Source organism: Acipenser ruthenus, chromosome 1 (genome assembly GCF_902713425.1).
Source record: "Acipenser ruthenus chromosome 1, fAciRut3.2 maternal haplotype, whole genome shotgun sequence".
Classification (NCBI taxonomy): domain Eukaryota; kingdom Metazoa; phylum Chordata; class Actinopteri; order Acipenseriformes; family Acipenseridae; genus Acipenser; species Acipenser ruthenus.
The window spans coordinates 97,262,915-97,551,272 of record NC_081189.1 but is presented as its reverse complement, the minus strand read 5'-3'; the positions used below and the strand labels follow the sequence as shown (position 1 = coordinate 97,551,272).

General features: G+C 38.8%; 6 protein-coding genes across 16 annotated transcripts; 2 read left to right on the top strand and 4 right to left on the bottom strand.

Moving 5' to 3' along the window:
- Positions 1 to 60,662: 60,662 nt before the first annotated feature.
- On the bottom strand, positions 60,663 to 158,449 carry LOC117421240 (TBC1 domain family member 1-like). 9 transcript variants are annotated; one of them, XM_059032483.1, is made up of 22 exons: positions 158,226 to 158,449; positions 156,459 to 156,946; positions 108,210 to 108,728; positions 106,921 to 107,010; positions 106,267 to 106,371; positions 105,667 to 105,799; positions 105,050 to 105,141; positions 103,808 to 103,924; positions 102,817 to 102,945; positions 102,308 to 102,400; positions 101,404 to 101,666; positions 100,832 to 100,990; positions 98,594 to 98,716; positions 97,547 to 97,686; positions 89,953 to 90,147; positions 81,065 to 81,226; positions 79,849 to 80,007; positions 69,334 to 69,578; positions 67,208 to 67,367; positions 65,253 to 65,422; positions 62,468 to 62,644; positions 60,663 to 61,289 (listed from the first exon to the last, which is right to left on the bottom strand). In XM_059032483.1, the coding sequence occupies exons 2-22, from the start codon at positions 156,918 to 156,920 to the stop codon at positions 61,104 to 61,106; spliced, it is 3,879 nt and encodes a 1,292-aa protein (XP_058888466.1). In that variant the 5' UTR covers positions 156,921 to 156,946; positions 158,226 to 158,449; the 3' UTR covers positions 60,663 to 61,103. The 9 variants fall into 9 exon arrangements, with proteins under 9 accessions (XP_058888466.1, XP_058888473.1, XP_058888520.1 ...); XM_059032490.1 differs by having other exon boundaries at positions 102,817 to 102,936; XM_059032537.1 differs by having other exon boundaries at positions 89,965 to 90,147; positions 102,817 to 102,936; positions 158,226 to 158,447.
- A 1,672-nt stretch (positions 158,450 to 160,121) lies between these two features.
- Positions 160,122 to 187,002, bottom strand: LOC117420983 (phosphopentomutase-like). Its single transcript, XM_034034808.3, has 14 exons — positions 186,666 to 187,002; positions 183,421 to 183,588; positions 183,075 to 183,181; positions 178,244 to 178,328; positions 175,972 to 176,055; positions 175,354 to 175,547; positions 174,614 to 174,803; positions 174,208 to 174,305; positions 171,611 to 171,791; positions 171,385 to 171,478; positions 171,149 to 171,278; positions 166,520 to 166,709; positions 165,234 to 165,367; positions 160,122 to 164,176 (listed from the first exon to the last, which is right to left on the bottom strand). The coding sequence occupies exons 1-14, from the start codon at positions 186,738 to 186,740 to the stop codon at positions 164,074 to 164,076; spliced, it is 1,833 nt and encodes a 610-aa protein (XP_033890699.3). The 5' UTR covers positions 186,741 to 187,002; the 3' UTR covers positions 160,122 to 164,073.
- Positions 187,003 to 189,088: 2,086 nt separating this feature from the next.
- On the bottom strand, positions 189,089 to 189,980 carry LOC131736947 (uncharacterized). The gene is made up of 3 exons (XM_059022908.1): positions 189,829 to 189,980; positions 189,480 to 189,556; positions 189,089 to 189,343 (listed from the first exon to the last, which is right to left on the bottom strand). The coding sequence occupies exons 1-3, from the start codon at positions 189,962 to 189,964 to the stop codon at positions 189,089 to 189,091; spliced, it is 468 nt and encodes a 155-aa protein (XP_058878891.1). The 5' UTR covers positions 189,965 to 189,980.
- An 831-nt stretch (positions 189,981 to 190,811) lies between these two features.
- LOC117972660 (uncharacterized) lies at positions 190,812 to 195,009 on the top strand. Its single transcript, XM_059032556.1, has 5 exons — positions 190,812 to 191,435; positions 191,622 to 191,713; positions 191,889 to 191,959; positions 192,083 to 192,136; positions 192,588 to 195,009. The coding sequence occupies exons 2-5, from the start codon at positions 191,626 to 191,628 to the stop codon at positions 193,668 to 193,670; spliced, it is 1,296 nt and encodes a 431-aa protein (XP_058888539.1). The 5' UTR covers positions 190,812 to 191,435; positions 191,622 to 191,625; the 3' UTR covers positions 193,671 to 195,009.
- Positions 195,010 to 214,278: 19,269 nt separating this feature from the next.
- Positions 214,279 to 254,752, top strand: LOC117421396 (RELT-like protein 1). 2 transcript variants are annotated; one of them, XM_034035767.3, is made up of 8 exons: positions 214,279 to 214,415; positions 224,649 to 224,840; positions 238,249 to 238,323; positions 241,542 to 241,596; positions 246,513 to 246,767; positions 248,698 to 248,851; positions 252,865 to 252,901; positions 253,605 to 254,752. In XM_034035767.3, the coding sequence occupies exons 1-7, from the start codon at positions 214,382 to 214,384 to the stop codon at positions 252,886 to 252,888; spliced, it is 789 nt and encodes a 262-aa protein (XP_033891658.3). In that variant the 5' UTR covers positions 214,279 to 214,381; the 3' UTR covers positions 252,889 to 252,901; positions 253,605 to 254,752. The 2 variants fall into 2 exon arrangements, with proteins under 2 accessions (XP_033891658.3, XP_058888560.1); XM_059032577.1 differs by lacking the exon at positions 214,279 to 214,415 and adding an exon at positions 223,180 to 223,302.
- A 3,812-nt stretch (positions 254,753 to 258,564) lies between these two features.
- LOC117420652 (uncharacterized) lies at positions 258,565 to 276,635 on the bottom strand. Of its 2 annotated transcripts, XM_059032569.1 has the most exons (4): positions 276,336 to 276,635; positions 265,188 to 265,306; positions 260,905 to 260,959; positions 258,565 to 260,128 (listed from the first exon to the last, which is right to left on the bottom strand). In XM_059032569.1, the coding sequence occupies exons 3-4, from the start codon at positions 260,934 to 260,936 to the stop codon at positions 259,246 to 259,248; spliced, it is 915 nt and encodes a 304-aa protein (XP_058888552.1). In that variant the 5' UTR covers positions 260,937 to 260,959; positions 265,188 to 265,306; positions 276,336 to 276,635; the 3' UTR covers positions 258,565 to 259,245. The 2 variants fall into 2 exon arrangements, with proteins under 2 accessions (XP_058888552.1, XP_033890053.1); XM_034034162.3 differs by lacking the exon at positions 265,188 to 265,306.
- Between the last annotated feature and the right edge of the window lie 11,723 nt (positions 276,636 to 288,358).

The following is a 288,358-nucleotide window of genomic DNA, read 5'->3' as shown; positions in this document are numbered from 1 at the left end:
TTGATTTCTCAGTTCCTTGTTTGGTTGAGTGTTGTTTCCATCAGCTGTGCAGGTTTTGTCTATTGAATGATTCAACTTAATTTGTACATTTTACTATTCGATTTAGCTTGGTGTTAGTCAGTATTTAAAACCAACAGTTGAGGGTGAGACATTACCTGTGACAATCCATAATACAAACTAGAGGTCAGAGATGTAGACTTGTGTAACCTTTTTCAGTACTGGAAACATCAAAATAATAATAATAATAATACATCTCAGTTTGAATACAGTTATGTTAAATGCGCTTCATGCTGTGGGATTCTTTGTGACATCTATTCAGGATTGCCACCTGGCCCCATAATCCCGGAACACTTTTGGTTGGGACAGGGTTTTTAAGTTATTATTATTATTATTATTATTATTATTATTATTATTTATTTCTTAGCAGATGCCCTTATCCAGGGCGACTTACAATTGTTACAAGATATCACATTATTTTTACATACAATTACCCATTTATACAGTTGGGTTTTTACTGGAGCAATCTAGGTAAAGTACCTTGCTCAAGGGTACAACAGCAGTGTCCCCCACTGGGGATTGAACCCACAACCCTCCGGTCCAGAGCCCTAACCACTACTCCACAAGTTGCCCTTAAACTGAAAAAAAAAAAATAAACACACAAATTGAGTGCTAAACACTTGCTTAATTTATACTGGTTCTTAATTATCCGAATCATTGTGATAATACAAATCTACAAAATAAAAAAACATCATGAATAAGTGTCTGTAGGTTTATTCAAGATACTTTTTATTTTTATTTTGTAAAATTAGTATTTCAGTTCTCAATATTTAAAAGTTGCTATTTATATCCTGTTAATTAGTAATATATAGTCCTAATTTACACCGACTCTCCCAATTAAATAATAACACTGATCAGGTGTTCAGTGTCTGGTCTCAGGAATAGTGAACAGCTGGTCAGTATTAATGATTTGAGCGGGAGAAGGCGATATACTATTAGATACTTTAAAAAAAAAAAAAAAAAAAATATATATATATATATATATATATATATATATATATATATATATATATATATATTTAAAACTATTAATAAAATAAATATCGATGATGGTCCTTATTTATTTAATTTGTTAAAAGTTATATTGTATTGTCATGCTGCCTCGAGATAATTACTCAACAGAATCAATTTAGCAAAAGTTTAGCGCTCAATTGATGTGTTGATTTCCTTCAGTTTAAAGGCAACTTCAAAACGCTGTTCTGTCTCCCAGTGTTCCGGAATTATGGGGCTAGGTGGCCACCCTACATCTATTGGCCATATTCCGTTGTTGTTGTTGTTGTTGTTGTTGTTGTTGTTGTTGTTGTTGTTGTTGTTGTTGTTGTTGTTGTTGTTGTTGTTGTTGTAGTAGTAGTAGTAATCCTGTATTTGTATTGATTTAGGGCGATGCAAGGGTTCCAATAATGGACGTTCTATTTATTTGCTCAATCAGAACACAGCGTAGTTTCACAAAACAAAAGTATATGAAAGGAGTGGGGTTTTTTTTACTGCTTTTTATCTTTATCTTGCTTTTCCTGTTTATCCCTTTTTGTCACATACGGTTTTTCTAACTTTATTGTTCAAACAGAACTTAAAGGTGCAGTCCTACATATCCAAACTGATAGATAAACGTAAATATTTCAGTCTTACATTAACATGGCAACCAAGCAAAGCATTGTGAGGAATGTTTTTCTCATACTGATTTCATTTTGTACTTTGCACGATACGCATTTTGGAGTGGTATGCTTTTTCTTAATTAATCTACTTCATTACGATTTTCAGTCTGTTTTCTGGTGTACACCGCTCACAATACTTTAGTTATTTGTTTATTTATTTTTAAATAAAGACTACTTTATATCTTTTTAGTAAGAAACTATATCTGCGCAATAACTGTAGATAAAGCATTCTGTACTGGAAACCACACGGTAATTATTATGAATGGATAATTAAGAGTTATCACTGGCATAAAGGATGTTATGTTGTTTTCTTTCTGATTTAGTTCCTGAGAAGAATAGTCGGTGCAGTTATTATTGAGGTGTATTTGACGCTAATGTAATGCAAAGTTGTTTTGACATTGTCTTTATTAGGCCGGCCAAAGACCCATGGTCATATTTGCTACATTTTCTTTAAATTCTCAATTCCGGTAGTAAAAAGAGACCCAGTTCGGGTAATTTTAAACCCGACCTCTTATACAAATGCTTGCTGAATGCAGAATAAATAAAATGGTAAATAAAAAGTTAAATTACCAGAATAATAGTGTTATATTATTTTTCTCATTTTGGACCTTCAAAATGAAGACCCCTCCCATTACATTATTTCCAACCACTCCCTTGAGACATTATTTTTTGAATCCAGCAACATCTCTTGTGTTAGGTACAGTGCAGATGAGTACCAGTACAGGATGTGTCAATTCTAGCCAAAAGTCCCTCAAAACTGACTCTATTGAACTCTCGTTCTACATCCAGGCGCCTCTGCCCAAAGGAGTGTTAGGCACAGCACATTCACATTTTTGTTGGTTAAATTTGCTTCCATTCCCCAGAATTATTATGATTTGGAGGCTTGGTGGTCCAGTGGTTAAACAAAGGGGCTTGTTACCAGAAGGTTTCAGGTTCAATTCTCAGTTCAGCCACTGACTCACTGTGTGACCCTGAGCAAGTCACTTGTGCGCCGTCCTTCAGATGAGATGTAAAACCAAGGTCCTATTGTAAGTGACTCAGCAGCAGCAGTTGTGATGCATAGTTCACCCCCAGGTCTCTGTAAGTTGCTTTGGATGAAAGTGTCTGCTAAATAATAGTAATAATAATAACAACAGGAATCTCTGCCATTTGACCAATATTGTCTTAGAAGAGTCTATATCCCCAGGTATTTATTGTACATGTCAGGTAGACTGACAGAAATGTTAGTTACAGTAAGTAAACCCACTATTGGTTAACTAGTTTTTCTAGGATTTAAATTTTTGGTGACACCACAGGAGTCTGTAATTAGGCACACCCTGAGCATCAGAAAGCCAATTTTTATGTCAATTTAGGCTTTATATGGGGACAAGATCCCCCACGGCACTGAAGAGAACCACAGCAAAGCAGGTTACCCAGAGGGAAGATTTGGGACAAAAGACAACAAAAACCACACCAGTCACCCATTTAATCTTATTGGGTACATAATGTACTTTGTTGAAATGAATCAGAAGCAACTCAAAGTGTGCTTCTGTGCCAGCTCAGTTGAAGGGCTATTATTCTATTATTTGCATATCAAGATTACAAAGTGTCATGTACTATACACTGCAAATATATGTGTGTTTTGTTTTGTGCCTTTTGTTCTAACAGCTCCTGTTTGAAATAGCAAAGAGCCAGACGGTTCACTAAGAGGTTTATAAGGTTTAAAGAAGTTCAGAGTTGCACAGAAGTCTCAGATGGAGAGTAGCCAATATTTTTTCACACGTTATGTTTTACACTATCAATCAGCCACACAAAAACATAGTGAGTGAGACATTCATTTTATTTAGGGCTTGTACTGTACAAAGTTGTTTTTTTTTGTAAACAAATTATTAAATACAAAAGGGACAAATTAGGCCTGTTTTCTTGTATGTAGTTTTGATATACAGTAATAAATGCATATCTTTCAGATTTTTTTAATCAATAAAATAAATCAAAAGAATAAATACTGTTTTTATAGAGAACGTATCTTTTATAGGAATGTAAAGGCTCAAAATATTGAATATAGTCTGGGATTCCGCTGTAAGGGACATTTGTCCGTTGTTTGAGTTTTCTTGTCTGAAGTTTTCCAGCTGGCTTCCTTCAATTGATGTTTGTTCTTTACAGGCCCGCCCCCACACCCGAGTCTCCACCTTCTGAACTCTGCACCTGCATTGAACAATGTTTAACTAGATAATGGACTTGCTCAGTCAGTCTCCCTCCTCACAATAACGTCTGCCCTGTAGAAAGCAAAGTATGTTTTTTGGAATTTTTCTGCTTGGGTTTTTAATTAAATACTAGCTTCCCCGGCTCCTACTAATCTCACATTCTCTCCAAATGCTGTGAAACAATACTGTCTTGGCATACTAGGCCTATTGTGAATGTATGCAAAATGAGATGCAAAGTTCCAATTACATTGTTGATTTAGCAGAAAACGGAAAATAAGCTTAGAATTGTTCCACTGTCACAACTTAAATGCCTTTTTTCTACATTCAAGTTATACACAGCTAAAAAAGTTTCATACTATTTGGCAGGACAACTAGTACTGCACTTGCACCAATATCACTAACATAGCCTTCATTTCAACTGCAAAATACTGGATCCTTGAGAAGGCAAGTTTAACTGTGTTAGATGAAAAAGGCATTGTTTTTGTAATATTATTTTACTTATATGTTGATATGCTTTCCCTGTGTATTTCATTAAATTCAATGTAAAGGCAAGTTAATGATTAGGAAACATTCATTATTTGGCCATGATGCATTGTTGGTGTCTGGTACTCTTCCTGTGTCTTGTAATCTCTTGTAGTAATATAGCCCATTAGTAGGGTGTATTGTGAATATGTTTTATTAGAAGGACCAAGAGGGTACCAAGCTATACTGGAAAACAGTTTCAAAACAAAACAAAAATGTTGAAGAATGATGTAACCCTAGGTTAGGTATAAAAAGGCTTGTTTAAAGATTAATAGAGCAGAGGAATGAAGACTGCACGCTCTGTTGTCTCCAAAATTAAGTTATGCTCATGAAATGCCTTTTCCGATTACATGCTGATCTTGATGTTTAATAAAGTATTAGTATTATATTGTTGTATTGAGTGAATCACTCTGGGTTAGTCCACACAATAAGAAACACCTGTGAGCCAGTGTAGCAACAGATTTCTGTCATTTCAAAGCTTGCTAATTGCTGTGTATCAGTGTCCATCAGTCACTGGTTTAGCTGTGGATTATCACTTATCTGATCTTCATTCGGAAGCTGGAAGGTGAGGGAGTTGAAGGGGATTAGCATGTTATTAACTACCCCAGGCAGTAACTATATGGGCATTGTCACTATGTAATTAGGTAAAAGTTGAAGATGCTGTGTAGCACAGAGTGTACAATTTTATATTTTTAATAAACAGAAGAGCCTTCTGTGCATTGCACTTTAACATAAGGGAAGCAGACCATGGGGGTATAGAGTCGTTCACCTAGTAAAAGCGTGTAGAGTGCAAAGTGACTCATGCCATCGCGAGCTACAGCAGCTGGCAAAACATTTCAAATAGAAAAAAAGAATTCATTGAATAAACTTGAATAAAATGTATTTAAAAATAATAGAATTACACACTGGAGAATACCAGTATTTTATTATTATTTATTTCCTAGCAGACTCCCTTATCGAGGACGACTTACAATTGTTACAAGATATCACATTATACAGATATCACATTATTTTTTACATACAAGTACCCATTTATACAGTTGGGTTTTTACTGGAGCAATCTAGGTAAAGTACCTTGCTCAAGGGTACAGTAGCAGTGTCCCACACCTGGGATTGAACCCACAATCCTCCGGGCAAAGGTCCAGAGCCCTAACCACTACTCCACACTGCTTTTACTATACAGTTTATGGAATCCAAACAAAAAAAGAATACCATATATATATATATATATATATATATATATATATATATATATATATATATATATATATATATATATTCAGCCCCTTAAGTGAGTACTTGGTAGAAGCAGCTTTTGCAGCAATTACTGCTATGAGTCTTTTTGGATAGGTCTACTAGCTTTGTACAGTAGGATGGTGAAAGTTTTGCCCATTCTTCACAGGAAAATTGCTCCAGTTCTGATAAGTTTGTTGGGGATCGTCGATGGACTGCAATCTTCAAGTCTCGCCATAAATTTTCGATTGGATTCAAGTCAGGACTTTGACCGGGCCACTCAAAAACATTAATTCTCTTATTGTTCAACCACTCCAGTGTGGCTTTGGCTTTGTGCTTTGGTTCATTGCCCTGCTGAATTGTTGAATTTCCTCCCCAGTTTCAGAGTCTTGGCTGACTCAAACAGGTTTTCCTCAAGGATTCGCCTATACTTTGCACCATCTATTCTCCCCTCTATCCTGACAAGCTTCCCAGTCCCTGCTGAAGAGAAGCATCCCCATAACATGATGCTGCCACCACCATGCTTGACAGTTGGGATGGTGTTGACTGGGTGATGTGCAGTGTTGGGCTTGCGCAGATGTAACGCTTGTAATTTCAACTGAAAAAGTAAAATTTTTGTCTCGCCTGACCACAAAACCTTTTTTCACATGTCTGCAGTATCATCTACATCCTTTTTCGCAAACTCCATACGTGCTTTAAGATGAGGCTTTTTGAGTAATGGCTTCTTTCTTGCCACCCGTCCGTACAGGCCAGCTTTGTGTAGGGTCTGGCTTATTGTTGATGTGTGAACACTGACACTCACAGAACACAGAACTTTGCAGATCTCTCAAGGTCATTGTTGGCTTCAGTGTGACATCCCAAACCAGTTTGCTGTTTGCCTGTCTGCTCAGTTTGGGAGGGTGACCTGATCTGGGTAGTGTCTGGGTGGTATGGTGCATATTCCACTTTCTAATAATGGACTTCACTGTACTGAGAGGGATAATCAGCACCTTTGAAATTTTCTTGTACACTTCTCCTGCTCTGTGCTTCGCTACCACTTTATCCCTGACTTGTTTCGAAAGCTCCTTGGTCTTCATGGTTGCTTTGTTGGATCACTAGGTGAGTTGCATCTTGAAAGTCTTTATATACCTGAGGGAAATTATCTACAAGTTAAACCACATTGAGTACCCACAGGCTGAAACCATTTCACTAATTTTGTGACCTTTCAAACAAATAATTTGCACCTGAGCTGATTTAGGGCCACCCATCAGCCACTACTAAATTCAGCACTTCCATTGAAAAACACGAGTCACAGCTGGCATAACATATCTATACATAATTGACAACTTTTCCAACACATTTTGCAGATGCTTGCAAATATACACATTTAAAATGACTCATATGAATATAAAATAGTCTGTCAATACCTTGTTGAATTAGCCACCTCTCATCTTATTTGACTGTATTTACGTTCTTAAGTAGGCCATCAATGTTCTTTACTAGTGCTGACTTAAAACACAAAAAGAGCCATATAAATTCAGCACTTCCATTGAAAAACACATGAGTCACAGCTGGGTGTCTGATAGTTAGAGGCACTATTCATGTGTGCTTTATCCAAAATAATCTGCTGTGCCTGTTATTATGATGACCCAAGTTATTTAAATACAATCCAAACACAGGAATTAACTAAATTAAGGTTGCTCGACCAATAAGATCATAACTTCATGATAATTCACTTATTCAAAGATGTACTGTAATTCATTATATGATTAACCCACAGGAAAGTCAAAGAATCCAGGTAATTTACCTTCGGGAGGTCATGTCCCTGTGTTAGAGTAACAGACTGAAGTAATGCAGTGCAACAGCCCTAATCTTTGACCACAAAGACTGTGTGCATTGAATTAAGCTTCAGGACACCTTGTGGTGCAATGCTAGGATAGTGTACTCTGAAATGGACTTCATTACTTCAGAGAATGGAACTCAGTTGACTAAAACAGTATTCAAATCTATTAAATAATTAACAGCCAGCTATTCATGTAGTCAATTACTTCTGTTCATAAATGTGTCTAGGCTCTGGGGTATGCCTACAGTCCCAATCGTGTACTGTATAGCCAAAACATTAGGTCCAAGTACAGACTTTAAGTATGAAATAGTGTGAAGTTCCTGGTGCTGGTTCCTTTGAAAATCCTCAAGTTGTTTTACATTATTTTGGTTTTGTAGTTATTATTTTGTCAAATAGTTTTATGGCAACTTGCTCATATTTGTCAACTGAGCTCACATCAATACTGAGATGTTAAATCTCATGGGGATATTCCTGCTACAAAATGTTCCAATAAACAGAAAACACAATGGAACTAAATGTACACATTAGATGTCATGGAAATAAACAACATGTGCGTTCCTAAATATATTACTAAATTCTTATCCACAGTTGATTGGTTTCCCATTAGATTTGACAGTACATGAAATCCTATCCCACAATATTCTCTGGTTGATGTGCTATATAATTATGATTGTTTTGATCTTTGTCGAATGAGCAGCCAGACCATCTGCAAGAATATGGTGACTTCACGGCTGGAGCATTCAGAGTTACTCCTCTTCTTGACAAAATGATGTCCAGACAAAGCAAAATTAAATTTGCCACTTCATATAGAAAATGTACAGACAAGTACATTATATGAGAAAAAAAAGTTTAGTTCTATTAGTGCTTAAACTTGACGTCTGTTGTATTCATGATTCATTAATCAAAACTGGAGGGGAATTATGAATAAGACCAATGTTAAAATACGTGTTATAAATACATAGGTCAGGGGTCTGCCAGCAAGTGGAGATCCAAAGCATGTTGAAGTTTGTGGTATGGAATGGAGAAGCCAATTCACACAAGTTTATGTAAATTAGCTAACAAGGCATTCTGGAAATTCCCCACAATGTTTAAAGAAATGGGGGGGATCAGTGTAAATATACATTTGTTATTTTATTTAATTTGATCTATATTTGACATAGATGTGTGCATACAGTTGTACATTATTTTTAGTGTTACTAGGTTTTTAAAGAATGCGGTTTGACACTAGAATTGTCCCTACTGCTCCCATAGTTATCTCATATATATATATATATATACAGTGCCGTGAAAAAGTATTTCCCCCTGTCTGATTTTCTGCATTTTTGTATATTTTTGACACTGAATGTTATCAGATCTTCAACCAAAACCTAATATTAGATAAAAGGGACCCTGAATGAACAAATAAAACAAAAACATTTATACATATTTCATTTATTTATTAAAGAAAGTTGTGCAACACCCAATGCCCCCATGTGAAAAAGTAATCGCCCCCTTAGACTCAATAACTGGTTACGCCACCTTTAGCAGAAATAACTGCAACCAAACACTTCCTGTAGTTATTGATTAGTCTCTCACAGCGTTGTGGAGGAATTTTGGCCTACTCCTCCATGCAGAACTGCTTCAACTCAGTGACATTTGTGGGTTTTCGAGCATGAACTGCTCATTTCAGGTCCTGCCACAACATCTCAATGGGGTTTAGGTCTGGACTTTGACTAGGCCATTCCAAAACTTTAAATTTCTTGTTCTTCAACCATTCTGGTAGACTTGCTTGTGTGTTTCGGATCATTGTCTTGCTGCATGACCCAGCTGTGCTTAAGCTTCAGCTCACGGACGGATGGCCTGACATTCCCCAATAGAATTCTCTGATACAGAGCAGAATTCATGGTTCCTTCAATGATGGCAAGGCGTCCAGATCCTGATGCAGCAAAGCATCCCCAAACCATGACACTACCACCACCATGCTTGACCGTTGATATGAGGTTCTTACTGTGGAATGCAGTGTTTGGTTTTCGCCAGACATAATGGGGTCAGCCAAAAAGTTCCACTTTTGACTCATTTGTCCATTGAACATTATTCCAGAACTATTGAGGATCATCCAGGTGCTTTTTGGCAAACTTGAGACGAGCATTCATCTTCTTCTTAGTGAGCAATGGTTTCTGCCTTGCTACTCTGCCATGAATCCCATTTTTTGCATGTTTGATTACCTTGCACACCAAACAAATGAAAGAAGCACCAAACTTTGGTGTCATTTTTTCTCTCAGACTCCCTCTATATACTACTACAACCCACAAAAAAATCTGACCAAATACAATGTGAAAGATATGCAGAAAATCAGACAGGGGCAAATACTTTTTCACGGCACTGTATGTATATATATATATATATATATATATATATATATATATATATATATATATATATATACACAGTACTGTGCAAAAGTTTTAGGCAGGTATGAAAAAATGCTGTAAAGTAAGAATGCTTTCAAAAATAGACATGTTAATAGATTATATTTATCAATTAACAAAATGCAAAGTGTGTGAACAGAAGAAAAATCTAAATCAAATCCATATTTGGTGTGACCACCCTTTGCCTTCAAAACAGCATCAATTCTTCTAGGTACACTTGCACAAAGTCAGGGATTTTGTAGGCATATAGTCAGGTGTATGATTAAACAATTATACCAAACAGGTGCTAATGATCATCAATTCAATATGTAGGTTGAAACACAATCATTAACTGAAACAGAAACAGCTGTGTAGGAGGATTAAAACTGGGTGAGGAACAGCCAAACTCAGCTAACAAGGTGAGGTTGCTGAAGATAGTTTACTGTCAAAAGTCATACACCATGGCAAGACTGAGCACAGCAACAAGACACAAGGTAGTTATACTGCATCAGCAAGGTCTCTCCCAGGCAGAAATTTCAAGGCAGCAGGGGTTTCCAGATGTGCTGTCCAAGCTCTTTTGAAGAAGCACAAAGAAACAGGCAACGTTGAGGACCGTAGACGCAGTGGTCGGCCAAGGAAACTTACTGCAGCAGATGAAAGACACATCATGCTTACTTTCCTTCGCAATCGGAAGATGTCCAGCAGTGCCATCAGCTCAGAATTGGCAGAAAACAATGGGACCCTGGTACACCCATCTACTGTCCGGAGAAGTCTGAAAGTTGTGCAACACCCAATGCCCCCATGTGAAAAAGTAATCGCCCCCTTAGACTCAATAACTGGTTACGCCACCTTTAGCAGAAATAACTGCAACCAAACACTTCCTGTAGTTATTGATTAGTCTCTCACAGCGTTGTGGAGGAATTTTGGCCTACTCCTCCATGCAGAACTGCTTCAACTCAGTGACATTTGTGGGTTTTCGAGCATGAACTGCTCATTTCAGGTCCTGCCACAACATCTCAATGGGGTTTAGGTCTGGACTTTGACTAGGCCATTCCAAAACTTTAAATTTCTTGTTCTTCAACCATTCTGGTAGACTTGCTTGTGTGTTTCGGATCATTGTCTTGCTGCATGACCCAGCTGTGCTTAAGCTTCAGCTCACGGACGGATGGCCTGACATTCCCCAATAGAATTCTCTGATACAGAGCAGAATTCATGGTTCCTTCAATGATGGCAAGGCGTCCAGATCCTGATGCAGCAAAGCATCCCCAAACCATGACACTACCACCACCATGCTTGACCGTTGATATGAGGTTCTTACTGTGGAATGCAGTGTTTGGTTTTCGCCAGACATAATGGGGTCAGCCAAAAAGTTCCACTTTTGACTCATTTGTCCATTGAACATTATTCCAGAACTATTGAGGATCATCCAGGTGCTTTTTGGCAAACTTGAGACGAGCATTCATCTTCTTCTTAGTGAGCAATGGTTTCTGCCTTGCTACTCTGCCATGAATCCCATTTTTTGCATGTTTGATTACCTTGCACACCAAACAAATGAAAGAAGCACCAAACTTTGGTGTCATTTTTTCTCTCAGACTCCCTCTATATACTACTACAACCCACAAAAAAATCTGACCAAATACAATGTGAAAGATATGCAGAAAATCAGACAGGGGCAAATACTTTTTCACGGCACTGTATGTATATATATATATATATATATATATATATATATATATATATATATATATATATATATATATATACACAGTACTGTGCAAAAGTTTTAGGCAGGTATGAAAAAATGCTGTAAAGTAAGAATGCTTTCAAAAATAGACATGTTAATAGATTATATTTATCAATTAACAAAATGCAAAGTGTGTGAACAGAAGAAAAATCTAAATCAAATCCATATTTGGTGTGACCACCCTTTGCCTTCAAAACAGCATCAATTCTTCTAGGTACACTTGCACAAAGTCAGGGATTTTGTAGGCATATAGTCAGGTGTATGATTAAACAATTATACCAAACAGGTGCTAATGATCATCAATTCAATATGTAGGTTGAAACACAATCATTAACTGAAACAGAAACAGCTGTGTAGGAGGATTAAAACTGGGTGAGGAACAGCCAAACTCAGCTAACAAGGTGAGGTTGCTGAAGATAGTTTACTGTCAAAAGTCATACACCATGGCAAGACTGAGCACAGCAACAAGACACAAGGTAGTTATACTGCATCAGCAAGGTCTCTCCCAGGCAGAAATTTCAAGGCAGCAGGGGTTTCCAGATGTGCTGTCCAAGCTCTTTTGAAGAAGCACAAAGAAACAGGCAACGTTGAGGACCGTAGACGCAGTGGTCGGCCAAGGAAACTTACTGCAGCAGATGAAAGACACATCATGCTTACTTTCCTTCGCAATCGGAAGATGTCCAGCAGTGCCATCAGCTCAGAATTGGCAGAAAACAATGGGACCCTGGTACACCCATCTACTGTCCGGAGAAGTCTGATCAGAAGTGGCCTTCATGGAAGACTTGCGGCCAAAAAGCCATACCTTGGAAACAAGGCCAAGCAACTCAACTATGCACGAAAACACAGGAACTGGGGTACAGAAAAATGGCAGCAGGTGCTCTGGACTGATGAGTCAAAATTTGAAATATTTGGCTGTAGCAGAAGGCAGTTTGTTCGCCGAAGGGCTGGAGAGCAGTACACGAATGAGTGTCTGCAGGCAACAGTGAAGCATGGTGGAGGTTCCTTGCAAGTTTGGGGCTGCATTTCTGCAAATGGAGTTGGGGATTTGGTCAGAATTAATGGTCTCTTCAATGCTGAGAAGTACAGGCAGATACTTATCCATCATGCAATACCATCAGGGAGGCATCTGATTAGCCCCAAATGTATTCTGCAGCATGACAATGACCCCAAACATACAGCGAAAGTCATTAAGAACTATCTTCAGTGTAAAGAAGAACAAGGAGTCCTGGAAGTGATGGTATGGCCCCCACAGAGCCCTGATCGCAACATAATCGAGTCTGTCTGGGATTACATGAAGAGACAGAAGCAACTGAGGCTGCCTAAATCCACAGAACAACTGTGGTTAGTTCTCCAAGATGTTTGGGCAAACCTACCTGCCGAGTTCCTTCAAAAACTGTGTGCAAGTGTACCTAGAAGAATTGATGCTGTTTTGAAGGCAAAGGGTGGTCACACCAAATATTGATTTAATGTAGATTTTTCTTCTGTTCACTCACTTTGCATTTTGTTAATTGATAAATATAAACTATTAACATGTCTATTTTTGAAAGCATTCTTACTTTACAGCATTTTTTCACACCTGCCTAAAACTTTTGCACAGTACTGTATATATATATATATATATATATATATATATATATATATATATATATATATATATATATATTGTAAACGACTCACCCTCACTCGGGTTCGTTGCCCCTTTAAGAACTTGACCCAGAGACGAGAAATTGGATTTTATCAGCGCTCACGCGCTATATTTTTAATAAACACAAAATTAAATAAAATACACAAAACAAACACCTAGCTCTTTCTGAGCACTAACTACACACGCAGGAACCTAACTATCACAGGACGGCTAAACCGTTTCCCTGTTCCACACACTTAACCAAACAGGTTTGCACCGTACCTTCTCTCTCGGGACTGCTAGGAAGCAGAGCACTCCTTTCTACCTCCTTCTCTTTAGCAGCCCCGAGCAGACTGCTTGCTCTCCTTTTAAACTCCGCACCTGGGCCTAATTTCCAATAACGCCCAGGTGCGGATGATAATTAATAATAAAACAATTAAACCATTAAACAATTAAATCAACACAAATCAAAACAGAACACAAATCAAAACAGTGCATTTCTCTAGCAGGGAGGTTTTAACCCCCTCCCTGCTGTTTCTCATACCCCGCTATGTTACATATCCCCCCCTTGTCTTTACAAGACACAGGCCACGAGACGGCCACCTCCTCCCCTAAAACATAACCACCCACCCTCAAGTCCACAAATGTCCTTTCTTGCCCTTTTCCACGGGCAGGCTTGAGGGTGGATCGGTCCACGTCCCGGCTCAGCCAGGTAGGGACCTCGCACCGGCGACAAGGGGACCCAACGGCTCAACAGGGGCGGGCGACCGGAGCGTAGACCGTGGCACTGGAGGATGCAGCAGTGGGCAGAGATCTTCCCCTGGGAACCGGCGCAGTGACGTCCGATCACCCAGGGGAAGCGAAGCAGCGAACAGGGGGAGCAAAAGCGACGTCTGGCAGCAGCCCAGCGACGTCTGGGTGCTCGGGAAGAGCGGAGCAGGGGACCAGGGGAAAAGCTGTGGCCAGTGCTGCACACTCCTGGGCTCAAGGTCCAGCGCAGGAAGGTCCGGGAAGACCGGCCGGGTGTCCTGGAGCAAAGGGTGAGGGACTGGACGCAGCGGTGCCGGACTGGACCGTAGGGGCGGTGGTCGGGGCTGTGGTGGAGGTAAACTTTTCACCTCCCCCCTGGGCTCCGGAAGCGGCGGCTCCTCCCCTCTGGGCTCCGGAAGCGGCGGCTCCTCCCCTCTGGGCTCCGGAAGCGGCGGCTCCTCCCCTCTGGGCTCCGGAAGCGGCGGCTCCTCCCCTCTGGGCTCCGGAAGCGGCGGCTCCTCCCCTCTGGGCTCTGGAAGCGGCGGCTCCTCCCCTCTGGGCTCCGGAAGCGGCGGCTCCTCCCCTCTGGGCTCCGGAAGCGGCGGCTCCTCCCCTCTGGGCTCCGGAAGCGGCGGCTCCTCCCCTCTGGGCTCCGGAAGCGGCGGCTCCTCCCCTCTGGGCTCCGGAAGTGGCGGCTCCTCCCCTCTGGGCTCCGGAAGCGGCGGCTCCTCCCCTCTGGGCTCTGGAAGCGGCGGCTCCTCCCCTCTGGGCTCCGGAAGCGGCGGCTCCTCCCCTCTGGGCTCCGGAAGCGGCAGCTCCTCCTCTCTGGGTTCTGGCAGCGGCAGCTCCTCCCCCTCTGGCTCGGGAGGCTGCGGAGCTCCGCTAGCCTGCTCCCATTCCAGGATTAACCGCTCCAATTCTGTTGGCTCCCTCCTTTTCACTGGAGCCAACCCCATCTCTCTCTCCCATCTCTCATTTCGCTCTCTTTGAGCGGCTGTATTTCTATTGATCTTCTCGATCAGTTCCCATAAATCCATATTTCTCTGGGTCGTAGGGGCGCCCACACTCTCTGCCACCATATGTAAACGACTCACCCTCACTCGGGTTCGTTGCCCCTTTAAGAACTTGACCCAGAGACGAGAAATTGGATTTTATCAGTGCTCACGCGCTATATTTTTAATAAACACAAAATTAAATAAAATACACAAAACAAACACCTAGCTCTTTCTGAGCACTAACTACACACGCAGGAACCTAACTATCACAGGACGGCTAAACCGTTTCCCTGTTCCACACACTTAACCAAACAGGTTTGCACCGTACCTTCTCTCTCGGGACTGCTAGGAAGCAGAGCACTCCTTTCTACCTCCTTCTCTTTAGCAGCCCCGAGCAGACTGCTTGCTCTCCTTTTAAACTCCGCACCTGGGCCTAATTTCCAATAACGCCCAGGTGCGGATGATAATTAATAATAAAACAATTAAACCATTAAACAATTAAATCAACACAAATCAAAACAGAACACAAATCAAAACAGTGCATTTCTCTAGCAGGGAGGTTTTAACCCCCTCCCTGCTGTTTCTCATACCCCGCTATGTTACAATATATATATATATATATATATATATACACATACATACAGTGCCTTGCAAAAGTATTCAGACCCCTGACCAATTCTCTCATATTACTGAATTACAAATGGTACATTGAAATTTCGTTTGTTTGATATTTTATTTTAAAACACTGAAACTCAAAATCAATTATTGTAAGGTGACATTGGTTTTATGTTGGGAAATATTTTTAAGAAAAATAAAAAAACTGAAATATCTTGCTTGCATAAGTATTCAACCCCTGTGCTGTGGAAGCTCCCAGTTTACACCAATAAAAGAAATTGCCCTAACGAGGACACAATTACTTTACCATTGGCCTCCACCTATGAACCATTAAAGTTGTTGTCATATTTTCTGGATAAAAACCCCACTGTTGAAGGATCATTGGTCAGGCTGTGAATCTGAAGGAAAATGAAGACCAAAGAGCATTCTACAGAAGTTAGAGATAAAGTAATACAAATGCATAGATTAGGGAAAGGGTACAAAATAATATCCAAGTGTTTGGATATCCCAGTGAGCACAGTTGGATCAATAATCAGGAAGTGGAAGCTGCATCACACCACCCAGGCACTGCCAAGAAAAGGCCGTCCCTCAAAACTCAGCGCTCAAAGAAGAAGGAGACTTGTGAGAAAAGCCACAGAGAGGCCAACAATCACTTTGAAGGAGCTACAGAGTTCAGTGGCTGGGAGTGGAGTAATGGTGCACCAGTCAACCATATCAAGAGCTCTGCATAACACTGGCCTGTATGGGAGGGTGGCAAGAAAGAAGCTGTTACTCAAAACGTACCATCTGAAAGCACGTCTGGAGTATGCCAGAAAGCATGAGAGTGACCCAGCTGCGATGTGGGAAAAGGTTTTGTAGTCAGATGAGACCAAGATAGAACCTTTTGGCCAAAACTCAAAGCGCTATGTGTGGAGCAAACCTAACACTGCCCATGCCTCAAGACACACCATCCCTACAGTGAAGTATGGTGGTGGCAGCATCATGCTGTGGGCATGCATCTCATCAGCAGGGACTGGGCATCTTGTTAAAATTGAAGGAAGAATGGATGGAGCAAAATACAGGGAAATACTGCAAGAGAATCTGCTTCAGTCCGCTAAAAAACTGAAGCTTGGGAGGAAATTCACCTTTCAGCAGGACAATGATCCCAAGCACAAGGCCAAAGCAACATTGGAGTGGCTCGAGAACAAAAAGGTGAATGTCCTACAATGGCCCAGTCAAAGTCCTGATCTCAATCCCATTGAGAATCTGTGGCACTATTTGAAAATTGCGGTCCACAAGCGTCGTCCAACCAACCTGAACAACCTGGAGCAAATCTGCCAAGAAGAATGGGCCAAAATCACTCCGACACTGTGTGCAAAGCTGGTACATACTTACCCCAAAAGACTTAAAGCTGTTATTGCAGCGAAAGGTGGCTCTCCCAAATACTAATGTGTGGGGGTTGAATACTTATGCAAGCAAGATATTTCAGTTTTTTATTTTTCTTAAAAATATTTCCCAACATAAAACCAATGTCACCTTACAATAATTGATTTTGAGTTTCAGTGTTTTAAAATAAAATATCAAACAGAACAAAATTTCAATGTACCATTTGTAATTCAGTAATATGAGAGAATTGGTCAGGGGTCTGAATACTTTTGCAAGGCACTGTATATACAGACGTGCTCAAATTTGTTGGTACCCTTACAGCTCATTGAAATAATGCTTCATTCCTCCTGAAAAGTGATTAAATTAAAAGCTATTCTATCATGTATACTTGCATGCCTTTGGTATGTCATAGAATAAAGCAAAGAAGCTGTGAAAAGAGATGAATTATTGCTTATTCTACAAAGATATTCTAAAATGGCCTGGACACATTTGTTGGTACCCCTTAGAAAAGATAATAAATAATTGGATTATAGTGATGTTTCAAACTAATTAGTTTCTTTAATTAGTATCACACATGTCTCCAATCTTGTAATCAGTCATTCAACCTATTTAAATGGAGAAAAGTAGTCACTGTGCTGTTTGGTATCATTGTGTGCACCACACTGAACATGGACCAGAGAAAGCAAAGGAGAGAGTTGTCTGAGGAGATCAGAAAGAAAATAATAGACAAGCATGGTAAAGGTAAAGGCTACAAGACCATCTCCAAGCAGCTTGATGTTCCTGTGACAACAGTTGCAAATATTATTAAGAAGTTTATGGTCCATGGAACTGTAGCCAACCTCCCTGGGCGCGGCCGCAAGATTGAAAATCGACCCCAGATTGAACAGAAGGATAGTGCGAATGGTAGAAAAAGAACCAAGGATAACTGCCAAAGAGATACAAGCTGAACTCCAAGGTGAAGATACGTCAGTTTCTGATCGCACCATCCGTCGCTTTTTGAGCAAAAGTGGGCTCCATGGAAGAAGACCCAGGAGGACTCCACTTTTGAAAGAAAAACATAAAAAAGCCAGACTGGAATTTGTTAAAATGCATATTGACAAGCCACAATTCTTCTGGGAGAATGTCCTTTGGACAGATGAGTCAAAACTGGAGCTTTTTGCCAAGTCACATCAGCTCTATGTTCACAGATGAAAAAATGAAGCTTTCAAAGAAAAGAACACCATACCTCCAGTGAAACATGGAGGAGGCTCGGTTATGTTTTGGGGCTGCTTTGCTGCGCTTGGCACAGGGTGCCTTGAATTGTGCAGGGCACAATGAAATCTCAAGACTATCAAGGCATTCTGGAGTGAAACGTACTGCGCAGTGTCAGAAAGCTCTGTCTCAGTCGCAGGTCATGGGTCCTCCAACAGGATAATGACCCAAAACACACAGCTAAAAGCACCCAAGAATGGATAAGAACAAAACATTGGACTATTCTGAAGTGGCCTTTTCCTGATCTGAATCCTATCGAACATCTATGGAAAGAGCTGAAACTTGCAGTCTGGAGAAGGCACCAATCAAACCTGAGACAGCTGGAGCAGTTTGCTCAGGAAGAGTGGGCCAAACTACCTGTTAACAGGTGCAGAAGTCTCATTGAGAGCTACAGAAAACATTTGATTGCAGTGATTGCCTCTAAAGGTTGTGCAACAAAATATTAGGTTAGCGGTCCCATCATTTTTGTCCATGCCATTTTCATTTGTTTTATTATTGACAATATTATGTTGAATAAAAAATCAAAAGCAAAGTTTGATTTCTATTAAATATGGAATAAACAATGGTGGATGCCAATTACTTTTGTCAGTTTCAAGTTATTTCAGAGAAAATTGTGCATTCTTCGTTTTTTGTGGAGGGGTACCAACAAATTTGAGCACGTCTGTATATATATATATATAGTAATGCTGGGAGTGCTGTGGTTTCTGAGTGGGAGGGTGGTTCAGCGGCGGCAGTGAAATAATCAGACAGACCAAGCTTGAGGTTGAAAACTTAAACAGGGTGGTCAAAAATTAGAACATAAATGGAGAGATACTAAACTACATGTACATTATCTTATATGGAAGAACCATCGAGTAAAGTATTGAGAGACTTTGGTAGTAGCCTACTATTCACTATTCAAAATTAATTGAAATTAACAAAGATAATCATAGATATCTTTTTTCTATTCTGAATAAACTAGTTAATCCTCTGTGTAATTCTTCTGCTGCCACAGTCTCTTGCAACGACTTCATTGACTATTTCCATAGTAAAATTATAAACACCAGAAATCAAATTTCACAGATGTCTTTGGTGATGAAAGACTTAACCCCAGTAAACCTACCAGACCTATTATGGTTATTTTTAATTCCTTCTCTCTGTGGACCTGCAAAGTTTTAAATGATATAGTCATGCATATTAAACCTGCTACCTGTGTTCATGATCCTATTCCAACTAAATTATTGAAAGGAATATTTTGTTTTCTTAATACCTATATTCTTAATCTTATTTATGATTCACTTTCTTCTGGGCTAGTGCCATCGGCTCCTAAGGTAGCTGTTATAAAACCAATGATCAAGAAACATAACTTGGATCCAACAATTCTACATATTTATAGGCCTATTTCAAATCTTCCTTTTCTTGCAGAAATATTAGAAAGGGTAGTTGCAAATCAACTGCATCAATTTCTGACTCAAAACAACATCTATGAAAAATGTCTTTGCCATACACATAGTACTGAGACAGCTCTTGTTAGAGTATTAAATGATCTATTAATTGGCACTGACTGGTTATTTATCAGTTTTAACTTGATAAGATCTAAGTGCTGCTTTTGATACCGTGGATCACTCTATCTTAATCAATCGCCTGCAAAATTTTGTGGGTTTATCTGGAGTTGTTTTATCCTGGTTCAAGTCTTAACTTTCTGATAGGTCTCAGTTTGTTTTAATTGGGAATGAAAAATCTGCATTGTCTGAATTAGTTTGTGGTGTTCCACAGGGCTCTATTTTAGGTCCTTTATTATTTTCCATTTATATCCTCCCTCTGGGTGATATTATAAGCACACGTGGAGTAAATTTCTATTTTTATGCAGATGACACCCAGCTGTATTCGTCTCTAAAACCTGGTGATGTCTCTTTTGTAACCAATATAGTATCTTGTCTTACTGACATTAAGGGCTGGATGTCTCAAAATGTCTTAATGTTGAATGCAGAAAAAACTGAGGTTTTGTTAGGGGGTTCATCAAACCAGCTAGATAAGCCTGAATCATTTGGCCTGGATTTCAGCAAACTACCTTCTGAACCTCTACTAGAAATGAGAAATTTTGGTGTAGTCTTTTATTTGAGGAACTGTGACAGGAATGGCTGAGGGTCTGACGTCACGGCAGAAGCAGGGACAACAAAAACAAAAAGGTATTGTGTAGTGGCGCGGGCGCCGTTTTATTTAATGAATCCAAAAAAATAAATAAAATATTCAAACAGAAAACACTCGCTCACAGAGCAAAATAAATAATTAAACAAAAAGAAATCACCAACACAAAAACACAGGTCAGGCTGGGCAGATCGCCGTCACTGTTCCTGTTTACTGTTAGTTTCGTTTTAATCCTCTCGCTCTCCGTCTCTCTACTCCAAACACCCACCCTGAACTGGAGAGCTGCAGGCTTTTTATATTCAGGTGACCATCTCCCGATTAGCAACTAAATTAATCACTTAATTAATTCGGGAGATGGCCACCTTCTGCACGAGTATTTTTCATTACACCTGGCAGAGGACGAGCACCGATCTCGCCTCTGCCAGGACACGTTTTAAAAATAAACAAAACAATAACATACGGCGCTCGCCGTCATGTATACAATAATAAATCATAATAATGATACAAAATAACACAGGGGCAGAGGGGGACCCCGATCTAAAAGTAAACAAACAATGTACAGGGCACCTCACCCTGTTACAGGAACATATCAAAATGATTACAAAATCATCTTTTTATCATCTGAGGAATATTGCAAAACCTAGACCTATAATCTCTACATCTGACACTGAAAGACTAGTACATGCCTTTGTCTCCTCCAGAATTGATTATGTCTTGTTTGGTTCAAAATGCTGCTGCTAGAATCTTGACTAAAACCAGAAAAAGGGAACATCTCACCCCAGTGTTGGCTTCTTTGCATTGGCTTCCTGTAAATTTTAGAGTTGATTTTAAAATACTGTTATTGACTTATAAGGCCTTAAATAATTTGGCACCAACCTATTTATGAGAACTGCTTACCCCATATATCCCCAATCTTAATCTTAGATTCCTGAATATGGGATTGCTGGTAATCCCTAAAATAAAGTATGTTAAATGGGGAGGAAGGGCTTTTTGTTATAGAGCCCCCAAACTTTGGAATGAGCTGCCAGCACATGTGAGGGAAGCTGAGACTCTATCTGTTTTTAAAACCAGACTAAGAACATATTTGTTTGAGCTGGCATTTTTATAATGAATGAATGAATGAATGTATATATGTATGTATGTATGTATGTATGTATGAATGAATGTATGTATGTATGTATGTATGTATGTATGTATGTATGTATGTATGTATGTACGTACGTATGTATGTATGTGTGTGTGTGTGTGTGTGTGTGTATGCATGCATCTGGTTTAGTTTTATTGTATATGTTTGATATGTACTACTTTGTATTTTTATATGCATTATGTATATATATATATATATATTTTTTTTTTTTAAATTTAGTTACTGGTGTTTATATATTTCTTAAACTTTTGTTTTTCAACTGACATGTTTGTTTGGTTTTTATAAATCTGTAAAATGCTTTGAGATACACCTGTATGAAGGGCGTTTTATAAATAAACTTTGATTTGATTTGATTTGATTTGATAAAAAGCACAGTTTATGAACCCCAAAAAAACTCAACCCAAGCAGCAGCGTTGTTTGCCCTGAAACAGCCCAACCGGGCTCAGAAATAGAACCAGTGTCCTAACAAGGGGATTCATTTGTGGTTTTTAATACTGAAGATTCTGTACAGTGCCTTACCACTTCTCTTCTTCTTTTACTGTCATAAGAGTCACATAAGAGGTGAGGTGTAGAAAATGTGGAACAGGAGGGGCTCTGTTTTCAAAGGACAGCTGCCTTGCCCGGCAGGTCTGTGCTTTGCACCTGGCCTGCTAGTGTTGGCAGCTGAGCTTTGAGATCACACTCACAATTATTGTTTTTATCTTGAGTGTTTCTCAAGTGTGATGTGTTGTTGTTTTAGCACTTCTGTTAAAAATAAGAACATGTTTTTATGGTTTTGGTGTATTTAATAAGAAAAAAAAAGTTAACAAGAAGTGGAACTAAATCCAGATCACTTTTACTGGCACGGGTCTCAGTTTTATTGCTTTACCCTCTGACATCATATTCTAACCTACCAGAAGCAGCCTCTAATGACTGACATGATTAGAAGCCAGTCATGTCCCCTGGTGAAGATTCTAAAAGCTATTTACTCCAAATCGTCATTAGCGTTATTTTTGTCTGAAGGGTAAAAACACCAAGCGAATATCCCATGAGTGGGATAATTCTCTGTGCATAATGAAGATTCAATACATAACCTTGTTACCCCACGACTGACATGTATTGGTGTACAGTTCAACTTTATGTGTGTTGTTTGTGAGATTAATGAGTCCATCTTTCTATGCCAAAAGCGACAGATTGTTGCGCATTGCATTATGGGGTGATCACAACAGACAGACAGAAAGGAATGGGAGGCTGTATAGTAAAAAGTAACATGCTGATAGCAGAGAGAAACTGTCATCAGGGATTGGATGGATACTAGTATACAGTCCATTTTTTTCTTACAACGGTAAAAATTGACTTCTGAAGTAGGTAGTATTAAGCTGTTTACGGTAGTATTTATAAACAGTCCTGTGTGTTATGCTTATTGTAATTGTGTCAAAATCGTGCAATGGTCCACAATCTAGCAGTTCACTGTGAATTGGAATGTTATGATGAAACAGATGAAAGCAGTTCTGTTTTTGTATGCCATGATTCTTCATTTTTTTTAATGGTGGAATTTCTCAATCGTGGTATATAAACTGGTCTTGTATTGCTCAGATATTATGTTTTCAAACCAAAATACCAAAACTTTGTAAGGAAAGTTAATGTACAAAGGGTAAGATTAAAATAATGTTTTCAGATGTAATATGATACATTCCCTGTTGCTCAACTTAGGGGTAGATTTTCAATGGGTTGCAAATTAGCCGTATTTGCGATACTGAAGGCAATCCCCCAGTGTTATTAATTTGCAGTGGCATCACAAACAGTGCATGGGACAGGTGGTGTTACTTTTCACACTGCTCTGAATACCACTGTATCAATAATGTTCATCAGTCTGACAGAAAGACTACCTGGCAGCCATTTTTCTGACCATTTAGTTGACATCTTTGAATAGTTTAACTGTTACCTCTGCTTTGGGTATTGAGATGTTACAAGGAAGAACATGTTTGACAAGACAATAAAAAAAAACTTGATAAAAATCAAGTTGCTTTGCGAGAATTATGCTTTCGTAACACCCGAGCGAGCCATTTAAAATCTACCCCTCTGTCACGTCAGAGTGTGGAAACTATAATATTGTTGTGAATACATTCTGTTCAGATTTGATGGGTCACATGCTTGCTTAATAACCACAGATTCCCTGTTTAGATTGCTTTTTCCTGTGTGTAGATAAAAGAGGATAAAAGTACTGGTGGTCCCAACTCTGGGGTTACTTAACAGTTATCATGTAGTTGCCTATCGAGGTGTTGTGTTCCTGAGAAGATAATATCTATATGGTAATGTGGTGCGGTAGCCTCCCAGCCCAGATGGTAATGCAGGGACAAAGACCCAAACACAGAAAGCTGTATGGTTAAATTGCGTGAATGCACTTTTTAATCAACAAATAAACAAAAACAAAAACGTTACAAACCACACTGGTCAAAATAAAAAGCACAAGGACTAAAACAAAAGGTTTGACAAAAACTCACGAAAATGGAAACAAAACAGACAGCACAGAGCACAAAACACAAAACTATTACCTTCACCACAAACATCAACATTAATTCTCAACACTAACTAAGCTAACACCCGTGATCACCTTATTTATACACCTGTGGCTGGAGCTTTAATTAATTATTTAATCACTTATTCAATTCACGGCTCCAGCCACATTCCCACGTGTTTTTGCAGGGAGGATTTTAACTCCCTCCCTGCCACCCAATAATCCCCACACACTTGCGGCCCACAGTGGCAGCGCTGGCAGCAGTGCAGCACATTCCAGCAGCGGAAATGCTGCTCCTCTGAATCTGCAGCCAGCAGTGGCAATGCTGGCCATTGCAATGCGGTCAGCGGAAATGCTGACAGTTAAAAGGCTGGCTTCTCCGGACCTGTAGCCAGCAGTGGCAATGCTGGCAGCGGAAAATTTGGCTCCTCTGGACATGATGCTGCCACTTATTTAATCACTTATTCAATTCAGGACTCAGTTGAAGCAAAAGCTTGGGCTTCTAATGGCCCATAATGATCAGGATTGACAATCACTATCATAAGGTCTATGAACAATCCCACAGCCAGGACATTAAATATTTGCCTCTTTTAAAAAAAAATAATAATAATATTAATGTTCATTCACTTCAATTACAATTTATTGAAAACATCCCACTTGTTTTGGGCACAGATTTGACCCCAAACAGAACTACAGCTCAAATTACAGTGGTGAAATGGCATCAAAATGTTAAAACCTTTTAACATTAAAGTCTCAGAGAGAATGGCTAATCAGAATGAAGAGTCCAATTTACTGGGTGTACTTCTCTTGTAGAGGGTAACAAGAAACACCTTACTTTACCTTTGCTGTACCTTGTATTATGGTAAAATAATGCTAATGCTGTGATTGAAATAAATGGCTATTGTGAGAACAAAAAAACAGCAGCATTGTTGCAAGATGGAGCATTATCTGGATAGACAACTGTATGCTCAAATTCTGTTTGTCAGAGTTTTTAAACCTGACATATTTGTTTCAGTTTTAACTACCAACTGATGTGTTAATAAAAAAATCCCTATGTTTAAAAATATATTGCTATGCTCTATAATTTTTTTTTAAATGGGATACAGGAAAGGCAAAGCTCAGCCAGAATGAGCTCAGCATCCTGGTGGATGAGCAGCTTCTGAAAGAGCTGCCCTGTTTAAATAGGGTGTAAACACTCTGCTCCAGCTGGATGTGAAGCTGTTTGGCAGTAGAGTTGCAGATGTAATCAGAATAAAGGCTTATGCAAGAACTGCAAAGTCTGAAATCTTAAGCATGTACTATGAATCAAAGATACAGTGGCTCTCAAAAGTATTCACCCCCCCCTTGGACTTTTCAACATTTTATTGTGTTACAACATGGAATCAAAATGGATTTGCCACTGATCAACACAAAAAAGTCCATAATGTCAAAGTGAAAAATAAAATCTACAAAATTGTTCTAAATTAATTACAAATACAAAACAGAAAATAATTGATTGCATAAGTATTCCCCCCCTTGAGTCAATATTTGGTAGAGGCACCTTTGGCAGCAATTACAGCCATGAGTCTATTTGGATAAGTCTCTACCAGCTTTGCACATCTGGACACTGCAATTTCTGCCCATTCTTCTTTGCAAAATTGCTCAAGCTCTGTCAAGTTGGATGGGGACCTTTGGTGAACAGCAATTTTCAACTCTTCCACATATTCTCAATTGGATTGAGGTCCTGGCTTTGACTGGGCCACTCCAGGACTTGACCGTTTTGTTTTTAAGCCACTCCAGTGTGGCTTTGGCTGTATGTTTGGGGTCATTGTCCTGCTGGAAGATGAATCTTCTCCCAAGTCCCAGGTCATTTGCAGACTTCAGCAGGTTTTCCTCCAGGATTTCTCTGTACTTTGCTGCATCCATTTTGCCCTCTATCTTCACAAGCTTTTCAGGCTCTGACGCAGAGAAGCATCCCCATAGCATGATGCTGCCACCACCATGCTTCATGGTAGGGATGGTGTTCTCAGGATGATGTGCGGTGTTAGGCTTGCGCCAAACATAGAGCTTAGCGTTGAGGCCAAAAAGCTCTATTTTGGTCTCATCAGACCATAGAATTTTCTTCCACTTGGTCTCAGAGTCTCCCACATGCCTTCTGGCAAACTCTAGCCGAGATTTGATGTGAGTTTTTTTCAACAATGGCTTTCTTTTTGCCACTCTCCCATAAAGGCCAGTTTTGTGAAGCACCCGGGCTGTATGCACAGTGTCTCCCAGCTCAGCCGTGGAAGACTGTAACTCCTTTAGTTGCCAGCCTCTTGGTGGCCTTCCTGACTAGTGCCCTTCTCGCCCAGATTTGCTTTGAATGTTCCTTTGTCTACATTATGTAGTTTTTGTTAGAAAATGTACTAACCAACTGTGGGACCTCCCTGAGACAGGTGTATTTAACCTGAAATCATGTGAAACACCTTAATTGCACACAGGTGGACTCCATTCAACTAATTATGTGACTTCTAAAGACAATTGGTTGCACCAGAGCTTATTTAGGTGTGTCATAGCAAAGGGGTGAATACTTATGCAATCATTTATTTTCTGTTTTATATTTAGAACAATTTGTAGATTTTATTTTTCACTTTTACATTATGGAATTTTTTTGTGTTGATCAATGGCAAAAACTCCTAATTAAATCTATTTTGATTCCATGTTGTAACACAATAAAATGTTGAAAAGTCCAAGGGGGGTGAATACTTTTGAGAGCCACTATAATTGTGGCAGGGCAGAAGCCCTGCTACTGTAAATAGTGTGTGGGAGGGAATGTAAGGTTGGCAGGGATGAGGTTAAATCTGTCCCTGCCAGCAATCACAGGCATGGCCATTTCCCAGTTAGGTATTTGGTGCTAATTGGGTAGTGGCTAAGTGTATAAAAGGAAACAAAATCCTTTGCAGGAGGAGTTTGTGGTGTGATTTTTGTAACAGTGTACTGAAGGTTAATGCCCAGCCTACAAGTGTTTAGTTTTTTTGTTTGAACCTTTATTTTGGCTCTTGTGCCATGTTTATTTTGTTCTTGTATTTGTGTTTGTTTTTGTTAAATAAACATGCATACATGCACTTAAACTGCAGCTTTATGTCTCTGGGTCTCTTTCCTGCCAGTAACAGCTTGGGCCGTGACGCTACCCTGTAACAATAATAAATAGTATCAAACCTTCAATGTAACATACTGTATATATATACAGATCTAACATATTGTCTACAGATAGCAAGTTCACTTAAAATATCTTCAGTTACTTTTCAAGGTTCATTAAGTTATTCTTCAGTTCTTCAAAGGCTATGTAAATACATTTCAGTTCCTCTAGTTTCATATAACTATATTTCATTTAATGTTGCTGTCCTTTCTGTGATCTCTTGTACATGCAGCAAACAAACTCCTAAATGGTGTAACACTGGCACAATTGTTTCATTATAGAGCCAGGTTGCCTATACATATTCCTATATAATTAATTAGGCAGGTTGCCAGTAATGAATCAGTTTACCAGGAATACCTCCTACAGGCAGCGTTCTGTGATTCTGCCCAGTCAGTGAGATGAGGTTTAAAGCTCTATAATCACTAATGCAGACAAGCCTGGCTCTTTTGCACAGTGGTTGAGATGCTCGCTTGCAGTGTGCGGGGTTACAGCTTCATGCCCAGCATAGTGACTTTGCTAATTGGGCAGCAGTGTGGAGTAGTGGTTAGGGCTCTGGACTCTTGACCGGAGGGTTGTGGGTTCAATCCCCAGTGGGGGACACGGCTGTTGTACCCTTGAGCAAGGTACTTTACCTAGATTGCTCCAGTAAAAACCCAACTGTATAAATGGGTAATTGTATGTAAAATAATGTGATATCTGTATAATGTGAAATAATGTATATTGTGATATCTTGTAACAACTGTAAGTCGCCCTGGATAAGGGCGTCTGCTAAGAAATAAATAATAATAATAGAATACAATACATATTTACTATACATAGTGTATTTTTAAACACATTTCTCAAGGCACGTACACAACAACAGTTTAAATAAAAAAGAATGTCATTTCTGCTGTTCATGTACATTGTTTCTATTTTTTTTAAATTTCATGTGCCCAATTATTTTACCCCTGATTTTCACCCCAATTTAAAATGTCCAATCCATTCCCCCCTTGCCACAGCATTACCCACACAGCTCAGGAGAACTGGAAGTTTATTGTGCTTCCTCCAATCCCATGGCCAAGCCAGCTTCCTCTTTTAGCGAGTAGTACAGTAACAGCTGAGCAACGTAGTGTTACACAGACTTTAGAAACAAAAGTAACCAGGAACACAAGAGTGATGTCAGCAGGGTTTGCTGTAGCACGTTTTACCTCTCTAACCCATGGGAGCACCAGAACCAATGCGATGCTGCCTTTGGAATCCCTTTGGCTACTTCGCACAGCCAGGATGCAAACCTGTGCTTTGCCTTTACCAGGGGAGCTACTCGTGGACCCCTTTGATAGTCATTTTAATCTTGAAGAGCAGCAGAAAAAGAAGCAGTTGAGTAAACCAATGATGTCAGCAACAAAGAATGAAACACTAACTTGATAATTGCATAAGCATGAAAAGCATGTCATTACATAATTGACCAAATAACCATTTAGGAAATCAAAATAATATGCACACCCTGAAGAACCTGTTTGATTTAACAGGATTTATATAAAAAATAAGTACAGTACATAAATGACTCAATTATTTAAAACTGTTGCTGATAGCTGTGGCTACATACAAAACTTACCTGTATTCTCATTTTGCTATTTGCATTTGCTCTGTTTTGTTTTTGCAGTAATACTATACAATTAAAAAGTTATTTGGGTTCAGTCTGAGATCAGTTTTTGGGCAGTACCAGTACATCAGGCCTGCGTGTGTTGTTTTTCCTGGTAATTTTATCAAACTGACTAACCTTGCCAAACCTTGGGATGGCCACATAATAATCGTGGGTGTTCCACTAAGCAACTTCCTTATCTGGATAATGTCTCTAAGATCAGTGCACTGTTCTTCCCAATGTTTCAAGCTGTGTATTTGCCTCTGATTCTCACAACACCACATTTTAAATTCATGGTTTCTATTTAGTAAACGGTCACTTTACCTTCAGCAACATATTGTTTAACTTTAGCTTTTTTTGCTTCCAACTCTTCTTATTTGATCAGTTTAGCTTTCCCAGTATTTAGGTTGGCAGTCAGAGAGTCCGTTAAATTGGTCAATGCGATGCAGAAACCTTTTGCTGGCTGTATCTGGGCAGCATTATTCCTGAAGGTACAGTACCCTACTTGACAAATCTTCAGCTCCGCCTGCTGAAACTCCAGCTGCACTGAAAGTCCCTTAGGCACGCAGGGATTCTGTGTAGGTGGTGTGTGTCGAAGCACTGTCATCAACATCCCACGGAGTAGATCTAGCTAAATACAGAATTCTAAAACTTCATGTGAGTCATTCAACATTTAACATTATTTTCTTTATCAGGGCAAGTTGTTCCAATGCTGTTACAAAATTGGAAAAAAAAACATTAACTAATGTGTACCTTATAAGAATTCAATACAAATTCAACAGGATTTGAATTATGGCAATATGTAAAATATATACAGTGCCTTGAAAAAGTATTCAGCCCCCAACACTTTTTCCACATTTTGTTGTCTCAGATTCAGAATTTGAAATAGATTAAATTAGGATTTTTTCCCACTGATCTACAAAGCCTTGAGCACCATGTCAAATCAAAAGAAAAATTCCAAAAGCTTTCAACAATTTACTAAAAATGAAAAATGGAAATTATCAGATTAAAAAAGTATTCGTACCCTTTGTAATTGCAAGCCTAAATTTGCTCAGGTGCAATATATTACCTCAACAAGTCACACAATTTGTTGATGGACTCCACCTGTGTAAGAAATTAGTGGATCACCTGCTTTAAATTAATCTGTGAGGATAAATACCGCTCTCTCTGTATGGTCCCACAGTATGGTAGAGACTTTCAAAAGAAAGAATCAAAATGAAGACGAAAGAGCATTCTAAGCAAGTCAGGGATGTGATTATAGAGAAGCACAAATCTGGGGAAGGGTACAAAACCATTTCAAAGACATTGAACATCCCTCGGAGCTGAGTGCAGTCCATCGTATAGAAGTGGAAAAAATACGAAACTACCACCACACTGCCTAGATCAGGCCGCCCCTCTAAAATTAGTTGCCGGACAAGAAGGACACTTCTTAGAGAAGCTACTGTGAGGCCAACTGTGACTCTGAATGAGTTACAGAAGTCAGTGGCTGCGATGGACGATGATGTTCATGTATCAACAATCTCCAAGGCATTCCACAAAAAGGGCCTTTATGGGAGAGTGGCAAGGAAGAAGTACGGCTGAAAAAAACCCATATCCTTGCCCACAAAGAGATCGCAAAACATCACCTAGAAGATACTGCAGTTATGTGGCAGAACGCCTTGTGGTCTGATGAGACTAAAGTGGAACTTTTTGGCCTGAACGCTAAGTGGTATGTGTGGCGCAAATCAAACACTGCACACCAGCCAGGTAACACCATCCCCATCGTAAAGTATGGTGGTGGTAGCATCATGTTATGGGGATGCTTTTCAGCAGCAGGGACTGGCAATATTGTCAGGATTGATGGGAGGATGAATGGCGCACAATACAGAGAAATCCTGGATAAAAACCTGCGCCCCTCTGCCAAAAAACTCAAACTGCTGAAGAAGTTTGTCTTTCAACAGGACAATGATCCAAAGCACACTGCCAGAGCAACACTGGAGTGGCTTAAAATGAAAAAAATAGATGTCCTTGAGTGGCCCAGTCAGTGTCCTGACCTTAATCCTATCGAAAATCTGTGGCAAGACCTCAAAATTGCTGTCCATCACCGTTCCCCAACCAATTTGACACAGCTTGAGCAATTTTGCATGGAGGAATGGGCAAATATTGCTCCATCACAGTGTGCAAAGTTAATAGAGACTTATCCGAAAAGACTACTGGCTGTAATAGCTGCCAGAGGTGGTTCAACCAAGTATTGACCCAGGGGGGTGAATACTTAAATGACATTTCAGTTAGCTTAATTTTTATTATTTTATTGTTTACTATTTTCTTTCTTTTTGGGGGGGGGGGGGACTCTGTGAAGAAGAATGTGTGACTCACAAATAAAAATTCCCAATCTAATGCATCAAAATCCCAGGCACCTTAAGCAGGGATCCAGGAGCCGAATCGGCCCTTGGTTTTTTTTTACAGATAAAAACTCAAAGACCTTCCCCTTGTTATACAGGTGTCCAATCATGAGTAAGCAGAGGCGGGACATAAATATGTTAGGGTAGGGTGTAACCATAGCTAAATTCCGCACGATACTGCTTATTAGAGAGACAGTTATTGAGAATTATATTGAGAACTTCAAAGTAATATTTCAAATCGCTTTTTACAAGTAAAAAAAAATGTCATAAGACAACAGAGACATTGCAGTTGATTTGCTTACAAATCAATTTTCAAGAACTTTCTCACAAAAAATGTAGGGGTACACCAGAAGTACCTGAACTGATGAAGGCACCAATTTTTCAAATAGAGGTAATTATGTGAAATTACTTTCTCTGATTTCTGACTACGACAGCATGTTAAGCAATCGCTTGTCAATAGATACAGTATTCTCGGGTACCTGTAACAAGATTCAGAATGACTTAATCTCTTCGGTGCCTCAGCTTCTGCTAGATTCAGAAGTACAAGGAAGCCAAGTACAACTGATGAAAATGTGTTAATAAAAAATAAAAAATAATAATAAAAAATGCTTTTAAAAAGACCAAATTCCCATTTTTTTAATATTTAGATTTAGTATTCTTATGCAAGACAGCCGCTATAATATCATTACCATTATTAAAAATGTGCACTAACTAATCTACCGATTAATCTACTGATTAGTCAACTAATACCCATAAATTAACCGATTAAAAATTGTAATTGAGTGACAGCTGTAATATATATATATTTTTTTTTTTTTACCGGACGAGGAGGGTTTATCACACATGCAGCCATCGTAGAGGGTCAACTATGTGAACAGAGCTTGCCTCATGCACTGAGTGCAGGCCTGCCACAGGGCTCCCCTGGGTCCTAAACCCTGCTTTGTACAGACAGGGATTACAGTAACCACAGCTAGTACATGCCTTTTGCAGAAATTAAAGGTTTGCTGACATAAAGGTGTTTAACAGTAGTTTTGAGCAAAATACGTGAGAGTTGACAGGTCTGCATTAATGTGTATTGTTCCTATAATTAACACATGGTATGAAACATGGGGGGAGGGGGGCTGTTCTGGATATTATCATACAATCAATCACTTGCTTAATGTCTGTAAAATGGAAATGATCCTTCACCTTCCTTAAGTTGCTAGGTGCGGTGGTAAAACAAACCATGTAGCTACAACACTGCCACCTTACTGTAGATCATATTGAATGGTGTGTGACATAATCTGTCAGGGAAAAAGAAGCCGTTTTCCAAGATTTAATGTTACTGATATAGCTGGCATGATGCCCTGAGATTGTTTTGATGATTATCTCATGCATAGATACAGTGGTGAAAACAGAAAACTAAGCTACTGTACACAATCCACATGATGAATTGTAATGCAGTCGTTTATTACCAATATACAAACTGTCATTTTCATGATTCTGCTGGTCTTCTGTTTAGTTATAAATGAATAATAATACATTTATAAAACACAATAAATACATAAACAGGATCAAATTATAGGACTCTACTATAAAAGCCATATTAAAAGGCCATTAGGTTAATGTAAAACCAAAACTTAGCAAGGAACAACTGGGTTGTATGTAGGAGCTGCTACATTTTTTAAGATTTGTGACATCAGCATTTTGCGTTCTTTAGAAGAAACAAGTTAAACTTAACAGTGGGGTAAATATGTCCCACTTCACAGATATTTTGGTTAACACCTGTAGCTTTCCCTCAGAATTTCTGATTTAAAAAAGAAATGCTGTGTTTTGTGGTTGCTATGGAGAACAGTAATGTGCATTCCATCTCATCAACTGGCCTTTTGTTCAAACAGCATATTATTTGCTGGACTGTCATTAATCCTACCCCCCTGGGACAAAAGCAAGTTCAAGGCTAAAAGTTAACAACGGTCTGTGACAGGTTGACTGAGTCGTCTGACGTCAGGCAGAAGCAGGAAGGGAAAAATACTGACACTTCCAGGCAAGTACTGCAGTTTAAAGTGGCGTTTGCCGTTTTATTTAATAACAAAAGTAAAATAAATATTTAAACAAAAACACACTGTGCTCACAGAGCAAAATAAAACGTTTAAACAAAAATAATCACTAACATAAAATAATACAATCCCAGGTCAGGCTGGGCAGTTGCTGTCACTGTTCCTGGTATCTTTCTTTAATTTTCGTTTTGTTTCGTTTCGTTTCGTTTCGTTCCTCTCTACGCACCTAAAACACCCACCTCGAGTGCCGAGAGCTGCAGGCTTTTTATATCATGGCCGAGGGGTTTAACTAATTAGTAATCATCCTATTACCCCTCGGCCACAATCTGCACAGGTTTATTAATTGTGTTGTGGATGGGGCTACCCATCCACGCTAAACAACAATCGGCTACGCCGTCATTTAAACAAAACAATAACAAAATATAGGGCACTTCGCCGACATAAAAATAAACAAACACAAAACAATCTGCACAGGGGCGGAGGGGGAGACGCCGATCTAAAAATAAATAAACAAAACAATGTACAGGGCACCTCGCCCTGTTACACGGTCTCACATAAAAAAAAAAAAATTACATAACAGACATCTGGTGACAGGTTTGTCATCTCATGTGTACGTAGACTAAGATAACAATAACAACAAAACAATCCTGTGTTTAAAATATAAATTATAATCCTAGGGATCTCAAATACATGCCATTGCATGCTAACTACAGAAACTATAGAGCCAACAGGTAGTTCAGAGACATACACAAGGGCAAAACTGTCAGAAAATTGTTATGCCAAATGTAATCTTACCATTGATACAGTATTCTTAGGCGGTTGTTATATGTAACTCTGTTTCAATTACACAAAGAACATGAATATTTATGCCGGTCTAAAGCAATGTAAGGAAGCCAAGATTTTATTGATGGACTTATTGATTTTGGACTGCATTGTCCTTTTATGCGAGTGTCGTCAGGCCAGGAAGTAGACAGACAGGGCTGGTAATTTAATGCGCTGTTGCGCCGGTTTATTATAAATAACAGATTTAAACACAAAACAAAACACAGAACAAACAAAATGGCACAAAATTCATGGCTGCAGCCACATTCCCACGTGTTTTTGCAGGGAGGATTTTAACTTCCTGTCACCCATTATTCCACACATACACACATCCCCGTGCTCACATACCTTTTTAATCTGCACGTGAAGTGACTGTGCAATCCCTGTGCCTAAATACAAATATACATTTAAATACTAACAATCCCACACCCCAATACATACACACATATACACAATAACTTACCCCATAAAACACAAAATACGCACAGGAGCAGGGGTAACCCGTCACAGTGAGTACAGTTTTAGGACATGCAGCTATGTCCCTTTACTGTAAATACCAGAAGCCAAGCTAAACAGCCATTTGGAATATTAAAAATGAGGTTTTGCTGGCAAAGACAGGTCTGAATGTTATTGTATAGCCACTAATATGGTCTGCAAAATCTGCTGCATGTTGTGTACTGTGTAACCTTGCAAACCCATTGGAGAGGCATAGACTAATAATCAATAACTGCATTTATTAATGAACAAATCCAAATTCAATGGATTTTATTTTAAAAGTGCAGTTACACCTTCTTTTAATACATTTTCATAGATGAATCCACAGGTCTGTGTTTAAGGTATTGAAAAACAGAATTGTCTTTCACCTACAATGTGAAGCCATGACTGTGGGAGCTTCACTTTAATTTACTTGATGCATTTTGATTAAGATTTTGTCATACTAATTTAAAATATATCAGAAATAACTAAATATAAATTACTAACATCAAAGAGCTAAATTACCATTTTTTAACAATGACTCTGTTCTTCATTTTAGCACATCATTTTTAGAACCAACAAAGTGACTAACATTTATACACAAAAATATCTATTTTTTTTCTCCCTCAGGGAGTTGCTTTCCTAAAGGTTTTTTTTTTGGTCTATAGATGGCTCAGAAAGGCCATTGGGACAGGTTATTGCAGTGAATATTGAATGTGCGTTGCAACAGCTAAAACCATTACATCTTTGTATCCCTGTTTTTGAAATATTATTAATTACCAAAACTTTTAATAAGACACGTATACTGTTGATGTTTTAAAAATAGTTAATTAAACTACATTGTAACCAAAACTAGTAGGTAAAAAAGATTAGGTGGATTAAAGTATGGATTGATATGTGGTGGGGTGTGGTAAGAAGGGATGACAGAGTCCCAGGTTTAGATGCAACACCCGTTTTACTGGTGGAAACACAAGCCTTTACAGTAACAGTGCACAATCAATAACAACAACACAGTGTCTCTTGCTGTCTTCTTTGCCAGGTCCTGGATTCGCCTCTCAGCAGCTCTCCGAACCCCTGTGGTTCTCTGGTCCACAACAGCACTTAATCCTCCTGGGAAGGCACTGGTTTGTTATTTGTGCTGCTCCGCTCCGCTCCCCCTCACTGAACCAACACACTCAGTTAACAGGTCCCTTATATGCACCAAGACCCGCCCTGTTAATCCGCTGCAGCCAATCGCTTCTCGATATAACTGACAGTTAAATCTCGGTCTTAACTGGTATGAAACTCTGTACACCTGTGTAGCTGCCCTTCCCAAGATGGCTGCCGCAAACGGGCTCTATACATACTGTATGCGTCATCTTGTTGAGGTCACATCCGCCAGTCAGCCTAGCGCCAACGTTTGTTGGGAGGCCATTTTTTTCACCTTCTATCTTCCTTCACCCTGTTACACACACACACCATGAGAGTAGCACCGTAGTGACACTTGTCCTCTCCATGCCCCCCCCACCTCCCCTCGAGAAGAAATCCGCATTGCCATGCAGCTTACCCGGCCGATGTTCAACCCGAAAGGAGTAGGGTTGCATAGAGAGGTATCAGCGAGTCACTCGGGTGTTGGTGTCCTTCTTTGTGTTTAACACTAGAACCGCCACGGTAGTCATTTTGACAGTTTTTACTTTTAAAATTTAAATTACTCTGCGTGTGTGAAAGATACGCGGTTGTCCGTTCTTGACTTTTCCTAAATACATGCATTAAATACCCTGATGGCGTCTGAAAGGCAGGATTGCAAAAATAGAAAAGTTATAATCCCCTCTCCCTAGAACCACCAGAGCAGACATTTTGACTGCCTTTTACAATACATGCTTTTATTACATTAATCTATTTTATTTTTATATACAAGCCTGTTGTTATCTCTATGGGACCTGGCAGCCATCAATTCTTTCGTTATAGGAGAGATTTCATCTTTAAGCTAGCCACAGCACTTCGGCAGAAACATTTCGATCAGAAAACTACAAAGTGCTGAGTGACACATATGCAAGAGAAAACATATGTTACTTTCGTTTTTACAGTTTTGTATGTACATATACCTGTTTACACAGTAGTTTATTTTGAAATGTTTATTTTATTATAGTTTTTCATGTTTTGAATTAGTGCTTTACATGTGGAAGTTAGAAAATAAACACTTTTATGTTTAATTGTTCATTTAAATACAGCGGTTTTGGCTGTGCAGATGTTTGAAATGATGTGCTTGAATAAAACTTTTGAGTTGAATCCGATAGTTTGTCTTTCATTTTAATATTGATGTTGTTTAAAATGTAACCGTCATAATCACTGCCGACGGCGGTTTAACCCTTTGCAGTCCATTTATTAAGTGCGCGTCAGGCACGTCGGGTCCAATTTATTTTCACACCCGCAGTTAATTTTAGACGCGCTGTTTAAAAGTATCACAGTTTCACAGTCAAACGGGCTTAAAAGGCCCTGCATATCAACAAAGCACTCACTAGGCATCTCCAGCCCCGCCCCACCCTTTTGTTTGCTATCGCTTTCACATATGCTAAGAAATAAATAATAATAATAATAATAATAATAATAATAATAGTCGTACATACCGATCAATCATTTCCTGATCACTCGTTTTATCACCAAACTCCTCAATAATGCAATCCAAGTCATTATTTTATTACTGTAACATCTCAAAAAAGCTCTGCAAATGTCCGTGATAGTCTCTGTGCGCTGATGCAGTATCAGCCAGCTTGTTTCCTTATGACCGCCCATATGGGATGCCAGGGGCAGGTATGACTATTCATGAGATAAGCCTTTTTTTTTTTTTAATCGGCTTGTCTCGGCTCCTGTCGCTCCCACTCGGCCATTGAATGGTTTTCTCGGCTTTTTCCGGAGAAAAAACGACTAGAAACATGTTTTTTGCGTTTTTTTGATGATGTTGGACAGGGTACGACAATGGACCGGATAGGAATAATTGCAATGTCGGACCAGGTCTGACAATGGACCGCAAAGGGTTAAGGTAGGAGTATAACCGCGGTGGTTCTAGTATTAATGACCTTGAGCAGGGCGTGGTCTGTCACCAGGATGAAGGTGTGTCCCAAGAGTAGCAGAGAGCATCCAGTGCCCACTTATAAATTGCCAGGCACTCTTTCTCTATCACTGAATAATTCTGTTCCCGGTCTACCAGTTTCCTGCTGATGTATATTACCGGATGATCCATCCCCTCGTCTCCTGGGACAGCTCCGCCCCCAGGCATCCACCTGTAAGATAAAGGGCTCTGGACTTATAAATGCAGGGGAGCTGCTCAGACATTTTTTAAGCATATCAAAAGGCCCCTTGGCAGTCAGTGGTTCATTTTACTTTTTCTGGGACATTTTTCTTGGACATTAAGTCAGTGAGGGGAGTCCAGAATGAACCATCTATAACTCGCAAGTCCCAACACTGACCGAAAGTGATGCTTTGTTTTGGACACTGGTGCATCCAAGAGTGCCTGGACCTTGTTTACAATTGACCTTATTTTGCCATTACCCAAAATATACCCCAAATATTTCGCCTCCTCTTTTCCAAATGCACACTTACCCAAGTTTGCCGTCAGCCCTGCCTTCCTGATTGACATCATGACTGCTGCCAGTCTCTGCAGGTGTTCTGCCCATGATGAACAATAGATTACCACATCATCTCGGTATGCTGCTGCATACTCCCTGTGAGGCTGTAGTAGTTTGTCCATGAGGCGCTGGAATGTCGCCGGTGCCACATCCAAACCAAAGGGCATAGTGCAAAACTGGAAAAGCCCCTGAGGCGTGGAGAACACTGTTTTCTCGTGTGAACTTGGCATTAATAGGATTTGCCAATACCCCTTAGGTCAGATGGAGGGTGGATATAAACCAAGACGAGCCGAGCCCAGCTGATCCAACAGGTCGTCTGTCTGTGCCATGGGGTATCAGTCAAACTTGGAATGGGAGTTCACCTTTCTAAAGTCGACACAAAAACAAATGGTTTAGTCCGGCTTAGTGACCAACTAAGTGACCAGACTGCACCACTCGCTCTGTGACGGTTCAATCCCTTCAAGCTCTAACATTACCTCCACCTCGGTGCAGATAGTCTCCCTCCTTCTCCCCTTGTTCTCTCACCCTTATCTCCGGCTTCATGATTATTCGCGCTATCAGATTTGTCAGATGTCAGCAAATTTATTTATTACAATTTTTAGATCCTTTTGTCTGCTTCAGACTTAACTTGTCCCCCATCAGAATGTCTGTTTGCTGAGTGGACACACAGGGGCCCCAGTCCTCTCCAGATGGCAGAGAGGAGACAAAGATGGTCTCTCTCTCTCCAAGATTTTGACAAATTTATGTGGTAAATTTGGTGTTCCTGTCGAATTTCATAATTTATTACCCCAATTTTCCAGATGACTTCAAAATGGCTCCTGCCATTTCGCAAACAATTTACATTCCGACGAGGGTAAGATTTAATGCAAGCATTTTGATTATAGTGCTGCTCCTGTGTATGCTGCGCCACTTCCAGGTTTTCTTTGGCCAATCAACCAACCAATTCTAGGACGGTCTCTTAGTTCAAGCACATACTTTACTATATTCTGCACTCTACTTTGATTTACTTCCCAACCTTCCTTTACTAAATCAAGAATACCCCTTGGCCATCTCACATAGAGTAACTCAAATGGAAAAAATGCCTGTTGATGACCGAGGTACTCGAATAGCAAGAGAACATAAGGAAGCAGTTTCACCCAATTTTTCATATCCGTTTCTGCAAAAACGGCAAAGCATCTGTTTTAGCGTCCTGTTAAACTGTTCCACCAGTCCATCAGTCTTAGGATGGTAGTTGAATGTATTTTTAGGGACTCACAAAGTTGCTGAATGCATTGAGACATAAATGCTGTCCCTGGTCCTTAGGTATACCTACTGAGAGAAAAGAGTTTCACAAGTTAACTTGCCACTGTGCACTGATGCTGCGCATCGGGAAAGCTTCAGGGTATCGACGAGTCGCGTAGTCCACTATTATTAAAATGAACCGATATCGAGTGTGCCATCCAATGGGCTCACGATATCCACTCCAATCCGATCAAATAGGGTGGAATCTAGAGGCAGCGGAACTAGGGGTGCCCTCTTAACCTCTTTAAAGCCCGTCAATTGACACTTTGAACAGGATGCCAGATATTTTCATAAATCTCTGTAGATCCCTGGCCAATAAAATCTGGCTAGGACCCTCTCCTTCGTCTTTTCACACCTGAGGTGCAACGCAAATGGCATATCATGGGCATGCTCGAGCATCTTGGAACAAAAAGGCCGGGGAAGCAGCAGCTGCTGCGCCGCCTGCCCCGTGCCTGACACTGAAGACACCCTGTACAACAGCTGTTTTTTTTTTACAGTGAAATACGGGTAACAGATTGACGCCGAATCATTCACCATCCTGCCCTCGATATATTACACCTGAGTCTTTAAGGACCTAAGGGAGCTATCACCATCTTGCTCCACTGCCATATCGACCTTCCGGTCCCAAAACGCTAATGCATCATGCATGATCAGGTGGTGTTGTAACCTCTGTTGGGTCTGAGTTGGCTACACCCTGAAGATCACACTGAATCTCCACCTCTTGTCCACCTTTTTTTCTCGGTTGGTTTTGGTCTGACATTTCCCCCTCTAATTCTGGTAAACGCTACTTTTTCCGCCCAGCGCTTCCTTCTCATTTTTCTAAGGCAGATTTGTGGATTAAGAAGGTCAGAATGCAAAGGAAAAATCTCACCAATCGTTTGATCCCTTGCTATTTGAGCTTGAGTGGCTACACATACAGTATTCTCACTTAATAGTTCATCGAAAAATGGCCACTCTTGACCCAACATTATGAAGTACGGGAACCTTTTTGTGACCGCAACGATTACATTGGTGGTATGATGACGCATGGTCATCCTAATTTTAGTGGTCAGATAAGACCTGGTATCTGCATGAATACAAGAGATTGCCACTGGCTGTTTGGACTACCAAGTCTTGCCACCCAAAAGCGAGTCAAATTAAAGTTTGTCCGCACCCCAAGTCCACTAATGCGTGGGTGCTCTGTTGTCCAACCTGCACCACTAGATATGAAGACCCACGACCACCAGTTCCCCCAATTTTTGCCAATGCTGTCTGTCCCGACCACCCGAAGGTCACTCTCCATCAGAGGGCAGTTAGCAATCTTATGACCTGGCTCATGGCACATAAAAGATCTAAGCCCTAACCCTCCTCGGCATTACCTCCAGGAGCTGCTCTGTGACTTCGTGGGCAGCCCGGGTTCACACTTGTCCTCCGGTTCCAACCACCGATGGCATAGATGTCAAAGCTTCCTTCCTCCATATGGAATTTCCGAAAGTGGAGATGGTAGGTTTCTGGGGTAATCCCGAGCTGATGAAGGATGGCTTGTTTGACAAGTCCATAATCCGGAGCGTTCATCATCTCCATCGCCCGTTAAGCTGCCTGGGGTTCCCCAGTCAGGCATCGGGCTGTTTTGATGGCCCAAACCGACCTGTTCCATTGTGCCACCTCAGCGACTTGTTCAAAAGTCACCAAAAAGGCCTTTGGGTTATCTTCCGGAGTCATTTTGGCCAATTTGAGCTCCACCGCCAGAGCCCAGGTGATAGCCACATCCAGGCTGGTCACCGATGTGCAAGCCATTTTTTCAGCCAGCTGGTTAAAAATCCCAACCCACTGTGTCTAGTGTTGGCTCTCCCGAGCTGCTCACCGGTTTTCCTGTGTAACTGTCCTCCCTGAGCATCCAGCACCAAGGAGGGGGGGGGGGGGCCTGAGCGTCCAGCACCCAAAAGGGGAGAGCCTGAGAATCCAGCACCCAAGATGGGGGAGCCCAAGCATCCAGCGCCCATGAGGGGGGAACCCAAGTGTCCAGAGCCACTGGGAGAAACCCTGCCATCCCAAGTGCCACTGTCACCACAGCAGGAGTGCTCAGCAGTGCCAGCACTAATGCTGTGGAGAGTTCGGGCATTGGTCAGTGGACTGCCCCCTTCCGGGTGACTACCCACTGCTCCTGCTTTCACCTCCTGAGGGTCAGCCGTTTACAGGTTCAACAAAACACACAGTATACAAATCAACAGTACCTTTTCCCATTTTCAGGAGAACCACACAGGTTCACTCTCTCAGGTCTCTTCACTGGCCTTCACACAGACAGCCCCCTCAAACACAGAAAACCCTGCTTTTCTATACCTACAGGCAGGTGTCCCTCATTCTAGTAGAGCCAGGTGTTACTCATCCTGGCTCACTCCCATGGCATTCTGGGGGATGTAGTCTTGCACCAAACCCCCAAGGACTACATCTTCCACTCTCCTCCCCCTACTCTGCCCCAATATATATAGATATAATACATACAAAATTAAGTATAAGAAAATGAATTTAACAGACAACTATGTGTGTTAAATAGAAAAAACAAAAAGTCTGAGTTACAATTTTTTTTACAAGACTGAGCATTTAGCAGTCAATGATCTCCCTTAAAAGGGGTTTGCAGCAACTTGAGTTTTACAGAGAATCTTCTGCCTGGTTGCTAGTGTTAACATGGGTTGTTAATCAGTACATTGGAGCATGTTATCTGCCTAACTTCTCAGCCATGTTTTAATGTCTTACACATTAGAGAATGGTTGTTTCAGTTTCACCAACACATTTGTTTTGAACTAACGCCCTTTTCTGAAGAAAATGTGCCAAGTTATTACGTCTTACAAACCCAGTAATACTTGCTTCCTTCAGTCAATCACTTGAGTGAACCAGGACATGTTTGTTTGTTTTTGGGGTTTTTTCACAATAAAACTTTGTTTATGTATAAATCTGATCTTGTTTTGCTGGTTTTTAATATCTATAAGATGATGGGTGATTGTGAAACCTAACCTCTTATACTTTCGAAATGAACTCTCCAGGCGCTGACTGAGCATATAGCTGAAGGATAAAATTGGTTAATAGTGTTCACCTATTAAAATATAGAAAACAAAGCACGCAACAGCAAAATGTTTTTGGACAATGTTGTTATGCAAATGAGATGCAAGAAATATCCCTTAAAGCCTTGGTTACAGAAACAGTAGAATTGTGGGATACAGGTGGACAAATGACAGCCCTTAATAGCGTTTAGATCCATTGTTATTTCTGAAGGAAACTAATGTTGGCTTGTTAAACTCACTGTGACAAGCAGGCTCTAGTGGTTACGTCAGACCAGAAAGGAGTACACAGACAGATGGTGGATGAAATGGTAATGCGCTTGCTTGCGCTGTTTTATTGTAAAATAAAAGGGTTGAACAAAACAAAACACAGGACACGGCACTTGAGGCCAAAATAAATAGACAAACAAAACGTACTAACACTTAACAAACGGGGCACGGACAGACACACAAACACGGTGAGTTTAAATAAACAAACAAGCACACAATAGCAATTGTTATCTTTTTTTATTTAACTTCAGTTCTCCTCCTCTCTCTTCACTTTCATTCACTACTCACCGAACACCCAACCCTGAGTGAGTGAAACGTGCATCTATATATACTGTTGTGCCAGGATTCAATTACTAATTAATTATTCACTTGAATCCCAGCATGTGAATTAATTATGTGCAACCTCGTGCTCACATATTATATACTTTAAATGCACGTGAAGTGATGTGCAATCCCGTGCCTAAAAACAATTATACATTTTAAATAACTCGTGCTGTACACACCCATTTACACACCACACGCAACATACAACATATAACACACAAATGCACACAGGGGCGGGGCACATTGCCACACTCACTAAAAAAGTGTGTTTTACATCTATAATATATAAAAGCTTTTTTTGTCTCCACGAGGCTCCCTTAGATACATTGTTTACCTTAAACTTACATAACTAAAGCTGACAATATAAAAGCCTTGCCAATACATAATCCATGGCTTCAATAATTGTTGCATCTTCATTAACTTATAAAATACATTTGTTTAGTTAATTAAATTAAACAAAAAATGACTTCATATTTAGTTTATTACTTGAATTGATATTTAAAAGCTTTTATTCCCTGCTTAAAGTTAATTAAATTAGCCCCATTGCAAACATTTTTGTTTCAGGCAGAGCCGAGGTTCAGTGCCAATAACAAAACATCTTTTGAGAACTCCTGTTTGCATTACAAAGACAACAGCATGTGACTTAGTAGGAGTGTTGTACAACAAATACCTCTCCTGTTTTTAATCAATACTGTGTTTCATAAGAACGACTAATTATGCCTAATTGAAATGCCAGGAGGTGTTTCCAGGTTACGAACAATGTTCAAGGCATTCTAAATAATACACTCAAATAAAATGGTTTGAATTAGCTCCAAAAATATTCCTGTATCTTATTTGTTATAGATGATAAAGGATCTTGTTGTGCTCTTGTCTTTCTCAACTTGGTCCATTTGTTTTCCTACAAAAAACTTAGAATGCTTGTGTGGGATCAGAGCAATCCTTTCACATCTTAACATACACATTTCATTTTTATGACCCAAGTTTTCTATTACAGTGGTCAAAGTTACATTATTATCAGAGTCTGTGGCTTAACAAGGTGGCAAAAATCAGTGTCTCTTTAGGTCCCTTAAGATACTAAGTAAAACACACCGGAGTAAAGAGCTGGAATCTACTTTATTTTCAGTATGCTAGTGACATCACAATTTGGCGACTTTACCAAGTCATACAAATGCTAGATGCCAATGCACTATGGTAGCGTCTTGTTTAACCTTTGTTATAATTGTACTTTAAAATGTAATGTCAGACATCTAATACATGTTAAAGTGATGTTAAGGCATGTTAAGGCATGTTCTCTCCTATAATTTCTGCCTTAAAACATGTTCTAATTATTAAAACTGCATGTTCTCATATTTTGTTAAGATGTGTAACATTGTGTGTACTGATGTAATCATACAATTTGGAACCTTTAAGAAATTGTGAGTTGGAACACTTAATTACACTTTCACTTGTGGACTGAAAATGTAGTGTACCGTAAAACTTTAAATAAACGCCCCCGCGTTTATACTTCACACTGCTGCCCTTAACTTACTAGAGAAGCCCTGTCACAAATTAAGCACTGGAAGAACCTTTATGTTAAAATTATTTTCAAAAGTGGGATTCAATGCTACAATCTGCACCGCAAGCTAAGGCTTCATTGATTGAGCTACACAGAGTTTGGCTTGCTGAGATGAGTGATTTTACCAGTGACAGTTTAGAGGTGTGTATATATCAACTTTATACTGTATGTGTAATTTATTAGATATTATCTAATTGCCACAAGATAAAATATATATTTTTTGCACACAATATAGGTATCGCGTGGCCACGAGATAGTAAGACATGCACATGAGATATATATGTTTTCTCTCATGTCCCCTCCCGGAATGTATAATCTTGTTTATGTCTCACCATGAAGGAAATGACAAAAACAAATCTCCCAGTAAAGAAGTTAATACAGTGTATTACATTCAGTTAATGCTGTGGGCATTCATAGAACAGTCACATAGAAAGTAGGAAAACACCAGGGGCCCAAAACCAATAATCTGCAGGTGATTCTTACATTTCAAACTTGGACTAAAATGGTTGCAAATGCGGCAAAATAAAATTTGTAAACAGTTTTCAGGGTTAGGCTCATTTGTGCCTGTAACACAAAAATACTGCCTCTCCCTTTAAAAGCATGTGTCATTATTTATGAATGCGCCAAGGAGTCGGTCTGTAAGGGGGAAAAACGCATCACCCGTTTTAATCAACCAAAGTGAGAGAAGGACGGTAACAAATACACTAATATTATTTATTATTATTATTTGTTTATTTAGCAGACGCCTTTATCCAAGGCGACTTACAGAGACTAGGGTGTGTGAACTATGCATCAGCTGCAGAGTCACTTGCAATTACATCTCACCTGAAAGACGGAGCACAAGGAGGTTAAGTGACTTGCTCAGGGTCACACAATGAGTCAGTGGTTGAGGTGGGATTTGAACCGGGGACCTCCTGGTTACAAGCCCTTTTCTTTAACCACTGGACCACACAGCCTCCTATAATACTAATAACAATGTCATCAAATACAAATGCTTGTAAGCGCAGATAGGTGCTGTACTGTAGTAACACCAGCAGAATACGGTAACCCCAGTTTCATGCAACAGTTGTGATGGTGTAGTGTTATAAAGTGGTACATCGTCACAATGTGTTATGCATACCAAAACTTGACCTGTGTAATGTTAGAAAGTGGTACACTGTCACATTGAAAGGTACGCTCTGTGAGATTTTGGTACAGGTGCAATCAATTGTAATGTGATGTGTTTTCCTGTTGTCAAACAGGTATATTTACCATAAATTATACAAAATTCTTTTGTAAACCATTAATTATAATTACATCATTTTTTGGCAAACAAACTGGAAACAGAATCAAATTTCTCTAAATAGAAAAAACAATTCACAACGAACAAGACAAAATGAGAAGCCCACCGCAAAGTTGCAGAAGTAAAAAAAAAATGTACAAGACCCAATGAATTGCGTATGATAAATATTCACATTCTGGTGGAAAAAATTATTATGTTTCATGCTTCATTTGTTGTATCGTATCGTGATCCTCGTATTGCAATACTTATCCTATCGTGAAGACACTGCCGATACCCAGCCCTAGTTTATATTGTTATTTCCTGGACATTATGGACAGGCCCTGCTTCTTCATATACACACATTTGTGTGGATCATGCACTGAAATTTCAGAAAATACTGATGTTGGTGCAAGTTTGATGGCTGTATTGAAACTTGAGTTGTGTAGGGCTAAATCTCTTCACAGTTCTTTACATTTCACTTTAATTTGGGCTTTAATTCTGAGACAATTTCTGAGCATACTAGCCAATAATGATTACTATAAATCTCACCATTGAAGTAAAATTACCTTAAATTCAGGCTTTTTTGATATACAAAGATAAAATCATAAACTTTTGTTGGAGATGCCCCCTTAGTTCTGAGCTAGGGAGGGGGCAGCAATATAGATTACGCCACCCTCTGGAGGTTTGAATAGGGCAGAGGGTCTATAGGTCACACATTATAGGACTCTAAAGACTAAGTTTGAGTTCCCCCAATTCACAGTTCCCTTCAAATCAAATGAAGTGACAATAAGGCAGGAGTATATGAGAAATTAACAAAGACTTGTATTTACACAAGGTTCAAAACACAAGGGGCTTCCATTAGACATAAAACAAAGACAATACTTTTTGCTGCTGTACTGTACAATAACCTGGGACTCTCAGGAGTGCTCAACCTAAAGAAGAGAGGCAGCGGGTTATTGCAGTCTGCTGCAAAGTGCACACAGTGCAGGGTAGGAAAAGCACAGCGAGATCCAAGAACAGCTCCCCTCTGCAGCCCTCAGCACAGGCAGAACAAGTGAAAATAAAGAAATATAAATAAATCAACCAGACGTGACTATGTAATTCAACTTAAGTGACCTATGTCAAAAGGAAGCGTGCAAACAATATAATAACCAAAGAAACACACCAGTGAAATAAATAAATAAACCACTACACAATGGTTCCAAAGGTGCAGAGGAAAACCCAGAGAAGGGCCGCCCCCTTCCCCTGCTCTTTCAGAATGCCACAGGCCAATTTACTAATATATAGTTTCCGACGACAACAACTTCACCTCTTGTGTTAAATAACATAAAGCACAAATGGCACGTAACAATAGTAACTCTGGTTATATATATAATGTCCGTAAATAATCATGCCCACCGTAAACTATATAAGCAGCAAAAATACGTATTATGCCTTAAAGGGCCGACAAACAAATCACTTTTAATAAAATGATGAGAGAGATGATGGCGCGATATTCCTAGAGAGAGTCTGCCACACAACAGGGCTATAAGTGTTTCACAGGTTCCCCATCGAACTTCACCTTCAACAATAAAATGGTAATGTTTAAAAATAACATTTAAAAAGAATTAGACAAAAAGGAAAAATGCAGATTGTGGTGTAACCAGGCTTACCTCCAAGCAATCTGTCTGTGTTTTAAAGTAAGGGAATGCTACACCTTTATATGCTGACAGTAATTAGCTGGTGTTGGTCTCACCTGTGCTTCATCGGGTTTAATTAACCCTTTCTTACCGAGTCAACCTACCTCTCTTTAGTGAACATAACTAAATATTAATACTGCTAAATGTTTCAAAAGTATAACCAATAGATTTTTTCAGAACATACAGTACAATTATAAGCTTAATCACAAGCATCTTAAACTTATGTTTAACTTTCAAAACAAAATCTTCAAGCTCTTACTGTATTAATTCTTAAGTTAATAACAATTATTCCCAGTGCCTGACACCTTTGAGTTAAGGGTCAAAAAATGTGACTGAACTTTAGTTAACATCACCATAATTACCCTCATAACACTATCAGGTTCTACAAAGCAATTTGTCTTGGTTTGTACATCTTGTCAGTTTTTCTTTTGTTCAGCAGGCTGGAAAGAGTCCTACAGCTATGTACAGTATGACATATGATCAATGGAATGTCTAAATTGAAAGAAAAGGTAAGGCATTTAACACGTGTGTAATCAAGTATATTATTTATGTATGCATTTATTTAGTTTACTAACATTTACAGTATATATTATTTAATTGTACTCTAAGTGTGCATTTCAACAGTGTCATAAACCTAAATAATAATAAATGTAAAGTGAGGGAGAGAGATAAAAGGAAACCTTTAGGTGTAGCACGGAACTGCTGTCCTTGTTCTGCTAAACAAATGCTCCATACAAAACTTTAAAGAAAGTCTGTTTTGATGTACTGAACGGAAGTTGATATTCAAGGAACCAGTTTAGACAGTTGTTGGTCAATCTAGTATGCTTATGACAGCTACCTGATATTATGCTACTGCAATCAATAATCTCTGAGATAATAATTAAGACACATTTTGTTGACTTGTAAATAATGGATTAATCCCTTAATGAACAATAGCTATTTATCTTTTGAAACCCTCTACAGCCCCTTTTACACCGACATGTTCTGCCCGGTTCAGAACCAACCCGGATCAGGACCAGGCATCATGCGGGTTGGCTACGTAATTTCACACTGCTTTTGAAAAACAGGGTTGACCTGGGTTCCATGGGTGGAATGCACGTAACAATCTGATTAAAACTAAAGAAACTTCAACCTCAACTTTTAATAAATGTCTTTTTCATTTATCCCCCAGGCTAAACGTTTCTTCAGTTTAAGTTTAAGTGAAATGGTGAAGAATGCTTATTCAGATCCTATGCCTTTAAGTGTAAAAGCAGCACTTGGATTTCAAGACAACATACTGCCCTTTATAAGTGCAAATATATACAATTAAGGAAAGCAGGTTTAGCCAGTATCAGTATATCAAATTTCACCTTATGAATGCCTGTGTAGCTATTATTACACACTGAAATCCTTTAAAATCAAAGTTGGCATTGCAATCTAGTCTTGTTGAGTGGGTTGTGGTGATGGAACTAAACTCTGATCTGTGGATTAAGTTTAATTATTTATTAAGACAGACCTACAATTATGGATGTGTGATTGTTCAATATGAATGAGTAAATATAGTAATCCCCAACTGCCTGAAATAATCTAAAACAGCATTGGCACAGTAAAACAATAACTGCATGGACACATTGGTGACACCACCATGGGGGCCAAGGGGGCCAATGAACCCCCCCACCCCTGTAAAGCCAAAAGCTATTGGCTGATCTCGACATACAGTTCTACAAATACACCAATTAAAGACATTCTATAATTGGTGCATTTCCGTCATACTTTACAACAATCAAGACTTATTTGACAAGCGTTTTGTCAGGCTCATTATCATATCTTTATTATCAAAAACCTAAATGCCTATTATAATTAAACAATCTTAACCCTTTCCGGTCCATTGTCGGACTGGGTCCGACATTGCAATTATTCCTCTCAGGTCCTTTGTCGGACTGGGTCCAACATCATTATAGCAATGCAAAAAACGGGTTTCTAGTCGTTTTTTCTCCGGAAAAAGCCGAGAAAACCATTCAATTGCCGAGTGGTAGCGACAGGAGCCAGAAAAAAAAAAGGCGTATCTCATGAATAGTCATACATATGGCCCTGGTATCAGATAACGGGGCGGTCATAGTAAACAAGCTGGCTGAGTGCGTTAGCACACAGAGACTATCATGGACATTTGCAGAGCTTTTTTCAGATGTTATAGTAATAAAATAATGACTTTGATCGCAATATTGAGGAGTTTGGTGATAAAACGAGTGATCCGGAGATGATTGATCGGTATGTACGACTATTATTTTTATTATTATTTATTTCTTACATAGATGAAAGCGATAGCGAAAGAAAGGGTGTGCGGGGCTAGAGAAGCCTAGTGAGTGCTTTGTTGATATGCAGGGCCATTTAAACCCATTTGACTGTGGAAAAAAAGACATTTTAAACAGCGCGTCTAAAATTAACTGCGCGTGTGAAAATAAATTGGACCTGACGCGCCTGACGCGCACTTAATAAATGGACTGCAAAGGGTTAAACCATCAAAAATGAAACTTGCCGAACATCTGTAACATCCAAAATAAAAAGAAACACAAAATCAGGATGTCAAAAATGGAAGGAAACAACAAAAAGAAAATAAAAAAAAAATGCAATCAAGCTATAAGGGTTATCTCCAGTCGCAGATGTCACAAGAACGATTGAATGCCTTAGCTCTCCTCTCAATCGAGTGAAAGAAGCAGAATCAGTTAATTTTGATAACATACTTCACAAATCTGCCTCTGGGAAAAAAAAAAGACTTTTGTTAATCTGACATAACTGTCAATTCAGCCAGCCAAATTCACTACTGTAAATACATAGTAAAATGTTCTATGTAAAATTAAAAACTATATTATTTCTTACCTCATATGATGAACTCCACACACTGTGAACTCCCAGTCTCCATGTTGCTTGGGTCAGGAGCAAAGCCGATCTCTTTCCCAGAGATCCTTTATTTAATCATTTTTTGGTGACACGTTAATGTCCCTACTCCATAAACCCTTAACCCTCCCTGGAGTTTAATTGTCCAAATTTCTCCTGCGAATGCTTGGGTAAGGACTTGGTATACTATTGGCTTTTATGTACTTAGGTTTTTTTGTTTTGCTTGTAAAAAAGATAAAAAATTATATTATATTAGTATTATATAGTATATAATTATATTATATTAGACACAAAAGGAAAAGGCTGGAGTACACAAGAGCAACACTACTCTGCTGACACACAGCATGGAAGATGATGACATCTTCCATGGGGAGCAGTGTGGAGTAGTGGTTAGGGCTCTGGACTCCTGACCGGAGGGTTGTGGGTTCAATCCCCAGTGGGGGACACTGCTGCTGTACCCTTGAGCAAGGTACTTTACCTAGATTGCTCCAGTAAAAACCCAACTGTATAAATGGATAATTGTATGTAAAAAAAAAAAAAAAATGTGTAAAAAAATAATGTGATATCTTGTAACAATTGTAAGTCGCCCTGGATAAGGGCGTCTGCTAAGAAATAAATAATAATAATGACATCATGGACTCCGTCCTTGACGATGATGTTTCAGTGGCTGTAGAGGGTACTCCGGTATAAGCGGTTTTGAGAAGGATGTCTTCCTCTCTCAATGCTAATGCCCAGACTTTTATTAAGGCGGACGATTTCCTGAGCATTTTAAATAAAGGATAGAAAGGCCTTTGAAGGTTTTCCCTTCCATGAGGCAGTCTGGAGGCCCGTTGAGGCTTTATGCAAAAAACCTGCATGTGCTGCATCATATCTACATACATTCTACAGGAAAATTGATACCTTTCTGAAGAAGGATTACACTGCCTCCACTCGCAATATGTGCATTAACAACTATCAAATACATGCTGCAAAATATCAGCATAAGCTGTGGAGCTAGGTGTCTGCTTCCCTACAGACCCCTACCCCAGAGAACATCAAACTGGCTATGCAGCTTGCAGAAAACAGAATAAATGCTGCAAAGATCCAGCTGCAGGCTGCATATGATGGCATTGACAATAATGCTAAGGCTGTAGCAAGTGCTGCCTCTGCAAGACAGTGTCTGCAGATGAAGACATCCTCTTTAACGCCCAACACAGTCAAAACCTCTAGAGTTACTATTTCAAGGGGACTTTCTATTTAGCACTGGACTTAAATATTCCCTGACACAGATGAAGGTGGCAAAGCAGACCATCAGATCCTGCTCAACAACCGGGAGAGGTACACCCCCCCCCCCCCCCCCCCCCCCGCAGGAGGTGTTTTAATAGGTAAAGGTTTTTCAGACCACAGACAGCTCAGTCATCCTTTGGAGGACAGGGCAGGTTTCAAAGGGGCCAAGGCTCTTGGCCATATGGATCCTTCCATGATTTTGTTAGAGGTAGAGGTACACCATCTATGTCTTCCTGACATTTTTCCAATCAGCAACCTGTGTCTTTCCACCCCCTCACTTCTGCCAGTAGGGGGAAGAGTTTCCATTTTTTTTTTAACAAATTGGCAGAAAATAACAACGAATCCCTGGATCCTGGGGCTCATACAACACGGCTACAAGGTACCATTCTGGTGTCAACCACCAGCAACAGGCATCCTTTGGACATGACTGGACTAGGCAGGTCCACAAAGGGTCTTGCTACAGGAGGAGATAGGATCCATGCTCCTTTCCCTTGCCATAGAACGGGTCCCCTCATCTTCGCAGAGGCAGGGCCACTTCTCCAGGTATTTCTCAATACAGAAGAATGGGAAGTTCAGACCCATTTTAGACCTCAGAGGTCTGAACAAATACATTCTGATAGAAAAATTCAAAATGGTATCTTTAGACACTGTCAAGGCAGTTGAACTCTGAGACTGGATGGTTTCTATAGACCTCATGGATGTCTATTCCCATCTCCCCATACACAAGGATTCCAGAAAATCTTTGGTTTGCTATCAAGGACTGCCTTACCAGTTCAGGGTGCTTCCCTTTGGGATTTCCACAGCCCCCAGAGTGTTCACAAAGGTGATGGTAGAAGTCATAGCATATCTACGAAGCAGGGGCATCAAAGTGTAATTAAGGATTTAATTTTTATTTTATTTTATTTTATTTTTTTTGAGGGGGGGGGGGCAATTGTACAAAGCAAAGCTATTGTTTCTGAAATTGTATCGTATGTATCATTTACAGTACGCAACCACAAAAGTCCAGCTAGAGTATTTACAAAAATGAAAGTTTTCACAGACCAAAAATACCCCCAGTTAGTCCCTAATATGTCTGGACAAACTGTGCGTCACTTTTTATTGATCAACAATTCCACAGAAATCTTCACAAACTGCACAGGAAAACAGCCTCTTTTAGCCCATGCAACATCAAGAGGGCTGGATGATGATGCTGTCGTTGCAACATTAGCAGGTGTAGACAGAATTGGCATTTAGAATTCTCCTAGGAAAATATAAGCCAGGTAAAGACTGTTAAAGAAAAGATAAAAAACACAGCAGCTCTGACAATGATTGCAAACATCTCAAAGTATGAAAATGTCAATAGACAGACAGAGCTAGATAAATAGATGAGAGATTTTGATATTAACTTTGATAATGTATTTGAATCCAAGCCACGATTTGTAGAGATTTACTAAGCATTTGCTCCCTAACATATACTAAATATGGGGATTCATTTCTATTATTGTATTTAGTACAAATATATGATAATCTTCTCTACTGTTACTGTTTTTGGTAAAGCGCAGGTATTTCTTTTAACAGCTCTTTTCCAGAAATGCTCATAGGTCTGAAACCTTTTTCTCAAGTTTGCATCTCAGTGTTCTGTACAGTGCCATTCATTATCTGGTACTGAACTGAACTGTCCTAACTACCTTGAGAGTATAACAGGGAAGAGCACATTTGAAAGGGAAATATTACTTAAATAAAAGGAAATTAATATTGTCTATAAATAGCATCTAAAAAAGTGAACGGAAGGTGTCAGATTCCGCATACTTCTTTTATCTATTTATGCTCTGAGCACACTTTTAAACTCAGGGGAGATGTTTAAGGAGGACACAGAGATGTTTTGGACTCCTATAAGTAGATTATTTGTGCACTTACAGATATGAGTATATCCAGACAACTTTTAATTAATCAAGAGAAATCACACAGACCCATTCAAATTTGAAGTTTTAACAAATCAGAGCAATATTAGTACTCCTTCGGTTTATTAAATGCTTAAAAATGGATCGAGTGGGTACAGACCACATCAGATCCCAGCTAATAGACAAACCTCTGTCACTCAAATTTCGAGTCATGGAAAACCTCTGTCAATGAAATTCTCTGTCAACCATCAGACAGCATTTTTTCTGGGACTTAACGTAAGAGCCAATCACGTTTCTAAGTTTGCATATCCTAGATTTCATTGGCTACTGCGAATGTCAATCAACTGAAAACAAAAACTTTTCTACATTATGTAAATACCAGGCTGGCTCGACTCTGCACCGGCTCGGGTGTGCAGGTGTAAACGTAGCTTAAGACCATTAGTTCTGTTTTCTTGTACCATAAGGTACCTTTCATTAGTTAATGTAAAAGATTATACATGGTAAGAGAATTTGAGACCGCTGCTGACCGATAAATCCAGATTGGATGCTAAGGCTCGTTTTCCTTATCTTCGAATATCTTATGCTGCCTTGCTCAAGCAGGCAAAAGGAAGAGCCCCCTTCTCAGTAAGTCTACTGTGTACTTGCAGACTTGTAGCTTCCAAGATTATTCAATTAAGTCATAACTTTGTATTGAATTCTCATTTTCAGCCTTATAGTTTTCCTGTAATAATACTTGGGTTTCTTATTACAGTAAAACCTTAAATAAGTGCAAATACTTATTTTAGTTCAGATATTCTATTTCAATTTACCCAAACATATTAATGCTCTCCAGAGATTGTTATTCTGTTTCTATTAGATCGGAATGCCTATAGAGGCTCTGTGTTTAGCTTAAAAGCTGCTTCCAAACTAAAGTTACTTCTTTTCTGATAACACACGTTCAAGTTAATTAAATGAAATCCTAGTTTTGCTATATTCTCTCCTCCCAGGGTTAACAGGCTTCTGCACCGGTAGCTTTCAGATAAGGGAAGCCCATGTCTTAAGTCTGGCCATTTTTCAAGGACTAATATGCACTCCAATAACAACTGCAGACAGACAAGCTTTTTTTCTAACATTAGATCATTGCTTGCTCTTCCTTTTGCTACAATAGTTTTTTCAGCTGGCTTTAGAGCCTTTAAAACAGTACACATTACAATATTTTAACCCTTTGCCAGGTCCGGCATTACAATTTTCCCTTTCCGGTCCGATGTCGGACCCTGTCCAACATCATCAAAAAGACGTAAAGCACAGGTCTCTAGATGTTTTTTCTCCGGAAAAAGCCGAGAAAACCATTCAATGGCCGAGTGAGACTAATAGGAGCCGAGAGAAGCCGAAAAAAGGGGCGGATCTGAGCAATACACATAGCCCCGGCACCAGAGATAACACGGCTATAAACAAACAGATAGACTGAAAAATAGAAAATAGACTGCACGTGTGAAAATAAATTGGATCTGACGTGCCTGAGACACACTGAATAAATGGACCGCTAAGGGTTAACATTGTTGCAGTTTCACACAGTCTTTTTAATCACATTTGTATCCCAAAGATCAGCCGAGAGAAGCGGAAAAAAAAATAATAATAAAATGGCGTATCTCATGAATACTGATAGACCCAACACCACATAGATAACACGGACATAAACAAACAAGATAGCTGCTTTCGCATCCAGCGCTCAAAGAACATCACAGACATTTGCAGAGCTTTTTTTATATGTTATAGTAATAAAATAATGATTTTGATCGCATTATTGAGGAGTTTGGTGATAAAACGAGTGATCAGGAGATGATTTATTGGTATGTACTACTATTACGAGGTATGTAAAAAATATAGCGAACGAGGGGTGGGCGGGGCTGGAGATGCAGTACTGAGTGTCCTGTTGATATGCAGTGCCTTTTAAACCCGTTTTACTGTGAAAAAAATACTTTTAAACAGCGTGTCTAAAATAAACTGCGCGTGTGAAAACAAATTGGACCTGATGCGTGCTGAATAAATGGACCGCAAAGGGTTAAATGTAACACAGATGACACCATGGACCCTCTCCTACCCATAGATTAAGGTGATGTGGTGAAGGGAGAACATCATTTATTATTATTATTAGTTTATTTAGCATTTAACTCCAGGCTTGTGGCCGTTGAGGTTCTTTTCTCTCTTACGCTGGTTCATCTGACTGGGTTCACAAGGATCATTAGGTTCATCACTAGTTGTGTTTATGCAAGTCCTCCTCTCATCTATGACAGGGGTGCTGATATCCTGTGAACTGTGGTTTGCTTCCTGTCGCTGGATTTCATTTGACTGACTTGACTGACTTCATAAAAAGTACTGATCAATGCAAGGCCCTTGTCCCTTCTCCCTCAAGCATTTCATTCTCCCTTGATGAATCTTCAATCCCCTAACCGTTGTCACTTTGCTCCAGCCACAGACACAAACCTAGAGTCATCTTTACTAACTGCAGATCTTGAGCTAGTCCTTTACAAAGTACTCATATTCGTTTCCTTTCCTAAGTTGTTAACCGTGCTGTCAAACCTTGAGTCATCTTCCGCCCCTGCTCTTGCAGACTCTAGGGGTATTTTTCTCTTAAATTTCTTAGAAGCCTTGGGTGGGTGTCTCTAGCATCCTGTTTCATTTGAAAACAGCTGGATACTGCCAGCTAGGGTGGCTAATCCCTGCCAGCCCCAATGGGGTCTATTTCCTCCTGTCCAGGTTGTCACAGGTTCTTTCCCTCGTCGCCAGCTGCACTATTCACAGCAGTCATTGGACGTATCCAGATCTTCATGATTTCCATTACATGAGAGTAGGTGTTGAAACTTCATGCTGATATTGGACTCAGCTCTCGCCAAGATAAGCACCAACTAAGACATAGCTTCTTTTACTGTAAACTAATGTGATCCATCTGCGTTTCCTTCCATCTAATGATGTAGTTATCCTTCTGCCTGGTGTTGATGGCTGAAGTGTAACGCTGGCTCCAGGGATCAGCCTATTTTGTCTCGACCAGAGCCATTGTTATAATATGTTTTATGTGTAGCGGTCAATTTAACCGCTCCTGGTCGGAATAGGTATGACAGTATTTTATCTTGCTAATTTTTGCAGCTATGTGATTCTTTCATTGTCAGAGTAATTAGTACATAAATTTAGGTAAAGTCTGGAAAGCACAGCTCCATATCTTAAACACACGCACCACAATTTAAATTTAAATTTAAATTCCAAAACAGTCAAAATGACCGTCTTGGTCGTTCTAGTCTTAAAAGCCTGATACCTACAAAAAAATTAAACCTTGTTAGCCAGGCTCCCATCTTTACATTCTCAGCTCCATCATCAGTGGGGAAACTCCACAGAAATTAAGTTGGTTCAATCAAAGAGCCATACATCTCTGCCAAATACACCTTTCACTCAAAAAGGTGCTCGCACCTTGTACAAGGGAGGAAAGGGTTAATGACGCCTTCTTATCCAGTCTAACAGTGATGTCTTGTCAAAAATGTTGATTCATTTTAAAAATCATTTTTTTAGTGCATGCGTTATATATCTCCCCCATGTTTACAAATCTGTAGACTAACTTGAAATCACTGTGTGTCATTCTGATTGATTGACCTCATTCTATAATGCCAAGAAAACTGAAACCAGTTGGCAGTGTTGGCTTCTTCAAGATGTTTACTGTTAAAATTAAATGATATGTTTTTATCATAAGCACTTAAGATTGAGGCTGAATGCCACAATAGATTATAATAAGCTCCATGCTCTGTGCCATTTTTCTATTCGAAAAAGTTACCAACGGATTTGTTTAATTCAAATTGATAAGGCCCGAGTTGTAAAACATCATGTGTCGTCTGCTTGTGGGAAGCTATTTATAGAAATTGAAAAGGCAGTTTGATTCGTAATAGATTAAGAATAGAAGGGCAATATACTGTAACATTCTACTGTCATGGTAAAAAAAATTGTTTACAATAGTATGCTAGTGTTCCATGTAGCACTGAATATAGTAATAATACTGTATATTGGCATTTTATTTTAAAATAATAAAACTGACTGCATAAGGTAGCTTCGCACCTAATTAATTTATTATAATGCAATGTTCTGTACAGCTTAATTTGTTCAAGACCCATATTATACAAATGTCTAACAGTTTACAGATACTGTGTCATGGAACAAAAACACATACTAGGCTTTCTGCCAGAGAAGTATTAACAAAAGTTAACTATCAACCAGATTTTTTCTAACTGCGTATACAAAGCCGACTTTCATTGGTGGCTGCTGGATCTTCAAACTTACTGTTTTACTTAAAAAAAGAACAAACATAATGCACTTGTCTGGTCTTAAGTGTGCTGCAAACAATGGCTTATCTTAATATTAACATTGTGTGTGCAGTACTTGTATCGCGTGCGGTCTTACTTATCATAACAAACCTGCTCCACTCCTTTGTAAATGGCATTTTTGTTTGACTTTCTCTCTTTCTGCCCTCTTGAACTCACAGCCACAGCAGCCTGCCCCTGTTCTATTCCAATCCTGAACTGTAACATAAAACATCCCCAATGTATTTTCCCTTCCCCATGCAGTCTTATGGCCCGAGTATCAGCATTCTGATAACACTGGAATGCCCAAGGAGCGTTTTGGGCAGCATAATACTTTATTTTTTTTCTAATTTAGTAGTCGCCAATTTGATTTTTACCCCCGTTTTTTTTCTTCTCCTAATTTAAAATATCCAATTGTATTTTTAGGCTCAGCTCACCACTACCATCCCTGCACTGACTTGGAAGTGGCGAAGACGAACACATGCTGTCCTCCGAAGCATGTGCTGTCAGCCGACCGTTTCTTTTCACTCTGAGGGCCCGCCATGCAGCTAACCTAGAGATGCACCGTTGGAGGACAACGCAGTTCTGGGCAGCTTACAGGCAAGCCTGCAGGCGCCTGGCTAGTCTACAGGGGTCGCTGGTGTGCGGTGAGCCAAGGACACCCTGGCCGACCTAAGCCCTCCCCCCTCCCAGCAATCGGCCAATTGTGCGCCACCACCTGGGATCTCACGTCCACGGTCGGCAGTGGAATAGCCTGGACTCGAACCGACGACCTCCAGGCTATAGGGGGCATCCTTCACTTCACGCGGAGCGCCTTTACCGGATGCGCCACTCAGGAGCCCCAGGGCAGCCTAAAACTGATCATATTTGAAAACTTGATATTTGAGTTTGGTTGGTATGAAATCTATGAAGAGTACTGCTGTTGCTTATCTACCTGATAGAGATCCATTGTGGTATGGGTATGGCTGTGTTTTTGAGGCTTCAGGTAATTCATTTAGCATCATTTTAAAAAACATTCCGTACTTTGCATTTTTCAAATCCGCCTCATGCATAAGAGGGCTTCAAAAAAAAGAGAAAGACAAACTTTGTTGCGTCAGAAGGCGAAGCAACCGTTGACATAACGGTTGTCGTTGATGGAGTGGGGATGGTAAATATTATTTTTATTCTTCTCTTAAAGAGAATTAGGGAGCTCGATGCCAGCATTCAGCCAGATCAATACATATCTGTTGATGAGGTGGTTTGTAACTTGCCAGTTTCTGATAAGCATCAGTTCCAATAACATCTTTGGACAGCATTCACCCATGGAGGTACCTAAACGTGCAGGGAATGTTGCTTTGTGTGTTGCCATATACCACAACCGGGTCAATCCACCCATATATTATGAAGCAGCTGCTAGGTTTTCCTTGGAACACTGCATGATCAGCCTTTCCAGCTCAATGAAGAAGCCAAGAGCAAAGCATCCTATGGAACAACATAAATTTGAATTACATACCGAGGGTGTGGTAGTGCTACGCATATCATAATTGTTACTGCATTGTTCAACATTACACATTTGGAATAATAAAGGATGTTTTCTGTCAGGTAACAGCATCTCTTTTTGCAAGCTGATTGGATGAGGTGTGTATATTTTGTTTCATTGTCATAGCTGAATATATTACGATCAAATGCTAAAATATGACCCCTTTGACTTGGAGTTCATCTGCTCGGGAAAATGTTTACATTGTGGTTAGGAATAAGATTAGTTTATAATTCTCTACTGTGAATCCAAACCGATTAGATCATATTTTTTAACAGTTATACTGTAATCCTCAGAATATAATGCACAGCCTTTTACACATTTTCGGATAATTATTGCATGTTACACAGGTTGCATGCAGTGGCGACTCGTGGCTTGAAAAACTGGTGGGGCACAGCCCCCCCAATTAGACATAAAAAGTTGTCGATTTCAAGTTACTTACCACATTTTATAGTTAACTTCAAATATCCAACTGTTTAAAAAGCTGAAAAAAGGTATAATTAAGCTAATGAATAGTTCAATTAAAAGGTTCAATTAAGTAATTGAGAACTCAGTTGGAATGAAAACCAGCAGAAACAGGGGTCCCCCAGGACCAGGATTGGGAAACCCTGTGCTAAGCTACTGGACTCCAATGCTGTAATATCATCAAACTCACCTCAAAATCCCACTATAATATCCATCACATCTACTCACTTCCTTCCTCAGTTTCACTTGAAACTCCACCCAGACCATCCACTTCATCAGCTTCTGCTCCGCTGTCTTGCCACTTTCAAGGAAAAACTTCACAATAAACGGAAATGTGCAGTTTATTTTTAACAAGTGAAACTTAAAATTAATTCTTAAATACAAATGAAAGGATATGTGCTTTGGGACTATATAACACTGTGGATGGATACACAATTCAAGTTCATTGTTTTTTTTTTTCTAATTTAAAAAAGTGTTTTCATTATTTTTCCCCCAAATGACAATAGCTTGAAATAGCTGTTTTATAAGTGGTATAAATCACTTTGGGCTGTGCGGTCCCATTAACTATACACACGCCTAGGTGGTAATTGGCCCGAAGTGGTTTATACCCGGCACTGCTAGACTACTTTTGTTTCTATTGTTAAGTTACATTCCCCGGCTAATTCATGGTGTGGTATGAATATGATTAGTTAAAAGCTGTTTTGGCCGAGAATGTCAACCTGTCATTCTACTAATTTGCTGTGTCCTTTTAGTGAACCACAAAGATCATCAAAACATGTCAAAACAAAGTGCAGGAAACAGCCCTAAACAAAAAAAGAAAATCCATCTATAGCAAAATCTAGAAGGAATCCAACAAAAACGGGACAATGGTCACAAAACAACAATTGTTTACTGTAATTCCACTCAAACAATAAGAAATGTATAAAAAACAGGTGCAGTTAAAAGATCAGTTATACTTTAACATAAACTATTCAGTTACCATTCTTAAAGAGAAAACAAATTTCGACAAATGTCTCCACTTTTCTACGGTTTTAGAAGGAGAAATTAAAAACACTTAAAAGCATTGCCATGCTTGGTTTTGCTTAATGAGACAAATGGTTAATTTTGAGGGCATTGGTTGTCTAGATGCCCAATGGAGTGCTCTGCTTGAGTTCTCAAACTATATAAACTACTTTTCCAGAGACAAAATGTACTGTGGTAGGACAACTCTTCTGAGGCGCAAATCTTCTGAGATGTCAAAAAAAAAAATCGAAATCGTAAGCCTTGTTTGTTTCTGTAAATGGATGTCAGGGCTGGCCGGCTTTCTGTTTTTTAAACTCCAGCAGTTTCATCTTCAGTGATGTCTGTGTTTTTTATACGTCCTCGTAGTTCTTCCACTGTGTTCAGCAGAGCTGATCTCTCCAGTTCCAATGTGCAGATGGCCTGTTTTAAATTTGCCTCATTTTTGACAAAATTCTCTGCACTCAATTCTAGATTGTGAATTTTTGCGTGAGCAGCCTTTAAGAAAGAGGAGGAAGAAGGAAACATTAAGTAAAACCAGATTAAATGACAAAACAAGTTGATGCCAAATAAAAAAGAAATTTCATTTTTAATTACATATTTTTAATGTAATTACATGGAAGTATTCCTGATGATTTTAACAGGTTTAGCATATGGAGGTTCCAGACCTTGAATTACATTAACTCCAGTCCACGGTAGTTGTGTTGTGCCTACCAAACTCACTTATAACCTCATGATTAAAACTGCCTTGAGAAAGTTACTGTATTGTGCTGTTGGAGTTATTTATAAAATTATGCCACTGAAATTTGTCTCTAGCCATTTAATCTGTTTCACATTTCAGCATTTAAAATTAAGCAAATTTGAGTGTGAGACTCTAAAATGAACTATGCTTTTATATGTTGGCATACCATGTGTCTATTAAAGTCTGCAGATACTGGTTAATTTGCTGCCCCAAGATACTGGCTGGAGTCCTGTGGTGGTAGAACTTTTAGCAGTAAGGTTCCTAGGTTGTGGGCCTTGCTGCCTAATTGCATTGATGTACAGTCTTACTTGTTTGAAAAGACTTTTGACCTGCAGTAATGCTTTCAAGTGCTTGTCCATACATTGTTGTTTTGCATTGTATTCGATTTGTACTCCATACATCTGTTGAAATGTTTGTTAACTTTTGAATTATTGTAGTTTTAAAAGGGCACATAAGGACCTTTTTATTTTATTGTTACATGTTCTCATGTGTTGCTACAACTGTTTATGTAAGGTGTGTGTATTGTTTTATTTTTACATTTTGACCACTTTTTTAAACTTTTAAAATTGCATTCCCTGCCTCAAGATGGCTTCCCCTCAGAACTACATCCCTGCCTCAAGATGGCTTCCTCTCAGAACTACATTTCCCATCAGCCCCCTGCTCACATATGTAACTGAGATGGATATACCAATGAGCAGGAGGAGGATGGGAAATGGAAATGCCATTTTTTCTAATTTAGTAAAAAAAAAAAAAACAGAAAAATAAGAACAACAAAAAAAAAAAGAATATTTCACCAACTGGGCTTTAAAATTTCACAACTTTGTTCTTCCTGTAGATTTGAACACCACACTGAACAATAGTGTTTTACACATTACATTTTAACCAAAGGATACAGCATTAAAAAGTCCTACTAGAGATCACAAAGCTTACAAACCTGTAGCTCCTCCAGAAGATCAATGTTTTGTTGATACAGACTGCTACTGGTCTTCTCTAGCTTTTCCATCTTTTTGTTGTCACTTAAAGGCAAAGAGGAGTCCATCAGTTCATCTTGAAGCACGTGGTATTCAACTTCATAGGCCTGCAACTGCTTTGAGATGTCCATCTCAAACACCTAAAGACAAAGCAACAGACTAGGTTGTTAACCAACCTTAAATCACAGTCCTCTACATGAACAGCAAGTAAAGAGATGCATCATCATCATGAAAAAAAAAAAAAACTTAGGTACCTAAATTGACTCTCATGTAACTTCTTAAATAGGAGAACATGAACTACAAACAAATCTTTAATCATATTAAACAAAGTTACAAAACAGTTATGAAAGACACATCAAGATAAAGCTGTCTGGCATCTATGCAAATTTATGGAAATATGGAATACACCGCAAAGCTCAAGAATGTTAGTGGTGCCTGGGAAAGCTTGATAATCCACAGTTTAGATGTTCTTTCAGCTGTCCTTGCTTCATATTACCAGTGATTGAAGTAGGTTCTCCTTTTAAGGACAAAATAGAGCCTCAATATTGACTGAAACACAAAGTGCTGCAAGTCAGATATTGAATTGCGGTTTAATATAGTTGTGACAGGCTGCCCCGTTTTACATGCTTTAACATGTAAAGGCTCCTATGTAGAGTTATAGGCTGCAGGAAAGGATTACTATTGTAATCCAATGACACACCCATTAAAAGTGTGAAATACAGCTGTTCCATGCATGCCCTTTCCAGTTGTACATATTCTGTATAAATCCTGTATACTTTTGATGGCATTCAACAGTTCAATACCACCGGATGACATCTAGTGAGTGTCCTATTATAAACAAGTCATTTTAACAAAGAAGGGAATTATCTTACAACAACATTTTATTTATATAGTGCCTTTCACAGCAAAAATCCCAAGGCACTTTCCAAGATTTAAACAAACAAAAAGAAAAGGTACAGTTAGGTACAGTTAAAAGCCAATTTAAAATAGTAAGTCTTTAAAAGAAGTTTTAAAAAAAAACTTGAGAGTCTGAACTTTTAATATAATTTGGCAAGGAGTTCCAAATTCTGGGTGCATAAACAGAAAAAGCCCCGTCACCCTGAGTGCGAAGCCTGGAGTTGAGGACAACCAACAGACCAGCCTCAGAGGAACGCAGGTTGTGAGCAGGAACACAGTGCCATTTAGAGCTTTGTAGGTTAGCATTGCAATTTTAAAATCAATCCTAAAGTGAACAGGCAACCAATGGAGTTGACATAGTACAGGTGAACTATGATCACAAGATTTTGATCTTGTTAGGATAGGAGCAGCAACATTCTGGACATATTGGTGCCTTAGAGTATTATTAGGAAAACCAGAGAACAAAGCATTGCAGTAATCCAGTCTCGAACTGATGAGTGCATGAACTAACCTTTCTGCATCTACTGATGATAAAAAAGGATGTAAAAACGGGCAATATTGCGGAGGTGAAAAAAGGCTGTACTAACAAGGAGGAATCTATAATAAAACCCAAGTTCCTAATCCTAGAACTGACTTTAATATCGGAACCATCTAACGACAGTGAGGAGAAAGTAACTCTACGCAAATGATTCATAGATCCCAGGAGCAAAATTTTAGATTTACCAAGATTTCCATTACACGAGAGTAGATGTTAAAACTTCATGCTGATTTGAACTCGGCTCTCGCCAAGATAAGCACCAACTAAGACGTAGCTTTACAGTAAACTAATGTGATCCATATGTGTCTCCATCCATTTACGTTTCCTTCCATATGATGATGTAGATATCCTTCTGTCTGGTGTTAATGGCTGAAGTGTAATGCTGGCTCCAGGGATCAGCTTATTTTGCCTCCCTGGCGCATCAGCACACACAACGGCTGCGATGTTGGCTCCGGGGATCAACCAAAGTGCGGCCTCCCCAGCGCATCAGCATGACAACCGTCTGGATTGAGCTAAGTAGGGTACATCTCTGGGGTTTTCAAGTGGGCACCTTCCATCCTCAGTGTTTCGTCGACTAGCCCACGACACCTCAAGAGGGCTCGACGGTGATTCTGGCGTCCCAGCATCACCCCCCTCCGTCCCCCACTCAACTCAGCCCAGCTTACTTACCTGTCCCCAGCCAGAATCTTTCCGTCTCAACCACAGCCAGTTGCTGCTCCTCTCTGCTGCAAAATTTAACTGAAGGAAATTATCATGCATCCATCTTTTTATATCAGCAATCAGCATTGTTTTAGGCTCAGCTCACCGCTACCACCCCTGTGCTGACTCGGGAGGGGCAACGATGAACACACCCTGTCCTCCGAAACGTGTGCCGTCAGCAGACCGCTTTTCTTTTACTCTGCATGTCATTCGTATTTACAGTACTAAAAGGTGGTCTGAGTGGGGTGACAAATGTTCCACCTCAAGCACTACAAACCAGCATGGTTAGTGGAATGCTTTCTTGAGTCACTGCAAAGAATTTACACCTGTTTCTTCTAAACAACATACCATGCTGTTGTTTTTATTGGCCAATGAGGGAAAATGTTGAAAATAATGTTTTAGTATGAGGAAAATGGTTTGCATGCCACTTTGAAATCATCCCCGAAACCGCAGCAGTCAATGCTCTAAAAAGGGGTGCCCATTTAACGATGAGTACATGGATTCCAGACCGCTCCCCAAGACCACATCTATCAGTGTGAAACAGGAACATTCAAACTGATCATTAACTTTTCTGATCTCCTTTAAAAAGGCACAGTAACCCAGATAAGCCATACCTGGAAAATGGTTTTCTCCATCTGTACTAAGCCAAGGTTTGGCAGAGTGGTTTTGATAAAATCGACGATAGTTTCCAAGTTATCATGCTGAAGTATCAGAGGCTTGTGGCGTCCCAGCAGACTCAGAGACACTTTAAAGGTGACTTCAGCACCCTGAAGAAAGATCATATCTGCAAAACAAATCAGTAATTCCAATGAACTGTCATGCTTCAATGCGAGCATTAAAAGAACATGGTTCCATACATACTTCCTTACTTCTTGTTTCAGAATAAGTAGGAATCAAAAATAACAATAAAACATATTCCTATGCTAGTTTATAAAAAATAAAAAATGTTTTTAAAACCACTCTGCTTTTAGAAATATATTGGTCACTTTAGTTGGCAGCAGAATTAGAAGCCCAGGACCACCTTGTAAAAAAGGCTCAGCTACTAATGTTGAAATCCAAGATTTTTAATCTAGTCATAATGAGTATGAAAATAACTACTAGTTGAGAACGATTACTTAGTTGAGAAAGTAATCAAAAACAAACACTCAGCAAACTGCAACTCTAGATATCTCAAAGGTAATAAAAAAAAAAACACTTATTTAAATCTAGTGCACTACCAGCATCTCACATTATATAGTGCATATTTCTTTCAACCCACGGCAAACATGGATTTAAGAACAAACCTTTGAATTACTTCCTACTGTAGCTCAAACCAGATACTACAGGGTCACTCCAAAAGGCGAGGACTTGAGTTACTGATTTAAATTCCTTGCCTTCCCTTGGACCTGACATTTTTTTTGCTGACCAACTTCTTCTGCCTGGAATGACTTTCACAAAGTCAGTCATCGAGGCCCGCTACATAGAGTACATATACTGTTTGATCCTGGATAACCATGCAGAAGCAACAGACTATGATTGTTTATGCTTTGCACCCTACAGGTACAGTACATAAGGAATGACAGTACACAGAATGTATGATATAAACAATTCATTAATTTCCTTTGTGGATCTCAAAGTGACCACGGTGAAGTCCAAGTAATGGAATTCCATGTTGTCATTCTGACAGCTCAGACTTTGGAAAATGAATGTGCGGTTTGTGATTGCCGCTGTCATTTCTCTTATTTGATTTATTTTTCAGAATACATATTCTTACTTGTTCAGAAGGGATGCAGTCAACAAGGCCCTATTGTATAGTATAATTAAAACCTCCTCAAAGTAGACTCCCAGTGTGCGGGTTGGTTGCCCGTGTGTTTCCCTTGGGTATTAGCGCCAATGTTTGTGGCTATGACTGCTGGACTTGAGCATTTCAAACAACTTAGCTGACAATGTCTCCAAAACAGATGTACCTTGTTTAGGGATACATTTACATGTGAAAGTAAATTCACAAAAAAACATAACATTTGTAAGGTTCACATATTACATAGGATAAGTATGTTTTAAATTTTCTTTGTTCAATGAAGACAGCTTACTAAATCATTCTGCGCAAGCTGTAGTTTGTTATTATTAAACAATTGTTATCAATTGGTTTCAAATAATTGGCAGGTAATGTGAGAGCAAACTATAAGATACGTTTTGGTTGCAATTGACACCTGTATGAATTTACTAAACCATAAATGAACTCGACACATTCTATATCTACAGTATGGTCAGACTTAGCCATCACCATTAACAGCATTACAGTATGTGGAAAGAGCCGATCACAATTAATAATTCACTGAACTAAAACCCTAATTCGTCATTTTATTTTTGAGACTAGCATGACATTTACTGATTGAACATATGTAACCATTTACAGTGGGATAGCTAAAGTGTTGTTGGAGGTTTAAAGGGTTAGAAACAGAAAATGTATGAAAAAGTAACATAACAGTGACTGCATGGATAGTACTGTGTATAAATTATTTCTATGATTGCAGACTTTGTGCTATTATGTTTCTATATTTTTTGATTCAGAAAAAAAAAAGCTTTTTACCAAAGACTCTGGCAACAAAACCCAGAGGAAACTGAGAGGCAAACATTGTTAGAAACCATGGTGCAGCATAGAGGCTGGGGCCGATCTCATGCTCCTCAAGGTGGTTATACAGATCTCGGTGGTAGTCATGGAGCAAGCGAGAGAGCTGGTACATTTGGATCTGTAAAAATAGAGAAAAATAAATTACAATTTTTATTTTTTTATTTTGTATGTTGATACTTGTTTCTATATGCAACAATGAAGCAGAACAATTTTGTTATCTTTCTGTGAACTGGATAACCTGAAAATCACTAAAAACAACTGTGGAAATGTACTGTTTGATTTGAATATGAATTCCATGGAATTTAAACAGAAAGCGATAGAATGCTGGCGTGCTGGTACAGGCTGCTCTTACAATCACAGTCGAGTAAACATCAGCTTATCCCAGTATCATCCAGATTAGTACATTCACAGTTTATGTACTATAGTCTAATAGGAGGGACCATAAAGGGAAGGCGACTTGCCAATAACATGACTCCTAACAAGATTGTTTCCTCACAGGTCCTCTATTTGGGAATGATGTTTTTGCCTTGTACACTCGGCCAGACCACAACACTTTTTATAAAGGCATTATTTCAACGTAGAAAACTCTGCATTGCTTTTATTTGCTGACAAATGTCTCATTTGATTCTGATGAGCTTTTGAGTTATTTGCCAATACATCAGCATTAATAAATGTAGTAAATTGCTTATATTCTTAAAATGAACACACACTAGTGTCTGAAACTAATTATAACCATAGTAGACACCAGAGGTACATGGAGATAGTTATTTTACTTTGTCTTCTAATTATCCCACCAGGATCACTTGGCTTTTTTATGTACAGTATTGAAAGATGTGAGAAAGTGGGTCTGTAGAACATGTCTCAAAATAATTGCATTTATACGACAATCCTGGCTGGGCACAGCCTTCACAGGCACCATCTTGTAGTTGAAGGGTTTCGTAGTAGTTACTCTCCTTGACATAAGCAAAGCGCCCCTCTGTGTAGCATGGCGGTGCAGTCGCCTCAAGCTGTGGTGCAGAAGCTTTTTGAGCTGCGTGTAGCCTCCCTGGGCACGCCCCTCAGCCAATCAGGACCTCAGCGCCGGGCGAGCCTTCCTGCTCAAATGGTTGCCTAGCAACGCATCTCCCGTTACGCGTCCCAGCTGCACACATTCGCGTAAGAACCATCGACAGGGTCCTCCTTGTCACACATTACTTATTTTCGAATACAGTACACCCTCGCAGTAACGAACCTGACCCCTGGACACCATAAAAGAAAAAAAAAAGATAATATAATATAAACACACACTGTCAGCATCGCGGTCTGTACGCACGGGATGCCACCTCCGCAGTGAAGCTAACTCTTTTGTCTTAATAAAAAGTGCACGCTGTGTACCTATACAGAAGCGAAAATCAAATCATGTTGCAACAAAGCTGGAAACTATATTGATCGTTTGAAAAAAGGCATATATAGGTTTTCAAAAAGCACCAACATTTTTTTTGACTTGTTCAGCAACCATGCGGCACAGCAACATTGATTGAAGAAAAAACAACAAACTTGAGGATCTGATGAACTTTTCATGTTGGGTTGATTTGAATAAAAGCTCAGTTTGGGATTCTTGCATGTTGGATTAAGATTTGGTGACAGATTGATTTTCAATAAAAGTTCAGCTTCAATTCGGGATTTTTGCTTTTTGTACTGCGTTTTATGTGTTGCGTACATGAGATGAACAAGTACATGTAATTCTACTTTTATTCACAATCTCATCTCATTAACCAACTCCAACAGGTTATCGTTTATTTTGATTGTCCTTTTGCTATAACGAACCCCTCGATATAACGAACAAAAGGCTTATAGCAAATACTCACAATATCTTTCACAGTACATTAAAAAAGGCACTGTTTACTTGTGGCTATGAATCTTGGTGAGCCTACATTTTTAAATGCTTATGTACATTTAAAAAAAAAAAAAACACAGAAGCAAGAAAGAATTTGAAACCAAATATTATGAATAACCCTATCACTTTTACCTTTGAGGCAGCTGTATTGTTGGTTAAAGTATCATTTTGTCAAGAAATTTGGGAACATCCAGTATTTCACACATACCTGCAGGATAATCATGTCAGGCCTGTACTGCTTTCTCAAGCCCATATCGTACATGAGAAACTTCAGCATTTCAAAAGCATCGTCCTCACTCATATGAAGCAGCAAGATTCCTGCAACAAAGCTCAAGCCTTGACAATAGCCAACTTCTGGATCCAGCAGCGAGTATGCCTTCAGCAAGTTATAGAGGGATAACTGCCCTGCTCCCAACTGAGCAGAGAAATAGGGATGTGTTGGGAATGTGCGGCCTGTAATTAGAGAGGTATGTTAAACCGGGAACAAACTTTTAGATTGAAGGAAAAGAAAATATTTATGCAGTGGTGCCCAAAAGTATGGACAATCTTTTCAATTGAAAATGTTCCAATTCATGTTTGTATTATGAAGTTTGTATGTGGAAGAATGAAAATTATTCTCAATACTTTAAAAGGCTTTAAAATGTTTGCAGCTGTATTGCCCTCTAACCATTAGAAGAAAGAAATCAAGAATAGTTAATAAATATTTTTTAAAAGTTAAAATATATGTGTGACAGGGTCTCACGTCACGTGCGTGGATAGCCGCTGTTTACAAAGTACAGAGAGACATTGTGGGGTGTTGAAATGCCGGCACAGGCGCGCAGGATTTATTAATACAAAACAGAAACGAAATAAAAGGTGGTCATGTGACGTTACCAACCATGGTAACGCACAGAGGACACATACAGCAAGCTGTACAAAAATACAAAATAAAACACAGTACAAAAACTACAAATAAAAGGTGCCCCAGAGGGCGAGCGCTAGCCTTATTAAACGAGGCGCCCCGCTCCAGGAACCTGCTACACTATGTAACCCTCGCTATACATCACATGGGATCACAATCCCCTAACTAACCTACTCACGAGCCGGTGTTCATACTACGACTCCTGCTGCTTCATACGGCCTTGGCTGGGCATTGCCTTCACAAGCACCGCATGCAGTCTCAGGGCTGCGTAGCTGTCGTTCCTGCAGAGCGGACCCTCTCCTCCCGAGTATACGCCGCTCCCCTCTGGCATGGCGTTGCAGTCGCCCCGAGCCATCTCCCGTGGATGTTTTTAAACCGACGGACACTCGGTGAAGACCCGCCCACCTGCTGATTGAGGTCCAACACAGCCAATCACTTGCTGCCCTTCCCCTCAACCAAGCCTAGCAGGCAGCAATTCTCAATCGAGCGCCTGTCTATAAACAATAATGTAATTAAACAAATCAACTCCAAAACGACACACAATAAACCCATTTCCCCTTACAAATTATATCAACACTAAATACACACGTGCAGGGCAATCGCCCTGCTACAATATGTTTTTCATCATTTACTGACAATCATATTTTGCTTCATAATTTCAAATTCAGATATTTTACATAATAGAAAACGTTAGGTTATTATCATAACCCTGGTTCCCTGAAATATAAATGTGACCATTACCAAACGGGTATTTACCTCCTAAAGACCCGAATCCTGAACATTGTATACCAAAAGGACTGTGCTCACAGATCTCAGCGTCATTTTTCCTTCAAGCCTGCTGCAATCATGGACGCAGCGACCTTGAAGGTTAATGGTTACATTTTTATTTCAGGGAACCAGGGTTATGATAATAACCTAACATTCCCTTTCAAGTACGAAATGTAACCATTACTGAACGGATGAAGCCGTCGCAAGGGCAAGATTGCAGAACGACCGGAATGCTAGAAGGCTACGCCAAGAGGCTAACCTGTGCGTTACCATTCGGAACCCCAGTAATTAGCTAGCGTGAAAAATTGAGGGAGAAACTCACCTCTACGCCGGTTGTAAAGGTAGACTGGGAAGCCACCCTTGACCAGGGTTTCGAGGATCCACGACATTAAGTTTGTAGAACCTAGTGAAGGCAGGGTTCACACCCATTTGAAATAATACATTTTCAGACTTTTTCCAGACCTACTTGACACGATTCTCGACAAAATCAAGGTCAGTAAAATGCAGCACCGAGTTGTCTTCAAGATTATTTTAGTCGTTTGATTAGGAAATACATAGTCCAAAAGCAAATAACATAGGTGTGTAAAAATGAATAAAATAAAAGTTTCAATACACATAATTTGTACTGCCTACAGGATTAGTTTTTCATTTCTTGGAGCTTGCTGTCGAGCTCTTGCTCTAAACTCTGCAGCTCCGATTGTTTTTCTTTGGCTGATCTCCTAAGTGAATTGGACTTCGAGATAAAGGAGATCTGACCTGTGGGCTCGGCTTTCTCTAAATAGTCAGTCATCAGCAGATTTCAGAAGAGCCTTAATGCTGGTCTCAGTAGTTCTTTTTTCCTTTAGAGCATCGACCTCATTCATAAAAAAAATTATTTAGTCACCTCTCTTCTGTTCTTCTTTCTTTCTCCTTTCCTCATCAAGGTAGGCATGGTACTTCTGCCTAGCTGTGGAGGCTGACATAAGCAGCTCTTTGGTAACTGTCACATTGATGACCCTGCCAACATTCTTCTTGTGGTCTGAGATCAATCTCTGTGCAACCAATGTCTGTTCTGACATATTTTCAACAGTTATCTCCTTGTTGATTGAGAATCCTCTCTCAACCAAGGTCTGCCCATGTGAAAGCAACAACAGTTTTTCGGTCACATTCCAAATTTCTAACCACTCCACTTTCTTGGACATTTGTTCAGAGAAAAAGGTATCCAATCTTGAGTAACTCGGGCTAAATGAGAAAAAGTGTGGGTTGGTAGTGCTGCTCATAGCAAAATCTTTAAACTGATGTATGATCAGTTTAAACACGGAACAATAATAAAATAGGCAGCCGCGAGAACTGCGATTTCAAACACTGTTTAATTTTCCAGTTGTTAATTTGGTTTGTCATTTATAATACATGTATCTAATAATATGCTTCTTTAATTATTTTGTCATATACACCTTCTCCCATAGAGATCGGTGCTGCACATTTAATCATACATCAACAATATCTTTCAAACTCACATTTCTCAAAGGGGAATTTAAACTAATTAAAAGGAGAAAATATCTTTAAATGAAGCAAACTACAATCTTTCCTAGACAATGGAACACTTGGAAGTAATGCTTCAAAATAAACTAGTATGGCTACAATGCTACTGTGTAATCATTATAGCTTTTTTAAAAAAAAAATGTTTACTGCTGCTTATACGTCCGAAGTGCTGTAGGATAGTATGTTTTGTAAGGAAATAATTACAAGCTTAAGTTTCATTTATTACGTTAACTATAGATTTATTAGTTTTCTTGTTGGCGATCATAAAACAATAAATACTGCAGAAGGGGTCATTTTTAAATTTACACTTGACGTTAATCGGAAAAGTATTTTCTGTTTTTCTGAATGAGAGAAACATTAGGATGGTCAGTCATTATCCAATGTGAAACTGGCCCTGTAACTTGATTGACCAGCACAAACATAGCAAAAAAATGAAGACGATCGTGGCAAATTGCATTAAAAGAGAACTACAATTCACATAACATGTCACAGGTCATCGTAAGCAGTCAATGTTGAAATGAAAAAGAAAAAAAGAAATAAAAAAACACACTGGGTTTACAAATTACTTTTAAAAATACACAAATGGCATTGAATATTTCAAATACATTTTATTCATACAGATTCGTACAAACCGACTGGCGCCATTTAGGAGATTAGGATGAGCTACATAATCTTAAAACACTGCCCTTTTTGGCTGGTGATTGCAATCTGCTGTCAAACACAGCAATACACTGCTTATTAGTTTTAATTTATATTAAATAAAGGTAGACTACTTACTGTAGAAATCACATTGTTTACATAGAGAAACACACTTCATATTTTGTAATTTCAGAAATGACTGTTCAGTAAAAGTGTGGCTGTAAAGTAGGCTATTAAAAAAAAAAGCTATGATCAACTGAGAAAATAAAATGCTCAGACAACTGTCTAATTCACATTCAGATGCTTTCTCTAACATTCATTATCTAAAACAAACATGTGGATTGAAAACAAAAGACAGAAAATATCACCTTGCAATTACTTTAAGTTTTACGTTTAAAGTGTTACCTGTTCACATCAAACATGTTAAAGGGAAATATTGGAAATAAAAATATTCAGAGAAACCTTAAAAGGAAACTACGGTATCGCCCTTGAAATTTAGGACAGAAAAAAAAAATATATATATTTTTTAAAATCTTTTATTTAGCATTATGTAAATCAAAGAAACTTCAAAATTATAATCGCAAAAGTCTACCAGAAGCCAATAGTGCTTCGTGGTTTTTTGTTGTTGTTTTCTTAACACTGTTACACATAAAACCAAGATTACACAAGTGAAACTGTGAGTAATTATTTATTATTATAACTGTGAGTATATAATTTTATTATTAAGCTTACTCAACCTAAGTTGAAGTAGTATTATTATTTTTAAACCACACTACAGTTAAGGTGCTTTTGTACACCGTGGTATAACATCCTCTGTAATCACGGTGTTGAAATGAAAAATGTACACCATCGTGACAATGGTGTACCGAGACATCCCTAAAACAGTATGCAATTCAATAACATTATTCAGCATGTTTCATTTGAATTCATGAAGCAAAATTAAATACAGTTCTATAAGCTGATAATATGAATCTTTTGGCCATAGTGTCTGGTTTTGAGAAACTGGAAAATTGGCAACCCTTTATTAATGCCAAAAATAACGCTTTTTCATAACCACATTACATTATACACCTGATATACGCTGTCAATATCCCGAGACGTTTTAAAAAGCTGTCTTTGCTTTTACTAGACCCGATGCATTGTTCAACCACACAGCAACAAATTTTGAAGTTACACTTAAGATGTCTTACGTTGCTGATTTTCAATTTATCTATTTTCATACTTTTTCCAGAGCCTTTACGTTGTATATTGTATATTTTCCATAGTTTGTCAAGACCTGGAAAAGGGGTTCTCAAAATTCTATACATTTTCCAGACTTTCAAAACTGTGTACGAACCCTGTGAAGGTATGGGGAGTAGCCCACACCGCTGCACTGCATATGTCTTTCACACATGCACTTTGGAATAAAGCCCACGAAGTTGCCATGCCCCTGGTGGAATGGGCAGTGAGTTTTTCTGGAGGGGGCAAGTTGGCCACCTCATAGGCAATCCTGACTGTGTCTGCTTTCCTCTTGGACAACCACTGCTTAGACAGGGCTTGACCATGGGATTTAGCCCCATAGCAGTCAAAAAATTGTTTTGACTGCCTTCAACTTTTCATCCTGTCAATGTAAGAACATAAGAATGTTTACAAACGAGGAGACCATTCAGCCCATCTTGCTCGTTTGGTTGTTAGTAGCTTATTGATCCCAGAATCTCATCAAGCAGCTTCTTGAAGGATCCCAGGGTGTCAGCTTCAACAACATTACTTGGGAGTTGGTTCCAGACCCTCACAATTGTCTGCACTCTTTCTAGATCAGCAATATCCTTTTTGTAACAAGGTGACCAGAACTGAACACAATATTCTAGGTGAGGTCTTACTAATGCATTGTAAAGTTTTAACATTACTTCCCTTGATTTAAATTCAACACTTTTCACAATATATCCAAGCATCTTGTTGGCCTTTTTTATAGCTTCCCCACATTGTCTAGATGAAGACATTTCTGAGTCAACATAAACTCCTAGGTCTTTTTCATAGATTCCTTCTTCAATTTCAGTATCTCCCATATGATATTTATAATGCACATTTTTATTGCCTGCGTGCAGTACCTTACACTTTTCTTTATTAAATGTAATTTGCCATGTGTCTGCCCAGTTCTGAATGCTGGTTGCTGTCTAGATCATTTTGAATGACCTTTGCTGCTGCAACAGTGTTTGCTGCTGCAACATGTGCCAGGGCCTGAAATAGGCAGAGCGTATGGAGCGGTCTCTCTGTCAGACTGGAAAGGAGGTGGATGGAAAGCCTCCAATTCAACAGACTGGTTAACATGGAATGCCGAGATCATCTTCGGCAAAAAGGAAGAATTGGTACAGAGTGTGACCTTTATCCTGGCCTCTGTAAAAATTAAGCAGGCCTTCACTATAGAGAACGCCTTCATCTCACTCACCCGCTTTGCGGAGGTGATAGCAAGCAAGAAAGCCGCTTCAAATTATACAAATTTCAGCTCAGCTGAATGCAGGGGCTTAAATAGAGGCTTCATGAGTGCATCAAGCACCACGTTTAGCCTCCAGCAAGGAACAATGTCCTTCATAGGTGCCCAAAGCTGCCGAGCCACTTTCAAAGATTGCCCCGCCAGGAAGTGAACTCCTGGGGAGACCGAGTCAATCTTTACATGGCAAGCTGAAATAGCTGCCAGATAGACCTTTAAATGTGGAGGGGGATTTCCCTTCGTCAAATAGGTCCTGCAAAAATTGCAGTGTTACTGCCATGGGAGAAGTTGTGGTTCCGTATTGGGAACACATGGACACTGCTCTGGCATTTTGTAAGGTGTCAAGAACCCTGTTGGACAGACCCAGACGGCTGAAATACAGCCGGTCAGGGGCCAGACCCAGAGGGACTGTGGGTTGATTCCTGGGAGGCAAAGAGGTATATCTCTGCTCTCCCAAACCTCTCACAAATGAGGCTCACAACCTTGGGGTGAAGCCTCCACTTGAGCTGCTGGGGACTACCATTGAGGTCAACCACCCAATTCGTCACCCCGGGTAGATGCACTGCCTGCAGTGAGAGAAGGTTCTTGTGTGCCCAGAGCAAAAGCTCACGGGCCACACGTTGGAGACTAGGAGACCGGAGGCCACCCTGGTGGTTGATGTACACCACCACTGTTGTGTTGTCTGTATGGACAAGCACATGTCTGCCATGAACCTCCTGCAAAAAATTCTGCAAGGCCAGGTAAACTGCCTGCAGCTCTAAAAAATTGCTGTGGAGACCCTGCAGGGTTCCACACACCTTGCACACCCTGGCCATTCCACACAGTGCCCCAGCCCCGGCTGGACGTGTCCACGCAGAACACTATATAGAGCTGCAGGATAACCTCTTCTCAAGCATGCGCTTGCAGAAAGGGGCACAAAATTTGCAGAAGATATGATTAACCAGTACCTCCTTGGCATGCTCTGGCCCCAGGCAGGAAGAAAACCTGCCATCCTTGTCCTCCATATGCAGAATGGTTTTGCATCTCACAGCAATAGAACCTGGGCATGATGCAAGGAGCAAGCACTGCAATGTGCAGTATAGGGTTGTACAGCTGTTTCCTCAATCTGCTTATATATAATCACTGGGTCAGTACTGGTTCAGAACCGGTTGAGTACTGGTTCAGCACCTGGTCGGCACCAGGCCGGTTCAGTGGCTTTGGCACCTTTTGGAACCAGGTTTGGTACCGGTTGGTGACTTTAGCACCGGGTCTGTACGGGGACGGCACCAGGTCGGTTCGATAATGGTTCAGTGACTTTAGCACCGGGTTGGTACTGGTACCGGTGCAGTAACCTCTATCCCGTTTCGATACCGATCTGGTACCAGGTCGGGAGCGAAAGCGGGTTGGTGACCCTGGTACCATTCAGTACAGGTCCACCAGTTCGCAGTCACCGCGGGTTGCAACGTACAGGGATGCACACCTGTAAAAGCACTCAGCCCAGCAGCTGCTCTTGCTGCACACGTGCGGAGCACCATGTTGCAGACAGGTCTGCGCATAGTATCTACAAAAACAGAAAAAACACAATGAGATAGACTTTCTTATCAAAAAAACAGTAATTAAACAATTACACAAATAATATAAAACATTTTGTATAGTGCTAAAAAGAAATAAAATAAGCTCCAGCCGGAGCTATGCAGCCAGAGGGGAGAGCACAAAGTCAGCCGACGTATGTTGCTGGATCCCTGGGAAGGAGTGACTCGAGCTGCTGGCTTCACGCAGGGCACAAGGCCGCAGCAGGATGCAAGTAGCAACCGGCTATAGTGCACACAATACGCGTAATAGAAAATTATTACAGCGATTAGTTTCAATATCGCATACAATTTGTGTAAAACACAAAACAATGCTAAATATATACAGACAGAAGCAACAAATTAATTCTCTGAACAAGGCTCTCCTATCAGGTCAGTCTTGAAAGGAAATATGGAGCCGAGATCTGTGAGCGTAGTCCTTTTGATACCTCAGGGGCGGAGTCATGCCTGGTAATGGTTACATTTTGTACTTGTACATACATATTCACAATCCCTAAGTGGTAATAATAGCAACTTGAAAACTGAGCATTTTGGGCTGTATGTATACAACGAGTGTTGAGAGCTCTAGCATTGAATAACTTGTTCATATTCAATACTGCTGTGTAATTATTTATTTACTTATAGGATTTCATTTTAGAACTTCCAAAATAAATTCAAGATAATGTCACATGCTAACAGAATCTATCCATTCAAATTCACAGATAGAATGACTGTACGAACCACACCACAGATGCAGAGTTTGAAATAACAAAAGCAATTCTCTCAATTTAGGTGTTTAAATGTAGGTTTAAACAGTCTTTATTTTCCATACATTGTGCTTGTTTAACTGCAGACTACTCCATGAACGATCATTGAGTCCTGTGGTTATTTCGCTCATGAGAACGGCCATAAACAACCCACAAGCCCTCAATAACTGCTGTGCAATACTCCATGAACACTCCTGTTCTATATATTATAGACACAATATTTAGTAAGATTATACACTTAATAATAATAATAATAATAATAATAATAATAATAATAATAATAATAAATTTATTTTTATATAGCACAGTGGACTACCATCACAAAGCGCTTTACAGAGGTAGGCTGTGAACTGTGCATTATATGCAGAACCACTTACAATAGGACATTGATTTAACATGGATGGAGCACAAGAAGGTTAAGTGACTGGCTCAGGGTCACACAGTGAGTCAGTCAGTGGAAGAAGTGGGATTTGAACCGGTGACCTTCTGGTTAAAAGCCCTGGACTTTAACCACTGGACCACACTGACCTTTTTTCCATGTAATTCAGAAATGGCAAAACTAACTGATATGCTTGCGGAACACGCATCTTGATTGATGGAGAAGAAATTAACAGATTACAAAAAAAAGATCTTAAAGTTTTCAAATACAGTGTCCCTAGTCCAAGCCTTTTTAACCAATGCATCAAGCCGATTCTTACTCTTGTCAGAATTTGTAAACAGCAGTGCTAATCTTTAATTCACTTGAAACTGGTTGTTGTTTATGGAATGTATGTGAAGCGTAGCACAAGGACAGATTCTTTTGTTTCATGATCTGGGATGAAATAAATGTTTTATGCCTTATACATATTTCAGATATTTAGTTTGTTCTAGAATTTTAAAAATGTTATGTGTGCTCTCCTTGTTTCCTTCCTTCCTTTTTTTCAACCACAATAAAAGCTGCATTTCTAAAGTGGAGTGATTTAAAAATTAGCAATAGGGGTGTGCACTTGAAAATAAAATATGTTTTCTAAATATGAGACTTCAAAAACAATAATAACACAAAAAACCCCCAAAAAACTACTAATTAATTACAAGGATGACGGTGTCAATATTTTGAAACTTACATTAAGCTAAATTATTTTGAGTATATATATATATATACATATATATATATATACACACATACATACAGTACTGTGCAAAAGTTTTAGGCAGGTGTGAAAAAATGCTGTAAAGTAGAATGCTTTCAAAAATAGACATGTTAATAGTTTATATTTATCAATTAACTAAATGCAAAGTGAGTGAACAGAAGAAAAATCTAAATCAAATCCATATTTGGTGTGACCACCCTTTGCCTTCAAAACAGCATCAATTCTTCTAGGTACACTTGCACAAAGTCAGGGATTTCTGCAAATGGAGTTGGGGATTTGGTCAGAATTAATGGTCTCTTCAATGCTGAGAAGTACAGGCAGATACTTATCCATCATGCAATACCATCAGGGAGGCATCTGATTGGCCCCACATTTATTCTGCAGCATGACAACGACCCCAAACATACAGCGAAAGTCATTAAGAACTATCTTCAGCGTAAAGAAGAACAAGGAGTCCTGGAAGTGATGGTATGGCCCCCAGAGAGCCCTGATCTCAACATCATCGAGTCTGTCTGGGATTACATGAAGAGAGAGAAGCAACTGAGGCTACCTAAATCCACAGAAGAACTGTGGTTAGTTCTCCAAGATGTTTGGGCCAACCTACCTGCCGAGTTCCTTCAAAAACTGTGTGCAAGTGTACCTAGAAGAATTGATGCTGTTCTGAAGGCAAAGGGTGGTCACACCAAATATTGATTTGATGTAGATTTTTCTTCTGTTCACTCACTTTGCATTTAGTTAATTGATAAATATAAACTATTAACATGTCTATTTTTGAAAGCATCCTTACTTTACAGTACTATATATATATATATATATATATATATATATATATATATAGAGAGAGAGAGAGAGAGAGAGAGAGAGAGAGAGAGAGAGAGAGAGAGAGAGAGAGAGAGAGAGAGAGAGAGAGAGAGAGAGAGAGAGAGATTTAAGCTCAACAATAAAACTATATTTTATTCTAAACAGTGTCTACGTTTACTTACCCAAGTCAATAAGTATGGCATGCTGTTGAGAGGTGAGCTGTTTTAATAGTTCTTTATATGGCGTGTCTTTTGCCTGGTGTTTGCTTGGTAATGGGTGACGGAGCTGGTACTGCTCAGCTAAAAACTTCCAGATTTCCCCACGGTGATGTCGAGGTACACCTGTCAACAAAACAGGCAGGACAACGCTGGCACTCAGTGGTTGTATTTATACCACCTCATAATCTTGAGATGAAAATGATACTGGATGCTTTTTAAAACATAGTATACAAACCTCATTATGTATTTGTTTCATCACAAAACAGTGCAACAATATCCTTAAAATGTGTGCCACTGCAGGACCCCTACATAAGGTACCTTTTTAAAATTAAATTGTGCATTGCATTAAAACACCACTTTCAATAGATACATGAACTGTGTGATTTTTTCGAGAGCAATTCTGTATACTGTATAGTATATATAGCTGAACATAAAATGCTTGGTATATATTTATAAAAACCACAGCATTAAAAGGGGAGGGTCTGCCCATTTTTGTTTTTGATTCAAGCATTAGTTTTTGGCACCCATATGGAAACACCGTTTGTGCGACACACCCAAGGGGCCACATTGCTTCATGTAATTATAACAAATCCAAATATCATTGACGTTTGCCCAAATTACCACAATGGGAAAGTGAATTTCTGATATCATTCTTCCTATAGCTGGCACATGTTTCCACTTGGCTCCTGTCTGAGAGGAATCACTCAGCACTTCACAATTCTAACTTTATTTCCTGTCAAGGTACAGTTTATACCTGGGAATTATAGTGACAACAATATAAACACCCGCATAATAAATCCAAGATAATGTCACAAGCTAACAGAAGATATTAAGTATGGCCTATTCTCTTGGGACATCAGTTACGTAGTTTGAAAATTGGGTGAAGGTTTATTATAGATTTAACATTTGCTCCAGTAAAGGTGCAATGATGTGAAAGGCAAGGCACAGGACAAACACATTTTGCAGTTAAAATCAATGTTTTGCTCCCTAGGATTGTCGTATCTTGTTTTTATTTTCAAAGAAACACAGTAAATCACAAAAAAGAAACCAGTAAAAACAAGTTATTCAGGTGAAACTGTGTATAACGAGAGACAAAAAAGCACCTATTCTATAATTAAGGACAGCCACAAAGGGAGGTTTTCAACCCATTTACCTAAATGTAAACAAATGTAACTATTACCTTGGCCCATAGCAACATGTATATTCTCCAAGTCAAATTTGATCTTTGCTCTTCCTGGCATGTTTAGCATCTTCTCCCAAACGAGGGTTACTTCTTTCAGACAGGGCGTGATTTCTTCATAATCTAGTTTAATCCGTTTATTCTGAAGGTCGCTCTCTGAAGCTGTGCAACAAACAGAAGAAGCTTGTTTATTTGCATGTGATACAGCCTCATAGAGAAATAACAATGTCATTATTTTCTTAACTGTTAAACTACTGCTTGATAGATTTGAGTCACACACATTGTGTCCTAACAATGTGCACAAAGGGAATATAAATATAACTTTTATACACAGAATAACACCATACACCTGTACTTCATAAAACAAATTACTATCACCAATTCAATCTTGGAAAAAACTTCATAAAAGTCTTATAATCATCATCATCATTTGAATTCCATATAAAAGATTACAAATTATGTCATGTGGAAAATATCCTAAAAATAGGGCAGATATGTAAAAAGTCGGATAAATGAATCCTGTTTTAAATACCATTATACACAGCTGTAACAATTAATATATTCACACAATTATTGTTTGAGATTCAGCTTTTATTATGGAACTCTCCTAAATACCTTGTTAAGAAAGATACATGGTATTAATGCTTGTGACAAGGTAGCCGTCTGCAGTGTGGGTGCGTGCATTCGCTGCTGAGTGACAGGCAGGAGATCAAGACGGAGGTTGAAGTTGATACGCCTTGCAAGCAAATGGGATTTATTTACATATCAACACACTGAACAACTCACGTGACACTTCCAGCAATGGTAGCGCACAGAGCACATACACCACAGTGTACAAAAACTTTGATAGGATCTGCAATCTCTGAACTAATCTTCTCTGTTCAATAATAAATTAACTCTGGCTACTCGCCCTGGCTGTCGGTGGTTTCGACCTGCTTACTTACTCTTCGGTATCCAATCCTGGTTCTGGTTCTCTATCATTCACTGACTCACTTGCCAACATGCACACACACACACACACAAAGTGTGCTGAAGAGCTTGATCATGGTGGATAAATGGTTAAGGCGGATACATGATGGATTACTGTAATTAAAAAAGGATGACCATGTACAGAAATGTCTATGGTAAAAGAAAAATAGAAACTTCAATATAGACATCAAATAATCTGGTTACATAATTCAAAATACTTGTAAACAGTGTTTTCAAAAGATAGAATGTTTAAATAAGGATTATATCGTGTGGCACGAATGATACTCCACCCATGTTAGAGTAAAAGCTAATACAATAGATGTTTGGAAAATGGGTAGGTGCTCAAATAGGCATGCAGAATGAACTTGTCCCTTACACCGTAAGAGAGTGGTATGGTCACGGAAGGTTTGGGCAATGCTGGTGGCAATGTACATGTCCCTGCTCGTTTGAGTTTACACGTGTATCCCTACTATGTGCTAAACAGCACACATTGGCATATTAAAATAACAGGTTGGAATCTTTCCAGAAGTTTACATGGGTGTTTCATCAAGAATTCAAATAAAAAACAAAACACTGGCATGTTGTGAACCCTACACCTGCCCGCCAAAATCGGAGTTGGTGCAACAGCTTTTTATGCCTAAATTCTCTTTCCCTGAATAAAGTTTAACATAGTACATTTCCACATTACTTTTCTAATGCTTTTCCCATGATTTGATGCATTTACAACAGCCTTCTATGCTTTTGTCATTTGTTTATGCTTTGACATGCTTCCATGTGCTTCCCCATGCTTATATCACATACATATTTTGCTTCTTGGATTATAATATGCTACATTTTCCATTCTAGAGACATGTTCTTTGATAAACACTTCCCCTGTAAAACATCCTCCTTCTAGTGACCTACTTCCATCGGATTATTCATAGAGTGCAAGAATGTTCCTGGGAAGGAATCAAGATTTCCTTTAAGCATTTCTGTGCTATGAAAGGCTGCTTCCACAGCATGCCATGATATATTTACTGAAGAACAGTAACAAAATACCAGCTGTCGCAAGCAACTTGATTTATACTTTTTGCAATAGCAGCAAATATTAGCATTACTGAAGTTGTTAAAAAGGGGTACTGGGCCCTGTATTAATGCCAATGCAGACCAATTTTCTAAATAACTTTTTTACAGGAAAGACCAATATTCATTTTACGTGAGCAGTTGGTTTACAGTTTTAAACTCTTAATTATTTGTAAATTTAGTCAAGGAAGCATAGATTCAAGTTAACTCTAGTTAGTCGTAAAATCAGGAACTGAATTTCCTCACTATTGAGCTTACGCGAACACCTGCAGGTTTGACCTTTACCCACTCTAGGTGTAGAGGCAATGGTTTGGCAGTGGGATCGGAGAACATCCCACTGACCTATTCTCCTGAGGTGTTGTGGTGAGTTGGGGAGAAAAAAACAAATTGAGGGGAAAATAATTCCAGCATTTCTTGTAAAAAAAACATCCATAAACACAAGAGACTGCCCATTGAATACAGAGTTAGGCCGACATACATTCTGTATAGCATTGCAAGACCAAGGAAACCCCACAGAATCACCCGTTGCTTAAAACTGCCTCTCAGTAACTGTTGCATAAAATACACAGCTCTATAACCCCACCTGGTTTCAGTGGTGTAATACAGCTGTCTTTGAATTTCTTTGGACAGCCATCACAAGTCAACATTCAAAATGCTTGTGTCAAAGTTCCAGTGCAGGATTGACTGCTATAGTAGATGTAGTGTATTTATGTTTTTAAAGCTATTGTAATCCAACAGTGGGGGCCTGGCAGTGACAGGTTTTGAGTTAGGTATTAGGATTTGCCACTGCTTAGATCATTAAAATAAAATTAAAACACTACCTAGGTTAAGACAAACAAACATAAGAAAGACAAGATCAAAAAGACAATTTTAAAAGCAATGACACAATTTCACTGTGAAAACAGTAATCAGGTAAGGGGTGTTGCAGTTTTGTATCATAGCGCAAACTTCAGGACTCTTGTTGAAAATGTTTTGTTTTTGAGTGTGTGGATGTACACCTTTAAATTAGGTTTCCATAATCATTCCTATGCCCAGTATAATTACTGTGATTAAAAAGCACATGGGAAACAGAGTTGAATGTTTTTAAGGTTTCTTTTAAAATACCCAACAAGAAGTTGATCTGTAGACAGTTAGACATACAGTGTCTATAGAAAGTCTACACCCCCTTTCAAAATTGTCACCTTTTGTTGCCTTATAGCCTGGAATTTTTTCATTGATCTACACATCCTACCCCACAGCTTCCAAGTGAAAAAAATATTCTAGAAATTTGTAAAAAAAAATAAAAACTGAAACAGCTTGGTTGGATAAGTGTCCACCCCCCTTGTAATAACAATATTAAATAAGCTCAGGTGTAACCAATCACCTTCAAAATCACACACCAAGTTAAGTGGCCTCCACCTGTGTTAAACTGTAGTGATTCACATGATTTCAGGATAAATTCAGCAGTTCCTGTAGGTTCCCTCTGCTGGGTAGTGCATTTCAAAGCAAAGACTCAACCATGAGCACCAAGGAGTTTTGTTGTTGAAAGGCACAGATCAGGGGATGGGTATAAAAAAATATCAAAAGGCCTTGAATATCCCTTGGAGCACAGTCAAGATGATTATTAAGAAGTAGGAGGTGTATGGCACCACCAAGACCCTTCCTAAATCAGGCCTTCCTTCCAAACTGGATGACCGAGCAAGAAGGAGACTGATCAGAAAGGCTACTAGGGGCAGCAGTGTGGAGTAGTGGTTAGGGCTCTGGACTCTTGACCGGAGGGTTGTGGGTTCAATCCCCGGTGGGGACACTGCTGCTGTACCCTTGAGCAAGGTACTTTACCTAGATTGCTCCAGTAAAAACCCAACTGTATAAATGGGTAATTGTATGTAAAAATAATGTGATATCTTGTAACAATTGTAAGTCGCCTTGGATAAGGGCGTCAGCTAAGAAATAAATAATAATAATAATAATAGGTCAATGGCAACTTTGCAAGAGCTACAGACTTTTATGGCCAAGACTGGTCAGTGTGCATGAGACAACAATATCCCATGCACTCCACAAATCTGGCCTGTATTTTACTCAAGAAAGACCACCTTAAATCCCATTTGAAGTATGCAAAAAAACACTCAGGAGATTCTGTAGCCATGTGGCAAAAGGTTTTGTGGTCTGACAAAACTAAAATGGAACTTTTTGGCCTAAATTCAAAGCGTTATGTTTGGCACAAACCCAACACAGCACATCACCCAAAGAACACCATCCCTACTGTGAAGCATGGTGGTGGCAGCATCATGTTATGGGGATGTTTCTCATCGGCAGGGACTGGGGCACTAGTCAGGATAGAAGGGAAAATGAATGGAACAAAGTACAGAGAAGTCCTTGAGGAAAACCTGCTGCCCTCTGCAAGAAAGCTGAAACTGGGATGGAAGTTCACCTTTCAGCATGACAACGACCCAAAGCACACAGCCAAATCTACACTTGAGTGGCTAAGGAACAAAAAGGTAAATGGTCCTTGAGTGACCCAGTCAGAGCCCTGACCTAAATCCAATCGAAAATTTATGGCATTACTTGAAGATTGCTGTCCATCAACGCTCCCCAAGGAACTTGACAGAGCTTTAACAGTTTTGTAAAGAAGAATGGTCAAATATTGCCAAATCTAGGAGTGCAAAGTTGGTAGAGACCTATCCCAACAGACTCACAGCTGTAATTGCTGCCAAAGGTGCTTCCACCAAGTATTAACTCAGGGGGGTGGAGACTTACCCAACTATGATTTTTCAGTTTTGTATTTTTAATATATCATCTTTTTCTCAATAAAAACTTTTTTCCCCTTAACAGTGTGGAGTATGGTGTGTAGATAAGTGGAAAAAATCCTCATTTAAATGCATGAAACTCTGAGGCACTGACACAACAAAATGTGAAAAAAAGTTCAAGGGGGTGTAGACTTTCTATATGCACTGTACATGTTGTTTCCCAGTAATACTTTCTGATATGATAATCATTACAGTACTTCCAAATATTTACCCAAGAACATGCTTTAAGAGAATCATATTGGAACTAACTTGGAAACTCCATGGTGTAGTGTAAATACAGAGTTATATTACAATGGAACTAAATGTCCCACTTACTTAAATAAGGAAACCAAGTACATAATCAGCAAATGCTGTGATAAACCCAAAGCTTATTGTACATTTTCAAAACATCAATTCAACCTCCAGCCTGCAATGGAAACTGACACAAACCTGGTACTTCAAAGCACCTGTCATTATAATTTTAAAATAATAAAACAAGGGTCTTACTAAATTGTATCTAGATACTATACTTTGATTTGATATTAATATCTCTCTTGTTCAAGAAAAATGTTAACTTTTGTTCTTTCTTTTAAATAACAATAATAATACATAAAACTGACCTTATTGTGCTAAAATTCACCTTTTTTATTTTTAACCTTACTGGTCTCAGATCCCTGAATATAGAGTTGCAGTGATCATTACTACATTCACATCCAGCTCAGTCAGATATTAAATAAAACCGTAGTCCAAGCAGATTCCATATCAAATTATTCAGCTCACTTTTTGTATTGAAACAGCCCAATTTGTTTCATCAACAAAATTCAAAGCAATACACACAGGGTTGTAATACAATTGTGCTTGTATTAAGCAACCTTGTAAAATGTAAGCAATTGCTGGCACAATGCATAATGGAATGCCCCCCTCTCAGAGGAATACATTCCAATGTTCTGTAAAAGCCACAATTACATGTACTGTATACTGAAAGGTTTAACAAACTTGTACTGTACCTCCCAGTGTTCCTCCCTTTCAAAGCCCATGGCAAAAAGCATACAAAAACAACATTGTTTTTTTAGGTCATGAACAGTCTTGTTTAATTCTTGTTGGTCCGGAATTTCATGTGATATTCTACATAATTCAGTATCAGTAGCAGGTTTAAAATGCTTTAAAACCCAGAAGTAATGGACATTTTGGCAATCATTTTTCAGGATTATGTTTTTAAAGTGAAAAGGGTAAAGTAAAGCCTTTATGACATTGTGTTTATCACAGGATGTAGCAATTCTGTGCCGAGCTAGTATATCTTAGCTTACAATCCAGGGCTGACAATGGAACATGAAGCAAGCAATGTGATTGGTCAAGCAAGGTTCTAGCTGTCCGTATATTGGATGGCTATAGACAGCTGGAGCCTTGTCACATATTCGAAATCACTGCACTGCCTCACAGAATTTAAAGTACAGGTAGCCATCTTTTTTACAGTTACTAGAATACTGAGTGACCAATTACCAGAAAAAAAATCCCAAAAGTAGGAAGTAGACATGACAATTTGGATGAAGAACAATTAAATGAACTGGAAGATAGCAAAACAGAAAAAATACCAATAAATAAATAAATAAATAAATAAATAAATAAAATAAAATAAAATAGCTGTCTTCATACTCACTGATCTCGACTTTGTCACTTCAAATAATGTCTTTTTAGTGGTTTGTAAACGCTACAGAAATACACAAAAGACACTTCTGCACATTATCCACCTCTCTGCGACACAGACCTTGAAAAACTACTGAAATCAGAGAAGTCATTATTTAAATGTTTTTTTTCTCCCAATCTGTTGAAAGTTTCCTGAAACATCGTCTTGCACGCACAGAAAAAAAAATAATTCAGTGTCATCTCAATTCCGCCTCCTGTGGGATCTTTTCAATGGCAATGTAAAATTCAACATATTATTTGCATGGCTCATTAAATCAATTTACTTATCTTGGTGTGTAGTTCAAAGTTATAAATGGAACTACTTTTGTGGTCCCTTTATTGGTGTAAGGATATTTAATAAAAAATAAATTTAAAAAATGCCCTAAAAATTACTTCTGCTTTATTTTTTCAAATCCAGTGTTTGACCTGGATTATAAATGCAATAAGGCCCTTCAGGATGTCAGTATACGTTGACTATACAGACTTCTCGATGATTGGAGGCACTCGACTTCATCTCGTGACAATGCCCTTTTCGGGCTTTATTGCATACATATACCAAATTTAAATCCCTATAGAAATAAGTGGGGCAGTCAGTTCCGCTGTCGTATAGTACATTATGATATGCTACAGTACATACAGGTATTTGTAAGCAATCAAGACATTACAGCACTATTTTGGGAAATGCTGAACAAACCAGAAGTTTAAGAAAAACACTCCAGAAGCTACATTTTCTGATATCCCTGTAGGGCTACGTTCAAGGGGTGTCCTCTTATGTTTAGAAGTCTGATTGAATAACATAAAAAAACACAAGGTCATATACAGTAACTGTTTTTGTATTTATTGTAGAACAGAGATGTTGAAATTGCAATCCCAGCTTCTGGTAAAAGATAACCCGAAAGCCTTCGATGATTTGAGGGCAGAGAAAAATGTGATTATCCAAAGGGTTTTTTTTAAAAAAAATTAGAAAACAGGATTTGTGAAATGTTAACCTAAAAAAAATAAATACTGGATGTCAACCTGCTGTAAAAATGGTATGCATTGCATCACTTCTGCCTGAGGAAAACTATTTTTAAAGTGTCCTTCTTTTCACACCCTCTGATTAGTCTGCTCAGTCACTCCCTTCCTTCCCTTCCCTGCCCCAGGCTGCACATCTGTCATCTTCTAACCTACAGTCAAGTGCACAGCTCGCCCTTTGTACGTCAGCAAGTTATTTTCTGGGATAATATAAAGCGAGCAACTGTCAACAAGCACAGAGCTAGCCAACATCCATCTGTGCAAACAGGCAGAGACACAGAGGGAGTGATGGGTAAAAAGTACTACAGTGTATTTGCAGTTTAGGAAATTTTTTTTTAAATTAAACTGATGTGCATCATGGATTTTTTTTAATGATTCCTAATTGTTCAAAGCCAATAGTTTTTTGTTTTTGTTTAAATACATATTTGAGAATCTACAGCTGTTGGATAAAAAAGTAGGTTGCAATAAAAAATAATGGCACCCTACACTTAATATAGGATAATACAAGAAAACATACAAGCATTTCGTATACATTAGCCACTAAATAATATGACAGACTAAAATACACAATTTCTGGTAGTTTAACAATCAATCTTTATATATAAAAATAAACACTTAGTAATTTCAAATATTTCTTCATGACAAAAGTATTGGCATCTTTGCATTAATAGGTCTGTAAAAATGTATTACAACTAATTAAATATATGTGTTGATTGAAAACCATTACACATTAATTAAGCTGCATTATAAAACCAATAGCCAGAAAAGCGGTAATTATTTCTGTTGAAAAAAACGTTTTGACAACACAGATGATGATGGTCAAGACAAAGGAGTTGGATTCACGTTTGAGAAAAGCACTCATAGCAAACTACAACAAAGGAAATGGCTACATAACAGTATCAGAGAAATATGCAATACTAAAATACAAAAACATTTCATTAAACTATAGAAGATAAGATTTAGTAGTCACCAATTGTTTTTATCATTCTCTCCCCAATTTGGAATAGCCAATTATTTTTAGGCTCAGCTCACCGCTACCACCCCCACGCTGACTCGGTAGCGACGAAAACGAACACACACTGAGCAGATTCATCTTTTAACAAATTACAAGGTAGGATGTTCAAAGCTAAACTTAACAAATGTAATGTGATAGACCAAGGAATGTTAGAAATATATAAACTAAATTATAAATTTAGGTGACAGCATATTTATGGCAAATGACCATGCAGTCTGTTTCATATATTTTTTTTGCTTCCACCTTCCTAAAAAGAGAGGTCTCAGTTTCAGTAGGTTCTTCTCTTTATTTAATAAAAAGTAAAAAGCAAAAAAAACAAAAAAAAAAAAAACAACAACTGTTGTTGTCAGGGATATAAAGTCATTTCAAAGGCCACTTACACTGCAACTCACCTTGCAGTTTCTGGTTTTCTTTCTCCATTCTCAGGAGAAGTATCTGCTGCAGGATGGCTTTCCTCCACAGCTCCCGAAGCTCATGCTGGGTCTTTTTTCTCTCTTCTACCACTGGAACCAGACCATCTACACACACAGGAGACAGAGGTGCTCTTGAGGGCAATTCAGCTACATCTGTCCATTCTGTGGGAGAAAGATGAACAGTGTGCAATGTACTGTCTGCAGAAAACATGTAGTAAAATGCAAGTTCTTTATGTGATCGTTTGCTGGCAATCCAATCCAATAAAATCAACAAGCGAGCGAATTAAATATCACACTTTTACTGAGATATAACCTGTTGTTTACTGACTCAAGGTCGCAATGAACTTTAGTAACCCTGATTTTCACCCTTCCATACAAATCCTTCTCAGAATGCAGAGATTAATGCACAAATTCCTTGGTACTTACCAGTGTAAAATTAGATGTAAATGGCCCTGTATCATTTTTGAAAGGGAATTATTTTTTGTTTTTTAAATTAAAACACTTTTTTTTTTTTTATTTAGTAGTCACCAATTATTTTTATTATTTTCTCCCAATTTAGAATATCCAATTATTTTTCGTTTTTTGTAGTTTTCATAGTAATGTTATTAATTCTAATCTTTATAAAAACAAATGCTTAATGGATTGGAGGTTATTTTTTATGTCCAAAACTCTCACTGTACCTCCTCTGATCTTGCATACCAGGGCCTAAAAGGTTGTAAAAATAAATAATTAATACTTATTTTTATGTATTCCTGTATTCTTAATATTACTGTTAGGTAGAATCAGTGGCAACACAGCAAAGGGGGTTAATGGATACCAACACCCCAAAGTGGACTCTCCCTCTGATCATAACTCCATGATAACATTTGAATTCTGTTAGTATGAATTAAAGACTTGTTTGGTTGGTTCAAGTCAAATTGCCATAATTAATTCAACAATAATAGTTGGTAATTATTTTGGAATCACATCAAAATGTACATAATCTGCTTCAATTATTTTATTTGTTTAAATCCAAAAACAAGGCAGAAGAGAATGCAACCTAGTTATTTTTTAATAACCTCTTTGAATTTAAGGGTATTATTTAGCTGAGCATTAACTAAGTGGTTCTTGTCATAAAGGAAAGTCCCTTGTGGCTATCCACTCCCTATTCAAACAGGAAAGGTGAGCCTCTTTCAAAAGGGAGAAGTTGAAAAATTGGTCAGGACAAAAAGGCTCGTTCGAACCCTCCCAGTTTTGCAAAACATCCACAATCCACAAACTATTATGTTCGGTTATCCAATATTTTACAGCTTTTCTTAAAGAATCCAGGTTCAGGAGCTCTTGTCCCTGATGCCATGCTAAGATTATATTCTTCAAACCTTTGCTCAAGAACTATGTTCTTGGAACCAACTACGCTGTTAACAAAATTCCTCCGACACAAACAGTACCCGATTGGTCTGCAATAGTGTTTATACCCTCCGAATCCAGCATTACTTGCACGATTTGCCATTCACTAGTACATTCCATCATTTTGCAGTCGTCTTGCTCAAAAAGCACACGGTGGCAGCTCTAATAACAATCAAACCTACACATAAAGTATTAACTTAGAATACAATTCAACATTAGTCAGCTGTATTTTCCAGAAATATTCCAGATACCTTTTTTTTTTCCTTGTTCCTTTTTGCTATTTTACAGAGGGTCACTTTTTTTTTTATTATGTTATGTTATTGTTACTAAAAGCTGATCAGGTATAGGGTATGAAAAAAACCCTGAGTCACTTGCTGGCAGCTGCTACACACTGAAGTTACATAACAACTTAATGTACTAAGATTCTGATTTGATGCCAAACTATGCAAAATATGATTATGTCTTCACATAACTCCATCAGAGCACAATTATCCCTTGCTTGCTTTAAACGTCTTAGGAGGTACACAACTGGCAACAGTTAACTGTGTTACCACTTGGAATAAGAATATTCCAGTGTGAAACAATTTGAAGTCTGTGTTAATGCCAGGCATGGGTAATTGTCATCTCACTAAAGTATCTACAACATATTTAATTAACAAAATAAATAAATGCCATAGTTCCTGAAAATACATTAGTTACTGACAATATCAATATTTTTTTGCAACACCTCATATTTAAAAACTAGGGAGTGGATTTCACAAGAATTTAAATAGCTTTTCAATATAAATAACATGGCTGACTTTTTTTTTTTAAAAAAAAAAACCTTGGCAATGGTTGCAACATGAAAATGTATAAACCTTTGTTATTAGTTACACCAATCATTATTTATGTTGTTTCAGCACCAAACAGGCACAGCTCTACTCATTAAACGTACCGCCCCCCTGGGCCTCTCACTCACTTTCTGGATGAACTCAACTATCTACTCTCCTCCCTCCCCTCTCTGTCTACCACGACTGTCCTGTTGGGTGACTTCAACATCTCTCCAACCCCAGCCACTCTGCTGGATTCCTCCTTCTCCTTCACTCCTTCGACTTCTGTCTCTCTCCGTCCCCTCCTACCCACAAAGCTGGCCGTCAACTGGACCTCACCTTCTCCAGGGCCTGCTGCCCCTCCACCCTCTCTGACACCCCCCTGGACCTCTCTGATCACTATTTCATCTCTTTTTCTCTGTCTCTCCCCCCTCTCCCTGTTCCTCCTACCCCCACTGTCACCTCTCGCCGTAACCTCCGCTCTCTCTCCCCCTCTGTCCTTGCCTCCACTGCTCTCTCTCACCTCCCTCCTATCGACTCCTTTTCACAACTCTCCGTAGACTCTGCTACCTCCACCCTCTTCTCCTCACTCACCTCCTCTCTCGACTCCCTCTGTCCCCTCACCTCCTGACCTGCTCGCCCCTCCCCTCCCCATCCCTGGCTCTCCTCTGCGTTCCGCTCGGCAAGAATCACACTGCGATCTGCTGAAAAGAAATGGAAGAGAACCAAACTCCCTGCTGCCCTAGACCTTTACCGCACTCTCCTCTCCTCCTTCTCCTCTACTCTCTCCTCTGCTAAATGTGCTTATTTCCAATCTGTAATCTAAGCCTCCACTAACAACCCACGTAAACTATTCTCTACCTTCTCCTCCCTCCTCTATCTCCCCTGATGACTTTGCCTCCTTCTTCTCTTCTAAAATCTCAGATATCCGCAAACTCTTTAACACCTCTCCCTCCCCCGCACCCCCTCCTGCTCCAACCCCTACACCCACTACATCCCCTACTCACTCACCCTCCTTCTCCACCTTCTTGCCCCTCTCAGACTCTGACCTCTCCTCTCTGCTCCAGGGTCACAAACCCACCACGTGTGCCTTGGACCCCCTCCCCACTCACCTCTTTCAAGCTGCTGCTGCTCCTGCTCTACTCCCCTTCATCTCCTCCCTCCTCAACACCTCTCTACTTTCTGGTATCTTTCTCTCTGCCTTCAAAAAAGCCTCTATCACTCCCCTCCTCAAAAAACCTACCCTCGACCCCACCTCCCTCCAGAGCTACCGTCCTGTCTCCCTCCTACCCTTCCTCTCTAAAACCCTCGAGCGGACTGTACACCGCCAGCTCTCTGCTTTCCTGTCCAACCACTCTCTGCTTGACCCTCTCCAATCTGGCTTCCGCTCTGCCCACTCCACTGAAACCGCCCTCCTGTCTGTCACCAACTCACTTAAGTGTGCCCGAGCTGCCTCTCTCTCCTCTGTCCTAATTCTCCTCAACCTCTCTGCTGCCTTTGACACTGTTGATCACTCTATTCTACTATCATCTCTTGCTGACCTGGGGATCTCTGGTACTGCTCTGGCCTGGTTCTCCTCCTACCTCTCCAACCGCACTTACCAGGTAACCTGGCGTGGAGCAACCTCCACACCTCACCCTCTCTTAACTGGAGTCCCCCAAGGGTCAGTCTTGGGTCCTCTCCTGTTCTCTCTCTACACCCGCTCCCTGGGCCCCCTCATCGCATCCTATGGTTTCTCATACCATTTCTATGCTGATGATGCTCAGATTTTCCTCTCCTTCCCCACCTCTGACTCCACCATCTCCTCCCGTATCTCTACCTGTCTGTCTGCTATTTCCTCCTGGATGCACTCGCATCACCTCAAACTCAACCTCTCTAAATCTGACCTCCTTTTCTTTCCCTCCTCCTCCCCCTCCTCTGATCTCTCTATCTCTGTTCCTCTGGAATCTACCACACTCTCCCCTCAGCTAAGAACCTTGGAGTCACCCTGGACCCCTGCCTCTCTTATTCCCAGCACATCTCCACTCTGGCACGCACTTGCCGATTCTTCCTGAGCAACATCCGAAGAATCCGACCCTTCCTCACCAACTATGCTACCCAGCTCCTGGTCCAGGCCCTGGTACTCTCCCGCCTAGACTACTGCAACTCCCTCCTGGCTGGCCTCCCTGCGTCCGCCACCCGTCCGCTCCAGCTCATCCAGAACTCTGCTGCCCGCCTGGTGTTCTCTCTGCCTCGCTTCACCCACGCTACTCCACTACTCCGCTCGCTCCACTGGCTCCCGATCACCTCTCGCATCCAGTTCAAGACTCTTGTACTAGCCTACAGATGCCTTGATCAGACTGCACCCAGCTACCTCCAGACCCTCATCTCTCCCTACACCCCCACTCGACCTCTCCGCTCCGCCTGCACTAGAAGACTAGCTCTACCTCCGCTACGCTCCCCTGCCTCCAGAGCCCGCTCCTTCTCCACCCTTGCTCCGCAGTGGTGGAATGACCTTCCTACAGATGTCAGGACTGCCCAGTCCCTGACCACATTCCGGCGCCTCCTTAAGACTCACCTCTTCAAACAGCACCTGTAGAACTCCTCTGTTTGTATCCTGGGACACTATCACCCTTCATGTAAATGTGCTTTATTTTGCTCTTATCTGCCCCCTATTTTACTGCATTTAATCCTGTACTTCAGAATACTGTAATCTGCCAAGTGTTTAACCTGTAGTACTTTGTATTTAATCACATCCTGATGTAACTATCACTATTTAATCACATCCTGATGTAACTATCACTATTATCTGCTGTATTATTGAATTGTGGTTTGTCACACTTGTACTTTGCTTGAACAAAAGTTATTGTATTTCTTGCTGTTATTGTATTACTTGTATTGTAACACTTGAAATGTATTTGCTTACGATTGTAAGTCGCCCTGGATAAGGGCGTCTGCTAAGAAATAAATAATAATAATAATAATAATAATAATAATAATAATAATAATAATAATAATAAAAATAAATAATAATAATAATAATAATAATAATAATAAAAATAATAATAATAATAATAATAATAATAATAATTAAACATTATATAACATTTAAAAATAAAAACAAATACTTTTCCCTAACTTCACATTTTTACCATGAGTTTTTGAAGAAACCTAGCACTTACAACCAGGTAATTCCATTATCAGAATAATGCACTTTTGGTACTAAAAAAAAAATGAAAATAAACTTTATTATGATGTCAAAAACAATTTAATTTGCCTACAAAAGTCTCCTTTTTGCAAGGCAAAACATGCAACAAATAAACAAAACCCTCCCGACTACTGTCAAAAGAGCCGTAACATAACTGAACACAAATCTCTCTTACAGTTTTCATGTTGAAACTCTAGACCTGAGAGAACTATTCAGTTATTTGAGGGAAGGGCCTTCACCCCATATAAAAAAAAAAAAAGAAAAGAAAAAATGCTGTCAAAGCACTACTGTTCTCCCAAGGCAAAAAGCAAGCCTCCATTTCAGGAAACTATATCCCATACCCGCCCTACAACCCAACCCAAGTCTGATTGTTATCTTTCAATGAACCTCTTTACTACACAGCTCACCGGGCGCCTCTGCTTGGTCTGCCTGTCGCCCTTATAAGCATGTTTGTTTCCAGATAGTGTATCATTTCAGATAAGGCACGGCACATATTTGCATACAATTCTTTCAGTTTGAATGCAATTTGGGGGCCCTATTCACAGAACCTGTTTTCCTTAACAGTCTGGAACAGTTTCATGAACAACCCTTTTCTATAACCAGTGCTGAAAGGTTTTGTTAATTAATTAGTTTTTCAGCCATCCTCTGTTTACTTATTTAATTAAGCAAACATACACTTAAAAAAACAAAACAAAACAAAAAAACATCTTTAACTCCCAAAAGTCCCAGAAGAAATGACCAATATAGATGTTGTATTAATTTCTGGTTAATTGTTTAAGGGATGTGCATATTCCAAACTTTGTAATTAAAGCTTAAAAATCAAGCTCAATTCATGTGCCAACAAATTACCCGAAGATATAAAATAAATCTCACCCTGCACTGGTGTGTTATCATGTCTTTGAAGTTAGAGTTTTTGCACTATGGCTTACTCAATATTAAAACAGTTACCTTTATTTTTTTACAAATCATCTTCTCTATGTACTGTATAGGAGTTAATTTGTTTTTATTCTTTATTTATATTTTGGATTTGTTATGCAAAAAATAAAAGCATTTATAGATTTGGGAGACTTAATAATTAGGATCAAGTGGCTGAAGGACAATAAATGCACATATCCTAACTATCCTAACAACACTTTTTAAAAGGGATCCGGGACCATTTTACTTAGATCTGCTTATGTTGGATAACATTATTTCTTCTGCATTCTAAAAACAAAATCTTGTTACCACAAAACGGAGAGTTTCTACAAGGTACCTTGTCCTAACATGCCAGATAGCACAAAAGGTATATTCTTTCCACACCCAAACAAATTCACAAATCATTCTTTGAACAAAACAGCATTCTCTTCAGAATAGGGGGTTTGGTGTGAATGCGATCCTGGGGTGAATGCAAACACATTTTGTATTAATATAACCACTAGGTGTGATGTCTTTGTAAATGTAAAACAATATTAAATATAAAAGGCATACCCTGCTTTGTTTTAATAGTGTGCAAATTTCCTGCACAGACTTGGTCACACTGATCCTTGAAGTAGGTTTACCAGTAATATAATAAGTTAGTATTAATAAGTTACAGTTTATAGAAAACAAAATATTTTGGTGTAATTCTAATAATTATTTTTGTCCAAAACATAGAGCATTTTACAGTTCGAGAAGGGGTTGCCTGAACCATGATAAAACACCTCACTCTGTATATCATACTACAGCACCACAGGAGTCACTGTCTGAACAACATAATTAAGTTGCATTCCATGAACCTGATGCTACATGCATAACGAAAGATAAAGAATGATTATGGCATATACATTAGCAAACATCTGTCAAGACAGTCGTTTCTAACAAAAGCCCAAGCAATTGATGTAGCTAAAGATTATATCCTATAGATGTACACATCAAGGGCCTGAACAGATCATAGACACTAGAAGAGAGCTGTGATGAACAACAGTGCCATTTAGTGGCTAAATGTAAAAATGTTAAATAAAATACAAATCATTTTAACTACGTTCTGTAGGCAACACTATCTATTAAATGTAAATTACCCTGCCCTTCTCACATATTTGAACCAGCAATTGATTTTGAACTATTTGTGTAGCATGTCAAATATTTTGACATGCCTTGCATGCTTCATTTGACTGTCTTCTTATGCAACTGTGAAACATGACAGTTTCTATAACATTCCTACCGTCATATCTGCTGGGCGAGTCACAACCCTTCTGTGGTGTTGCTACTCGGAGGAAGATTTGCTGTCGCCATGAATGACGCCGGCTCCTCACTGGGCTGTCACAGTCATTACCTCTAGGACTGGACCGATGCTTCAAGTCACTAAAATGAGAAATCTAAAGTTATTCCAATGGACGATTTAAAAACACTTGCAACTGTATAGAGCAACAAGTTAGTTCAAAAGAGCAGTTCAATGTATTTTATTCCCCTCTGAAAAGAAGAGGGCACACACTTAAAGAAATTACATCTTGGATGCTTGGTAGCAGAAATAAATACAAGAACAGGTCCAGACCCTGAGGGCAAAAATCACACTCTATCATTAGAAATGGTGATATGGTGATAAGCATAGCTTCACATTTGCACATTATTGAGATCATAAACAAACAAAAAAAAAACACACACATATGCTTAAATGTTTAAAAAGTTGGTTTAAAAAAAAATGCGCTGGATGTAACTGATGAACAGTGTGGTGAAAATCCAGATAAAAAAAAAACATAACTTGGATCTTTGGGTGAACGGAACATCTTCGTGTGATAATCCTGCCACTGCCACTTTTTATCTTAAATTTCATGATGCAAAAATTATTATTGTTCACTGTTAACTAAAAGCAAAATCCTACAAGTTATATTCTATTTTTGTGTGTGTTTTGTGCAATGGGGAGTGGGGAAGTAGATTTCTCTAGCATTTAGTCCCTTGGGCAAGAAGTTTTTTTTCAAAAATTCCACAACCTTGTTATATGCTGTGAGAGACTGGAACCAGGACAAGCAGAGTTCTTCAGGAACAATATAGGCTTTATTAGATTTTTGTGGGAACTGGTCCTACTGCTTCACCTCTTGAACACAGGTCAGCATAAAATAAGTGACTTTTAAAATAACAAAAACAACGCTCAAACTAACAATAAAGCACAGTTTTTTTTCACTAGCCGTCTACTCACCACCTCTCCCTCATAGAGTCAGGAAGGGGTTAATAACCATTACTCGCTGAGGAACATTTGACAAATTAGCCATACCTTTTCTTAAAGTCAACGGTGCTGTTTTCAGCTACTGGAGCCAGAAATTTCAGAAAATTGGGGACAGAAGAAGAAGAGTGAAGCCTTGCCCGTAGGCCGCTAAGGTGAGAGGTGCTCAGGGTGCTATTGAAGAGAAGTGCAGTTTAGAAAAGACAGGAATAAGGAGGGGAAATACATGCATCAGCTCAGATAGCAGAAAACATTCAAATTCCATTGTACATTTCATTTTCATCTCTTGCTAGTTTGTTCTCTTTTATTTTTCTTCGAATTTCCCAATAACTGGATGTAACAAAATTGAAATATATAGATAAAAGGCAAAAACAAGATGTGAAAAGTACCAGTAATGTGTGCATAGTTAAATTTAATAAGGTATTTTAGTGTCAGAAATAGGTGGCGATGCCCAAAACTGCATTTAGACTTTAGTTAATTTTTTTATTAAAATGAGAAGAAAAAAAAATAATACAATTCATGTGTGAGTTGACAAATAAGAAAGTGTGATTAACTATTGATGATTACGGGTCTGTCAAAATACTTGGAGCTTTGTCAATAAATTAGTCCTGAAAGCCTGGGGGTGCCCTTTCCAAGAAAGCTCAGCAGTGCCCTATCATATCATTTTCTACATCTTATAGTGATTACTAAAAGGTCAACAGGCACAGCATTGCTATTGTAGAAAGTCTACAGATGTAGGAGGGTTCTAAGAATCCACAAGACAAGTGCCCCAGGTGTTTTAGAAAGGTTTACTACACTGCTACAAGCTGTATGTATGAATAAAACAGGATTTGTTTTTTGACCTAAAAAGTGAGTACATATTTTTTGTATACTAAGGGGGTCATGTATCAAGCTTTTGCAACAGCGTTAAGAGCCGAGTTTACGCCAGCCTTAAAATTGCCCTGCATGTATCATGACACTTTTGGCAAGTTAAGGCTGTCTTAGCACCACCAAAATGCGCTTCGCCATGCAATGCGCTCTGTCGCCCATTAGCCATGCACTGTAAGGAGTGTCAAGCCTTAATTATATGCATGGGCAAACTGTAGGTGGGGCTCATTTGTAAATGAAGTCTGTGATATTAAAATGAGATTTATGAAGTGGCAGGACAGCAGTGCCGGCCCTAAAAGGGTCCACAAAAAGTCATATTTCAAATTGGTCTTATTTGGGTGCAAAGAAAAAGTCAGAAAGCTGCTGATAGGAAAGAACACTATGGCAGCAGTCATAACGTATTTCTTACGACGGAGAGTGCAGGCTCCTAACCTTCCTGAACAACCCAGGAACAGAGGGAAGAGTACTGAGAAGAAGGGAGAGTATTTAGGGACCGCATTACCCTTTTTGATCTCCCGGAGAGCGCTACTTTACACTCGGCCAATTTGGCGCTGCGTCGGTCGATCTTGATACATGCCCCCCTAAATGCATATTTTAAATAACATAAATGATTTATAGTATACTTTCTTTCTTAACTGTACACATAAGATGTCTGTTTATTGATAACGTTTACAGTTTATGTCTTTGTTATTATGAATCGTTTTGTAAACAGATGCATCGTCATAATTGGAAGCAACGTTTCCAGCGATAATAAAGGCGCGCTTGTGGCAACCAGTTGTTCTATAATGATCTTTGTACATTTACTGTTGTGCTTGGATGACGAGTAGTTGCAGAGAAGCCTCTCCTTTGCATGTGCTACTACTACAAACTAAAGAGAAAATAAGAATGCAAACTGATGTTTGGACCGACATGTGCTCAACAGATAGTTGGCCAATGCACTACAAGCAATTTCTCAACTGAACACTTTTCCCTGTATAAATACATTTTGTTACAGACCATCAATACAATGTTCAAATAGTCAATTATTATTTTTTTATTTTTTATATTTATTTATTTATTTATTTTAATTTAGACCAGTTGCATATTTCCCATTGCCTTTAGCACAATTCCGACATACTAGGAATGTAACTTTGAGGTGCTAGAAAGATCCTCCCTCCCTGCACTGGACTGTGGGGGTAATCATTTTGACAACACAACAGTAGCTTTTGTGTACCAGCAGTAGATGGACTGTTGCCACCGAGACACTGTGGTCCAAAATTCCAAAATATAAGCAACCCTGCAGTATGCGTCAGCTTCACAATAACTGCCTCTTAACTGCTGTGAATCTTAAAGTTCCTATTTCATGGAGAACGTTTTATTTTACAACTGCAGTTTGTGAGGGGGAAAGCGTTTAAGACCCAAGTTATTTATTTGCAATCTCACCTCCTCTTCAACATGCGCCCACTTTGTTCTCCACCTGAATTTTGCTTTAGGGATTTAAAAAAGTTTGGAGAGGAAGCAGAGGGCATCAGACGAGCCGGAGGTGTAGAAGCGGAAGGAGAAGCAGTGGGGCCCTTGTCTTCACAGTCAGGTGCATTCAAGCTAGCCCAAGAGCAGTGCAGAAAAAAACAGAGGAAGATTCAGATCTTAGAAAGTGAAGTTAGAATCAGAAAAAGGTTTTAAAAGCCTGAAACATGCTGTGTTCTGTGAAACAAATGAAGCACAATTAATTTGTTGCCTACAGACATAGATAAAGATAGGCAAATCCCTGTCTGGAAAGGCTGATAGATAGATAGAAATATGTAAAGACAGCAAACCATCAAGATAAATAGACCAAAATCAAGATAGGGATACAGGTCTATATGTCAGAAGCTATGGAATATAAAAAAGACAAAGACCACACAATGTTGTTGTTTTTTCTTTGTGTGATAGCGATCTACATATTTGTCATTAAACTTTCTAAGTATCGTTTCAAAATGGCATATGACCTCCTCATACAGATTTAAAGCTCTCACCTGCATTCCTGTGTTGTCTCCGTGCTGACTGAGTAATACCTCATGAGCCTGGGTTTGGGGATACTTGGCGATTCCTCCACTGGCTGCAGGGGCTGCTGGCTGTGAATAGGCAGGTGACTTAGAGTATTGGCCCTCCGTCTGAATCCATGCCCAGGAGACTCATGGGAAGGGTTGTCCAGCTTTTTCAGGTCCCCTGTAGACCCTTGTGCCTTCACAGGGCTTGCAGTAAGTGGCTGTGCAAGAGCTTCAGTAATGGAAGGCTCCTAAGGAGTACAATACCACCAAGAAAACATTGCAAAGACTTCTAGCTGCAGTCATACTTTGTTAAGTTCTGCACTTTATAAATATAATCCTCTTGCAGCAAATTACACAGCTTACTTGAAACAACGTGGGACACGCATGTCTGTTTTCTAGGATAATAATAAAATGTTACAGGTGTTAATATAAGAAAGTGCTGGATAACCGGTTCTTAAGATCTAGGTAATGGAAAGGTCACATACATGTATGTAGATTGTCCATGGTGTGTAGGAATAGGTAGAATGGTTTCAAAATCCTATTCTTAGCTCCATGTACAGAATAATAGCAAAAGCCAGAAGTTTGCGCTTGATGATCTGTGTCTCATTTTTAGATGGCCAAAGATCATTTTCAACTCTGTCATCTAATTCTACATCTTGAAAATGTTCATGGTATTTGGTGAGAATATTTACTTTTAATGCCTTCACTGGATTTGAAATGGAACCCCCCACCAAACACACACGTTTTAACGCTCAAGTTACTTCTGGATTATGGATATTGTAAATATACATAAGCCCCAAATAAAACTACCATATGGTTGAACTACTACTGGACCAAAAGATGCTAAAGAGCATTTTACTGACTTGTAAAATGTATTCAAGGGACTTACCCTGCTTGTACTGTTCAGGGTTGCACTGGAAGAGGAGTTGTCTGTATCCAGACTTTCAAAGCTTTCCTTCTGATTTCTAGGTTTGCTGCCCCCCTAGGAAGATGACCAGACAGATACGCAACGTTTTATTTACAAGGACTCTTCAAATCAGCCTCCTATGGATGTAACTACTGTAAGCTTGTTGTTTATGACCATCCAACATGTTTCGGTGCTGTAATAAAAGGTGCAAGTTGGATACTGCACAGTTGATCTATAACTTTAAACAATCATAAATTCTGAAGTAAAACTATTAGTTGCCAGACATTTTGGCTCATGTCTTCATTTTCAGTTTGCATAAAGTGAACATACTGCCCTGTTAAAATCTGCAGTAATTCTGCAACTGGGAATACCTTTCACAAAGTATATACATCTAAAGGTCGCCAAATCCATTGGCTAAAGTGGTATAGTATCTTAAATAAGAACAACCACTCTCTCAAAGGAATATAAATAACGTTATCAAGTCTACTTACCCTGGATAAAATACCTTCCAAAGACTCAGTGAGAGACCTCTTGGCTCGAGTTTTTAGCTGTTCTAGTCGTAACCGTCCAGCACTCATCTGCAACTCATCTGGCACATCTTCTGATAGGTTCTGTGAAGGCTTAAAATGAGCCCCATAATTAGTATCCAACATGTGTTACTTCATTAAATCATTAAGTATAAGACATTAAGACAAATAAAGTCCGCCAAACAGCAAGATAACCATCCATTATATAAAGGATTAGTAATTAAAGTTTTATTTTTTTCTTGAAGTGATACCATCTACTTCCAACTACAAGCAGGGTACTGTGAAGAAGGCAGATATGAAATACAGTGCTGAAAACTTGTGAATTTATGGACAAAGCATTCATTTTAGAAGCAATACACAATTTCTATATCTCCCTTAGCTCTCTGGCAACTCTGGACAATGTATTCTGCCGGTAAGCAGGAGCTGTGATTGTGGTATGTTAAAAATGTTTATATTTTGCAAACCTCGCAAGGCAGAAATGGGTCCAAATGCACCCCAAAAATATACCATGTACACTCTTAAGAAGGATTACTCCCGTTTTCCAGTGTCGGACAAAATAAAGGTTATCGATTAACCCTTAAATCGCATCCATGACGAAGGCCTCATTTCTTACCTGTTTAATTTCATATTATCTATGTTCTGTTATGCTCTGTTGTTGTTTATGCTTACTGTAGATCATTCTTTACTGGGCTTAATAACGTGTATCCATTTCCAACCACTGAAAAGCAGATTTTCAGAAAGGACCAATAGGGGCGTGCAACAAATTTCTGTCATATCTCCAACTGAAGGTAATAAAGGGAATATTAACACCTTAAGGACTATGCACATAGTCTCACCAAAATGACTGTACAGTCATCAGAAGACCCAAAGAAATTATTTTAGAATGATATGTACCGGTAGTGTCATTATATTGAACAGACATATACTGTTTTGTTCAAGTTGTGTTCCAGCTTACCTGCTTCATCTCGCCATTATTATTATGCGAATGGTCCTTCTGTTTCTCCTCATAGAGACTCCTTAAGCTAAACATAACCAGGTCATTTTCTTCATGTTCAGATTTTGGTTTTGCTTTCTGAGAAAAACATGTAAAATAAATGATATATTAAATACTAAATTGCGACTATATTATTCATCTTTATTCACACATCTTTATAAAGTATCAGTTTCCCATCAGTTATTTATGAATATTGCATGCAAACTTTAGTTTACCAGATACTGTAGTTATATGAACAATACTGTATACTAAATGTACTGTACATGGCACTGTTGCATGAATTCTTACTAGTTTCTCTAAAATCACACCCTCTGGCTGTGAAATATTATAAAATGATTCCACTTTGTCTAGTGCGAAAATGTATGCTTTCTAAAAATTAAAAAAGCAGCAGGTAAGAAAGCTCAAAAAGTAAACATAAAATAAGATAGGCACAAAATAGAAGATTCACCTTAAAACAAATAAAATAAACCCTCACAAATAAAGGTAATCAAATAAAGGCACCAATAGGCAAACAATAAAAACAGTATTTTAAAATAAATTACAAAATCCATGCAGTTTGAATAATACAAGCATTTAGCTTTTTTCAATAGTGGCCACTAGATGGAGTGCTTGACTACCTTTTGTGATCTCCTTCGACCACCTTAACCCCTACACAAGGTATTGCGCGGCTGTACAAACAGTTTCTTCTTCAAATACACTTGAGAGTGACTCATGTATCACGTGGAAACTGACAATTTGGATGACCAGATCCAGCCTGTCAGTACATTTTAAACACTGTTTCATGCACTCCATTGCAAAGATAAGAAAGTTAACATCATTGTATTTGTGGGACATACCATACATGTCCCTTGTACATTAAAGGGTTACGAACCTGGGAAGCAGCATTTTGTGGTACAACTTTCAAAGACCCCAAAACATTGGTATTCATTTACAGGCCCAGTATGTCTCCAAATGATCCATAAAATGCAGAAAGTACCTCAGCAATTTACTTTCCATCAGTTATTGATGGGTGCAGACAAGGCCCCACTTGACTAAAATAAGTGTGTTTTAAGTAATCGGCACCATGCGCCTTAAAAAATGTCTGTGTTTAGTACACTAAATCCTCCACTAAATTCCTTGGTATATTTTTGTTTATTATTACAGAAATAGAACAACTACAAAAATAAATTATTAAACAACCCACATTAATAGAAATAAACATACCAGGACACTCTCAAATACCGCTGCCTGTTCTTTGTTATTTAGAGTTGCTAGATGCTTCTGAAGTTCAAGCTTAGCTTTTGATGGCTGCAGACCTAAAGAAACATACAAAACAAGGAAAAGCAACAGAGTTAATGTTTTAGAAACCAAATGCTTACTACATAATTGTAGCTAACAGCAACAAGTACGGTATTTCTATAGATTTGTTTTAACAACATTAAGATCAGTATTTAGGATTTCCATATTGTACTGTATGGCACACAGGTTTACACAAATATGTTTTACACACGACACACCCAGCTATAATCCTTATCCCTGGATTATCAAAATGTAGAGGACTACCTAAGGATTTTTTTTTTTTTTTTTTAATTATGAAAAAACACGTATGTTTGAGAAAAGTGTTCCTATAACTAAACTAGTTATAAAACATTTTGTGTAGATTCTTGATTTCCAAGGTTAGGTCAAGCTACACATATTGGCTACTGGATTCAATAGACACTATTGAGTTTTCATTTTATCAAAAACTGCTTGTTGGGCATAAATTAAGCATCGATTATCATCCACTTCAATTAAACACTTCATATATCTTGTCATTTAAAATGCTGCGCTGGTTGCAGTACCTTCAATTCTTTCACAGAGCTTGTGCAGATGCTGCATTGGGCAGCTCTCGCATTGTTGAGCCTGCGTCCGTGAATTCTGATGCACAGCAGCGACACTGAAAGCCTGCTTCAGGGTCATCATGATTTCGTCAACCTGAAACAACAGAATATCAATGAACCAGAGTGAAAAAAAACATTGCAAGCCAATTTCCTCCACATTCACGTTGATTAAGACATAAACCAAAAACATTTTAAACAAAATACAAAAGGAATTTGTATAGCCTCCCATTATTCTTTGCATGCAAGCCAAAAACAACCACAAAGGACATTTGTGGGATAAAGCACCGTGTACAAAAAAGGAGTTTAAAATCACCAAGCACTGAAAATGTGTTTTGAGTGAGTTGGCTTCTCTTCCAATTTTTTCATTGATGGAAAAATTCAACTTTTGACTGAATTTAACATAATATGGTTGATCAGATTCAGTTATCAATCATATCATTGTCATTTTGTTTTATGTGCTTTAATTTGTAATAAAAAATACTTTAAAACAACTTGTTCCAATAATGTCTTTGAAAAATCAAACAGCTATTTAACGGTTTTGGAACAAATGTGAACTCTTACCAGTGCTTCGTTTGTACATTGAAACACATAACAGACAAAATGGCAGTTTCCATTTTCTAAAGACTCTCTGCAGATGAAGCCAAAGTGATCCACGTGATGAATTCCCTGAGGAGAAAACAATTACAATTACTCCCACTGATTAAACTAACTTTTGTTACCAAAAAGCTAAACTGGTGACAAAAGGCTCTACGAAAAAACATCAATACGGATGCTTAAATTGCTTAAACCCTCCATGATGAAGCAGAGCAACACAGACCAATCTATTATGCATATTGTATGCTCAAGTCAGACCTCTTACTTTCCAGTTGCTTAAAATGTCTCCGTAAAAGAGCACACAGACAAGAAGGATTTTTTTAAAATTATTTTTAAGTGGAAAAACATGTGAGAACCAAGAAGCCATTATTCATGTAACCTAAAAAAGCAAAACAGTCAATGCCACTTTAACATTGTTACATAAACTGTAGCTTATTCTGTGCCAGCTGTACTTCAAGAACACAAACCCATCAATTCCAGAGACAGCTTGAAAGATGATTAAAACCATGACCCGACTTACCAGGATACATAGAACAAACTGTTATGATTCAGGTTACAGCACTCTCCACAGGCACAGACTAACAGCACAACAGAACACATATTAAATAGTGATTTACTAACCTGAGAACAGAAGGAAATTTCTCTAAAGGTTTTCTCAATGGCAACTTTCTTTGTGTCTGGACTAATGAGGTAAATCTGAGACTGCCCGATCTGCAATGGACAAGAAAAACAAACAGTAATCTTAATTTATTACGGTCAGTTTCAGCAATGAAGGTACTACTGTTTACCTTTAATGTAGCTGCATTTACATAAACTTTTCATGACACCAAATCTGTGTTTAGGTAAATAAGGCAGTCTTGGCATTACAGGAGCAGCTGAATTGGTAAGATGTGTTATAGGAAGCCAACATGATGTTTATTTTAAACTTCACAAAACAAGGTTCCTGTTTACAATACAAGGCTATAACTCACTTTCTGCTTTTCACTAATATAAACAGTTATAACAACACTGTAAGACATTTAGTAATTGGAGGCAAGTGTGTATTGTGTCCTCCTCCAGGGGTGTCTCAGGCTGCCTGTCAGTGGTTTCGCTACACCTTGTGAGGGTTTTGAGGAATAGACATTTGTTTTTAGATCAAAAACAGCAACCACAGATCTGCAGACAGCATTATTTGACCAGATGGGTTAAAAGTGAAAGTGCCTCTAAAAGGATTACATATATTCTATATTTTTAATGACCTCAAAGCAAACATACGGCAACATCTCAATCTTTTTATAGTGCTTTTTTTTTTGTTCTTGCTGCTATGAGTACAAGCCTGTGTGGTTCTCCCAAAGGAGTGACCAAAACCCCAGAGGTGTCAACCCCAGCTGTTGTCATGGTAGCAAAAGGAAAATGAAAATTCACATTTAAAAAACTAATAAAAAAAGTTTCAGTGGTGAATTCAGCCCTGTTTCTTTCACAAATTGTTCTTCTCCTACATTAGCTGTGAACAGCAGTGTGGAGTAGTGGTTAGGGCTCTGGACTCTGGACCGGATAATTGTGGGTTCAATCCCAGGTGGGGGACACTGCTGCTGTACCCTTGAGCAGGGTACTTTACCTAGATTGCTCCAGTAAAAACCCAACTGTATAAATGGGTAATTGTAAGTAAAAATAATGTGTAAAAAATAATGTAATTGTATGTAAAAATAATGTGATCTCTTGTAACAATTGTAAGTCGCCCTGGATAAGGGTGTCTGCTAAGAAATACATAATAATAATAATAATAATAATAATAATAATAATAATAATAATAATAATAATAATAATAATAATAATAATAATAACCTGATTTACCCTTTCGGATATGCTTTGCCTTTGCCTCAGCATACCATGTTAAAGAAGGAAAACTGAAACATATTAAAAAAAATTACCGTAAACAACATTGTCCTGTTTGCTTGGATATCTGTTGGTTGCACTCCACAAGGCTCACTGATGTTACGCCTCCGTAACTCTGGAGATCCACCACATTCACCTACAGTAGTGAAGGATGGGAGACTTGACTCTCTTTTGAAAAACACAGTCCCTTGGCAATTGGGATTGGCAGTGGCAAAATCCCCCGACTTGTTCCAGTCCATCCCATTGGTTGCTGGTTGGAAGAATAATGGATGGATGCTATTTGTTGCCGAAGAGCCTTCTGGCTGATCCAAGGAAATGTCTTGGTCAGAAGTAGTTTCTCCATCCTTTTTCTTTGCACTGATATGATTGAATTTCTCTATACATTCGTCAATCAGTGCTGGTGGGGCTTTTTTATGTGCTACAATCACTCGTCCACAGAACAAAACCTCAAACTTTTTGGAGAAGGCGTCTTCTGGGTCGTGATAACGAGGATGGGCCTCTTCCTGACGGGCTGTCTTCCCAGCTTGTCGGATAGTGCTGATGATTTCAGGGACCTGAAAGTAAAGGAAGAAAATAATCCGAGGTTAGGACTAGGGATGAAAGGCCCCTTGAACGAACACGTTACAGAACTTGTCGTTTGGTTCCAAAAGAATCCTTCTGATACCGAAGGTCAGATTTTAAAATACAAATAACAGCCAGAGCCAAACCACCAGACAGCATGCTAAATAATTCCATTAAAAAATCGTTTGGGTTTCCTGATTTAGTACAAGTACCAAGTGAAAACTTACACCAATTGCTCTCCTTGCAGATCTTAAGGTACAGGGTATAAAACCCCTGGTTTAGTGTTTAATGTTTAGGATTTTCCTGTAAAACAATTGTCAGAAATATTGTCAAAAATAGACATCACCATTGTGACAACAACTACTGTGCAGGGACCAAAAAGCTCCAGTGAACAAGGAATATTAAAAACAAGTTTTGTAAAACAACTGCTCTCCATATTAGTGCTCTGAAAAGACTAGGGAGGGATGATAGACAATGGAGAACTGCAAAGCATATGACATGGTTTATTTAGATTTCCAGAAAGCCTTTGACAAAGTCCTGCATGAAAAGATTAATTCTCAAACTGAACGCAGTAGGGATTCAAGGAAATGCATGCACATGGATTAGAAAGTGGTTAACATGTAGAAAACAGAAAATACTGATTAGAGGCGAAACCTCAAAATGGAGCGAGGTAACCAGTGGAGTACCACAGGGATTAGTATTCAGTCCTCTGTTATTCCTAATATACATTAATGACTTAGATTCTGGTATAGCAAGCAAACATTAAAATTGCAGATGACACAAAAATAGGAGGAGTGGCAAACTCAGTTGCAGCAGCAGCAGCAGCAAATGCCATTCAAAATGATCTAGACAGTATTCAGAACTGGGCAGACACATGACAAATTACATTTAATACAAAAAAGTTTAAGGTACTGCACGCAGGCAATAACAATGTGCATTATACATATCATATGGGAGATACTGAAATTGAAGAAGGAATCTATGAAAAAGACCTAGGAATTTATGTTGACTCAAAAAAGTCTTCATCTAGACAATGTGGGGAAGGTATAAAAAAGGCCAACAAGATGCTCGGATATATAGTTAAAAGTGTTGAATTTAAACCAAGGGAAGTAATGTTAAAACTTTACAATGCATTAGTAAGACCTTATCTAGAATATTGTGTTCAGTTCTCATCACCTTGTTACAAAAAGGATATTGCTGCTCTAGAAAGAGTGCAAAGAAGAGCGACAAGAATTATTCCAGGTTTAAAAGGCATGTCGTATGCAGACAGGCTTAAAGAATTGAATTTATTCAGTCTTGAACAAAGACGACTACGCGGTGATCTGATTCAAGCATTCAAAATTCTAAAAGGTATTGACAATGTCGACCCAAGGGACTTTTTTGGACCTGAAAAAAGAAACAAGGACCAGGGGTCACAAATGGAGATTAGATAAAGGGGCATTCAGAACAGAAAATAGGAGGCACTTTTTTACACAAAGAATTGTGAGGGTATGGAACCAACTCCCCAGTAACGTTGTTGAAGCTGACACCCTGGGATTCTTCAAGAAGCTGCTTGATGAGATTCTGGGATCAATAAGCTACTAACAACCAAAGGAGCAAGATGGGCCGAATGGCCTCCTCTCGTTTGTAAACGTTCTTATGGTTATTATGATATTGTTATACCAAAAATTGGGTATTAATTCAACAACAAACCCTGGGAGCATCATGCATTTTCAGATTACACTTGGGTTGGTTTAAAGCCATGAACCACACTCGTATCTCTCTCTAAATAGTTTATTTAACTGTTGAAACAGGGAACAAAACAATAAATTACACTATGTTTAGGTAGTAAATGTACTGGTGATTCCATGTAGGCTTCTCATGATGGTTTACAAACAGTATAAATATCATATCCAAACAAATTGTTCCATGTCTCTCAGTATAGCCTTATCTCTGTGTGCCAACCATTCTTTCAAAGGCTGGGACATTTGAAATTTAGTCAAAGCTTTGATGTAGAGCCATGTTTAACTAAATCCCAGATCACACTATAAAATTATTGCCAATGCATACACCTATATTTCTAAAATTCTTTAGACCATGTATCGTCTTGCTAAATAAAGTTCCTGCAAAAATATTTACACATGAGAACACTGGACTGGGACCACACTTCTATTAGACTCAACAGGTGCAACCCTGTTCTTGAAATCTCTTGCTTTAAAATTAACAAAATTGGTAAAATTGCAAACTGGGTGCATTCCTTGACATCAATCAAACTCAGAAAGTTAACTGATGAAATAAATACAGGCACATATTTTCATTCATGGCAGAAGGATGAAAGAAAAAGCAAATCTTTGTCCTTCTTAGTTTACTTTTCAAGGTTTTATTTCACACAAACCACCTACAAATACGTTTACAAATATGGTCATTTCTTGAATTAATCTTTGCCTGTGGGAGAAGCATACAGCCGTCAGTCCTGACCTTTTTGGATTACTGTGTTATTGTAAGCGTTTCCAAGAACAATTTCAGGATAAGATAAACAATTTCATGTTTGCTGTTGTGATAAGACTAGCCTTGCGGTAAACAGATACCCCACACCCACACTATATTCTAAAAGGACATTCTGAACCTGGTGGCCTAGATGCCCGCAAAGACTTCTCTCTCAAGAGGTTTTTTTACTCAACTCAGTTACCAAGAAACATTCACTTTTTGTTAGGGCCACATTTTAAACAATTTCAAGCGTGTGTGGCGCTCATAATAAAAATGTAATCCAAACTTTTAGTCCCCAACTTCTCCATTCATCTGCATTTCCCGATTAACTAACTTCTCTGTACTCAGTAGGGATGAAACGATTTTTCGATAGTACAATATATCGTGATTACGAATATTCACAATAATCCTATCCTGGACATTTTTAAATGACCTGATAATCATAGCAAACAATAGTCACATTACTCAACATAACTGAAGCAGAGTAGGAGGAGCCGTTTTCTCCAACTAAGAGGGTAAAATCGTATGTGTGGCTGTAGGATTTTGGCTAGAAAAAAATATATAAAAAGGGAAATACCATTGAAGATGGCCATCCAATTTGCAGAATATGTGGCAAAACCACAACAACCAAAGCAGAAACATCTTTAAACATGATGTAGGACTTGGTTGATTACCGATTGCCATTTCATATACTTGGTTGCCGAAAGCAAAAATGGTGAGCCAATAAATCTTTTGTTTGAGGCCAAATTAAAAAAAACAATTGTTTATTGCCTGTATTTTGTATTATTGAGTTAAAGTAGTCTGATAAATCTGCTTCTGGACAGTTTCTAGTGTCTCCTTGCTGTTGCTCCTTCTTGTGAAAAAGAAAGTTGGTGATTTCCTCAGTCTCATGGTATGTATTTTGTATTCTTGCTAGAACCTCACTATTTAACGCTCTGTAGCTTCCTTCTGTTGCAGACCATTTACCTCACAGAAAAAAATAAACAACTTGAGTTATTATTGGAAATGTGCTACGGTTTGATCCCTAATACTCAGATAGCTGATGTTACCCCTCTGGCTGGCATTTTGACTCATTGTTCCTTTTTGTAGTCCCTCAGTTATGATGAAGCAGTTCAGTACTAGGATGATTTTTGCTTTGTCTGGTTTAATAATGGCAAAGACAACCCATTCAAACAAAGTCTGAAGCAGAACATAAGGGGGAGTAGCTATTCAGCAGTCCTTTGTTTTGTTGTTGACGCAGGTGAAGTCTGAATAAAAACTTGGTTTCCCATCCTAGTTTACTACCTGTGTTACACGTAATAGGGCACGGTTTGTCAAATGTAAATTGTACAGAAACCAAAACACGAGAGCTAAATCCATTCGCTATCAGTCTCATCAAAAAGCTAAGTAAACTCCCTCATTCTGACCAGCTTTGAGATAAATCGGAAGATCTCCCTCTATTACTGGTAGTCATAATGGATGGATTCTACAATATTAATTATCCCTTTTATTTGCGTGCCATTCATTTTATATACATGGCTTTACATCTATGCATGGAACTATTAATTAGAAAACGATTCAGTATCATCAGCAAATAAGCTTCCAGCTCTAGAGGGCTTCTATCAGACAGTAGATGCCTGCTGGAACGTGCCAACATCAACTGTGAATTACATTTGTGCAAGTGCCAGCTTTATCATTTTTTTTTTTTTATTAGTTAGTGGTCGCCAATTATTATTATTTTTTTCTCCACAATTTAGTAATGTCCAATTATTTTAAGACGGACACACGCCACCAGCCGCCTGCTTCTTTACACACTGCAGACTGACCATGCAGCCACCCAGAGCTACAGCGTCGGAGGACAACGCAGCCCTGGGCAACTTACTGGCAAGCCCGCAGGCACCTGGCCAGACCACAGGGGTCGCTGGTGCGCGGTGAGCCGAGGACACCCTGGCCAACCTAACCCTCCTTCACCCCGGGCGGCGCTTGGCAAATGAAGTGCCGCCCCCTGGGAGCTCCCATCCTCAGTCGGCAAAGGAATAGCCTGGACTGAAACCGGCGACGTACAGACTATAGGGCGCATCCTGCACTCCATGCAGAGCACCTTTACTGGATGCGCCACTCGGGAGCCCCTCCGGCTTTATCATTTTGACAAGCCGTAATGACAGCTCAGTTCACATCTATTGGACAACAAATACTAAACAGACACACAATTGGTCCAAATTTATTTTATTATCCACCAAAACTAGCCAATCAATACTTTGTACCGACAAAAGCAACCAGTCCTGTACCAGCCAATCACAGCCTGTGAGCTTGACTAGAGCTCACCATTATACAACAACAAACGAAGACACCGACAGTTCATTAGCATTGCTCCATTCAGATATCTGGCACTGTCCAGATAGTTCTAACAAGTAAACATGTTTTTGTTTAATTATAATTTTTTTCTCTATGTATGTGATCCTTCATGAATATTTATTTTCCTAAAACTTCTCAGCAGAAGGGTACCCGATGAATCATTGCAAGGTCAAGGTAAATCTAGTTTTTAAAGTGTTTTTCTGAAGGTAATAAATGAGAAAAATTGTTTTCTAATAGTGATTGAGGTCTCTTGATGAAGAATTTACTATTTGGTAGTTAACCTTGACTTTGGTTAGCGCCCTCGCCTTCGGCTTGGGATGCATAACTCCAGCCGAGATCAACTACAAAGCGGTAGAGCCTTAAATCGACACACACTTTCGCTTAATTATACCACCCTGCAAGTGAGGCCTGAGGCACCAATTGGTTTGGTGTTTGTAACTTTATGGTTGTAATGTACTGTGACAGAGACAGAATGATTCTTGGTGATTGTGGCAAAGTGGTTAACAGTGTGCAGGTGATCAATAAATCAGACAAACAACAATAATCCAGGTACAATGAAGGCTTAATTGTATAATCCAATGCCTGACAGCTAAACAGCAGTAAACAATAACAATGTTAATGAAGCAATACAGCGGCGTGTATTGCTTATTTATAATCCGCGGGTTTCCCCCAAAATAATAACAGTCCCGTTTCAGTTCACCCACACGCAACACATACACAAACTCAAACACCAGTTCACAGTGTGCACTCTAGTGCTCGTGGTGAATACAGTTCTTTAGGTGACAACAAAAGCGCAGTGATGTTGATCCGGGTTTAGTGCTGGCCTTTGGCGACAGCTCCGGATCATGTTAGCTGTCGAAATAATTACAAACAGTATTATTAACGACAAACAAAAACAAACAAAACAAACAAAACACTCACGTTTCACAATACAGGTTCTCCTTGTCATTTGACGTAACCATTCACAAAGGAACAGATCACATCACTACATCCCCTTTTTATAAAGTCACCCATGACCCCTTGGTCAACGAGCGCATCCACTCCTCCAATCCACAGATGCATGCCGTTTCCCGTCAGGGTCATTGGGTTTGTATATCATAGCTTTGCCCCCTTCTAGATGGCTGACTTCCACCTAACCCTGGGAATAAACTGTCATGCCATTTAGTGCAGGGTATTCTGTTCCCTTTATGCAGCTGTGTGGCAATGTGCCCCGCCCCTGTGTGCAATTGTGTGATGTGTTGTATGTTGCGTGTGTAAATTTTGGTGTATAGATTGGTACACGGGATATAAACGGGTCTGTGTTTCACGTGTGTTTAAAAAGTGTAGATTTGTATTTAGGCACGAGGAGAGCACAAATCACTTCACGTGCTGGTTAAATGTAATATGTGAGCACGGGGTTGCACAGAATTAATTCACGTGCTGGGATTCAAGTGAATAATTAATTTAGTAATTGAATCCCAGCACAACAGTGTATATAGAGACACGTAGCACTCAGTCGGGGGTTGGGTGTTCGGAAGAGGAGAACGGGTGAGAGAGAAAGGAGTAATTCGAAGTAAAGATCATAAATATAAGTGTTTGTTCTCACCGTGTTTGTTTGTCTGTCCGTGCACCGTTTGTTTAGTGTTAGTCCGTTTTGTATGTCTGTTTATTTTGGCGTAGTGCCGTGTCCTGTTTTTGTACTGTTTACAACCCTTTTATTTGTTAATAAACGCTGAGTGCAGCCATTGCACTCAGCTCATCACCATCACCGTCAGTCTGTGTTTGAATTCCTTCCTGCTTCCGGTCTGACGCCACCCACTCTGGCCGTCTTTGTGACACGTGGTGTCAGAAGTGGGATAGCCGCGCCTCCAAGCGTCAGACCAGGAGGGGTTTTGTTTAAAAAAAAAAAAAAAAAAAAAAAAAAGAAGTCAATGGCAGAAGACGCCATCAAACTGCGGGGCTGGTTGCTGGAGAATGCTGGGCTGGAGGCCCAGTCTCTGCCCATAGTCGTCCGGGTCCTGTGGATGATGGACAGTGAGAGATGGGAGGCATATCAGCAGGAACACACCCCAAACACCTTGGAGGAGGGTGTGGAGTTTGTCCTCAACTACCTGGAGGCAACCATAAATGGAACAGCAGCCCAGGTAGCAGGACCACCAGCAGAGGAGTACCTGCTGTCCCCATCTCCACCAGCAGAGGGTGAGTACCTGCTGTCCCCATCTCCACCAGCAGAGGGTGAGTACCTGCTGTCCCCATCTCCACCAGCAGAGGGTGAGTACCTGCTGTCCCCATCTCCACCAGCAGAGGGTGAATGCCTGCTGGTTTTGCCTCCACAGCCCAAATGGGAGGAGCCTGCGCATCCACAGCCCAAATGGGAGGAGCCCAAGCGGAAGGAGCCCGAATGTCCTACGCCTGAGTGGGAGGAGCCCGAATGTCCTACGCCTGAGTGGGAGGAGCCCGAACGTCCTACGCCTGAGTGGGAGGAGCCCGAACGTCCTACGCCTGAGTGGGAGGAGCCCGAACGTCCTACGCCTGAGTGGGAGGAGCCCGAACGTCCTACGCCTGAGTGGGGGGAGCCCGAACGTCCACAGCCCAACAGGGAGGAGTCGGGGCGTCCACAGCCCAACAGGGAGGAGTCGGGGCGTCCACAGCCCAACAGGGAGGAGTCGGGGCGTCCACAGCCCAACAGGGAGGAGTCGGTGTGTCCACAGCCCAAAGGGAGGCAAGTCGGGGCTTCCACAGCCCTGGGACCCAAGCCACCAGCAGAGGGAAAATGCCTGCTGGTTCAGCCCCAAGAGCCAGAAGGGGAGGAGTTACAGGCTCAACCCCCTGAAAATTTTTTGGGGGGAGAAGGGCAGGATGCTGGTGTCCCCCAGCAGCCTCTCGCTATGCTGCTGAAGGCAGCACGGCGTGCACATGCCCAGCCGCCACAGCAGAGGGAGCCAGCACCGCCAGGAGCAGAGGAGCTGGAGCTGCCTCTACCTCCACCACCTCCAGGAGCAGAGGAGCAGGAGCTGCCTCTGCCTCCACCACCTCCAGGAGCAGAGGAGCAGGAGCTGCCTCTGCCTCCGCCACCACCACCGCAAGGAGCAGAGGAGCAGGAGCTGCCTCTGCCTCCGCCACCACCACCGCAAGGAGCAGAGGAGCAGGAGCTGCCTCTGCCTCCACCACCTCCAGGAGCAGAGGAGCAGGAGCTGCCTCTGCCTCCGCCACCACCACCGCAAGGAGCAGAGGAGCAGGAGCTGCCTCTGCCTCCGCCACCACCACCGCAAGGAGCAGAGGAGCTGGAGCTGCCTCTGCCTCCACCACCGCCAGGAGCAGAGGAGCTGGAGCTGCCTCTGCCTCCACCACCGCCAGGAGCAGAGGAGCTGGAGCTGCCTCTGCCTCCACCACCGCCCGGAGCAGAGGAGCAGGAGCTGCCTCTGCTGCCCGTACCTCCGCAGGGAGTACGGTGGCCGGAGCCCCAGAAAGGGGAGCTGCCGGCCACGAAGAAGAGGGAGGAGGTCTGGAGACCACTTTCCCCAGCAGCAGTTTCGCTGCAGGAGTTCTTGTGGCCGGAGCCCCACAGGAGGGAGCTGCCGGCTACGAAGAAGGGGGAGGTCGGGGGACCACCTGCCCCCGCAGCTTTTTCGCTGCAGGACGGGACCAACAGGCTGTCAGCCGTGCCACTACCGGCAGGGGTGCTGACAGCATGGCCAGCCATGGGCCCACTGAAGCCTCCCTTCCCAGCCCGAGACTTTGTCCTGGACTGCTGGGTTTTTAAGGGGGGAGGTGGCCGTTGAGGCCATGTGTGCTGCGCACAAGGGGGGGTATATGTGGCAATGTGCCCCGCCCCTGTGTGCAATTGTGTGATGTGTTGTATGTTGCGTGTGTAAATGTTGGTGTATAGATTGGTACACGGGATATAAACGGGTCTGTGTTTCACGTGTGTTTAAAAAGTGTAGATTTGTATTTAGGCACGAGGAGAGCACAAATCACTTCACGTGCTGGTTAAATGTAATATGTGAGCACGGGGTTGCACAGAATTAATTCACGTGCTGGGATTCAAGTGAATAATTAATTTAGTAATTGAATCCCAGCACAACAGTGTATATAGAGACACGTAGCACTCAGTCGGGGGTTGGGTGTTCGGAAGAGGAGAACGGGTGAGAGAGAAAGGAGTAATTAGAAGTAAAGATCATAAATATAAGTGTTTGTTCTCACCGTGTTTGTTTGTCTGTCCGTGCACCGTTTGTTTAGTGTTAGTCCGTTTTGTATGTCTGTTTATTTTGGCGTCAAGTGCCGTGTCCTGTTTTTGTACTGTTTACAACCCTTTTATTTGTTAATAAACGCTGAGTGCAGCCATTGCACTCAGCTCATCACCATCATCGTCGGTCTGTGTTTGAATTCCTTCCTGCTTCCGGTCTGACGCCACCCACTCTGGCCGTCTTTGTGACAAGCTGCCTCGCAGGTCGGGAGGGAGATCTAACACCAATAATTATTTGACCTCTGTCACAGTGATAAATCTCCCTCCCGACCTGCGAGGGCGCTGTGTAAAGGGATCAGAGCGCCCTGGACTGGATGGCCAGACAATTAATTCCTAGGGTTAGACCGAAGTCAGTCATCTAGAAAGGGGGTGGAGCTACGATACACTAAATCGACCCGGAAGGGAAACGACGTGGTGGCCGCGGATTGGAGGAGCGGTTGCACTAGTTAACCAAGGGGTCACGATTGATGGTACAAAAGGGGGCATAGCAAAGTGATCTGTTCCTTGTTATGGTTAAACGCTGAAACCGGAAGGAGACCTGTATTGTAATCGTAAAGTGTTTTGTTTGTTTGTCATGTCTAAAAAATGTTTGTTTGTTGTTTTTAGATGACTAACACGATCCGGAGCTGTTGCTAAAGGCCAGCACTAAAATGGAGAACACTGCACCTTGTTCACGAATAACTATATTTGCACCACGACCACTAACACACTCACTGTGGACTTGTGTTTGTGTTACATGGATTAAAACAAAGCAATACATGCTGCTGTATTGCTTGGTGTCATTGTTATTATTTAATGCCGCTTGTCATCAGATTTTTGGATTGTACAAATAAAACACCATTGAACCTGGATTATCATTGTCTGTCTGTTTATTGATAACCACATCATCCCTGTACATAATTCTTCAGAAACACTAAATTGTAAATAAGACTTATTACTGGTCATAAAGCCTTTTTCCATCCAACTTTTAAGCTCTGTAAAACTTATGCGAATAAGAACATATATCCGACAAAAGCTATGGAAAACGGTTTAAGTCGACTTTTAAGAATTTTTTACTCGCATGACAAGCTTGCTCGCTAGAGGTGGTTTTATTTTTTTTTTACTTGTAGCGACATTTTATTTGACACTTGAATGGAAACCTGTAAGCGTATTTCTGGTCCTAGCACCCTTCTTCGCCATTCCAGTGACGTCAAATTCTTTAATGCGCATGCCCCGATTGAAAGAAAATATCCAAAATGATGTGTCTGCAGTGGTTAAGGCTAAGAATAAACACATCTGTCACAGATAAAGATGGAAAGCTATTAACCTCTGAACAAGAACAAGAACAAAGATGGACAGAGCAATTTAAGGAAGATCTAAACAGACCAGATCCTGAACATGTAGCAGACACCCAACTGACAGAAAGAGACCTAGACCTTGAAACAGTTCCACCAAAAGAGAAGAAATCCAAGCTGCAATATCCACAATGAAAAACAACAAAGCACCAGGAAAAGACTCTGTGCAGAAGTGTTCAAGGCTGACCCAAAGGCAGCAGCTGAAATCCTACACCCTCTCTTTGTTAAGATATGGGAGGAGGAAGAGCTGCCAGATGACTGGTCTCACAGGAAGATCATCAAATTACCTAAGAAAGGAAACTTAGCAGATTGCAGCAACTGGACAGGAATCACCCTGCTCTCAATACCTGGCAAAATCTTCATCATGGATGAGCACAACCGTTGATGGGCTTCTCCAAGAAGAACAGGCAGGCTTCAGAAGAGGGCGAGGAACAACAGAACAACAGAACAATGGCAGAGAACAATATTCATCAGTTTTGTGGATTTCGAGAAAGCTTTTGATACAGTGAACAGGGAGAGCCTTTGGAAGATTCTAAGGCACTACAGAATCCCAGAAAAGCCAGTGAAGCTCATCAAGATTGTCTACAAGAACTTCACCTGCAGTGTTGGAAACTCAACTGCCAATTTTACAGTGCAGTCCGGTGTCCGTCAGGGCTGTGTCATGTCAGCTTTCCTCTTCACCGTGGCCATTGACTGGGTCATGAAAAACACAGATGGACCCTCCTCACCTCTTTAGAGGATTTGGACTATGCCGATGACCTTGCCTTGACAAAACACAGAGGAAGGCTAAGAGCCTAGAATTGCACGCCAAATCGATCGGCCTGGTCATGAATGTAAAAAAGACCAAAGTCATGACCAACAGCACTACACCATAGCAGCCCATTACGATCAACAACCAACAGATCAAGTATGTCAATCAGTTCACTTATCTTGGCAGTACCATCACTCTTAAGGGAGGAACTGAAGAAGACATCAAGGCACGACTGGGGAAAGCTAGGATGGCATTTGCAAAATTACAACCTCTGTGGAAGTCTTCTGTATATTCCCGGAAGACCAAACCAAAAATATACAGCAGTAATGTCCTTTCTGTATTACTCTATGGATCAGAATGGTGGCGTGTGACACAGCGGGACACAAACAGATTGCCAGCTTCCAAAACACATGCCTACAAAAGATCTTACAAGTATTATGGCCCAACACCATCTCCAACCACAGACTACACCAGTTGTCACAACAGGAAAACATCAGCACAATCCTAAAAAGAAGAAGGTGGAAATGGTTTTGACACATCTCCAGAATGGCCAGCAACTTACCAGCCCAAACAGCACGGACATGGTGCCTGGAGGGGAAGAGAAAAAGAGGCAGGGCCAGAACAACATGGAGATGGACCATGGAAGAAGAATTGAAGGCTGCTGGGCTCACATGGGGTACGGCAGCAAAGAAAGCCCAGGACAGAGGAAGCTGGCGAAGTCTTGTGCGAGCCTTATGTGCCACTCGGCACAAAGAGGATAAGTAAGTAAAAAAAGCTGCGGTTAGGGCAGGGGAAATTTAAAGTTGAATAACCTAATTTCAAATGTAATCGAATACACCACAAAAACTACGCCACCCCTTGTTTATGTAGAGGTAGGGGACCTCTAAGTCATGACCAAGATATGGGTTCCCTCACACAAGCCCCTTCAATTAAATGAAAGTCAATAGTCACAAGTTCCGTTTAAAATTGCCTTTAGTGATAAGTTTTATTGAATTAAAAATAAGTAAATATCAAGTTTCTATGGCTTAACAGATGAGGCTGAAGTTCAAAAAGAAACACCAAGTATTTAGTGTCTGTAGAGAAGTTAAAAACGATACAAAGACAACCACGGACAGCATGGAAAAGGACAGACACAGGAAATGTGATAACTACACAAAGATAAATAAAATATAAAACGTGAAGAGAAAAATAAACAAATAAATATAAAACCAAAAAAAATTAAAAACACCAAGCGCAAAATAAATGTGCAAACAATTTTCAAATCCCCAAATAAAATCAGATGGCATAATTAAATCCTGCATCTACACAGTCCATGCAGGCCGCGGTGGGGTTGCACTTTGTCGTCAAGTTACAGTGCAAAAGGCACATTCAATAATTAATAGCGCTAACCGAAACATAAGGTGTATAAAATAATAAAAAGAAAAAAAGAAATTATATTCCAGAAATAGGTTGATTTAAATAAAGGAGGGGAAGGTCAGTAATCATAAATAAACAATAACCAAATAGATACAGTAACTAAACAATAATACACAGTAAATCAGTAACAAACAGCAAATGCAGTAGTAATCTTCCAAACATATATATATTATATATATATATATATATATATATATATATATATATATATATATATATATATTGCATCAGCGTATCAAAGAAACAAAATATTTTTTCAATAAATAAACGCAGTGGAAAATGTCTAATAAAATGTAAACGAAAAGGAAAAATTATTAATATTATCATTATTATTATTATTATGTAACTGTATCAAGTTTCATTTCCATTGTTTAAGGTGCTTGCTCGGTAGAGTATACTTGCTAGACTAGTGAGCGAGTTAAAAAAATAAATAAATAAATAAACTATGGAAAATCATCTAGCGAATATATTTTATGCGAGTTGGCGGAAAACGTTGCGACACATGCAACTTGGCTATGACATCACGAAACGTCATAGGGAATTCCCTTTGACTCGCCAGAACCATTTTGTCGCCCTTATGTCGCTACTATTTTTGTAGCAATTTTACTGAGTAACTTATAAACTTGCTCGATAAATGGATGGAAAGGGGGCTATAGAGAAACATTAAATTAAATTTGTTTATTTATTTGAAATCTTTGGTAAGGTTTGAAATACAGTGAATAAGTTTAAAGTATTAAAGCCACAGATCTGAATAGCATATAATAATTGAATCTAGATGGAGATGTGGAAAATTTCTGTAGGGACGCATAATGCCTAAAAGTTGCCAATGCTATTTGTTCCTGTACTTCTCATGAGCAGTAAATTCACAATTTAGGTGAGGCTTAATATGGCCATTTAATCTTAATGGCTGCTAATTGCACAAAAATGTACTGTGTGTCCTATTGCTAAACTTACTTAAATATTACAGTACACTTTCCACCAACAAGAATGGTATTACCTGTCCTATTTCTTGCTGGAGGGCAATTAGAGCGAGAGACTTGTTATAACCTGTTTTAATACATCAACACCTAAACTATCAAAATAACATTCCCTTCAAGTAGTAGGTGCATGTATGTGCTGTATCAGGTTGTTATTAAATTTGTTCACTCCCAGGTTTGTTCAGAAACTTACTCCATCCAAAACCCAGCTCACAGAATGTTTCTCAGACTACTTTAAGGTCTGTAATAACCCACATTCTATCTGACAATGGCACAATGTAATCCACAGTAATAGATCATTCAGTTATTCAATACATTAGCACTGTGCCTTTACAGGATGCATCTGTGCTGGGTTTCCCCCCCAAATGCATTAGAACTAGTTCAGTGCTAGACTACAGGGGTTCATCTGACGATTGCTTGTGCCAAGTATTTATACAATGTAAAAGACAAACTGCTGAGACTTTGTTTGGGATCTAAGCAACAGTAAATATTGTTTTATATGGTAAAACACAATACTTTTTAATTTTTTTTCTGGTGCTCTGGTATCGTTTTCATACACTTTTTATTTTACTTTTATTTAGCAAAAATGTTTGGTCGCCACATTGTCACTGTCTTATACTGTATGGAAAAAGTACAGTAAAAAAGCATTATTAGAAAAACAAAATCAAGTTGTATAAATAATAATACAAAACACTGTGTAGCATGCATCACTTGTCAGGCAAGTATAAGATATTTTATTGTGGAGTAGTGGTTAGGGCTCCGGACTATTGACCGGAGGGTTGTGGGTTCAATCCCCAGTGGGGGACACTGCTGTTGTACCCTTGAGCAAGGTACTTTACCTAGATTGCTCCAGTAAAAACCCAACTGTATAAATGGGTAATTGTATGTAAAAATAATGTGATATCTGTATAATGTGAAATAATGTATAATGTGATATCTTGTAACAATTGTAAGTCGCCCTGGATAAGGGCGTCTGCTAAGAAATAAATAATAAATAATAATAATAATAATTTCATACGAACATTTTTATCACATCACGTCTTCCCTATTTACTATACCATTATGCACCATATTTGTTTATGTTTGACTACAACTCCGGAAATAATTTTATAGGGCCATTCCGTGAGACAGCAGCAATGAAATATCTAACTAAAGGCAAATCCATTTCTTTTTCTGGTGATGGGTCCAACCTATCTAGTGTAATAAAGTTAAATTGTTTCCCTATACATGGCTTTACATCTATGTACCTACAAATTCTTACCCCCTGCATTGTGGGTTAGACCTGAAGCAACCAGATCTTGTGAGTCCATGCAGGTCTTGAACCCAACAATATATGGTTAAAACTGATAATATCCTAAATGCTTGCATAACAACACCTCCAACATATAACTAATAGCGCCTGTCGATGGATGCCTTCTCATCTGGAAGTTTACCGTGCTAGGAGTTATGCGTCCCAAGTTGGATGGAAATTATGTGTCAAAACTTAGTGTGGGAGCTGACCTACACAATACATGACTGTTACTTGTGCAACAGGTCTTTCTGCTTTTCTTGAGCACAAATGTCAGCATCACCAAAAAATACTACTAGTCTGAAGAACTGTGTACTATGTACTGCATAGTGAAACTGTTGTATCATCATGATCTTTGAAAAAATAAAAACACAGAAACAGTTCCCAGCTGCCCAGAAGACTAAATCTTTCAACTATGACATTTCTTTCAAATATCAGTTACAAGAAAATCAAGTTAGTTGATTCCAACTGTTCTTTTTTTTCTTTTCTCCTAGACAGTGTGGGAACAGCTGATGGGTGCAGCTGTTTAGTTTGGTGCTAAAATATATAGCGGAAGGACTGAACGATCAACAGTGAAGAAATGTGTTCTTCCAGGGCAAGGAGAGAGATAAAGTCACAGAATTTGAATACAAAGCGCAGGACATTGACCCTGATCCGCAGCATTATGTAACACAATTTTTGTTCCTGGGTAATAAGTGTTATTTCCTAATTGCTTATGCCTCAAAAGTATAGAAAATGGCTATTATTCCCCACAAACTTTGCTTTTGTGACCAGGACAGTGATATTTTGAAATTAACCTATTTCCAATGAGAAAACGGGCGAATTTGTGTCTTTTCGTTCACATAAAGTCAGAAAAAAACAACATATGAATCCAAATTAACATGTATTTATACTAAAGTAATACAAAAATGACTACAAAAGATTTAGAAGTGAGTAATCTTTTTGGTTGGGGTAGTATGGGTTTCTCTCCTCAGCTCCACCTCTGAAATTGTCATCTGGATCTACAAAGTCTTCCTCGCTCTCTGACTTGCTGCTCTCTTTTAAAGACGGCTGCTCTCTCTCCGGAGGAGTGGGTACAGGGAGCTCATGGCAGTGTGGCACCGGGGCGATGGATGAAGGAAGGTCCGGATACGTGATAGCAGGTGCATTCTTGCCAGTCTGACGTTTGGAAGGGTCCACCATGCAGAAGTAGCAGTTGCTTGAGTGGTCAGTGGGTTCCCGCCAAATTCTTGGGATAGCGAACTTCATGGCTCTCTTTTCCCCTCTGTACCATCCTACAAAAATACATTTATTTCACCCATGACTAATGTGTAAGAGATTCTCGCAACATTTTTCATATATGATATATTTTTTCAATAACATTGAAAATTGTAAAACATTTTAAAAATAAAAACTTTTACAATTTTAAAAATTAACAAATTTTATAACATAAAATTCCGAGCAGCAATTGTCCATCTTACCTTCCAGAGTTTTTTTGCAGTGCTCGCAGGTGAAATGAGGTGCCCAGGGTTTGTCTTGATCCCCGACAGGCATGCCGAAATATGCCTTGTAGGCCTCACACATCTTAGCAGATGCTTCCACGGAGTACTTTTTCGCTCTTGTCTTGATAAATTGGCCGCAGACATAGCAAAATGCGTCTGCTGGATGCTTGCAGCCTCTTGATGCCATCTCAGAAAAATGCAGATATGTATCCACTTAGGCAGCTGGAACTAAACTGGACTGGTGGGCTTAAGGCCCTTGTATTTATACTACTATTTATATTACTGGAAAGTTCTAGAAGTTACTCCAAGTTTACTCAGCACTGAATCTATCTGGAATGTTCTGGAAAATAGGTAAATTTCAAAATATCACTGTCCTGGTCACAAAAGCAAAGTTTGTGGGGAATAATAGCCATTTTCTATACTTTTGAGGCATAAGCAATTAGGAAATAACACTTACTACCCAGGAACCAAAAAAAAAAAATAATAATTGTTACACGGTGAAATCAACTTTCATTAATTAAAAACAGTGCTCTGCGTCTATAAATCCATTCTGTGCAGCCCTGACATCCATGCTATTGGTACAAAAATCCAATTAAGTCCAATGCTATTAAACTGCAATATCAACACTTTTTCGGCCAATTCCAAATAGTCTAAAACTAACAACTTAGCCCTTGCATCTTATATGGTTTACTGGTGCCACCTGTGCTGTACTGGAGCCAGTATACCAGGGGTGCACAATCACAGTCCTGGAGGGCCATTTCACTCCAGGTTTAACAGGTACAATTATATAATTAAATACTTTAGGGTCTGGATGGAGGTTTAATTGGTTCAATTAAACAATTTAAAACAGGGTCAGAACAAAGACCAGGAGTGGAAGGGCCCATGCTTTATACAGACCTGCTGTGTTGAAATATTTAAACCGTGTGTTCCTGTCTAGAAAATCAACAGAAAAACAAATCTTCCAGCTATGCTAATAGAGAATATGTTTTCACCCCCCCTAATTCAAGAATGGGCAGGTTTCACAACGTTTAACAGAGGCCTTGTTTTAGGGGATCCTAAAGCTGATCCAAACATTTGTACGGTTAATAAGCTTAAAAACACACAGCAAACAAAGGCTTCTTGTTACAAACTCTGTGTCTGGGTGGTAGCTCAGTTCATTTGGAAATTCTGTTTTGTAGAATAAGCCCTTTATGAACTTGCTGGCTATGGGTGTTATAGGTGTTAACAGAAGCATTATTCTATCATTGTTTACACTATTATTTACATCAAATTATAATTTACAACAATTGGGTAATGACCATCGTTTTTTTAAATTACTCTCCCACGCACTTCAAAATATATAAATTATGAATTCACTCCATAGAATAATAAGTTTAATTTTTAACTTTGGTTAGACAGTTAGTACAACAAATTATTTTTTTAAATTTAAATTAATTTGTGATGCAGTTTAACTGTGTCACCTAACCCTGGGCTAACTACATACAGGGCTCTTTCAAAACCAAGGGTGCTGAAAGATCTCCTTAAAAGGCCAGTTATCAGTGCATGCAAAGGTCACTGCTTACTCATCTTAAAGAGTACATAAGGACTTTTTTATTTAACTGTGTTACATGTTCCCATGTATTGCTACAACTGGTTTACGTAAGGTGTGTGTGTACTGTTTTCTTTTTTTTTTTTTTACATTTTGACCACTTTTCTAAACTTTTAAAATTGCATTCCCTGCCTCAAGATGGCTTTACATGTACCCACATGGACCTCTCAGAACTACATTTCCCATCATCCTCCTGCTCACATATGTAACTGAGATGGATTTACCAGTGAGCAGGAGAATGATGGGAAATTTTGTTCTGAGAGGTCCATGCAGGTACATGTGAAGCCATCTTGAGGCAAGGAATGCAATTTAAAACTTAAGTGGTCAAAATGTAAAAAAAATTAAAAATTAAAAAAATACACACGCTTTACATAAACAATTGTAGCAACACATGGGAACATGTAACACAATAAAATAAAAAGGTCCTTATCTAACCTTTAAATTTTGTGGGCTGCATTTGGTTGTTTAACAGTATATTAAGAATGCATGAAGTGCCAACAGGAAAATGAACAGACCTGCAGAATAACCACATAACTAGATTATTCTTAAAACAAACAAAGTGCTGGTACATTTTCTTAAGGCTCCCTCTAATGATAAAACAAAACCGTAATTAGCCTTTCAGTGTGCACAGGATGCTGGTCATGTCACCAAGGGGCTGTTTTATAAGATACCATACTCATGAATAATGTTTAGGTAAAATAAACAAATGAAATAGTCATGAATCTTTCTTTAGCAGTCCGTACATCAAGTATTTTAGCATTTCAGCATCGTTACTTTTGCTTTTGCTCCTAGTATCCTGCTTAAAATGTAATTAAGAAAATGTTGTTTTATCAGAACCAGCTTAATTACAATGTGCTTTAAACGAATAACAAACAACCTGCATCTCGCATAAAGTAGGCCTAGTCACATGAGAGCTAGTGAATATGCAGATATTCTGTTTCGCTTCCCATACCCTCTGGCTTCAACTGCAGGGCTAATTAGCTTTTTTCCCCCCATTTTTTGAGAAGGACCACACTTAGCTCCTGATGCATTGTTCGAGTGGAAACAGGTGTGGTGTCCAGTGTTAAAGGTTTCTGCGATTTGGGCTGCTGTAGCACATATGTCACTTATCACAATATGCTGCATACTTTCCTTCAAATGAACTTTAGTATACTATAGAAATGCATAACAATGCATAACATCTACACATTTCTCTTAAAAATAAACTTTCATTTAAAGATGATAATGACATCAAGACAACGTCTGGTCTCAAAGCTTTAAGAATAATAGCAACTGCTCAAAAAGTCCAAGAAACCAGCCCATATATATTTTTAGGTCAGTCTTTTTACAGACAGTTAAAATAGTCAAAGGTCTCTAGAGCTCTGGCTGGCAGACATTATGCTTGACTAACATTCAAATTCTATGGGGACGTGAGGTCTCTGACTTAACCCTAACATGCCACTTTATCATCTAATCACAACTATGCACAAATCTCTACTTAGCGCCAATACAAAATTGACCAAACTGTACTTTGAGTCATGGTAATGTAAGTGACTCAAATTGAAGTCATTGTTTGTTATTGTAATTTATTTCAAACCAAGCTACTCAACATCCTGCTTGATCAGCAAAATCTTCAGCCATTATTCCAAAACGCAATTCCATTTGGAGCTGCTACATGTAAAGTACGTGCTTCTTCTAATCAGGGTCTACAGTCTGACATTTATGAGGGTGATAAATGCCAGAGCCTTCTACCCTTATTATAGTTTCCCTTCTAAATGAATGTATTGTTCCAATAGTTTACAGCAATATCAGCAGTGCTTAATGCTTTTCTGTATGTCCAGAATCCATTAGCATAATCATTACTTACATTTGTCTTTCAACCATTTCAGTCTTGTAGGAATACTGTCAAAGTGTTCCTTGGCCAGAGAGTAATGGGCTAATATGTCATTAACTTTCCACCAAGTTTTTTAGTTATGTAATGCGAGTATTTAACGGTGTAGTCTCTATATATGCCCAAATACAAAGAAAGTGTTGTACTCGGATTGGTTAGTGATGACATAAGAAGACCTCTTATTGAAAAGCATCAAAATGAATGAGTCAGTTTCCCTTGCCATATCAGCAGCATCACATTTCAATTTGGGAAATGAGATAATATCATGCTAGATCTATTTCGGAGTTACTATACAGTATGTGGCTAACTGATTTTATATAAATTACAATTCATGTATTATTTTGTTACAGGGATGTTTACTAGCTGTCTATACATTTGATCTCAGTTATACTGTGACTGCATGTTTGCAGACTATAGTTGCCTTGATCTGAATGTGCTAGCATCACAAAGATATGCTCCAACTACACCTGATCAACCTTAATATCTGTGCTGACTACTACTGTACCCAGGCAAATACAAATCCACTAAACTTGGTTATAAAGTAAAAACTACAATTAAAAACGTTGAGAAAGGCTTCTAGTCAAAAACAATTGTTATTGAATTTATTAAGTTTCCTTTAGTATCTGTTTTTCCATGAACAAACATATTGCACAAATTTATAGCATTCTACATTTTTATATTAAACAAAATAAATAAAACAGGTTTCTTTGCATAGAATAAGCAGCACAAAAAGTGGGTTATAAAAGCACTGTGTGTAAATGCTAGGGACTGGGAGTCCATCAGAACACATCGTCACAGGAGGGTTATTATGATTAGCTTAATAAAGTCAATGTAAGGTACATTTTTACACCATTATCACTTGAAGTCTAATGAGCAAAGATGTTATTGGCTCATTTTTTTCTACAAACAGCCACACAGCATTGTTTTTACAGTTTTTTTTAAACCCAGGAAATAGTCAGGCATCTGTTTATCTCTTTTCCTGCATTGTCTTGGTCTGGAGGGTTTTGATAATCTAAATGAGGACACCAATTGCCTTTACCTTGGAAGCAGAAATCTAGCAGTTTCATAAAAGGTACCCACCCCCCAGTAATGTTTCCTAATCCTGAGATAACCACCTACTGTACTAGAAACACATGGGAGGTTTAGACTAGACAAATTGTCCCAGTCAGGTCGCAATCCAAACCCCCCTAGCCATTATAACAATAAACTAAACATATTCAGTGCACGCTTTTTTAAATGGGCAGATGGGAGACGTGGAAGTTGTTATTAATTAGATCTCCCTGCCCCCCTCCAGTGCTGTTGACAAAATACAAAAAGTGCATGAGACGTAAAAAAAAAAACCTTTGCAATAGGGATGCCACAGTATTAAATGCTGACGGTATGATAACCTTCAGAAAATATACCATGGTTAGCGTCCTATTGTGTTCGCGTCTTTTTATTATACAGATATTATGACCAGTATAAAAGCCATGAAAAAGTAGCCATTTAAAAGAAATACACAGAAGTCATGTTCAAAATAAAAAATAAATAAACTCCATGGAACTTTTAACAGCTTTACATAGCTGGATGCTTTGTAACTCCTTCCATATTTTAGCATATTTAATATTTTCAGCATATTTTCCCCAATTCTCTCTCCAACTACAAAATACAATAAACATCCTATACAAAAGGACATATTTTTTAATAAGCTTCCATTACATTGCAAAGTTTAAAACTTTTTTTTCTAAAAAGAAAAAATAGATTGAGGAGACACCGTGACATCCCTACTTTTTCTTTTTTTTTAATTTTATTTAGTGTGCCCAATTATTTTACCACTGATTTTTCTCCCCATTTTGGAATGTCCCATTATTTTTTTTCTCCTCACCACAGCAATTCCCCACACAGCTCTGGAGATCTGAAGGGTCTGTGGACGTCCTCCAAATCCACGACCTAGCCAGCTTCCTCTTTTACAACCAGGAAGACAAAGGCCAGCCCTGCAGGTGTCGGCTCTGAGCTCACTGGGCCAGCAGGGTTCACTGTAGCACTATGAGAAGCTGTCCCTGTCAGTTTTAAGAAAATGCAAAGTCTGGTGACTCCACACAGGCAGGACAAGAACTTGCGCTGTTGCCTCACCCTGCACGCCACATGGCTGTGCTTTTACCAGATAAGCCACTCAGGGACCCCTGTGACATCCCTACTTTGCAAGCGATGAAATTAACAAGAAAACAAAGAAATGTACTTTAATTTGAAAATGAGATTTTGTTTAGGAAGAGTCTCATTACTTTTACTTCTGTTTTGAGAGGGAAGAGGAAGAGTATTCGTTTTGTTTGCTTTAACAATGAATGACAATTTGCAGGTAGGTTTCTGCATTGTCCAACATTAAAAGCAAATGTTTTACTAGGTCAGAATATTTGTTTAAAAAAACTGATTGTAGCTAACAATTATTCCACACATTTTTCACACCATGCAAATCCATTTCAATGTGTAGTTTTAGAAAAACATATTTTCATTTTAAAACAAGATATCTGCACTACACTGAGAAACCTGTTTGCAAGCCTTGCTTTCAGACAGCACTGTACTTTCCTCATCATTTCACCTGAAGAGTGACAGAAGATGTACGGAATTACATTGCAAGCTGTAAAACATTACATATGTCATTCAAGTTCAGTCCTGTTAAGTGGCTGTGCCTACATTGCATGTTCCTATAGCACTGACAAAGACAAAGTCCTGCTTTAGTGATTTTTAGACACATTAACACTGGATCCATAATACTAAAGGTGACCTTTCTCTTGATGTGGAATGGAATAGGACTGCAGTTTCAAAAGTTGGCACCCAGGCTACAGTTTTATGAAGCTTTTAGACACATGAAGCAGCATGTTTTTCCAAAACCAGCGGACCAATAGGTGTTTCTTAACTACAAAGATGAATGTTGTCTTAAATCATGATGTGATGCATCAGCATGTTTTTTTTTGTATTAGGACATGAAGTGAGTTACTCTAACTAGAAATGGGTGTTGGCTGCAATCCACGTGTGTTAACTCTAAAAAATGTTCACCTACAAAGTTGAGGTGGACTAATAACTCCAAGGTCTGACTATATACAAGAATCAGCCATCAAATGTTTGGACAAAATACTGGAAAAATCTATCAGCACTCTATCAGGTTCCACTTTACAATACAGTATTTATTCCCTTGGTGACATTTTTGTGAGAGGAAACTTCCAACAGATACAAAATTAGTGATACAGTAATTTTAATGAAATTGTTTGTTACTAGTTTTGCAACATAAAAGTTTTAATTACTTTAATGATTTAATTGGCCCACATTGCCAAAGTTTCTTGCAACTGATTCTACAGTAACAACCCTGAACCTGATAAAGTCAAATCCTGATAAAGTCAAATGTTCTAATCTCTGCTATAGTCTCTTACTGATGTCAACAGTATTTTTTTCATTACAAAAACCATGCGAGCCAGTTTCAGGGATCTAGGAGACCCCTCAGGATTGTCTGTCCACAGCCAGGTAAAACCACTGCATTGTATTTTTACAGCTGACCTATTGATAGCAATAGGCAAATAAAGCAACACCTTGGAAGATTACAAAAACCTATGAGGATGTATTACTTAAAATTCCAGACTAACTTATAGTACTTGCACAACTCTCATATATGAAAAATGGGAGTTAAGTGGATGGCTTTAACATATTGACTTAAACCATCTTATAACAATAACAAGAATAATGAAGGTATTATTTATATCTATCAGTGCTCAAAACCAAACCAATTAAAATAGTAAAATGCATTAAACTGTATCTTTGAGAGAATCATCCAAGTACTTGCCATTTTCACAACAGCCATCCACTTTTTGCAGGAGTGTGTCTGAATACTGTACTTTTAGTTGCAAAAAGTAGAACACACTTTTACACTTATTAAAAATATACTTGTACCCAGATGAGATGTGTCTTGTTTCTTTTTATATGCCTTAAAGTGGCTGACATTCACCCTTATCAGAAGAGTATGATCTCACTTTAATAAAATGTCATGCTGACAATACCTCCTGCTACCACAAATGGGCAGAAGCAAAGGTATTAATAACTATGTATGCAATGGCAACCTTGCACACTGCAAACAACTACCAGTAAAAAACAAACAAACAAATGAACAGATATTTAAATAAGCACAAATTAACAACGGATCACAGAGGCATTAGAATTCTGATTTCACATTAAGGAGTGAACAAGAAATTCTTACCTTGGCCACCCAGCTGAACAATGGTGACATTTCCCAGCTTGGGTAAAACTTTTGTTCCCTCCTTGTATTATTCTCTTCCAGATTGCTCTTCACCGAGTCTCGCACCTAACTTAGTTTCAAAAGATCCCCTCCAACTTAAACAGCAGCCATGAATGAATGCAGGCAAAGTTTGCTTTTCTCTGAAACCAAGTTAAAAGCAGTCCGCCCCATCCTCCTAAGCAGCATGTTCACTTTCCAGTTTCCAGAGGCTATGATGTCATCAGCTTCTCTTCCTTGTTCCCACCCTCTTCCTCGCTATTTCACAGACAGTCTTTCAGTCTGAGTCCTATCCACAGAGTTCAGAGGGGAAAGAATGCAGAGGCAGCTTTTAACACAACCCCTCCCATTTTGAAAAAAAACATACCAACACAGAGTTGCACTGTGGATTAGCCAGGAAGCTTGCAAAACTCAATAGCTCTCGCTCGACAGTCTTGTGTAAACACGGGTGGGCTGGCAGAATTAAAAAAGCTAGTCTGCTGGCCAATGGCATAATGATTTCAGTATAAAGGCTGCACTGAGAAAGCAGCTGTTTAAGTTCACTTTAACTAAGACGTTCTAATGATTTGCCAGTTGCTTCAGACATATTTTTTCTTCATCAGCAATTTATTATTGCAATCTACTGTAACAAACCTTTTGACATTCTAAGTTAGATATTTCTTTTCAACTGAAAATTGAATATATCAGAATATGTCTCCAATTATATTGGTAATAATTTAATTATGCGCTATAAAATATTTTTCTCCATATAAGACTTTTTATATGTTCTAACATTTCATATAATGCTGTCCAAAAAAATGATTTTAGTTCAAACAGTAATTCAGTACTGTAAAGACATAAATATTTACAAGCCTTTTATTATGCATTTTTTTGCGTCTGAACAAAATCTGTAATCATTTTTGGCACAAATATCAAATTCCACTAACAATACATAGTTTGTATATTGCAACAGATAGCCATCATTTCTGGAGCAAAATAGGTTTTATGGGTGTGATATGCCAAATATTTTGATCACAGATATTTATGGCTTTACAGCAATCTAATTTATCAACAGGTCATCTAAGAGCCATCAATAATCCAGTAACTCGCAAATGTTGTTCCCGATGAGATGGTGGATGGTTTATTCAGGAATGTGCGGCCACTGGACAGCCAGGAAGCCGCTTCTTCAATGAGGTGCAGGTGTTTAAATGGGTCAGAAGGGACACATGACCATTTCTCAATTACTGCTTTTCAAATCTTTTCGGAAATTTGAAGGCTGGTGCCAAATATCTCATGTTCAAACTTTGGCTGTAGTTGTCTTCCTATATTTGCAACTTGAGCATGCACCCACAATAAATTATGATGCTCTTAGTCATCATGTTTGCCAAGCTGTTTTCACTTCTATGGCTAAGCATCAGTAATAAATACAGCACATTGAGACAGAAATTGTATTGCAAAGGGGAGATGCAGACTTATTTGCTTGCATTTCAAAAGGTTTGGATGCACGTTTTGGCTAATTGCATTTTTTGTTATAACAGGAATACTCAAACTAAACTGCTTTCCAGATGGAGGTTTCACAAACCCACATTTTAGCCTATCCAGTTATTTAACTATCAGCAATTACTTATATCCAAGCAGAGTATGGAGAGGAAGCACATTTAGCTTTGCTTGCTGTCTGGATCATACAGGCATACTGTAGTTTAAAGGTACAGAAGCAGTTAGACAGCCGTCTGTTACTTTTCATGCAAGTGTTCTTTTGGGTTTAAAGATGCAAAGAGAACGCACTAAATAGCCACTAGTTTACAATGTGTAGACTTGGACACTATGAAACTTCATGAATGAATAATTGTAAAGGAGGTCTCAATAAGATTCAGCCTTAATGCCGATGACAGACTAGCAAAAACATGATCAGAACTAATTGAAATGCACTTTGGACAACGGTGACAGACAATTTATATAGCAGCATGACTGTGCTTTAGCATATATTTAAAATAAGCCCTACCTTCTGTACACTGTACAAGTCAGCACAATAGATTCCCAACATGATATAAACTCTTAGCCCATTAATTGCTACTGGCCTCATTTGAGGACAGGCTTCTTTATAATTTTTTTGAGTACTGGATTTTTAAGTGGCATCTACCTGTTATTTAACTGTTCTCTAACTATATTGTTATGATAATTTACTCTAATTTTACTAACTGTAAAAGTTAAGTCTAAATGTAATTGTTTATTCTACAAATATAGCCCTTCAGATGCTTTTATAATGCCTTAATATAAAATAAGAAACTGAAGACTAAAATGTATACTTTTTTGGTGGTGTTTTCATACCCAGAGTCATGATAAAATTACATTTTTCTGTTTGAGCTTCAGAGCTGGTCTGACTACAGGCACGTCTAACTTGACTCCTCAAAAAAATACGCAGCAGTTTGTAGCCAAAACAAAGGATTTAAATGTCTTTCTGTGAAGAAACATTGATTCAGAATGTATCAAATTACATTTTTTCAAAGAAATTAATTTGGTACATAATGTTATAAATAAGGGTACAATACTAGCAAACAAAACTATTTCCAAAAAACAAACACATTTACATTAAAGGGCTCAGAATCAGGTATATACTAAAAGCAGGTGGGTCAATGAGGATCACAATGTGTGCATTTACTGCTGACCTGAGCCAGCTTTGCAGCCAAAAATGTCTCTGTAACCACTGGACTGGTCTGCATTTCCAAGACATGAGGTCACATTACATTTTCTTAAAACCAGCAATACGAAATACAAATTAGGACTTGTGCTCAATAAAAAATGGAATGGGGACAGTTTTGTATTGAGTGAAATTAACCACTTTTGTTTATAGATAGTTGGAATAGCTTATTTATATATATACACACACACACACTACCAGTCAAAAGTTTTAGGACACCTCCATTTTCACAGTTTTTATTGAAATTTACGCAGTTTAATGTCTGAATGTACTCTGAAATTAAAGCATAGAACAAATAAACAATTGGAGATAAAGAAATCATGGAATCGTTTTGTTTAATAAAATTTAATCTAAATTTCTGACTCAAAGTAGCCACCTTTTGCAGATATAACAGCCAAACACACTCGTGGCATTCTTTCTACAATGGAAATCAAATATTGTTCGGAAAGTTCTTCCCAACACTGTGGCAGAAGTTCCCACAAATGTGTTGCACTTGTAGGTTGCTTTGCTTTCACCCTTCTGTCCAGTTCATCCCAAACCAGCTTGATGGGGTTTAAGTCGGGAGACTGTGCTGGCCATTCCATGATTTGAAGCCTACCATCTTGTTCTTTTCTTCTAAGGTAGTTCTGACATAGCCTGGAGGTATGTTTTGGGTCATTATCTTGCTGTAGGATGAACCCCTGACCAACTAGGCGTATACCACAGGGTACTGCATGGCGCTGCAAAATGCTGTGGTAGCAGTTTTGGTTCAGGGTGCCACTCACTCTGTGCAAGTCGCCGACTCTGGATCCAGCAAAAGAGCCCCAGACCATCACGCTTCCTCCTCCATGTTTGACAGTTGGTGTCACACACCAAGGAACCATCCTTTCGCCTACTCGACGGCGTACAAAAACCCTGCGTGATGAACCGAAGATTTCAAATTTTGATTCATCGGTCCATAAGACCTTCTTCCAGTCTTCAGTAGTCCACTGGCGGTGCTTCATGGCCCAGGCAAGCCTCTTTTTCTTATTTTGCCATCTTAGCAATGGCTTTCTTACTGCCACTCGACCTGTCAAACCTGCAGCTCAAAGTCTTCTCTTCACAGTTGAAACTGAGACTTGCTTACTTCGACCAGTGTTAAGCTGTGCTTGAAGCTGTTGTCCTGTGAGCCGCTTATCACGCAAGCTGTTGACTCTCAGAAACTTGTCTTCTGATTCTGTTGTGGCTTTGGGTCTGCCAGACCTCTTCCTGTCAGAGTTTCCTCCAATTTTCCAAGTGCCTTTTTATGGTGTAGGAAACTGTACTCACTGACACCTTGGCTTTCTTTGCAATTTCTCTAAAGGAAAGACCTACACTTTTAAGGGTTATAATGGTCTGTCTTCCTTTGTTAATTGCCTTTTTCTCGCCATTATGAGAGCAATATACTACTTCCTGCAGTACAATACTGTCCAAATAATGCTTAAGAGGGTGTAGTAACACAGTCTGTTCCAACACTGCTTTTATACAGACAGAGGGTTTGTAAGTAATCAACAAAAGTTGGGACACCTGTAGGAATTGTTAGCATCAACTTTCAAGGCTTAATTTACTTCCATTGCTGCAGAACAGCTGTAAGTTGTTAACCCATTACTTGTTCCCTGAAAAAAGGCCTTTTCGTATAACTCTGAAATTAACATTATTTTTCAGTTTTTGGTAACCTAAACTTTTTTTTTAACCTCTGGCAGTTTACCGCTTACCTTTGTACCATTTCAGGTTATTCACTGGACTTGAACTGCTTAAATTTCAATAAAAACTGGAAAAATGGGGGTGTTCTAAAACTTTTGACCGGTAGTGTAACACTACCACTGGATTGCCAGACAAATCAGCGCTGTTCAGTATTTTTAGCATTTGCCAAGGCTAACACTTAATTATGTCACTTGATCTATTGAATTTTATTTAACTTTAAAAAGCTGCCCAGAGTATCAAAGTCTAAAGTAATAATAAAAAAAACAAAAAACAGACAGCTTTAACTTCTAGCACAAAAACAAATTAAAAAAAATCTAAGAGTTAAAAATGAAAAAAATTACCATACCTATTTTTAACTCTTTTGGGGGGAAAAAAAGTCCCTTTTAGAACGCGGTGCCACTGAAATCTGCACATCTGTGCTGTAATTGTTACACAGGGCTGTTACATACCTATAAACATTTCATTTTCACAAACACTTGACAATGCTATATAAAAAAAAAAAAAATAACAAAACATTGTAAATGTGGCCTTTACTTTGTAACTGTATATTTGGACTTCCGTAAGCCTTTTTGGAAGACAGTGAGATACACCATCACTATCAGAATAAAGTAAATAGTTTACGGCAGCGTTTGGCATGGCGAGTGTATCTTGTGGTTTACTGCTACTGTTATTGTTTGTAACCTGGCGTGGAGCAACCTCCACACCTCACCCTCTCTTAACTGGAGTCCCCCAAGGGTCAGTCTTGGGTCCTCTCCTGTTCTCTCTCTACACCCGCTCCCTGGGCCCCCTCATCGCATCCTATGGTTTCTCATACCATTTCTATGCTGATGATGCTCAGATTTTCCTCTCCTTCCCCACCTCTGACTCCACCATCTCATCCCGTATCTCTACCTGTCTGTCTGCTATTTCCTCCTGGATGCACTTGCATCACCTCAAACTCAACCTCTCTAAATCTGACCTCCTTTTCTTTCCCTCCTCCTCCCCCTCCTCTGATCTCTCTATCTCTGTTCCTCTGGAATCTACCACACTCTCTCCCTCTTCCTCAGCTAAGAACCTTGGAGTCACCCTGGACCCCTGCCTCTCTTATTCCCAGCACATCTCCACTCTGGCACGCACTTGCCGATTCTTCCTGAGCAACATCCGAAGAATCCGACCCTTCCTCACCAACTATGCTACCCAGCTCCTGGTCCAGGCCCTGGTACTCTCCCGACTAGACTACTGCAACTCCCTCCTGGCTGGCCTCCCTGCGTCCGCCACCCGTCCGCTCCAGCTCATCCAGAACTCTGCTGCTCGCCTGGTGTTCTCTCTACCTCGCTTCGCCCACGCTACTCCACTACTCCGCTCGCTCCACTGGCTCCCGATCACCGCTCGCATCCAGTTCAAGACTCTTGTACTAGCCTACAGATGCCTTGATCAGACTGCACCCAGCTACCTCCAGACCCTCATCTCTCCCTACACCCCCACTCGACCTCTCCGCTCCGCCTGCACTAGAAGACTGGCTCTACCTCCGCTACGCTCCCCTGCCTCCCGAGCCCGCTCCTTCTCCACCCTTGCTCCGCAGTGGTGGAACGACCTTCCTACAGATGTCAGGACTGCCCAGTCCCTGACCACATTCCGGCGCCTCCTTAAGACTCACCTCTTCAAACAGCACCTGTAGAACTCCTCTGTTGTATCCTGGGACACTATCACCCTTCATTTAAATATGCTTTATTTTGCTCTTATCTGCCCCCTATTTTACTGCATTTAATCCTGTACCTCAGAATATTGTAATCTGCCAAGTGTTTAATCTGTAGTATTTTGTACTTAATCATATCCTGATGTAACTATCACTATTTAATCATATCCTGATGTAACTTTCACTATTATCTGCTGTATTATTGAATTGTGGTTTGTCACACTTGAGAATTATTGTATTTCTTGTTCTTATTGTATGACTTATATTGTAACACTTGAATGTATTTGTATTTGCTTGCGATTGTAAGTCGCCCTGGATAAGGGCGTCTGCTAAGAAATAAATAATAATAATAATAATAATAATAATAATAACACCAAGGAAAGTGCACCGTCAGTACAATATATCACTTATTAAAGTTCACTTTACTGCCACTTGTGTGCACACTCTGCACTTTAGCATGAATATGCAAAAACGCTACGCACTGTTAGTTATTACATCCTAAATAGGAGTCACAGTGACAGCAATTGTTTAGACAATCGTGATCTCACAGTGCTGTCAGGTTTTAAAGCTGCTTACTTCTCCTTGTTTTCAGGCGATGAAGGAGGCAAGTGCTGTCTGCAGTCATTAGAAAGTCACTCTGCAGCCACAGAAAAACAATGTCCTAACCAAATAGTATTGACCTGAACTGTCGTTCTTCTCAGTGGCCATATAGTTACCACTTTTGGTCATTTAATTTGACTCTCTGTATACCAAGATTATGAAAACTAAGGGCATCTGCTAAGAAAGAAAGAAAGAAAGAAAGAAAGAAAGAAAGAAAGAAAGAAAGAAAGAAAGAAAGAAAGAATAATTAATTTCAAAAGTGCAAGTGTACTTCTGTTGAAGTACAGTATGCAAAACTGTAGGAAGAACAGAAATACCACACACTAAGACAAATAAACGTCTACTATGCGCATTGTGAACTATGCCAGAACCCAGACATGAAACTAGTAGTTCAGTTTAGTTTATTCACATTGTGCTCACCAGGGACAACACAGGTATAATAGTGCCAAACGTTTCAAAGAAAGACCTAATGAGTCCATAAATATAATAGCAATACAACAATAAAATAAGTTACACGTAGAGATTTGGCCAATCGCTCTACTTACTGGTTTAGAATATTAAATGACCAGATTAGAGAATACTGTATAACATTTTTACTGCTTCCACTTACACTGCGCTGAGAATGTGTGGTTCTTCACTTGATTTGAGTATACAAATATGTGTAGTTCAAAAAGAGAGATAAAAGAGCCTGTGGAATTTAAATCCTTGATTACCACTCCTTCAACAGCTCTGGAAAAATGACGAGGCCAGTGTCAGGAAAGGCATATACTGTATGAGAATAGACTCCACATTCATCGCTGAGGTTTTGAGTTGGTATTGTTTTAATGCTCTTTGAACTAATAATGCCCCCCTCTGGTGTAACGAACGATACACCAATGCAACTCGACAGGATACTACAAAGCAAGTGCTGGTCCTGAATCTACTTTGTATGTCTTTAAATGCAAAACTTAAACGAGAAGATTTTATTCATATCACACGTGACTTGAACCAAGTTTTGGTTTACAACATTGTTTACCTTGTTGATAGTTATATGCTTGAACAGTGGACTCAAATTGAATTCCTTCCCTTGTAAGCTTTGTGTCACTATATAACTCTTATCCTGATATATAAAGAAGAAAGTGTGTCTGTCTGTCTCTTCCTTATGCATTCGAACCCCGCTGGAGCCAGTGCAACCAAACTTTGCATGACCTCCTCTTTCATCCAGGGGAAGGTCGAGGGCTATGTTTGGATCCAAAATTTTGGAACGTGTAATGTAAATATGGTAATATGAACAATATCGATACCTCACTGCAAAATTTAAAAAGTAACAACTGATAGTTTGAAAAACAATATCAGATTTTTTTAAACGCAATTACGTTGCAATTAATAACACAATTAACTCAGCAATAGAGGGGGGGAAAAACACTTACGTTACCAGTATGTTGATTTTCATTCGCTCTGTCTCGTTTCAGAAAACTAAGTTTCTGCAGTCTTGCCATCATGACACTGCTTCCACAAATTATTTGCCGGGATCTAAACATTTGCAAAGTTTTGTGTGCATCAGAAAGGTTCCTCCTCACACTTTCGTAACTCATTGTCTAACCAATAGCAACTGGAAAACTAGTATTGTGGTCCAATGGGGATTATAATTTTTTTTAAAAAAAACACTACAATAAACTGACTTTTGACCCTGGCTAATCTTAATTTAAAAAAAAAAAAAAAAAGTGGGTCCGATTCTGCAAGCCGCGCTTTCCTAGAGAATATTTGTGCCTGGTAAGACTGCGTTTAACCACATTGACATCATTGACTCTAATAATGTTATGGTCCATTATGGACCATTTACCGACAGTCTGTAATAACACAGATTGAAACATGTTATTAAATACTTGTCAGACAGCTGTCATTGTTTTTAGGAAGTACCGTTTACAGCTGGCGAAATGTGTTAAACTAAACATTTCTGTCTTTACCCCACGTTTACTAAATTCTTATGTGTAATGTGATGATTTTTTTAAAAGTTTTATATATATGACACATCTTCTGCTTGCTTGAGTCACGAGTTGCCCTTTATGAGTTCTGGCAAAGGTTTCATGACTATAAAGGGGCAAGTTTGTAAACAGGTTACCATTTCGTTATGCATTTAGATATTTATTAACGAAATGTACTTTATATGTGTATAATTATTTACACAAGTAAACTATAATATGGAATTTTCGCGTTTTCTGCTTACGATTATAATGTACAAAGTTGTAGAAAATGTTGCCTGACAGTAAAGTTCATTGTTTCGTAATTGTTTTCCAACTATACACCGCACAGACTGTAATAGACAAGTATTCATTGTGTTACTGAAGCAAAAGGCAGTAAGTAACCTAACCAGTCCCTTTCCCTGGATATTTTTCGAAGACCATAACTATGGGTGCATAGAGATGGTTATCTTTGAGCCAAGTTCAATTACCTTGCAATTACCGTTTTGTTTTAATGCAACGCTGTAATGAGTCCTGTCTAATGCCTAATGAGATCAGGTAGTGCTGTCGAATAGGTTGTTTATGCATGCACACACTTTCACCACCACAGTTAATGGGCATTAAAACAGAATACATTACGTTATATTTGAAGTATGTGCTTGTTATAAATTAAAGTAGAAAAACAAGCAAATTTGCCCCTCCAGCAAATGATCCTATTTGTTAGTGCATATGGAAAGAATCCCCATGCAATATGTTGCTGTTGTTGAGGAGTGCTGCAGCTGAGTAGAGTGGAGCTACAGTTTACAACCCTTGGACTATAGAACTGCATCCCAGCGATCTGCTTGGAATCTGCATGCTGTTCTGCACTTCTTTACCACCGCTAGCCCCCATTAATGCCCAGTTTGCTCTGTTGCTTGGTTTGGCTTCTATTATTCCAGAAGTTGCCCTGCCTTCTCCGTTTAATGAGCCACATTTCTTCAGCTTCTATGATTCCTTCATTCATAATATTACTGTAATACCTGACCCTTTCCCAGAAACAGCGATAAAGAATGGTGATAAATTACATGTTTTCCAATGAAAGCCTGAATGTTTGAATTTTACTCCCTCAGGTTTTCTTGTTTTTTGCTGCCAGCTTTTAAATCATGTTGTCTGTAGGGGTATTGAGTGTAGCTTAGACTGAAACATCACAGATGCTAAAGGAGAAGCTTATTTCAGATGCCATTTTAATTTCTTTATTGAAATTACCTTACAGTTTTCTGGCGTTTGCAATCTGGGTTATGTGGCAATGTGACTTGTCAACTCCGCCAACCCCGAACTCCATCGTAAAGCCAGGTAAAGGCATACAAAAAAGTAATTGGCATGGCATTTAAAGCTGCTTACTCTTTAATATCAGTACTGTATTAAATATACAATATATAAAATAGTTTGGCTCCCCCTGATACCTACCCCTTGCCTGCTGTACACATTAAATAATAAAAACACAAACTACAACTTAACAGAAGTGGTATATGACCTCCAAGCAGAACTTTTCAACAATACAGGAGAGCACTGCCCTCAAAGTTGAATAGCTGTTTATGTTGATTGCAGCTTTTTGTATTTTTTTTAATGTAATATTGTACCGTATTATATGACATTTAAAAGTGTCAATCACGTGTTTCAAAGGCAACAACTGTTATTTTTAACATCGTTTTCATGTTTTATGGTTTTGATGTATACAGAACATTAAGGTTGCCACAGCAGCACCGGGGGGGGGGGGGGGGGGGGGGGGGGGGGGGGGGTCTCATATCTATAGATTTTAGATGAAAAAGGATGTCCAGATGACTAACATAGCTGACATTTCCACCCATTTCTACCACTTCCTGTTATTTTCTTTCATATGAAATATTCCTGGAACATTTCAAGCAACCTTGATTTACGAAAAGGCTTTATATATGGGCTGACAGATACAAACATGTCAGTATTCTGCGCAGTGGGTTTAATAAGCTCATAATAGAGTCATTCTGAGACGCTTTGGATTTGGAATGAATTAACACACACCCTTGGCATTATCAGCAGTAAGTGCTTAAATAAGGGCAGCTAGAATAAAGGTCTTGCCCTATATTCTTCAAATACCTGTGGGGGGGAAACTGATTTAAACTTAAAAATGTTGATTGTACTAATTTGATCGTTAAGCAAAATAGTTGAAAATTAAATTATTTTTGCCAAACCTTTTAAAAATGTTATTGTGGTATATCATGCTAAAAGTATAGCAAGGTATGGTAAAGCAAAGTAAAAGCATAGTAAAATATGGTAAAGTCCAGGTAAGCAGGGGAAATCATAAAAAGTTATGGTAAAGCTGTATAAATAGTTAACCATGATAAAGCATTGTAGACTGCAAATTGATTGCGTGAATGTACCTTGTACTGTATATTGAAAACCATGAAATCAAGAAACAGAAAACCAGTTGTCCCGATTCACAAAGTTTTACTGCATTTTTTTAAAGATGTATTGATCATGTAAGTGAAGTTTGATATTTATGATATTCAATTGCTGTGGACTACTTTATTCTGCTAAGAAATTAATAATAATAATAATAATAATAATAATAATAATAATAAAAATAATAATAATAATTTATCATAGACTAACTCTGGCTACCGTTTCTCCTTTTTTTTTTTTTTTAAAGGTTTTTTTTTTTTTTTAAAAGGGGGGTTATTTTACAAAACAATGCTGTGGGGACATGTCTAAAAGCGTTAATGTTATAAAGCTTTTAAAAAAACCCTTGTAAGTTGTTTCTTGTGAATCTGTCCACTTCTTAAATTGTCCTTCAATGCTTAAGCATGGTTAAGTACGCAGAAGATGTGAAAGAGATTAGGATTAGTAAACGCATTTGCATCAGCAAAAAAAAAGAGGATTAATTTAAGATCCATTAGCATTGGTCTGATGAAGAGAAAAGGGAGGGATACAAGACCATTTCTCTATGCAGCCTGCAGGAACCTGGGATTGGACAGTTTGTTTTCTAGACTCCATGGAGCCCTCCCTTTTGAGACAGTAACCAATCACACATCATGGATTGTGTAATTGTATTTATTTATTTTTTAAATTTGGAATCACTCAATTATTCCCGCGCAGACTCAGGAGAGACAAAGACAGATACACACGTCCTCTGAAACGTGTGCCGTCAGCCGTCCGCTTCTTTTCACTCTGCAGGCCCGCCATGCAGCCACCTTACATGCCACCCTGACTGACCTAAGCCCTCCCCACCCAGGCAGCGCTCAGCCAATTGTGTGCCGCCCCCTGAGAACTCCCATCCACGGTCGGCAGTGGAATAGCCTGGACTTGAACTGGCGATCTCCAGGCTATAGGGTGCATCCTGCACTCCACGCGGAGTGCCTTTACCAGATGCGCCACTTGGGAGCCCTCAGGATTGTGCAATCTTAGGCACAGAAACACCTGCCAACCAAACACATATCTCCATCCCTCTAACCAAGCCTCCCAGATCTGTTATCTTGACCATTGTGACTGAAACTTGCAACAGGGAGTTACAGCTTTTTTATATTACAAAATATATGTGATGGATTCCACTTGCATAACAAATTAATCATGTGACAAAGAGCCCAATTACAGCACACAAACGTAAATGCTATCAGAATACACTCTGCCAAGTACTGTATGTCCCTAAACCACAAAGCAAAATAGCCTCAATTCACAATTGTGTACTGAAGATAATTCAGTAATATCAAAGTAACCCTGAAACCAGAATGAAATAAGTTAAACTCAAGTATCTAGCTGGAGAGATATATTTTTACATTGCGCTGCATGTTACCATCCAATTGTCTTAGTTCAAAGGAGTCACTTCTGAAATGCACCACAAGGTGACGCACCAAAATGAAGAGGAGCAACCTGCCAGCTCCCATATGCAAAAGTTAAAAAATACAATTTACACCTCACAACCCACCCACCAATAGCTGAATGTCAACACACAAACATATACAGCTATGGCCAAAAGTTTTGCATCGCCTAGAGTTTTAGGATTGAGACATAATTTTAAAAAAATAATTTAGATATTTTATTTAACATTGTGATATCAAAGAAACTACAAAATGATATCGCAAAAGTCTAGCGGAAGTCCTAATAGATTTCGAAAAGTCACATTTTACAATTTTTGTCAGTTTTTGGTGGAAAACTTCAAAGCGGTATGTAATTCAATATGGTAATGTAACATTATTCAGCAGGTTTCATTCGACATTATAAAGCAAAATTAGTTAATTCTATATGGTGATGCAAAGCTTTTGGCCATAGCTGTACAGTAATCAATGGTACTGTACCAAAAATGCCACAGTAGTTGAGCACAATTGTGACAGTCTGGCTCGCAGTGGTGAGGGTGATGACGTCACGGACCAGGAAGTAACTGAATCACAAACAGTGGATGGGCGGGTGAAGCTGAGTGCAGTAGCACTCAGCGTATTTATTAACAAACAAAATATTAAACAAACCAACAAAACACAAAACAAAAGGGCACGAGGGCCAAACGAATGAACAAACAAACAAGTAAGTGATGTGCTGGGTAATCCAGCACGTTTTAGCAATTGTTTTCCAAATGTGGCTTTCTCTCCTCTCTCCGCTCTCCCGTACTCTCCTCTACACTCTCAACCCCAAATGCAGAGAGCTGCAGGTTTATATACTCTGGCCGAGGGATTTAACTAGTTGGTAATTATCTTATTATCCCCCGGCCAGAGTCTGCACGCGTTTGGTAAGGATGCATGACTGTCAGCTATTTAAATAATCAGTAGCTGATCAGCCATGCATCCTCACGGGGTTTTTAAATAATAATAAAAGACGCGGCGCTTTTACCCGCGCCGCAAACAAAAATACAAATAATAATAAATAGGGGCGGGACACTCCGCCACACATGCCCCCCCTTGTGCGCAGCACACATGGCCCCAACGGCCACCTCCCCCCTCAGTCTTAAAGTCCCGGAAGAGGAGGAAGCAAGTTACTTCTGGGGGGTGGCCATGGTGGAATCTCTGGCACCCCCCCATTCTTCGTGGCCGGCAGTTCCCTCTTCCGGGGCTCCCGCCACACTCTATCCTGCCGCGAAAGTGCGGCTGGGGGAGCTGGTCTCCTGACCTCTCCCCCCTTCTTCATGGCCGGCAGTTCCCCTCCGTGGGGCTCCGACCACATGATCTCCAGCCGCGAAAGTGCGGCTGGGGGAGCTGGTCTCCTGACCTCCCCCCCTTTCTTCATTTCTGGCAGCTCCCTTTCATGGAGCTCCGGCCATCGTGTAGCGACCCCAGGCGAAGCAGGATCCCTGGCGACCCCAGGCAAAGCCGGACCCTCGACGACCCCAGGCGAAGCAGGATCCCTGGCGACCCCAGGCGACGGCAGCAGCAGCGGACCCTCGGAAGGCGACGGCAGCAGCAGCGGACCCTCGGAAGGCGACGGCAGCAGCAGCGGACCCTCGGAAGGCGACGGCAGCAGCAGCGGACCCTCGGAAGGCGAACTCGGGAGGGGAGCCCCTGGCCATGGAGGCGGCAGCGGGAGCTCCACTTCTCCCTCGTACCCTGTGTCCTGTGGAGAACAAAAGGCAGCCCCAGGCGATGCAGAACAGCCATCCCCAGGCAATGGCGATGGTGGGAGGGGAAAGCAGTCCTCCCACAGCGGCTGAGACGGAACCAGCAGGTATTCATCCTCTGCTGGTGGAGGTGGGAGGGGCAAGCAGTCCTCCCACGACGGTTGAGGCAGAACCAGCAGGCATTCATCCTCTGCTGGTGGAGGTGGGAGGGGCAAGCAGTCCTCCCACGACGGTGGAGGCGGAACCAGCAGGCATTCACCCTCTGCTGGTGGAGGTGGGAGGGGCAAGCAGTCCTCCCACGACGGTGGATGTGGAACCAGCAGGCATTCACCCTCTGCTGGTGGAGGTGGCGGAGGCAGAGGCAGCTCTTGCTGCTCTGCTCCTGGTGATGGTGGAGACAGAAGCAGCTCCTGCTGCCCTGCTCCTGGTGGTGGTGGAGACAGAGGCAGCTCCTGCTGCTCTGCTCCTGGTGGTGGTGGAGGCAGAGGCGATGGGGCGGATGCTGGCCACTCAGAGGGAGGCTGTGGCGGTGCTGGCTCCCTCTGCTGTGGCGGCTGGGCTGGTGTGTGCCGTGCTCCCTTCAGCAGCATAAATAGAGGCTGCTGGGGAACACCAGCATCCTGCCCTTCTCCCCCCCAGAAAAATTCAGGGGGTTGAGCCTGTAACTCCTCCCCTTCTGGCTCTTGGGACTGCAGCTTGGGTCCTAAGGCTGTGGAAGCGCAGACTTCCACCTCTTGGGCTATGGACGCACCGACTCCCCCCTCTTTGGGCTGTGGACGCACCGACTCCTCCCTCTTGGGCTGTGGACGCACCGACTCCTCCCTCTTGGGCTGTGGACGCACCGACTCCCCCCTCTTGGGCGTAGGACGTTCGGGCTCCTCCCACTCGGGCGTAGGACGTTCGGGCTCCTCCCACTCGGGCGTAGGACGTTCGGGCTCCTCCCACTCGGGCGTAGGACGTTCGGGCTCCTCCCACTCGGGCGTAGGACGTTCGGGCTCCTCCCCAGGCTGTGGAGGCGAAACCAGCAGGCATTCTCCCTCTGCTGGTGGAGACAGTAGCGATGGCTCCTCTCCCTCTGATGCTGGAGACGGTAGCGATGGCTCCTCTCCCTCTGATGCTGGAGACGGTAGCGATGGCTCCTCTCCCTCTGATGCTGGAGATGGCAGTGATGGCTCCTCTCCCTCTGATGCTGGAGACGGTAGCGATGGCTCCTCTCCCTCTGGCGCTGGAGACGGCAGCGATGGCTCCTCTCCCTCTGGCGCTGGAGACGGCAGCGATGGCTCCTCTCCCTCTGGCGCTGGAGACGGCAGCGATGGCTCCTCTCCCTCTGCTAGTGGAGACGGTAGCGATGGCTCCTCTCCCTTTTGTGCTGGAGATGGCAGCAGCAGGGTCTCTCCCATATCCGCAGCCAGGTAGTTGAACACCATGGCTGCGATGTCTGGGAGGGAAGCTGGGTGGTGTTGCTGTTCCCAGGCCTCCCAGCGCTCCCCATCTCTTGCCCACAGGAGGTTGATCACAGCAGGGAGGGCGTCCACGATATCCCTCTCAGGCTCCGCCAGCCAGTCCCAGATCCCCTCTGAGGAGAGTGGACCAGTCCGCCTCAGAGGATGCAGAGGCAGCTCCTGCTCCTTTCCCTCGGACGGTGGTGGTGGAGGTGAAACCAGCAGGTATTCTTCCCCTGCTAGTGGAGCCATTGGCTGTGGACACTCGGCCTCCCCCCTCTTGGGCTGTGGACGGACCGACCCCTCATCCTCCGGTTCCTGCTCTGGGCCATCCTCCTCCCATATGTGCGCAGGATGTGCGCAGGATTCAGACTCCTCCCTCACCTGCCATGGAGGGGGTTGGTCGGGTGCTACATGCCCAACCTCACCAATGGCAAAGCACCATTCCTCACCCCTCAGACAGGTGAGGCAGACGTCCAGCACAGCAGAGACCCGGCGGGACTTGCGACCAGCCCCACGCTGTTGCACCTGCTGCTGCTGTTTCCTCCTTCTTCCCATTATTTAGTTTGGGAAAAAAAAAACGAACAAACAAAAAAACGCACTTTCCTGTCCTGGTCCGGCTGTTGGAGGCGTTGTTTGTCCCACGCTGGACACCATATGTGACAGTCTGGCTCGCAGTGGTGAGGGTGATGACGTCACGGACCAGGAAGTAACTGAATCACAAACAGTGGATGGGCGGGTGAAGCTGAGTGCAGTAGCACTCAGCGTATTTATTAACAAACAAAATATTAAACAAACCAACAAAACACAAAACAAAAGGGCACGAGGTCCAAACGAATGAACAAACAAACAAGTAAGTGATGTGCTGGGTAATCCAGCACGTTTTAGCAATTGTTTTCCAAATGTGGCTTTCTCTCCTCTCTCCGCTCTCCCGTACTCTCCTCTACACTCTCAACCCCAAATGCAGAGAGCTGCAGGTTTATATACTCTGGCCGAGGGATTTAACTAGTTGGTAATTATCTTATTATCCCCCGGCCAGAGTCTGCACGCGTTTGGTAAGGATGCATGACTGTCAGCTATTTAAATAATCAGTAGCTGATCAGCCATGCATCCTCACGGGGTTTTTAAATAATAATAAAAGACGCGGCACTTTTACCCGCGCCGCAAACAAAAATACAAATAATAATAAATAGGGGCGGGACACTCCGCCACAACAATTCAAGTCCCTGAAGTAAGTATCAGGTGTCCAGCTAAAGTTCAAGTATTCAGCAGTCCTATATTAATCCTGGTGGGTCTAAGCCTTCAGCTGCCATGTGAATAAGTATCCACTGCAGTGCCATGGCACAGTATTAACCAATTAGATTTTCTCCATTCATTCACACCTATCAAGTATTTCACAGTGGCATAGATCATTTTCAAATGGTCAGTTAACTATTGATTAATGAAATTCATATTGAAATCTTATGAAGTAAGCACCTGTTTTACAATGAGCATTATTCACATGACAGTGCCTCTACAATTATTTTTGCGTTAAGTTTAATTATACACCTTAAGTAAACCACTCATTATCCTACAAGTAGATGCTTTTAGAATCACTTTAAACTGTAACATACAGTGCCTTGAAAAAGTCTTCACACCCTTGAACATTTTTCACATTCTGCTGCCTAAAAAATACAATTAAAATGCATTAAAGTAGGAGTTTGTTTCACTGATCTACACAACATCATCTACACTTTCAACGTGTAAGTTTGGAACGTATCATTAATTCAGGCTTGATTTTTTATTTTATTTTTTTTTTAATATGGAAGACTTAAAAACAAAACACAAAGAAACTGCAAACTTACAAACATTACACTTGTGGTATATTTGTCAACTGTATAAGTAATACCTAGCATTACAGTGATTGCTCGTAGTGCACTTCAGAAAATTGGCCAGTTTTTGTAATGGGATATGGGACATTTAGAATTGTAATTGATTAAATTATGCACAAACATGTTAATTGATAACCAATAAGTTTTCTACTGAGATATGCTGCCTGTCACCAGCCACAGGAAACTATTAGTATGGCAACCAAGCAGCACTTCCTGTATAAAAGTTGTTTTATAAAGCTGGTCTAAAACAAATATCAAACCACAAAGAATGATGAATCAGTATGTGTTGTGTACTTTTTCTTGATCAGTACTTACCGAAGTGCTTTAATAATTTGAAAAGGTGTTGTTGTTTTGTGGTACAGTTTAAAAGGTAGTACGTCATGATGTGCGCTCTCCCAGGCACGCGCAAATGATTAGATCAGAAAACAAGGAAACGCCCACCTGAACAGGGTATGGCGTACTGAGTTAGGTCCCTAAAGTTCTTTTTAATATCATTTTTTTCAACAATGAGCAACGAATTGGGTCATCTAAAATTGTAAACATATACGCTTTTGTGGTGATCTACAGTGTGTCTTGTTCGTAATGATTTGTGCAGTCGTCAATCACAGCTCTTCTGAATCAGTGTGCCCTTAATTAGAGCCTTGTATGGCTGGAAGTCTAGTTTTAAAATATATCAATATAACTGTTCTTATTATAAGAGATGTGTATTTTAAGTGCAATAGGTTTTAATGGTATGGAGCTATACTAAGAGCACAACAATAACTCTGAGCAGTATTTTTGTTTGTTTGTTTTTGCTGATCTTTTACAGCCCTGTGTTAGCTAGTTAATAAATGCCTTGCATGCCATTTTTTCGGGACTGTTCCAGCGATAGCCCCTGCATTATTATTATTATTATTATTATTATTATTATTTATTTCTTAGCAGACGCCCTTATCCAGGGCGACTTACAATTGTTACAAGATATCACATTATTTTTACATTTGGTGGATGGTATCAACAAATGTGTTTATTTGTATTGTTTATTGATTTCACTTATTCTACTGAATATTAACTGCATTGTACAATGAAAATGAAATATATCTTATAATACATTAACCTCACTATATTAGCATATATTTTCTATTGTATGTGTTGTAATATATTTAATACATTTCACCATATACAAATTATTGCCATTTTCATATATTTTAGTTTAGAAAAATATATTGTGAAATATAAGGTAATATATACACATATATTTACAGACATCGTTGCTCGTGAAACATCAACAAGTTGAGTTGTCTTGGTCACTGAAGCTCCTGCCAAACGCTCTCCAACAATCACCCCTCTTCAAAGTAACTGAGGTCTCCTCTTACAGCTATGCTAACCATAATTATAGGCAATCAGGCCTGTCCAGCATTTTTATACATGACGCTAAGTATGCTGGGATGTTATTTGCTTAATTAACGCATGAGCCCTTGCTTTCAATATACTTGGTGTCCCTCATTTACCCAGATGTTTCCATTTTTTTGTCCACTACCTAATATATATATATATATATATATATATATATATATATATATATATATTACGCTGACTGAATGCAGGCACCACTTTTTAGTGTGGAATTAATCACACAGGCGAACACAGGGGTGGTTGTACCGTGTGCTTTTAATTTGGGTATTTTCCAGGTTGAAGGACATCAAACAAAAACAAACAACAAAAAAAAGCAACGAATATCTTGCAATAAAAAAAAAACTATTTTCAAGACAAACAAACAAAAGGTTCCAACACTGCTCTGTCGTCCTCTCCTCGGTAACGAACGATCTCCTGTCTAGTGAATACTCAGCCTTTTTATGTGGCTGGGTTGGAGGAGATACTTGTTAACTGCATCGGCTACAGGTGCTGGCCAATTGAGGCAATGACTAACCTAATCACCTTAATTAACATCCCTAACTATCCGCACCTGTAGCCCATAGCCCAGTTATCTCCTCCTGATCATGGCAGGCTGGTTCCAGAGCTGCCAATGGTCCCGCCTGTGCTGTTTGCTGGGTCCTGTCAGCCTCCATATATATGCATGCTGGGAGTAACAAGATGAGACAGGAAAGGAAGGAATGGATAAGAGCGCAAACAAAAGTATGCAATGTTATTATAAGAGCATCACTGGACCAAGGAGATACTAGACTGGATCCCAAGAGATATAACGCGACCAAGAAGACCTCCAGGAAGATGGCAAGATGAAATTAGGAAACATGCAAGAGCAACGTGGACGAGGGATGCAGCAGACAGGCTTTTGTGGAAGAACCTTGGGGAGGCCTTCCTTCAGCAGTGGATTGAAAAAGGCTGAAGATGATGATGATGATGAATAAATATATATATACTGTGTATATATATATATATATATATATATATATATATATATATATATATATATATATACACACACACACACATATACAGTAGAAAATCAGGGTGCTTTAAAATTACCTTTGTCAGGTCATACCCAGGAATAAGACAGACATACTAGATCTAATGTGTAGAATGCTGTTTATTCACAAACAGACCAAGGCTGCTCTCTAGGTCTGGCAGGACAATGTGTAAAATATATTCATAAAATACAAAAATATGAATGGTCTTAATGTTACAGTATAAACAATATATTCCATATTCATACACAAAATATATATGGTCTTAATTCCATCCATCCATTATCATTAACCGCTTACTCCTTTACAGGGTCGCGGTGAGCTGGAGCCTAACCCAGCATACACAGGGTGCAAGGTGAGACTACACCCTGGACGGGACACCAGTCCATCGCAGGGCACCACACACACACAGGGCAATTTAGAGTGACCAATCAACCTGGACAGCATGTCTTTGGACTGTGGGAGGAAACCGGAGTACCCGGAGAAAACCCATGCGAACACGGGGAAAACATGCAAACTCCACACAGACAGTACCCTAGGCCGGATTCAAACCCAGGACCCTGGCGCTGTGAGGCAGCAGCACTAACCACTACGCCACCGTGCCGCCCTATATGGTCTTAATGTTAAAGTATAATCTAGATTGTTTAAATCATGTCACTGCAGAAATAAGATTTTGTAAAGGGATGCAGTGCAGTATACTGTAGTTGTGCAAGCATTTTAATGTTCTGTATATTTTGCCTTTTTTGTTACGCATTGCATGCATCAATATTAGCACTATACTCTTGAACAATTACAATAACTGATACTGTTCACAACTGATACTGTCCTTGGCTTTATGGTGCATATATTATGAATGTGTGTAATGGAAATACTGTATAGGTGTTTTCGTAGTGTTTTGGTATTTTGGACTGCAGTGAAGTTCAACGGGCGGTCAACATGTTTATTAGGCTTCATAAAGTGAAGGATCCTGAAAAGGTCAAGAAAGAGGGTCATTTGATTTGGTGTCAAATTTCAATGACTCCCCTTATTCACTTTTATGACATAATCTCATGTGTGGGAAGTCAGGAAATATACCCACTAGGCATCCCTGATGAAAAACAAATGGCACTTTGTTGCACTAAAACAACACTCTTATGCCATTCGAGCCAAGGCCAACTGTACATATTAACATAGCTTACATTTACATGGTAACATTCCTATAGAGTGAATAGGTAAACTACAAACACTGTTTTATCACCAAACGTTATCATCCAGCTGTAGCCAACATATCATATCCAATACAGTACACACAGGCAGCATGCATATACACCTCATGTAATACAATTATTATATATTCTATCCATCTGTTTAAACGAGGGAACACAGTCACATATACAACTTTGAAAATAATGTAGATTCCACTAGCTTAAATCTGCATATTGTTTTAACACAATGTTAAGGTCTGTAGCCACTTATGAACACAACTAATAGTTCTGAAATGTATATATTTAAAGCAAGCATACACCAGTAGCCTATTCAATACTTTCTTGCTTCACATTGTACTGTAGGCTATACCGCTATCAGTGTATATATTCCAAAAATGAAAGAAAAAAATGACTGGTACATAAACTGGCACATGCATTTAAAGACTTACCACTTTTTCACAGTGTCCCATTTTGGTAGGCGTACCACTTTCTGACCCTTCACACAAATTAATTGTGAAGACAGTCAGTTTATACATATTACTGAAAATGGAATTTTAAGTTTTCGGATTATACTTACCATGAGTAATTATTTTAATACTTGAACTAACAACAACAATTTAAATGAAAACATGGAACCCTCTAGGCAAAGTGCTGCACATCGGCATTTGGAGTTTGTGTGTGAACAATAAGCAAAACATGCAGCTAGTAAGTAAGACTTATCGACCACAACAGAACCTGATGTTAAAATATATACAGTACTGTACACTACATTTAACATTTTACTAGTTGTTCTATATCCTTTCATATTACAGTTAAGCATTCGTTGTTCACCTCTCCCTTCAAATCCACTTGCAGTAACATGCTTTTTTTCTTCAGCTTACTTCCCAAGCACTTTAGGCAGATCGGCATTGCATGCTCTGTTGCATTCCTCACCCTATAAAGTGCACTGCAGCTTTTCTTCTGATTTACTGCTGTTGAATATATCTGCTGTCTTCATGTCCAAATGCCATCTTAATGATTATCAGACTGTCCATGAATCGCAATACTAAGAAATGTTGGCTGTAGCTCATTTGCTGTTTAGGTTATTCCTGGTCTTTATAATATACTTAATTCAGTACTTTATTGTGTAACAAATGTTGCATCTCGAATTACCAAATCCTGCAGTATTTGCACTGTCACAGACTAATACAAGTGTGTACTGCATGTCCTCTCCTGTCCAAAAACAAATGTCAAGCAGAGTATCACTGTGCATCACAACTGTTTAAATATCAAAACAAATACTTATGGAGGTCATTGACTATTAAACTTATCTTTTTACAGCTGAGCAACTAAGATAGGCCAGCTTGTAACCTTTTCTGGTATGCAGCTGCATTGATCAAAGTTAGTTTGGTGTTCATTCTCCCTCTGCAGTGTGGTGCTTTAAGCCTGGATTTGACATTTGCTAAAGCTGCCATGTCCCTAACACTTCTGCTTACAGTGTCCTTGGTTATGACATTCAGGTTATGTGAGTTACAAATAATTCTGTCCGGCTGAGCTGGAATCATTTCAATATGTTAAGCAGTTGGATGAGCTGCCTGAGGGACAGGGAGTTAGTTTCGGGATAGTAGATTCCACCCAGTATAGCAGACAGGTGTGGAACCGGGACCACCATTTTGTTAGCGGAGTAGTGCGAGCCCTTTTTCATGGCAACTTTATTTAGATAGTTTTTGTACTGTGTTTGTTTTTGTTTTTTTGTATGCTGGCCGTATGTCCTACGTGAGCTGCCATTTCTGGTAGTGTCACGATGGGTTCCTCTTTGTGTCTGTAAATCCCAACCTTCTGCCTCCATCTCCTGTTACTCCAGCAGCGAACACGCATGCACGTCATTCCCTTACATCACAGGTACCAACACCCCTGTTACAGATACATTATTCAGATTTTCATTTAAAGTGTATTTTTTTAATGATATAGTTGACAGTCTTACTTTCAACCTCCTAGATTAGAAATGAAATATGTCTACGTCAGGTGGTATTTAACACCAGGTTGACTTCACTGATAAATATATCATTTATCTAGAAATGCTTTAGTTTGAGTGGTTGTATGTATCTGAATGAATAGCTTTGTATAGACAAGATGTCAGGTGTCAGGATCATATATCATAGAAGTGGATAGTTTGTGATGTTGCATGTCACCAGCTACACAAAACCAGTGGACAGTTATATAGCAACAGAAGTGTTAGTTGACCTTTTCACTTGAGTTAAACAATATCTTGAAATAGTCTAAACTAATCTTTTTGTTTTCAGGGGTCTCGTACTTGTACATAGTTTTACATCTGAATGGGCATGAGGTGCAAGGGGGTTACTGTAAGGGAAGAAAAAACAGCACAAAAACAAACGTAGACAGCAAGCACTTCTTTTAGACACTGAATATTCAGTTTTGGACACCTGACTAACACCACCCAGTACGGTATGTCCCTTTACCATATTGCCAGTGCATCCAGGCCATTCATTGGATTTTGATTATAATTGTATAATACTTTCTAAAGAGGTGTCTATCTAGGTAGCTAGGTGAACTGTAGACTGCAGCAAGGTGCGTGCATGTGCAGACCACTACGGTTAGAACATTAAAAGCTCTCTTACCTTTGTAGATGAGTCAGGAAAGAGATAAAAGGCAACGACTTTTCCAGAGCGTTTCATGCTTCACTTACCATGGCTTGATCAGCAGACCGAAATACATAACAGGTGCTCTTATGAAGGCCAGGACCCAGTTCTCTGATCAGACAGGTGAAGTAGCTTGGGTCATTGCTGTTGTGAATGAGTTTGTAGACATGCTGTGACTGATGTTCAAAGATGATATTGTAGTGTAAGGGGTCCCACTGCTGGCTGTGTCCAGCGTCCAATTCACAGCGCACCGCTGCCTGGGAGATGTACAGCTTAACCCAGCGGGGTATGAATGCAGATCTGAATCCCTGGCTGCTGTGGCGTTGTATTTCTGCTACAATCCAAGGTATCATGGGCATAGTGGTCAGAGTGTGCACAGGTAAGAAGCCCACCAGCTGCAGCCTGTAGTGCAGAGAGTTCTCCTCAGACTGTGGAGAGCTCAATTCGGCCAGTGATGATGGTTCTGTCCTCTGCTTTGCTTCAAAGAATAAGCCCCCTGTATCTGTCATGGTGGAGCTCCTTCTAGCAGATCTTCCTGAAAATTATACAGTGTCTTTAGCAGTGCTTGTACCTCAGAAAGCAACCAAGTCTGATTAGTTGTTAGAGACATTTTGAAATGTGTTTTCTATTATTACAAACTGGGCAGAAATATACACAATCTTCCAGCAAGTATTGGTTCAACTTAGTCATAAGAACAAGGAAAGAGTATAATCTGTGCAGACAATAGTAAAGGGTATAGGGAAGCGATTCCGAACTGTTATGATGCTATTTTTGGTTTCTCCGATAGTCCCTATTGCTTTTTAAAGTAGTTGCAGCTACAAAATAATTCCATAAATATCACCTTTGCATGCGCTTCCCTTTGCTAATAGATTTCAAATGAGTAGGTTTAAAAGAAGCACATGTTATGTATTTTCATTTTTTAAAAATATATCTTTACTATAGTAGGTTAAAGGATATTTTCAGGTTGATTGCCTTTGTTGTCCATTACTGTCTTAATTACTGATTTACTTCTGTTGTGGTCTGGTCAGTTCAGACCAGACTTTCAAAAAGTGTTTGTTCATAATGCTGGCATTTGATCATTTTAGTAGCAAAAGGACTGGGTGCAGGACATCTGATTACAGGCACAAAAATATATACAACAATTTTCAGTCTGCCAGCTAAGATATAACATTGACTTAGACATCTGGATGTACGTATAGTGCACTGGGGACCCTGCGTCCCTCATGCAGGCACTATGTACAGTATCCCTGGACGCCTTTCAGAGAAACAAGCTGTGGTCTTCTCAGACTAAACACTGCTGATCACTGACCTCATTCACTGCATGTAATCTATAGGCACCCATTGCTGCAGAGTACCATTGCAACAAGGTGTAAAACTATAATAAGCTGTCATCGCAATAAATGTGCTGGTGTTCAATGATTCTTGAAAACAGGAAGTAGGTTTCTTTATAAATACAGTAAGGCACATTTAGAGATAGTGCTGAGGTTTCATGAGGACATGCCCCTTTTGAAATATCAGAACCTAGTTTCTGCCTGTATGTGCTGCATTTTAAACACAGAAAAAGCATGATAGGAATACTGAGTGCAGATGTTATTAATGCCACAATGGAGCCATTAGCATTGCCATAGCAACTAAACGTGCAACAGTTGTGCATATAAAAGGTTAAAGAAAGAAAGTACTTCAGTTACAGTTTGAGCAGCAGTTGTATGTCAAATACTATATAAAACATATTTATGTATACAACAGTTGAGCATATATATAGATGACAAGTACAAAACTACATAACACAAAGATCAATGGAAACATTTACTTACCTTAAATGAAACCCAAAGTCACCTGCTGGTGAAAAACAACGTCATACAAGAGGGATATGGAACAATGATTTCTATTTACTGAATGATCATGTTCCACACCTGCAAGTCATCTGTTTTTTTCTTAGAATTATTCTGTAGTGAACACTAAAGATTTCAGGATAACCCCTCCATCCAGCCTCTTGTGGGTTGATTCTCTGCAAAGCCGATGCAACGTGTTTAATCTGACCTCCCTGAGACAGTCAGAGCTGTGAATGCCACAAACAGCACAATCCACCCCCACACGCTGACAAATCAGCAACACAGAGTGCAGGAACTGCCAATGTGCTTCTATAAATACTGTCCTGAATACCTGCTGTCTCTCGTCTCACCAACCACACAAAGTTAGGGGCTTCTAAAGGAGCAAAGGGACTAAGAAATGTCTACTACTGTAAATGTAACTCTTCAGTAGGTGTATTTACACAAAGTATAGAGGAACATATTGTAGGATTACAGTCCCCCTTTATTTGGAGATCCAGATAAACCTCTGAAGGTATTGTACATAAGTAAATGTGTAGCCAGGGATAAAATGAAAACTCCCTGAGTGTCAGAGCAGTGAGAATACACATCTCTGCACTCCACTCTGCTGCATAATATGACACAGTAGGGTTTAGTTGGGTTTTTACACAAAATATTAGGACAGGGTAGTGCCACAAGAAAACACCTATGAAATAATGCCGTTACTGCCAAACATGAATGTAAGAGCTTTTGTATGGGTTGGAAAGATGTTAGATGCATAATCAAAAACTACTTTTTTTTGGTTCATGAAATGACTAATTATAATGCAGACTCTCTCTCTGTCATCTATACTCTTCAGCTTTGCATGTGCCTGAAATCACCTGCCATATTTGGTAGACAAAATGGTTGCCCACATCCAAGACAATTTTCAGAACAAGAGAATTATCTTGCCCCATTGACAGATGCATTATTTGAGTTTAATGGGTCCTATTAATTTTAATTTGAAGCTTAAAAGATTTTTTTTTTCTGTTAAATCTACTAAATACAGTGAGTTTTATATACATGTAGCTGTTGTTGGTCTCTAAATAATTCTAGAAATGTCTGGCTTTCTATATTTTCCATATTTCTTCAAAATAATGTAGAAAATACATTTAAAACACACACAAAAAAAAATCTGCCAATGGGGGACACTTTTTTTTTTTTGCAAAGTATTTATTTTAAATCAAGATTATTTTACAAGTTTAAAGGGTGCAGGTGTGTAAGCGTAAACTATTCAATCAGTAAAACAGTTAAACCAAATCATTCCTAACATTTTAATTAAAGTCAGGTGAAGATCGTCTTCTTGTCATAATATGTAAATACAGATATTAGAATTTTTTTCAGTTTTTATTTTTCTTTTGTGGTACAACTTTTAATTTGTTTTTTTACCAAATGTGTGTGTGTGTGTGTGTGTGTGGTGGGGGGGGGGGCGTGTTGCTTTGTTTCTTCCTTGATTAATCTTGCTCAGTGTAGGGATATTGCTTATCCCTGCACACTGCACAAGGTGACTAATAACTATGGAACAGATTTGGACAGATTCAAGGATTGATGCATCTTACCTTGTAATAACTTTAAATGCAGATATTTCTCAAATGCATTGCTGCAAAAATGTCTCAACTTGACCTGTTGTACAACACACATGATCAGTAAAATAATATTGTATTTGTGTTTTCTTTGCCTGAGAAAAGTTAATAATCCAACTATTAAATCTATTTACAAAATGAGCAGTTTTACAGATATGATCTACTTGGAAATAACAATCATTAAAAGAAGCTGGGGTGATACTCCATTCAAGTGGACAGGTAAATGTACGCCTGTTTCAATTTTGCTCATTCAAAAACATCATACATAAACACTGTCATGTAATGTTTAAGCCAGATCTTTATTGAAATACAGTAGTAAGGTTTATCAATGATTAGCCAATGCTTTTTAACAAGTTTAACAGAAAATGCACACATACCTGGAAATACAATGGTCATAACCTTAAATACAATGAGTTATTAAACCTGTAACTGCACAGATCCAGCCATCCAGTAAATCAGAATAATTTATATAATTTGAAAATGATTATACAGTCACACTTGTGAAAAGCAAAAATATATTTAAAAAAAAGATAGATTACATTCGACAGGGTTTCTTTTTACCAGTGGTTCTACATGAGACAACTGGGACTCAACTCCAGCCCATAAAAACACATAGTATATTGTGTGAATTAAAATTGTAATAATGGTTTTACTATTTTTATGATGGGAATGAAATTATGTTAGCAACAACACACATTAGACAAGACAGTTGTACATAAATTATGACCAAGGCAATATCTTTGTACTGCACCTACAAATCTTCAGAGCAGGCCACCTCTGAGTTCGAGGTGCCTTGTTCAATGAAGCGGAATGAAGACATTTTGCTGATTTAAGGCAAGCTTTGATTTTATTCTGGCACTGAACAAGTCTTTACAACAAAGAGGAGCCTGCTGGAAGAATATAAATGACTGTCCCTGCTATTCAAGGTTAGCACTGTGGAGGTAAACTGCATCAGTCAGTGCAAGCAGAAGAAAAAAAATCCTGAAGACTTCATTTTATTAAGACTATTATTTTATTTTATTTATATATATAAAAACACCATTTAAAGTGTTCAATGTAGACAATTTGTTGTAGGTTTTACAAAACAGGAGGCGGGGGGGGTCAATTAAAGTTTGTTTATGCTTCGGATATTTTAGGTAGTGTGGGTATTTTAAACTGTAGCTTCCTGAAGTATAATATTAAAAACATACATATACTGTATGATTGGGAGACTAAAAGCAGAACATTGCTGGAATGTACCCAACCAGTCTGCGAGACAGCATTGCTAGTCATTTGACCAAGGAAGCTTTTGGTCCAGTGGAACAGGTCAGGATTCATGAGTGGGCCTTTATATACAACAACTGCACCTTTGATAAAGCTAGTGCTGTATTGTTCCCTTATGACCTGCTTTCATTTAATATGGTAACAATTTACAATAGCGTTAATAAATCTTATTTCTTAAAGAATCCCAATATCAACTGCCACTTGTATAGAGTTACCAAATGTACATTTAAAAATAATCTTGTAATATGAATTAATTAAATAACAAAATAAAAAAAAATATGGTAGAGTCAAGGTTCATCTACAATTGTCAGATATAACAAAGTTGAGCGGGATACAGAGAGTAGTACATTAACTAGTTTGTCATTTTTATTGCCCTTCAGTTGTAACTTGGATTAGATACCATCATTATCACTACCCTTTTTGCCCTAAAAGCAGTAAACTATGTTAATCCTGAATGCCTGTGCCTTGTTTATACAGAATTCATTCTGCAATTCTGGTTTACTGTACAGCGTGTGATCGCCTTGTTATACAGATGGTAAACAATATTCACAGTATTTGTATCTTTCACAACATACCATAACCATACAAATGTAACAGGCAGTATTGAATTACTGATTAAAAAGCTCATCTATTAACAATTATTAACAGTAGATTTAGTAAGGGACATGTCGAGAATACTGTGATAATGCTATTCATAACAGAGTAGTTTCTTTTGAATGTTGTACTTTTTTTTTTTTTTTAGTTTAAATCTATTTTCTTACTTCTTTCTTACCTATACATTGCTCGTTTTTTTATACTTGAATTAGGGATATATACAGACGTGCTCAAATTTGTTGGTACCCTTACAGCTCATTGAAATAATGCTTCATTCCTCCTGAAAAGTGATGAAATTAAAAGCTATTTTATCATGTATACTTGCATGCCTTTGGTATGTCATAGAATAAAGCAAAGAAGCTGTGAAAAGAGATGAATTATTGCTTATTCTACCAAGATATTCTAAAATGGCCTGGACACATTTGTTGGTACCCCTTAGAAAAGATAATAAATAATTGGATTATAGTGATATTTCAAACTAATTAGTTTATTTGATTAGTATCACACATGTCTCCAATCTTGAAATCAGTCATTCAGCCTATTTAAATGGAGAAAAGTAGTCACTGTGCTGTTTGGTATCATTGTGTGCACCACACTGAACATGGACCAGAGAAAGCAAAGGAGAGAGTTGTCTGAGGAGATCAGAAAGAAAATAATAGACAAGCATGGTAAAGGTAAAGGCTACAAGACCATCTCCAAGCAGCTTGATGTTCCTGTGACAATAGTTGCAAATATTATTAAGAAGTTCAAGGTCCATGGAACTGTAGACAACCTCCCTGGGCGCGGCCACAAGAGGAAAATCGACCCCAGATTGAACAGAAGGATAGTGCGAATGGTAGAAAAAGAACCAAGGATAACTGCCAAAGAGATACAAGCTGAACTCCAAGGTGAAGGTATGTCAGTTTCTGATCGCACCATCCGTCGCTTTTTGAGCAAAAGTGGGCTCCATGGAAGAAGACCCAGGAGGACTCCACTTTTGAAAGAAAAACATAAAAAAGCCAGACTGGAATTAGCTAAAATGCATATTGACAAGCCACAATCCTTCTGGGAGAATGTCCTTTGGACAGATGAGTCAAAACTGGAGCTTTTTGGCAAGTCACATCAGCTCTATGTTCACAGACGAAAAAATGAAGCTTTCAAAGAAAAGAACACCATACCTACAGTGAAACATGGAGGAGGCTCGGTTATGTTTTGGGGCTGCTTTGCTGTGCCTGGCACAGGGTGCCTTGAATCTGTGCAGGGCACAATGAAATCTCAAGACTATCAAGGCATTCTGGAGCGAAACGTACTGCCCAGTGTCAGAAAGCTCTGTCTCAGTCGCAGGTCATGGGTCCTCCAACAGGATAATGACCCAAAACACACAGCTAAAAGCACCCAAGAATGGATAAGAACAAAACATTGGACTATTCTGAAGTGGCCTTCTATGAGTCCTGCTCTGAATCCTATCGAACATCTATGGAAAGAGCTGAAACTTGCAGTCTAGAGAAGGCACCCATCAAACCTGAGACAGCTAAAGTAGTTTGCTCAGGAAGAGTGGGCCAAACTACCTGTTAACAGGTTTAGAAGTCTCATTGAGAGCTACAGAAAACGTTTGATTGCAGTGATTGCCTCTAAAGGTTGTGCAACAAAATATTAGGTTAGCGGTCCCATCATTTTTGTCCATGCCATTTTCATTTGTTTTCTTATTTACAATATTATGTTGGGTAAAAATCAAAAGCAAAGTCTGATTTCTATTAAATATGGAATAAACAATGGTGGATGCCAATTACTTTTGTCAGTTTCAAGTTATTTCAGAGAAAATTGTGCATTCTTCGTTTTTTGTGGAGGGGTACCAACAAATTTGAGCACGTCTGTAGATTTGTAAACATTGTTAGTGCTTAGTGTAAAACAGTGGCAGTGGAGTATTTGTTTTAACATGAACTTGAAGTAAAAATAACAAAGCTTTTGATCGCAATGAGTGCGAGAGGCAGTGCAGAAGCTGTTCAAGCAATTAAGTAGTAAGACTTGATTACCATACCTTGTTTGCTAAAATGCAAAAATCATGATTTGCCATAGTAAAAACAGACAAACAAACAAAAGACTGGAGGACATTGTACACAAGTTTAAACTGCCCTCCAGACTTCTGTTTGCTTGTGTTCTGTGTACAAAGTCCTACACCTGGCTACAAAATTTAAAATATTTCTTCAGTATCTCAAATGTGTTGGTATTATACAGTATTTATGGTATTTCAATTTGGTCCAGGCTGTTCTGTGTTATTTGAAGTGTGCGATAAAAGTTAAATATGCTCTCTACTGTGTAAATATGCCACACTATAGTCTTCAGTTACAAGTTCAATGATTTAAGGCTTGCTGTGTTTTCTGTACAATTACAGTACTCTACTCTGGCTGAGGTTTAAGACTATTCTTTTGTGGTTCAAAGAAATGTTCCACAATTGCATCCACCAAGCTGCTCAGTTCTGTTTTTAGCTGTTCGGGGTCACTGTGAATAAAAAGAAAAAAAAGGACAAATGTTAATCATTGAACTGTATGCTGAATGAATGAAGGGAACCTATTTGATGTTACAAAGTAGGCCCAAACTCACACAACTGTGTACTACATCCAGTGCTGCACATGCACCATTTATCTCAATACCCAAGTGTATGAATTCAAGGATGCTTATGTATAAAAGTGTTATATCTGGCTTAATTTATATTACCAGTTTGTTTGTCCTTTTAGAAAAACATGGTGGAAGTGCTGCCCTGGAATAAATGCTTGGGGAATGTGCATCTTGCCCTGCTTAGTTGAAGATTAGCGCCATCTAGGGATCTTGACAGCGCTACTACTGTACAGTAATTAAAAAAAAAAAAAAAAAAAAACACAGACTGACTTCCCCAGGGGGAAATATTTTCAAAATCAGATTATATTTATAAATAGAATATTTCTGCTTGTGTGCCATCAATAGTTTGGCCTTCAAACAAGATCACATGAACGGAAAGTCATCATGTAGGAATATAATCCTGAGAACTCTCAAACAGCTGTTGTGTAATTGAAAAAAGAAACCAGCCAAGTGCTAAACCTGGAACCTGTTCCGAGGATGGCCACTTAATGAATCTTCAGAGCTTTGCTGAAATGCTGATTGTCAGTTTTCCCAAATCTGAATACCATTATAACTACCTTTTATCATCACTGTTTGTTTAAAAATGGGACATACCAATAGGTAAGTCTATGCACACATCAGTGTAAATGTTTTGTACATTCAAAGTAGGCCATAAAGTGGGTTCATTTTTGATAAGAGTGCACTGCAGATATCTTGTTCATTCCAAACAGACTACATGTCATTCGATTACATTATAACATGAGACACACCAAACATACTGCAATACTATCAAAACTTTATACTGAACCTTCATTGCCAAGCAAGGCCAACTGACTATCAGGCAAGTGCACTGCTTCTTGTTTGCTCAGTCTGCACTTAAAGGTACATTATCATGATTCAGCACTAAACATATTTACATATTTGTCCTAAGGGATGTGACTCAGAGTTTTTTTAGACTAACCTGTTCCCGGGCGGCGCACAGAGCTCAGTGTAGTACTTGATTTTGGGTTCTGTTCCACTGGTCCTCATTGTAGCTACTCCACCATTAGAGAAGGTAAATGTTATCATCTGACTGCTCTTGCTGGTAGGGAGCACCTGTACAATGCACAACACATGTTCATTAAGAGCGGACAACTCCCACCCCCCGCCCATATTCATATTATACTTAACAATGCACACATATTTCTATACTTGCATGTAAGCAATAAGCGGGCATTACTGGCATTATGTACTGTTTGGTTAATGGGGCCCAAGTGCAGGGAATCTTTCCATTGAATTATAATTTTAGAGAATTATAATTTTAGAGTTAATACTGTAAATATTATTATCATTATTAAAAAAAATATCCGCTTCTAATGGAACAGGGTTTACGGAATTGAACAGAGTCCATTTGATGAGAGTATTTTTCTTAACTTGACATTTGTCACTAAATCAAATAGTTTCTGGAAATGTTTGCCTTTTTGGCCCATGAACTGCACAGCTGTAGCTGTAATCTGGAACAATTGCTTGGTTTTGGTTTAATTTTTTAACAGGCACAAAACCATATTTGAGAGAAAAGATTTGTCTTTAATTGCTAGTGAAAGTAGGTGCAGCAAATTGGATCAGTCACCGCACAAAAATAAGCCCTGAAAGCCATTGCCTGCCAAATGAACTGTCTACCAGAGAGCATGCCAAACTTATTATCTATTAAGCCTATCTCCACTTAGCAATAATCCAATTCTTTGAAACAGTCCTTTATTGTAAAATAGATTAATCACGGCCTATAAGCACTATCAATTTTATGGCAAAGAAAAGCTTCGTGGCATTGGCATCTCATTTTTCTGTTTGTTCAGTAATAACCAAATGAATAACAAACTAGAAAACTGTTTCCTTTCTTGACAAATTTTAATAAGATTTTTTGGGTTTTGTGAACACACCACCTCATAGGATATATAATACAGACACATGGCTCAATCATAAGACTACCAGCGAAGGCAAACTAATGGCTGTTTGAAGCGACACTCTAATGTAATAATTAACCTGTATCATACATGTATCATACAGGGCCAAGGGCACCCAACAAATGGCTTAATGATGTTATACAAGCATTGTTTAAAGTCTGTGAAAACATGTCATCCATTATACCCTAGAAAGTCTTCAACCACAAACGCAAGAAATATGATAGCAGAAAAGAAAGAGAGCAACTATCCAAAGATACATTTTCATTAAATGTTGCACAGTAAAATGTACTATCAAAACTGTACTTACAGCTTTCTTGTCAGCTTGGCTGCTGTCATAGCCAGTTGTTAAATCTCTCACTCCGGATACTTCAAAGCTTCCACACGTTTTGGGGTATGTGTTTTCTCCTTCAAAGTTTCGCAGCCTTTCAAATAATTGTTTGATAGTCTTTGAATCATGGCAGATGAAGTAGGAGGCCTTTGTAATATGATAACCATATCTGTTTGAGATAAGGGGAAAGATTGTCTTGATATAAAAAATACCACACATACATACAGTTGTAGTCCAAAGTTTACATACCCCAAAAGAAATGTATAATTTCTAGAAATTTCACAAAAACAAAGAATTTTAGGAAAAATCTTTTCTAGCAAAAGTCATGCTTTTGTGGCTGAGGAAAAAAAGTTACAAGAAATAGATGTCTCCAATTATTTATTTCAGCAATTTTTTTGCAAAACTCAAAAAATGCTAATTCAAAAGTATTCATACCCTTTGATGCTATGATAGTATTGTCTAAAACGTGCTAGAAATGTCACTATGATAATGCACAACCTAATTCTAGAAAAGTCTAGAAAATGCTGGACTGTAGGTGGACATTCTTAGAGAGTATAAAAGGGTTAGACATAGGATGATTGCTGTCATTACCAATAAGTCAACATGGGAAAAAGTAAAGAGCTATCTGAAGACCTTAGGCAGAAAATTATTTATTGTCATAAAGGTGGAGAAGGATACAAGAAGATTTCCAGGCATTTGAATATCCCAAATTCAACTATTGTGTCTATTATCAAGAAGTACAAGACTCATGGTACTGTCACAACGCTCCCTCTGTCTGGAAGAAAAAAGATTCTTTCCCCAAGAACAAGTAGAAGAATTGTGAGGAAGGTTAATAACAATCAGAGATTGACTGCCAAAGATATTCAAAGTGAATTGGCTGCAAGTGGGACTGGGGTTTCCATTTCAACTATAGGTTGAGTATTGCATGGTGAAGGTCTCAATGGTCGCAGGCCAAGGAAAAAAACACTCTAAGGAAAACGGTACAAGTACAATTGCTTAGTTTGCGAAACAGCATTTGAATTATGGATACGAGTTCTGGACAAAGCCATACCTACTGTTAAGCATGGAGGTGGCAATATCCTTCTATGGGGCTGTTTTTCCTCTAATGGCACAGGAAATTTAGTTCCAATACATAGTAAAATTGATTCCACAGCATACCAAAAGATATTGGCCAATCATCTGAAACCCTCCGCTACAAAACTTGGTTTAAAGCACAACTGGACGTTCCAACACAACAACGATCCAAAGCACACATCAAAATCTACTTCAGAATGGTTAAAGAAGAATAAAATCAAGGGTCTGGAATGGCCTAGTCAAAGTCCTGATCTAAATCCAATTGATTTGGTACGAGTTGAAGAAGGCTGTGCACAAGAAGTCCTCAGAATTTGAATGAATGAACTGGTCAAAAATCACTAAAAGTGCCACATCTAGCTTTTAATTTCATTTTCCTTGTCAGGGTATGAATACTTAACATTTTTGGAGTTTTCACAAGCCAAACAACCGCATGTCCAATCATCCACACAGTTCTGCCATGGTTTTCTTTCTCTATGGCAACCACTCACTGCAGTTCTCGCAGCAACCCTAAAACCGTATGTAGCAGGGTGGTAGAAAGCCCTGTACATTTATTTATTTTTAGAAAGGGGTACCCCGCTGCCCCTGTGCAGTTTATTGTTTTGTATTGTTGTTGTTATTTATTTATAAATATGACGGGGTAGCCCTGTTTTGTTTTTGTATTTATAAATGTCACGGCGAAGCCATATGTTTTGTTTATTTTCATAAATGTGTTCTGGCAGAGGCGAGCTCGTCAGCTCGTCCTCTGCCAGTAGTATTTAAATAAAACTTGTGCAGATTGTGGCCGAGGGGTAATGAGATAATTGATAGGTTAACCCCTCGGCCACAGTAAATAAAAGCCTTCAGCTCTCTGCACTCATGGTGGGGTGTTCAGAGGAGGAACGAGAGCGAGAGCGGAGAGTAGAAATAAAAGAAATAAAAGAAAAACGAAACTTAAAAAGGAACCGTGAAGGCTACTGCCCAGCCGGACCTTGTTTAGTTTTATTGTTTTCGGGACTTGTTTTTGATTATCTTTTTATTTTGCTCTGTGAGCTCTGTTTTTTTGTTCAAATATTTTATTTATATTTTTGTTAAATAAACGGCGCAAAGCGGCTTTTTGCCTGCTGTACTGTCTGTGTGTTTGTTTCCTGCACTCAGGCCTGTCACACCGTACATAAAGCAATGGAGTAAAACAAGTGCAAGATACAAAGCTAAATATAATACAACATCTTGAAAACAAAGAACAAGCAGAAAAACTGGTCTTTTTTTTTTTTTTAAAAACCCTATGGAGTAGTACGAACGTACCGGTACGTTCGCTGCTCTCTGGTCTCCAGGGAGTACGATACCAGTACGTTCTGCAACTTTAAACTTGAATTACTGAGCCTACAAAATCCCTGATCACATAATATTGTAAAACTAGGTTTCTGTAACACCTTTTATTGGTCTCCTGCGCCCTCTGCCAGATATTGACTGAATTACATATTATTATCCCAGTCAAAAATGCCAAGTGTTTGTTAAACCGGCGAAAATCGCTCAGCGAGAAAGAAGTATTAATAAAAATACTGAATTCAGATTCTGATTTAAATTCAAATACATAATTCTTCCACTGAATCGAGTGTGTCAGTGAAGACATAAGCAAAGAATATTTAGCATCAACATCAAGTGACAGTGAAGAGGCAGTGCCAAGCTCTGTGCGTTGCTCCATGCTTCAAGGAGTATCATACGCTGAAGCATTAGACACTCACTCCCTCCGCCCCCACAACCTGTTTACCTGGATATGATTTATTCATGTCTCTCTCTCTCTTTTTCTTGTTAGGATGTGTTGTTGTGGTTGTAACACCCAGTTGTTTGTTTACTGCCTACATGTTATTTTTTAGTCAAAACCTTTCCCTATGACTAAATATATATTTATTTGTTTTATTTATTCACTGTAAAAATGATTTGTCTGTATTTTGTCAGTATTCATTACATACAAACACATAGCTTTCAGCTTGTTTGTACACTGTACTCTTAATAATCAAGCACATGCAGAAGATAGAAAAAAAGGGTTCAAGGTTGTACCGTATGTTGATCTTGTTAGAGAGATAATTTTACAGCAGTTTGATACCTTTGGCCTTAATCTTGTTTTATTATGAGTTTTATTATGAATGTTTTATTGTTACTTCTGTTTTTTTTAATAACTGTACTCTTCTTACTGTTTATTATTGTATTTTTGTATTTTTTTCTGTATGTAAAGTGTTTTGAATTGTATTGTACATGAATTGTGCTATATAAATAAAGGTTTATTATTATTATTATTATTATTATTATTAATAATAATAATAATAATAATAATAATAATACTGAGGGAGACTGGGAGACTATATTTCCATCAATAAGAGCAAAAAAGATGTGCGCTGGTCTTTATACTGAAAGCAAGGTTTTACTGTATATTCAATATAACATGTTTTTTTTTTCTTGATTTCCTTTATTTTTGTTATCCTTTCTTCTTATCATCATCATCATCATCATGATCATGTATTATCATTATTACTACGATGACAACTACGACTACTACGACTACTACTGAGACATCACTTGGCGGGAGCCCCTCCAACCCCCGGAGGGCGAGAGTCCTCAGTGGGAGGCTCTGTACTCCCCCCTGGTCTCTAGAGGAGCTGGGGACCTGGGATGGAGGGTGCTGCACGGAACACTCATGTCAGGAGAGATCCTACGTCACTTCTTTGACTTGTATACTGCATGCCTTTCCTGTTGTCAGTCCGAGTTGGTGGTTCACATTTAGTCTTTGTGCGCCAGGCTGCAGCCATTTTTCCTGCTGAGGAACCTTCTGCTGCAGTTCTGGCTGCATTCCCCCCCCCCCCCCCTCCCCTCCCTCCCCTCCTTTTTATTTTCAGGCATCCTGTTCATGACTCCACCAGGAAGAGGGACCGCCTGGTGAATCTGCACCAGGGAGGGTCTCTTTGACTGTGGGGCCACGTTCAGGGCCCTTGTCCATTCAAGGATTACTTCAGAGCATGCCCACATGTAGTCCACTGGCGACATGACGGCCTTTGTGTCGTGATCTGTATCGTTTATTTTGGTTCGTGCTCTGTATCGTTTATTTTGGTTCAGTATTACAGTTGTACATTTAATTTACAGTCCTTTTACCAGTCTTTTTGTTTGAATTAGTTAAGTGTGGCTTTGTTAGCACCCCCTTTTGTTTAGGGGTGCCAGTAGAATTTTATCATCAGCTGTCATTGACAGCTGGTGAAGGACCCCACATCGGCACTTAAATAGGACGACTATAGCAGCATAAACATGTCCAAGGAGATGTTACTTGCCATATTACCTGAGAAGGACAGTGCCTGGACTTAAATTCCCATCTGAATGACTGGAAAGATCAGTCTTTAACCTTTCAGCAATCTTGACCACTGCAAAGGTTGCTCGTTGCATTAACTATGCCAATTTCAACACACCCCAACACTCAATAAAACTATTTTTGTTCGGAGAAGTACCACAAGTTAAATTGTGCAACATACAGTTCTTGTTTTTAAAGCACGCTGTGTCACAAAGACTTACTCTTCATAGATTGCTTTCAGCTGCTGGGATAGGGTCATGTTCCTGATTGCAAGGTAGCTGCATAGCTCTGCGGTTATAGCAGAGGCACTGACGCCATCTTTATCAAGAACAACAGGGCTGCACATATATCCTGTAGGAACACAAAAGCAGAACAGCACAACATTCAGTTAGAATATGCTAGGTTTCACAAGGGTAGCACAATGTATTTTTTGGACAAAAGTATTGAATTGCACAACCTATAGCCTCTTCAAAAGCAAAGAGAACAGTCTTCTTCTGGTCCAATAGCTGCTTGCCACGGTTTCCCATCCACTTAAACCCTGTCAATGTTTCCTAGTTAAATACAATAAATAATATCAGTCATTAGCTAAGGGAAGTAAATTGAACATTTGTAATATTTGTCCAAACAGGCTTTGAGGGTTATGAAGACTTTTAAAATATGTGAAAATGTCTGAACTCTAGTACCTCAAAGTGGAATCCCTCTTTAAGCGCAATGGCTCTGAGGATTTTTGAAGAAACTGTGCTGGCCAGCATGTATACATCCTTTAAAGCACAAGGGTCTGTGTTCTGCTCCTTCCAACAGATGAAGATCCACCAGCCTAACAAGGCACCCAACTCATTTCCTGAGAACACTTTCCACTCTCCACTTAAACAAAATAAACAAATAAATTATTATATATACACTTGTGAATGTGGCAATTAAACCACATCAGGTACCAGTATCAGGGCTGGGGTTGACTCCTGTTTTTAAATTCCAAATTACATTGCCAATTTTTTTTTTTTTTTTTTTTTTTTTTAATTTAGTAGTCGCCAATTCTTTATTATTTTCTCCCAATTTAGAATATCCAAATATTTTTAGGCTCAGCTCACCGCTACCACCCCCGTGCTGACTCAGGAGGGTGAAGACAAACACACACTGTCCTCCGAATCGTGTGCCATCAGACGAACGCTTCTTTTCACACTGCAGACTCACCATGCAGCCACCTCAGAGCTACAGTGTCAGAGGACAAACACAGCTCTGGGCAGCTTACAGGCAAGCCCGCAGGCGCCCGGACAGACTACAGAGGTCGCTGGTGTGTGGTGTGCCGAGGACACCCTGGACGACCTAAGCCCCCACCCCAGGCCGCGCTCGGCCGATTGTGCGCCACCCCTTGGGAGGTCCCGTCCACGGTCAGTAGTGGAACAGCATGAACTCGAACCAGTGACCTCCAGGCTATAGGGCGCATCCTGCACTCCATGCGGAGCGCCTCCAATTCCTTTTAAATCAATTCCAAACATATCACTGATCAAAATTGCAATTAGCAGTAGTCTGTTAAAATGAGCTTCTTACAGCAGCAACAAATTACTGAAATTGAAGTCACTGTTAAGTCAATTAAATTGGCTTCAAATGAAAGCAATTGAACAATTACGTAAAAACCATTGAATAAGTCGATTTTCTAGGCATTTTTGCAGGGCACTTAAAAGGGGGAACAACTAATACACTGGTGCGATGTATGTGCCGGTGTGTCTATTAAACTACTGTACCTGTGGCATAATGGGATTACTAAAGCCACGGTTATGTCTCACACAAACGTAACTGTCAACTACCTGTTCAGGACCTACGGCATTCAGGTCATGTTGCTAGGTAGAAACACAAAACCACTGTTCTAATTAAAAGTTTTAATTTCTTACTCTCAATACCCTTAGTCATTTTGAATGTTAAACGCAAGCTTTTAGACTCTTGACTGACCTCCGACTCAAATGTCACAGCTATTCACTTAGTGTTAACACAATAGCTGTCGGTCTCCATGAATTTCCTTAGTCCCAACCTCCCAAGCCATTGATTTGTCAACATCCAAACAGAACAACCCCCTGGGATGCGTACTAAACAGCAACTAGTTAGAAAGCAGAGTAGTACACTATTCCGTTCATTGTAACTGCAGTGCTATAATAATGCAGGTGACTAAGACTGGATAAAGTAGGAGAGTAAGAAAAAAAAAAAAATGCTGCTCAACAAGTTTGAAATTGCGCGTTGTTGAATTTGCCGAAATACATGTTAAGTCGCAATGCTGAAAAAACAGTGTGACTGGAGACGAAACAAAGACAAAAAACTTAAAATAGCCAAAGAAAAACGACTTGACAGGAGGAAAGTGTTTATGGCCCAATGTAGAAAACATTTTGTTTGAATGTACTTTGAATGACTTTAATACATACTGTAACTTGTTCTACATGTCAGTGCAACGCAGTGGTACACTTGTAAAGTATGTGTATGGTTCTGATTAACAAAACAAAATGAATGTATTTGTACAGCTGGAAATTGAACACTAAAATGTTTTGTTTACTGGTTATTAAATGGTGCACCGTTTAGTTTATTGTTTGTTTGTTTTTTTTTCTTTTTAATTGATGAAGCAGCACCGTTTAATACTTTTCTTTTAAATTTGAATTAATATAATGAATCTGTAAAAACCAATGCAGCAGGAACTATTGTCCAAGTGTGGTTTTGGAAAGAAATGTTCAGTAAAGCAAAGATGATATGTTCTTGAACTTGTTTGGGTACATGATAAGCTAAAATAAAATACCGGAAAGATAATACAGATGTGATGTGGGATGTATAACTTCATTTTACGCTCTGTTAATTATTGTTTTTAAGTTTAGAAAAAACAAAGTTTCTAGCAGTTTAACTAAAAACAACACTGTAAAATTACTAATGGAATAACATGCTGCAAACATGCGGTTATTTCAAAACTAACCCTGTGGATCTTTATTTATCGGTGTTGAGCATGTGGGAAAAAAAAAAAAAAATTATAAAAAAAAAAAAAAGTAGTATTTTAAAACATAATAAAAAGTGTTTTTTCTAAAACTGAAGTCTCAAAAAAAAGGGGGGAGCGACTTTTATGCCAGTGCGACCTATAAACTGATTGTTACGGTACAACAATTACCATGCCTTCAGAAGGAATTGGAATTGGAAATTTATTTTAAAAAGGAATTGGAATTGAAAAACAGGAACTGACCCCAACCCTGTCCAGTACTGTACAGCAGTTACTACAAATGCTATGTAGTAAACAAAAGTCATTAAGACATACCTGTCTTGTTTCTCAGCTACTGCAAGTCGATCAGCATCAGGATCATTTGCGAGAATAACTTGAGCTCCTTCTTTGTCCGCCAACGCAAAAGACAACGTCTGCATTAAAAAAAGAATAAAAAAATTAAACAGGGTGATATAACATAGTATTTTGGTTATATACCAAGTACAATATCTGGAAAATAAAAGTATGGTTTACACAATTCAGGAAAATACTTTATATCAAGCTATGCAACTGCTTATGAAATCAACGTAATTTACAACAGTGCAAATCACGGACTAATTATGTTGTTGAATTTGCTAATGTAGTGTACATGTTTTGAATTAGAGACTATTAGAGACTAGAGTATTCGTTTGTCGGCTAAGCCCCACAGATCTACAATAGAGAAGAGTAAGGTAGAATGTACCAATACGCCTTTTCCTTCTTCGGGGTTAGGGTACTTCACAGTAGAGAATTCTGGATCAGGATCTTTCTGCTCTGCGACTGCCAATGGTGGGGCAAAGTCAAAAGCCTTGAAAGCTGACTGAACAAATTTGTGTCCTACTCCATGCACAGATGTGTGGACAAATTTAATTTTAGACACCTTGTTAATTTCCCTGCAATTACAAAAAATGCATACATTTTGTACATTTTAAAATGTTATGGTGTCTACAGGAGTCCAGAACATTTCTGTGAATATCTGACTGTATTCTGAACAAAACATTCAACTCAGAACTTTTTAAAAATTGGCCCAACTATTTTTTGAAATTTTGGATGTTTGACCCAAATTAAATGCATTCAATACCTATTATGTTAAACTACAACAGTCTCAACCTGTTATGCACTGCAAAATTCTAGTGCAAACCACTTGAGTACCAAAGTCCCAGAAACAGGCATTGAACTAAACTAACACAAAAATGACTTGGTCCAGAGAATGCATGAAGCACACATTTAAACATCTATCCAAATAACTACTGTAAATTAAATTGTGCAACACACAGTTCTTGTTTCTGTTTTTAAAGCACTTTGTAGATTGCTTTCAGTTGCTGGGACAGATCGTGTGCTTGACTGTAAGGTAGCTGGAAAACTCGGCGGTTATAGGTACTGACATCATCTTTATCAAGAACAGCAGGGCTGTACATCCATAGAGCACACATTTAAACATACCTGTGAAAGCAGTGTTTCTGTATATCTTGGAAATAATCCCTGTTGATGTCTGCATAAGGATCTTTTAGAAGAGGGCTGTCTTTAATGATGGTTTCATCCCAGGACTGAGGCCAAGGCTCCAGGTTCTCTTCAATGGCACTGGCAATCCCGTGATCATGTGGCGAGATGATCTGAGCTCCATTGGCCCAATAAACCTTGAAGGCAGCAAGTAGAAAGCAAGAGGACTGTCACCACGGGAGAGCACCTAGGGCCTAGTTACTGATGTAAGTTTATCGTTATTGTATTTCTTAAAACCAGATTGAATTGATTTACAGCTTCTGGTGATATGCATCCTTACTGTAGCGCAGGATAATAAGTAACTTCATCAGAAGTGGACTAAAGGTGGTGCCTTTACTTTTATAATTGAGACCTCTAAAATCAATGAATATGCCTTGAATAAAAGCTTTCATTTTATTTAAACATCATACATGTGTGACATTTTAGTCAATGAATTAATTTAATTGCAGGTTCAATATCAGAATTTGTGGCCACTTGGCATAAATTGACCCTTTTGTACAAGCAGAAACAGAAGTTTGTTTGGCTCACACGTATTCCAGTTATCTTTATCAAAAGAAATACCTTGTAGCCATTGTCCTGTTTTGGATTGTGAGAAGCCGTCACCATAATCCCAGCACACAGACTCAGATGAGTCACTGTATATGGCTAAAAGAAAGGAACAGCATGATTACAATGCCAGGATATAATCGTTACACTCCAATATTGCACACATTAAAAAAATATAGAATGCAGGGGTCTATGATACTTCCTATGAAATCGAATGATTTGAAAGGAAGAATTTCTAAGCAAAATTGCTACACAAACATTGTGAATCTGTGAAACCACACTGAAGTTCAGTCTAGGGGTTCTCATGGATCAGCCAATCAACTATCAGTCAGTACTATGCAAATGTACCAATGTCCATGGAGCTACATACATAGTAAGCGGTATACCAAGTTGTGAGAAATGTTCATGCAATACTCAAATTTGGCCAAGCAGTTTACAATGTATAGCCTTCTGAGTCAGTCAACTAAATAACTGGCATGTAGGATAACCTGTTGCAACAAGTTTCCATGAAAATTACAAATTACAAATTTTTCAAATTGCTCCCCCATATCTGGAACTTTCAGCACGGGAAAATCCTGCAGAGATATTTTAAGACACCGACCAAGCTAATGTATTTTTCACCCAATTTAGAATGTCTGAAATGCTTCAACAATCTATAAAGAAGTTGGTGTCAGTGATGAAAGCACATTCTGAGTAGTTCTGGTTAAAATAAATAAATAAATAAATAAATAAATAAATAAAAGTAGTGCTGAATATTTTAAGTGCCGCGAGACTTTATTCTCTCGTACGTGAATCTCGGCCGCAGCCTTTAAGCGTTATAGAAACTCAGTACACTGCAGTAAGTAAACAGTTTTGGGGGAAAAAAAAAAAAAAAAAAGACGATATTAAGTCCATCTAGGTGTTGTTTAGCAAGCGGTGACTTTCGCTTTAACTCTTAAAACTCAGCCCCATTCATTTTAGGGTGCCAATGTACCGAAGATTGTGCACATGGCTTGTTTAAAAGTACAGACTCAGGGCTTATATTCAGTGAATTATATTCAGTGTGTGTATGCGGTACTCCTAGCCGGAACTACGATCGCCTGAAGTTAAGCCTCTCATCATGTGACAGAGGTTTTGTTTGGAGTCTATTGCTCCGTCACTTGTAGCAGCTAAACTAAAAGGGGCGGTATCGTTGGAAAGCTTAGAAGCTCAGCTCCCCTGCTGCAAACACTTCAAACAGGCAATGCCAAAAGCAATGGAGAGTGCTCTGTCTCACAGTGATGAACAGCTGTAGGTCTCCTGAAAGCAGCTTATTTTAAAGCAACACCAGTGTGAACGATGATGCAGTAAAATATACATAGTTTTTTATATGCAAAAGTGCCTTTTTTTGCCATTCCCCCCTAAGACTTTGGAATCTCCCCCTATATTTGACTGCAGCATAGGGGGGAAATCCCCCCAGCACACGAAAATGAAATTCAAGCCCTGCCATAACCTACACTGTCAGTCAGTTTAATGATGCCTACAACAAACTCCCTGTTCTGACTTCAGGTGGCTGGGTGTTCAAGGGAGGTGGTCAAAGAGAATGTGGACCCATATACACTGAGCTGATCCATCTGTCAGTCACTCTCTACAGAGTGAAAATAAGAACTTCTCTGAAACTTTCATCACACATGCCTAACCTCTTAAAGACCCTTCAAATAACATTTGGGTAAAATCTTATAAACTGTTAATGTTATATACATTGTAACCTAGTATAACTAACGAGGTACCACTGTATTGTTTGTGCATACCTCAAGCTCTTACCTGTCAGCAGCTTCAATAGAAATGAGTGTGTATCTTAAATCAAGTTAATTCAATCTCACAATGCCAAATGTGGTCTTTGGAATTATACTGGAATGTAGTCTAAATCAGAGTCTACAAACTGTAGCAGAACAAGTACTATTTTAATTGTACCAGTTTTAAACATGCATTAGATATTAAGCAAAGGTGAAAGTAACTTAAAATTTCTTACCGTTACTGTATTACTGGCTTACTTTCACCTCTGATATTAAGGAAATATTTCTAAATGCAATTCTGAACTTTGGGTTGGTGTATGTGTGTGTAGGGAGGTGGGTTGGGGACAGAAGGATATGTGATGCGATTCTGGTGGAGAAAGTCAGTGTTTCAAAAACTAGACTGGCAAATTTTGTGCTTTGATTGTAACTAGCCTGTGATTATGAGGAATCTCTGCATGCAGGTACATTGGTTATGTAGTGTCAGGCAAGCATCAATGTCAAATTCAAAGAGTAAAATAAAAAAAATACAGTACCACAAATGGAGTTGGAGTGATGTCTGAGAAGAGATAGACTGGAACTCCATGGCTGATGAAAACAGCTGCAGCTAACTTTGCAAATCTGGAGAAGCAATGCACAACACAGCATATTAACCCTTTGCGGTCCTATGACGGACCTGGTCCGACATTGCAATTTTCCCTTTCCGGTCCAATGTCGGACCCTGTCCGACATCATCAAAAAGACGTAAAAAACAGGTCTCTAGTCGTTTTTTTCTCCGGAAAACCATTCATTGGCCGAATGAGACCGATAGGAGCCGAAAAGCGCTCAAAGAATATCGGATATTTGCAGAGCATTTTTTAGATGTTATAGTAATAAAATAATTACTTGGATCGCATTATTGAGGAGTTTAGTGATAAAACGAGTGATCAGGAGATGATTTATCGGTATGCACTACTATCAAGAGGTATGTGAAAAATACAGCGAACGAGAGGTGGGGCGGGGCTGGAGATGCAGTACTGAGTGTCCTGTTGATATGCAGTGCCTTTAAACCTGTTTTACTGTGAAAAAAATACTTTTAAACAGCGCGTCAAAAATAAACTGCGCGTGTGAAAATAAATTGGACCTGACGCGCTGAATAAATGGACCGCTAAAGGTTAACCCTACCCAATCAGTACCTAAGCCCAAAATAACATTGATTGTTCTTGGGAGTGCAAACTGCCTCCTTCAGTTTAGATGAGGCTGTTTACACCCCAAGCAGTTCAGTCTCAATGCCCTTTCAATCCTTATCTCACTTTATATTCATACTGTAAAGGTGGTGGTGGTTTTGGGATGGAGACAATGTAATACCACCTTGTGACTCAAGCCAAAACCAGTAACCTCAGGGCCGCCGTCAGGGGGGACAACCCTGACAGTTGTCCCGGGCCTGAGCCCGAGGGTGGGGGGGCCTGCTGGCCAGGCCCGGGATTTTTTTATTTTTATTTTTATTTTATTTTTTAATTGTATTGCCAAAACACATTTCCTTAAATCCTAGAAATATTGTATTAATTTGTATGCCAAGATGTTTTGCTTTTAAATAATACCATTGGATTTAAATATTGTCGTTGTCATCGTCGCCCGCCCTTTTGAAAATAAGGTTTGCTCAAAACAGTTTAGCTCATGAGAGCGCGACAGCCATCACATGCCATCATCACACACACGTTATGCTCGTGCTCACTCAGTGCTTAACAATTACATTAGATTTAAACATGTACCACCATAAATCTGGCTCGCAAAAGAGAAAAGAGAAAAAGGAGAAAGAAAAAAAAGAATCAGAGCTGAGAAGCAAGTACCCTATTTCAAAGTATTTTGTGAATAAAAAGGAAGGCAACGTGCTTTCAGAGGAAGGAGAATGTGAAGATGAGCCAGAGCCTGGGCCTAGTACCACCTACCACGCTGACATAAACACGCTGGAATCTGACACTGCTCAATCAATAAACACGATGTAATCTGACACTGCTCAATCAATGGCACCGCAAGAAAAAGAGAAAAGACCAGCAACAGACGATCCTCAGGATGCCATGAGTAGTAGTATCACCTGTGTGGACATAAACACTCAGTTGGATTCTGACACTGCTCAATCACCCGCAACGCAAGAAAAAGAAAAATACTCATCCCCAGACCATCCGCATAGAACAGCGACTGACCTGTTTTACACAGATGACCCAGATATGTGGCCAGAGAGAATAACTGATATTGAGAGGCAAAATATCGTCAGGTGCTGTCAAACAAGCCAGGCTGACCTTATGGAATTAGCTAAATATATGCCATTAGATTCTGATGGTCGGTCATTCCCAGAGTATCTTCTGTATTCAAAATCGCCAAATGGCCGGGAGACGGTAAAGAGAGATTGGTTAGCGTTGAGCAAGATTAAAGGAGCCGTATTTTGCATCCCTTGTTTGCCGTTTTCTAATGAGCTGGAAAAAAATAAATAGTCTAGTGCACTGTGCAGAAAAGAAGGGTTCAATGAAGCAACTGGAAAGTGGCGCAAATTATACGACAAACTTCCCGAGCATGAGAGGAGTGGGCAGCACCAGCATTGGTTTTTGTTTCTTTTTTAAAAATTTAGTCGTCGCCAATTATTTTTACCCCGGTTTTCACCCCAATTTAGCATGCCCAATTATTATCTGTATCCCCGGCTCACCGCTCGCAACCCCCCCGCCGACTCGGGAAACGGAGGCTGGAACACGCGTCCTCCGAAACGTGCTCCTTCCAAGCCGTCATTTTTCGCACTGCAGATCCACAGCAATGCCACCAGACCTATAGTGCCGGAGGACAACACAGATCTGGCGGCTCCGCTGCAGAGCCACAGGCGCCCTATCGGCCACAGGGGTCGCTGATGCGCGGTGAGCCGTGGATTCCCCTGCCGACCTAAGCCCTCCCTACCCGGGCAGCGCTCAGCCAATTGTGCGCCGCCCCCTAGGAACTCTCGGTCACGGTCAGCTGTGACACAGCCTGGATTCGAACCTGCGATCTCCAGGCTATAGGGCACATCCTGCGAGGAGCGCCTTTACTGGATGTGCCACTCGGGAGCCCAGCACCAGCATTGTTACTGGAAATGGAGAAACCTGCAGCAGGCTTTGCAAGGTAGAGGGATCGATAGCCAGCTTTAGAAGAAAATACAATCACAGCTAGAAAAGAACACAGCTTTACTAGAGAGACTTTTGGATGTAACGTTGTTTCTAGCATCTAGAAATTTGTCATTTCGAGGAAGCAGTTCCACAATTAACAATGTTCACAATGGCAATTTCTTGGGTGTACTTGAACTAATATCGCACTATGACCCCGTTATGCATGATCACTTACAAAGAGTAAAACAAAGTCAAGAAAAGGGAGAGAAAATGCAAGCTCATTATCTATCCTGGGAAAGTCGGAACGAATTTATTGAATTATGTGGTCAGCATGTTTTGAACACATTTCTGACAGAGAGGAGTGAATCTATTTATTTTTCTGCGATATGTGACGCTACTCCAGACATCTCCCATACAGAACAAAATGTACTTATCCTAAGATATGTGCATAATGATAAAGAAGCCGCAGAATAGAAAATTAATGAACATTTTATTGAGTTTATTGATTTTGCAAAAAGGAGTGGGCAGGAAATTGCAGAAATGCTGCTACAAGTATTGCAAAAACATGACATTGACATCGCTGATTGCAGAGGACAGGGTTTTGACAACAGAGCCAATATGTCCGGAAAAGTAAGGGGTGTACAAGCTCGTATCAAGTGAAAAAAACCCACTTGCTACATACTCTCCTTGTGCTTCTCATTCACTGAATCTGGCTGGAGTGCATGCTGTTGAAACGTGCCCCGAAATAGCTACTTTTTTTGGCTGTATAAATCGTCTATACGTTCTTTTCAGTGGGAGTCCAGAAAGACGGGCTGTTTTAAAAGAAAAAACAAGTTGTTCTCTACATCGTTTGAGCGAAACCAGGTGGAGTGCTCGAATTGAAGCAATTAGCCCTGTTGCAAAACACCTTCCCAGCATTATTGCAAGTCTAGATAGCATCATTGAATCTAGCAAACTGTCTAATGAAGCTATGTCCGAAGCAAAAAGTCTGAAAAGCTACTTCAAGTCTTTCACTGCAATTGTACTTGCCACGTTCTGGGTTAAAGTTTTACAGAGTTTTGAAGAGAGAAACTTGCTTCTTCAATCTGTGGGGATTTCGTTAGACACAGAAGCAGCCAACATAAACGATCTACAAAAGGAGATGATGTTTTTGAGAAACGAGTGGAATGCCATTCTTTCTGAGGCTAAAATAGTGGCAAGTCAAATGGACATAACCCCTGTATTTAATTACGAATTAAACCAGCAAAGAAAGCGCAAGCGATTTCACGACGAAACTGCAAACGATGTTACAAGTGAAAGTGCAGAGACTACGTTTCGCAATACAGTGTATTATGTGGCAATGGACAACATCAGTCACTTAAGCAGTCGATTTCAGTCCGTTAGGGCTATCTGTGACAACTTTGCGGCAAAAGCTAGTCAGTAAGTATTCACAGGATCTGACAAACGGTTTGGTTAGTGAAGTTCACCATCTGAATAAAATCTATTGCGCCACATTTGAAAACAATTTAAGGCCTTTGGACCTTCTGAATGCAATATACCAAATGAAACTACAAAGTATTTTTGGGGAAATTTGCATCGCCATAAGGATTTTCTGCACACTACCCGTGACGGTTGCTGAGGGAGAAAGAGCATTCAGCAAACTCAAAATTATCAAAAATTATCTCCGATCAACTATGTGTCAGGACCGATTAAACAACTTGGCCATTCTGTCAATCGAAATGCGAATTTGTTGGCAAAATTGACTTCAAAGACATCATTCAGGACTTTGCGAATAAGAAGGCACGGCGGTGTGTTCTGTAATTGACAAGGCAGGAGACAGGACAAATATACAGGTAGGAATAGTTAATTATTGTTATTCATGCATGAGACTATTACTTTTTGTGGCATTGCAACATAGGTTATAAAATAAAATGAAAATAAATGCTTCAGAAGTTAAATTACAATTCAATTAAATGAAATTAAATTAAATTAAATTATGTCCACGCGCGCATGGTGCACTAGCTAAATTGAGAGGGGGGGCCTCTCATAGGACTTGTCCCAGGCCCCATAATTCCTGGCTGCTGCCCTGAGTAACCTAACAGTTTATCTTCATGCCTTCACAATCAGTCATAGACAGGATGAGAAGTATGTTTAGTGTTAGTTATTAAAATGCAAAACTGGCTACATCATACTACAAATCTACTTTTATGATTCAGGCAGGCAGACAGAAGTGGAATTTGCTTAAATGCTTAAATCAGGTTGTAAAAGAACACTGAAATACCTAATGCTGCTGCTTCCACTTGGAGGGTGGGCTCGAGCATCAAATCCAATGACGACTCCTCTTTCCTTCAGGTCTGGGAAACTCTTCTCCAGGTAACTGCAAAAGCCCTGCAAGAAAAAAAATAAACTATGGTTTACAACTTGCAAAAAAAAAAAAAACAACCTACTATCATTAGCATACTTATAAAAAAAAGGTTCTTTCATCTGTATTACATATCCAAAGACCTTGGCTGAAGTATTATTACATTTGTTCAAAAATTCTCGTGACCAATAAAGGGGGCCTGTAAATCACAAAGCACAAATGATGGCAGAGGGCCACATGAACACCAAAAAGAGGCTAAGGTCACCTGTGTTGTTTGGATGATGGTCAGATCGTTCATCCGGGATGTTCCTGCACCCATGGCTGCCCTGAGGCCTGCAGTTCCGAACTCCATCCGTAAGCCGAAGGAAACACGCAGTTCCTCTACATTGCCATCAGCCACCAGCTGCTGAACTGCCTCTGAAGTTTTAGGGTTCTGCAACAACAGAAAAAAAGTATTGGAGTTTTTGTGAAAAAATACGAAATACACCCAAGAGAATATCATTGTGTTAAAACATATAAATTCACTATTTTAAAATGCATAAAAAATTATGAGATTTTAGGTATTAAAAGTGCAACAAGAACTTTTACTGAGTGATTGACAAATACGACCGAGAGTCATAGTCACAGAATATACCAGCGTATCAAATTTGAAGCCAGTAAATGAAACCAAAATGTCATATGACCACTGCCAAGTAAACACACATTTCTGATTAAACACAACTTACATACTTGCCAGCACATAACCAAAAGAATCATGTATTGATCTGCAGATTTAAGGGTGGGACACCTTGGTTTATGACAGAGTTACCTGATGAGAAAAGGTCAAACACGTCATGGGGTTTAACATCTGGGTTCTGAAAATGTGGTCTCCAGAAAGCATGAACTCAAGAGTAGAGTTATGAGTTAACCTTGACAGACAACACCAACACTGGAGACCTTGATGTGATCAAAGATTCCTTGCTCAGGCAACGTCAGGCACCAAGTTTCCATGCTCATTTCAAAGCAGTACAGCATTTAATGACCCTTGTGTTGAGGTATTTAACCAGATTACACTGTAGATCACAAAATAACAATTGACCTATTTAATGTCTCTCTTTCAAAAAAATGTAATGAACTAATCTCATGCACGCATACTTAATGAAATGTCCTCTTTAACTTTGATTAAATCAAAGGCCAATTCTCCAATTTCAAGTAACAGTACTGACTCTTTCCCATTTCCGTTAGTCAGAACGCTAACTCGATTCATGTGCAAAGCATGACTGGCCTCATCAGTATGAACCTCAAGTTGACAATGCCCATTTTTGTCTCCCTTACATGTTTTATTAAATAATGCCAATACTGATAATACCCAGGAACACTGGGAACTTATGTAATTGTATTACTGCACTACATCACAAAATTAACAGAAACATAAAATAACAAACTAGAAGACAAAAAAGTACAATACCATGCTCCCGCTATAGGATGGCTAACATTAATAATAATAAAAAGAAGTGTGGTGGTTAGATGAGAGGATACTGCCTAAAGTATTCCCTTTAAGTATTATATTGTTTTGCTCATTGCACATTTAGCAAGGATAGTTGAACACTGCACAGGGTGTCAGTAGAAGTTTATATTGACTTTGGATACAGCAGTAGGCCAAAAGAGAATGACGGGCCTAACAAAAAAAAAAAAAAAAGCATTATAAATACTTGATTAAAAAAAAAAAAGTTTTTTTTTTTTTTTTTTACAAAATAAATATCTCAGTACAATTACATTATGGAAACTGACGCCATTTAACATGTAATTTTGAGATAATTATTGTTATAATATAGTTTGCCAAAATGTGTCATCTATTATCAATTCTTAACAGTACATACAGTATAAGGTACAGTACCAATGGGCATCAGTGGTGGAGGAAGAGAAAGATGGGCCCCGGTGCTGGACCCAACCTTATGTAATACTTTTATAAACATAAAACATGCCAAGTCAAGTGTTCAGTATTTAACCATATTTTATTCTCAGAATGTTAGCATGTATGAAACAGTATTCGACTGCATGTAATAAGAAGCTTTTCTACTCACCTACTGGATGTAGGTGAGTAGAAAATTATAATACTACTCTTTTAAATCACAAACTAACAAGTTTAATCACCAGTACCTACAGGATTCCATAGAAATATTCTCGCCCCCCCCCCCATATATATATTCCCAGCACATCTCCACTCTGGCACGCACTTGCAGATTCTTCCTGAGCAACATCCGAAGAATCCGACCCTTCCTCATCAACTATGCTACCCAGCTCCTGGTCCAGGCCCTGGTACTCTCCCGCCTAGACTACTGCAACTCCCTCCTGGCTGGCCTCCCTGCGTCCACCACCCGTCCGCTCCAGCTTCTCCAGAACTCTGCTGCTCGCCTGGTGTTCTCTCTACCTCGCTTCGCCCACGCTACTCCACTACTCCGCTCGCTCCACTGGCTCCCGATCACCGCTCGCATCCAGTTCAAGACTCTTGTACTAGCCTACAGATGCCTTGATCAGACTGCACCCAGCTACCTCCAGACCCTCATCTCTCCCTACACCCCCACTCGACCTCTCCACTCCACCTGCACTAGAAGACTGGCTCTACCTCCGCTACGCTCCCCTGCCTCCCGAGCCCGCTCCTTCTCCACCCTTGCTCCGCAGTGGTGGAACGACCTTCCTACAGATGTCAGGACTGCCCAGTCCCTGACCACATTCCGGCGCCTCCTTAAGACTCACCTCTTCAAACAGCACCTAGGCTGTAGAACTCCTCTGTTGTATCCTGGGACACTAACACCCTTCGTTTACACATGCTTTATTTTGCTCTTATCTGCCCCCTATTTTACTGCATTTAATCCTGTACCTCAGAATATTGTAATCTGCCAAGTGTTTAATGTGTAGTATTTTGTACTTAATCATATCCTGATGTAACTATAACTATTTAATCATATCCTGATGTAACTTTCACTATTATCTGCTGTATTATTGAATTGTGGTTTGTCACACTTGAGAATTATTGTATTTCTTGTTCTTATTGTATGACTTATATTGTAACACTTGAATGTATTTGTATTTGCTTGCGATTGTAAGTCGCCCTGGATAAGGGCGTCTGCTAAGAAATAAATAAATAAATAATAATAATAATAATAATAATAATAATAATAATAATATATATATATATATATATATATATATATATATATATATATACACACACACACACACACACATACATATATATATACACATACATACACACACACACACACAATAAAATACAATGTATACAACTCTTCAATGTGCTTTTAAATAATCCATTCACTCAACCATTTACCTACAACAGTGCAATCAGGCTATCAAACTGCAGGCAGTACAACAACATTGCAGCTGTACACTTTATAATGCATAGACTAAATTAAATAAGGCACCCACACCGCCAACGGGCCACGGTGTTGTTAGACCTACTGTAATAATTGTAATCGGGTTACTTGTCTAATGACAGCCTTGTCTCACCTTATCATACTTCAGCCATTGCTTGATTGCCTGATCCAGCTTTTCTTCGCCAGTGTTAGGAATGATCTTGTCCATGTTGCTCCCTTTTTAAACTGGTGAACACTCAACACTTGATTTCGGTTTACACTAACCTTTCTACCAGCACTCGCTTGCCTAATATTACTAGCAAGCTTTTATTAGTACAGTACGCTCGGATGAATTTACGTAAGGGGAGGAGTTTTGCGTGTGTTTCGGGGCAGAAGTAACAGACGTTACATTCAGCTTTACTAGATGGAGCCAGAGATACTGGCTGCGTTCACGACACGCAGACTTTGCTAAGTCTGCGCAGAATCTGTGGAAAACCTGTCCAAATTCATCGTCTGCGTGAACTCAGCCGGAAAAGACGTCACCAGGTCACGCATCCACGGGTTTAAAAGTCTGCACCGCCGCGCAGCTTCTCAAGAGGTACTGCGCTGGAGCAGCCGCGTCTCAAAACAATAGACGAGCGTTGACTGACAAAGAAGTGTGTAGGCAACCAGATACAATCTTCACTCCATTGCTACTGCCACCTAGTCAAGGGGTGTGAATCGCCTTCGAGTCATGTTATTAATTTATCTTATGAATGATTTGTAATACAAATTACAATGATTTGACTCTTTTTCCACACATTTATTATACTTTTCAAATATTCAGATATTTATTCTAAAGGTTAAAACATGTAAAAAAATAAAATACCCTTCAAAAAAATCCTGCAGGAATTGTGTGCAGAAATCCAGCAGGACATTCTACAGGATTTTCAGACCATTTTCCTGTAGGATATCCTGCAGGATTCCTGCACATAAGTCCCTTATTTTCTATAAAGTATGTTTTCCTATAGGAACAATACTTATAACATTCCTCTTGGGTTGCTTCACTTATCTAATTGTCCTTCAAATGGGCTCCTGCATAAAAACAATCAATATACAGTACTGTAGATACTGTAGGTGTAGATGTATGTCACATTTTAATTAAACAACAGTAATAAATAAAACAGACAACATAGACATATGAATATATTTTATTAATGAAAATGTAAATTTACAAAATGTAATTCATTGAAATAATCTTTAGTTAATTTAATAACAAAACAATGGTAACACTTTAAAATAATGGCCACACATTCCTAAGTTAAGGATTCTTAAACTATGAGTCGCAATCCAAAGTGGGTCACTTAAATGCAGCTTTAACAAGGCAGAATCATTGTTTCGGTTCCTAGGTCATTGTTCTGCAAGAAAAAAAAAATATGCTTGTAAAATATATTGCAATTTGATGACATCTAAATATAATATTCAGAGGTGTACATATAGAGATTGATAGACAGGTAGAAATACATTAATACATAATAATTAAAGCATGCCCCTTGTTGGTAACAGAAAAACACGCAGATAACATGTAATGTGTTTGAATTACCGAAGAAAAAGTATACATCGCAATACATTGTTTCCAACAGTTTGATATATTTTCAAGATATAACCGCTACTTTTGTTCAGAACAGAATGTTGCAATGAAATGTTAATACTTCAATAACAACTGTTTATTATGTGTGTAATAGTGTTCACTAGACCCGTGTACATGTCTCTGCAGGCTGCATGTTGTTATTGGTTGGTATTTTAGAAATATATATTATCCATATTTTTTACTGGTTTACTTTCATTTTTTTATTTTTTTTTTATTTTTGTATCACACAACACAAACACAATATTATACAACATATATACCCCCCTTCCTTTCCTCCCCCAGCAACCCAACATCCCCTTCAGACCCACATAGTTTTTTTTTTTTTAAAGTACTTACAATTTTATATTGTAGTCAGATTTTACACTATTTTGCAACACCAAATATGTTTTTCCAATTTTTTTCTTGACAGTGTTTATCAATTTAATATATATATATATATATATATATATATATATATATATATATATATATATATATATATATATATATATATATATATATATATTAATATTATTATTGATTTCTTAGCAGACCCTTCCCTAGGGAGAATTATGTATTTATTGAATATCATCCTAATATTTGTGTGTAAATGTTTATAATCCTCCTTACCAATCTTCCTTTGTTTGATCATTCTGCAGTTTAATTTATGTTCATCATTTAACTTTTCTCCGAGAGCAGCTCTCATAAATTTTTGCGGAACTCCTGGGAACTTTCTCTGCACTGTTTCTACAAGGAGCACCAAATAAGGAAGGAAATTATGTTTTACTAATTTTTACTCAATTTATGCACATTACACTGTATTTTGACTAAGTAGTATATGTGCATAATACAAATGTAGGGTCACCAGGTATCAATTCATATATTCAGAATTATCATTGTGTTAAAATAATTTTACTATATATATATATATATATATATATTAAAGTCACATCACAAAAGTAATTATTTCAAAATGCAAAAAAGTAAAGTATCAACAAATCATCAATTGACAGCAACTTTATTTTCCCAGGATCAAGGGCTGGTTTGGCAATAGAGCCATGGTTGGCATTACCAGCTCTTCCTGAAAGTCCATGGGTGGATAATACCTCCCTGCCAAAAACGGCAACAGCAAGGTCTTTGACCATGGCGGTGCAGGAACTGCCTCCTCTACCACATGCCTCTTGAATGGCATTACTTATGCCTAAATTTGTGGTGGCTGTAGACTGTTAAATAATAATACAAAAAAAACAACTTACTTCTTAAAAAACATATTCAGTGGAACATGAATGTGGAATATTTTGTAGTGTGTTCACAAAGCAGGGCTCCTCCCTCTCTCTCTCTCTATAAATATATATTTACCTGCTCTGTGGTTTGCTCCTCCTGTTTGTTCTTTTCTTTTGTTTTGGAAAGCAGCTTTTCGATGTCCTGTATAAATTCTAAAAAAAAAAAAAAACAACAACAAAAAAAAAAAACACACATATTGTATACCTGTATGTTTTTGTGATGTCTAATATTGATAGTCTTACAATTTATGCAACAGACATTGCATGTAGACTTGCATTATTTTTCTAAAACCAGTTACAGTGTATTAAGGGTTTGAATAATCCTGGAGGCTGTATATACAATGGCTTCATCTGGCACATAAAACAAAGTATATCAGAAAGAAATAACAGAAATAAGGTTTGTGTGCAATATTTGATGCACTTACCTTTTTGCAAAGAAATATTGAGACTTCTTAAGTCCTCGTTTTCCTTTTTTAGTTTTGTCACAGTTTCTTTTAATTTTGTATTCTCCTCCTCTAATGTTGATTGTGACTGAGGTCTGCTCATTATTTTTCGCATCATAACATCAGCCTTTTTCTTTTCCAGAGATATCTGTAAAGATGAAGCGATTGTTAAATTTTTTTTTTTTATTTACTTTTACCACCTCAACAGTTGATTAGGCTACAGTATGTCATGATTAATTTAAAGGTGCTGGTCTTTTCCTCAGTCAAAATTGAGTGTTATCTCTAAGATAACCTACAAACAATAATCACCTTATTTTATTTTTATTCAATTTATGTTCTAACCTTAGTAAAACCAGTGCTTGAGTACCACCACTTCTCAATTTAAAAAAAACAAACATCTGTAGTTACCTTTTAAATTGAAACACTTGATAGTTTATTTTATATAAAATGCATGTACAAGGAGATACAAATGGTATGGGTGAATGTGTACATATTGAATGTTATCTGGAATAGAATTATACCTTTTTAATTTTTTTTGGACACTCCTCTTCCGAATCTGAAGGGACATATCTTTTATTTTTTTTCACCAATCTCCTCTCTGGAAGGGAATCATTATTTTCTTTTGTTTTTTTAATTTTATTTTGAAGTATTAGAAGGTGCCTGGTCAGTTTGTCTTTTAAAAAAAATGATAAAATGATTACTGTATATTCAAATAAATAGTGAAACTTTAAATATACGATTAATAATATTGAACATGTTCCAGTTTTGGTTCTGTACAATCATTTTTTGAGAAGGCTGTTGTATTAATTTTACAATCAGCCAAATTCGTTTTGAGGCATTCACACTACCTGTACGATTACCTCTGTTTTCTGCAATCGCTTAGGTAGACACTCGTCATGTGACAGAGGTCATCTGTATAGGTTTCATTATGAATCGCTTAATCCATAAACAGGGGTAGGCAGTTCCTGTCTAGGGTGCTATGCTTCATTCCAACTTAGCTCTTAATTGTCTTTAATGGACCATTTTAACCATTATATTCTAGGACCGATTGTGAGCACCTTCGCATGCAGGGCTATTTACAGCATCAGTTTGAACTAATACCTCTGTACGTAACTTAGTAACTAATACCTGTAAGTAAGCTACAGTATATTCATGTACAAATTATTTTTTTACTTGCCGTCAATTTTAATTATTTCCGCGGGAGAACTCTCATCTTCATAATATTTCACATCAACTATGCTTCCTATTTTGAAAGATGTGTTTAATACATCGGTCCTATGGACAATATCCAATGTTGGTGGAATTTCTCTCCATTCAATAAGGATCCACATATCTTACTGTAATAAATAAAATAACCTTTTCGGTAGACATGTAGACACGTTTCTTTTAAAAGTATATATAACTTAATTTAAATGTGAATAATATTTCCACTTACCGGAGAAATAAAGTCGTTATCGAACTGTCCCGAAAACTTCTCTGGAGTTCAAATTGCCCACGCGAGCTGGCATGGGCACGAGAGCAGACAAGGAAAATACCAACGGAGTATTTTTAAAACTCATCGGGAGAAACGAAGACAATTAAGCCTTAACGTACGTTTTCATTTCTATAAAATTATTTGTTATTTTTGTTCTGGTTGAAATTATGTATTTTGACAACTGTTTAAATATTTTGTTATGGTCATTATCATTTTGTCCTTCATTGTTGTTGCTATAAAAAGTAAAGTAAAAGTGAATATATTAACCAGAACATTTTATTTTAATTTGTTTTCTTAATAGAAGAATGGAATACAAAAAATACATAAACAATGAAAACCAGTTGCCAAAAATTCCTGCAGTCACAAAGAGGAGATGGAAAACAAAAAATAAAGGTAGGCACCGCTCTTCACATCCTGGAATAAATTTTAAAGAATTATATATTTTTACTCATAGCCAAATAAATAAAGCGTATCTCAACTACTGTATTTCTAGCATAATCTGTATAGTTTGTCATATCAGTGACTAAAAAGTGTCTCAACTATTATATTTAATTTGTTTCTTTTTTAGAGTCAACAAAGAGAAAATGCTACAAGAACTGGCTTATACAGTCGTCATCTGAAGTTCAGTCATCAGAAACAGTGAGTAGGTATAATGATGCAATTTGTATTTTTTTATTACTGGTATGTCTATAATTATAGAAGACAGTTTATCCATGTTACTGGGTAACTAACATTCTTTATTTCTTTATTTCTCATTTATAGGTTCTTCCATTACCGAAAAGCTGTCTTGTGGAGGACTCAATGGACTATTTTCAGGTTAGTACTGTTTTTCTTTTATAACTTTATTTCACTGTGGTTTTTAATTATTTTATTGCATCATATTAATGTTTTGTAAAATAATTTCTACAGGAGAGTGACAGCTCTGTTGAAATGATACTTGAAAGAGACAACATCGATTTTTCAGAGGGAATTTTAAGTGAACAACCTGAGAACTGTACATCCCACACAGTGGTACAAAATATAAAAAATATTAAATTATATTTACAAACGATTACTTTTACAACTTTTACAGTTATTCATATACTTATTATGACATCATGATTTTGTATTATATATTCTTTCATTTTTATTATATATTATATTATGTATTATATATAATATAGGTCACCCTTAGAACTATGGCAAGCCTTGCATACCCTATATGCTTAGTTACATATAGCTCAGGTAATTCATCTTGTGTAATAATAAGAATATTTATGTTTTGTAGGATGGACACACACATAGCAGAATGGACACACATGGGCAGACACATGACAATGAAGAAGAAAAAAGGAAGAACAAAAATGAAGAAAAAATCTGTTCAGGTGCACGTATTACAGAAACTGAGAGTGTACTTTCTGTTTTGTGCTTTGCATTACGGCATAAATTAAGCAAAACTGCACTGAATGATTTACTTGCATTAATTAACTTGTATTGTCCTGCACATATAAATGCAGTCCCTGACAGCAAACATAAGTTCTTCAAGTTCTTTGAAGGCTTTAATGACTCGGTTGATTTGCAATTTTGTTGTCCAAACTGCCAGAGTTATTTTGGTAAGGAAGTGCTTGCCCAGTGTATGACTTGCGGCAACATCCCTGGAGATAATGAATCACTTATTAAAAGAGGTTCTGTTTTCCTAACAATGTCCTTAAAAAAACAATTAGAAAAAAAGATGGCTGATAAAAATTTCTGCCAGGCACTAAATTATAGATGGTCTCGAACAAAACTTAGTACAGAGAATTATGATATATATGAAATATATGATAGTACAATGTATCAGTCTGTGGAAAATTTTAATGATCCATCAAAACTGAATTTGTCTTTGTCTTGGAATGTTGATGGTGTGCCCATTTTTAAATCCTCCTCTTTTCATATTTGGCCTCTTCAAGTTATAATTAATGAGCTTCCTCCAAATTTAAGAAAGGAAAATATATTGCTTGGTGGACTGTGGTTTGGATCTACCAGGCCAGATATGAATACTTTCCTGCAGGCATTTGTAGAAGAATGCACACTTCTAGAAAGGCAAGGCTTGACTTGTGAGTGGAAGGGACAAAAGACAGTGTTATATGTCTACAATTTAATGTGTGTTTGTGATTCAGTCGCTCGTTGTTTGGTGCAAAATGTGAAGCAGTTCAACTTGAAGTTGGCTGTAATTGGTGTTGCCATGAAGAAGAAGTGGTCCAAAAAGGAAATGGTTATGCAAGAGTGTATGCATTCAACCTTCCAGAACCAGAATTACGAACACACAATGAACACTGTGAGCATGCAGCATCTGTCATCAAATCTAATGATGCTGCACTGCTTGGTGTGAAAGGCCCATCACCACTAGTGTTTTTATCATATTTTAACATGATTTCTGGATTTGCATTTGACTACATGCACTGCATTCTTTTAGGTATCTGCCGTCAAATGTTTACATTGTGGTTTGACAGCAAGTTCCATTGTGATGCAAAAAAATAGATATGGTTGACAATCGGATTCTTGCTATAAAACCACCTACTAATATTACAAGGGCACCACGTTCTATTAATGCACCAAGGTATTGGAAAGCTTCTGAATACAGACATTTTATTTTGTTCTATGCTGTTCCTTGCTTAAATGGAATCTTACCAAAACAATATTTACAACATTTACTACTTCTTATTCAAGGTACATTCATTCTTCTGAAGGACTCAGTCTCCCCAAAGGACATTGATTTGGCTGAACTGTTCTTTAAAAAATGTGTCATTTATTTTGAACAGTTATATGGCAAATGTCATGTGAGTTACAATGTCCACATTTTACTGCATGCATGTAATTCAGTAAGGAATTGGGACCCATTGTGGTGTCAAAGTACCTTTCCTTATGAGGGCAATAATGGCAGTCTACTAAAACTGTTTCATGGCACGCAAGGTGTACCTGAACAAATTGTTAACATGTTTTGCTTATACCAACATGTCCCCATTCTCATGACACTTGCTTTTGTGGAGGGATTAGAAGCCCAGAGCAAAGGTTTTGTTGAACAAATGTTAAGGGGGTACACACTTACAAAAAAATGTGTCCTAAAAGATAGTGTTGTGCTCCTTGGCTATCCACTGATTAGAATGCCCACACCAAGAGAAGCTCACTTATTAAAAGAAACAGGATTGCAAAAAGTACGTAATTGTAAATTCCATAATAGGGCAATCATTAATGGAAATCGCATTCACACAATAACATGTAAAACATTGTTTAAAAGGATTAACTGTGCTGTGGTACTTTTGGGTGGATCAATTGGGATTGTTAGATCTTTTGTTGATGTTGGATATGAGTGTATGACAGCATTTGCATTTATTAATCCTGTTGTCACATGTAACAGCAGCATTGTGACAGATAAGCAAACAGGTGCTACTGCTACTGGAATTGTAAGGAAAGTGACTGTTTCTAATGACATTCAATTGATCAAGTGCTCAGACATCTTGACAACATGTGTTTATTTATGCAACATCCCTGATGTTGTTGACCATTTTTATTGCATCCAACCAAATAAGTGGGAAGTGGACTAAAGTGACAGATCATGATAAAGCTGTTGGATTCACTCTAATTCCCAATGAAATTAATATTGATTTTATTCTAAGACTCTTCTTATAAATGACTCTTCCATGTATCAGCAAAACACTTATAGGTATTTCCTATTGAAACTGTTTTTTTAATAATATATTTGTTAATTCTACTTATATATATATATATTGTGACAAGGATCACACTCACCACCGTTCGTGCCCCTTTAAAAATACGACCCAGAACAATGAAATGGAGTTTTAAGCGCTGGTGCGCTATTTTTAATAAACAAAAAATAAACAATACACAAAATAAACACCTAACTCCTCTTGGAGCACTAACTCAACTCTCAGGAACACCCTGACTAACGCAGGACAGCTACGCTGTTTTCCCGTCCTTCCCAAAACCACAAACTTCAACACACAGGTTTGACACCGCACTTACTTTTTTCTCTCTGGCTACTCGGAGACAGAGCACCTCTTCTGCCTCCTTCTACTCAGCAGCTTCGAGCAGACTGCCTGCTCTCCTTTTAAACCCCGCACCTGGGTCTAATTCCCCAATAACGCCCAGGTGCGGATGATCATTAATAAAACAATTAAACAATTAAATTTAAACAATAAACCAAAAAGTGCATTCTCACATGTTTCTTTTTCAGGGAGGTTTTAACCCCCTCCCTGCTGTCTCTCACAACCCGCTATCTTACACATCCCCCCCCCCATGTCTTTTCAAGACACCGGCCATACCACGGCCACCTCCCTCCACCCTTAAAAGACCACCCAGCCTCAAGTCCAGCAATGTCCATTGCCGCCCTCTTCCACGGGCGGGCTTGAGGATGGGTCGGTCCTTCCGGCGCTGCCAGGAAGGGACCGCAAACCGGCGACACGGGACCCCACCGGGCTAACAGGGCCGACCGAAGTGTAGGCCGGGGCACTGGAGGATGCCGCAGTGGACACAGGTCTTCCCCTGGGAACTGGCGCAGTGATGTCCGATCACCCAGGGGGAGCGAAGCAGCTAACAGGGGGAGCAACAGCGACGTCTGGCAGCAGCCCAGCGACGTCTGGGTGCTCGGGGAGAGCGGAGCAGGTAACCAGGGGCAGAGCTGTGGCCAGTGCTGCAGACTCCTGGGCTCCAGGTCCAGCACAGGGAGGTCCAGGAAGACCGGCAGGGTGTCCAGGAGCAAGGGGTGAGGGACTGGACGCAGCGGCGCCGAACTGGACTGTAGGGGTGGTGGTCGGGGCTGTGGTGGAGGTATGCTTTTCACCTCCTCCCCTCTGGGCTCCGGAAGCGGCGGCTGCTCCCCTCTGGGCTCCGGAAGCGGCGGCTCCTCCCCTCTGGGCTCCGGAAGCGGCGGCTCCTCCCCTCTGGGCTCCGGAAGCGGCGGCTCCTCCCCTCTGGGCTCCGGAAGCGGCGGCTCCTCCCCTCTGGGCTCTGGAGCTGAAGTCAGCGGGGTACCTCTTGCTTGCTCCCACTTTTGGAGTAGCAGGTCTAGCTCTGTCGGCTCCGGATCCGGTAGCCCCCACTCCTGTCTCCACTTCTTTGTCTGCTCTTTCTGAGCAGCGGTGTTGCGACTGATCATTGCAATTAATTCTTTAAAATCCATTTTCTGGGTCGTAGGGATGCCCACACACTCTGCCCGCATTCTCCACCATATGTGACAAGGATCACACTCACCACCGTTCGTGCCCCTTTAAAAATACGACCCAGAACAATGAAATGGAGTTTTAAGCGCTGGTGCGCTATTTTTAATAAACAAAAAATAAACAATACACAAAATAAACACCTAACTCCTCTTGGAGCACTAACTCAACTCTCAGGAACACCCTGACTAACGCAGGACAGCTACGCTGTTTTCCCGTCCTTCCCAAAACCACAAACTTCAACACACAGGTTTGACACCGCACTTACTTTTTTCTCTCTGGCTACTCGGAGACAGAGCACCTCTTCTGCCTCCTTCTACTCAGCAGCTTCGAGCAGACTGCCTGCTCTCCTTTTAAACCCCGCACCTGGGTCTAATTCCCCAATAACGCCCAGGTGCGGATGATCATTAATAAAACAATTAAACAATTAAATTTAAACAATAAACCAAAAAGTGCATTCTCACATGTTTCTTTTTCAGGGAGGTTTTAACCCCCTCCCTGCTGTCTCTCACAACCCGCTATCTTACAATATATATATATATATATATATATATATATATATATATATATATATATATATATATATATATATTTCTTTTAAATAGGTACTAGTAAGTGACTGACTACTGTTTATTGTTACACTTAAGATATAGTGCAATTAACAAAGTCTCACTAAGTGTTTACATAAGTTTCTTCTTGTTGTATCAATTTATTATTGAGGTTGAGTGCTATTGTATCATCTAATTGACACCAAGTGTTTTTACCTCCTTCAGTTATGCTTGTGATACTTGTGATATGTTCAGTTTACTGAACTGTTTACAAATATTATAAAGTTTTTTTTAATAGTAAATAGTTGTATTTATTTTAAGTTTTTTTTTTTGCTTTCAGTAATAAAATAAATAATAATTGAAAAAATGTACCTTAACTCACATGAATGATTTAAGACTTTTTGTTTTTACATACAAAGATGTCATGCCTTTTTTTGTTTCTAAATGTCAAATGTCAAAAACTGCTGATGTGTCTGCATTATGTGAATAAAAACACTTACGTGCATCAACTAAACACCATTGTCATTGATTGTAATGAATTCAAGTAGTTCTTTCATCTTAATGCTATAAACAATGATAACATTTTTGAGGGGATAAAAGCATCTTGAAGAATGTACTGTATGTAAAGGGGCAAACTGAAAAATGTTTTTATCTGATTTATTTAAGTTATTATTTAATTCTACAAATTAAAGTAGTATACAACATTATACTTGGGCAAAATAGGATATTTAGACAATATTATCCTAATAATATTTTATTTGGCACAGATAGGTTGGAGTTTTTGTATAATTCTTTCAGAATATCCCACAGGATACATTTCTCACTCGATTACAATTCCTGCAGGACAACATATATTCATACAGAACACTTATTCCTGCAGGACACCTGCACAATTCCTGCAGGACACCAACAATTCCTGCAGGACACCAACAATTCCTGCAGGACACCAACAATTCCTGTAGGACTCAAATATAAGTCCTGCAGGACACCTGTACAATTCCTGCAGGACACCAAAAATTCCTGTAGGACTCAAATATAATTCCTGCAGGACACCAACAATTCCTGCAGGACACCTGCACAATTCCTGCAGGACACCAACAATTCCTGTAGGAATCCTGCAGGATTTTTTTTGTAAGGGTAAAGTAATGCTAAACGGTTGAAATGAACTTAAAACCGCTCTGTTATTTTCAGCAGGTGTAATTGGTTATTGATGAATGGCGATCAGGGACAGGGAATAACCTACTTTGAATTAAGGAGAATAAGTCAGCTTTAATAACAGGTAGTTGAAGTGAGATATGTGACCATTTGTGCAAGTATTTGAACTATTTTTGTCTCAGATCAAAATACAGTACTGTCTAATAACCCCTTTGTGAGAGGGCGGGGGGAATCCTGCCCGTTACAATACTCATTAATTTGTATCACATCACAAAACATACGTTTATATTATCTCTTTATAGCAGGGACTGTTTCTACTTTACATTTTCTGATCATGCTGTAAATTATGAAGCTGGTAGAGCACAAAGGGAACTTCGATTGCATCCACTTCTTCTGCGATTAGAATTTCTCTCAACACCACCTCCATTTTGGTTCTGCTCAGAACTGTTGTTCATCTACCAAAGCTGTCCACGCTCCGTCTGCGCAGACCGTGACATCAGACGCAGACTCCCGCCTGCAATCTAGCCGGCAAAAAAGTATCGTGAACGCAGCCACTATAGAAGATGGTAAACTCGTCTGTTTCTTCCATATTTGCTCGCGCGGGGAGTTGTGGGAAATAGGGAGTTCCGGATATCACTTTCTCCCTAGCTACGGAATGTAAAATATGCCGCGGTCTCAGTTTAAACACTCTCACGATTAAATCACTGCAGTTTATAACACGATTCACATTGGTTCACAGAGACACATGCTTTTACAAGTCCATGTCATTATGTATACGATTAATGCATTTTTATCGCCAACCAACAACTTCATATTGCCAAAGTCGGTCCTGAAACTGCGAGCTGCTTATTAAGTACTGTATTCAGAAGCAATTGACAGGCGGGCGTAGATATATATATATATATATATATATATATATATATATATATATATATATATATATATACACACACACACATACATTTCAGAATAACCTTGAGATTAAATTTATATATTTATTTAGTGCCATAGTGCTAAATTAATAACATAAGAATATTACTCACCAAAAAGATAGGGCTTAAAGATAATGACACATTCAGCAATTGTATTGAGAAAATGGTTTAGTCATGTTCTGTGATTGTTTACTTAAATATTTTTATATTTACTTAAATATATATATATATATATATATATATATATATATATATATATATATATATATATATATAAACACACACATACACACGCATATATTGTAGCATTTCACATGCAGGCAGAAAGGATGGAGACAACACACTTGATTCACGTTCCAATGCTTTATTTCAGGCGCTAATCTCTAGCACCCGCTTCAGAGACAACTGCTCTGTCTGCTTTACATCATTCCAGGAACAATAACCAGCTTTCAATCCCAACAACAACTACGACCATCTATTTGGTGGTGCAGCGCCCTTTTATAATGTAGCTCCGCCCCTTTATTCTAATCAGGTACCGGAGCTTACACACATCCCATTGGTCCTTAGTTGCAAACCAGGACCAATGGGCACAGACAAACAACAACCAATCACAGGGGGGACACAGGAGGCACCACACGCAGGCTACATTTACACATAGACACAGACAGTTGAACAGCAACTGCAGGGAATACAGAGGGGGAAAGGAACACAATACAGCAGGAATTACAGTACACAACCACAGTAGAAACAGTAGTTTTCTTCCAGGACAACCTTGTACTTGGCTTGATTCATGCGTCCTTCACAAAGACAAATTTGCCCGATTCCAGCCTTGCTGAAGCACCCCCAGATGAGTCCAATTTTCAGATTTGCCCAACACCTGGTCGTCTAATGGTTAGACGGAGACCTGGAGAGGCCTACAAGCCACAGTGTCTCGCACCCACTGTGAAATGTGGTGGAGGATCGGTGATGATCTGGGAGTGCTTCAGCAAGGCTGGAATCGGGCAGCTTTGGCATGAATCAAGCCAAGTACAAGGTTGTCCTGGAAGAAAACTTGCTTCCTTCTGCTCTGACAATGTTCCCCAACTCTGAGGATTGGTTTTTCCAGCAGGACAGTGCTCCATGCCACACAGCCAGGTCAATCAAGGTGTGGATGGAGGACCACCAGATCAAGACCCTGTCATGGCCAGCCCAATCTCCAGACCTGAACCCCATTGAAAACCTCTGGAATGTGATCAAGAGGAAGATGGATGGTCACAAGCCATCAAACAAAGCCGAGCTGCTTGAATTTTTGCGCCAGGAGTGGCATAAAGTCACCCAACATCAATGTGAAAGACTGGTGGAGAGCATGCCAAGACGCATGAAAGCTGTGCTTGAAAATCAGGGTTATTCCACCAAATATTGATTTCTGACATTAGTATTGTGTTGTTTAAAAATGAATATGAACTTATTTTCTTTGCATTATTCGAGGTCTGACAACACTGCATCTATTTTGTTATTTTGACCAGTTGTCATTTTCTGCAAATAAATGCTCTAAATGACAATATGTTTATTTGGAATTTGGAAGAAATGTTGTCAGTAGTTTATAGAATAAAACAAAAATGTTCATTTTACCCAAACACATACCTATAAATAGTAAAACCAGAGAAACTGATAATTTTGCAGTGGTCTCTTAATTTTTTCCAGAGCTGTATATATATAAAAACAAAAATAGATGGGCTCTTTTTTATACAGAATTGTTAGGGTCAGGAACCAACTCCCCAGTAATGTTGCTGAAGCTGACACCCTGGGATCCTTCAAGAAGCTGTTTGACAAGATTCTGGGATCAATAAGCTACTAACAATCAAACAAGCAAGATGAGCCGAATGGCCTCCTCTTATTTATAAACTTTCTTATGTTCTTACAAACAGCCACGCCTGCGTGAAGGTTTCATTTCCGCAAGGAACATTTCTGTTTATTCGGTTTGTTGATTCAGTCACAGCATGAGCCAGATTACTGCAAGGATGATGAAACATTTGTTCTAATCAACATTTGGGCTGACAGTTCAATCCAGAGAAGCTTGGATGGAAACATGTTGAATATTTCTTGGGTCTGTTCTCCTCCACAGTGCAGTAGTGTTGAGGATTGTAGTTTCTGTGATTTGGTATCTTTTTCTGTTCATGTAAATTCTGAATTGTTGAATCCATCGTCTCCAGTTTTCAGAGACATTTCCTTCGAAGCTTAGCTTGGACGGCAGTGGAGTTTCCATTTAGAAAAAAAAAAAATCCAGTTATTTCTTCTGACTTCTGACACCATGTAATGTTTTTTGCTTTGATAAGAGATGCGACACAGACTACCAACTGTCCAGTTCACTTTATTCAACTAAAGGTTTATCACATGTCCACTAGATGGCAGCATAATAACTGCAGTCAGTAACATTTCATTTCGGGGTGCACAGGCTTTACTAATCTACCGCACGACAGTTTTTGTTGTCGTTTATTTTTCAATTGTTGTAATGGTAAACCAATTTATCAGGCTTGTGGCTTATACTTGATTAACTCATGAGCTATATATACTCTCTCTCTCTCTCTCTCTCTTTCTCTCTCTTTCTCTCTCGTTATTGTCTTTTAAAGAAATACTTCATAGTTCAGACATATTTATTGATAAGAATTAGCAAGCATGTGCATGTTTGGCTCAGTTTCATAAAAACAAGCAGGTTTGGAACAATATATATAGTTGTTTCACCATTAGTCTTGGTCACTAACTAACTAACTCATTTAGCGCACCTATCTACTGTACTTACATCCAAGGCAGTTCCTAACAAGGGCTTTATTGTCAGTCATTCTGCTCAATTAATATTTTTTTTTGCACAAGGTTTTGCTTACCCCGTGCATACTTATAACTAGGGCCCTGTGTTTTTTACGACTTGATTTTTAACCTGTAATTTAGTCCTACAGCCCCAAGATAAGAACCTAAGAACATAAGAAAGTTTACAAACGAGAGGAGGCCATTCGGCCCATCTTGCTCGTTTGGTTGTTAGCAGCTTATTGATCCCAGAATCTCATCAAGCAGCATCTTGAAGGATCCCAGGGTGTCAGCTTCAACAACATTACTGGGCAGCAGTGTGGAGTAGTGGTTAGGGCTCTGGACTCTTGACCGGAGGATCGTGGGTTCAATCCCAGGTTGGGGACACTGCTGCTGTACCCTTGAGCAAGGTACTTTACCTAGATTGCTCCAGTAAAAACTCAACTATACAAATGGGTAATTGTATGTAAAAATAATGTGATATCTTGTAATAATTGTAAGTCGCCCTGGATAAGGGCGTCAGCTAAGAAATAAATAATAATAATAATAATAATAATACTGGGGAGTTGGTTCCAGACTCCCACAATTCTCTGTGTAAAAATGTGTCTCCTATTTTCTGTTCTGAATGCCCCTTTATCTTATCTCCATTTGTGACCCCTGGTCCTTGTTTCTTTTTTCAAGTCAAAGAAGTCCCCCGGGTTGACATTGTCTATACCTTTTAGAATTTTGAATACTTGAATCAGATCACCACATAGTCGTCTTTGTTCAAGACTGAATAGATTCAATTATTTTAGCCTGTCTGCATACGACATGCCTTTTTTTAAACCCGGGATAATTCTGATCGCTCTTCATTGCACTCTTTCTACAGCAGCAATATCCTTTTTGTAGCGAGTTGTCCAGAACTGAACACAATATTTTAGATGAGGTCTAAGTAATGTAATGGATCTCACTGGGCACAAATATATATTTAGTCAACAGAAGAGAAAATATTGTTTTTTTAAATAGATTTCCAGTTTCTGGCACCGATCCCTGAACAGTATAGATATTATAACCATTTATTGGAATCTGGGCATTTGATAGATTCTGTAATATATATAAGCTGTGTTTATTTATTTTTTCTTTGTTTTGTTTTTAGTGGTTTTGTTTTGTTCTTTGAACATAATTATAAAAAAAGGTTGTTCATAAGAAGCCCATAAGTGTTACTTATATGTGTATGAAAGACAAGTAAAATCCATTCTCAATTCTTGTGCATTATATTTTGCTATTAAACCCAAGCATCGTCAGTTAGTTAACCCGGTCGTCTTTCATGGATTGACGTTGCTTTGTGAAAATGTGTCCATATGAATGAACTCTTCTTGCAGCATCCATAGAATTGGTAAAAACTGATATATATTTTGCTAAATTGGGAAAAGCATACCTGCCAACTTTTGAAAACACCAAATCAGATTTTTTTTTTTTTTGTGCGCCGGCAGGTGCTGAATTATATGAGACAAGAGCATACAACCCAAAACAAAAGTGACTTCACTGGAAAGTGTGAGTATTTCCAAGTCATGAAAGGGGGCGTTGTCCAGCTTGTGGAAAGACGTGTAAAAAATGGAATCGGATTAACCACTGTGCAAAAGTGTGCACAAGCAACCATGTTCTTGTAGGAGGTGTGACACAATTGAATTTGCAAGACGCATGGCCTGTGAATTTAGACATAAATCAAAATATGATAAAATTCAAATTATACCACATTTCCATGAACCACATAACCCGGGTACGTGCTCGAGTTGCCCCCCCCCCCCAGCTCAGTTTCCATGGCTCCAAATTCTATCTGGTCCGACTTCACTCCTTAGGCTGGCCTGAATTCTAAAGTTTGAATTCGGGCTGGGAGGAAATTACATCACTAAATGTCAATCAAACATGTTGTAGGGGACGAGAACATACCATATAATGGGACATTTTGGCTGGTATTAAATTCGCCGGATTTGCTACCATGGGGGATTTTTTGAATTGGCGGTTTTCACCAAGCATGTTCGTTCACAAAGAAAAATGCAACACAGTTTTTCATTTATATTTGTAATTCCAAAAACATTCAAATAAATGTTTACTTAATGAAATCTGTCTGCTAAAACAGTAACTTGTTATTAGGGACGAGTCACGGTATCAAATTTTGACGGTATGGTAACCGTCAAAAAATATACCACAGTTATCATCGTACCGCGGTATAATGTCATTTTTTTGTAATCCGTTTTTAAATGGCTGTTTAAAGAAACACACTCAAGTCAAGTACATTTTTAACAAGAAAAATGACTTTCATTTAAAGTTTTAAAACAAATACAACACACTGGTACTACAGTTCTATCAGGCACCAACTGGAAGTAGTGTTCACTCACACAGGCTCAGCAAAATATGCTGCTTTTTATTTTAAATTACTGTGGAGAAACAGCAAAATATTAACATTTTCTGGGCTCAGTCTGGAACGATAGGGGGTAAGGATGTGACCACTGCAACTGAATAACCTCTTCATCTTTATCAGTCTGGACGGCATCCTATTAGTTAAGAGAAGCAAGCGTTACCTCGCAATAGCCAATCGAGTGTGTTTTAAGACATGCAGTGCCCGCCTACTGATCTCTCAGCAGAGTGCAAAACTTAATGACGAGGTGACGGCACCTGCAAATTTTTTATTTTCTTTTTGGACTGCATGTTAACAGCAATGAACACAAAGGAAAGACGAAATGTTAAGGTGGGTGTGACAGCGTTACAAAGTTAAGCGGCATCTAGGGGACTTTTTTTTTTTTTTTTTCTTAAATGGTAATAAAATTGTATTCATTTTTTAATACATAAAACCAAAATCCCTACAACACTATCAACTCAAGGAGATGGCAACATCTTTAAAAATACTGTTTAAAATAAAAATAATACAAATGCCTGTAGCATCTTAGACTTAGTTATATTGTAGTGAATAGACTTTTTGATGATCTGAATTGGTGTGTGCTTACTGCTTCTCTTGACCAATACAATATTGTTACTTCTTTGGTTTGGTAAATTAATAGGAAGGCAGTGATGAAAAGTTACAGTGCCTTGTGCTTGCTGATATTTTGAGTAATTTGTGTTTCGTTTACTGACAATCATGTTTGCTAGCGATCATGGTTTAGTAGGGTGGTTTATATTAAATATGACATCACTTATTTAATAGCCTACTCAGATAATCTCACGCATGGCAGTTTTCAGAACTTGAGATGTCTGTGTTCATTAGTTCTAATGAACACATTGGCTCACCGATGGACAAACAGTGAATAAAAAAAATAAAAGCAGTTTCTAAACCGTGGCAGTTTATACTGCGGTTTACCGTAAAACCGGTATACCGACATCCCTACTCGTATAGCATCTACAATGTCACTGCAGCAACATGGAGAACAACAATAAGGTCTTCTAATCAGTTACAGTATTTGTCATCCTTATATGGCTCTTAATTCTTCATTTTAAGAAAAGCATTTGCAATCTGTCAGTTTTAAAACTTAGCAATGGTTCACAACATAACACAGTGGAATGGTGACAGTACCACGTAATTGGATTGCCACGTGTAAAAACTTTAACAATATAAAGCAGTAAAGAAAATGCTTTAATTTGCTTCAAAATAATTTCAAACTGGTTAATAGACTAGCACGCACTTGTAAAATCAGCACGGTTTTATTAGGCGCAGAACTAATTTATTTTAACATTTTGTTTTGTTTATGGACTTTGCGATACCTGCAATACGTGTCTTCAGTAACAATAGCAGTATCTACAACATATCGAAAATAAGAATCAAACATTTTGTTACAGACTTTCTAACAAGTCTGGTATAAACCATTTTGGCTGTTATTTAATTAAAAAAACCCACACAAATGCTTAAAACAGAACAGTCCAGTAGCAGGCACAGTTTACAGTGCCTCTGGATTTCTGATCGCATCAGGTCAATTCCAGATTTTTTAAATCCTTTGATAGAAATGTCCGGTCTACTTTTAATGTTCTCAAGCAAATTGTCTTCATCACTTCCGTTCTCATATCCACTTTGACATCTGAAACATGATTTCCCTTGTCCAGCGCCTTTAGCCTGTTCTGCATAACAGTCTGCCAGAGGACGGGATCGCTACGAGCACTGTATGCAACCATCTGAATGTTGGAATATCATTGGCTAATAAACCAAAATATATTCTTGTGGCAATGTGCCCCCGCCCCTGTGTGCATTTGTGTGTTATATGTTGTATGTTGCGTGCGTGTGTTAATGTTGGTGTATAGTCATTGGTACACGGGATATAAACGGGTCTGTGTTTCACGTGTATTTAAAAAGTGTAGATTTATATTTAGGCACGAGGAGGGCACAAATCACTTCACGTGCTGGTTAAATGTAATATGTGAGCACTGGGTTGCACAGAATTAATTCACGTGCTGGGATTCAAGTGAATAAATAATTAGTAATTGAATCCCAGCACAACAGTATATATAGACACGTAGCATTCAGTCAAGGTTGGGTGTTCGAGAGTGGAGAACGGGTGAGGAGAAGGAGGAAAGTAGTAAAGTAAAATAATCTCTAGAAGTGTTTGTACTCACCGTGTTTGTTTGTCTCTCCGTGCACCGTTTGTTAAGTGTTTAGTCCGTTTTTGTTTGTCTATTTATTTTGGCGCAAGTGCCGTGTCCTGTTTTGTCTGTTCAAACCTTTTATTTTCTGTTCTGTTTATTAAATGCTGAGCGCAATCACGCGCCCAGCTTCACCAAACCACACATCTCTGTCTGTTTATTTCCTGCTTCTGGTCTGACGCCACCCACTCCGGCCGTCTTTGTGACACGTGGTGTCCTGCGTGGGATCGACAGCGCCTCCAGGACTCAGGCCAGAGCAGGAACCGCATTCTTGGATTTAAAAAAAAAAAAAAAAAAAATGGCAGAAGACGCCATCAAAGTGCGGGACTGGATGCTGGAAAATGCTGGGCAGGAGGCCCAGTCTATCCCAGTAGTCGTCCGGTTCCTGCAGTTTATGGATAGGGAACGATGGGAGGCTTATGCAAGGGAACAGACCGTAAGCACCTGGGAGGAAGGTGTGGGGTTGGTCCTCAGCTACCTGGAGGCAATTATAAGTGGAACAGCAGCCCAGGTAGCAGGTCCACAGCAGAGGAAGAATGCCTGCTGTCCCCGTCTCCACCAGCAGAGGAAGAATGCCTGCTGGTTTTGCGTCCACAGCCCGAGCGGGAGGAGCCAGAGCGTCCACAGCCCGAGCGGGAGGAGCCAGAGCGTCCACAGCCCGAGCGGGAGGAGCCTGAGCGTCCACAGCCCGAGCGGGAGGAGCCTGAGCGTCCACAGCCCGAGCGGGAGGAGCCTGAGCGTCCACAGCCCGAGTGGGAGGAGCCTGAGCGTCCTACGCCTGAGTGGGAGGAGCCCGAACGTCCTACGCCTGAGTGGGAGGAGCCCGAACGTCCTACGCCTGAGTGGGGGGAGCCCGAACATCCACAGCCCAAGAGGGGGGAGTCGGTGCGTCCACAGCCCAAAAGGGAGGAGTCGGTGCGTCCACAGCCCAAAAGGGAGGAGTCGGTGCGTCCACAGCCCAAAAGGGAGGAGTCGGTGCGTCCACAGCCCGAAGAGAGGGAAGTCGAGGCTTCCACAGCCCCAGGACCCAAGCTGCCAGCAGAGGGAGAATGCCTGCTGGTTCCACCTCCACCAGCAGAGGGAGAATGCCTGCTGGTTTCCCCGTCAAAGGCGGAGCCGCACCAGTTCCCTGCAAGAGAGGCAGAGCAGCACCAGTCCCCTGGAAAAGGGGGAGACTACACGCTGCTCCCACCTCCATCGGCAGGAAACTACACGCTGCTCCCACCTTCACCGCCAGGAGCAGAGGAGCAGGAGCTGCCTCTGCCTCCACCACAGGGAGTACGGAGCCCCAGAAAGGGGAGCTGTCGGCCACGAAGAAGGGGGAGGAGGTCTGGAGACCACCAACCCCAGCAGCAGTTTCGCTGCCGGAGATCGTGGGGGAGGTCCGGAGACCTGCTCCCACTGCAGCAGTTTCGCTGCCGGAGATCGTGGGGGAGGTCCGGAGATCTGCTCCCACTGCAGCTTCTTCGCGGCAGTACTGTGGTCGGAGCCCCACCAAGGGGAGCTGCCGGCTATGAAGGAAGGGGGAGAGGTCAGGAGACCAGCATCCCCCGCAGCAATTTCGCTGCAAGCATGGACCAGCATGCTGTCAGCCGTGCCACTACCGGCAGGGGTGCTGACAGCATTGCCAGCCATGGGCCCACTGAAGCCTCCCTTCCCAGCCCGAGACTTTGTCCTGGACTGCTGGATTTTTAAGGGGGGAGGTGGCCGTTGAGGCCATGTGTGCTGTGCCGTGTCCTGTTTTGTCTGTTCAAACCTTTTATTTTCTGTTCTGTTTATTAAATGCTGAGCGCGATCACGCGCCCAGCTTCACCAAACCACACATCTCTGTCTGTTTATTTCCTGCTTCTGGTCTGACGCCACCCACTCCGGCCGTCTTTGTGACAATTCTCCACCAGAATATCCCTTTATACGGTACACCAGTTTTACTAAATAAAAAGATTATAAGGCTTTTCTTTGTCAGATGCTTTTTCTTTATATATAGATGATCATGTAGTTATATAGAGCTATGCATATGTACTACGTGAAACAAATGCAAAAAAAAAATATCTGGTTGGATTTATCTTTTAAATCGTTGACAATTTGACTAAAACTGTCTGTAGAAGTCACGTCTCGACATTTAACTCGCAAGTATTACTGGGGGAAATCGTTAGTATTTCCAGCCCAACTCATGTGATAACATGAGTAACTCAGAAAAGCATGTTAACATCACCTTATTCACCAGTTCAAGTATTAGATACAGGGGTCCAGGCAAACGTAATTCCGGAAGAAATCATAAACATGATTAAGAGCAAACCTATTAAAATGATAAATACAAGGAGCCGTCTATCTACATATGGGGGAAACAAACTGCCAGTTAAAGGGAAATATGTGCTACCCTGCAGACAAAAGAACAGCACGCACATGTGTGAGTTCACTGTACACTCACTCAAGAGTCATCGCATCTCACCACACTCTACAGCAGATACCACTCACTGAAGAGTCATCGCATCTGTGGCAAAGTGGTTAACAATGTGCAGGTGCAGGTGATCAATAAAACAGACATACAGTGATAATCCAGGTGCAATGGTGGTTTATTTTTAAATCCAATTGCCTGATGACAAACAGCAGTAAATAATAAACAATGATAATGATAAGCAATACAGCGGCGTGTATTGCTTTATTGTAATCCACGGGTTTGGTCCTGAAATAATAAACAGTCCCGTTCTTTAAACACCCACACGAAACACAAACCACATACACAAGTCCACAGTGAGTGCTAAGGTGATCGTGGTGTAATTACAATTCTCTGTGAAATAGTGAAATGTTTAGTGTCCGGGTTTAGTGCTGGCCTTTGGCAACAGCTCTGGATCGTGTTAGCCGTCTAAATAACAAACAAGTACAATTTAGACACGACAAACAAAACACTCACGGTTCACAACACAGTACTCCTTCCGGTTAGCGTTAACCATTACAAAGGAACAGATCACCAAGTTCCGTCCCCTTTTGTACCATCTATCATGACCCCTTGGTTAACGAGTGCAACAGCTCTTCCACTCCGTGGCTGCCACATCGCTTCCCTTCCGGGAAGATTTTGTGTACCGGAGCTCCGCCCCCCTTCTGGATGACCAACCTCCGTCTAACCCTGGGAATTAATTGTCTGGCCATCCAGTCCAGGGCACAGCGCCCTCACAGGTTGGGAGGGCGATGTATCACCAAGAATCTTTTTTTTTTCTCCATTTCGGGGATACAGGTACTTGAGACTTCCTCTTGCCATAAACAGTGCACAGGAAGTATTTCACAAGTGCATTACCCAGCTGTTTGAAGACCTGGAAGGAGTTGTAACCTACACTGATGCTCTCCTAATCTTTGGAAAAGATTAGAAGGAGCATGATTTCAGACTCAGACAGGTATTGGAGAGAGCAAGACAAATTAACCTAAAGTTCAATGCTGAGCAAAGGAGGAGGTTAAGTATCTGGGACACACACTCAGTCAGCAGGGAGTGAAACCAGATCAGAGCAAAGTACAAGCCATTGCAGAGATGGAAACACCAAAGGACAGGAAAGAGTTCGAGAGATTTCTAGGAATGGTTGCTTACCTGGGAAAGTTCATTCCACACCTATCCAGCTTAACAAACCCACCCAGAGAACTGCTACAAAAGGACATTGCATGGCACTGGGAGACAAATCATGAAGATGCAGTGAAAAACATAAAGAAAACACCAATCGACAAGCTGAAACCTCAGTAAAATACTATGATGTGTCACAGCCAATGAAAGTATCAGTTGATGCCTCTAAATCAGGATTAGGAGCAGTACTGCAGCAGAACAACTCATCTGTAGCTTATGCGTCAAAAGTCTTAACAAAAGCATATGCCAATTATGCACAGCTAGAGAAGGAAACCCTTGCCATAGTGTTTGGTTGTCAAAGTTTCCACCAGTTTATTTATGACAAAGAAACTAACACAGAAATAGACCACAAACTGCTTGTGTCTATCTTCAAGAAACCACTATGCAGCACCACAGCAAGAATACAAAGACTGTTGTTGAAACTACAGCCGTATCAGCTGACATTGACACACAAGCACGGGAAAGAGATGTATGTGGCAGACACCCTCTCCAGAGCATTTCTAAAGGAAGATAATGCTGACATGGATGACAAATTGGAGAAGGAACTCACAGCACAAGTACATATGATAGTAACCAACTTCCCTGTAAGTGGACAGAAACTGGAGGAAATCAAAGCAGAGACAGAGAAGGACAACACCTTTGTTGTGACGTCTTTGTGGTGATGTCCCCGGACCATAAAGTTGACACACAAACACAGATACTGTGAGTTGAAGTGCTGGTGCGCATATTTATTAATTCAATAAGAGTACAATAAAAGGTTTGAACAAAACAATATCGTAACACAATACCTCCACCCAAAACAAGTATCGTGCTGGTCCTTATAGCACAAGTAGCAATTGTTATTTTTCTTTCTATTTCTTTTTGCTTCTCCCATCTCTCTCGCTCTCTCTCTTCTTCAATGCCCACCCCGTTCAGCAAACGCCGCAGGTTTTTATACATGTGGTCATCTCCAGATTAATAAATTTATTACTAATCTGGAGATTACCACATTCTGCACAAGAGTTTTATATCTGCGTGGTCGACAGCCAACTTGTTCATAATGAATTCGCTGCCGACCACGCATTCTCACGAGATGTCTGGCAGAGACAAGCTGCTAACAATCGCCCCTGCCAGACCACAGTTAACTAACACAATACATTTAAATAATTCCCCACAGTACAAACCCAAACAATACATTTATTAACTAAGCCCACAATACTACATTTATTATCAGGGCTCTTCTGCCCTGCCACCTATCTCAATACAGGGCTCTTCAGCCCTGCTACACACTCAAAACAATTATTCAGAACGGATGGTCCAATAATAAGGAAGATACTCCAATGGCTGTAAGAGAATACTGGAATCACAGAGATGAGCATAGTGAGACTTGCTGATGAAGAATGAAAAGCTGATAATACCAAGTTCAATGAGAAGGCGAATTCATCTGGGACACATGGGAAATGAGAAATACAAGCAGAGGGACCGGGAAGTAATGTTCTGGCCCGGAATGTCAGGTAACATTGAGGACACTGTGTCCAGGTGTGACACTTGTTTATAACTAGGAACACACAGCACAAGGAAACACTTGTTCCTCATGAGATCCCCGCGCACCCATGGCAAATCCTGGGGACAGACCTATTCTCATGGCGTGGAAGTGAATATCTGATAATAGTGGATTACTACTCCAAGTACTTTGAGACAGCTCGACTGACAGATATAAAGAGTCAGACTGTAATCACTTATACAAAATCTATACCAGGAAAATCTATACATGGAATTCCAAATGAAATAAAGTCTGACAATGGGCCACAATTTACAAGTGATGAATACAAGAAATTTGCAAGAGTGTGAGAATTTAAAACACACAACTGTATGAAATCCACAAGCTAATGGCTTAGCAGAAAAGACTGTACAGACTGTGAAACAACTACAGAAAAAACCCAGAATGGATGGGTTTTCCGTACCTCAGTATTCTAGAATATTGCAACACTCCCATTGGAGAATGTGGCTGCCCAGCCCAGATGCTGATGAATAGGAGACATCAAGCTAAACTAGTGTGCTCTAAAAGACTGCTAATACCCAAAATACACAAAACACCAGCAGAATTCAAACAGCAGTTGGAAGGAAATAAACAAAAGCACATTATTTTTTTAATAAACATTGGAAGGATCTGCCCACACTCAACATAGGAGATGCTGTTTGAGTTCAAAGATACATAGACGGAAAATGGAATCAACGTTCACACGTTGTGGAGACACCAGAAGGTCAAGTTCTGAGATGCAACTGCAGACAACTAATGACAACGAGAGTAAGTACAGGGTGAGTCAGCAGATGGAATCCTGAAAGTGAGCTGTAAGTAAGAAGGGAAGGATCCACAACTATAGCAAGCCAAATTATCGTTTAGAGATATCTCTAAATCATTTCCAGGTATCTCCAAATCATTTCCAGATATCTCTAAATATTTTAAGATATCTTCAAATATTTAAAGATATCTCAAAATGATTCCCAGATATCTTTAAATGGAGCTTTAAATTGATTTAGATATCTTTATTTCATTTTCAGATATCTCAAATTGATATACAGATCTCTAATTGATTCACAGATATCTTAAAATTAATTTTAGATATCTTAAAAGCTGCACAATTAAAGATATCTGTAATTCAATTCGAGATATCTCGAAATGTTTTACAGATATTTCTAAATAATTCAAGATATCATAAAATGCAATTTGAGATCTCTCTAAATGACAATTTGGCTTGCAATATACACAACAGCCTCAGGGACAGGTACACCACAGAAAAGAACAGCTCCAACAGTAACTGAGCAGATCCAATCTGAAGATCAAGCTGGGGTCTCGGCAACACTCAGTACATCAAGTGGAAGACAAGCCCAGAAGCCAGCAAGATACCAAGACTAGGCAAATATAGCAGATCAAAAGCAGGTGCTCTTGAAGTGGCAGAATAATCCTCTCAGCTGCAGGAGTACTTGGTAGTCCACCCAAGCTCCTTAGATAGCCAGAATCTAACGTTATAAATACAAATTAAATTAGAATGGCCAGGCTTACAGAGCTTTAGTTGAATAAAGTGAACTGGACAGATGGAAGTCTGTGTCACATCTCTTATCAAAGCAACAAATATTACACACCCCACTTCCACCCCTGCAGTTATTTCACCTAACCCAAGAAACCCCAGAGTAGTACAGTAATATTTAACCTAGCACCAGAGTACAATAAAGAAAATAAATACAAGTCCCTCAGTTTATGTTTTATACATTATGATTTATAAATATACTTGTGGTCAGACTGTGGTAAAATCATCTTCTCGTAATCAAAAAGTTGGCAGATGTTTTACATAAGAAATCATGATTCCTGTATTTATTTCCACGCAGGCAACTATGAGGAGCGAATACATGCCAGCACACAACCTTTGTTCACGTGACCGTGTTAGACGCCTCTATCAGGAGGCAGTTCCCTCAAAAAGACAACATGCTCAGTTATCTGTGCCAGGGTGTTGCATGAATTGTTGAGACTATTTTGTTGCTATGGAAAACGCTGAGTGACACACACTTACCTGTCGAATAGATACATCTGCATCGCTGTCTGGTTTCTGTAACCTTGCGTTTTTATTTTATAGGGCTGGACAGTTTCAAAACAATAAAGCCCTCCACATTTTAGAAACACATGCAAAAATAGTTCATTTTTATTATTGAAGAATAAAAACACAATCTTGGCGTGACTTGAGGTGTCTGTAGCACTTGACTAGTTTTTACACATTTAAAAAAGCCAATACATGTTAATAATACCAGCACTTTAATTTGACTTTGAAAAAACTTTTTTTTTTTTTTTTTAAAAGAACTCATGAGTATTATGGACTCTGTAACATTTTTCATTTGTTTACCTGAGCTACAGCTGCATTTATTACAGCTGGTTTTATTACAGCTCATAATAATAATAATATAGTGAATTACTGTTATTGGGAGCAGTTTTATCATAACCAGAAGAGGCACGTGTATTATTTGGAGTAAATGTAGATATTTGGTGTCACGGTGTGGTTGTTGCTGTGTTAATAGAAATGAAAGCAACGGCGAGAAATCATTCGTGAAATAGGCGTGCTACAGCTTTAAGGGGTGTTACAGTAAATCTGAACAGAATGAGGAAGTGTAGCAAAACGCAATAGGGAGGGACGAACGTACGCGGACTTTACAACAGTTCCAAAAGTTAAAGCAAGACGCAACAACCACCACCCTCTGCTTCTTGATTCATGGCTCCAACAACAGCGCAGATAGTTCCTCTGGGTAAGTCACAATTTCAAAAAATAACAGGTAGTTAAACGGACTTGTTTAGTTTTGTTTGGTCTTTTTACCAAAAGTTTGACAACTGTGCTTTAAGACTAGTGCAAACTGTGGTTTAGTTCTGAATTCCTTCTTGTGATTTAAAACAGACCGTTTTGGGTTATTTAACTTATATAATAATGTCCATAAACCACAACTTGTATATGTTTTAACAATTTGAATATCAAAACACAAAAAGTGTCCAAATGCGTAGTAATTCAAGCTGAGCTCACCCAATGCCCCTATTGTTACTAACACTAGTGATACTCATTGTACCGCTTAATTATACAGTAGTTTAATTCAGTTGATACCGGTGTATTGATGGGGTGGTTTTTGATGCAACTTGTCAGATGAGTCAGACAGTATCTTGTCAGATATGACACTTGTACGTATGTATGTGTGTGTGTTTCATTGCCATTAATTAATGGATAATAAATTAGTAAAAAAAAAAACAACAAAAAAAAAAACGCCGTCATTGCAATTAATGAATGTTCAGAATTCTATTGGTCTGAGGTGTATTATGAATAAAAAGAAGTTGCTGCATTCCTAATAAAGGTCGGTTTATACTTCTCTCGCAGACAAAAGCCGTACGTCAGCTGCAGACACTTCCACGCACCAGGACTGAAGCACCCCCGAGTTCGCAGAGTAGCAGCGAAGTGGGTCATAGCTGTCGGTCAATAGTTTCAGCCAGTCTGCGTTACTGCCGGTGTCGACTTGTGACTAAGGGTTGACAACAGGCTCCACAATCCCGCGACTTTTTGAGACGAGACTTTAAAATTGCCCGTCTCATGAATGACGTTAATGTGTAAATTGGCTCTTATATGTTTTTATGAGCAGCAAACAAGTAAAACTGGTCAGCTATTCTCATCATCAGACGTATTGAACAGCTGAGCAACTTTACCGATTTGATGGGGAAAGTAATTGCATACAGAAAATAAATAGCGACGCAAATGTATAAAGAATAACAATAATACAAATACAAATACATTGTATTCATTATTATTGTTATTATTATACAAGTGGTTGCTGCGCATGGTAGCCTATGTAAGCACCAATATTCATTTCAGCAAATGTTCATTTACGCTTTTATTCCATTCGGTTTAGAGGCAAGTTTAAAATCCAGTTCTGTTGTTCATGTTTATTGGGTTCTCTACCGCGCTTCTATGGCTTGCGACTATGCGACAAATGTTGGATTTTTTTTCAGCCTCATCCGATCATGTGCGTTTTGCTGTCTCAGACACACAAGAAAAGGCCTTACGACTTTTCAAAAAAGACGCAGTGCGGATGGTGCCATTCCGACCGTCGGAGACCACATACTGAGAACAGAAAATATTTACCACTACTTTTTTCAATGGAAGTAAATATTAGTAGATATTATCACCCAAGGATGCACACATTTAAGATTTTTTATTATTATTATTTTCATATTGAACATGGTTGTAGAACACTGCAGCTTACTTTTACTGTAGGCGATATATTCCAATAATATATATAATCTCATTTCATGTTGCATAGTACATGTTGTGATATAGCCCAGGTATATTAGTGAAGAGGAAATGGCATGAAACAAAAACACTCAACTTTTTTGTAAACACCTTTCTTTTGCCATTAAAGTTTTAACTAAATGCTGGAGAAAAAAAAAAAAAACATGCTGGTAAATACTGCTTTTGCAGCAAATCTAAGCAGTATATTTGATTAGAATTTGGATTTTCACAAGGAGAAACGTTACACCTAAACAGAAATGAGGGTGAGACATATCCCAGGAATTGGTACACTTACTGTAGTTTGCTGCAAAAAAGACACAGGTGGTCAGTTTCCTCATTCATGAGGAGGACGTGTCAGAGAAAAGCATTCACCATACTGCTTGTAGATTTAAACCACCATACTGCTTGTAGATTTAAACTTTAAGAACTCAATAAGGATCCCCAACCGCGTCAACTGGCAAACTCCCACCCAGCTGGTAAAAACATTTCCCAGTACAGTGCCATCAGAGTTGGAAACAACACATACAGCAGTACAATAAATAAGATCTGCCCTTGTTTGCCTGGGTATTTTCTCATGTGCACCTTAACCTTGGATGTAGTTGTGCTTGTCACCTTTAAGATCATTTGAGTACCTGGAAAATTATGGAAACTGTTTTTATTGACTGCTTTGTAAGATAAGAAGTAAATCCGTGTCAGCTAAATTAATATAGTCTGCTTAATTCAGCCCCCCCCCCCCCCCCCCCCCCTCTGAACTTTGGATTCATTGAATGGTCTTGTCTGATTTAATAAGTAAAGTTTCAGTAGCTTGAACAAAGGAAAGCACAGTACTACAGTACAGTATGATTCACAGCGCAGTGAAACTATAGGATATGTAAAGAATAGGCTTTTCCATTTGCTAGCAGTTCAGAGGCCCCATTTCCTTAACCAGCTTTGGGAGAATGACTCTCTTTCCTGTTTAACTACATCTGTATCAAAATAATGTGTCATAATGTTCAGTATTACTGTAGGAATATGAAAAATATGTAGTATGAGGAACATGTAACCGTTTTACATGTAGGTAAACCACTAAATCCACTATTTCATCAGCAGTCCACTAGTATGTCCAAATCATAGAAGGGCTCCTCAGTATCTCTCAAAGGTACAGTGTAAACCTTGAACTTACAATGCCCAGCATCAGTGACATTAATCTCTTGTCTTCGTTGTAATTACAACATTGAGCATCATGCTTTAGCGCAGGGGTAGGCAACCCTGGTCCTGGAGTGCCACAGACACTTCTGGTTTTTGTTTTACCCAAGCCCCTTAATAAATTAATTGATTTACTTGCTCTTATCTGCCCCCTATTTTACTGCATTTAATCCTGTACTTCAGAGTACTGTAATCTGCCAAGTGTTTAATCTGTAGTATTTTGTATTTAATCATATACTGATGTAACTATCACTGACACTGTTATCTGCTGTATTATTGAATAGTATTTTGTCACACTTGTACTTGCTTGAACCAAAGTCATTGTATTTATCTTGCTCTTAATTTTTATTACTTGTACTGTGATACTTGAAATGTATTTGCTTACGATTGTAAGTCGCCCTGGATAAGGGTGTCTGCTAAGAAATAAATAATAATAATAATAATAATAATAATAATAATAATAATAATAATAATAATGATTGGCTTAATTGGTTAGAATTACCATGTGTTCCAGGTATTTGGCAATTGACAATTAAGAGATACCTACAAAACCTGCAGGATTGTGGCACTCCAGAACCAGGGTTGCCTACCCCTGCTTTAGCAGCATGAAAAAGTAGATCACCAGACCTGCACTGTGTCCACTTGCACAGTTTTAAGACTGCAATACAGACAGATGGATGGAAAACTACATATAACATACTAGTACTGTATTCCCAGACCAGGTCTCATCACAGTGTAATACGTGGCGCTCTGTGTAATAACTTACTGCACCTTTAAAGTAACCAAACTCCTTTTACAGTAATAGGTATATTCCAAACATCTGTCAGCTGGAATACATTTGTTTACACATTTCTGTTTTACTGAAAACTATCCTTGACTGGAATGCAGCACCAAGCCCATATCCAATCCAGCAGGGTAACATATAAAACAGCATTCCTAAAACAGTATGCATTGTAATGTGGGTGTGCCATTTTAAAAGGTTTGTTTACAAAATGTTTACTTGATTGGCTGTTTACTTCCATTTTTTCCTTCGTTGAAACCCTGTTGGCTTTTATAGTTTGTTTACAGCTCCTCAGGGTTGTTTAATTAGCCGACACAACAAAAATAACAAACAATACAAAATTTGCTTTAAAAAAAAAGAATAAAACAGAAATAAAATGCACTATCTATGTATTTATTAACATAATGTAATCGCAATATTACCCTCCAAAGAAGCCATTACCAGAGATTATGGACAGGCAGTATGCCAATACCTCAAAAAAACTGTCATTATTTTTAGTAATTATCTCTTGTTTTGGGTCTTATTGCTCAAATAGCTGGATCAATTTCTAAAGACACAAAATATTTTTTGTTAAGTGTTAACATTTAAGACCCTCTATCTTCTAGACACACAGTTAGTATAGAGCAGGGATACTCAATTATTTTAGTGAAGGTTCAAAATTCTTGGTTACAGCAAGGTCAAGGTCTGTAGCACATTCTCACTCCCATCCCCATACCAACAAACACCACTATACAAATATAGTTTTACACGTGTTGTTGGTTTGAGAGTTTTAAAGGAGTTTTTGGGGGAATCAAAACTGTCTCATTTTCACTAGTCTGCCTTCTTTACTGATTTGTTACTGCAGGAGTTCTTTCCTGCCATAACCACAGAATTGTACCTTACGTAGTTCTGCTTTTTAACTAGTAATTGTGCTTTCATGAAAGGGGATAGAATATGTATAAACAGCATACCGTTTTTTTTCCTGAGTCAAGTGTCCAGCAATGCACCATAAAAAAAACTGTAAATCCTTTGCAATTGTGAATTTCAAGAACTGTGAAACTATATAAAGTCTCTGAAATGTAAACATCTAACATTATGTACATCCAGCTGTTCATCATTGTGATGCAGAGCACTCTCCATTGCCTGACGAAGTTTCTATTTCAAGTTTTTTTCAAAGCCACATTGTTTGCACAGGTTCTACAGGTTTTGTAACAGCAGTTAGCAAACCACAGTGGCACAGACACTGCAGACTGAAAAACTAATTTGACCACTATTGTTATTAATCTCCAGCCATGGGTAAATCTTCAGCCAGTTTGCCTGAAAATCTATCTAACTTTCCCTTCACTGACATCGCTTATTTGTGCTGTTGTATCACCAAGGCTGTATCTAAGCCTCTAGCCTAATGTGACAGAGTTTAGAAAACAAATACCCTGAATATTTATTTATTTATTTATTGCCAAATTACCCTTTGTATTTTTTTCATTATCAAAGTTTGTTGTTTTTAAATTGGATTTTTTTAATACCATTTTATTTTTACAATGGAAAAGCGACCTATATTTTATTTTTGTAACAATTAGTGTGTTTTCACTCAGAAAACATTGATTTGTGTTTGTTTGAATTAAAACTTCATCAACATAATAGGCTCTGTATTTCTTTTTTGTTGTTTTAAGAATGAGTATGAAATCACCTTGGTGCCCTTGGGTTGGATTTATGTATTGCCCCCTTGAACTGCCTTGGTTCCCCTGAATCTTCACACCCAACGAAGGCAACATTGCCTTGCCCTTGATGACCTTAACTCATGCCCTGCAAGCTTACCAGAAATCATACTGAATTGTCCAAAATGTTTATAAACCCAAAAGTAAATTAACAAAATATTAACTGTAGTGAAATATTCATAGGATAAACATCACGGATGGCTCTCCAATCAAAATGCATTTCACTAAAGCTCCAGGCCAATAGAGATACCTTTTATTATGAGGTCCAGCATTTCAGTATCTTAGATTTTGGTTTCGATTACCGTATATACTATGATTTTAAAGCGCAGAATTACCGGAGAACATACTAAATTGATTTACTTAAAGAAAAATGATTTCATTTACAGAAGTTGATGAGTTGACAGATCTATCTGATGGTGAACTTCTTCACATGCATACGTCAAACAATTTGGTGTAAAATCATATCCAGACACAGTATTTATAAAATTCTTTCTGATCCTAGTGTGGCTACCACTGATACTTTTACAGTTTTTAGGTAAGCGATCACTAAATTACACTTATGGAGACATTTCTAAGAAATTTATTTGAGTACATTTTAAAACTTATTTTATACATTCAAACTAGGCAATTGTAGGGTATATTTCATCTTAGAGTGAAAACATTATTCTCTTAATAATCTTCAGCCTCTTGGCTGTTTAGTATACTTGTAGATATTTGTCCCAGCGCACAAGCCGAAAGTCAAGTTATGTCAGTCAGATCTCAAACAGGTCCAATGTTCACCGGAGCGGAAGGGTTGAGATGTTTCTTTATTGCAATTACTCCAGTATGATAAGTCTGTGTTCAGGAGGCTTCGGCACTGCTCATCTGTTCTAGTTGCAGATATGTAATGTAGGCTAGATGAGCCAGCTAAACCAAAGGGAAACTTGATCCAAAAAGATGGTGCTGGCTCTTATCCCCCGCCAGAGATGAGTGGCGGTCATTCGTACATCACACTTTACACATACCAGATTCTGGGGATATAGGGAAGGTATGTCCATTAATGTGGTTAATGAATTATCAAACTGTGATTAAACCTGTCAGTGCTAATTCTTATTTTATACTGTAATACTGTTGATATAGATCATGGTCATCAACCTTTTCATAAGACTGATAGTGTTAATTTAAAATTTACAGCTTTGGGAGGGGATGTACTGTATGTTACTATTAAGAGCAGGCAACTTGAACTGAAGCGTAGCTCTTGAACTCAGGTCAATTAACCTTATCTAGACTGTCAAAAAAAAATCAAGACTGTTAGCCAGGCCCGGGTGTTCTGTCTGCAGACTTCTGGATATCACAGTGAGATGGGCCACCACACTGTCTCTAAAACCTTATTTAGAGAGCAGATGTACTTTCAGGACAAACCTAGATAGACAGCATGACTGGGGAGCTGCCAAATAAATTACCAGATAGAAATAAGTCTTGGTCCAAGTGCTACCAAGTGGAGAGGGAGTTCAAGTGACGCAGCAATTATTATGGCTGTATATTTCTAGGTTTTCGTGTTTTATAGCCTTATGGTGTTTTTCATCGCTTGGTGAAGAAGCTTGATCATTGATAGATATTGATAGTTTTTAGGAGCCTGTCTGTATTTCACACATTTTTACATATAGGCCCAGGCAAAAGACTAAGGTAAAACTTTGAAAAATAGGAATCAACTTAACTAAATTTAAACTTCTCCAAACAGTTGAGCAAACATTTCATCAACATCTATTTTTTATTTTTTTCATGATTTAATTATTCAAAATTAACTTTTAAAAAGCTAAGTGTGGTTTCTTCAGTTGTTGTATATAATAACACTTCATACGAAGGGATGCATAGTATAGGCCTACACCTGCAAGATGTAATGGAATATACTGTACTGGGCGCACACCACACCTGTCCATCCCTTTGCTTATGTGTCACAACCTACGTCTTTAAATATACTGGTAAACACCCATCGAAGTTATGTGAACATGAAGAAATATATATTCGCAAAAGTTACTGAGGATATTCAAATGTACTGTAAGCCTTCATTTCCAAAAGCAGATTGGATGGCCAATTAAAGGCTTTGTCAGGAACTGTAATAATTCTGTTTTTGCACATATTACCATTTCTATCAAGTTTTCTAGAATGTATTAAACCTAAGACCTGAAGTTAGTTCGCTACTTTAGATTTTGTAGATTATATTTGGATTTGTTTGTGAGAGTTGTGTGCAGTAGGAAAGCTTTTGAAACCCAATGCCATGTAAATGTTAAGATGTATTATTATTATTATTATTATTTATTTCTTAGCAGACGCCCTTATCCAGGGCGACTTACAATCGCAAGCAAATACAAATACATTCAAGTGTTACAATATAAGTCATACAATAAGAACAAGAAATACAATAATTCTCAAGTGTGACAAACCACAATTCAATAATACAGCAGATAATAGTGAAAGTTACATCAGGATATGATTAAGTAGTGATAGTTACATCAGGATATGATTAAGTACAAAATACTACAGATTAAACACTTGGGAGATTACAATATTCTGAGGTACAGGATTAAATGCAGTAAAATAGGGGGCAGATAAGAGCAAAATAAAGCATATTTAAATGAAGGGTGATAGTGTCCCAGGATACAACAGAGGAGTTCTACAGGTGCTGTTTGAAGAGGTGAGTCTTAAGGAGGCGCCGGAATGTGGTCAGGGACTGGGCAGTCCTGACATCTGTAGGAAGGTCGTTCCACCACTGCGGAGCAAGGGTGGAGAAGGAGCGGGCTCGGGAGGCAGGGGAGCGTAGCGGAGGTAGAGCCAGTCTTCTAGTGCAGGCGGAGCGGAGAGGTCGAGTGGGGGTGTAGGGAGAGATGAGGGTCTGGAGGTAGCTGGGTGCAGTCTGATCAAGGCATCTGTAGGCTAGTACAAGAGTCTTGAACTGGATGCGAGCGGTGATCGGGAGCCAGTGGAGCGAGCGGAGTAGTGGAGTAGCGTGGGCGAAGCGAGGTAGAGAGAACACCAGGCGAGCAGTAATTTGTCTAGAAAGTGTAAATGACAAAGCAGGGCTTGAAATTAACTGCAGCCATGTGCCACAGTACCCTTTCCGCTACAGCAACTAGAGACGCATGTACACACCATAGTAAGTGTTTGGAGCCAAACAATAACACGATTATGTGATTTGCATGGTTGTCACATCAACGGGAAGAAAACAACAACAAACAAACAATGAACACGACCCTTTCAAGCACATGGATTTGTACTGCTCATAATAATGGCATCTCAGAAAAGTGTCCTGAAAAAAAAAAGTAGAAGGCCTTGCACAATTTGCAGAAAAATTAGCAAAACTGGATCATTTTTTTCAGCAGGTTTTCTTTCCCCATATTTTAATTTGCAGGTTTATTTACAGGGATAAATCAAAACACACATTCATAAAGAAAATAAGTCTAACCCACTCTTCGGGGCACTAACTCACTTCTTGCGTCCCTAACTAATATTATTGTGTGGCTAAGCTATACAATAAGAAAACCAACCCCTCAATGTACAGGTTTGTATCATCTCCGGATAACTTTCCAAGGTAAGTTGTGTTTAAAATTAATTACATCTAATTACTTTTAGTATTCTGGTGTTATTTTTCCTTGTTAATTAGTTCTCTTCTTTTCCAAAGGTCCGTCACTGTCTCTTTGGCACCTCCCAGGTTATCGTCGTTAGTGCAGGTAAGTGCTCCAGTACTCGCATTCCACCCTCCGAGGACCTCTGCTGGTGAAGCGTGGAATCGCTCTCCTTTTGTTTTACAGTCGTTAATAAAACAATTCCACAAGTACTGTTCACTGCGTTGTCTCCTTCTTAAATAACTGTTGTTGGATTGTTTATCACAGTCACAGGTAAGTATAATGACTCTGACCATCTGTACTCTTCTTAAACCTGGCCTTCAGTTTGTCTACAGTCTTTGTATTATAAACTGCTGTCACTCATCTCCTCTGATGCAGTGTGACAGGGTACACCCCACCCCTGTGTGTGTGTTATTTTGTATTTGTTATATTATTATTGAAAGCATATTGTTTAATTTGTATAAAACACAAATGTTTTGTTACTGTTTTTGCAGCATGGATGGGGTTAAACTTCCCCATCCATGCTAAACCCGTGCAGAATGTGACCGTCTCCAGATTGATTCATTCATTTATTTATTACTAATTTGGAGACGGTCACATGTATATAAACCCGCAGCTTTGGATGATTGGGGAGTATGTTCAGAGGCGGAATGAGACGTGAGTGAAAGAGAAACTAAAAGAAGTCATTACAATTGCTATTCATGCTGGGTTTATACCAGCAAGATACTTGTGTGTTCCGTGTCTGTTTGTCTGTCTGTTTTGGCCAACGTGCCTTTTTGTTTTGTTCTGTTTTAAACTTTTTATTTATTAATAAAACGTGCCGCAGCGCCTTCATACCCCAGTGCTGTCTCTGTGTGTGCTATTCCTTCCTGGCCTGATGTCGCCACACATGCCAGCCTGTTCACATGTGGTGTCAGATAGTGGGAAACAGCGCTCCACAGACTCAGGCCAGGAACAGTACTGCAGGGACACAGTTGTTTTTACCAAAGTGGAGGACACAGAGGTGGCATGCCCGTCAGAGGGTTGAAAGCCGAAGGGGCTCTATGGTGCCTGGTATGCCTGGAGTATGGGCACCTTCCGGAAGTACTGATGCATAACACATTTTTTAAAGTATGGATTCAATAAGAGCACACATTTTTGTGGTCTTATAATTTGTAATAGAGAAAGCTACCTGTATTTAAAATTACAACTGGCCTTGGAAAAACACTCTTCTTAGCATCACTGATTGACTGATTAGCAGTGTTTGGAACCTTCTCATTGGTTTGAGATTTGCCGTCTTCACTAGAGTTGTTAATTTAGTAACCAGGTTAACATGGGAGTACACGCTCAATATAATTTGTCTGACAACATATTTAAATAATATGTTCTGAAAATAATAAAATGCTGTCTCTCGCTTTTTTATTTTTTATTTCATTGTTCAAGTTCTCAAGTTCCTGTTTTGTGTTTTACAGTGAATGGGACGACAGGTGTCCCAGCTGGTGATGGGAACTCAGGGTCACTTGCTTTTGTGCTGGTGCCAATCTTCTTTATAATGGGCCTTTTGGGAGTCTTGATCTGTCACATTCTGAAAAAGAAGGGATACCGCTGCACCACCGATGCTGAAAAAGACATTGAAGAAGAAATAAAAGTAGAGGAAAAGACAGGTAAGAAGATCTCATTTCATTTGCAAGTAACTACGACTGGCTATCTTTTGCTGGTCAAGGATTTCAGTAAAGTGCATAATTTACAATGGAATTGCATACTCTGCTGCCCCACATTTCTTAGATTTTAGCTTGGAAGAAGCTTAAAACATTTTCTGGTAATGCATTTCTGTGAGACTGATTTTCTGTCAACATTTCTCAGATGGCTTTTTATCAATATGTGGCAAGACAGGGGGGGAAATAAAAGTACAGGGAGGTAAAAAAAAAAAAAAAAAGATTTGTCTGAAACCTTTATTTTTCTTACTGTCTGCAATAGCTGTTGATGAAGGGGAGGAAATGTCTCCTTGACTGTGGTCTACGGGTGGGAAAGGAAATGTTGTTTTAATAAACCATACCCATAAAGGAAGCTTGCATAAGTTTTCAAATCCACCATCGCCACAACAGCTGCTAGTATTTTATTTAAGGTTTCACATTTTGAATGCTATGAAAACACTTTGGGCCAAATCTAAGGATACCCTTCACTTTGACTGTGACTTAAGATGGCCACTGCATTGGGGTCATGTGACTTTTTGGTTCCCGGATGATAAAGACAACGCTTCAGAGTTATTGGCTTATCGGTATACATATCATGTGTATTCTGTTATCCCCTAGGTCAAGTTCAATCATGGGTGTCGTACAAGAATAATGAAGTCTTTTGTGCCAATTGTTGCCGCCACAGAGTCAAATCCTTATAACTTAGAATCCATTTGAGATCAGCGACTTCATATTTTCAAGGTTATTTAAACCATGCATGCTTAATCCACTGTCATTGATAATGATAATGTCTTCAGTAGCATTATGGTATTATAAAGGAACCTCATTTTTACCCGATATACAGTAGGGACACTACAGGTTTATAGGCATATTTTTGTTTTTAAATAATCAATTGCTTTTTAGCTGATCATTAAATTTAAATTATTTATTTGATCTTGCCTACTGCAGTATGTTAAGAAGTAACCACATGACATTTACCCCCTATACTCCTTAAGTTATAAACCTTAAGTTAGTAATGTTTTAAAATCGGGTACAAAGAAATTTCTCTGGTCCTCTCCACCCTGTCTTCCACCTTATCCTCCACCTTATACTTGCTCCAAAGTCCTTAATAGAGCGGTCCAAAGTCAAAGATAAGCTGTAAATCTTCAGCTTTGGTGAGTCAGCCTAGCAGTCATTATCTTCTTAGCAGGATAAAACCAGTATTTGTCATGTGGAGGGTGCTTTCTGTGGCAAGTACTGAGGAATCGCATGATTTAAGGAATGAAGCTTCATTATTTTCCACATTTAATCAACATCCTGACTGCAGTGATGCACAGAAGTTAGCCTTTATGGCAAGTTCTGCAGTACTTTTATTTATGTTAACATATCTGATCTCCAAAGCTAAGAAGGGAACAGCATTGCTTGATTTGAAATGGTAGCTTTTCCAGAGAAATACTCTCAGACCAGAATAAAACCAATATCATACTCTGTTAAATTTACAGATTTACAGATTGTACATGGTGGAATACTTTTAGTTTTAGATTATCTTGCCTTGTGGACATTGTCCCACCACATTATTATCCCTGGGGATAAAGAAGAGGCAGTCATACATGCTGTATGCAGAGCTCCAGGCAAACTTTTTGCTTTAGGAGTCAATGGCTCTTAGGCCAGAAATGTTGGCCGCCAAATCCAATTGTTGGGTGCCACTTTTAAGAGCAAGTTGGTTGCTTCCATATTCAACTGCTTAAAATTCAATAAAAACATTAAAATGATACAAAAACAGAAATGTAATGTTTGTACTCCCTAGTTTGCGGCCTCATTTTTCATCTATGCTCCTCGACAATGACTTGCTCTGCTTTCCCTGTCCTCCATGTGATCTGCTGTTCTGACGCTACACCTGTCCTCCATGTGATCTGCTGTTCTGACACTACACTTCTGTTCTCAAGTGCTGTTGCTGTAACCGTTCTTCTTCTCATGCTGTCATTTTACATTTTTGGTTCTTTTAAAAGTGAACTTCAAATTTCTTGCAGTTCTGCCTTTTGGCAATGTGTTCCTTAACTCAGCCCACTGAACTAATTTGAATTTGGCCTTAACTTAAGCCTGTGAACTATATACAACTGTGACAGGGTTGGCTGATGTGGTAACATCAGGCCAGAGGCAGGAAGAAAAACACCTGGCCCAACGGCCACCTCCCCCCTTAGTCCCAAAGTCCTGCTTCACAGTCCCGGAACATGGGCAGCAATGGGCCAAGGGTGGCGGCCACGGTGGGAGGTCGTCCTTCTACCCCAACAGCTGTAGTGGCCAGGCCGACTGCACACAGGCCAGCTCCTCCGGCCAAGGTAATCTTAGCAGCTGCCCGGCTGCCTGTGGAGGTGGTCTCCGGACCTCCCCCCACCCCTTCTTTGTAGCCGTCGGCTCCTTCCTCTGGGGCTCCGGCCACATTATCTCCAGCAGGGAAAGTGCTGCTGGGGGAGCTGGTCTCCTGACCTCCACCCCCCCCCCCCCCTTCTTCAAGGTCGGCAGTTCCCCTTTCTGGGGCTCCAGCCACACAATTTCCTGCTGCCATGTAGGACCGGCAGCGACCGCTCTGTTCCTCCTCTCGAACACCCACCCGAGTGCAGAGAGCTGCAGGCTTATATGCAGGTGACCATCTCCCGATTAGCAACAGTTAATCACTTCATTAATTCGGGAGATGGCCACCTTCTACATGAGATTTTTACTATTGGCAGAGGACGAGCTGCCGACCTCGCCTCTGCCAGAACACGTTTAAATAGTAAAAAAACCTACAGCTTTGCTGTCATATTTATAAATACATATTATTATTATAAATAATAATAATAATAATCATCATAATAATAATAAACAAATACAAAATAGTACACCTGCACAGGGGTGGAGGGATACCCCATTCTAAAATACATTTAAATCAAAACAAATACATGTTACAGCAGGGCTTTGTCCTGCCCCCTTTTCATGTGCAGGGTTCCTAGCCCTGTCACAACAGCTATCAAATATTTCTTCTTATTTACAATCTGAGTCAGTGTCACCAACAGTTAAAATGTCTGCATCACTTGGCCAGGATGTGTAATTTGGTCTTCGTTACCTTTTACCTGAGGAAAGCCAGTGCTTAACACAAGGCTCTGGATCAAACTTTTCAAGGGAAGGGCCCTCTGCACTGATTCTCATAAGATCAACAGTTGCCACATTAAGTGAGTTGCGTAGCTTGGATTTAATTTGGTTTTGCGCAGAAAATCCATGTTCACATTGTGCAGCTGATATTGGCAGCACAAGCATGATTTCCACTAAATCTAAAAGATTTTTAAAATTTGTGCAAAAGGGTTCTTTTGTTAGACCTCCCATTAACTTTAGGATTTATAGGATTTATCGATAAACTGACCTTTGACTAGTATATTAAGCATTCTCCATTCTGGATGAACTGTATCAACATTGCATCCATTCTTTGCTAAAAGGTCACTATACCAATTCAGTAAGACTTCTAACTGTGCATCACCAGTCCACAAGATCATCAGGCCCTGCATCATGGCAGAAAATTGAAAAACACTGAATAATTTGGTTTCCTCCTGAAACCCTCCCCTCACTGGAAATCTTAATCATGTTGCCAAACCTGTACTCAAACCCCCTAACTGATTTCAACAGTTTTTTCAGTATGTGTCTTTAGGTTATTTTTAAAAATGTGATGGGTCTTTTGAAGTTTAATGTCCTGAAATGTAATGCTGGTAGATCTATTGCTGGTACTCTGCCCCTGCTGCTGTCTAACTGACCCTGTTGTGGATTTTACTCTGGTTGGGAATCCACTTGCTGCAAACATTTCTCTAGTTTTGACATTTTTTAATGGCTTTTCGCAGCAGCTTGGGGAATAATTAGACTATTCTTTTGGAGTGTAAGGCTAACACTGACACCTCTGAGAAGAGATCATGTAAAAAATGACAAAACTACAAAAGCAAGTTTTTTTCCATTTTCTGTACAACATGCTTTTTGCTCTTCCCTTAATGTCTGCGTTCTTGGAAGTGGAAGCAAGGTGCTCCATGTGGGGGTGCACAGCAGTATATTGTCCCTGTCCAGTAGCAAGATTCTCATTTGATTGCAAAGCATCCAGACAATGTGAGGTAGACAGCACTGGGTCTTCACAGCCGAAGGTGTCCTAATTGTACAGCCTAACTCGGCATCAATTGCTTTCAACCTACGCTTACTTTTTGGATTGAAGTGGTATGTTTTCCACACCAATTGCAGAAGGTCATATACTTTCTCAATCATTGAAACTGATCATTGAGTACTTAACATTGCTAATTCAATCCTATGAGGGAAGCAATGAAATTATATAATATACTGTCCAATCTTACTTTTCAAAGAGCTCCTACCTCCCCCCCCCCCCGTAGCACCCATATTGACACTGGCACCATAAGCTTGTCTTGCCACCAATCTGAACATTCATTGTCAACTTTTCCAAGCAAATTCTTGGCTGTGTAAGATTCCTTGTGCATGACAGTGAACTAGTTCAGCTAAGCCTACCAGATGATTCACTACCACACCTGCAGAAACCTACTTACAGTACACCATCACATGTAATTTGCACTGTGAACCCCTTTCAATAATTCACCTCTTATTTCATCAGCAATGACTGCAATGAACTCAGCACATGCTGTATCATTGTCTTATCTTTTAGATACTACCAAACCATTGTTCCTCATTAGCACAATCTGAGACTGAAATTTAGTGAATGACAGTTCTTCTACTGCAATCATATAAACTGCACTGAATTTCATTTTTTTTTTCTGCATTCACTTCAGTACATGCTCTGGCTATCAATGTCTGGGTTAGCATACACTCTGCAAAAGCATTTCTATGCTTTCTGCTTTCACTGGGCCTTTTCAAAGTCTCTTTCTTAAAATGGTCAGTTCCAGAACTAAAATCAGTTTTCCCTGCAACAGCTGGCCCTGCTTTAGTGCAAAACTGGCAATACATTTTGTGTTTTTCATTTATTGTAAAGTTAACTAGGGAAATTCTTGAAGTCACAAACTTTTCAAAGGCCGTGCTTGCTTTTTTGGCTGTGGAGGTACATCGTCTGAATCGGAAAGATGCTGAGCAATTATTAAGTCATCTTCAACAAATTCTCAATTTTCAACACTAACATAGTCTTTATCTACTGTAGATGCAGACTCTGCAGTACTACTAGTGCTAGATGCAGATTTTAGTTTCTGTACACTATCTTAATACAGCACTTCAGTTCAGTATTTTTTGTCTCAGTTCTGCTCCACATTCCTCACACTGACGTTTAGTCTTTCATATTCGATCAGACTGACCTTCTCACGCTAGTTTAAAAGGCGTGCCCTGGCATCATAGCTAAGGCTGCGATTTTGTCACGGAAATCATGAATTTTAATAAAGTCAATGAAATCGTGGAAATGGATGTAAAAACACATTTTATTAGGCACGTCCTTTTATTTCCTTTGCGACTGGTAACATCAAAAATAAAGCCTGACATCCCTAAATTGGTATCTTCGAAGTAGTCCAACATGTCCCATTAACAGAACATCCAACTGGTAAGTAATGCCTTGGTTTGTTCAGTCAAGCTATTTATACATGCGATCAAACACCCACAGGCTCTCTGGAATGAAACATTCCTGAATGTTGTGCTACATAACAATACCATGAATCATTGTATTTTGTTTTTGTAGAAAGCTTACAATAAATTAACTTTGACTGATTAACTTTTGACTGATTCTGAATTCTAAAAAAAAAAACGTATTACTGTATTAGTTTTCAATCTGGCCCTGCCAGCAAAAAGTTGTGCACCACTGCTCTAAAGCCTGATTCATACTTCTGTCGCAGATCAATGCGACATGTAAGGCACAGACAGACTATAAAAGCTGTGCAGATTCACTATTTGCTATAGGAAGGACGCATCGTGTCGCAGCCCTTTTGACTGCACAGTGTGGTCGCAGCTGTTGTTTATACTATAAGTTCAGACTGCATTGGAGAAATGGGGTACATTGACATTTAAGTGAATGTACTGAGTTTGTACCTCTTATACAAGAGGTTTAAAAAAAAATCGAGTGACATCATTGGTACATTTGTCCTCTCAGCCAACAGAGAACCCCAAACATTAATTAGAGTAATGCGGGGATGTGACAGTGAGAGATTTTAAGTATTTTAGAATGACAGGTGAAAGCTGTGATGATCTGTTAACGCTGTATGCCTTTCCAAAAAAAAAATGCACATCTCAAGATTGAAGATGATGTAATTCCAACTTGTCGCACAGGGTCGGAGACCAGAAATGACGGCGAAGTCTGAAGTATGTACTTTAAGTGGTGTACTTCAAAGTAACATTTTAGACTTATCCGTAGTCAAAAGCAATAGTCTTTATATTATTGGTTTTGGTATACTATTTAAAAGCTCTTGTGTATGCTGATGTAGCTAAAACTACATTATTTGGTGACCTTTCCGTTAATTATATATTTTTTTGCCGTATCTTGCCTGTGAAATGTACAAAAGATGACTGTCAAAATCGTGGCCTTAAACATACAAAAGTAAATAAATAATATATATAGTGGGAGATTGCACTATTGGTGTTCTCGCTAATCAAAGCTAGCGAGAGGCAGTATTTTTGTGTTGCAGGCGCCAATGGCGCGTAACCCCAAAAAGACAGTTGCAAAAAAAAAAAAATGTTGCCCCTTTTTAGTCGCAGTCTGGAGCCCTGTGTATGTATGTGTGTCACACTTCACATTTTTCCATATATCTAGAGAACCGCTTATTCAATTGTCATTAAACTTGGAATTAACATTATTTAAGTTATTGAGAAACAGATTATGGGCATGTATCAAGCCGTCTATCTGTTCATCCATCCATCTTACGTTACTTAGTGAGAATCACTAAGCATTTCACTGTTAATTCTTAGTTTATACTATTCTGCAGTGGCAGTGATGGCTTGTGTTCCAAAAAATGGGGAGGCAGAAAAAAGGCAGATGGCAGCAGCAGAAGAATCTTCTTACAAACACTTTTCATATCTTCTAACAAATTCGGCTGTTTAACAGTTAGCTCTCTGCTGGCCAGTGGAGAAAATGGGTTTGTGTTACACACTGCCAGAGTATGTTTAAAAATACACTGTATACTGTATAAGGAGGCTGTGTGGTCCAGTGGTTAAAGAAAAGGGCTTGTAACCAGGAGGTCCCCGGTTCAAATCCCACCTGAGCCACTGACTCATTGTGTGACCCTGAGCAAGTCACTTAACCTCCTTGTGCTCCGTCTTTCGGGTGAGACGTAATTGTAAGTGACTGCAGCTGATGCATAGTTCACACACCCTAGTCTCTGTAAGTCGCCTTGGATAAAGGCGTCTGCTAAATAAACAAATAATAACATTAATAGAGCATTTAGATTTACTTTGTAAAAAATATTTTCTAAACCAAGTTGTTAAGGTAGGCAAAAGGCAGACAAAAATCAAGCACATCATATCGACTTAATTAGCTAAACTTCAATAAATAACCAACAAAATAACTATAAACATATCTATTAAATAAAAAGGAATCAATGCAGCTAAACTTTAAAGCTATGTATATATTAAATATAAATATATAAAGTGTATTTATTTCATCATTTTTGAGTAGGCAGTGAGTAAGATGGAAATAACATACAAATATCTGAAGGTTTGCCACTATAGGCCCCAGGTGTAAAATACATAGCTACCTTTTAATGGATTTTTTTTACCTGGTAAAATAAATAAATAAATGGATTGTCAGCTTTTGTATAATCCAGAGGCAGCTGTACTTTCAAACCAAAAAGACCAAATGGCTAAAAGCTCCTACTTTTCAATTTCAGTCAATTACTATTGAAATGCTGTTGTATGTAGATTAGTTTGTTAACGTGAATCAGCTAAATGAAATGTGAAGGGTAAATATTGGTAAAGAGACCAGTAGTATGCTTTCAGTCAACATCATTGTCAAGGCATGGCAATTGAAATCCACATTTGCTTTCATAATAATAACGTTATTGCTAAATTGTTCCCTGTAATGTGATATGAAGCATGTCCTATTGATAATGTTCTGATATTAGGATACACATTTAACAAAACAAAAAGCACTGGGTGGAAACGGAATATAAAATCTAGTTTAGCTTTCGACTTTTATTACTTCGGTTCCTAAGGTACTACAACCACATTCATTTAAAATGCATGGTTGCATATGTGATGTAGCCATACAGTATCCAAGTAAAGGAGTAATGCCAGCAATCTGGCCTATGCTGAACATCACTATACTGTAGTTATCTTTATATTTTACTGCATAAATGAAGTAATTAATTGGAGAACTACAGATCCATGACTCATTTGTAATAAGAATTATTCACCTAGTAGCCAAACACAGTACATCTCTCTAGAAAGCATTCTAAATCCAACGTTCTTTGGCACGGGTCATTCCATATGAATAAAGCTTTTGAGAATACTCATCTATGTGGAAAAGTTGTTGATCCTTTTTTCAGTTTTCCCTGACATTGAAGCTTCATCTGTTCCCCCCTACGTGTGAAGCAGATGACAGATTTGCAGTTTTGCTGAGTCAGGGCTGGGCATTGTCACTCTATTTTGTTTTGCTTGTTTGAATCGCTACTACTGGAGCTGGAAAACAGACACTGCTATAGTCCTACGCCTCTTCAAATATGAGGACTGTGTTTGCTTCTTAAGGGTCCAGTTTAACCCCTCAACATTACCTCACAAATAGAATACCAGTAACCCCTCTCCCTTCTACAGTACTTAAGTACTGCTAAAAAACAAAACAATTGAGCCCCCTATTTTCTAGTTTAGAGTATAGGGCATGGGGATGGTTCTTAGTGCCTTTGGGATGTTACATACGGGGTTGGGTTGGGGGGGGGGGGGGTAGAAGCATGGGGCAGTAGGGTGAAGGGAGTAAGATGCAACAGAATAAATAAGGGCATCCACTTGTGTTCAATATTACGGGAACTAAGTCATGTAAGGACATAGACATGTAGACGTGTGTTACAGTGCATATAAAATGCTCAAACTGGTCTGACAGCCGTTACAGACAAAAGCTGGAGTCAATACTTTGTGTTGTATATTTTTTTGCCAGGATCTTACAAACCACTGTAATGTTGAACTCTCTATTTTGCATTTCATTTAGGTACCCTTAAACTTGAATTTACTAGGGCTGCGTTCGAAGGTTCGTTCGCTAGCCAGAAATCCGAAGGTAGTTTTTTAACCGATCGCAGGTTCGGCAGGTGGGTTCAAGCACTGTGTGCTTTAACAGAAACTCTTTGACAATGTGTAAATCACACATGAAATGTCACTTGCATGCAAAAATGGGATCTTTGGATTTGTATAATGCATATTACAAAAGTTGTAACTCCACAGTACTTGCACGCTTCAATTGTACCTTCTTTCCTTTGTTGTCTTCCACAACAAAATCCTTGTGGTCACAGGCATATTCTTCTGGTTTTTTTTGTGTTTAGACATTTTTTTTTTTACATTTCACAATTTGCAATTCTGTTTAAATTCCACAAGCGTGTTTTACTATCGAACAGTAATAGAGCTTTAAATCTCACGAGCAAGAACATTGTAACATGTTTGCAAGATTTAAAATCATCCAATAGGAATGTAGGAATTTGCTGCCACTCAGTAGTTGGGGTGGGTTTAAAGTATACCTAACAAATCGATGTGAGATACAAGTCAGGAAGGAGGGACATTGCCCAATTGTTTTTTCACAGGGAAACCGGTCAAAATGTGAATTGAGAACCATTTCTAATGTTTTTCCAGTGTTTATTGGATATACACCGATTTCATTTTTTTTTGTAATACTACACACGCAAGCGTATACGTTGCACTGGTGTATTAGTCTCTCCCCATTTTTTAAGGGCCCCGCAAAAATGCCTAGAAAATCAACTTATTCAACGTTTTTTACGGTATATATAATGTCCAGTTAAGATTTATGAACAGTGGCCTTAGAGCCCTGACGACATGATACCACCGGGCCACTGTTCAAAGGATCCCAATGTAACCCAAACTCAACCCGTAATACACAACCACACGCACACTATACAATAAGTTCCACAAAAATATATTTTATTCACACACAAGTAAAATAATAAAACAATGCACAGCAGTAAATATTGAACCTCTCCAGAAGGAAGATACACTAAAAAATCTAATAAACAGTGCTCGTCCTACTTTAATAAATATTGCACTGAATAACCGTTCTAATTAAAACACTAAATATAATAAAAATCCACAATGCTGGGATTTACCCAGGCAGTGCTCTATACAATGGTTAACCCAACAGTGACCCCAAAAATATGTGTATTGCCCTGAGACCCCTTATTTCCAAATCACTGGTCCCACAATATATTTATTTAAACCATCTTTGCAATACTCTTAGCCAGAAGGCTAAACAAAACAGTACTTGCACTTCATTTCCTTCAGTACAATCTCCCCAGTTGCCAGCTGGTTACTTGCCAGTTTCATTCCTTGTTCTCTTCCTCATTGCCAGCCTTGTCCCCCAGGCCAGGTCGGCTCCTCCCCTGTTGCGCTGTTCCTTTTGAATACTTCTAACCCAGCGTTCAAAGTGAAAACGATACACTGTCCTGCTTCTCTGCAGTTGTTGGGTTTTTCCAGGGCCGTATCACCTCTCCTTCTTTTCCACAGTGCATTAATTTAGCAGTGGCTGCTGATGTTCTGTTTCTCCTTCAGCAGGCAATAGCAAAATGATATATTTTACTTTGCTGTACGAAGTACAGCGCACATGCCAGCAGCCCTGGCTCTTTAAGTCACTTGCTGATCTGATCAAACATTAATAATCCCAATACTACTTGCTGCCTAACTGTGTTACATATACATCTGGAATAAACACAATAATACTTCCCACTGTGTTGTAGCAAATTGGGTCATATCACTCTGTGCATGAAATTAACAGAAATGGAATATACAGAGGGGGGTCGTAACTTGGTTTCTTTTCACAAACTCCCCCACTGACAAAGAATGCTTTTAAAAAAGAGTCAGAAACTAAATGCTGGTCAAGTGGTTTATCTTCACCATCGCAGTGTCTTGCCTAGAGAAGGCTGAAATCAGCTTTGAAAAGAGCCCTAGCTCTTTGCCCTACGAGAGACGGGACACTGCCTTGACCTGAAAGCGGGTCTTGGCTTCTCTGTTGATGAAATCAACAAGCTGATCTCCATTTGAAAATAACTATTTGTTTATTGCTTACCGATACAATACAATGCGTACTTCAAGCAAAGTACCGTCTTCTTTCATTGGAACTTCAGATCCAGAGAGAGAAGCTGCAGTGTTCATCATCAAAGAAGACTGACTTCTTTGTTGAAAATTGATAAGTATTCAACATATTAAATACTTCATGACTCAAGAAATTAACTGTAGCAAATGCTATCCAGTTAGTGGATAAACTGTTCTAGGAATAGAATATAACTTCCTGTTTTAGAGTGTATATGAAATGTATTTTGTTTGTTGAAATGTGGAACTCAAAAGAGTTGCCTCACACATGCAGAGAATTTGATCATTGTCCCATTTCTGAGTTAATTTGAAAATATCAATTGAGGTTGAATAATGTAGTTTGGTAGATCATGTCTGAACTAAATTAACACGGTAAAACTAAATTAGGTACTGCAATGTTGGATTCTGTTCTGAATGGGAAGTTAAATTCATTTTTGTGCATTATGATATGACACATGATCGATTTACAACGAGAAACGAGTATTGAAAATACTAATGCAAAGTAGACACTTTGTGTAATCAGCCATAATTAATATTAGTATATTAACCATGTATGCTGACAATGTTATTGTCGTTGTAATCGTTTGGCTATGAAATCAATGCACTGTATACTATTCATGCATATCTCTAACCAATAGCCTTTCCTTTCTGTAATATTAGATTAGTTGTACACCCCTTTTTATTCTTATATAAACTATTGTTTTATATTTCTGACACGTTGTGTGAAGGTTATTGTCAAGGGACAATACGTGATCCAGAACTTAAATATGGTATATCTCACTTCTTACATTTTGACGTCCCTTTAAATTTAAAGAAATTGTATACAGGGGCTCCCAAGTGGCGCATCTGGTAAAGGCGCACTATAGCCTGGACATTGCAATCTAGGTAAAGTACCTTGCTGAAGGGTACAGCAGTAGTGTCCCCCCACCTGGGATTGAACCTACGACCCTCCGGTCAAGAGTCCAGAGCCCTAACCACTACTGCACACTGCACCCACTAGTGGTGGTAGTGGTGAGCTGAGCCTAAAAATAATTGGATATTGTAAATTGGGAGAAAATACAAAAAAAGAATTGGCGACTACTAAATTTAAACAATAAATAAATAAATAAATAAATAAATTGTATACCTAATTCACTATAGTGTTTACTGCTCCCATAGTCGGCCTGGCACTCTAGCTGCCTGGCAGGTCTCGCTCCTACCCCCGGGTTCCGAAACAAACTGCTTGCTTTGCTTTCGTGGTTGCTCTTCACTTTGTTTCTTTTCCTCACATTCTCTTTATTTTCTTCTTTGCTGGTGTGGGTTTTCTTTCGAAACTGCAGGCTGCATTTTGCAATCTCCTTGATACTGCCTCAAACCCTGTTTTTATAGGGCCGCCTATTACCAACAGCAGTCTCACATTGCACAGGCAGGTGCTGGTGATTAACAATCTAAAGTATCCTGGGGCAATCACTCTAGTAATAATTAACTAATTTATTACATATATGTACAGAACTAAGAGTTGTGCCTCATGGAAAAGTGGTTAAATTACATCAGCAACATGTGCAAGAAGTGCATGGGTAGCGTTTGCTAAACTAAACTAGTATTGAGAATTGTAGTTTTCGTCTTTCTCGGCAGGCAATTATAGTCTACTGTATGTGAGGATTTGAAAGCGGGTGGAGTAACAAACACAATGATTAAACATTGCCAGTAGTAATGACACAGATATTATATTCAGTAAATGTAAAACACTCATCTATTCGATTTAATTAAAATGGATTATTTTGACTTCCTACTGTATGTCTGACTGTTTGTTTACAGTACGTTTATCTTGGCTGGTCTCTGTATACATGTGTTGCTTAATTTAATTTCTGTACAGTAAAATATACAACAATATATGTATTGAATAATTTATGCAAAATATTATTGTACATTATATATTGTGTGTGTGTGTGTGTTAATATAGATACATTAATATAGATACATATATAATATTTTCAACAAATTATTACTTTTTAAAATCCTACCAAGTGTGACATATTAGTTACAGAAAAATGTACATGAAAGTATTTCATAGTAAATTACCTGTTGATATTTTTGATATACAAATAAATGATTTTAGATTCCAGGTTTGTGCTATGATGTAATGAATCTAAGCTTCTACTATTTCTTGTTTTTACAGAGATGAATGATACCTTTAGTGAGTGCAATGCTGATACTGTTGGACAAATTGTGCATTACATCATGAAAAATGAAGGTATTTTTAAAGTTTTTTTCATAAGCCATTATGTGTTAATAGATCATTTGGAAATGTTTTGTTTTTTTTGTTTTTTTTTGTTTTAAGTCTATACTTAACTATTTGGCATCCCACAAACACTGACCTGTCTTGATAGTCCTCATTGGTGGGGTTCAAATTAAATCCTAGTCATTGTCCATTGGTAGTAAATGGATAGTGTTTGGAACACCGCAGCACTTGTGGGACAGCTGTTTATTAAAATATTACCCCATTTTTGAAAAGTGACAATTTTAGGTATATCCAGGGATACCTGGGATAGTAAGCAAGGGTCCTGAATGGGTCGTTCGTCATTGCTAAAAAAAAAAAAAACCAACAACAAAGTAAACAAAGATAACAGCTAGGAGTATCCCTGTGCTTGTTGGATGTCTTGATCATTAAAATCCTTTGCATATATGTTTTGAAGAGGGGACAATTATCTATTTAGAAGTAGTGGTTAGGGCTCTGGACTCTTGACTGGAGGGTCGTGGGTTCAGTCCCCAGTGGGGGACACTGCTGCTGTACCCTTGAGCAAGGTACTTTACCTAGATTGCTCCAGTAAAAACCCTACTGTATAAATGGGTAATTGTATGTAAAAAAAAAATAATGTGGTATCTTGTGTAACAATTGTAAGTCGCCCTGGATAAGGGCGTCTGCTAAGAAATAAATAATAATAATAATAATAATAATAATAATAATAATAATAATAATAATAATAATAATAATAGAATTAATAAATATACAGAGCATCAAAAGAAACATATCACTTATATTTGAGCATCAAAAGAAATGTATCCCTTATATTTGAGCATCAAAAGAAACTTATCACTTATCACTTATATTTGGATAAAATTCACTAGATATGATCGAAAAATGACAAACTCTGTTTTAGAGCAGGTGCAGTGACTTTTTATTGTGCTGATTAACAATTGACATCACAAAGATGCTGCAAAATGATCTGTCGATCTTGGGCAGGTGTTGTGACTCTTCGTCTCCCAGTTTGTGGCCTGTCATTGTGTCTGGTTATACCGTCTCGCCAGATTTGAAATTGCTGGCTGTGAGCACTCAAGACGGCGAGCCACAGTACGCTGCCCTAATCCAGCCTCCAACATGCCGATTGCACGAAGGCACTGCTCTCTTGACAGACGTGGCATATTGTGTTTTTTTTTTCTGTGATTTTCTTTATTGCTTTTATTCAAGCTTGCAATTCAATAGCTAAAATCACTCCATATCCAGTGTCCAATCAACTTTCTCACTAATTAGGTGATTTAAGTGCATATGCTTCAGTTATAGTCACTCAAGTGTGTCATTAGTTTTCGAAAATAAATGTGTTTATAATAGTGATAAGTTTCTTTTGATGCTCGGTATATTTAATAAGGAAGCAACGAAAAAAATGCAACCAGACCCGTAGTAAGGTGCCAGTGTTTGCGATCACGTCTGTCAATATGATTCTGAGTGTCAGGACTAGCAACAGTTCGAGTGGTTCAGAGCATTTCGAAGAAGTATCAGATCTGGCAGGGAAGATAGTTAAACATGTCTGGATATGCTATATTGGCAGTCTGAGAAGCATATTTATGAACTTGCAGTGACAAGTTAAATTGTGTTTAGTGTTCATACTGGGTCATAATAACAAAACCATATTTGAAGGGATGGAAAATGTTTGTTTTAACTGGTTATTTAAAACACATGCTAATCATTGAAAACATTTTGCTGCAAAATACCAACCCTTCAAAATCAAAGATATTTATATTGGCTATTTATAACAGAACTTCAGCCTCCCAGAGCCCGATCTGTAAGTGACTGTCACAAAGACGGCCGGAGTGGGTGGCGTCAGACCAGAAGCAGGAAATAAACAGACAGAGACTTGTGGTTTGGTGAAGCTGAGCGAATGCTTTCGCTCAGCATTTAATAAACAGAACAGAAAATAAAAGGTTGGAACAGACAAAACACAGGGCACGGCACTTGAGGCCAAAATAAATAGACGAACAAAACGGACTAGACAGACAAACAAACACGGTGAGCAGATAACACGTATATTTACTTATATTTACTTTTCTCCTTCTCTCTCTCCCGTTCTCCACTCACCGAACACCCAACCTCGAGTGAATGCTACGTGTCTCTATATATACTGTTGTGCTGGGATTCAATTACTAAGTAATTATTCACTTGAATCCCAGCACGTGAATTAATTCTGTGCAACCCCGTGCTCACATATTACATTTAACCAGCACGTGAAGTGATTTGTGCCCTCCTCGTGCCTAAATATAAATCTACCTTTTTAAATCACACGTGAAACACAGACCCGTTTATATCCCGTGTACCAATCTATACACCAACATTAACACACGCACGCAACATACAACACATAATATGCACACAGGGGCGGGGCACATTGCCACAGTGACCTTATAGCAAAATGCTGTAGCATACAGACTACACTTAACACTGTTCAGTCATTAGAATATATTTTAATGCTTTACAGATTCTGTGAGTTATGATGCACCTATTTAGCAAACATGTATTATTGTTATTGCAGTAAGCTATTAGTTAGTATTCATGACTTGTGAATAAGACAATAGTGTTAAATTTGATGACATTTTCCTTGTTACTCAAAATAGCAGACCATTGCAATTATATTATATACTGTACTTGTATTTATGTCTGTCTATTTTTATTTATTTCCCAGTATGTTACTTTGTACTAAAAGAGCTAAAAATGACACGATAAACAGTGTGTCCAATACTTTCTGACAGCTTTTTTAGAATAATAGTAGTTGTCTGTCACATAATAAATAATAATTGCATGCTTAGCAGACAGTCATACATCGTATCTCTCTATTGACACAGACAGGGAAATGAGGAAATACTGAACGTGGAAAACCATGTATATATTTTTTTTGTATTTGTATGATTGTTAACAATTATTTAGAACACCTTGGCCATTGTAATGGAAAGTTAATGGAACCTGGTACAGTAGAAAAGCAATTTTATTTTTCAGTATTCCTTATATATTGAAAATGTATGGTGGAGCAATGGCAATTGAACGCATTTAGTACATTTTTATTTTTCCATATTAAATGAACCAAAACAGAAACATAAATGACCACACAAGAGCCGTGGAACAAAGTATAAAAGCATAAACAGTAGTTTACCGTATGGGTTTCTTTCTTTCTGTAAAGCATTTGTTTTAATTTCCCTTCACAGCTAACTCGGAAGCTTTAAAGGCTATGTTACAGGATAGCAATACTGACCCTGACAGGTAAGTCGTGTTACTAAATAATATGCATGTACTGTAACGTTTAAGTGAAAGCAATACTTGTTTGCAAAAATTGTTGTCGGGGGTGGGGGGGGGGGATCTGCTATTTTCTAGTTTAACAGTCCCCAACATTGGAGGTAAAGTCATTCATTTAGTTACATTAAATTGAGTAAACCTGGAATTAGATACTAAACAGAAGACAAATGAACATCGGGCCAGTGTACATCAACAATGTGTTCCGTGGCATTGGGAGCCTCTAATAACCACAGTAATGTGGTGGAAATTACTTTTACAGTGTTGCTCAAAAGTGCTTCAAAATGACATTAGAAATGAAAAGTGGAACTTAGGGAGCAGCTGTGTCTAATTTGACATTTTTCATAAAATGTGAAGATGAAGTCTTTCTCCTGTGTGAGCAGTGGCCTGTAAATGTTACTAAGATCTGTTTACCCTCTAGGAAATCTTATTACTGGCTTAAAATGTAAGTCAATAGCCTCTGTATTGTAAAACACTTTTATAGGATATACAAATATCTGTCCAGAATGTGTAGAGATTCATTGAACATGTGATACATCAGCATTTTAAACATGCTTATCTTAAATTGTTGAGTAAAACTGGTAGAATATTAAATGTCAAAATAAATACTGCAAGGTTACCCTTGAGGAAACTAAAATGTGGTATTCAAGTTAGTAGTAGACCTTTTATTTAGGAAGAATCCAAGCTTTCATATTATTGTTTAGGCTTGTTATTGAGAATATTTAGGATTTATGTTTATTAATGCTTAAATATTCCACAAGGTGGCTTCCTTTCCGTTCTGTTATGAGAAAAGCTAGAACCTGTTTGTCTTTTTCTGTTTAATTACTAAAATGTTTAAACCTAACATTCTGCATACGTATTATTTTGTAATACAGCTTTTCCTATATAATATAATACAGTAATCCATCATGTATCCACCCGTCACATATCCGCCTTAACCATTTATCCGCCATGACCAAGCTCTTCAGCCATGTTCGTTTATTATTGAACAGAGATTTAGTGCAGAGATTGTAGATCCCACCAAAGTTTTCGTATACTATGCGCTACTGTGACAGGGTAGCCGTGTGGTGACATCAGGCCTGAAGGAGGAGCAAATACAAACAAACAAAGTAACTGCAGTGCAAAGCGCTGCGGCGCTGTTTTTATTAAAGACAACAATAAAATAAACCTGTAAGTGTGAGTGCCCATATAATCATCTGTTAACACTGAAGATGTTGCTGCAATAACTTGTGTAGATTTTGACATTCAGAGATTTGGTAGAAAGTTGGATACAACCGCAGTCCACAACCATGCAGTTGTCAAATCAAATTTACCATCCAAAACACAGTGATCATGATAACGGAACTTGGCTCTAAGTTAAAGAATTGAAAAAAAACATAATTTGAAAAAACATACATTTTGTCCTGCCAGCAAAACTACATAGAGCAGTTAAGGTAACATTCCAGTGTAAGGCTCATAGCATCTGGGGGCAGTTTAGAGCTAAATTTTGTGTGCCGCATTAGCGAAGGCAGGATACATTTTCACAAAAATTCACAATGCTGTCCAAATGCTTGGTGTTTAAACAAAAATCCAAGGCAGTAGAGGGTGTGTCATTTTAACATGGTATAAAAACACATTCATTCAGGTGTTGTAGAAATTGCATTAGGTAGCCCAGGTCATTTTTAAAGGCAACTTCAAAGTTGCTTTTATACAGTGTGCTTGAAGATTCACATTTGAAAAACACAAACACAACATATAAATCAAATATAAAATGTGCATCATGTCTAAGGCCATGTGTAAATCGCGATTTCACGGGCTACGTGAAAATTGTGAAATTAGCCCAATACCGCGATTTTTACAATATTCTAAGCAATAAAAATTAATTATTTCATAATTTTATTATTTGTGTTTCATACAAAAAAATCACATTAACAAAACTGGACAGCTCTGCTGTGTGCCTGTGTGTACTATTCGCCATGCACACAGTGCTGTGCAGTGATTATGTCATGTGACTATATGCAATCTAGGCAGGCAATTATAATATTGTAAACAAGAAAAGATCACGTAAAGCAGTATCCAGCAGGAGTTTTACACAGCGATGGAGGTAAGCTCTTCTGTACGTCCTGCAACGTTACTGTAGATCACTACCGAGAATTGGCTGTTGACAGGCATTTAGATTCAAGTGTTCACCGAAAGAGAACGGCAGAAATCCAGAGCAGTACTGCGACTGCTTTACTTGCAAAGAAACAAAAAACGGTGACTTCCATATTCCAAAAGACCACTGAAAATCATGAACTACAAAACACATTCAATTTTGACCTAATAGAGGAGTTTGTTTGCACAGATATCCCTCTTGAAAAATTTGACAACCAAAAGTTACGTAAATTCTTCAGACTGAGTGTAGCAAACGGTGGGACGATTCCTTCATCAGCCCAGCTGAGACGTGAATACTTACCTAACGTTGCCGAGTATCACAAGCAGGAGATTATGGAATTGGTAAAACAGTCTGGTTGCTTGTCAGTGGTCACACTGATGAGTCGACTGATGCACAAGATCAGTATGGGTTACACATTGTATTTGTTTTGCAAGACCTAAATGGTGAACATGCACCTGACATACTAGAACTGAAAGCTGTCCTTGCACATACACTTTACCTGCAGGATGTTAATTACAACACCGTTTCACAAGCTATTGTAAAGTGCTTGAATAACTTTTACGTTGATTTTGATGATGTCAGTGTATTTATCTCTATATTTGATGTTTAAAAAAAAATAAAAAAATCTGTACACATATTTTATAAAATAGTTCCGTACACATTCTGAGAAATACTATACTTTACCCGTGACGCTGCCGTGAATTTTAAAGAAAAGTTCTGTGATTTTCACAGGGCCTTAATCATGTCATACCAAAGTACACCAAGCACAGCTGTAGACTCTACAAGTATGAACAACACAACACTTTTAAGAAAATACATTAAGATTTTTGTACAGTAACCAAATACAGAGTAAAACATGTCTAACCCTGCCCTTTACATGCCTTTTGGCATTCCATATCTACATAAGCTTTGGCTCCCAACCAAGTCCCTATTGAAAATAATGGTGTGATATCTTCTGCAATCTGAAACCTGCAGATTATTGAATCCGGCATGATTTGTAATCTTGTCTGTCTAAAACAAATTTAAATGTGAGTGTGCAGTCAAATGGTAACATGATTTTTCTTTTCTAAATTTATAACGTGCATTGCGTAAATACCCACATGTCCAGTTGGTGTGGTACATTTGCAGTAAAATACTTATTTACTTACTGGAGAGAAATTAAAATGAATACAATCCTTGAATTACAAGGTGTACGTGGATAGTACTCCTACTGTACATATGTACTGCAATGGAGTATTATTAAAGTGTTAAAATAGTTTGTCAATACAGATTTTTGTGATACAGTATGAGATATGACAGTAGCTAACTCTAAACCAGCACACTATCTGGCACACTTTCCTTGCCCCATGCGATGCCGCGTTAGAAAAGCTTTTCTATACACTATTACTGTACTGTAGATGATGCTACAAATTCTGTAAGTTTTGCAAACATGTTTTTATTAAACTCATATTTTTGACCTCCCTTGTTTATCGTTTTTTATGTTCTTGGGAATACTCATTTATTATTCTAAAATGTAAAAGCAATTTAGCATATAGCCTACCCACAACAACAATAAAGTAGATGCTTTGATATAAATGCTGTATGCAAATATCTAGACAAGATGCTTCACTTAATACATGTGTTCTTCCTTCCTGGGCTCTCCTATGTGAACTTCAGTTCACTCCAAAAAGGTCAAACATCCTGTGTTATATCTCTGCTCTCATTTTGCATCGCCTTAAATTTCAGGAATCGTTTGATTTGATGCTGTGTCAGAGAAACCGTGAACCGGAAAGCTGCACAATTTTCACAGCTACTCTGAAACCTGATCCATCTTAGCTTTAGATTTAATCTACCCTCTGGTGTGATAAGTCCTTATTTTTCATAGACTGGTGTCAGCACACACATTCATAGCTGATGCGGCTTAACTGGTGGACTTCAAGACCACAACTGGTGATGTAAGATAATTTCATAAGGACTGCCTGTTGTGTACTTCCATCCAATATAAAGGTCTTCAATGTGCAGTTTTGAAAGAAACAGCAAACATGCATTTTCATTTTAAAACATGACACTTGATACTACACTAGTGAACTTCTTAGGTTATTTTATCTCGGCAGTGTCTTCAGACAAAGCATCTTATTTAATTTAGTGGAATTATTTTCTGTAACTACAATTACATAAACCACTGTCACCACATACTTTTAATTTGATCAACAAAAATATTTAACTATGTGATGGTGTTAAGATACAAGGGGGTGGGGGGTCTGGGATTTCAAAGTCTCTAGTGTTTGTGTAACACATACAGCTTAATACTGTGAGATTTACTCCTGGGTCAGACCCACTTCAACTCTGTATGTAGTTTGACTGTTTTTAATGTTATCAAATTGACTTTAATAATCATTGCAGTGTTTGTTATGTTTGATGGACTTGGCTGAATTAACAGTTTAATTTATACTATTGGTAAACTCACTTGTGGCTCTTCAGTCTGCTCCCTCCAATCCAGGACCTTGATCTGACCAGGTCCTTAATTAACTGTTTAGTTGAATCCAGGTGTTCAGTTAAGCAAATATCTGGTCCTTGGGGACCATGGTTTCCATCTCCTAGGCATTCCAAAAAGCATCCCAATTTGGAAAACTTAAACTCTTGACCTGACAGTATTTGGAGGCCTGTAAAAATATCAATATACTCAAAATAAACACACAGTGTACAAATTCTTAAGTAAAAAAAATAATTCTTTCATTTTCTGAGAATATGTTACTGTCTTGTTTTTCAACAGTCCTACAACTCCATACAGTCCAGGTATCCAAAGTATTCCAGTTACCCCAGACACAGCGTTGACACCTAGACCAGGTTCCACCCCTTCTAAGCACACCTGTCAAAGCAACCACCTGCACACAATCAGTGGGGTGGCTGAGATGAACGTCTGCTCTCGCTGTAACCACAAGAAATGGCCTTTGATGCGGCAAGGCAGCAAGTCAAGAGAATTAAAGAGAAATCGCCATGGAGAGGTCACTGTGCTCTCTGTCGGGAGGTAAGAGTTTCATTTTCACTTTGAGTCCTTCAGTGGCTCAGCAGCAACCTGCCATCTGTTCACCTACAGAAAGGAGCGAAGGGAAAGGACAGAAATGGTAAGTTACAATCGATCTGATTTTATTAAGCATCCCTGTACAAAGGAGCTTGTCAACCCACCACTACGACCACCACAGCCACTACTGCTAATCTCTTATTAAGTATTAAAACTGGCAACTACTTATTGTCAGTGTTTTGACTCTGCAGTCACTAACAGATCCTTTACTTTGACCTGTGACCTTATATAGCTGACATTTTGGGGTCAAGTCACTCTTTGGTTTTTGAATGATAGATTTTAGTAAAGAGGCAACAGCCACAGTGTAACTTGCTCATACCTCCAGAAACCATTTGAGGTAGTGACTTCATATTTGCAGGGTTGTATAAACCCTTCATGCTAAATGTGTTGCTGATCATGAATATGAACTCTGATCTGATATGTCTAACATATTGAGGTAATGTGACTTTTAAACTTACTGCTACTCAGAGACGGTACACTTTGAGTTATGTCTATCTTTTGTACACAGCTGTATTCTTTTGATCTTCTTACTTAACCCATTAAGTGCCATTGTTCTCATTTGAGGACAGGCTTCTTCAGTTTTTAGAGCATTTGTAAGTGGCATCTACCTGTTATTTAACTGTTCTCTTTAACTATATTGTTATGATAACTTACTCTCATTTTGTTAACCGCACAAGTTAAGTCTAAATCTAATATGCGTCAAATTACACAGAGCTTCTGTTCTGATTTTTTTTCAAAGCAAAATTAATTTTGGTACTTAATGGGTTAAGTTCCATTACCAGTGTTCCGTAAAACTTTTGCTGCTGCATTGCTGGCCATATCGATACAGACCACATGAAATAGGGTGACTAACACAATTTAACATACTAAGGACACATGTTTGAAATTTAGCTGAGATACCAGTATTCCAGAGGCGTCCAGGGTTAACAGTAAGTAATGTGTAATGCAGTGTTGAGACAACAAATCAAAAAGGAAGTCATAACAAAAGTATACAACAAGAATGCCTTATGTTAATATTAGGGAAAATAAACCCCTCTAAAAAGTCATGCACAAGGCTAGTTTTGTAGGCCCTGATTAGCACTACCTAATGTCGCTTTAGGTAAGGTAATTCAGGATTGAATTGCCATATTCTAAGCTTCTAAGCTTTCTATCTTTAGTTTGGAAAGATTGTGGATTACAACTAATAGTGCATTTATTTCTGTAGGAAATACCACCTTTTTATAAGTAAAATTTCAAGCACCATCTGGCTGCATTGAATGACAACAGGAAATAGGAACTACCATGTTTTGATTGTATTGTCTTTTTTTTAATGCTGTAACTACTCCAGTACAAGTGTATATATTGTATAGTAAAATGCTAACTGGTATATACTGTATACGGTTAACTGATAATATTGATGGAGTTTAGTTTGTGGATCTAAATGCAGTAGCAGCAAGAATATTAAACCTCTTTCAGCCATTCAGGTAACACATACATTATTTAAGTAGTCAGCATATTATATGTTACCAATAAATCCTAAACATGATTTATCAATTCAGACCAAAATATTGTTGAATAGGTTCATGCAGACATATATTGGATTAAAAGAACAATTTGTTGTTATTTTTGAGGAATTTATATAAAACTACATTTAGCTTATAAGTTAATTGACCCTGCATAGTTGACCCTGTCTGTAATGGTCAATAGTGTCTTTTCATTAGCACGTTTAAGCATATTAACTGTACGTATTTAATATTAAGTTTAAGTTAATATGAATCCTATTTTTAATATTGTTTAGATTGTCTGAGAGTGGCTTTGTGGTTTTACAATATGGACTACTGTGTTTTAAATTATGTTCTTCATCCTAAATAGCAAGTATATGTTTTGCATTTTTCAGGTTCCGAGTAACAAAGACAGAGAACAGATCCAATCCAAAGGAACAAAAGAGTCTGATTTCCGATCCACAGGATGAAAAATTAGGTTCAAATGGGGAAGTCCCTGCTACCCCTACGCAAGAGGAATCAAAGAGCAGAACCGTCTCAGAGTCACAGGTAAGGAGGGACTCGATGCTGCTACTGAGCAGGAACAAGGTGTTTTAACATGTTCTTATCAGCATAAAAACCCAATTCCTTGTCATTTTTTGTGGATTTTTCAGTCTTCCACACTTTATTTTCACTAATTCAATTTCATAAGGGACTTCCGAGAAAATTCATAAGCTAACGAGAGAGAAGTTGTTTTAAGGCATTGGTCATTACCTCTTTAAAGAGCAGGCTTTGCATGCATTCGTGTTTTGTCCAATGGAAACGGTACACAATTGCTGACAATATACTTAAGAAATGAGTTTCCATTGGATAATAATGCTGGAAGCAAAACAAATGCCAGTACCCTCATTTAGTTGGTTGCAGTCTCCACTCGCGCCTTGCTGCACAAAGGTGACAGTAGAGGCTAGCACATCTTAATTGGCACTCGATTGGTCAGTGGCAACAACTTTAGTCCTCAGTTCTATACCAAGTCGAGCACTACCTAGTACAGTACTATCTGCAGATCATCTCCAGCTCTGTACTCTCTTAGTAACAAGTGCATCGAAAAAATACAGGAAACAAAAAAGTTTCTGGATCAGCTGATCCTCAACTTTAGTACAGACCTCTGGGTTAAACTGACCTTTTCATCTTCGTGTATCAGAAAATGCCAGTGAGTGGGGTAGGGGATAGAAAACTAACAGGAGTGCTGAATCCTTGTACTGCATATTTCAACTAAAGTTTGTGTTTTCTTAGATTTGTCTTTCATTTTCTAACCCCCCAAATCATATTTATGAATGATTTAAGTTTTAAAAGAAAATATATTTTATAAGATATTAAATGATCCTTTCAGGATATAAGAGAGTGAAATATATAGCAAGGTGTTGCTTACATTTCTGTCACACATGCAAAGATATTCAGTACCTGTAGTCGAAAAGAAAATTAAAGAATAGTTCCCATGAAATGGGAACCATCCTGCGCAGTGCTGGACTAACAGCAGCACAGGACCAAGATGCTTGGGTTGTGGTTGCTTGCAATCTCTCCCACAGTATCTTGATGCCGTTTTAGTGACGGCTTTAGCATCACCATTACAAAGGCAGTTACAGTCAGCACTCACACTGACTTCAGTGACGGTTAAACGTGTGTGACGCATATCTGCTTATTTTATTTTGGCCCATTCCAACCCTTGTATCTTTTGTGTGTTCCTTCAAAAACGGACAATATAAAAAATACATATCTGAAAGGACTTTGTTTTTTTAAAAGAAGTAGGCTTCCATTTAGATGCACTACATGATATAAACCCTGCGCTATCTTTTGTTTGACCTTGTCCACATACATTTTTAATATCACCAAAACAATCAGACTTGATAAAAGGATCTTGCGACGTATCAAACAGCGGACTCCTCCCTAATATTTGGGAACGTGTTACAGAGGAGTACGCGGAAAGGACAAAAAAAATGTTTTTGGTGTTTCAACTTCAGACGAGAGCCTGACCCGAAAAATGTAATTTTTTTGACCCGAACCGCAAACCGTGAAAAAGTTAACATTCCAACCCAAACCCTACCTGCTTTTGCGGGTCACCCACGGGTACCCAACCCAATGCAGGACTCTACCGTGCTGACCTGGTCCTAAGTCACCAAATCGGTTCCGACCCGGTACAGTACCATATCGACCCGGTGCTAAAGTCACCGAACCGACCCTGGTTTCTACCTGATCCTACACAGCCTGCTATCAACCGGTGCTCATGCCCCCAGTCCGGTACCAAACTGGTCTTGTTTGGGTCTTGACCCGCCTGGTTGCTACCTATAAGCATATTGAAGCAGCACCTGTACATCTGTTACTGTATACTGCATTGCTTGCTTCTTGCATCATGTCTGGGTTTTATCCCTGAGAGACATGCAAAGCCAGTCTGCCTGTTGAGGACACGCACGGCAGATGCTCTTCCTGCCTGGGGCCAGAGCACACCAAGGAGGCAGTCGTAAACCTCAGTTTCAGCAAGTTTTCTGCACACTGAATAAAAAAAAAAATAATAACTGAAGAAACATCTCTCCCACAGCTATACAAAGAGCTCTGCATCCCTCACTCCTGCACAGCGCTCTTCTCCATCACCCTCTATTAGAGAGGTGGCTGCGTCCTCACCCCATGGCTCTGTGCCAAGTTAGACCGGATGACGCACTCGGGGAAAGTGCGTTCCAAACAATCAGTGGACTCAGAGCAGATGGAAAAGCTCTGGGCATCTTTCCCACCAAAGAACTGTTCTTGCAGAATTACGGCGGAAACGTTCAGCACCGCCTGCCCCGCCTGTCCCCTTGGGCCCCCCGGGGGGCTACGAGTGCAGATTGGCCACAGAAGGACATACTGTCCATAGCAGCCTCTGAGGAGATGGGCAAACAGAAGCTGGCAGCCAGGACAAAGGTCACGCTCCATACCAATCCTGCTTTTTTGCCGAAGACGGTCTCGGCATTCCATGTCAACGAGTGTGGAACTGGAGGTGTTCCATCCACCTCCTTTCCAGTCTGACAGGGAGCCACGGCTCTGCCCAGTTCAGGCTTTGGCGTAATATGTTGACAGGATGAAGTTAGAGGCAGTCCAAACTATTTTTTGTCTGCTGTGGGGACGAATCCCATGGTCAAGCCCTGTCTAAGCAGCTGCTGTCCAAGTGGATAGCAGACACAGTCAGGATTGCCTATGAGGTGGCCAACTTGCCCCTTCCAGAAAAGCTCACTGCCCATTCCACCAGGGACATGGCAACTTCATGGGCTGTATTCCAGGCTGCATTTGTCAAGGACATTTGCAATGCAGCAATGTGGGCCTTATTTTTTAGCCCTAGCTACTTGTTTAGAATTGAAATGTGATTTTTCTTTTTTTTTTTTTTTCTTTAATTTACATGTTCTGAATAATATTTAACTTAATATTTAAAAAATAACCGCTTTGTTTAATAGGTTGAAAATTCACATGAAATGGTTCTATTTGTATGAGTAACAAGTCAGTATAGCTCTTAGTCTAAAGAATCACTGGAATAACTTAATACCTATTTTACAATCCTCTAGGGGGCAGATGTTCGTTGAACATCTTAAAACGTACCTGCAGTCTATCTGGAAGCGTTCGACTTCTTGCAATTGAAACTGTCCTGCAGACTTTCATTAGTACTGTCCTCCATATGAACCACAGGATCATCCCCATTTAGTATGCTGCTTTTTAGTGTGTTGCAGTAGACCAAATTTGCATTACCAAGTAATGTCGGGGCAAGAATAGGTCTTGCTGCTGGATAGGTTATGCCAGCATGTCCCTTTCATTCATCTAAATCTTTGTTTCATATACAAACAATATTGAGAACAAAAAAATTAACCTGCACTGTATATTTATTGTAATACTACTTTATAACACCAGATGGCATTGTTCAATACATTTTTACAATACTTCGTTTACACAAACAGATGTTTTAAACCCAAATATGCAAAATAACTTTTTTTCAGTGACCTATTTCAATCTGCCAAGTTAAAAAAAGGATTCTGTGTTATTTTTTCTTTTCTTTAAACAATGTTAAATACTGTAAAACTTGCTACATATGTAGAACAACTGATATAAACTAGATGCTGGACTACACAACTGGACTACATTTTTACATGCATCTGCAATGGAATTTGAAGTAGAGTTCCTAAACAACAAATATTGTCACATAGAGAGAATGACTGCAGTATTAAGTTAGCTTTGTTTTATGAATTATAACAAGGTGCACGCCATAGGTCATTTTATGCTGTGCCTTAATTGAGTTTCTACCAGAAACTGATCTCAAGAAGTATGTTAATCTAGTTTACATTTGATGAAAAAATTAATTCCTTGAAAGAAGTGTAAAACCGAACTGTAAACTGTATAAATGCCACTTGAATTTGATACCTATATAATATCAACAGTTATGCAACATCTGTCAAATACTTTGGATTCAAGAAATGTATTCAGTCTGTAACGAATAGGATCTTTGTATTGATGTGCAGTGTAGTTAAATCCAGTTCTACCCTAACTTGTGTACTTTCTTTGAATTGTAGGAACAAAGTCATACTGACCTGTGATGCAGTTTTTAAGGTATGTTTCTGATATGGTTAAAGTGCTATTGATAACTTAATAAATATATACAGAATGGGCTGCCTTACTTTTACCCAATGCACTGGGATCAGTGTGTCACAGTGTAAATGCTTCACAGAGAAAAATATTTATTAGTTAAGTCATTTTAGTAGTGTAACAATATCACTGCTATTGTATTACCACATTGAAACATGCTTTTAATGCAAATAGAGCCGAGTTGCCTTGAGAGTTTGCATATCCAGTTGTGGTTTCATGGAACATTTTAACAATATTTATTTTTGTGCAGGGTTTGTATCATAATTAACACGGTGGAAAAAAACCCCACCCTGCTCAGAAACGAAACCAAGCACAACATTACTCTAACCTGACTTGAAGAATTCTTCTGTTATTGCATTTAAACTGTAAAACATTTTTTTTGCTTATGGATGTAGGAATCTAGTAATTGTGTTTTTTGTCAAATTTTTTTTTTTTGTCTACTCTAAAAGCTAAAAGCAATACTTCAAATTATATAATAGCTTTAAACCTGTGCTTTACACAGTGGAACCAAAGAATTGAGAGCACGTTTTAGTCCCCAATCCTGCAACAGTGATGCTCCCTTTGCTCCAAAGATGTTAGAGAAAGAAATAACACGTAATATTTGCTTAGAAATGTTTCCCGTCAACTAAAACAGGATGTATTAATATATATATTTTTTTTCTTTCAGTTCCTGGTGGTGGTGTTGCTGTGTCATTATTTGTCACTCCACGCAAACATTGTAAAGCATATATACTTATTTTCCACACCTGTTGTAACAAGAAAGCAAATGACGTCAGTTGTTCACGGGTGCCACAACAGATATTTTTTACTGTCAATGTTATTATTCTTTTGCCTCCTTTGTGTCTGTCAAAATACTTGTATTGCTAGTTTGCCTTTTTTCTGTGTCTTCTCTTCAAGTATCCCAGCCCTCCCCTACCTGTTGTAAATCATTTTGGTTTTAACAAATTCATCAATTTAATGCTGTAATGTATGCAAATCTATAGGTAAAATCATGGTCCCTTGCCAGTCACAGCCTGCTTTCCAAATGACTTTCCAGAATGTAGCTCGCTTTACTTGCTTTGGTCCTTTCACTAGTTTTTCAGGCAACAACTAAAACAGGTAAAGCAATTAAATTAAGGGTGGTATTCAGAGTGTAATCTGAGGCAAAAACCTCATGTCTGGAATGTAAAGTACTCGTGGAACATGAACAAAACTGGAAAACCGCACCAGAAACCTTTGCAAATATTATTTACTGTCCATTTTGCCTTTTGAGTAAAATGAAATACACTTGTTTTTATTTCTTTTCTTTATTTGGTACCAGCTTCATATTGCATAAAATGTGTTTAACTGCACACGTTTACAGTAACTCAACAAAGACACCTACTTTAACACACATTTTGTAAGTGCAACTGTGTAAAGGACAAGGAGAAATCTGTTGTCCACATTATGTGCATTTCTACTGTCAGCAATAAGTATTTTTTATAATTTTGTAATAAATAAAACTTTTTACTTCAGGCACTATCTTTCCTTACCAAAATGTTTTATATGATATAGCTATTATAAATGTTTACTTTTGTTATATCCATTTGTATGTGGAAAGTTATATTTATATATCTGTATCCTAGATATAAATAGTGAGCAATATATTTATATAGGTAAACTACATATTGGATAAGGAAGAATATATTTGAAAACAAAGGCACTGTTCCACAGGTTGTGTAGTCAGTGTTAATGTTAATATTGTTTAGCTTGCCCAACATGTTTGGTTTTTTTCTGTATAAACTGTAACATGCATTTTTATTCCCCCCAGACATTAAAAGAAATAAAAAAGAAGAACGTGTTTGATTCAATTTAATGACACATAGATAGGGAGTCATTTTTTGAGGGTTGTGGATTTGTTAATCATATAAACCTGGGGTAGCACATGTGGCTCTTTCAGTCCATTCAATTGAACAAAGCCTTGTTAGAAACAGGGATTTTTTATATTTTTGTATAACTGAACCTAGTAATTAAAGACCTGGATTACAATGGACAGATTTTTGTCAGTTTTATTGAAACGTATCGGCTCAATCTTACTGTACCCTTGACTTTAAACTGTGACTTAAGATGGCTACCATAATGGGGTCATGGCACTATTTGGTTTCAGGATGACCTAATAGTTAGAGAATCACAGAATACAGTAGTATGTCTCAAAGTTCCATTACCAGTGTTGTCCACTAAAAGTGACCCATTTAACTGTCATATTATTATTATTATTATTATTATTATTATTATTATTATTATTATAGCTCAGCCTATATCAATGATACAGAACACACACTTTGACCTAGTGTCTTTACAGTGTGTACACTTTCTTTTTCTATTATTATTATTATTTATTTCTTAGCCGACACCCTTAGCCAGGGCGACTTACAATTGTTAAAAGATATCGCATTATTTTTACATACAATTATCCATTTATACAGTTGGGTTTTTACTGGAGCAATCTAGGTAAAGTACCTTGCTCAACTTATTCTTTCATTCAAGTTCTATTAATGGTGTCTAGTAAAAAATGAACTATCTCATGTGTTGAGTTTCCAAGTGTTGGTTGCCCCAGTCAATTAATTATAATTAATTATAATTATTTGTCAGGGACAGTGGGCCATGTATTATTTTGTTTCCATGTTTTCATGAAGCAGTTAAGCTTTCCCGTGTGCTCCTGTAGCTTCGCCTCTGTTCAGATCTTTAAAAAAGACCCCATTGTTAATTGATTTGTGGCAGTACTGCAGCTGAAGTTCATCGTGTGTGCTGCAGTAGAGAAGCAGCTGGTTTCTGCCAGTAATGTCCAATTCTTTCAATTTAAAGTACTTAAATATTTATAAATTTTGCAATTTTTAACTACATGTTGCAAATTATTATAGGATGGTAATTTCAACTGCAGTATAAGCAGTGTCTGCTACTGATTATACGAAAGTATATTTTTATTTATTTTATATTTTTTGCATTAAAACATGCCATGTACGGTAGTTTTCTGAACATCTACCAGCAGAATATTGCAAAACAGTAAACACAGAAAAGCACTTGTCAGAAAACTAGTTATAAATTATGAAACCAAATGTTAAACACCCTAAATCTTAGAGGTGTTTTGACCATCCCTTGTTAAATAAAGTAGGGCAATTCTAACCATGGTTAGTATTTAGTATAAAGACCTTGTGTTAGTTTGCTCACACAAGTCAAAATGCTCGGTTTTAAATATAAGTGCAACAAAAAAGCATGACTTCTCTCTGTATCTTTATCCACTGCATTAACTGTTCAGTGAAAATGAACTGGGATAAAATTGCTATACAACTAGATCAGACAGTACATTCCAACAATAAATAGAGCAGTAGCTGTCATGTGTGAGTTTACTTCACTATGAAGGGCTTGGCGGAAGGAAAACTGTAAAGTACAGCATTGCAGCAAAGGTCGCTCTCTGCAGATGTTTGCTCATATTGATGACTTTTTAAAGCATACATTTATCAATAACATTAATGCTACAGGTACACAGTAAATGGACTTTAAACCTTTTGTTTATCCTGGATTCCTGGATACAGGTGTAGTTGTTACAGCTATGGCTGATTCCTGATTTGGTAGTTCCACTTAATTAAAAGATGCATCCTGGCTAGTGTAACCACATAAGGAACCATTTTTTTTTTTTTTTTAATGTGTGTAAATATTGAGAAAAGGGAGACTAATCCGAGAAAGGAAAAGTAGTCTCTTGCTTCACATGACTAACTTAATCCACTTAATGTGGAACTTTGTCACAGCAAGGGTCTGCCGTTGTATGCTGCAAACAGTCCTAAAATGAGTGTAGTTGATGATCCCAATCAGCTAATCAAGTTTTGGTACGCTGCAAGTGGTATCATCAGTGGTAATGTTAGTCTGAGCAAGCAAACTAATTATACAAAATACCTCTGCTGTGGACTAAATTAGGTACACTGAGGTGTCTGTAAAGTCACCTGGCTGCTGCTGTGAACAAACACTGTCCAAATGAGACCATATGAGTCCAAATGAAACCCTGTCTGCTTTGGCTAGTACCCACTTGTAGTCTTATTGGAGTCTAGTGCGTCCTTCATTGCTCAGCTTTCAATGGAAGTAGAACTTTTTTACTCCTGAAGTAATTTAATGTCTACTATAGGTCTGTATCAAAACAACACTAATTTGTTTAGACTATGGTGAAGTCACCAATGAAAATACCCAAAGCCCTTTTTGTGTTTTCTCCAGATCTTCCCTAGCTAAAGATAAATACCTCTGTTAAAAATATCCCCATCTTCGTTCACTAGTGCATCTCCAGTCCACAGATTTAACTCCTACACGTAAGGTTTCAGGTATCTAATTTTCATCTTTGCCAATATGTTACAAGGTGTGTGTTTGTTTTTAAACAAAACATAAATCTGCTTTTCATGCACATTCCTCCTGTCACACATCTTCTTTATGCAGGAGCAAACAATTCCTTTTCTTTTCAAATGGGTAGGGCCATTAATGGATATTAACAGTTTTGCTTCATTTTCCTGAAAATGGTTAAATTAAAGTGTTTTTTTTTTAAGAAAATAAAAAAATTAAAACAAATCTGGCAAGTATATCAGGTACTGAAATTATATATTATTTGTTTTCCTAATCAAAATTTAAATGTATTGTGGTAGTGAATGCAGGTGCTTGTGTTGAAATGAAACCACTTACACTGTACTTGAAATACAAGAAACGATTTATTCTGTACATTTAAATTACCCAGTTCAATATTTAAAAATATGTAATGATAAAATATATAGACTTTATATAGAGGTTGTATATACTAGAGATCAAAATTTACAAAAAAGGCAACATATTGTACATATTCTGTTCTCAGTAGTATAAATGAACAAAACAAAAATAGACCTATTCTTACCACAAAAAAAAAACAAACAAAAAAAAAACATTCAACATCACTTTAAATAGGGTGGGCAAGAAGCATTCGATTTTCCCCTATCTTGAAACAACCAAGGTACAAAACAATAAAATATGGGCATACATAAAACTTCACCAGGTTCTCCACATTTTTGAAATGGTATCCCTTCACATAATGATGAAATTACTGCTAGACTAGTGTAAATCCAGTGACAAAATTCAGGAATGTCTCTGCCAGTTGCCCCAGGCTAAAGTTCTGCAAGGAATTACATGCATGCCTAAACAACAACTAATTTACAGAAAATGCCAAAAGTAAATGTGTGATGGTTTTCCAAGGTTCACCAAATTCCACTAAAACTGTCCCAAAATCTTACCAGTCACTTTCATTCAATCTGTAGCTCTTATACCTGCAAGTTATGAAATTATACCCAAGGGGCCCTTAGACAAATAATTTACCACCAGGCTAAGTTAACAGAATAAAAATTGTCCTAAAAAGAAAATAATGTTCAAAAGCTCTATAAAACAACCCACTGCTACATGCACCTTGCTTGTTGCCACAGAAATACATTAAGTTTTTATAGTGCAAATTTAGCACAGTGGTAAAATCTTTGCGAACATGGCCCCACGGGTTTTAGCAAGTAATACTGCGAGCGGGCGGGGCTATATATATATATATATATATATATATATATATATATATATATATATATATATATATATATATAAAAAGGAAAGTATAGAAAAGTATCCAGATATCTAAAAGCAGTGGCAATTTAGATTCCCACTAAATAGGTATATTTTGACACCTAAAAAATAAACACATAATTAAAGTGAACCACACATTCATACACAAAAGCAATCTAATTGAAAAGCACAGACACTGGCACCAGCAGCAATAAGTATTTCCAAATGTGTTATATTAGTTTTTATTCTGATAATTTACATATAGTAGGCATCATTGGGTGTTCAGTGAGATTACCTGAATGGTGCTTTCTTGGTATTGTATTAGGTTTGTTTATATTAGGCTCCACAAATTCAGACTATAATGAAATGAATAAGGAACAACTTCAGATGAGACCCTTAAAATTAAATGTCTCAGTTGTTTACTTTTCATATGGTCATTTTATTGGGTGTGTTTTTACTATCTGAAATAAGTGGGAATGACATTTGGAAGTATACAGCTTTTAGAACCTTGACCTTTGTTTAATAATGGACTATAGCTGCATTAATAAAGGGGATAATGAAAATGAAGGAAAAGCTTGGCGCTTGCTATAGGTCATGCTTTTATGTCCATTTACAGAAAGCTACCACATTCCAGCATCGAACCACAGAAGTCTTTTTTCCTTCCATCTTACTTTTTGACACATGCGTTGCTGTGACTCCCACTGACAGTTTTTAGGAGTGTGAAGGTATGTTTTCTTAAACGACTATTCCTCATCCTCTCCTGCTGTAGCAGCTTCTAGAGCTGCAAGTGCCTCTGCCACTTCAAGGTCATCACAAATCTCAAAGTTGTCTATTGAACTTTTGCACTCTTCAGATTTAGAATCCAGTTCCCCTCTTACTAACGGAGAGATTCTGCCATTTAGTTCATCCAAGTCATCTAGCTGGAAAACACATTCTTTTATATCGGCAGAGGAGATACTTGCATTAGATGAAATAGTTATTTTGGCATCTACTCCGTTGACTGGAGCATTGTCTGTAACATCTACACAGTCATTTTCAAAACTGTCATGTGTCTGTATTGCAGGTGGGTTTACTTCAGGTTGACTGTCATTCAATAAAGAGGGTTGTTTTTTGTCTTGAAGATTTTCATTTGAAACAAGTATATTCTCTGTTTTTGGTGTAGCTTGTATTGTTGTGGCTTCACTTTGTTCCTCACATCCCTTTACCACACTACTGTTGTTTTGGGAGAGGGCAGCTATGTAATTATCCACTAAAGGCTTGCTCAGCGGGCAGGTGTCACTGCCTCCTTCATTACTTGGCATTGTACACTTCCTTTGAGTTCGTTCATTCTCCAAAATATAGAGTCCATTAGTTTCCACTTTTGAACCACCTTTGTCCTCCCCAAGTCCATATTTCTTCTCTCCAGATGGTAAGTATGTCCTATTGATCTGATTTTTGTCATTTTCAATATTTGAGACTCTTTGTTTCTGTGCTAAAGTCTGCTGATTATTGAAGTCCTGCTTATTGACCGTTTGCCCTGTTATGCAATTGTCTGTCCCCACCGGTTTCTCCTGTGAGTAAACTGAACTGGATCCATCACTTCTACATCCATACACTTCTACTGGAACAGCTGAATCAAATACGTAGCTTTTATATTAAAAAAAAAAAAAGAGAGAGAGAGATTTTAGGCGTGTCAAATTCATTGAATCAACCATTACAAAACATACAAAGTATACGTTTATGATTCAATTCTAATTATGGAGGGCCATTCGTGTTGCAGAACAGTTGTGTACAATGTGTGCCAAAGGATTTGGTCAGAACCTGAAAATGTTCTTCTCACTATAATTTTTTTTAAACATTCTCAAGTCAGAACATTCCCCCCTTCCCCTCCGTTTAAAACTTTAACATACTGCATTGTGCGGCTTTCATTAACAAAACAGCTGCCCGTCAGGGAGCTGCTCTCTGAAGTTACACTACACTCAAAAACAAAAAAAACAATTCTAGAAAAACAAGCAAGTTGCCTATTTTGCCATGTAGATGTAAGATGAACAAAAACGTTACTGCCCGATCTCTATCCCCGACATACAGGCAGCCATTTTCAAAGAAGCGGGAGTCATTGTCTGGGAGATGTCAAGTAATAAAGAGGGCCTCCAACTCTGAGGATCATGACTAGGAGAGATTTGTTGTTGTCACAGGCATGTTAATTTACCAATATACAATATGCTTTACCAATATGCCCAAAAGACAAGTTTGTAGCATTTCAATAAAAAAAAAAAGTAGTATTCCTTTGTATAAATGGCTCATGTGCTATTGAAGTTGCATCTTTCTAAATGCTTCTTTATTTGATGTTTTATTCTTTACTCAAATTGAGGGTGGGAAATACGGACTGTGTCCAAGTTCTAAGGAATACAGTACTTTTTTACCTTTCTATCATCCGACAGCATCTGCACCCCATCTGGACAGCTGTTTAGTTAAGATCTACAAAGACAAGAATGGTTTACAGTATTTATTATTTTACCAATCCACTCTTGTGTAATGCAATGTTATTTTAAGGAATTTCCTGGCCTGACATTAATATCTAGACATTTATTTATTTTTTACACTAAAAGAAGTCAGCCTTGCATTGGGTTGGATTGGGGGGCACTTATATTAATGAAAGGCTTTTATTCCATAAGGTATTGTAATTATTGAAATATGAAATGAGGGAGCACATTGTACTTCATAGTAAATTTTCCAAAATTAAGTTGTGTTGAAAACACCCCAGCATTTACATTAAATAGGTAAACAAGTTTAGAGTAAAAGCTCAATGTGAAACAGGTTTAACAGAAAGTGAATTAAATAAGTCCTGCTTTACTATTGAAGCACAGTAAGATGGTTTTGCAGTCCCAAATTAGTCCTAATCTTGGACTAATTTAAGTTCCAAGTTAATCAGCTAAGTGGAAAATAATGCTTGCAGTACTGTGTTGCAGCAAGCTTAAAGGAATCACTTTCAATAAGAACACAAGAATATTAAGCTTGGAACCAGTATGTCAGTCACCCACTGAGTGAACGCCCAGAGGGCATAAGGAATACGTGGAGTCAAAAGTACAGTTTATAAAGTACAGGATGAAAAGGTAGGACATAAAGCAACGACACATTCCATTATATCTTAATTCATATCATTTTATTAGTGTAAATAATCACAAGGCATTGTTGTCAAGTGTGCGTGGTGTGGAAACAAAAGCAATATCCAAACAGTACTTCTCAAATGTCTGCGTTTTGTTTTAATAATAAATAACAAAAAGGGCCACTCCTCTGTACCAACAATGGGGGTACACAGCAGGCTTTTAAACCCAAAACGATCACAATAATCTATAATCCACGTCCTGTGCATGAAAGTGCACATGAGCTTTGTAAAGAACATTTAAAAAAAAAAAAAAAAGTAAAATCAGTGATATAATATAATATAGTTTTGTGTGTGTGTGTGTGCAATAAGTAACTGTATATTACAAGACTCCTAAAATCCAATTACAGGAGATATGAACAACAATGGTAATTGGCTGAACTGATATTAGATGTTAGTTAGTATTGTTTAAGGGCTGCAAAATGCCAATATTGCCGACAGTTTTTAAAACTTTGAAATGTGTCTTGCAAATGTTATTTTAAAATTAGGAACTCGCATCGTTCTGATTCTCATTTCACAAACATGGCATGTTGACCCCTTCCTGATCAACTACGGAGTTTACATGTTCTGTAATGTATCCTTTTTTTCCTATGCTGCAGGTCACACTCAGCCCAATGATCAAGCAGTACTTATAAAGGAAGTTAAATAGATACGTGGGAAAAATGAGTTGTGATGGTAAATCAAGATACAGAATATGAAGGCAATTATACTTGTGTCTTGTGCATCAGGCAATTTGGACATTGAGATGTGACGCAAGTTTGTCATGTATACAGTACTTTTTTATAATACATTTTTTCAGTTCAAACAGCACACTTGGAATATCACAGAAATAAAACTTATTCCAAGCAAAAAGTACCCTAATTGCAGAACTGGACTGTGCAGTAATGTCAGCTAAATAAAACTTCTAAAAACAAAAACACCAGTTTTAGTTCTGTTTTCTGTTGTCTAACAAAGATATGATTGGGGCTTCTGTTTTTCGGTTTTTATTAATTTCATTTTTTCGGTGCTTATTTTCGAGTTTTATGTAAAATCACTTTTTTTCGGGGCTTTCACTTTTTCTATACTGTATGAAATTATTGTTTTCGGTTACTTTCCAAAATTCGTAACCGTTTTTTTTAAACTTTGACAGTACTTGCACACTTCAATTGTATCTTCTTTCCTTTGCTGTCTCTCACAACAAAATCCTTATGATCACAGGCATATTCTTTTGGGTTTTCTGTGTGTTTAGGCATTTTTTTAACATTTCGCCACAATTTGCAATTCTGTTTAAATTCCACGAGCGTGTTTTACTATCGAACAGTAATAGAGCTTTAAATCTTGCGAGCAAGAACAATACTCTGCTTCAAGTAATTGTAATCGCATTTTAAATCTCACAAGCGTGTTACAATCATCCAATAGAAATGTAGGAATGTGCTACCACCAGAAGTTGGGGTGGGTTTAAAGCAAGGGTGAAATTCTGCTGGGTCTTATGTCCCCTTTTCTATAGTTTATTGAAGTTAAATTTAAAAGTTTGCACTTGCATGTAAAGGCATACGTAAACCACAGTAATGATATTACTTATGAAATGTGTAATTTGTCACTTTGTTATTGTATAGGAACCACAATGCCAGAGATTAACAAAAATATATAATAAATAAAAACTGAGGTCTACTATTACACTGTTTCTACCTGAAATATACTAATCTTTTTCTGGAATAGATCACGGTATAATTCATCTACACAGGAACACAACAGAAAAGTACAAAGAATATATTGTAAGATAAGTAATCCGTAAAAATAATAATAAACAGGTATATATGCTCTAATCCAAGGTTATCAATGTAGCATGGCCAGTTCCTGTTCTAGGTGAGCACCCAGGGTCTGGAAAGTAAAGGGAGGATTTCAGAGAATACTATGGAGATTGAAATGGCCACTACTAAATTGGGGAGAAAATAGCAAAAAAAAAAAAAAAAAAAAAAAAAAAAAAAAATACTACTAAATTTAAAAAATAAATAAATAAATAAATAAATGGAGGGGTGTTTTGGCCTGTATTGCCCTTTGTTTGACTTGGACCTTTTTGTATAATTTGTTCATAGCACAGTTGTTTTCTTGAAACAAAACTCCCTCTCTATAGTAGTTACTGCATAGTGTAATATTTCTTAATAGTTATCATTTAAGGTTTAACTTAAGTGTTATATTACAGTACATGACAGTGATACAGTGGCTCTCAAAAGTATGCAACCCCCTTGGACTTTTCCACATTTTATTGTGTTACAACATGGAATCAAGATGGATTTAATTAGGAGTTTTTGCCACTGATCAACACAATAAAAGTCCATAATGTCAAAGTGAAAAATAAAATCTACAAAATTGTTCTAAATTAATTACAAATACAAAAAAGAAAATAATTGGTTGCATAAGTATTCACCCCCTTGAGTCAATATTTGGTAGAGGCACCTTTGGCAGCAATTACAGCCATGAGTCTATTTGGATAAGTCTCTACCAGCTTTGCACATCTGGACACTGCAATTTTTGCCCATTCTTCTTTGTAAAATTGCTCAAACTCCGTCAAGTTGGATGGGGACATTTGGTGAACAACAATTTTCAACTCTTTCCACATATTCTCAATTGGATTGAGGTCCGGGCTTTGACTGGGCCACTCCAGGACATTGACCTTTTTGTTTTTAAGCCACTCCAGTGTGGCTTTGGCTGTATGTTTGGGGTCATTGTCCTGCTGGAAGATGAATCTTTTCCCAAGTCCCAGGTCTCTTGCAGACTTCAGCAGGTTTTCCTCCAGGATTTCTCTGAACTTTGCTGCATCCATTTTGCCCTCTATCTTCACGAGCTTTCTAGGCCCTGACGCAGAGAAGCATCCCCATAGCATGATGCTACCCAGGCGCGGACTGGCCATCGGGAAGTGCGGGAGAATCCCCGGTGGGCCGGTCTGTTTGGTCCTGCGTGGGCCACTGGTCTACGTTTGATTTATAACTATTATTTTTCTTTTTCTTCCCATTACATGCTGAGAATTATGCTGTTATTAACGTGGCAGTCTCGCTCTCTCGTGCGCACACATCACCGCACCAGTCTTGGGTAGATCCAATATCGCAATATCTAAGGGGGGGCGAGAAGTGGCCACTCCCTTATTGGACTTGCCCGGATTTTCTTAGAACTTGATTGGTCAGCCAGATTTCGTCTTTCGTTTGAACCTCTTGTATTGATAGTGGATGATAGTGATGCGCAGTTCGATTCTTTTTAGTGACTCCATTCATTTGATTCAGTTCAGTTTGGTGAATCGATTCATTTCTTTCATTTGATTCACTGATTCAATGACACAAAACCAATCAATGTAGACCGCATTAAGATTGTTTACGCAGGTTTGTTTGAACCGGAATATATTTGGTTGACTGGGTTCATAAACATTAAATTAAATACAGTTTGACAAAAAATAATATATATTTAGAATCCTGGAGATAACATAAAAGTTTGAACCATTGTTTAGACATCAGTATCAATCTAATTTAATTTAATCTTTAAAAAAAAATAATAGGCAATTGCATTTCTTACGTGTTATTTATTCAGCACATTGCAAAATGCTGTTTGCCCAATTTGATTGACAGATCCATCCCTCCTTACCATACACCGTCTGGATCAGAGATACAGGGTCAACACAGCAAGTGAGGTGCCTGAGGAGGATGGAAACAGTGGAGCATGTGAAGAAGAGCAGGAGCTAGAGAACAAAACCTGCACTTCATGCAAAAACTGTGCCAGGTGTTGCTATTTGATTCTATCCCGATACAATTTATTGACTGATGCCTATCATGTAATTGGTTTGGGCTACAAATTCCTCCTGACTTTGTCAGTAACTCAAGTAGCATGTGAAAGGCGTTTATCCACTCCGAAGTTTGTCAAGAATAGACTGAGAAGCACTATGTCCCAAGACCACTTGGAAAGGTTCATGTTAATGTCTACAGAGAAAGAGATACTGATGGCCCTAGACAGTGATGGAGTTATTGACAGGATTGCGCAGAAGAGTGCACTGCTGCAACATCTGCTGGCTACGTAAGGTAGGACAGTCTCGTTTACTGTGGATTTGGATGAAGTAGTTGACTGTATTTTGAGATATAATTAGGGGTTCTGAAACCCTATTGCAATTTTGGGTTGTATTGGCACTGAGTGCTGCTAATGGTTTATAGAATTTTTAAATATGAGCCGATGTGTTTAGAATTTACAGGTTTTTTATTTTTTTATTAGGCCTATTTAGAGACCGCAATCTGTGTGAGGTCGGTGATGGTTTATAGAATTGATAAATAAGATATGTGTTTATACTTTACAGTTTACTATTAGGACTACTGAGGTTGGTATTGGTGTGCGGAGAATGGTTTCTTTCTACTTGATAAATGGGCTACCCATGTTTATTATTTGCTTACAGTAAATACCAATACTAAATAAAAGCCTACTAACTGTCGCAATCTTGTGTTTAAAATAATCTGATATGCAATTAGATTTTAAACCACCGATTACTGTAAAAAGAAAATTGTAATTGCATAGAGCAGAGGCATCAATGAAATAATCCGTGGTGCGTAAACTGGACAAATTGGCGAAAGAATTTAGCTGATACAATGTTGCATTCACTGACCGCAAAGCGATGGCAGACAGAGAGACATGCGGAGACAAAGAATAATGAATAGAAAAATATTTTGTAGACGGAAAAATCTATGATATTTTCAATAGGATAGCCTATTATCTGTGACTTCTAGATCATGAAGCCATGGTATGGCAGCTGTCATAGCCTATACTTTGCCATACCTAAATCGCCCCTAATATGTTTGAAAACCTGGTAGTAGCTATAGCCTACAAATTAGAAATAAGTTTTACCCGAACAATTAAAAACTTTTTTTTTTTTTTTTACCGATACTTCATCATGACGGCGCGCTGCGTGCGCTGACTTCATTATTATTTCGGTATGTTGATTTTGACATAAATGTGGGCCGGTGGACCCGAACTTCCCGGGCCGATTTTTGGTCCCAGTCCGCCCCTGATGCTGCCACTACCATGCTTTACGGTAGGGATGGTGTTCTCAGGATGATGTGCGCTGTTAGGCTTGTGCCAAACATAGCGCTTAGCTTTGAGGCCAAAAAGCTCTATTTTGGTCTCATCAGACCATAGACTCTTCTTCCACGTGGTCTCAGAGTCTCCCACATGCCTTCTAGCAAACTCTAGCCAAGATTTGATGTGAGTTTTTTTCAACAATGGCTTTCTTTTTGCCACTCTTCCATAAAGGCCAGTTTTGTGAAGCACCCAGGCTATTGTTGCCATATGCACAGTGTCTCCCAGCTCAGCTGTGGCAGACTGTAACTCCTTTAGAGTTGCCATAGGCCTCTTGGTGGCCTCCCTGACCTGTGTCCTTCTCGCCCGGATACTCAGTTTTTGAGGACGGCCTGTTCTAGACAGATTCACAGTTGTGCCATATTCTCTCCATTTCTTAATAATGGACTTTACTGTGCTCCGGGGGATATTCAATGCCTTGGAAATGTTCTTATATCCTACCCCTGATTGGTGCTTTTGAAGAACCTTATTCCGGATTTGCTTTGAATGTTCCTTCATCTTCATGTTGTAGTTTTTGTTAGGAAATGTACTAACCAACTGTTGGACCTCCCAGAGACAGGTGTATTTAACTTGAAATCATGTGAAACACCTTCATTGCACACAGGTGGACTCCATTCAACTAATTATGTGACTTCTAAAGACAATTGGTTGCACCAGAGCTTATTTAGGTGTGTCATAGCAAAGGGGGTGAATACTTATGCAATCAATTATTTTCTGTTTTATATTTGTAATTCATTTAGAACAATTTGTAGATTTTATTTTTCACTTTGACATTATGGACTTTTTTTGTGTTGATCAATGGCAAAAACTCCTAATTAAATCTATTTTGATTCCATGTTGTAACACAATAAAATGTGGAAAAGTCCAAGGGGGGTGAATACTTTTGAGAGCCACTGAACATGCAGAAGGGTACACAGCCTTCAGTATTGGTTACATTTTATCAGTTATTTTTAAGGCTTATTTTGTATTCATAAATGTATTATGTACCGGCTGCACATATGAGTAACTGCACTTTTTTACTGAGAATTTCACCCCTGGGTTTAAAGCATTCAGAACAAATCAATGCGAGATACAAGTCATGAAGGAGGGACATTGCCCAGCTGCACTAGGGAAGTTTTTTTAAAATTATTTTGTAGGTTGCTGTATTTTATTTATTTTCTTCCCCCACGGAGAAAGGGGTCAAATCAACACATTTTTTTGTTTAGGGATGTTAAAGCACTGTACTGTACCAGACACGGTTCAAATACCTCGCCTGTCACAAAGAATGAGGCACCAGGCAACTGGGATTTTGAGAGGTGGCTAAATTTCTTGTCAAGTAGATTTTTTTTGTTTGTTTCTTATTGCACAGAGCTCATCTGAAGATGACAGACTCAGATTAGATCATCCTAAAACATCTACCCTTGCAATTATTTCATCCGACATACTTATGTAAAAGCAAATGTCAGACAAACAAACACTGATCATCAATAATATTCCCCTTCTATAAAACAGATTGTTAGAATGCTGCATGCCCATTGGTCCATCAAGGTTCCAAGCCATTACACTATCCAGCACAATGTCACGGCATCTGTGCTAACCATGCATCACTGCACCACCAAAATCAAAGAAAACACCTGTCAAAATACTTGCTGTCATGGAATATACTGAAGTCTTGTCATATGTTCCAGTTTATATTAAATTTGCACTATGAACCAATTTACTATTTTAAACAAGATGCTGTTTTGGTATTTTATTTGTAGTACATACCAGTAATTTTCTGTAACGTAAGAACATGGTATAGTAAGCAAACTTGTTAATTTGCAGACGACACAAAAATAGGAGGAGTGGTAAACACTGTTGCAGCAGCAAAGGTCATTCAAAATGATCTAGACAGCATTCAGAACTGGGCAGACACATGGCAAATGAAATTTAATAGAGAAAAGTGTAAAGTATTACTTGCAGGAAATAAAAATGTGCATTATAAATATGATATGGGAGATACTGAAATTGAAGAAGGGAACTATGAAAAAGACCTAGGAGTTTATGTTGACTCAGAAATGTCTTCATCTAGACAATGTGGGGAAGCTATGAAAAAGGCCAACAAGATGCTCAGATATATTGTGAAAAGTATTGAATTTAAATCAAGAGAAGTAATGTTAAAACTTTACAATGCATTAGTAAGACCTCACCTACTATATTGTGTTCAGTTCTGGTCACCCTGTTACAAAAAGGATATTGCTGCTCTAGAAAGAGTGCAAAGAAGAGCAACCAGAATTATTCTGGATTTAAAAGGTATGTCGTATGCAGACAGGCTAAAATAATTGAATCTATTCAGTCTTGAACAAAGAACAAAGACTACGCGGTGATTTGATTCACGCATTCAAAATCCTAAAAGGTATAGAAAATGTCGACCCAGGGGACTTCTTTGACCTGAAAAAAGAAACAAGGACCAAGGGTCACAAATGGAGATTAGATAAAGGGGCATTCAGAACAGAAAATAGGAGGCACTTTTTTTACACAGAGAATTGTGAGGGTCTGGAACCATCTCCCCAGTAATGTTGTTGAAGCCGACACCCTGGGATCCTTCAAGAAGCTGCTTGATGAGATTCTGGGATCAATGAGCTACAAACAACCACACGAGCAAGATGGGCTGAATGGCCTCCTCTCATTTGTAAACTTTCTTATGTTCTTAACATAAAGTTTACAAACGAGAGGAGGCCATTCGGCCCCTCTTGCGCTTTTGGTTAAAGGAAGAACAATGAACTGAAACACATCTAAGCAAGGTTTTTTATAGTCATTTAAGTCTTTATTTAAAACAAATGCTTTTAATGAAAAAAAAATGGTTTTACTTGAATATTGTTTTTAGTTCATAGGGACCATTTCGGTTGTGGAAGGTTTATACTTCAACATGTTAATACATCTTTAAAAACTAGACAGATTTCTCCTTCCTTTTTTATAAAACGTTTATAAATCAATTTTATAAAAGCAATAAGGCACTTAAGGGCATGGGTTGTGCTGGACATTGTCACTTCTTGGTTGGTTGCAGGCACTCAACTGCATCTCGTGCCTAACAACCCACCAAGAAGTGACAATAACCAGCACGACCCATGACCTCTTGTGCCTTATTGCTTAATTATAAAGCCAGTGAAAGCAAACAAACAGATGTTGTCGTTCTGTTTTCTCTTGCCTAACAAAGTCAGAATACACTTCTAAAATTAAATGGATCTAAAACAGAAATACAGCCGCAGTTGAAATATTAAAATTGGGAAAACATTGCATTTTACATTTACCCCCACTTTCCAGGGTTTGCATTCTGACGCGAGCTGCAAATGGACACTGAAATGGCACACTTTCATGGCCTGAATCCATAACCCATAAGGAGCAGACCTTTAATTCTCCAGCCCAACCTTTCTGTTTATTCAATAGTATCCACTTGCAGCACATCTTTTGCATGTTTGTTTGGCATCACAAAATGGCACACATGCAGCACTTTAGCAGCCTGAGGTATTGAATTAAACCTGCACTATTAGACAACTTACATCGTGTTAAGACAACGTACATCGTGTTAATTATTAACCATTGTTGGGACATGCATTGTTGCCACCACTCCCGCTTCACAAACGCTTACTTTATAATACACAACCTACATTATCTCACCTGATTTACATCTATTTTGTTAACCTTATCCCACTGGGGCTTCCCCAGTGTTGAAATATTAAAATCGGCTTCCTTCCTGTTTTTAGCTTATTAGTCTAGTCACTCAATGTGGCAAATGGCCAGATTAGTTTAAGAGTTCTTACCTGGAACTAGAAACATCCTCTTATGATTTCAAAAGGTATACATACTGTAGAAGTAAAACCCTGGTTTGGTGGAGGATTTCAATTCACCAGAAAGGTTTATTAATAGCATTGACTGATAAATCTGGGTCTTCAGCTTCATGGGCTGATTGAGCTCATTTTTTAAATTATTGCAAAGGCAATGACAACTAATAAAGTCATTGTAATGCTATAAATCTGCCAGGAGTTGGTTCCAGACCCTCACAATTCTCTGTGTTAAAAAGTGCCTCCTATTTTCTGTTCTGAATGCCCCTTTATCTAATCTCCATTTGTGACCCCTGGTCCTTGTTTCATTTTTCAGGTCAAAAAAGTCCTGTGTTGTTACAAGATATCACATTATACAGATTATACATTATACCGATATCACATTATTTTTTACATACAATTACCCATTTATACAGTTGGGTTTTTACTGGAGCAATCTAGGTAAAGTACCTTGCTCAAGGGTACAGCAGTAGTGTCCCCCACCTGGGACTTAACCCACGACCCTCCGGTCAAGAGTCCAGAGCCCTAACCACTACTCCACACTGCTGCCCTAACCACTACTCCACACTTCTGATTTCATTTGAGATGCTGGGAATATTAATTAGTCAGGTTTTCTTTTTGCTTGTAATTTAGTGCTGAATGAGTTCATGTTGCCTAGTGTAACCGATTCGAAAATTGAGGCATGTCCTTTCTGGAAACTCAGAAAAAGATGTGGTGATAAAATGTGAAACCGCACAGACATTTTAGTTCTTAGAACATTGATCAAGCAATGATAGTTAATCTAAAGAAGCTGAATGCGCACAGACAAGAAATGTGCAAGAAAGACACCATGAGAATTTGTTTTGTTACAATATATTTCCGCATAAACTAATATTTGCATAGGACTTGACAGTACCTGCATTGTTACTAGGAAACCTGACGTCACGAAGCACAAGTCAGTATGATAGCAATCCTGCTTGCTGCATTTTAGGTTGTTTTTTGATTTGGAAATATAAAACATGAAGCAATTCTTCCTAAAAACTTTTGAAGCAACAAGTTTAAAATCTCACCAGTTATTGAATCCTCAGATTCCTTGTATTTCATGGACTTTCATGGCTTTTTGCCACCTGGCACTCTAAACGCATCTCAGAACAATTATTTACAATACAATTTTCTTGGAATGATAATAAAGATATATACTGTGACGGAATTAACTGTTCTACAGAACAGAAATATTAAGGCAGAAGTGTATATCTCGATTATACCAAAGCAGTACAAACCATTTACTATACTTTTGTTTTGTACTTGCAAGCAGTCATGCTTTGAACACATATTTGCATTGTCCTCCTGCAGAAAAGCCAAAACAGGATGCATATTAAAGCCAAAACATGCTGCCTATAAAGTTGAAAAATACACACAGTATAGGGTCATTGCATATTAAATGGACCAATGGTCCCCACCTCACTCTCAGTTCTTTTTAGATATTTGGGAGAGGGGGGGTGGGGGGAGACGAGCAGTGAAGGGGCCATGTTTGAGAGGTCAGATCTTTCAAAGTATTCAGGAGATCTTCTTAATACTTGCTGCACACTCAGAACTGCTCTTTTAGTTTAATCATATGTGGATGTTGATGTAAATGTAGAAAGTGCAATTGTTGCCAATACAAATGACATATTGTACTTGCGAGAACTCCTGAACCATTGTAGTTATCATCTTCACTGTAATTTTTCCAGGTTATCTAACAACAGCAAAGACTATAGGCATTGTCAGTGTCCCAAAGCGGATATCACATCAAAAATGACTTCCTTCAGCTCAGCACCCCAGAAGTCAAAAGTGCCAGCAGATAAATATTTGTGCTTTTATATGTCATAAAGCTATTTTTTTTTCTAATCGCCCAGATGCTAGAAAAAAATTAAACTGCAAAATGCATCCTTCTACTTAGATATGGCACACTATCCTTAAAAATGGCACACTTTTTGTACACTCACCAATGGTATTTTGCAGATAAATTTTCATACATCTGGACAACAAATAATTAATTGATGGACCAGTAGCAAAACGTATATATATAAAATCATGTGCCAGCAATGCGAGAATCAAGCCCATTCTAAACATGTAATGAATAGGTTAAGGTAAACTGCTTTGCCCAGATCTCTTTCAACAGGTAAATTAATTAAAGACCTACACTTAGGTGGGATTAATTTCTGATTGGATAACTTTCCAATCAGGGACATTCATACCCCTAGGGGTATATCTAAGGGTCATAGGGTTTACACAGGACCAATCACAAAAGAATGATCTTGAATTTATAATAAATAAATTATATATATATAAATAATTTTTTTTTTTGTATTTTTTTTTTTAACGCCATTATTGCTAAACCACTGTGCATAAATATTTCATTTTTGTTTAACAGCTCAAATCTTACAGTCCAGCTATAGTTTCAAAATGATCACCTACCTGTACGCATTCGTGATTTGGATTGAGTGTATCTCCACCCTGATATTAGGGTGGGTGATGCACATGGCGATTCTGCCTATGGAGAGAGAGTGCTCTGTGCTGTTTATGTTGCATAATTGAATACTTTTTCAGTGAAACACAATCTTTCTGCATTTAAGTACAAATGCTCTGGTAAACAAATAATAATCACAATTCTCATACTGTGATGGCTTGTGTTTCATTTATTATGCGTGGCTTTATTTTAGTAACAGAATAGTGTTTGGAAGAGTACTGTATATCCAAACTATCCTGTTCATCGTTTCAAGTCCCTTTGTCACTGATAGTTATAGTTTTTTCTTGAGGTTAATGTTTGTTTATGTTGTAAACATTTTAAATAACACACAATTATGCGAAGATGGGAAGTAAATGGTAATGTGAAACATTTACAGTGCAGATTATTTTGGATTATTTATAATAACTTTGCCGAACAGGAAGCAAATGTGTGTTTGTGATGCGATTGCCAATTACTGTCTTTTGATTCTCTCATCAAAAGAATTACTGTTTGGTATTCAGTCCCAAACTGTTGTGACATAAATTATATATTATTCTACCTTTTATTGCAACTGTGGTATCATTCAGTGGATCGAAAACTGTAAAGAAGTACTTGAGCTGAAACCTCCAGACAGAAGGGGTACATGGTTTTTTTTTTTTTTTTTTTTTTTTTTTTTTAGTCGTTGCCAATTATTTTTATTATTTTCTCCCAATTTGGAATGGCCAATTATTTTTAGGCTGAGCTCACCGCTACCACCCCTGCGCTGACTCGGGAGGGCGAAGACGAAGCGTGTGCCGTCAGCTGACCGCTTTCTTTCACACTGCGGACTCACCATGCAGCCACCTAAGAGCTACAGCGTCGGAGGACAACACAGCCTTTGTTGGCGCCCCGCCAGACTACAGGGGTTGCTGGTGCGCGTTGAGCCGAGGACACCCTGGCTGACCTAAAACTTCCCCCTCCCCACCCCCCTGGGCGACACTTGGCCAGTTGTGCGCTGCCCCCTGGAAGCTCCCGTCCACAGTCGGCTGTGGAATGGCCTGGACTCGAACCGGCGACGTCCAGGCTATAGAGCGCATCCTGCACTCCACTCGGAAGCCCCCAGAAGGGGTACAGTTTTAAAGTTGAAAACCAATGGGATAAGCTATAACATGTCTGATTGCTAAATTGATTAATTCTAGCAACATACATTGGTGTGTGTACAAAAGTTTGCCATTTTAACAACAAAGTGAGCCATGCTTTTTACAACTCTTTTTTTCCCCCCCCCAAGAAATATAGCTTTATGACATATTAAAAGCTGAAGTATCCACCATCTCTTTTGGGTGCTGAAGGGGTGCCATATCTGACCTCATATCAGTAACCAATGACCCAGTGAGACTGATATTGCATCCATCTGCTGCTCGCCTGGTGTTCTCTCTACCTCGCTTCGCCCACGCTACTCCACTACTCCGCTCGCTCCACTGGCTCCCGATCACCGCTCGCATCCAGTTCAAGACTCTTGTACTAGCCTACAGATGCCTTGATCAGACTGCACCCAGCTACCTCCAGACCCTCATCTCTCCCTACACCCCCACTCGACCTCTCCGCTCCGCCTGCACTAGAAGACTGGCTCTACCTCCGCTACGCTCCCCTGCCTCCCGAGCCCGCTCCTTCTCCACCCTTGCTCCGCAGTGGTGGAACGACCTTCCTACAGATGTCAGGACTGCCCAGTCCCTGACCACATTCCGGCGCCTCCTTAAGACTCACCTCTTCAAACAGCACCTGTAGAACTCCTCTGTTGTATCCTGGGACACTATCACCCTTCATTTAAATATGCTTTATTTTGCTCTTATCTGCCCCCTATTTTACTGCATTTAATCCTGTACCTCAGAATATTGTAATCTCCCAAGTGTTTAATCTGTAGTATTTTGTACTTAATCATATCCTGATGTAACTATCACTACTTAATCATATCCTGATGTAACTTTCACTATTATCTGCTGTATTATTGAATTGTGGTTTGTCACACTTGAGAATTATTGTATTTCTTGTTCTTATTGTATGACTTATATTGTAACACTTGAATGTATTTGTATTTGCTTGCGATTGTAAGTCGCCCTGGATAAGGGCGTCTGCTAAGAAATAAATAATAATAATAATAATAATAATTTTGTTTTTTGCTAGGATTACCTGGAGAAACAACAGTGAAGACAAGGACTACAGTAGTTCAGGAGTTCTCGCAAGTACAATATAGCATTTTTCTGGCGTTCTTGCACATTTTTCTACATTTAGCTCAAACACATTAACTCAATGGTCACCAATAAGTAATATGTTGACACATTAATAAACCAGTTCTCTGTGTGCTGTGATTATCAAGATAATATCTTCTTGACAGGCTATTTTTTGCAATATCAAAACAACCTGAGAGGGTGAGGTGGGGAAGATGTGTGGGATGACCTAACATTACCGCTGCTTGCTTTTGCTTTAAATCATTTTTTTATCATTATTTTAATTAAACTTTTTGTGATGAAATATGCTTACGATTTGTGGCAAACCTCTAACCAACATGTAGAAATCCAACATACAACTCCAAATAAGCCAGTATGTTACGAACACTAGTACAACGCAACAAAATCACTGCTAAGTATATTGCTTTATATGCATTACTACATACGACCATGTTGGCATACAAAACAATTACTAAATACAGTACTACCAAAAAGGGCATTGCATTTGGTCAGAGGGTTTTAAAAAAACTCAGGAGGAGACATTTATTTTTACAATCTACCAAAGCGGTTGGATTTACAACTTAAACAAAATAAACTCCTGCTTGTTCAAATCCTGTTTATACCATGTTTGTTGTATGTTTCAATGAGTAAATTATACAAATAATGTGTTTAAATGCAAGGACAATCAGTTTGAGGAACTGGAAAGTTAAACGTTTCAAGAGTTGTACAACCCCTACTATGTTCTTAAGCAAACAAACAAACAAACAAGCAAAAAACATTTTAGGAACCTATATATAACGTACTTTAAAATCTGTAAATGTATAGTTAAATAGTTGTTCAATAATGTTCCACCAAAACGCTGAACAAATTAGCTGCGCTATGTAAGGTTTACAACATTTTAAACAGGTCAGAGAAGTTAACAAGTTCGCTAGTATAAGCTAAAGGATGAATAGATGCCACTACAACCATTATCACTAAAGCATAAACTGACATTTTTATAGATATAAGATTTTTTTAAAAAAAATGTACAAATACCTAGAAACCGCTACTCACCAATGACACATTTAGCAAGTCTGTAAGACTGTGACCTTGCTCATTATAACTCTTGTTCTACAAGTAAAGGTATTGTGTTTACCTGTGCTGTGTAGGCGTGGCAGCAATCTGAGCGAAGACTTACAAATTCTTACGAATCAGTTGTTCCCATTTATTATGAGAATGTAACTTTATGTCAAAATAAAAAACAAGTCAAATAAAACACCGTAGTTTCACAACTCGGCGAGTGCAGTATTGCTTATTTTAGGTATCCCTTCCTGTGTTAGGCAGTAGAGCTCACTTCTGATTACAATCTCTCCCGTGGCTTAGACCTACATCTGTATTTGAATTTTAAATGTACGATCCCGTTCACCTGTAAATTTGCATGACCTCCTAATGCTGTGTCATGTGACCTTAGATCAAACTGAATTCCTTTAAACTATGCATTCTCACACTTCCTTTACACATTAACAATTTCTTTGCCGCCCCTTCCACAAATAATTAATAATTAATGGTAATTAACCAGGAGTTTACAAGAAAGGTTTAGCCCAGTATTTTAGTAAACATTCCCCTATTTTAAACTAATGGTGGTTTTGTATTTAGACTTTATATTTTACCGTTCAGACGTGAATAGACCACAGAACACTTTTCTTTTATTTTTGTATTAAACACACACACACACACACGTATTTAACAATCACACTAGCCTGATTTTACTTTAGTGAAAACGTTGGCTACAATTATTTTTTCATTAAAAACGTGTAACAGTTGTTCTTTGTGATGTTAATGTTCAGCTTTCATATCGAAACATGAGTACTTAGTAATAATTTAAACTCACATTCGTTTAATAATAAACATGTAGGTATGTTATGTCCCTGAATGACTAAAAGATGTAGAAATAATGCTGATTGATAAATAAATAAAAAAATTTAAAAAAAAGAAGGGGGGCGACTCAATATTTACCAACGTAGCTCATGATCACGCTTAGTTGTGGCCGACTGGGGCTGTTGCCACATCACGATGAGTCATGCAATTATTTTTATTTTTTAATTAGTAATGTATTTATTTACTTTTGCCAGGGGCGGTGAGATTTTTTGGAGGAGGGGTTGTCAGGATAGCAGTGATTCCATTGGCTGGATATCCCCGTCTCAGTCAGGGAAGCCATACACTGCACAATATTACAGTTCCACCCGCTTGCCTATTATATCTGATTTGCTGGATATGTGGGATATACGTTCACCGACGACTCCACACAGTTTTATTTTTAATAGTACACAACCGTACAGTATGGATGAGGTTAAATATGCATTCAGACAGCTGACCAGAAAAGCAATACTTGTGAGCGTGGCTTCCAGAGTTCTTATAACTTATTTTAAGATAACTCAGAACTACTGTACATCGCAAGGAAAGACGAACTGGTCCCGTTGTCAGTGTTGCTTTACCAGCAGTGCCGTTTACTGGATGCTTGATACCGTGGTCTTCTTTTTCATGTATGGTCTTTAGGGATACATATTTTTTTAGGTCATTATTGACAAAAATAATAATAATTGTAATTAAAGACTAAATGCCATGCTAGCTTCTTGTTAGTTATCCAGTGCCTATAAATTTAACTGTAACTGTAATACAACTGAATGTATTGTTTATTACAGAAGAGGTTGTAGCATTCTGTGGCCCGTGGTCCGGACCACTCAGCGCTGTGACGTCACAGTGGTCCGGACCACTCCAGCTGTCGCTGTTATGTTATGATTTCAGTTTCCTTTTCATTTTCTTTATTGGCAGTTATGTTATTTTCCGTATCTTTCAGTAATTCATACCAGTGTTTACGTTTATAATAATGTGCTTGGGACCTGTTACCATTATCATGTGTATTTAGAAAATTGATTTTACACTTCCAGAAACGTTATCCTTTATATAAGGTAAATATTATCTTGTTTTAAAACTTGCTGGTATAATATATAGCCTACATATGCATTATGATAGCCTTAACTACAAAATACACAATGACAATAATAAAACAAACATGGTGTAGCAGGTTTTCTGATGAGTTTCATGGAGATTTAGTTGTTGTAGATATATTGTTTTTAACCAAAGTTGGCTTGTAAATGGTTAGTGTACGAATGTTTCCAAGGATTCTCTAAGTCCTCAGGGCGGCACCTATAACCAATTGTAGGCCTAGTCTGTATATCAGGTAGATATCGAATGATAATACTTAAAGAACTTTGTTTTGCTACATTTTGCTTAATCTATTACTGCATTTTATTTGCATCAGTATTGTGAATAGTTGCTGCAAAATTATATATTGCTGATAATTCCATAAATGGATGTCTTTATGCTTTGGTATTTTTTACTTTGAAAGTAAAAGGTATGAACCTTATTTGAAAGAACAGATCAAGCCTATTCTATATAACACATTTTAAATCATTACACAAATGGAAAATGCTCAATATTGTGGTTGCACAGTTGTGCTGTCCTGCAGAGATTAAGTTTGACCCATATAAAACAAACCAAAATGTTCCCATTTCCTTTAATGCTACTATTCTGTTTTTTTCTTATATAACTTTCTTCTGCATTTTTCAATTATGTGACAGTATTTGTTAATTATGCATGCAGTGTGGAGTAGTGGTTAGGGCTCTGGACTCTTGACTGGAGGGTTGTGGGTTCAATCCCAGGTGGGGGACACTGCTGCTCTACCCTTGAGCAAGGTTACCTAGATTGTATAGCTGTATAAATGGGTAATTGTATGTAAAAAATAATATGATATATTGTAATAATTGTAAGTCGCCCTGGATAATGGTGTCTGCTAATAAATAATAATAATAATATTGTCACTTATAATGTATTGTAAGATCCATGACCTCCCAATAATGACAGCAGAGTTCAACACAATTTAAGGCCCAACATTTTTATTGGATAAAAAAAATTAACAGGTTAAATAAACAGTAAAATTGAACTACCTATTTAAATAACTATATACGTATTTTTTTTAACATATAGGGGTTCTCAAACTTTTCTGACTGGTGGACCCCTATTCAAGCAGTCACTTTCAATGCAACCCGCCTGCCTGCCATGGTGCACCATAAACCAGCTTGTGAGATCAGATCTCTTCATGAAGCATAATTGACTGCAGCGAATGTTGATTTGTATACATACTACACTGCTGCTTCTAATCTTGACCCCAGAACTATCAACTCTTCCACAAAGCCATATTTTTGTTGATTGAGATACTTTGTTTTTAATTATGCTCACTGTAAAAAAAAATATAAAAAATAAAAAAATATATAAAAAATATATTGTAAATGTTGTAGTACTACTAAAAAAAATGTATAAAACAATTGTAGGATTTAAATGTCTTACCATGTTTTTCTATGTGTTGTTTAAAGTTATGTTCATGTTGAATAGTACTTTTGCCAGTGGCTTCTGTTTACTGTTGAAGAACTTTTCATTTCAGCACAATAACAGGGAATGAGGCACTTGTCTGTGAAAATAAACAATAATAATATATACTACTAATTATAATAATCTTGATTTTATATAGCGCCTTTCATAACCAAATATCTCAAAGCGCTTCACATATAAGGGAAAAACAGATAAAAATAACACTAAAACAACCATGACATATACAAAGTGATCTACAAAATACTAACACAGAAATAAAGAATATAATAACAGCAGAAAAAAAGGCCATTTAAATAAGTGGCTTTTTAGGCGAGATTCAAAAACAGACAGCAACTCATAATCTCTGATCTCAGTAGGACGTGTTTCTATTTCTACACCTAGGTGCGTAGAACAATGTTACATGAGAAAAAAGTTTGCGAATTTGAAAGGATTGTATAATGGTTATTAACCAATAATATTGATTGAAGTAAGAATAACATGTTTAAAGCGTTGCAAGTTTACGAAATCAATAATCACAGTGTATCTTCTTCCAATTATTTAACATTAAGAAACAAAAACGACACAAATACAGTGCAAAACAGATATTTCCTAATAGACAATGTTGACATTTTATTTACGCATCTTTATATATATATATATATATATATATTTTTTTTTTAATAGTAATAAAATAGATTATTTCGAGAGGAGAAAAGTATTCTTATCATCGCCTTTGTCTTCAACATAAATAACAAACCTCCAATGTTTTGTACGGAGGTGATGCTCCGTACATTTTGCAGGTACATGGCAATAGGGACAATTGTCTTCTTTTGACAACCTGCTACCTGCTTACCAAGTCCTCAAATGATGTTCATTCACAAACTGGTTCTGTTTCAAATAGAAAATATTGGTGCTTGATTCAGTTTTTTCACATTTTTAAACATGTGCCTATGCTGGTCATTGAAATTTGGCAGAGTAGATCACAGTAGGCCTACATTTATGTTTTATAGTGCAATCTACCTGTAGTTTATCATAAACATATAAACACATCGAACACACTTTACCTGCCATTATGAATTCCACTTTGTTGTCTCTTCAGAGAATAGAACTTCCATGATGTCACCATCCGACTCTTCTTATCATATTAAGTATATTAACTGGCGCAAGGGATCCATACATTCTAAGTTTTGTGATGAGCAAAACAAAAACCCTCAAACCAAACCAACACGTGATCAAGATGTGAACTCAGTACAGTGACAGTGATCTGGTCTGGACTGGACCACTCAGCAGCAAAGGGCAGCAAAAGTTTCTCAGTAGATTATTATACATTTACATCCTACACTGGCATTCTTATTACTATAAGTATTTGAAAAATAATATATACGCTGATTGTTATTTTATTATTTAGCTCTTTTTTAAAATAGATTTGTAAATGTTTTTATTTAAAGTGCTTTAACTGTGAAATCAGTACAGCGGCAGTGGTCCGGACCACGGGCCACAGAATGCTACAACCCTTTCTCGTTTATTATGTGCTTTCAAAATCCAAGTCGTGAAACTTTGTTCTTGTAACTTGTAAGGTATGAATAGTTGACAAATACAGTACTGTTATTCGACATTGCCACGCTCTAATAAATAAAACTGTTAAGCTTTATTTAAACCAATGATTATAGTTAGGGCTTCTGTTTTTCGTTTTTTTTATTAATTGTATTTTTCATTGCTTATTTTTAGCTATTTTCGAGTTTTATGTAAATCGTTTTTTTGGTGGGCTTTCGTTTTTGATATACAGTATGAAAATAGTGTTTTCGGTTACTTTCCAAAATGCTTGAGCGTTTTTTTTTTTCTGTCAAAATATAATAGTAACTCGACAGCACTTGCACACTTAAGTTGTACCTTCTTTCCATTGCTGTCTTCAACAACGAAATCCCTATGGTCACGGGCACATTCTTCTGGGGTTTCTGTCTGTAGACATTTTTGTACATTTCGCCACAATTCTGTTTTAAATCCTCCGTATTTTAACTGTGATACAGTTTGAAATCCCGCTAACAAGCCTCCATCCTGATTTCCATTACAAGAGAGTAGATGTTAAAACTTCATGCTGATTTGAACTTGGCTCTCGCCAAGATAAGCACCAACGTAGCTTTACAGTAAACTAATGTAATCCATATGTGTCTCCATCCATTTACGTTTCCTTCCATATGATGATGTAGATAGCCTTCTGTCTGGTGTTAATGGCTGAAGTGTAATGCTGGCTCCAGGGATCAGCTTATTTTGCCTCCCTGGCGCATCAGCACACACAACGGCTGCGATGCTGGCTCCGGGGATCAACCACAGTGCGGCCTCCCCAGCGCATCAGCATGACAACCGTCTGGATTGAGTTAAGTATGGTACATCTCTGGGGTCTTCAAGTGGGCACCTTCCATCTTCAGTGTTTCGTCGACTAGCCCACGACACCTCAAGAGGGCTCGATGGTGATTCTGGCATCCCAGCATCACCCCCCTCCGTCCCCCATACAACTCAGCCCAGCTTACTTACCCGTACATCAGCGTTTCTTTCTTTCTATTGTGCTTGAGATCCCCAGCCAGAATCTTTCCGTCTCAACCACAGCCAGTTGCTGCTTCTCTCTGCTGCTTCAGATAAGTTCTTCACTGTGCGACGCAACTCTTGGCCACTGAATCCGACGTCTCTGAGAAACCGGGTTGTAGAGTGTGCCACAAATCCTCGACAACCCACTTCCACTGAGTAAACCCGGACTCTCCATCCTCGCTGTTCCGCTTCAGTGGCTAGTTGAGCATACCGCAGTTTCTTCCTCTCATACGCCTCATCTACAGCATCCTCGCATGGCACTGTTAACTCTATCAGGTGAACAAGGCGTGCTGATCCAGACCACAAGACAATATCTGGTCGAAGGTTAGTGGTGGCAATCTCAGGTAGAAAAATAAGCCGTTGGCCAACATCTGCCAGCATTTTCCAGTCTCTAGCAGCTTCCAGTTGTCCTGGGAGAGGATTGGTTTTAACACCTTTTCTTGGTGGTTGCTCTCCTGGGCAGAGGAATGTTGTCTTTTGTGTGTAATGTTTTGATGGAACAGGTGGCAACTTATTGGTCATGTTACGCTTGTCTTCCAATGCTAAGGCCAAACATCGCAGCACCTGGTCATGGCGCCAAGTAAACCGTCCTTGGCTAAGAGCCACCTTACATCCTGTCAAAATGTGCCTTAATGTTGCAGGTGATGAACACAAAGGACATGAGGGATCCTCTCCTACCCAGAGGTTTAGGTTCTGTGGTGATGGGAGAACATCATATGTTGACCTGATGAGGAAACTGATCCTGCTCTGTTCCATTGACCATAGGTCTTGCCAGCCAATCTTGCGTTGTTCCACACTCTCCCATGTCATCCATTCTCCCTGCTTGGCCTGGGAATGGCCTTTATACACCTCATCCTCTCCTCCTGCTTTTGCACCTCGTTGACTACCAGCTTCCTCCTTTGAGCTGGGGCTGTTTTAAATCTCGCAAGCAGAGTCTCCAATAGAAATGTAGGAATGTCCTGTCACTCAGTAGTTGGGGCGGGTTTAAAGTACTGAAAACGAATCACTGATTTATTATAAAACCGAAAATCAGAAGCCCTAATTATAGTTTACTATCTGGATGTTTTCAGGGAAAAAAAAAAACCCTTGGTTAATTAATTTGAATCTATATTCATGTAAGATATAACGTATTTTAATATTAGCTATTTAATAATAATCTAGTCTGGGGTTATGCATTTTGGTTCCGTTATAAGAATATTTAAACCTTAGACATTGACATACAGCTATATGGCCAAAGGTTTTGTATCAACCTATAGAATTACCAAACTTTGTTTCATAAAGTTGAATGAAACCTAGCTGCTGAATAATGTTACGTTAACATATTGAATTACATACTTCTTTGTAGTTTTCCATATACGGATACAAATTTTAAAAAATTGACATTTCGAAATCTACTTGAAATACTGTAGCCGACTACTATTATGGCTTCCGGTAGACTTTTGCATATCACTTTGTAGTTTCTTTGATTATATGATAAATAAAATATATACATTATGTTCATACACACACACACACACACACACACATATATATATATATATATATATATATATATATATATATATATATATATATATATTTACACACATTATGTTCACACACACACACACATACATACACACATATATATATTGTAACACAGCAGGGAGGGGGTTAATTCCTCCCTGCAGAAAACATGTGTGTATGCACATTTTGTTAATTTGCTTATTGTTTAATTTGTTTTTCTGTTAATTGTTTTATTGTTAATTATCACCTGCACCTGGCTATGATTGTAAATTAGAGCCAGGTGCAGGGTTTATAAGGAGAGCAGTCAGTCTGCTCTAGGCTGCTGAGTAGAAGGAGGCAGAAAGAGGAACTCTGCTTCTAGCAGTCGTGAGGTAAAGTTTGTTGTATTAAACCTGTGTGGTTTTATTTACTGTTTGGTGGGGAAACAGCCTAGCTGTCCCACTTGTAGTCAGGGTGTACCTGTGTGTTAGTTAGTGCTCGTAAAAGAGCTAAGTGTTTGTTTTGTTTATTTTGGTTTTTGTGACTATTAAAAAATAGCGCAACAGCACTTTTAAAAATCAAGTTTTGTGTGTGGCTGGGTCATTTAAAGTGCTGGAAAAGAACCCGAAGGACTAAAACCCTTCACACTATATATATATATATGAAAAAAATCTATTGAAAGTATATTTAATTTAATTATGTCTCAATTCTAAAATTCTAGGTACTGCAAAACTTTTGGCCATAGCTGTACTTAAAACTGAATCAGAACAGGAACGCTTGGAAAAAAATGAAAGTTTCTAGAGATTTGTATTTTTGACCCAGTGGCAAAAATATTCTGGTCTGGGGCAGGTACATTTCACATACTCGGCGCATCAATTTTTATTTATTTATTTATTCTGATGTCTGTCGGTGCGGCAGAACACAACTGTACTCTTGTTAACGTTAATGCATGAGCAGTGTATCTGTACTACCTATATTGTCACGAATCGGCTGTGTGAGGGCAGGCGTTTAGTGTTTCAACCAATTAGCACTAAGCATTGCAATGTGAGGGCAGATGCTTACTGCTTTAACCTATCAGCACCAAGAGTTTACTTTTTGAAATTCTCGTAGCAGCAGGTTTCGCAGTGATAATTGAGCTCAGCATTGTCTGATGATAAGACGTGAAAAACACTCCCTAGCGTCCAGCACTAAATTTTTAAAAAAAAGGCGAGCAAGGAATATTTTAACTTAACATAGTTATGTCAATATATCTATCAATAAACAAGCCATATTATAACGTGTTGTACATGTTATTGTTTGTTTAGCACTTCCCTTTAATAAGCTGCATGTTGGAATTATAGGTACTGTACAGCACTGTGCAGATATGCCACTGGAACTGGTTCTGCCATTTGGTGCTACTTGTGTTTGTACTTAATAAATGCTCAGATAGTAAGTCCGTTTTTGTGGATTTACTATTACAAAAACAGTAACTTGAAAACGATTGAAACAGTAAAAATGAGGTTTACCAGAGCTTGCCCCCACCACTATTAAACAAAGTTAGACGCCACTGGTTACAGTCACCCGATTATGTCAATATGCAAAATAAATACATAAACAAAATACAATAATTAATAAAAATAAAGTTTTTACTGTTTTAAATAGCTGTTTAGTTAAATGGGATTCTTAAAGGCATTTTTTTGTAAATACTAGACAGCAGTTGACTAATATAATTATTTTAATGTATTCCTTATTTTAATTTATTTATTTATTTATTTATGGCATTGTCGTTGTGTTTTTAAAATTCTGATTTAAGAAGTCAAATATGTGAGAGAGGAGGTCAAAAATGTGTTACTGATAGGTTTATTTTTTAGTGAATGGTTCGTACCAAAGTAGTTGATTTTTTTTTTTTTTTTTTTTTAATTTTTTTTTTTTTTTTCTCTGGGCACGGTGTATGGTGCTACATATTTTTCTATGTTTCATATGTTTCCTATGCTGCTTAAGTTGACTTCTTATTCGGCCAGCTTTTTATTCGCATCTGGCAAATGTAACACTAAAATCGCTTTGGGACACTTATTTTAAAGTTGATTCTCACAGCTGTATTTATCACGTCCCAAAACAGATTTTGGTACAAAAACTGCATGCAAACATGGCACAGAAGTAAATAAGCTACACTTCTGGGGTTCTGCTGCTCGTGGGGTACGACTTGCTCATTACAATCCTTATTGTTTATACAATGTGGAGAAGATAAACTATCATAAGACACCAAAATATTTAGTGAGTAAGGCGTCAAAGGGGGTCCATGGGGCATTAATAGACGTGTCCCCATGTGTTCTGTATTGGTTATAATGGGCTACACTTTGGGGTCCTGCTGCTCGTGGGTTTTGTGTTTTTGCAAACAGGGGATGATAACCTATCTAGGGATACCTAGATATTTAATGAGCAAGGCGTCTAAGGATTGGTATTTATGTAATGCGTGTCCTAAAATATTGTCTAATATAAGAATATTGTAGCGATCCTTGAGAGGGGGGCGGGGGATCAGGATAGTGAAGGGCGTGTGTGTGTGCAAGGGGTTGCATGTTGTGTGTATGTGTGCAGGGGTTGCGTGGTGGGTGTATGTGTGCAGGAGTTACATGGTGGGTGTATGTGTGCAGGGGTTGCATGGTGGATGTATGTGTGCAGGGGTTGCATGGTGGATGTATGTGTGCAGGGGTTGCATGGTGGGTGTATGTGTGCAGGGGTTGCATGGTGGGTGTGTGCGTGCAGGGGTTGCATGTTGTGTTTATGCGTGCAGGGGTTGCATGTTATGTGTGTGCATGCAGGGGCTGCATTGCGTGTGCATGCATGCAGGGGTTGCATGTGTGTGGAGGAGAACAAGGGTGTGTGTGGGGAGAGATGGCGATAGAGAGGAAAAGGTATTTTCTCATTTCTGTCCAGGAGAACCCGAAAACACTACAATATTGTAAAATATCGAAAACTACAATAATATATACTACAATAATAAAATAGTAAAAGATTATTTTTAATTGAAACAATGATTTTAGCGCATTTTCTTTTTTACTGTAGCCTACTTAGTAAACAATTAACAGAAAACAACACACACTTTTGCAGAAATAGTCATTTTTAAATGTACACATGCACACTTACTGTAGTTGTTTTTAGATTTCCTTTTGTTGTAGTCTTTTCCTTCTGTTTTTGACATCCAGATTCAGAACTACAACCCTTTTAACCAGCAAGTTGGGTTTATAAAAAAGGAACTATTTACCCAATGGAGAAAATAACATTTCTGACAGTACAACTGAAAAATCAGTTCTCCAAACACACTATTAAATAGCCCTGAGAGTGGACCACTGAGCAGTACACAGGACAGTGAATGACAATTGCTGGAGTGGTCCGAGCCCATTATTATTAGATATAAACACTTGCATTCATTATATTACTGTACATTGAGTATGAGACAATGCAACAATAATTAGCCATAAAGAAAATGAATAATACAACTGTGAAATCAGAATATAACAGCGGCAGCGTGTGATCCAGACCACTTTGATGGAGTGGCCCGAGTGGTCCCGACCACTTTGAAAAGCACGGAGAACAGCTGCAGTGCTTAACCTAAAGAAACCCCTTTGAAAACAAATACATCAGCAGCAAAAGTTGAATCGGTCAAAAAGTTTTTTTTAAACAAAACATACTCTAACGTTATTTTAAGATGACAAGAAAATAAGAACATAAAAACATAAGAGGAGGCCATTTGGCTCATCTTTCTCGTTTTGGTTGTTATTATTATTATTTATTTCTTAGCTGACACCCTTATCCAGGGCGACTTACAATTGTTACAAGATATCACATTATTTTTACATACAATTACCCATTTATACAGTTGGGTTTTTACTGGAGCAATCTAGGTAAAGTACCTTGCTCAAGGGTACAGCAGCAGTGTCCCCACCGGGGATTGAACCCACGACCCTCTGGTCAAGAGTCCAGAGCCCTAACCACTACTCCACACTGCTGCCCTTATTGATCCCAGAATCTCATCAAGCAGCTTCTTGAAGGATCCCAGGGTGTCAGCTTCAGCAACATTACTGGGGAGTTGGTTCCAGACCCTCACAATTCTCTGTGTAAAAAAGTGCCTCCTATTTTCTGTTCTGAATGCCCCTTTATCTAATCTCCTGGTCCTTGTTTATTTTTTCAGGTCAAAAAAGTCCCCTGGGTCAACATTGTCAATACTTTTTAGAATTTTGAATACTTGAATCAGATCACCGCGTAGTCTTCTTTGTTCAATAGTCTGCATACGACATACCTTTTAAACCCGGGATAATTCTGGTCGCTCTTCTTTGCATTCTTTCTAGAGCAGCAATATCCTTTTTGTAACGAGGTGACCAGAACTGAACACAATATTCTAGATGAGGTCTTACTAATGCATTGTAAAGTTTTAACATTACTTCCCTTGATTTAAATTCAACACTTTTCACAATATATCCGAGCATCTTGTTGGCCTTTTTTTATAGCTTCCCCACATTGTCTAGATGAAGACATTTCTGAGTCAACATAAACTCCTAGGTCTTTTTCATGGATTCCTTCTTCAATTTCATTATCTCCCATATGACATTTATAATGCACATTTTTATTGCCTGCGTGCAGTACCTTACACTTTTCTCTATTAAATATCATTTGCCATGTGTCTGTCCAGTTCTGAATGCTGTCTAG

Excerpts from the sequence above, each read along its gene's own strand:
- LOC117972660 (XM_059032556.1), top strand. The coding sequence starts at position 191,626 with ATGGAATACAAAAAATACATAAACAATGAAAACCAGTTGCCAAAAATT. Across the intron at positions 191,714-191,888 it reads ATGGAAAACAAAAAATAAAG|AGTCAACAAAGAGAAAATGC; the intron begins GTAGGCACCGCT and ends TTTCTTTTTTAG. Across the intron at positions 192,137-192,587 it reads ACTCAATGGACTATTTTCAG|GATGGACACACACATAGCAG; the intron begins GTTAGTACTGTT and ends TATGTTTTGTAG.
- LOC131736947 (XM_059022908.1), bottom strand. The coding sequence starts at position 189,964 with ATGATGCGAAAAATAATGAGCAGACCTCAGTCACAATCAACATTAGAG. Across the intron at positions 189,557-189,828 it reads CAATATTTCTTTGCAAAAAG|AATTTATACAGGACATCGAA; the intron begins GTAAGTGCATCA and ends TTTTTTTTTTAG. Across the intron at positions 189,344-189,479 it reads AGGAGCAAACCACAGAGCAG|TCTACAGCCACCACAAATTT; the intron begins GTAAATATATAT and ends ATTATTTAACAG.
- LOC117421396 (XM_034035767.3), top strand. The coding sequence starts at position 214,382 with ATGGCTCCAACAACAGCGCAGATAGTTCCTCTGG. Across the intron at positions 214,416-224,648 it reads AGCGCAGATAGTTCCTCTGG|TGAATGGGACGACAGGTGTC; the intron begins GTAAGTCACAAT and ends TGTGTTTTACAG. Across the intron at positions 241,597-246,512 it reads AGCAATACTGACCCTGACAG|TCCTACAACTCCATACAGTC; the intron begins GTAAGTCGTGTT and ends GTTTTTCAACAG.
- LOC117420652 (XM_059032569.1), bottom strand. The coding sequence starts at position 260,936 with ATGGGGTGCAGATGCTGTCGGATGATAGAAAG. Across the intron at positions 260,129-260,904 it reads TGCTGTCGGATGATAGAAAG|CTACGTATTTGATTCAGCTG; the intron begins GTAAAAAAGTAC and ends TTAATATAAAAG.
- LOC117420983 (XM_034034808.3), bottom strand. The coding sequence starts at position 186,740 with ATGGACAAGATCATTCCTAACACTGGCGAAGAAAAGCTGGATCAGGCA. Across the intron at positions 175,548-175,971 it reads AACAGGACAATGGCTACAAG|GTTTATTGGGCCAATGGAGC; the intron begins GTATTTCTTTTG and ends GCTGCCTTCAAG. Across the intron at positions 164,177-165,233 it reads TGTGCGCCGCCCGGGAACAG|TGACCCCGAACAGCTAAAAA; the intron begins GTTAGTCTAAAA and ends TTTTATTCACAG.
- LOC117421240 (XM_059032483.1), bottom strand. The coding sequence starts at position 156,920 with ATGACAGATACAGGGGGCTTATTCTTTGAAGCAAAGCAGAGGACAGAA. Across the intron at positions 102,946-103,807 it reads ATAATGGCGAGATGAAGCAG|CCTTCACAGAACCTATCAGA; the intron begins GTAAGCTGGAAC and ends GCTCATTTTAAG. Across the intron at positions 81,227-89,952 it reads ACTGCAAGGTGAGTTGCAGT|CTTCAGAGAGCGACCTTCAG; the intron begins GTAAGTGGCCTT and ends TTTGTTGCACAG.